Below are 248982 nucleotides of genomic sequence, written 5' to 3' on the forward strand. Positions count from 1 at the left end.
TCATCTGCAGGGGGCTGCTGCTGGTCAGATCCCAGCTGGCCTCTGGCAGGAGCTGACAGTGAGCACCCTTGGTCCTACAGAGCTGCTGAGATGTCCCCATGTGCAGGCTGGTGTGGTCCCCTGAGCAACTTCTGCTGTTGAAAACAAACAAGAACCTTCATGTCTGATTCTCGTCTCGCTGGTGCAGCCTGAGCATCGCCTTCCTGGTGTCACCTGCCAGCTTGCAGACAAGGACACCTGGAAAAGGGACAAGTCCTCTGTCCTTCTGATCAGATGTGTGTGAAGCCATGGCCAAAACGAAAGCTGCTCTCCATGGGTGGTGTTGGTGGTGCTTTGTCTTCCTGGGGGTGACTGTCTGACTTAAATATTCCCTGGAAAATCATAAACCTCTGCCTGAACCAAAGTCACGGGGCCTGCATTTTGAGAATGAGGTTCAGGACCTCCAAGTTGGCTCCAAGAGCCAGATGATGGAAAAGAAGGCTTAGAAGCTGTTTTAGATGCCTTCAGAAAGGTGAAAGAAAGCTCTGAATCGTGGTCTGCAAGATGTTGCACAGGAATATTCCCATGTGGAGTCTGAGACTCTTGTTCAGAGGGTTCAATGGCACTGTTCATCTTGGCTGAGCTCACTCTGGAGAGGACCTGCCCTGCTTCATCCCAGCTTTGCACTCCAGCCCACCATGGCCTAGCTCATCATGAGACAACTGGGAATGGAAGAGTTGGGTTAACTCCCCTCCCAGTGCAGGGATCTCTTCATCCCTCCGCTGGGACAGTGCCCACAGGGCAGGGCAGATGCTCCAGACAGGGATAAGACACGAGCTGGTTTGCAAATCTGCTGGAGAGTGGATGTGAACAGCAGGAGCCCTGGTGCTCTGTCCTGCAAGCTCAAACACAGCAGCCTCTGGCTCATTATACCATTTACTGAGGTTATAACATAATGGCTATGCAAAATAATGTCTCCTTTTCTCTTCTGTTTTTTTTTTTTTCTTTAGTAAGTGAAAGTAAGTCTTCTAAGCCAAGGTTAACAATATATATTTATGAGTTGTAGCCAGCTGCTTCTATGTTTGCACATGTGTTTGTTAATGAAGAGTAACCTAAGGGTCAGGTTATTATGTAAATAACCATTGTCAAGGGTAAAGGTGAAGAACCCAGTAATGAGTTGTGTCTCTCTGTCTCTCTCACAAGCCACTAATGAATATTGGATATTGCCATTTGCAGGGCTTTTTACCCTCATTTTATCAGGGGGTGAGGGGCAGGGATGGCAAGAGAGGAAAGAGAAAGAAGTAAATTTGTAATTAAGCTGAGACAAGTTCTTTTTTTTTCCCCTCTCTCCAAACCAGCTAAAGCGAATTATTTCTTCTGTAGGAATTATACATAACTGCCTTGGCCTGTGTTTGGGCAAGAAACCACCTTCCTCCTGCATCATCCCTTTGGAGCCTCTGCAGCGCTCTCTTTAGAGGAAGCCCACAAATCAGGAGTCTGCATCTTTGCAGATAATACTGAGCTGAGGCGAAGGCAGCGAGCCATGGAGCAGAGTTTCCATGAGGAAGGTTAAGAGCAGACCTGCCTGCCCGGGATTACTGCAGGGGTGTGAACAGAAGGCGCAGTCTCATGGCATATGCTTTTCACAGCGTGCCACCCAGAGGGGAGCCTTTGGCTCACAGACACCAGAGCTGCTGCTGGGGTGGGAGGGCAAACAGGTCTGGATGGATTCTGTGTGCCAGCACGGGGGGCACAACCCGCCTTTCATTATCCCCCGTGGCCCAACGCCCTCAACCCCAGAAGGCAGCACAAGCCTTGCCCAGCAGCTGGGTGTCCCCACCACCCTCCAGGTCCCTGCTTTGAAATCAGAGGAAATTAGGAAACCTTGGAGTGAAAGGATTTGGTGTGATGGGACATCCCCCCTGCTCTGCCCCCCGGGGTCACTGCTGCTCCCACCCATGCAGGGACACCACTGGCCTTGCCAGAACCATCACACCCACAGCCAGAGTCATCACACAGATTTCCACAGATTTCCACAGATTTCCACATTCGATGCCCAGCTCCCAACAGCTCTGCTCAACTGGGAGAATCCCAATGGGTTCCTCTCATTCCTCTGTGCATCCTTTGGCTCCTTGTGAAACCTGGGATCAGAAATCCCTGGGCCAGGGAAGAATGAGTGTCAGATTCAGGCATGGATAAATCCTCCAGCACCCTTTGTGATGGTCAGCGAGGCAGAACCCCAGGGGGCATCTATAAAAAAAAAATAACAAAAAATAACAAAAAAGAATAATAACATGTGATGGTCAATAATCACCTGCTAGGCAATGAGAGCATTTGTTTTCAAACCATGTTTTGTTCATCTTCCCCAAGTGTCACAGCCAGGAGTTGGCAGTAAAGGGGAGGCTGGGGATGTGGGGGGAGCAGAGGAGCCCCAGGGTGCAGGGGGAGATTCATAAAGGTGCTGGAGGAGGAGGAGGAGGAGGAGGAGGCTGCAATGTGTGCTCAAGCCCCATTTGGTGGTTTGAGTAATGTCGTGTTGCCGCTAGGGTGTCTCTGCAAACAAGATATTGCATCTCCGAAGAGTTCATCACACAAATAAAAAGCTAAATAGGAATGATGGGCTGACTAGCTGAGCCTGTGCTTTTTACTTTTATGATTGAGAAATAGTTGTTGAAATTGTCAATAAAAATAAATAAAATTAAGTTTCCCTAGTTAGGTGTGGAAAGGCGAGCCTACCTGTCTTTGCTGACAGGCCTTTTTGTTCTGTGTTGGCTTTTATATATGTGAAAAAAACACCATTGAGAGCTTCCAGGGAGCTGCACTGGGGCGGTTATTGCCATTTTTACATCCTTTATATGGGCTTAAATCCATTTACAGATGTGCTGGAGACAGAGAGACATTTTTTACAAGTAATTGTCATGTATACAAGGGTCCTTATGTGTCACAAAAAGATCTCACTTAAGAGAAATAAATGTGCTTTTCATCTTTTGTTGGCAGGAGCGGTGGTGGTTGGGAAGAGGGTAATTGGTGATCTTTTCCAGTCTGATAACCAGGACAAATAGGGGGGAGCAGAGAGTGGCGGTGCTGTCCCCGTTCTCTCTCGGTGTCAGCAGCAGGGGTGACAAATGCCACCAGCCGGGCAGGGACAGCAGAGCCTCTCTGCCCCGGGGTGACCTGGCTCTTCAGCCAAGCTCCAGCCCTCAGCAGCTCATCTCTGCACAGCTCTGCCTCTTTATTGCCCTTCTCTCTAGCTTAGAATTTCCCTTTTGCAATAAGTCCCGCGTGAGTTGGGTTTTGATTTATTTTTTATTTTGTTTTTTATTTTTGTTTGTTTTGGTTTTTTGGGGAGTTTTGGGTTTGTTTTTGTTTGTTTGGGGTTTTTGTTTGTTTGGTTTTTGCTTTGTTGTTGTTGGATTTTGTTTGTTTGTTTTGGTTTGGTTTTTTGGGGAGTTTTGGGGTTTTTTTGTTTGTTTGGGGTTTTTGTTTGTTTGGTTTTTGCTTTGTTGTTGTTGGATTTTGTTTGTTTGTTTGTTTTGGTTTGGTTTTTTGGGGAGTTTTGGGGTTTTTTTGTTTGTTTGGGGTTTTTGTTTGTTTGGTTTTTGCTTTGTTGTTGTTGGGTTTTTTTTGTTTGTTTGTTTTGTAGGTTATTGCTCTTGTCAGGGGCTGACATTTAAGAGTCCCCGGAGGCAGGTGGAGCTTTGACACCATCCTGCATCACCTGCATCATCCTGCATCATCCTGCATCATCCTGCATCCTGGAGAGGCTGTGAGGCTCAGATCCCTCCTGCAGGGCGCTCCTTGGGAAGCTCCAGGGCAGAGCATCCCCGGTTTTGGCCAGGGCCCCTCGGGGATGCCATTCCAAGGTGTTTCTCCAGAGGAAGATGTCAGTGAGGCAGTGCAGGAAGCCTGGGGAGCACTCTGCAGCCACTGGGGCTGGGGCAGGAGCAGATGCAGGCAGCCCTCGCTGATGGAGGGTTAAAGCAGGTCACAACTCAGGCCAAATAGCAAAAGGCAGGTCCTTTATTGCATAGATTTACTTATAAATCGTTTTCCAGTCAATAAAAGGCAAAGCAGGAGTGGGGTTGGAGGCCTGAGGTTGGGAAAGGCTTCAAATTACACCGAACCCTTTCTGCAGCACAGCAAGCTCCACTTTCAACAATTCCCAATTTCTGTTTAATAGCTGCTTTATCCCAGGAGGAGCCTCATGGGCCAGGCCTGGGCTGGGAGGGGCATGGATGGAGCATGGCCTTGAAATCAGGGACAGGTGAGCAGTAAACCTGGCTTGATAAATAATGGATGAATTGTGCTTGGTTTTGCTGATGATGTAGTGACCTTTTGGGAGGCAAGAAACAAAGAAACAGCAAATGACCAGCAATACTGATGAACAGGCTAAGTGAACTGGACACATCATTAACACCAGCATACCAAAATAATTACATGCAAGCGGGAGTCACACGGTCAGCAGAAAGTGAAACGAGGAAGTGGTTCTGGGTGAATTTGAGTTTTCCATCTCTCAGCAGCGAGGAGAGCTCCAGGGCTGTGGGTTTGGGGTGCTTGGTGCAGTTGGATTTTGGCCTGACTCGCTGCCAGGGGTTTGAGGCTTGCACCGGAGCAGAGATGGGGTGTGCAGGAGCCCAAACAGATTTGTTGAGATGATGTGTTGTAGAGGAGCCCTCACAGAGCAGGAGTTATCCTGTGCTGGAGGCAGAAATTGTGGGAGAAAAGCCCAGAGTGCCACAAGACTGGTTAACACACATCTTAAAGACAGGCACATTAAACTTTATCATCTTCTCTTAGTACAGACAACACGTCAGCCCCAGAGCAGCCACCCCTGCATTTCAGGAGTCGTGTAGTGATGCTGGTAAAACAGTCAAACCACACTTTGTGAATGACCAGATATTTGGCTGTATCAAGAGTCTGCTTGCTCTTCCCTGTTGGGAAACATTATTATCAATGGGGATCTGTTGGCAGGAAAGTGGGGAGAGACGCTGCTTTTCACACGCTCATCTGTTTTCACACAAAAACAAGAGTACTCATTATTGGTTATTCATTATTCCCCCATCTAATAAACTTTCTGCCATTCAGGCAGCGGGCAGAAACAGCAACACGCTGCTTTGTGTGGCCCGTCACGCATCCAGAGTAACAGATAATGAATGGGCAAATCAAACAAGCCTCCCAAAAACTCCATCTGAAAATTATTCAGCCCAGTGAATGCTCCTGAATAACAAATACATCTGCAGGAAGGAAGCTGGGTTGCAGTGGACTGGCAAACGGCATCAGGACCTGGGTTTGCAGGGAGTGATGGAAGCAGCATCGCTTGGAGCTTTCACTTCAGCAGAAATTATGATAATTTTCACTTTGTTTAGCACCTTCTATCTGAAAGTCTCCAAACACTTTACAAACTCAATTAATTAGTTGTGGTGAGACCCCTCCCCTGTTAATTTTGGCTGTGCATGCACCCATTTAATGCTGAATATCAGAGCGAATCTCACACATTTGCACCCAGCAAAGCTCTGCTGGGGCTGTGGCAAAAGCTCAGCTCTCCCCTCTCCTCAGTCCTCCTAGACCACACTTCTTCTCTGACACAAAACTTCATGGGAATCTTCAAATTATATCCAGTACACACCTGGCAGTGTTAAGCCTACTCAAAAAGAGTGCAAAATACTCTATTTTAATATTAGCTATAATATTATTAAAATTTTTATTTATTTATTTATTTATTTATTTATTTAGTTAGTTAGTTAGTTAGTTAGTTATCTAGCTATCCACTATTTATGCTAATTGTTGATTGGACTTGAGGATCTAAGAGATCTTTCCCAAACCAAATGATTCTATGATTCTAAATGGACGAAACCAGATGGGGAAAGTACAGCAGCTCTTATAAAATAATCTCTTTTGCATTGAAGCAGCAAAAAATTCATGGTGGTTTGTTTCATTTTGGTTTTGTTGTTGTTTCTTTTTACTTTTTGATGTTTCCAAACTAAAAATAAGCCAAGGAATGAATACCATCAGTCGAAAAGGAGCAGAAATATTCTGTGGAAAACCTGCTTGGATTTCTTTGGATTTTTCTGCATGTTTAGAGCACAACAGCAGAATTGGTGTACATTGCTCAGCTCGGCTCTCTGGTCAGAGCAAACCCTCTTTTTCTCACTGTCCCCATTGTAGCTAACCCTGCACAAAAACAAGGAGCATTTTCCTGCTGCTGGCCAGGGCTGGGGCTGCTGTTGGGTTGGGACGAGCACGGCTGAACGCCCAGCGCTGGCTGCATTGCAAGAAGAGTTAATCCACTGCCATCTGTCTTTATTATGCTCCTATTGTTGGACACCACAGCCTGGAAATCCAGCAATGAAACCCAGTTGTTCCTTGCCATTCATCATGGTTATTGCTGGAGTTGTGTAATGAAGAGGGGAAGTGCTGTTTATTGCTCTCCCCTCTTTAGAAACTATCCTTAGGGGTAGTTATGGATGGTTATTGGAATCAAGCACAGGACTCTGGGAGGTCCCCCCTTCACTCTGTTTCTGTGTTGAACCACGAGGTTTGATGGGGTTTTATGTCTACTTTTGCTTTGGGGCTGGTCTGCTGCCTCCTTTTGTTCTCAGCGCCCTGAAGTTTGGCTACCTCATTCCTGGCATGAAGTAGAACTGGAGGGAAGGAGGACAATTAATATGGTAAAAACACAGGAGGTGAGTGCCCTCCGGGGCAGGGACAGCTCTGCCAGGCATAAAAGCAGCAAGTGTGCACTGCAGCCAGGGTTTAGGTATTGTCCTGCTCAGGCATGGAGCCCTTTGAAAATCACTGATCATAAGGGCAAGTGCTTTAGGTTACAGCTCCTCTCTCCAGCGGTTTCTGGAGGCTGAAAATCAGACAAGACTCCAGCTGTGCAGGTGAGGGATGGAGGGGACACAGGAACGGTGCAGGAGGTGAAAGAGCCAAATATAATTCTCACAGGGCAGTGCAATGCTCCTCACTGGGGATTACAAGGATAAAAATGAGAATGCATTCAAATAGATCTATAATGAGGATCCTTCAGTAAGTCATTATGCCTGCACTGCAGCAAACAGATTTTGGAGATTTTGGGGTGAGGCACATTCCCTCTGGGTGTTTTGAGGCAGTTTCTGGACTGCAGGATGGTTGATCCCACAGAGATAATGTATTAAAGGACCTGAAAGTTCTTCCATGCAGAACTCAAATTGCTTGATGATTAGCTCTTCTGTTTTGATAATTTATACTGGTTCTTGCAATTACTCTGGGAAACAAAGAGATGTGGGCACACTGAACCTCAAAAAGGCACCAGTTCCCCAGCTGCTCCACTTCTGCTGCCACACACCTTGGGTGGGTTCAGGCAGTTCACAACCTGCACAGGCCACTCCCTGCTCTAGACACCAGCTTCAGGGAAATTCACAGAGCCCCAAAGCTTATGGACCAAACTGGAATGAAAATGAGGTTCTGTGCCAGAAATAAGGCCTTTGGAAGGTGCCTGGTGTGCAGATGGATATCCAGCACGGCTTCATTATCAGCAATTTAGTTGTGCTGGCAACAGGGGAAGGGTGTAAGGAGCCTGTGGGATAAGAAGCCATGGAGAAGAAGAGCTGCCTATCCAGGTATCAGAGCCTGCACTCTGGCAGTGCTTCTGGGCATGATATGTAATAGGTATGAGATGAGCTTCAAGGGCTAAAGACATGGAAGGAGTTAGAGATCTCTGTTGTGTTTCCAGATAACGTATAGCCTGCACCTGTCAAAGCTGCTGCTGATAAGGGGATTCTGCAGAAAGTAATTAAAACTCGAGCCCCTGGTATTTATTTAAAGGGGAAACTCTTGGGACTTGATAGGATTTTGTTGAAATGGACCAGGAAGCTGATTCTTAACGTGCCACGGAAAAGCACAGAGAATTAAATCTAAAAAGAGAGGCCAAGCAAGACTCACAGTGCCCTGACACAATCTGTAAGGCTGCAGAAGCTGTGAAGGTCTCTCTTACATGCTGAAAATGCAGGATAAGTCAAGCAAAAAAAAAAAAAACCCTCCTGGTGACACAGGAAATATTTGTTCCTGGAGAAAGGTGTAGACCTGCGTATGTTGACTTGGAGAGAAACGTGTGCTGTTATTTTGGACTTCAGCTCTCTTTTCCCTGAGGTGGCTTTCCTGGAAAACAGATAGATCTGAACAGACAGCTTTGCATATTAAGTACATTTTTTTGCTAGACTCTGGTTGTCTGAGAAACTAATTTGTGACAATAGACTATGGTTTAGTAGACATTATCTTAACCAGTTTGCAGCAAAGTGTAGGTTCAGCAATATCACCCTACTGCCTGTGGAGTCTCACCCAGGGCTTGGTGGAAAATTATGCCCAAGTAATAAAGTACTTATTGATGGGGTTTGCAGGCTCCCAGCCTGATGTATGGCTGGCTCTTTCAATTATGGAATGGCAGCAGTGAAGCATGGATTGTTATCTGCTGACATCTTGTACAGCAGAAAAATGAAAAGCAGGAATTCCTGTGTCAGAGTCACTCGGGACATGGAGAAGTATAAAGAAACAGATGAGGCAAAACAGAAAAAAATCAGTGTGGCTTAGGTCCCAAGAGCTGCCATCACTTCATAGTTTTCCATGGAGTCCCAGCACTGGGAAACAAGAGTTTGAAAGGAAAGTGGTGTCACCTGGATTTTCCCACAGTGGTGTGGATTTTTCTCCCCTCTGGCAGATTTAGGAGGAGTGTCAGGTGATGCTGTCACCAGTGCCTGGCTGGGAGGAGAAGTCGGTGATGTGAAGTGGCAGAGCCAGCAGCCAGCCAGCCCCAGTGCCTGTGTCAGGAGGCCAAGCCCAGAGCCAAGCCCAGAACCAAGCCCAGAGCCAAGCCCAGAGCCCAGCCCAGAGCCAAGCCCAGAGCCAAGCCCAGAACCAAGCCCAGAGCCAAGCCCAGAGCCCAGCCCAGAGCCAAGCCCAGAGCCCAGCCCAGAGCCAAGCCCAGAACCAAGCCCAGAGCCAAGCCCAGAACCAAGCCCAGAGCCCAGCCCAGAGCCCAGCCCAGAACCAAGCCCAGAGCCAAGCCCAGAGCCCAGCCCAGAGCCAAGCCCAGAGCCCAGCCCAGAGCCCAGCCCAGAACCAAGCCCAGAGCCAAGCCCAGAGCCCAGCCCAGAGCCAAGCTCAGAGCCCAGCCCAGAGCCAAGCCCAGAGCCCAGCCCAGAACCAAACCCAGAGCCAAACCCAGAGCCCTGCAGTGCTCAAAGCTCTTTGGCAGCTGTGACAGGAGTGATTTCCTCTCCAGTGCTTCTGCACATTTTGGAACAGGAGGTGATGTTGGAACTGCTGCCTCTCAGGACCAAGCTCCCTGTGTAATGAGTGGTCAGGATGCCCAGGACACTGCAGAATAATCTCATTTGGATAGAGGCACAGAGGACAAAAACCCTTTGCCAGAGATCTTTAGTCCCTGGGAATATGCTGAACTTCCTTGGAAAGCCTGTTTTGAAGGACAGTCCCTGCAGGAAAGTGATACAACAGAGATCCAAGTCTAAGCTAGGAAATTTTCCATCTTATTCCTTTTTGTACCCTCATACTTTATTCTAATGAGCCACACCCCAATATGTCATTCTAGACTTCAGCTTACAGGAAAAATTCCCCAAGTCAATGGTCCAGCTTAGGAAGGCTCCAGTCATGGAGGGATTTAAGTGCACCTTCATCTTCAAGTCCATATTAACCCTTGTAAATTTACAACACAAGTCATGCTTCAGGTTGTAGCAAGATTCAGGTTTTTCCTTTTAATCATTCTTCCAGAAAGAAAGGAATTAAATCATTGAAATTAAAGAAGGAAATCTCATCAGATATTGTTTTTAGGACATGCCCAGACAATCTGAGAATTATTTGAATACATCCTATACAGTTATTTTAATGTCAGAGCATTTATTTGATAGAAGCCACTGGACTACAGCTTCCTGTCACCTTAATTAATAATCAAATATATCATTTTATGTACATGTAGAATTACCACAGAATCATAGAATGGTTTGGGTTGGAAGAGAACTTAGAGCTGAGCTCATTCCCAGCAGTGGGACAGCTTTCACCAGACCAGGGTGCCCAGGGCCCTGTCCAGCCTGACCTTGAACACTTCCAGGGATATAATATATGAGCTTGGATCCCAGCTTAATATTTATAATTGGGGACTCTTTTTATAATAACTTATTTTATAATAATTGGGGACTTGGTACCTGCAAGAAACACCCCTGTGTGACACAGAGTCAGCAGCTGTACCATGATTCCTTCTTCTCAAAAGAAATTGCTTTTCTTGTTAAGATAATGGTCCAAACTACCATTTCCAGGAGCAAATCATGGCATAATCAGCTACAGCTATGGGAAGGGAAAGGCAGTGATTTTTGTGGGATGTCAGGGACGAGGTCTCTGTGCCCTGTGACCAATTTCACCATCGGATAACAGTTCCTCCATCATTCTGCTGTTTGATCTCACCTCTCCTCAGCTTACTCATCTGCGAGATTCACTTAATTACGTTAGTCAACTTCACTGAGGTGTCTTGAAGCTTAATTAAGCTCTGGAAAGCCCGTCAAGAGCCGCTGGCAGGATGCTCTGAGGAAGAGTCGCGATGAGAAGCGGACAGGAGGAGGGAAATGCGTTGCTCTGAGTTTGGGTGAGCAGGACGGGATGGAGCTGTCAATTCATTGCCACTGCTGCACTCTCAGGGCATTGCCTGAGCTCTGGGGAGAGCCCTGCTGATGATCTACCGACACCAACACTCATTTGTCACTAGAGGACACAGAATAGGAAATGAGGGCTTATATCGCAGCACTCGAGGTTTTATTTTTCAGGAGGTGAAACCCTTTATTTTGGGGTTTTCAACCCTTTTATAAGGTGTTCTGGTACAGGTTAAGCTGTGTGGTACAAGGAACAACACCTCTCTCATTCCATTGGTGGGACAAGAGAAAAACACTTTCAGAACATCTGTGCCATTGCTTTGAGAGCTAAAATCTTGTTTACACAACAGTTTTTGAGAGAGAAAAGTTTCTCAAAAGACTTTCCCTTGGGGAACAGATCAGCCACCGAGAGCCTGAAGCTCTCTCAGGTTCAGAAGATCATATCCACACTCATTTCCCAGTTTTTGGGATGTGAGAGTACCCCCATTCTCATTCCCAAAGGGTTGATTTGGGGAGGGGGACGCGCTCAGCTCCGTTCTCTCCCCGAGCCGAGGCAGAGCCCTGCTGGGTGAAGCTGGAAGTTGGGGCACCTGTGGCTGGTTGCTGTCAGCTCTCGTTTCACCCTCGGGAGGCTTTCCGCCTGACGCACCCCAAGGGGTGAATTGACATTCATCGCTCCTCCAGGGGAAGAAACATATGGAGGCTCCACCGGGACAAACTCCGTGCTCGGAATTGCCAATCAGTGCGTGGCTGAGCCTCAGCTGGGAAAACCTTGCCACTAACAAGGCTTCACGCTCCTGCAGCTCTCCTTGCTGTCTGTCAGCTGCTAAGGATGGTTTGAGCAGCGCTGGAGCCGCTCAACAACCTACAGCACCAGCTTATTACAGAGAGCTGGTAACCTCTGCATATTTTAGGTGCAAGCAGCTCCTATTAGAAACACCCACAAGGTATTCCCTACAACTTAGCAAAATTGGATGGCCTTAAAAATGAAATACTTAGCTGGGAAGTGAGGAAAAAAATTAGAAGGTTTATGTTTGTTTTTTTTTTCTGGAGGAAAATGCCTCAGATTGTTGTGTTTGGTGTATTTAAACACACAGCTCTCCTTTGAGTGGCTGCGTTTTGCCTGTTTGTTTACGCTCCTTTTGCTGGGAAATGCCTTGTGATTGTTTCCTTGTGCTTTCCACAGGGCTTGAAATTACTGGCTGTGCAGGAGGAAATTAGTTGGTAATTAAAGGCAAGTTAATAACGATTCCCATGGAGTCTGCTTGGTCCTATTGCTGGGAGGGAGACACTTTGCCTCCGTGGTCAGGCACTGCTGCCCAAGCAGCAGGTGTGACATCGAGGGGTGGCTGTCACACCTGGCTCCTGCTTGGAACACACACAGGCAGGACTTGAAGCCTTTCAAACCCCAGCAATTAGAGATAATGGCGTGATATCCAAACAAGTGATGAAGAAACCTGCAGCCAGCAGGTTATTTTTTGTGGTTCAGAAAAGGTAACTCGAAGAAAGAAAGCTTTGGGCTCAAATTTGTGGCACAGCAGTTTGTGCTTTTACTATATTTATAATTGTTTAAGGCAGCATTAAAACTGGAAAATGCTTGGAAATTCTTGGAAATCAAATTCAAGACTCTTGGCTCCTTCCAAAGTGTCCAAGGCACAGGGCTGTCTGCAAAATGTCCCTTGGCTATGGACTGGTCTTTGAAGGAATATGAGTGGGATGTGTTTGGGTTTTTTACAGCTGGAGAAAACTTGCTAGAGGAACATTTGCTAGAGGGAGTCCCTTGAATTTTCAGTGCGACTTGAACATATTTTTGAGGTAGACTTTAAGATTTTGGTGCTTTCAGGTGTTGAGGATGAAGTCATGAGGGCAGCTGAACGTTTTGACTGAGCATTTTGTTTTTCAAGGAAACAAACCTCAGACCCTCAGGTTTCTCCTCATGCCTGCCTGTTTCGCTTATGAGGCTTCAAAATCTGTTTGGCCATTTCCCAGACACTGAGGTGGTGGATGTCAAATCCATGGATTCTCTGTGAGAAGCTGCAGAAATCTCCCTTTCCCTTGTGCAAAGACCATGGGCATGGTTTTGTGCCTGGGTGTAATAGCAGGGAGGAAGGAAGGAGGTCGAATGTCTGCTCTGAGCTCTAGACTGCCATAAAAACAGAATAAAAAGTCTCAGCAGAACACCAATTTCACCAGTGACCTCGGCACCTGGCCAGAATCCAGCTGTGATGTAAGGATTTCATCTCCTCCTGGAGCTGGTGGACATGGGGCACGTGAAGTAGCACCACAAACTTGCAGGCTTGTGCACAGCTGGGGCTCAGAGCCCCTGGCAGGGTGTGTTCATTTTCCTGAGTGTCCAAGTCACTGCTTGAGAACAGAACGTGGGCTGGATTCAAGTGAACCCAGAAACCAGAATATAAATGATGATACTGAAGACTTTTGCTGTACCCTGAAGACCCATAAAAGCTCCATAGATAATTTTTTTATATCTTGAAACTTCCTGAAGGTGCCTGCCCAGCAGTGCTGAGGGGCTGGATGTTTCCAGGGGCAAAGCTTGTCCCCAGCAGCACCCTGAGCATGGAGAACTCCATACCTGGTGGGAAGATATTGCCCTGGAGGGCTTTTCCTTTTTCACAGAGCCACACAGCAGCCAGGGCTGTTTCACAGGGTTGGAAGGGACCTCTGCAGGTCATCTTGTCATCTCTGGTCCTGTCCTTCCACCCTGCCTCAGCTTTTGTCCTTCACACCACAGAAGAGCTGGCATCCAGCCTGTGGAGAACCATTTCTGAGCCCTGAACAAAAGTTGTTCTGGGCTGGGTTGTGAAATAAAACCATGAGCCCTGCTGTGTTCTGTGGAACACCCAGGGCTCTCTCACCAGCACCTTTAACAGCCACAGCTTGAGGACTGCCTGGCCAAAGCAGGAGAAAGGCCAAAAGACACCAAGGACAGAAATGAAAACTTGGAAAATCCCTCCAATGGTTAAAATAAACTCCTTAGGGGAAGAGAGAAAAAAAAAAATATAAAAAAAGGGAAGTGTCTCTCCTTTTGAAAGGCTGCAATTACTGTGGATAGGATCCATCTCACCTGATGGCACCCAGGTCTCGGCATCTGCACTGAGCACTCAGATCTCATTTACCATCAATGCAGAGAAATGGGCACCTCCAGCAGGCAATTGCTCTCATCTGGAGGTGGTTGCCTAAAATAGGTCAGACAAATCACTGCAATTTCTTTCCACTTACACATTTAAGAGACTCACTCCAGTACAGACACTTGTCTTGTGGACCTCTGACACCAGGTGAGATGAATCCCCCCGGAATCCACCAGTCCCATCTTCTGAAAGCAAGGAGGGAACGCCTGGGGATGTCCCAAGCCCTGCACTGATGATGGCATAATGAGTCAGTGTGTACAAAACAGTGAACAGCTCCCCAGAACACGTCAGCCTCAGCTCTGACCATTTGGGGGATTTGGGAACATTTGAAGGGGTGATTAGGATTAATCCATTTACCTGAGTAAGTCACTTGGAGAGCCTTAGCTGTAAAACAGTATTGGCTATCAGCATCCTCCTGAGATGATGTTCTGTGAGTTCTGGAAAGGAGATTTTCCTCTGAAACAGCCTCTTCACATTTTCCCCGAGTGAAGTATTTTGCTACTCAGATTTGTGATTTAATAATCATAAATAATAGAGCCCTTAGTGCTATATTTTTAAATGACTGAATGGTGAGAATCTACTTTAAAAAATTGTATGAATGCCTATCACTTGTGTGCATATAAATGTATTCAATTAGCACTCAAATCTTGAGTTATCTCCTGATGGAAGGCAAAACCTTTTGAATTCAGTCCCATGCAAGAAATACTGTGTCATTTAACTCACAAAAGGATGCCATGCACTTAACAGATAATGACTGAAGAGGATTTTGCTGTATTGCCTGTTCAGCTGCTTGTGAGGACAAAGAAAATAATTCCCCTTTTAGGATCCTATGGGGTAATGAGTGAACCCTCTCCACACTGATCACACTGAGTAGGGGAAAGAGCCCAATGGGCTAAAGGGGCTGCGATTTCATTGTCATGGTCCCCCATGTGCTTTCCATGTTTTGTCTGGGATGCTAAGCCAGTGGCTAACCTGTCTCTGAACCTGCCACCAGCACACAGAGATTACTCACCCTGGATACTGCACTTCAGCAAATGCAGAATTAGCCCTGGCTAAGTAATCTTGTTAGCGTGATTCAGTGTTAAATGGATCTCGATTAAATGGGCCTTTATATTGTCCCAGCTGGAGATGATAAGCCCCCACAAGGAAATGGCAGGAGACCGAAGGAAATTGCTTTACTTCAGACTGGGATGTTTAACCCCATAAAACACTTTCTGGTCCCCCTCTGCTGCTGCTCTCTTGCTTGGCACCATTTTCCCTGGCCTGAGGCTGTGGGGGACAGGAGAGGCTCAGGGCAGGGGATGGAGCATCCCCCCCTGGCACCTGTTGGCCAGGCCAAGAGCAGGGTGCTGGAGATGCCTGTGAGAGGGGAGGATGGCTCTGGTGGGTGTCTTGGTCCTCCTCTGTGGCTCTTTGCTGGAATTAACAATCCCTTAATTGTTAATTAAGGTTGGTGCTTTGCCCAACCCCTCACTCAAGATGTTGGTGCTGGGGCGCCCGAGCATCCAAAGGCCAGAGCCACTGCTGCCACCAACAATTCATTAAAAAATAAATGGTTTTTATTAAAAATAATGTTGGTGCTTCAAACAGCACCCAGGGAGAATCTTTAGTCTCATCTTTAAAGAAATGGATTGCTTAAACTTGGGACTTGCTGGGAATGGCTTGGGGTTTATCAGTGAGAGAAAGGAACCAGCCCGGGCTGTATCAGAGCCTGACACTTCAGTTCCCCTCCATTTGTGTGTGCACAGCCTGGGGGAGAGGGAAACAGCAGGGAAATCCCCCAGGGACTGCAAACTGGGGGGCACTGGTGTGACAGGGACAGAGAGCTGGGACTCAGTTTCCCCCTCTGCAGCGGGAATCAGCTCCCGGGGCTCTGGAGCAAGGGGAGGTGGAACAGGTGAAAGCAAGATTAGAAAGAGAAAAAGAGACAGGTAAAACACCTCACCTAAGATGCCTGCTAATGGTCATTGTTAGGAAAAGGGGACAGATGACAATCTGGGCTTCAAAGTGCCCATTGTACCCACACATCGCTGTGGGCTCTCCCCCTGCCCTCTTTTAGCTGCTCAATTTTCTCTCTCCATGTCTGATGTGACTTCAAAATATGGATTTATCCTCCCAGAGACCCTAACAGGACACATGGAAAATCTCTGCTCTATAGCAAGTCAGATGATCTGATATCTTTTTTCCCAGACCTTTGACAGAAATATGGTAAACATGCAATTATTTGAATTTTTCCATGAATTTTGCATTGGAGGGGGATTTACATGCTTGTGATATTTTCCAGACGTGAATCCCAGCCCTGTGAAGCAGCGAATGGCTGCAGACGGGCAAGAAATGATATAATCTATTGGAGATTTCCTTCATTATCCCTCTAATCAAGGCTTCTATCAGTCTCCTTTGATGCGCTGCTGGAAAAAAAAGATCTTCAAGTAAACTGATGCTGGAGATAATTAATTAACTTGCCATCCTCTTGCCTTACAGACAGAGACAGTGCAAGGAAGAAGAAGTGTCCTTTGCAATTACTGCTCTGTGGTTTTCCATCCTAGTGCTGACAGCTTGCAGGACGTGAAGTGGAAAAGCATTTTACCAAACTTTGAGGCTTTTGCCATCAATTTCTTCACTTGAGAATATTTTCTCCTGCTTGTATTTCTCATGTTGTTGGATAACACTCCTGATGGTGAAAAATGGATTTAATACTTGAGCAGTTCGAGCTGGATGTAGACCAGCCTGGTAATAATATCTTCTTTATTCTTTCCTTAGAGCAAATACCCCCATCTCTCCTATCCTCAGATTATTGTACAGGAAAACATTTGTTAGGATAGAATAGAACAGTGAAATTAAGGGCTGAGTCAGTGGGTACTGCCACAGGTATTCCCAATATTTTTTTCTAGAGGCTTGGCAGGAACAGGGAATGATTTCTGCCTTAGGAACCCATCTTTTCCATGTGAACTTCTCTTTCCAAATATTGGTGCAATCTCAAATCCTGTAAAGACATGGTTTTCCTTTCTAGTATTTTAAAGGATAAGATTTAAATTTCTCTGCCATCTCAGACCCAACCTGGAGCCGGAGGAGCTCTGCAATCCGCCAGTCTCAGATGATTTTTTTTTTTCTTTTACAAATTATGTCCTTTTTCACTTTTCCTGTGTTTCCAGTTCCTTGAGCCCTCAGAACAGCATTTCAAATTCTAACTAGGTTAGCTCTCCTTAAATTTCTCCTTTTTGGTGCTGCATGAGCAGCTAGACAGGGGAGAGCATGGCTGAGTGGGCAGACTGACAGAGCTTTAAACACGGCGCCGCTGCGAGCTGATCCCAAACACCAGCAGCAAAACACTGACAACAGCCTCCTTCCAAAGGAAATCTCCCCAGAAATTTCAAGCAGTAAAGCAGAGTGGAAAAAGCACATGAACACTGAGTTTGGAGTGTTTCCTAGCAAAATCAGGGGTTTTGCTGATTGCCGTGTACGTGCAGGGTGGGTTTATGACAGGGAAAATCTTGTTTAGCTTGGCTTTGGTCACCAGGGGCTTGTAAATTAATTAATTCTTGTAGGAGTTACTAAAGGCTAAAGAGGTGAGGGATAGTGCTGCTAATACAGCACAAACTGGTTCTTTTTTTCCTGGGAAGATGCTGCAGAACCAGGTTTCCTTCTCGTGGAAACGCTGAAGACCAAGGAGTGGCACCATGCATTGCTCATCCGTGTTTTTAATGCATTTCCTCCTCTTTCAGGTGCTGGCAGGCACTGGGCTGAGACAATAAATAACTTAATAATAAAAACAGTCATTAATTAATTAATAATAATTAATAAAATAATTAATAAAATAATAAAATAAATAAAATAAAAAATAATTAATAAAAACAGTATTGTGGTGCTTCATTTCCAGCAGTGATGGGACTTCTCTTGCCCTGGGGAGTGGATGAGCAACTTTAATTGGTGGATGAACAACTTTTAACTGGTGGATGAACAACATTTAACTGGTGGATGAAGAATTTTTAATTGGTGGATGTGTCTTGTCTCTGTATCTGCTTTTTTCCAAGATTATTAGCAAATTAATGTGAACGGTGAAACGCCAATTATGAAATTGGTGTGAATTGAGGCTGTGGGGTGCTGGTGGTTCTGGCTGGCCCCTGGTGAGGCTGGGGTGAGGGGGAATGTTCTGGAAGGTGGGCTGTGCTGGCAGGGCTCTCACCACCTGCGTGCAGCTCGTGTGGGGTTATTTTTTGGGGGGGAAAAGTGCAGTTCCTGGAAACCACAGGTTCAGAACCCCACTCCAAGCAAAGCCTCACCAACACTTTGCCATTTGAGAATCATTCTGTCAAGGCTGAGAAATTAATTAATATGGGAGCAAGTGTTTGAAGGGCATTTTTTTTGAGTGATTTGTGTAACTAGGCAGATTTGTCACCATCTCCCCGTGTTTTTTGGGGCAGCTGTGGTTCCAGAACAGTCCCAGGAGTGGTCCAGGGTCAGCAGCAGTTGAGTCAGCTCTCAGCAGCTGGAGGTTGTGATGATTTGATGAAGACCAAAGGGGACAGATGATTTTTGGTAAAAATGGTCACCTTTAGAAAATCAGAAAACCTCCCCCTTCCCGACTGTCTTTTGGGAAAGTTGGGAATGTTTTCATCTGCAAGCTTTTAACATTGAAATTGCCAGTTTTGAAAGTAACTGCCTTGCAAACCACAAATCCTCATCTTGGCCTGTAAGCACTGAAAAGCTCCTGATGAATGTCCTTTCTCACACGCTCCTTGTATGCAGAACTCTTCAAAAAAAGAAATCTGCTAATTAATTTTAAGCCTCTTTGTGGCAAAGCCTAAGAACAGGATTTACCAAGAGACCAGGGGGTCCATCTGGTGCAAAAAGCTCTCTCCTTTGCCAAGGCATTTGTTTCCTGGTGGGGTTTAGGTCTGGATATCTCCTTGGGGCAGCAGGTGTGTTGTACTGACCAGGGGCACACTCCTCAGCATGGGGAGGGGATGGTGACAGAGGTCCTCAGCCACAAGTCCAAGGGGTTTTCCTGCACCTGTGCCCAGTGGATTTTCCCTGAATAATGGGATCACACCTGATGGCAGTGATGCTCAGTTTTAGAAGTGGGGCAAATAAAGCATGGTGTGAGCTCAGTGAAGCTTTTGCAGGTTTCATCCTCCAGGTTCCCTTGAAACTCCTTTAAATAAAAATAATTAGCTGCAGCATCATTCTCCATCACCATAAGCGGTGCTAAGCCTGTCTGCTCTGTGTGGATGTTCTCTGGACGTGCCAGTAGCTGAGAGGACACACAATCCAACTTCCCACACCTACTCTTCACCAGCCAAGCCAGATTTGGCCAGGAAATTGAGTTTGGATAACACACATGTGTTTTGCATCTCCCATTTTCTGTATCTCTCATTGTCTCAATCCCCTTTTCTCAGAGTTTCTAATTCTGATTTTTTTTTTTTTTTTTTTTCAGGAGCACATTAGATCCATGTTAATGAAAATTTGCTTGAATTCCCCAAAAGATTTGCATTGATTTTTGGGTTGGAGAGAGGCAGGGAAAGCAACAACATTAACAAGGAAACCTACTCATTTGAACTTAATCTGTTCCTCTGTCGTAATTAGCAATACATTTGCTTATGGAGAGAGAAGATTTTTGATGACTGACAAAATAAAATAAACTGGGTGGAGAGAATTTTGCAAGTTTTTAAGTGTGTGTGCAATGAGTGAAAGGAGAAAATGAAAGAGTCATGAAATTAAACACAAAATGCATCTTTTCTCCCCACATAGGAGCATTTCATCCTTCCTAACTCAGCCGCAGTTTGGCAAGCCCTTGTTCTTTGTTTTTCATGTCTTCCAGCAAAGGACAAACCAGCAGCTAAACCCTGACTGGGGAACAGCCCTTGAAGGAGTCTAGAGCAGGTAGGGATTTTCCTTTGGCTGATATCCACCAGAAACATTTGCTTGTGTGTTTGATGCTGAGCTGTGCAGGACCTGCCTGGGAGGGGATGGGCTGGCCTGGCTTGGCTGTGCTTCAGCCAAAACCCTCAGCCAGCTCCACTGCTACCATGGCATGAGGGCTGGCAGAGTAGTTTGCAGCCTCAGGTTTATTTTCTTTGCCTTTTTGGATGCTGCTGAAGGATTTGCTGGGCAGGGAAAGGTGCTCCATCCCATGTTTGTGTGTGTAAAAAATCACAATGGGAATGATGTATTATCATTTGTTTGCATGTGGTCACCTTGTACAGCTGAACTTGGAGAAATCAGATGTTGTGCTGTGTGTCCTTTGAGTGATTATTTCAGATATTTGCAGTCTTGACAAGGTTTTCCTGCAAAGTCGATGATAAGAAATAATTTTCATTACATGCCCAAAACAGTCTGCAAAGCACTGAAATCATTATGAACCCAGTCATGCTGCTAAAATCCAACTGATTATGCTCTATTTTGTTTGAACTTTTAATTCCTCTCCTGCTATCTTCCCTTGGTTAGTGGTCAAGTGTAACTTTACCTTGGAGCTCAGCCCTGTGAGACACAGCTTGTGGCTGATTGCATCTGATGGGGGGAAAGAGGGGGTTTTGCTGGAATCTTCCTGTTAATTTTTGTGCATAAATTAGGAGAAATTAAGGCTGTGTGTGGCCCATGTAGCTGGTCATGGCTTGGCCATGATGTGATGCTGAGTGAGCACCACACCAAGTGCTGAGTGGCCAGAAGGGGTCTGGTGGCTCTGCTGGCAAACCATTCACTGAGAGCTCACAGTGGACATGGAAACGGGATAGAAAGTTCAGAGTTATTGGTTTTCTGGATTTCATTGCCAGTTAAAACTTTATTGCCTGAGCTTTTCTCTCTGAAACAAAGTTAGGAGAATAAAAACAGTCAAATGTTGGGCTTGCTTCATGCAGGTTCTGATGTGTTCTCCCTGTATTCCAAGACACCCAGAAATGATTCAAACATGCTTTGGGCAACGCTGAGCTAATCAGCTGCTTGAAAGGCAGAGTATTTTAACTTCAGATAGGTGTCAAGTCATCACGTCCTCGTTTCTTCGGGATGTGTGGAGAGCAGGCACGTTCCTGCCTGCCAGGAGCTGGGCCAGCAGCCCTGGAACCAGGGGGTGGGGAGGGCATTCTGTGGCTGTGCCAAGGAAATGAGGCTGCAGATCCACCTTGGATCTGGAGAGCCACAGCTCGGCCCTTTGGCTCAGCATCCCTTCTCCCTCTGGGGCTGGAATCAGAAGCCTTGCTGTGCTGGATTAGATTGCTCTGCTGGATTTTCGTGTCTGTGCATTACCCTGTGCCTCATTAGCTGGTTCAGCACGGGCTGGAGCCGTGCTCAGGTCAGCAGGATGTGCCCAGGGGTGCCAGGCCCTGCCAGGGTTTGCATTTCCACGGGTTTCCATTGCTCAGCGCATCCAGGGATAGGTGCAGCTGATAAACGTGTCTGATAAACATGTGTAATAAACAGCCAGGGCCCAGCACACTGTAATAAGCTGCTCATCTCTGGAGCTGCCACAGCATTCTCCTGGCAAATACTCACATTTGATCACAGTCCTGCTGGGAACTCCCAAACCATGGGAGCAGAGAATTTCTCCAAAATCTGGCTCATTTTCTGCCGCATTCCACGCTGCTCATAACCCCGGGAGTTCTGCACTTCTGGGCACCCCCAAAATCTGGTCTGTCTGAGCTGAGGCTGGGGGAGCAGTGCAGACCCCCTGAAGAGCTGGGTGGCACAAGGGACACTTGCAGGGTGTCACTCTGGGACATGATGAAGTGTTGCTGTCGGGGCAGACTCGGCCGCAGGTCGTGTGAGGGCAGCCTCAGTGGGTCAGCCAGATTGCCCTGGCTGCCTTTAAAGGGTTTATCCCAAGGGACAGCTGTCCTGTTTGGAACCCTGCAGCCAGGTAGGATCCAGCCTTCCCCTGCCGTGCCTGAGCTCTCCCAAGTCTCAGCCTGCAGGAATTTTCACAGAGGCTGTTGGGAATGTGGCTGGGTTTGATGGATATCTCCTTTGGGCAGCAGGTTTGTTGTGCTGGGGCTGGGCTCTGTCCCCCCCACCTCCTCCCCACCCAGGCAGGGTGGGAACCTCCAGGAGGGCACTGCTGAGCTCTCCAGACCTGGAGCAGATTAGAATATGCTGAACTGTGAAGACTTGTCTTAATTAATGCTTTATAAGGTTACAGCTAGAGCTGGGGAAATAATCAATAGTGAATCATCTGCACGGCAAACTCAGCTCTTTTCTGCGGGCGAGTTATCTGTAAACAGCTTGCAGTTTTCTCCATTCGTTCATTCATTATTTACAATTATTTCCCAAATAGTTCCTTCAAATTGCTTTTGGTCTGCAGCTTGTTTGCCAGCAGCACGTGGCAGGCTCCTGCCCCTTTGCTAGTCAAGCTGTGATCATTAGTTTTTGGTGGGACGAGCAGGTTATGTGGCCTCATGCTGTGTCCCCAAACACAGCAGCCCTGCTCCTGCCATCCTCCTTAATGAATTCAGAATAGCTTTGGGCAGATATTCCTTGCTTCTCGTGCAGCATCCCCTCTCTCTGCCAACAGCCTCGTTAGTTAAACCCTTCGTTAGGAGGCTTGTCAGGGTGCAGCAGCTGCAGCACGGATTCAGAGCCCGTCTCATCTGGATTCTCCCTGAGCTGGTCCTCACTGGCCCTACTGGCCTTATGAGTAGCAGGATCTTCAAAACCGGCAAGTCTTAGTGACCACGGGTGTTTTCAAACTCAGGAACCTGCTTGGGCCACTGGTGAGAACCCCAGAGGCCCAGGCTGGCCCTTCCTGCCCCAAACAAACCCTGCTGCTGTCCAGGCTCACACCAAACTGGTCTCTGCAGCCAAAGACCCTCATTTAAACCTGTCACTGTGCCCAAAGTGACTGCAACCCTGGCAGAGAAAATCACCTCCAATTCCAGGGCTCTGTCCATGGTCTGGCTGTGCCTTCCCCTGTTAAAATCACCACACCATCGCAGCTCCAAGGCGGCCGTGGCACTTTTGATGATTAAAAGGATTTCTTCATGATAAGAACTGGAGTGAAACTCATTTCAGGTAGCAGCCAAACAGCTGCTGGATGGTACACAGTTTCATTTACTGCTGACATGAACTGGATTGTTTTAAGCAGAGGAGGTAAATAGGCTCTGACATAAATCAAAGAAAACACCAGCTGCGGGTCAGCCGCGCTCTGGGGATTCACTGAATCTGTGAGGAAAGCAGACAGAGGAGCCTGCTGCTCGCCCACATCGCTCAGGAAGGGTCTGCCTTGGCTGCAGGAAGAAAGATTGCCCCATGCTGGGGAATTTTGACGGGTTCCTTCCCATTCCAACATTGTTACAGCCCCTGGAAGGCAGATCTTGGGATGCAGCTGCAAAAGAAAAGTGCTGGAAGTTGGTCCAAGGTCTCTCCTGGCAGGGTTGTGCTGGGATGTGTCTGGTGCTGGCATGGGACTCTGGCCCTCTTCTCTGAGAGCCTTGGTATCATCTGATAACTGAGCTGAGCTGGAATTGTCCCATGGGACACAGCTGTCACCATCCTGGGGCTGCCCCTGGGAAGGGTCCTTCTCCCCTCCGTGGTGAATCCAGCACTTGCCCCTTCCCACCCCCATCCCCCTTGCTGGCCCTGGCATCACCTCTGCTGCAGGTGGGGATGCAGAGCATTTGGGGAGGTCACAGAGGAGGGCTCAGTGTATAGAGTGACACAGTCCAGAGATAGACATCACTCCAGCTGTCTTTTCTGTGGAAGAAAGACAGAAGGAAAAAGGAGTTCTGCTTAAAAAATTAACAAATCCTGACCTCAGAGGAATCACGAGCCCAGAGCAAAAATCCACTCAGCGCCTGAACAGTGCTGCCTGCAAGCTGGGAAGCGTCCCCAGAGCCAGCAGCGGTGTCCTGAGGCTGCAGACTCACTCTGCTGGGTGCAGCAAACACTCCCAGTGTGCTGCCTCAGTCCCTCCACAACTCAGACCTGGGAAAAAACAGCAGCAGCCCCCTTGGCTCCCTCTTCCCTGCTGCAGGTCCCCGCAGCAGCTGTGCTTCACCACCCTGCTCGAGCAGGGGGAGAGAGGGCTGGGTGGTGGGGTTTTTTTTTTCTCTCCTTAAGTCAAAATCAATGATGATGACAGAGTTAGAAGGTGAGCGATGGGAAAGGAGAAGAAAGCACCCGGTGTCAAATTTGATGCAGGAGGCAGTTAGAGGAACCTATTACGAGTTCTGTTGCCTTAGGGTATGTTGGTGGGTACATAGGAGAGTGTAATGTCAGCGAAACAGGAGAGCAGTCTCTTTCCCCTTGAACCCTTATCATTAATGTGGAAGGCATACATTGTCAGCTATTAGTCTGGAGGGGAGGGAGAATAGCACATGAGATGTCTTAGTTTGGAAATGGAGTCTGACTCCTCGTCTGGCGTGTGAAGGATGGAGGGTTATTGCAACTGTTGTTGTTGCTGTGATTACGGTGGGTATTACAGGATTTGGGAGAAGATGGGGCTCTGAGGGTTCTGCTGCCTCTCAGTGTGGCTTTTGAGGAGGGAAGAGGGACAAGCACGGTGTGGTGAGTGCTCTGGGTGGTTGGAGCCCCTCTGCAGAGCGTGGTGGTGCCGTCGGTGACAGGGATGCTCTGTGTGACCCAGGAGGGAGCAGGTCTGTGTCCCCAGCCAGCACTCACACTGCCAAGGGGGACTTGGGTGGTTGTGAGAGAGACTTTGCAAGAAAAATTATATAAAAGAGTTTAAAAAATGGTTTTAATTATTCCTATTGCTGCTGTAGTCATTGGTGGAGGACGAGGAGTGTAGGAAAAATCTGCAGGCAGGGATTTGGGTCTGGGGTTTGATGCCTCCCTCTCTGTCCATGAGCCCAAGTCAGTCTGTCTGCTTTGCACTCAGCAGCAGCTTTTGTCCAAACACACCAAATATTTATTGCAACCCTGGGTGAACCAGTTCTCGAGTCAGCAAAGGATGCTGGCTCCTGCAGACACAGGGACAGAGTCGCTCTCCCACACCTCAGCTCCCATCCCTGCCTCACCCACTTGATACAGTTTCCCTCATTTAGGAAATGTAAATAGTTCCTTGGGCTCAGCTAATCCCAAGATTACACGAGTAATTCCTGTTTGCATTAATGGGAGGATCTCTCTCTCAAATTCTCTGCATGTGAATGAGCATCACAGGACTGGCACTCTGAGCTGGGGTGAGTCTCTGGCTCAGACTTCCCCTCCTCCCCTCCCCTGTGCTCAGGCAGGATCTGAGAGGAAACACAAAACTAGCTCCTTTGCCTTCATTTTTTTGGAGGCACATTGCAAATGATGGCTGTTATTAACTCTGGCCATTAGTCCCTTCCTTCTCCATCCAGCTCTGCCATTGTGGCTTTCAGAGTTACCTCACAGGAGATGGAGAACATGGTCATGCTTCATGAGGTGTGAGAAAAAGGGTTTATGAGCAAGTAAAGCAAATCCATTCCCCCTCTGCCTTCTCCTGGCATCTGGCACATGCTGACTCCCAGAATCCCAGCCTTGGGGTGCCTTGGATGCGCATCCAGGGATGCTGCACTACCCTGAGGTTTTTATTTCCACCCTCTGTCTGGGTGGGAGGAGATGAGGATATCTGCAGCTCCCCAGCTCCATCTGCAGCTGCTCTCAAGCCCAAACCCAAAGCCAGGGAAGTGCCAAAAGCTGCCCCAGCACCGGGGTCACCGGGCACAGCAGAAGCCTCAGCTCGCTGCTCCTGACTGCGCCTCCCACTGCTGCTCACCGGGGAAAATTATTCATTAAGCCAATTAATGAAGATGAGATGGAGTAGCAGCTCTGGAAGAATACAGATCAACAGCAGGTCGTTCCCTGGGCTGAGCCCTGCCCCTTCTCCTGCTGGTAGCTGCCTGGCACCACTCACATCCCCCCTGGGAGATGCCACAGGCTGGGACAGCCAGGCCAGAGCTGACAGCCAGCTGTGGCCAGGGGCTCTGGGTGAGGCTGCTGTGCTGTCAGGAGCTGGGAGCATCCAAGGTGGTGACAAAATTATAGCAGGGAGGGCAGGGAGTTAAAAATACTGAAGTAATCACTAAGATACACCCCCAGACTGTCACACCTCTGTCTGCACCTCCAGCACAGTCCCTGGAGCTCAGCACTGGGTCAGGCCAGCACGTGAGCGTGGCAGGGATGCTGCTGAGGTACCTCAAACCTCCTGCCTCGGGGGCTGTCACTCAGCTCCTTCATTAGGAGGGGAAAAAAGTGCTGGAGAGCCCTTGCTTCCTACAGTGGTTTTATTTCAAAGCTCTTTCAAATCAGGGTAAAGAGGTACGAGGCTCACTTTTGCACATGGGCTGCTGAATGGAAAAAAGAAGCGCGTTCTTAATTTGGGGAATGATTTGGTAGTTGTGAAAAATAGGAAGCCAGGTGAGCTTGGGGGGTTTGGGGGAAGTTCTTGGGTTTGGGGTGAGAGGAAGGTGGAAGAGCCAGAAAAACCTTTATGCTGCTGTGAAATCTGTGTGCCATCAGTATCTGCTGTGGGGAAAAAAAAGCAGCAGTTAGCTGAGCAGCAAGATTGGTGTTCTTGTATTATTCCAAAAACATAGGGCTGATATTTATTTCATTAGAGGAAGCCTTCCTGTAGCCAGCAAATGAATTCCACAAAGTGAGAGGAACCCCAGGATCAGGGACTTTACTTCATTTGGGATTGTGTGCAGCTAATATTCTGGTTAAATAAATACATTTTACTAATTGGATTACTCAGACAGTGTAATATACTGCTGGATTTCCAACACGATGCTAATAAATTGTGTGAAGAACTTAATCATGTTAGCTTCCAAAAAGCTTGTAAGAGATGAAATTAAAAAATAAGTAGAAGTTGACATCTATTGCATTTCACAGTGTCTTCATTTTCCTCATCCTTCTTAGAGTTCTCCTTTCCTCAGCATGGCAGACGTGGATTTTTTTAATCTTCCTGTGATTAGGGAGGATGCAGTGTTAGAGTGGGACTGGGGCTGCTGGCTCCTGCCTGGTGTTTGGCTCTTCTCCTAACACTGATTCTGGTAGAGACAGAGGGAATGAGGCCTTGCCATCCCCTTCTGGAAGGCAGGGAGCTGTGGGATATTTCCCTGGGTGCAGCAGGGAACGAGGCTGGAGAGAGGCTCCTGCTGCTCCCCGGAGCTGGGAAGGATGCACAGTGAGCGTGTGATGGGGTCTGTGCTGGGGAGAGGACGTGGCCCTGGGCTGGGAACCCCACCAGGAGCATCCCACAGCTCAGGGCCAGCCCAGGGAGGAGTTGGGTGGCCTGTGCTGTGCATCCACGTCCCTCCACATCAGCAAAATGATGGAGCACGGGCCCTGCTGCCTCAATTCATCATCAGCAAGGCACAGCACTGCTCAATTCACCTCAGCTTCCCACCAGCAAGCGACAAAGCAACACAGACTTTTCTTTCCTTATTTTTTTTTTTATTTCTTTGACAGAAATATACAGTGAGTGAATGGCTTTCCCTCTCCAGCCATCTGACAAATGGACACTAAAAACAGATAACTCGTCCCCCCCGTCAACAGAGCAGCTCTTGGGTCACAGAGACAGCTCAGATGTGTTCCTTCAGCTGCACCCAGCTCTAATAGGGCCTGCTCCTTACTGAGGAATAAATGCCAGGCAAAGGGAGTGGTGTGGCTGGAGCTGAGGGGCTGGGGAACCTCAAACAGATGGAGCCCACAGCGAGGGCTGGAGGGAAGGACAGACAGTGCCTCTCACCCAGACCCAACAGCTGTGGCATTTCCTGGGATGAGGATGCTCCCAGCCTGAATTACACCCCAGCTCCTTCCCCCATCCTCTGCTGAGGACAAAGCTGTCACAGCCTCCCAGTGCAGGACAAGGTTTGCTGCAACATCACTTTAGCTCAGGATGAGCACCTCCACATGATGGAAATCATCAGGGTGAGCGTGCCTTTGTGAACAGCTCACCAAAATAAAACCCCAGCACTCGGGCCTCAGCAGTAAAAACACCCTTCCCTTGCTCACAAGCCGCCTGTTTGGACCCTCCTAATTTTTTCAGATGTATTTGATGCATCAAATGGTGATAATTGTTGTACTAAAGGGACACATGAGGGAATGATTTGCCTTTCTGAAGCGCTGTGAGATCTTCAGATGAAACGCTCGGCTGCTGTGATTGGCACTAGAAAGAAGGAATTGCCAATTCCTGTTACAGAGCTGCTTCCCCAGCAGGTCAGACCTGTGGCTGGCTGTGTGCATTTTGGTGCCCAGAAATGCTGTCCCCCATCCTGCCAGCATCAGAGGGATGCACAAGGTGCAGGTGAAGGCAAGCTCAGGTGGTTTTCATGGAGGCAGGCAGGAGCCAGCTCCTCTTCCCAGCTGCCTTCCAGAGGGTCAAACCCAAACCATCCACACCGAGCAAAGTGCCTGCGAGCAGCAGCAACTCAGGAACCCAAAAAGCAGCTCCCAGCCTGGCATCCACAGTCGCTGCAGCCCCTGGCTGAGCAGCCCCAAAATCTCTGCACTGCTCTGCCTTCCCTCTCTCCCCCTCACTTCTAGATCTCCTCCTGATCAAAGTTGCCTTATTTTTTTAATTCCCCGTATAAAAGGAGCATTGTCTGCGTGAGGCCTCACCCTGCATTTATTTATATTTTCTCTCACAGCAGGATTTAAAAACAACAAACCAGCCCCTGAAATGGCAGCAGCTTCCCTGTAACCTGAACCTCATTGAAATACTAATAACTAGGTTTTGATGCAGCTTTGTGGGTATTAATGCAAATGTTTTTCTGACTCTCCAGGTTTAATAGCAACAGCTTATACAACTCTAATTAGCATAACAAAATTCAGTGATGAGGAGTAAAATGCTTGTCTTGTTTGATGTTTCCTGGTAATTAGCAAGAATAATGATTTATGCAGCGTTCCTGGTTCCCGGCTCACAAAAGATGGCAGGGAGCACTCTCAGCAGTTAACTCTGGGTTTGTGGAGAGGATGGAGCTGCTGGGAAATGCTCGTGGAGGGGCGGGCAGGCTGTCCCAGTGCGTGTGTGCCACCGGCCAGCCGAGCCCAGCGCACCCCGAGCGCTGCGGGCTTCTCCGTGCGCATCCTCCCGTGCGGGGCTGTGCGGGCACACGGGCTCTCCCCCAGCTCCAAACAACCGCCCTGCCCTGTGCACAGGGCTGGCCAGCACTCCTGCAGAGCCAGGACGCTGATTTTGCTTTCGAGATCGGATTTTCGTGCCTTTAACAGCGAGTTTTCCCGGCTGCCTGCAGCTGGGGAGGTTTCCTTCCCTCCTCCGAGCGCTGCACACACGGAGCCCTGGAGATGTGCAGAAGGGAGGCTTCCCAGCCCCAGCATTTCCAGGATGAGACGAGGCAAAGCTGCTGCTGCACAGCCCCACGTCTGCTCATCCCTGTTATAAATGCAACGGCAAAATATGATTAATAGAGACAGCGATTTATTATAAAACAATTCAATCACAAACGGGAGAAAAATAAAAACCACAATAAATAGATCAGCGCAGCGCTGGGTGGACAGGGGTCTATACCCAGAGGTACAGATTTACCCAAATCCACACGGAGGGTAGAATGTCCAGGGTTTTTATAGGGGTTTTGTGTCCTGAGGCCGAAATTCCAAGCAGGCACCATTCACCAAAGGTCCTTGATTGTTGGGTGAATGGATTTCCTGGCATTGGAGAATAGAGTTAACAGGTGTCCGGGCAGAGCCTCCTCATATGTAAAGAGATTCTTGATTTCATTTTGGTTCGGGCCATCAGGATGGAGTGGTGGGATCCGGGTTGGAGCCGATGAATATCTTGGCTGGGCTTTTCCCTTTGTCCGGTCTGATTGCTTTCTCAGCAGTGGTTTGGGGTGTTCAGGTCTGGAGATGGGCATCTCCTCCGAGCTCGTTCCTTTGTCAACCTGATTGCTTCCCCAACAGTGGTGGCCAGGTGGGATGTCCAGGTCCGGAGATGGGTATCTCCTCTGTTTCTTTGTTAGCTTGATGGCCCGTGTCCTGCCCATTCTCTTCGGTTAATGGGCGCCGGCTAGGATCTTTATCGGGGTTTCTTGTATTGTTATCTCCTGAATGGGAATTCGCGACCAGATCTGGGAAAATACTTTCTGGCCACACTGTATTTTATATTTTCTCATGTTATTATAAGTTCAGATATATTTATTTAGGTCTTTCCGAATTTTTATTCATAACTATATTTATTACATCCCCAAAGAACCCTCTTCTGCACGCCTTGGGCTGCGTCTTTGATGGGGGCTGTGTAGAACAGCGCCTGCTGCTCTGCTGCGGGCCAGGAGGAGTTAAAGGTCAGCGGCAAGAGGCTGCTGCTGGCATTCCCCATCTTGCTCAGCCCACAGACACAACCCTCTGCATCACCTTTAATATTTCCCCCTGGCTGTGAACCCTTCTCCCTGGCTGGGCGGGGAGCTGCAGGCTCTGCCCGGGCAGGAGCCCCCTCCATCCCTCCTTTGAGTAAGAGGGGAAGGATTAAAAGGCGCTGCCGCCTTCCCCGCCGGGTGCAGCCCCAGAGAAACCTCCCCGCTCCATCAGCCGCTGGGAATGTCTGTGTGTGACCCTCTGGGGACAGCTCAGGGCTCCCTCCCCTCGCCTGTGCCATTGAATGTGTTGTGAGTTATGAGTTAGGGTCCTCCCGCCGGGCCGGGCGAGCGGAGCCCTGCATTGGGCACATCTTCCTCCTCTGCCAGCTCCTGCCCCGCTCCCCAGCACCAGCCTCTCCTTACAAAAGCTTTCATTGTATTAACAGCTGTAAAGCAAACCGTGCAGGCCAGTAAATTCTGAAGGAGTAAAAAGAAACCCTCCTTTTATGTGGTGCGCAGTCGGCTTTATGGAGGGCAGTGCCGAAGGCACTTACTGAGATAAACGTTCTGGCTGGGTTTTTAAAAGGACTAAATAATGTTGGCCATTTGTGGGTCTGTAAGAGGACAAAATCAGGAGAGAAGTTAAACTACCTGCTAGTGAGCATCAGATGAATTTTTGCGGCAATCTGGAAGCAATCCCTGGCTGTGTACACGGCTCCCCAGGCAGGGACCTGGCCGGCACAGGCAGAGGAGGGAGAGCTGCCGTGTCTCAATGCCAGAGCTTGGATGCAGCAGCAGCAATGTCGGTAGCCTGATCCAATACAGCAAATCCTTTGTTTCCTCGCTAAGAAAGCTAATTTTGCAAAGCAAAAGACTGAATGATGTATAATCTGTGAGTGCCTCTAGTGTGTGGTGCTCTTGGGAGAGGGAAATTGTCATCTGAGGAATAGGACAAATGCAACCAGGGCTGTTGGATTGTATTCTCTCCTTCCCTCCACCCTCCCAGTGTTTCTGAAATGGCTTCTACCATGAGACACCCCGAGACAAGATGCATTCATTCATATTAATAACATTTGAGTATCTGCATGGGTAAGGTGGCTCAGAGAGAGGCATTCATGATGAGAAGAATAATTTGGTCCAGCCAGTCTTTGCAAACTACTCTGGGGAAAAGCTTTCCCACCCTGGGCGCAGTGGGAAGCCTTGGCTGTGCTGTTCACATAAGAAAGCACAAGCTGATCTGACAAGCTGCAAACGCCAGCGTGGAAATGTCTCCTCTGTCCCCTCTGTCCCCTCTGTCCCCTCTGTCCCCTCCATCCCTCCCTGCTACCCTGGGCCGTGTGAGGGGCTGAGCCCTGCCAGCTGCTGGCCACAGATCTGGGCTCACACTTCTCCAAGCAAAGCACAAATCCCTGGGCTGGCAGTGACTGCCACTGGTGTGGTCACCCCCCAGTGCCTTGGGGTGCTCCAGCCCCATCTGGCAGCCGGCTGGGGGAAGGCTCTGCTCCAGGAGGTGGTCACAAGGCACCAGAGCGTTTTCCAGTGTCTCCCACAGAGGAAATTCCTCTGGAGTGAGATCATGCTCTCCTCTGCAAAGGAGGGCAGATGTGCTGGGGAGCAGGGAGCTGGGGATGGGGGCAGATCCTGCCTGCAGCCTCTGAACTCGCACTCACCCTGCTCCAGCAAGGTTTAACAGCATCCCTGCACTTTTTATAGCAGTGATTATTTGTTAGCAGAGATCCAACATGCAGAGGCTCTGAGCTGCATTGCTGCTTAGCCTGTCCCAGGGGTTGCTGTGGCACATTTCTGTGTTTGTGCCCTGCTGAAGGGAAGCAGCAGCAGTGAGCACAGCCCCTGTCCTGGCACCCACCCCTGCCCCAGGTGAGGCATGGCTTGCAACTAGAGCCTAACCTGGTGCAACAAGCTTTACACTGCACCTCACTACACAAATATTTGTTCCAGGCAGGGGTTTATTTACTGTAGAAATAATGAAATTTTCATACAATGCCTTTAAGATCTTGTTAGTGCAGAGCACAACTGTGAATTGCAGCTGGAGCTGAGGTTAATCAGGAGAGCTCAGGGAAAGGACCCTGGCAGGGAATGGACAGGGAAAGGTGTGAGCCAGCAGTGAATGCTCACACAAACATGGGTAGGTGGGATTGCTCAGGCTGGGCTGGATGGGGCAATGAGCAGCCTGGGCTAGTGTGAGATGTCTGTCCATGGGAGTGGGGATTGGGACGAGATGAGCTTTAAAATCCCTTCCAAACCAAACCTTTGTATGAATATGAGTCTATGAGATTGTGATTCTGTAATTCTGTGATCCTATGACTCCATGATTCTGTGACTCTAGGACTGTGATTCTATGGTTCTGTGGTTCTGTTATTCTCTGATTCTGTGGTTCTGTCATTCTCTGATTCTATGATTCTGTCATTCTATGGTTCTGTTATTCTCTGATTCTATGGTTCTGTGATTCTATGGTTCTGTGATTTTGATTCTGTGATTCTATGACTCTGTGATTCTGTGATTCTATGACTCTGTGATTCTGTGATTCTGTGGTTCTGTAACTCTGTGATTCTAGAACTCTATAATTCTGTGACTGTGATTCTGTGATTTTATGACTCCACAATTCCAGCTACATGCTGAAAAAGCTCCCCTTGGTGCTGTGTGCCAGCCAGCAGACAATGGCCCTTGCTCAGCTTAGTGCCACTTTCTGGGCACTTTCCAGAGGGTCATAAAAACTGCTGCAAAATGTATTGTGAAGCTTGTTGCTCCTCCAAATTTCAGCCAAGACACCCAAGCTCCCAGAGCTGCAAGGCAGGCTTGCAGTCAGGCTCACAGGCATTGGTGCCCAGGGGTTTTGTTGAGTCTGGGGGAGCTGTAACAATTCTGACAAGCCCTGTGGGCTCCATACATCGTGTGAGGGCTGAGTCAGGCTGGCTTCTACCCAAAATGATTCACCTGGTGAATCCCACTCTCTTCCATGGGCTGAGCCAACCCTTTGGCAGAATCTGTGTGTTTGAATGCAGCTCTCAAAGAGGTAAATGTGTGGTCTGTGGACTCATGTCAGATTTCCTCCCAGGTGGTCATCCTTGAATGGGATGAGATTCCCCTGCAGACACAGCTGGCCAGCAGCTGCTCCTTTCCTCTTGAGCACTGCCAGGTAGCAGGAACAAGCAGGAACAAGCAGGAACAAGCAGGAACAAGCAGGAACAAGCAGGAACAACCCCTCTGGGAGTGTGGACCCACTGCTGGCACCTCCCTGGGGCCAGAGGGTGCCAAAGGGGCTCCTCAAATAGACTTTGGAGAAGGGATTTGCAGGAAAATGTTTCCAGCATGGCTTCAGCAAGGGCCCAGCATCAGCTCTGGTGTGAGGTGAGAGCAGGAGACAAGGTGGAGGGAGGAGAGCCCCGAGCAGGTGCTGCTGTGAAACATTTCCATCCCTCTCTGCTTGGAAAGGCTCGTGCAGGCTTCACAGCGCCCGTGTGTGTGTGGATGGGAATGATATAAATGTAAAATTGGCCTTCTCAGGTTCTGAAGAGCGCAGTTTGCAGCTGGAGATGGATCACCAATCTTCCAGGGAATTGTGCTCTACAAGGTTAAGCATGTTTGCAGAAGAAATATGGATAATGCTCTTATCATGTATGACCTTTACTATATGTGTAACATTGTCAGTGACAAAAATGCCATTTTTTAAATGGTTTTCACACTATGGTATCCAGCCATTAATCATGATGTATGTGAGCGACTCTATATTGTTTCTCTGAAATTGCAGCATTAGATTACTTTCCATCCCGGCTGCTAACATGAATTGTACCCCCTGTTACCATGAGCAAGGTTCCTATTTTCCATGCCTAATGTCATTGTGGCCCTACATTTACCCAGAGGACTGGAGAGAACTTTCCAAGGCACAAAGAGAGCAGCTCTGCTCTCCCTCCCGGCAGACAATTTGTGCATATGTGCGTATAAATGGTGCACTTACTTTAAGGTGTCTCTCTAATCCAGGAGTTGATAAATGACTCTTTCAGACACCTCTGCTGATGTTGCATTTTTAATGTAGACAAACTGTAGCTCTGGCTCCAGCCTGTGCATCCCTGCCACTGCCATCCCCACTCTTGGCGGGTTAATGCTTCATCTCGCCTGCTGTAATTTGGGAGGTTTTACTTCCAGAGTGTATTTTGATTTACAGAAGGTAAAAAGCAGTTGGCAGTTTGATGTTTACTCTTTTGTGGGCTTATTTTTTTTTTTTCTCTCTTTTTTTTTTAATGCAGCAAGCTTTCAGGTGTGAGTGCTGCTTCCTGCTGTACATAACTGATATTTATCATTCCTGAGGGAAGGTGCTACCCCAAAGGGATGCCAAACAAAGCCCCTCACACCCAGTCTGAGCTGTGGGGTTTGGGACTGAGCTGCTCTAGCTGCTTTCTATGGTGCAGGGTGGCACATAACATCTGCCAGTGCAGGACTTGTGCAGGGATCAGAGGGAAAACAGAGCTCTCAGAGAGCAGCTGGATACACAGTCAGTGTTTGCAGCCCGAACAGACCATCCCTGCCATCCCCCAGTTAGCATTATCCACAGAATGGACTTGTTGGGAACCCATCTCCCTTTGCTGCTGGAGCAAGAGTGATCAAAGGAGTCAAAGAGAAGCAAAGACTTTCAGATGGAAATAGTGTGGGCACACAGCATCCACGCAGAGCTGTGGGTACCCATGGGGATTCCCAGTGTTCCGTGGCTTCAGGGGGAACTCAGCAAGGTCTAATCTTGCTCGTTCTCATCAGCACCAAACCAGAGTGAGGTCACTGAGATCACTGAGCTCAGGGCACAAGTGGGGAACAGAGAATCAGTCTCTTGGGATGACAATATTTTCAAGTAACAAAAAGGTCTGTGCTGTTGTAGCCCATTGGTGGATTTGAGGAAGACCTCAGCACGCCTCTGACATCCTGAGTGACCTTGGGAGAACAACAACCTTTGTCTCTGCTCCTGCTTCGAAAGCTTTCCATCTCTTACTGCATGCGTGTCTTGTGGCCAGTACAGTGGGGACTGGTTTCCTTTACAGCACTTCCACAGGGCTCTGTAATCCCTTTATTCTGCTTTCCTACGTGACTCTTCAGGACTGCAGAGGCAGCAGGTCCCCAGGCACTGAATCTTCCCAAATGCAGCCTGTCCCCCCCATCTGATCATTCCTTTGACCCCAAAGAGCCTAAAAACCTTTTCTGCTGTGCCCAGAAAAGTGCTTCTGCCACTTGTTGCTGAGTGTCTGGTGACAAAGTGAGTGCCTGTGGCTGTAGGAGCCCTCCCTGAGCAGGGCTGTGAGCTCTCACCTCTCTCAGGACAGCCCAGTACTGCACCCCCAGGACAAACAGGGCAAGGTGACACCCAGGCTTGGTCTGCAGCACCCTGTGACTGCCCCAAGTGCTGCCCACCCTGTCCTGAGCCCGCAGCTCCTGCCTCCCCTGCAGCTGCCTGCGAGCATCCTGAGATGAGTCAATTGTGTGGGAGCAAGTGCAAAACAAATTGCATGTGCTCACGAGAGCAGGAGCCTTGTCTTTGTCTCCAGTTCCCTGTGCCTTTGTTCCCAACTCTTGCTTTGCTGAGGAGTTTCTCCTGACGAAGGCAGGCACTGAGCTTGAGGCTGATTATGCTTCAAGAGCTTCCTGTTTGTTGGTGTTGTCTAAAGAATAACGTGGCTGTGTTCACCTGCCTCAAACCCATCCAAAACTAATCCTGATTTTCTCAATTTACTCTGTCTTGCTGTTTCTCTTCCCTCATTGTCCAACCTGAATGACAAGCCCTGGAGAATGGTTTGGGATGTGGCAGGCTTGCCTCCTCTGGCTGCAGGGGGTGTAAAGGCATTTTGGGGAGATGGGGCTCCCCCCTGCCTCCCTCTGTGGAAGGGTTGATGTCACAGGCATTGCCTCATGTTCCACGCCACGCAGCGAGTCAAACTCTGCTAAGTAACTAAATAAAGATGTAATTTTAATGATGATTAAATTGAAGCACCTCATTAATTTCATGTGAGAGGTGGGGAAGTACACGGCAGCTCTTTCCCTAAATTCATTGTTTGTCTGGCCGCAAGACGTCCCCTCTCAACGTCTGGTTGAGTCTAATTTAAGTATGTAAATTTAATGGTTCAGTAAGTAAAATTGCCTTTATTGTTTGGAATGGTTTGCACAGTAATTTACGAGCTAGCAAGGCTCATTTGATAGGAGTGTATGATGGAGTAGGTGACTACAGTGAAGGACATGTTTATCTTAAGGATACAGGAGAAGAACACAGATATGGAACCTCTGTGATCGAGGACCTTGGGATTGCTGTGCTGCTGGAGACTGGGACAGAGCAGCCCTGGGGCTCATCCTGGGGCTCATCCTGGGCATCCTGGGGCTCATCCTGGGGCTCATCCTGGGGCTCATCCTGGGCATCCTGGGGCTCATCCTGGGGCTCATCCTGGGCATCCTGGGGCTCATCCTGGGGCTCATCCCGGGGCTCATCCTGGGCATCCTGGGGCTCATCCTGGGGCTCATCCTGGGCATCCTGGGGCTCATCCTGGGGCTCATCCTGGGGCACACTGAGGCTGGGCATGGGGTGCCATCCCTGCCCCTCCAGGCCTGCAGCCCCTGGAGATGACACCAGGGCACGGGCCAGGCTCCCTGTGCAGGAGGATTGCAGCCCCACGCCCCAGGAGGAAATTTTTGTCATCAAAACAAAGGACAAGAGACCTCACAGACCGAAGGAGCAACCAGGAAATGTTTCCAGCTGCCTCCAGGTCTTTCTTATTCCCACAGTGCTGCTTGGAAAACAGGGGAAGGGAAGGGAAGGGAAGGGAAGGGAAGGGAAGGGAAGGGAAGGGAAGGGAAGGGAAGGGAAGGGAAGGGAAGGGAAGGGAAGGGAAGGGAAGGGAAGGGAAGGGAAGGGAAGGGAAGGGAAGGGAAGGGAAGGGAAGGGAAGGGAAGGGAAGGGAAGGGAAGGGAAGGGAAGGGAAGGTTTTTGCAGCAACATGAGGAGCTCAGGTGTCACCAGGGGATGGATCCATGGTGAAGCCAGGCTGGGATGTGGGTGGTCCCCAGGAGCTCTCTAAGCCATCCTGTCACTGCTATGTGTCACTGTCCCTCCTCCAGAATCCTTCATGCTGTAACCAGCTTGTTATTATCAAGATTTTTATTTAAAACTGCTTGTGCTGAGGAGCTTGAAGTACTTTCCCACTTTAATTCAGTCTCACACTCACAGAGTTTATCATTCTCACCTTGTAGGCTGATGTGGGAGGTAGCAGGGCTCTGCCCAGGGTCACCCAGCTGGGCAGAGCCACAGCTGGGAAGAAGACACCCCTTATCCAGCCCCCTGACAACATCCTTGCTGTCAGACACTGCTTCCCAAAACTGTTACTCCAACAGACAAATTAGGGTAGTCTGGCTTCCAGAAAATCTATCTGAGGCATGTTGCAGTCATAGGAAAATAAAAATAAAAACAAAGTGGAAGTGTTACAGCGAGCAGCTGTGGTCTATAAGGAAATGTGGAAAGACAGGGACAGGTAGGAAAGCCAAATCCCTGGAATGGACAGGGAGGGAGTGCTCAGAGGAGGGCACACTGTCATCATTACAGATATAACCCAGAAACACTCTCCACAGATCTTCTTTTAATTTTGCCCAGCTGTCACGGCCTCCCTCGTTCAGGCTGGACAGATGTGTGCACCCAGAGGCTGCTGAGGGTTCTTTCTGCCACAGTCTGGCTGCAGAGCAGGGACAGGCACTGGGGCAGAGCACCAGAGCCCCAGGGCAGAGCAGGAGATTTTCCCTGCACCCCACTGTGTCCCACTCACATCTGCTGCATCTGGGGAAACTCCCTGCTTTCCCCTGCTTTCCCCTGCTTTCCCTGCTTTTCCCTGCTTTCCCCTGCTTTTCCCTGCTTTTCCCTGCTCTTCCCTGCTTTCCCCTGCTTTCCCTGCTTTTCCCTGCTTTCCCCTGCTTTTCCCTGCTCTTCCCTGCTTTTCCCTGCTTTTCCAGCCAGAGGTGTCTCCTCCCCATCCCAGGAAGGCAGGGATGTACTGCAGCTCTGGTTTCAGGAGCTGTTCACCCCAGGGTTTCACTCAGTGGTAAGAAGTGTCAGACATACAAGGAGTATTTGTGGTCCTGCTTTTATTCCAAGGGTGAGAATTCGGAGAGCAAACACCAGGACATGCTTTGGCCCTTCAAGTACCTTGTGGGTGGCCCAGGGCACCAAAGTCACTGCCAAGAAAGCTGTCCAGGCTGGAGACATCCTCACTGCTCTGTCTGTACCCAACCTTTGTTGGGCTCAGCTCCTGGAGCTGCCAGGATCTGTTTAACCCCTTGGCTGCTGTGTGGGGAGGAGAGCCCATTAGCAAAGTGAGCAGCAGTTCCATCCCTGGCTGCTGGCAGCACAGCCATTTATTCTGATAAGTAGACAGAGTGTAGTGAAGAGTGTGATGAGAAAGGAGGGAGGGCTGGGCACTGTGGAGAAAGGGATAATTAAAAAAATGAAGGGAAATCTACCCAATTGTACTGCCTGCTTTCAGGGGTGCATTCCTCAGGCTGTGTTCTCTTCTGTTCACTTCTCTGCTGATGGGTTGAGTGAGGGAAGGGCCAGCTTCAGCCACACGTGGAAATCTTCTTTTCTTCCTCTCCCCCTTCCCACATTTGGCTGGTGAGCAGGACCCACTGACTGGTGCATAAAAGGAAATATTGGATCTTTTTTTGCAGACTTCTTCCACTGAAGTCAGGTGCTACTTTGGTCTCAGGGACATTAAAAACCAAATTTTGGAGGTGGATGCTTCCCGTCTTCCTTCACCTAATGCCCATCCAGAAAACCCCTGGTGTCAGTCAGTCTGAGCTGTGTTTCTGCAAGGATTTTCTTCTGCTGAAACTAATATCAGGCTAAATCACAGCACTGGTTTGTTGTTGTGGTTTCCCTTTGCTTTATTTGCTCCTGAGCTTCAAGCATGAGAAAGGCCATACCTGGCTTGTGAATCTCTGTTTGTTCTTCACAGTTTGGGCTCGGGTCACCATCTGAGAGCTTGCAGAGCCCAGCTGGGAGGTGCTGCTCTGGGCAGGGTCCCTGCCTGCTCCTGCCAGAGATGGACCTTAACACAGCAGAAATACTGGGGAATTACTGGGGTGGGGAACACAACATGTCCACTTTGCAGCATTGGAATCATAGAATGTTTTGGGATGGAAGGGATTTTAAAGCCCATCCACTCCCAACCCCCACCTGCCATGGGCAGGGACATCTTTCACTGGACCAGGTTTCTCCAAGTCCTGTTTGACCCAGCCTTGAACACTTACAGGGACAAAAACGTGCAATTAACATTGAAATCAGCCAAATTTATTCCTAACAGACTTTTAAAAACTGTTCCTGCACTCAGTGAAAAACAAAGAGAGGCTGTACCTCCTGCTGGCAGGGGCAGGCACTGGGGAACCCCAGCTGGGCCCACCAGCTCTTCCCAAGGGTGGTGGTGGGATTTGATCAGGACACTCCAGATCAAATTGGGTTGGGGTTGGGTTTTTTTGCATCAGCATTGTGTTTTGGCTGAGAGCAAAGGCTCCTCACTAGGGACCCGTGCACATTTCTGGCCTTTTGTCACCAGCACCAACTGCAGTGACAGAGCCTGTTTGTCCCTGCCTGTTCTCTGCCTGTCCCTTTCTGTCCCTGCCTGTTCCTTCTGTTCTCTGCCTGTTCCTGCCTGTCTCTGCCTGTCCCTCCTGTCCCTGCCTGTTCTCTGCCTGTCCCTGCCTGTTCCTCCTGTCCCTTTCTGTCCCTGCCTGTCCCTGCCTGTCCCTCCTGTCCCTGCTGTCCTTGCTGTCCCCACTGTCCCTACTGTCCACATGTCCACATGTCCCTCCTGTCCCTGCCTGTTCCTCCTGTCCCTACCTGTCCCTGCCTGTTCTCTGCCCATCCCTTTCTGTCCCTTGCTGTCCCTGCCTGTCCCTCCTGTCCCTGCCTCTTCCTCCTGTCCCTCCTGTCCCTACTGTCCCTGCCTGTTCCTCCTGTCCTTCCTGTCCCCACTGTCTCTCCTGTCCCTTTCTGTCCCTCCTGTCCCCACTGTCCCTCCTGTCCCCACTGTCTCTCCTGTCCCCACTGTCCCTTCCTCTTCTCTCCCTGGAGCAGAGGAGCTGAGCGGGATCCCCGGCAGGACAAAGGAAAAGTGCCAGCACTGTGGACTGCCCACACAGCCACTGTCCAGGGCCTTGAGACCAATTAGTCTCTATTAATTACCTCTTGAGCCCGCCTGCAGCTTTTTGAAGTTCCAGCATTGTTCCCTCCATGAACACCTTTCAGATCCTTCAGAGGGCCGGGGCTGCCTGAACCCAGGGCAGGCTGGAACCTCCCGAGCTGCCCAGGCTCAATTATGGCTTTCAACACTCACCTCTAATCCTGTGGCCCAAGCACGAGGCCACTGACCTTTCCAAGTCTGGGGAAGGTTGTTCCAATGAAGATGACAACACAAAAGAGAAAGAAAGGGCGGGGAAAAGGAAATTCCGCGTGACATGGAAATAATTTCTCATGTCTGTGCAGAGGGTTTTGCTCTGCCTTCGTGTTGGTAATTTATCAATTTTGAGATTAGCAGCATTGGACAGCCTGCAAGGAGAGGCAAACTGGGGCATTACAAAGCTTTACAAAAGGTCTGTCCTTACCATGGCAGGAGAGGACAAACTGCCCCTCCTGGACAAAGTAGTTCAGATCTAAAAAATGACATCAGCTTTGGCTTTGCCTAAAATTCATGTTTTAGACAATGGAATGAGGGAGATTTCTACCCAAGTCTTGAAGTGGTGGTAAATATTTTCAGATTATTCATTTTAAATTTATAGTAAGGGGGAGTTATGGACATAGTGAAGGGTTAATCTTTTGTGGGAGGAGGTTGCAGTTATTTGTATTATGGTATTAGGGTGCTGAGAGGGCTGATAGTTCAGTTGGTTTTGATGGAGAAGATATAAAAATTTAATGCTGGAAAGCAGATATGCAAAGCAACAACAAATTATCTGCCTGAGTTGCGCTGCTTTTTCCTGGGCAAAACACAAATAAAGAAAATGCATAAATGATAATGAACTCAAATGTCAATAATGGAAGATCTGAGTCACATGGGCAGGGAAACTTTTGTACTAATTATCCAAGTTTCAATCTCTCAGCATGTCAGGAGCAGAGCAGCTTTAGCTGTTTGAGTCGTTTCTTGATCACGCCAACATCCATTGAAATAAATTCATTTTTCTTCTGTGCTTTTCAGCTCTTTTTCCATAGCCCTGGGATGTGACTGTCTTTGTATTAATAGGAACTGCTGCCTGACAACCATTAAATGTGCATTTAAGCCTTTTGCATACCCTGAACATGCTATAGCTGTTCCATGTCATGACTGCTGACGAGCGGGGTCAGGCCCTTTCCTCAGGAGATATTGCTGAGCCTATTAGGCTCTAAGGGGGTCAGAACAATTGATATTTACAGCCCTGCAGCACCAGGGGTCCCACACCAGCCCAGGGAGCTGTGTGAAATGGGGAGGAGAAGGTGGATGGATGGATGGATGGATGGATGGATGGATGGATGGATGATGGATGGATGGATGGATGGATGGATGGATGATGGATGATGGATGGATGGATGATGGATGGATGATGGATGATGGATGGATGGATGGATGGATGGATGATGGATGATGGATGGATGGATGGATGGATGGATGGATGGATGATGGATGGATGGATGATGGATGATGGATGGATGGATGGATGGATGGATGGATGGATGGATGGATGGATGGATGATGGATGGATGGATGGATGGATGGATGGATGATGGATGATGGATGGATGGATGGATGATGGATGATGGATGGATGGATGGATGGATGGATGATGGATGGATGGATGGATGGATGATGGATGGATGATGGATGGATGGATGGATGATGGATGGATGGATGGATGGATGGATGGATGGATGGATGATGGATGGATGATGGATGGATGGATGGATGATGGATGGATGGATGGATGGATGGATGGATGGATGGATGGATGATGGATGGATGATGGATGGATGATGGATGGATGGATGGATGGATGGATGGATGGATGATGGATGGATGGATGATGGATGGATGGATGGATGAATGGATGGATGGATGGATGATGGATGGATGGATGATGGATGGATGGATGATGGATGGATGGATGGATGATGGATGGATGGATGGATGATGGATGGATGATGGATGGATGGATGGATGATGGATGGATGGATGATGGATGGATGGATGATGGATCGATGATGGATGGATGATGGATGGATGATGGATGGATGGATGGATGGATGGATGATGGATGGATGGATGGATGGATGGATGGATGATGGATGATGGATGGATGGATGGATGCATGGATGGATGCATGGATGGGATGAGTGTTGATGGTTTAAGATTTATCGATTGCACCAAGTTTTTCAAAGAAAATCTTTTGGAAATGCCATTGTGGGAAGCTGCAGCATGATTTGCCAGGCTGGGAAATCTCCTTGGGGTGCAGACATGCCTTTGGCCTGGGCTGTGAGCCCTGCTCCCGTATGGAATTCTTGGGATGGCTTTTCCAGGCTCATCCTGTGCTGGGATGGGCAGAAGAGGCGCTGGGCACACTCCCAGCAGTGCCCAACCTGACCGAGGGGCTTGGGAGAGCTGTGATTGTAACACAGCCAGGGAGATTTGGTTCGTGCATGGTTTTGGGGAAGGCACAGGAGGGTCAGAAACTCAGTATTCACAGGAATGGTGTAACTAGAGACTGGTTAAAGCTGTTTTGGACTCACTTTGGAGTTATTTTGCTGCCCTGCTCACAGTGTGCTGGTTATTCCCCAGGGCTCCCCAGAGGCTGGAGCCGTTCCCACCCAGGTGCCATGGCAAAGACCCGGGGTGACACTTTGAGAAGCAATCACTTGGAAGTCCATTACTTGAACCCATAGTGGGTTTTTTCCCTTTGGCTTCAGACAAAGTGGAAACCAGAGCAAACCCTGACCTGGTTACATAAGAGAAAATGTAAAAATAACCCATGAGCGTGAGAAGGGAAAGTGCAGGAGAAGTGAACCTGAGTGACAGCTCCTGGAGCTGCCCTGGCTCCAGCAAAGGTTCTCCCTCTCCTCAGTTGGACAGCTCTTGTGGGGTGATTATTTCAGCCTACAGGAGCCTGTTGTTGCAATTAAACACTTAGAAAGTGCAGGAAACAGGCAGGAACAGAGGGAATAGAGGTGAAACCACCTTGTCATGCTGAGCTTTAAAAAATCGTCTGCTCTGGAATGGTTTTGGGCTCAGAGACAGAAGGGAGGTGATGGATCTTGGTGCTGGGTCTTAGGAGGGTAAGAGGGCCGGTTCTGCAAAGCAGGGTCCAGATGGGTTCTTGGGTTTCAGAGTTAGGATGAGACTCAGGAGAGCACCAGCTCAGGGTGGTTTGTGCCTCACATCTGCTGCTTTTCCTATTCACAGATCACCCAGGGCAAGGGATGAGGGAAACCAAACAGGGTCTGGCTTTTCCTTTCACCTCAGGACATTGTAGGGCTTTGCAGAGATGGGCGAGTGCTCTCTGTTACAGGGAGATCTCGGAAATGGAGCGGGTTAAGTGACCAGCAAGGTGAGGCACTTGTTTATTAAGGCAAGAAAAAGCATTGCTCCTGAGCCTCAGGCTTCCTGACCTCTCCAAGTAAACAACAAAAAAAATACAGAATAAAGCAGAATAAAACTCATTCTTTCAGCCAGCTGCAGGTGACCACTTTCCCAAGGTAACTCTTCTCCTCTTTTATTCCACTTGCTTTAGCATTCATGGTGCAGGAGCCGCCGGCTGGCTCCCTCCCGGCAGGATATCAATGTCAGTCAAGACAAGGAAAGTCCGAATCCCCCCTGTCACAGCATGACAAGGAGGCCTGGGTGGTGGTTAAGAGACGAGAGTAAAGGCTGATTTAGCACTCTCCCCGCTCAGAAGGCTTTGAACGGGCAGGGAGGTGTCAGCACAAGGTGACCGAACAGCAGCCCCGCTGTCCTTGGGGTGCGCTTAGTGCTGCAGCAGGAGCTGCTGCTGTGCAGGGGCTGCCTGGAAGCGCCAGCATCCCGCAGAGATGCTGGGCTCGCTGCTGCTTTGGCTTTTTCCCTCTCAGTTTTAAAACCAGGTGCGTTTTGGAGTAGCTGTCAAGGCGGAGAGGGGAAGCTGCAGAAAGAGGAAGCACCCGAATGGTGCTGGGAGGTGCAGAGGTGCTGAGATGTGCTGAGGATGCGCTGCGAGGATGGCGCTGGGCTCACTTTGTGCCACCCCGGCTTTCACTGCAGAGGGGAGCCCGCATTTCATCCTCATCCTCCTCCCAGCCTCCCGTCGCAGTTTCTGCCGGCAGCACAGCACCGTGCCACGTCCCGGTGCTCGATGCCAGCAGCAGCAGGGTGGGTGTGCAGCCCTGGGCAGCCTCATCCCTCTGGCAGCCCCTTCCCAGGCCGGGCATCCCCTCCCGGGCAGCGCTGCCCAGCCCGGGCTGCCGGCACCGCCTGCTTTTGTCTCGCTGGCAGCGCAGGGGACGGCTCGCTTTGATTAATATTAACACTGCGTCAGCGGCTCCTTCCCCGTCGTTTTAGCAGATGACTTCTCCTTCAGCACCGATCCGCCCCGCATGCACCGAGGGGATGAGGATCCACCGGCGGAATGCCCGCGCCTTTATTTATTCCTCCCTCTTATTTATTTATTAGTTCATCTGATTTATATCCTTCCCTCTGCTTTCGGCTCTACCTCAGGGCGCCCTGCTGCAGCTGGGGGGGTCACTCAGCCACTGGGCCACGGGGGTGGGTTGTGTCTGATAAAACTGCAGGTGAAGCAGCACAGCCCTGCATCCCCAGCACTGCATCCCCAGCCCTGCATCCCCAGCACTGCATCCCCAGCCCTGCATCCCCTGCCCTGCATCCCCAGCACTGCATCCCCGGCTCTTCATCCTCAGCCTTCTATCCCCAGCCCTGCATCTCCATCCCTGCATCCCATCCCTGTATCCTCAGCCCTGCATCCCCAGCCCTGCATCCCCAGCCCTGAATCCCCAGCACTGCATCCCCAGCACTGCATCCCCGGCTCTTCATCCCCAGCCCTGCATCCCCATCCCTGCATCCCCAGCCCTGCATCCCCATCCCTGCATCCCCAGCACTGCATCCCCGGCTCTTCATCCTTTGTCCCGCATCCCCAGCTCTTCGTCCTCAGCCTTCCATCCTCAGCCCTGCATCCCCAGCTCTTCATCCCCATCCCTGCATCCCCAGCCCTTCATCCCATCCCTGTATCCCCAGCCTTTCATCCCCAGCCCTGCATCTCCATCCCTGCATCCCATCCCTGCATCCTCAGCCCTCCATCCCCAGTCCTGCATCCCCAGCCTTTCATCCCCAGTTCTTCATCCCCATCCCTGCATCCCATCCCTGCATCCCATCCCTCCATCCCATCCCTGCATCCCATCCCTGCAACCCCATCCCTCCATCCCATCCCTGCATCCCATCCCTCCATCCCATCCCTGCATCCCATCCCTGTCTGCAGCCGAGCATTGTCACTCTGCTGCTGCCGGCCGGGCGCTCCGGGCACCCCCTCCCCGCCGCAGCCCCGCTCCCCCCGCCGCCGCACGCCTCCTCTGCTCGCAGCATCTCTCCCCTCCGCATCCGCTATAATTGACATTTTCCATCTGACAGGTTCTGTTTTCCCTTCCCGCAGTTGCTAAGGAAACCGGAGAGAGGGCCCGGGAGCCATTAGCTGCCGTCATCGCCTGCCCGTCCGCAGAAATGTCACTTCTGCTAACGAACACCGGAGGGGGAAAAAAAAAAGGGAAAAAAAAGAAAAAGAAAGAAAAAAAGAAAAAGTTAAACCCCCGAACAAAACGCAGCAGCGAGCTGCTAAAGAAAGGGATGGTGGAACGGCCGTGCCGAAGTGCTGTGTCCCCAGCCCGGTGGGGATCCTCGCTGGGATCAGCATCCTTTGCCTGCTCCACCTTTGCCCCTGAGGAACATGGGGATGAGGCGTCCTCCCTGTGCCCACCGGCCATCCCAGCCACGGGGAAGGGCAGAGAGGAGCCCCTGGAGGTTTCTGGCCCCCCAAATGGAGGCAGCAAAGGCTCAGGTGCCCTCCTGCAGTGGGTATCCCACCCAGGGCAGGGACTGAGCCTCCTCAGCTGCTTGTTCCTCCCTCCTCCCACTGCTATGCTGTGATTTTCACCTTGCTTGAAGAGGTTTTTATTAAAAAGCACACAGCTGCCCATCACCCCTTCCCAATGTGATGATGAGGACAGGGGCTGTGGCAGACTTTACAATTCCCTGTGGAATTAAGTGAACAAAAGGCAAACACCCATTGACCAAACCACTGTGGCTCTGCATCATGCCACACACAGGTTCCTGAGTGGTGTGGGAGGTGGAGTTTGCTGACTTCATAAAGTCCTGGGGTGTTCCTGCTTCTTCTGTTTGGAAACTTTTATTCCCCATCATGTTCTATTCATCCCCTTCCCCTCCAATTCTGAGAAATGCCAATATTCTAGTAGCTGAAAAATCAGATCCAACGTGATCCAGCAGCTTGTTGGAAACCCCACATGAAATCCCTGGTGGAGGTGGCAAGAAAGCTGAAATTTCCATTCTGGAACATCTTCTATGACACTGTAATTCTTTGCTCAGTCATCAAGATACAAACCAGAGGAAACCCAGCTCCTTGGAGACACTTCCAGGTCCACACACCCCCCAGACTGTCCTCCACCAGCTGCTCCAAATGAAGACAGAAATCCTTCTCCATTCTACCAAGCCTGCGTGACCAATGTGATTTCTGTAGACTCCATGAAAATGTGGGGTTTTTTTTGCTGTGGAAGTGCTCACATCCAGCAAAGCCTTCAGGGAATTTTGCTTTATTATACGACCTAACTCAGTGCACAATCACTAAAACATGATTTCAAATATTAGTTAAAATCAGGTCTGCTTTGGGTGAGACTGTGCTTTGTCATGACTGGGACCAAGAATTGTGTCTTTGCCAAATTTTAAGTTTTGAGCAAAACTTGAATTAATTGGAGGTTCATATGACCTCTGGAAAATTTGAATTTCTGGTCTCTGGGGAGTTACTCTTTGTCATGTTGGGTTTTGTCCTTCTCTGCTTGAGGAGGGCACAGAAATGCAGCCTCACAGACAAGCACCAGTCCTGCCCCTCTTTATTCCTGAAAACCTGTCAGAAATGGCAAGGGAAGGGTTTCAGTCCCGAATTCCCTTTTGCAAACGTGCAGCGATAGAAAACTGCCAACCAGAGCTTTTTGTAGGGGTCTTTGCCCGTTCCAGCAGTGAGCTGAGGATTCATTTGAGAGGCTCTGGCTGAAGGCAGCACCTCAGAGCTAAGCCAGGGTTTGTGGTGAGTGCTGAGAGGAAGGCAGAGATGCCACCAGCATGGTGAAATTTCTTGTCACCGTCACCCAACGTGCGTTCCCAGCCTCTCCCGCGTACCTGGGTGCTACCTGTTGCAGATGTACAAGAAATAAAAGCCTCTCTAAGCTTCTTTAGGATGGGCACAGCATCCCAGAGAGGCTCTGTGGCTCTGGAGGGAGCAGGAAGATTCATTGTGAGGTTTTCTCTGTGCCTTCACCACCTCGAGACAGCCCCGTTTGGGGTGAGCCCCGTGCTGGCCTTGGGGCTGCAGAGCCGCTCGGACATTGTCCCTGGTCACCTCTGGCTTGTGTTTCCCTGACTTTAGGGCAAGAAGTGGCCTCATAAAATGGACTCAAACACATCCCTGAGTGAGTTGGGCAGGTCCTGGCAGCTGCAGAGCTGCTGGGGCGATGTGCAGGAGGAAGAGGAGGGATGGGGAGTGCCAAGCTCCAGCAGCTGCCTGCAGAAAAGGGACCCCAGCCACCGATTGCTCGGTGTTTTGGTGCTTTGCTTCTGATTTTATTTATTTTCCCTTTGCGGGGAGTGAGCCAGCCCGAGGAGAGAGCTGCTGTGGAGAGCTTTATTTCTGCCCCCTGCCTGCCTTCTGGTCTCCTTGCTCACCTCTGCGGGTAAACGCCGGCTCTTTAGTGGCAATGACTGCATCTATTATGCAAGGCTGAGGAAGTGGTGAAATAACAGCATGAGAAATGTGCTCCAATGAGTATTCAAATGCGAACATAACGAGTGCAGTCGGTGTAGCACCGAGTCCTGAGGGACGTGGGAGCTTTGGTTCGACTTTTATTTCTTTAAAAAGAAAGCCTTAACCCTCCCACCCCCTGGGTATTATTTTCAAATTAATTACTCTCATTACATTAATTGTGTGAGTGCCTGTTCCATTTTCCCCCCTTTTCACTGGGTTAGGTTAGAACAGGGCTGCTAAAAATATAAAACCTAGGAATTACACGGCAACAATTAATCCAGAAAAAGGAATTCTATTGCTGCACACACTGTCCTTGTTTAACAGATAATAAATAACAATTAATAAATGATCCTGTGTTGCAGCACTCCCTCCCCCCAGATGTAATGCTGATAAATTTCTCCCTCGCTTGGGGGTTAGGGAACGCCGGCTGTTTAAAGGCAAACTACAAATCTAAAATGAAAATTGAGTTCTGCCTTGTCATATGGCTCAAATGCCCTCCTGTCTCGGCTGGGCTGGGCATTCATCGCCATCGTGATGTATGTTTTAATTTACCTAGTATATGTTATTAGATTATAAGCCCCTCAGGGCAGGGATCTCATGTTTTATACCTCTAAAGCACTGCACACACCTATTGAACTATATAAATACCTTTTACAAAATGAATTTGTCCTCCTGCTGTGAAATCCTGCCGTGCCTCCTGGTTTGCATAAATATCCCAGGTCACAGCAGTCCCTGGTGGTTCTGACATGGGGGGTGGGTCCTGTGGAAATTCTGGTGGTGCTGATACCCCAAACACTGATAAACCTGGCTGTGCCAGAGAGGGGAGAAAAGTCTGACAGATTTTAAATTGATGTGATAGGATTTTCTAATCTATTTGGAAGGGGGGATGCTGGAAGCCTGATAAACTGGGAATTCAGTGAGTATTTCATGTCTTGGGTCTGTTTCCACTTCAGTGCTGTGTTTTGTGGGGCTTCCCAAGAGGCTGAGTTCTTCTTCCATGGGTGCTTTCCCCTGGTTTTACCCTCACTCTGAAATGTCACCAGCAATGGCTGACACAAGAACACTGGATTTTCACTTCTCCTGTATTTTTATTTTTTAAAAAAAAAAAATTATCCTGCTTCTTAAATTTGATTTCCTGCTAAAACATCCCTCTTCTGCCCTTGGTGCAGTAGAGCAGAGCCCTCTCCTTGAGCAGCTTTGTGCCAGAGCTCAGTGGAATGCACTGGGAGATGAGCTCAGTTATTGCTCATCTTCAGGTATTTCTGCCCAATTCTGGGTGCAGTAAATGAATAAATAATTGGCTTATAATCCATAGAGGTTGGTGCATGGTCTGGACTCACCTAGCCTGACTCAGTCCTTACCCCAAGGATGCCATCCTTTAACTGCTCTGCCAAGCTCACAGCTTCTGCTCCAGCTACAAAACACCTCAGTGGAAAATATCCAGCCTGCAAACACTTGAGAATCTCCTGTATCTCACAAGTGGATTTTCCTGGAATTGTGGAATATCCTGAGTTTGATGGGACCCACAAGGATCATCAAGTCCAACCCCTGGCCCAGTGCAACCTTAAATTTAATAGGACTCTAGGGTCTTTACATTAATATGCATCTCTGTTGTGGTCTAAACTATTGGAGGTTCTTTTTTTTCATCCATTTAAATTGAATTAATGAGAGGAACAGGCAGACAGATTCATGTCTCTAAACTTTATCCTCTGGCCACTGCCAGATGCAGGCATTGTGTCCCTAATATAGAAGTGCTAACTCAAAAAAGGGCATTAGTTTGTTCTCATTAAGTCAAAATATTTATCATTAAAGCAGAGGAGTCTGGAGTTAATCCCTGACTCGGAGGAGGTGTTTGCTATTTACATTGGTTTAAATGTCATAAAACTTACCAGGTGCTCATATCTCCCTGCTCCCAGCATCACAAGGAATGACTGATTGCCTAAACTACTCACAGGATACACAGGATTTCCTACTGTGTGAGAAGGGCAGAACAAAAGGTGAGCCAAGAGCTAAATGGGATTAGGTGGTAAAATGTTATTGCTTTCTGTGAGTCTGAGAATATGACTCAAACTCGTGTGGGTTTGATATCCTGGGAGGGATGAGCTCCCCAGGGCAGGACTGGAGCTGCTTTCCATGGGTGCCTGAAGGCTGAACCCCGATGGCACAGGGCTGGACACAGCCCTGCTCATCTCCAGCCCCACAGAGAGCTCCTCCAGCTGCATCCTCACACTGAGGGGAGACCTCCAGGCAGCGAGATCCCACACTGAATCACACAATTAAACAATCCTTGGGACATTTGGGGGGATTTTCACAGTGGTGTTTCCTCTCTACACTCCAGCTGCTCTCACCATGCTGGCTGAAGGGGAAGGGAGCAGGAGAGGAAGCAGCACCGTGTTCTTTGTGTCAGCCCAGGCACAACAACCCCACAGGAGCTCAGTCCCTCCTGTGGACTATATATGTGGACTTTTTTGCTAAAACTATAGAGAGGGACAATAGTGTTCTGAAAAAACTCCTTTAATTCATGGTAGAGTATTCTGGGGGGAATGGAGTATTTCAAAGCGTGAATCTAAGCAAATGGTGAAGTAGTTGTGATCCTGTGAGATGCTGGGACAGAAAAAGAGAAGTGAGAGTTGTTGAAGATTTGTGGCCCTGAAGAGGCAAAGAGAAAACTTCTGTTTCCAGAGATGCTCACAGAGACAAATGAAGAGAACTTTTGCCTTCAAATAACTCATCCTTAAAATGACACCCCTTGATTTATGAGCCATAACACACCTCAGAGTGGTGTGGAATGAGGGGAGAGAGCTGATGACAGATTTTTCCCACCCTCTGCCCACTTCTGCACTGGGAGGATGTGAACTGGGGTGCCTCGAGGTGTGCAAGGTCAGGAGAGCGAACCAGAGTGTTCTGCTTCCCCCAGGGCTTTGGGAGGGTTTATGTGGCCAACCCACGGTGTCACTGGAGTGGGATCAGCATCCCTGCTGCTGATACTGAAGGAAAAGTGTTCCCCTTGGTGCTGAGCAGAGCCCTGCAGGACACCCCACTGCTGCTTTTGCTTTGGTCCCTCAAAAAATGTCCCAGCTAGAGCTGGCCCTGATGCCTCCAGACACGTGGGATGTCACTGGAGCTGCTCCTGGCTGAGGGACAGCAGAGTGGGGCCTGGCCACGTCACTGCTTGGCCCTTCCCACTGCACAGACCAGGCACAAAATGAGTCATTAATTCTCCTTTGGCTGAAACTCACCCAATCTCTGTGTGCCTTGGAAAACTGGACAGGCCTGGCCTGGAACCAGGGAGCCTGGAGACAAACTGGGAAGATGGAGAAATGCAAAACAAAATACGGCCCAGTAAAACAAAGGAACCTTTCCCAACTTCAGATTGTTGGAAAGGCTCACTTGGGATTGTGTCTGGCTGGGAGTGATGGTGAAGCATTTCCTCTCCAGCTCCAGGCCATGGACAGATGTCCTCTCCTGGGTCCCCACTGGGGCTGTAGAGCTGCAGCTGTTGGGGGTCCCCATGCACGTGGCTCTAATGGTGGGAAAGGTTTCATTTCTGCCCCAAAAGCTGCCCCTGGAGGTTCCACCCTCCCCAGCTTGTTTCTGTCTCAGGCAGGTTGTGGCAGGGCCAGCACTGCTGACACAGGTGTGACCATTTCCAAGTGCTTTGCACTCCAGGTGCCTGGAGAGAGATTGTCCTCCTGTCATCTGTGATTCCATTTGGATTCCTTTACAAGCCTCTCCATTGCTTCCCCCAGAGAGGAAAGATCAGGAGGGTTTAATGCCTCAAATCACTCAGGGCAAGAGCCAGGGCTGGGGCAGAGACTCCTTTGGTGCTGGGGTCATGCCCCAGGTCCCTGCCCACCACAGGGCAGAGCCTTTGCACCAGTGCCTGGGCATCTCTGAGGGTCTGCTGGGACCTGTACAGTGCCCAGGGGGAGGCAGGGGAGGCTCCCAGGGTCACTGAGCTGCAGCCAGAGGTGGCTGTGCTTTTGTGCCTTTGTGGTGTTCCTGCCTGCAGAGCAGGGTGCAGTGCTGCTCCTGCCTGCAGAGCAGGGTGCAGTGATGCTCATGCCTGCAGAGCAGGGTGCAGTGAAGCTCCTGCCTGCAGAGCAGGGTGCAGTGCTGCTCCTGCCTGCAGAGCAGGGTGCAGTGATGCTCATGCCTGCAGAGCAGGGTGCAGTGCTGCTCCTGCCTGCAGAGCAGGGTGCAGTGATGCTCCTGCCTGCAGAGCAGGGTGCAGCACTGCAGGGAAGGGCCAGGCAGTGCCCAGAGCCACCTTCGTTCTCCACGGACCACACTGAGACTGGCTTTGCTCTGTCCCCTCAAAGGGCACCCCAAGCTGCCTCCCACCTCCTCTGAAGGAGCACTGGAGCTCAGATTTTCAGATTTTATGGAATGGGAAAACACTGAAATTCAGGTATTTCACAGAGTGAGGAAGACACAGCAAGGGAAGGTCACGTTCCCGTCCTCCAAGCACCATCCATCCCCTCTGGGTCTGAGAAGGACTCATGGCAGAGGTTCCTGCTGCCTGCAGGGCGTGGAAGATGGGGATGGAGACACCTGGGTGCCTACACAACACAGATTTGGGGTCAGGCTGGCAGCCAGGGTCTGCTGGCAATTCCAGCCCCAGGTGCTGGATCTCTGCCCACACGGACACACAGCAGAGCTGCTCCAGGGATCCCCGAGCCCTCCTTCTGGGGAGGCAGCAGAGCAGCAGGGTTTGTCTCTGGAGGTGTCTGGGGTGTCTGTGCCCAGCTCCCTGCACTCCTCTGGCACCAGGCAGGTCCTGAGGGAGCTGCCAGCCCACAGGGAGCTGGGATGGAGGCAGCAGGACCTGTGAGCTGCTTTGTGGAGGAGAAGCTGAGGATGGGCGAGCACCTAAACCTCCGTGAGCTCTCCCACCCTTTGTGCTGCCCTACAGAGGTTTGGGGAGGTTTCCCACAGGCAGGAAGGTGTTTTACCCAGCTGCTGTTTCCCTCGGTGCTGCTGAGTGTGGGGCTGTACCATCCCTGTCCATGTGGCGTTGCTCCTGCAGCTGCTGCTCTCGGGAACCTGCTGCAGCCTGCACTAAAAATAGGATGTGAGCATCATCCCTCCAGCAGCACCACCCCACAGTGGCACAGCACACGGGGATGCTGCCTCTTCCCTCGGCTGCCAGGCTGCCCAGAGCTCCAGACACACTGCCGAGAGGGGGAAGATCCTTCCAGGAGGAAAGAGCTCCTCCCTGGGCTTTCTGCTGGTGCTGGCTCACACCAAGCTCTTCGCTGCCCCAAAGCTCTGTCCCTGCTGCTTGTGTTGGAAAAGTAACAGGGAAAGGCCACGAGTGAAGGTGGAGAGTGAGATAATTTCCAAGGGTGTTGCCAGAGGTCTTATCTGTGGTGTCAGCGTGCAGATTTGGTTGTGAACAAGTAGGGTGAGGTTTGCTGCTCTCATCTGCAGGACAGCCCATTCTCCCAAAATCTGCCACAGCTGGAGTCTCCCAGACCTTGTTCTCCTTCCCAGGAGCATAACTGGGAGGCCAGGTTTTGGAAAACCCAGCCAGGAGGGTTTAAATTTGACAGTGCTCTTCTCATCTGTGCTGCTAAGCGTTACTGAGTTGCAGATCATTTGCAGCAGCAAAGGGCAAAATCCATTTTTTTCTTCCAAGAGGAGTTGATTCAAAACTGTTATTCCTCTCCCATAATTGTTCTGTCGATAGCGCTTTACAGAATATTTACAAGATCCAGTAAATGCCATAAAGCACCTATAATCTTAGACAAATACAATACACAAGCCATTGCTCCAGATGCAAGAACCTTTGCTAGAAATGTAAATCAAACCTTTGCTGAGCCTCAGAATATGGGAGATAATATTTAGGCTTTATTAGGTTTCATTTCTATACCTTCTGCACTTTCCCTGGCTGGGTTAGGAGTAGCTGTGCCAAAATCCTAAGGGGGAACCCGTAATTACGAGATTCACAGCCTGTTTATTCAGGCTGATGAAACCTGACTGGGTCTGACAGCTCCTGCCTTTGCTTCCAAACTTACAGCTGTATCTCCCATCCTTGGAGAGCTGTGAGTTTGCTCTGCTGCTCGTGGCAGGGTGATGCTGTGGTGCTTTACTCTGCAGGATTGGCCCTGTACAGGTTTTTTCCTGCTGGTGAGGGTTGGAAAGGGCCACCTTTCCTCGCTGTCCCAGTACTGGGGTGCTTCACTTGCTCTCCCTTGTCTGGAAAGCTGTTCACAGGGACTAAAAGTGGGAGAGCATCATTTGTTTATTGGTCCACACCCAAAAATTGTAGAAAGGAATTTGAGAACCGGGTTTTAAAAACCAAGGTGAAGAAAGTAGAAGATCTTAGAGTTAAAACTGTCGATATTAAAATCCTTACTCTCAGCAAACGAGTATTTAAGCAAGAGAAAAATTTGGATTTTAAACAGAATTTTGATCTAAAAATCTCAAATTTCCTTTGAAGACTGGACTGTGAGGGTGTCCTGCCAGGCTCAGTGGATGCAGAGCTCTGATCATGTGTGCCATTCTCAGAATCCCCAGTGAAATTTGGGAATCAGCACCCCAGGAACACTCCGCAACACCAACCAGAGCCAAAAGAGGTCAAAAGTTCCAGGAAGACTCGATGGACATTCCCAGAAAGTGTCTTTCCATGGGCCTCTTGGGTTTGTTTCAGGTGTTTTTAAGCCTTGAACCTAGGCTAAGGTTTTATTGTGCCAGGAGACAAAGCAGGAAGGACAAACCCAAAGGAACGCTCGCTGACCCCCTCCAGGCAGGAATTGCAGTCCACGATAAAAGGGACAAAAAAAGCTGCTCTTTTCTGCTAACCCCATCCTCCATGGCCCACACCACCGCAGCTGCCAGGGCTCTCTGCCGAGATTTTGACTAGATTTGGTGTTTGAAGACTTCCAGATGTCAGGACACAGCTGAGAGCTGGAGCTCCATCCCTGCAGCCTCCAGCATCAGGACCATGCTCTTGGCTCAGCTGTGAGGCAGCCACGATATTGCAGCCCAAACAGATCTGTTTGGGGAGAGAGGGACAGAATCCATCCCGGGCTGATGCTGCCAAACCTGGATATTTTGCAATTCCCACGAGGGCAGAGCAGGGATGTTTATGCTTGTGGTCAGTGCCTTGAGTGGCAAGGCAGCTCCTCCACCCTTCTTCCCAGGAAATCTGCTCCTGCAAAGCCACATCCACCTTCAGCCGAGCTCTGACCCATCCAGGTACCCCCTCCTCTCTGGCTTTCCCAGCAGTTTTTCCCGGAGCAAGAGGAATCCTATCCAGCTCCACCTTGGGTTCTTTTGAAAAATCCATGCAGGAATCCCAGCCACCACCCAATCCTTACTGTTCACCAGGAAAAACCTTTCACTAAACCCCTTCCCTGGGGAGCCTCTCTGCTCTCTAACACAGGAAATGAATATTTTTCCCCCCCATTCCCCATTTCTCCTGCCACTCTCCAATCTTGCCCTGGGGGCTCCCATTCCTGCATTGCCCCCACCAGAGGCAGGGCAAACCCAGCTCCATCCTATGGCCCTGCTGCTGTCTCGGTGTCCCGGGATGGCTCCCTGCGAGCAACAGGCTCCGTCCACATCCCTTATTTCCCTCCCAGTTACGCTAGAAATAAAATAACATTATCTCATTGCCTCACATCAGCGCCAGGGGCTCTTCTGTAATGTCAGAGCAAGAGCCAGGGATGGGGCTCGGTGCTGAGAGGGAAAAAATGAGAGTCTAAAAAATAAAAAATCCCCATTTCTTTTGAGTTAGCCGCATTCTTCAGCAGGGTCCTTCTCACCCTTCTAGAACACTTGGATCCTTGCGGAGCAATTAGAGCCCCCCAAATGACAAAAGCTGCAAGTTGGATCTGTGGAAATGGATGCTGCTGGAAAGACTTATTATACTAAAAGGTTGGTTTGGTGGCTGTTTTTTAAAGGGAGGATGTTTTCTATTAATTATCTTTTATATACTCAAACAGTGTCTCCCATTACTCTTCCGAGTCAGAGACAGTGAGAGATGTGTCAGGGCCGGGGAACAACACACGGGCTGTAAGATTAATTGACACTTAGGAATCAGATTGTGATGAATAGATCTCAGCTTCCCGAGGAGATCCATCTTCTTTAGGGTGCATTTAGGGCTCGGGCTGCCTTTAATATATGCAATGAAGCATCTTTACCTTGCCTATGCTACTGCTGCTAACCCCATGGCATGACATCCTCGCTGCCTATGGCTGGCTGGTGATAGGATATTTTACAGTCCACCGGCTAGCAATATCTTGCTTTTTTAGGCACTTTTGAAAGCACTAAAGCACAGCTTACATGAATCCAGTGGCCAACAGCCTAAGGGCTTCTGAACCTCCGCAGGGGCCAAAGTTTTTTCTCTTTTCTTTCCCACTCTTCAACACGGATATATTTCATTTCAAGTGTAAGAGACGTTGTCACCCTCAGGCAAAGTGACCCCTCCCCGAAGTGGTTTTTAATCAGGCTGTTTCCTGATGGTCTGCTCTCAGTTCCACCCTCAAAGGCCTGCAGATGCTGCGGTGGGAGCGATTACAGTTTCATTAGTCGGACAAGCCGGGCAGGAGGGAAGGACACGGCTGTCGAGGAGAGAGCAGTAAAACATCTGCAAATCCACACGGATTGAGAGGAGCCCGTGTTGGAGGCTGAGACACGGAGTGAGTGCCCCTGGCTCTGATGCCTGGCTCTGAGATCCAGGAGAACACTGAATTTCATAGAACATGAGATTTATGGACGTGTTTTCATGGTGTTACATGAAAACAACTGTTAAAGTTAGAAAAGCTAAAAGTGTGAGTGTGTAGATTAGAGTTTTCTTAGGTCACTGGGTGAAAAAGTTAGAGTTTAAACTAATTTAAAACGTAGAAGACGAGATGGAGGATTTAAAGTGTCTTCTCTTTTCCTTCTTCTTTCTTCATTTTCTTCTTCTAGAGGTTTTTGGTGACTGGATAGAAAATGCATGCAGCACACAGGTGTTGGGTTATTGAGTCATTAAGAAAAACAATTTGCGTGTCTATTGTTAATTGGGTAAAAATGAGTATAAAGGTAAAAGAACTGCATAGTTCAGGACCATTTTGTGCCATCAGAACCAAAGTGTGCCAAGCTGTAGTGAATTAAACTTGTGCAGAAAGTCTGGAGAGGCCTGCCAAGTTTTGTGATCACATCCTAATAAACACAAGAAGCAAGATCCTAAGGAGCTTTGGAGTTTTCTTCCTGACCCGGAGAACTGAGCTAAGCGGAGCTCCCTGTGAGGGAGTGTTCTGAAGGAGCTCGGCTCAAAAAAGACTGAAAAATCCATGTGCAAGAAGTGCAGCAGAATCAAAAGAGATAAAAAGCTTCAGCCGGCAGGGATCAGTCCCGGGGGAGAGGCTGGCATGGGGCACACCTTGGTGCCCTGGCATCCTCAGCTGATGCCCAGGGTGTGTGTCACACACCTTTTGTGTCTTTGGATCCTCCCCAGCCCTCCCTGGCAGTGAGGATGGAAAGCAAGGAGGAGGGAAACCACACTGGTGCCATCTGCCTCTCTCCACAGGGACACGGCACTTCTCCCATCCTCTCCCAGCTCTGCACCAATTACTTATTCCGCTGTGTACTTTCCTGTAACTACCCCTTCGAAAAACAAATAAGCTCTTGAAAACAAACACATTTAGCCAACCGTTTACATGGCACTTGACAAACACAGATTACAGCCTGCTCCTGCCCCCAAAGGCTTCACAGCCTGGGGAAGGCAACACAAACATAAAACAGCCTGGGAGGAAGAGCTGAGGAAGCTGATGATGGTGAAGAGGATGGAAAGGGAGAGGAGAGGTTTCTCCAGGCATTTGGGCGATGCTGAGATGGAGCCCATGCCAGCCCGGTCTGTGTGGGGTCAGCACCAGCACCTCATCCCAGCTGTGCCTCAGCAGCTTCAGAGCACTTTGGTTTGAGACATTTTTAATTATTTGGATATTTTCAGGTGTGTGAAGGTCACCTGGCTTTCTGTGGCGTTGCCCCCTCTGGGGAGGGAAGAGAAGAAACCTTGGAGAAAGAGAGGGCAGGAAATGCCCAGGAACAGCACCAGAGGAGGCTGGAAAAAGCCTCCCCTCAGCCCTCGCTCTGCAAACCCAAGGGGGTCTCTCCACACACAGGGATTGCTGCTGGAAGGGGATGGAGCATCCCCAGCATATATTCTCTTTTTTAATAATGTTGTGCTTTAAAATCCAGCGGTGACAAGGAGGGAGGAGAAGGGGATAGAGCATTTCAGCATTAACACTGCTCTTCTGTTCATAATAACATGCTGGTACTTTTAGGAGTGGCTCGGAGCTTAAGGGGTCAGAGGTGAAGTTATCTTTCAAGAACAGCACTAACACTACAGAGCTACTTAATGCAAGCGGGGAATAATACAGGGCTGCGAGTTTAACCGGACAATGTTGTTCTGGGCTGCTTCCATCCTGCCTGCCTTGGACTGGGGAGTTTTCCCATTGACTCGGGGCTTCAGCATTTCCCCCCTGCTCTTCCTTTCTTCACTTCTCCCTCCTCCCTTCTCTCAACAGGGCACTTGCTTGGGGTGTGTGTGCCTGCATCATTCCCACCCCTGCTGCTTCTTTTCCTCTCCCAGCTGCCTGGGCTGTGGCAGGAGAGCAGAGCAATCGCTGCTGGGAGGGTTTGGTACAGCAGGGAAACTCTGCAAGTGTTTCTCTATTTATCATTTCCCCCTTGTTTATCCTATCATGGTGCACAGGACGCCTCCAGCAGCTCTCCTTCCCTCTCCTGCAGCCCAGCTGAGGCTGCTGGCTGTCAGCAGACCCCCAGAGCTGTCCCAGAGTGCTGCTCTGGGCAGGGAGCTGGGATTTTGCTCTTCTCTCTTGCAGTGGGGGATTCATCCAGATCAGCCATCGCTGCCTGGGCAGACTGAACCGCTGCTTTTGTCACCAGCCTCATGTTTCTAAGGGTTGGAGCAGGTCAAAATCTCGGGAATATTTCTATCTCCCTGCCTAGGACATGAAAGAAGCAAAGGAAAAGCCCAAGGATGTTGCCTTCCTCTTAAAATGCTCCTTTTCTCATTTTTATTTTGCACCTGGGCAAGTTGTAGGGAGCAGCACGCTGTGACACAGCCTGGATGCAGAGGAATTTGTTAAGATGGACGAGGCTTTCCATGAAAAACAGGCTCTGTTTTCAAACTTGGGGCCATATTTAAAGCTGCAGGCTCTGGGCAGTGGAAAACAAGCTGCTCCTTGAGCTGCAGTTTGCCACAGACATTGGAATTTCCTTGGCTGGTGCCAGCAGCTGGCAGAGCAGAGTGGTCGTGGCTGGGAGAGGTGAGGGCTGGTGGGGAATTTCAGCACGGCAGGAGAGCGAGAGCAAGGATTCACATCAGGACTTTACACTTGTTTCACCCTAAAAAACACTGGAGCTCCAATTTCTACAGCTTTTCTGGGTTATTTTTAGACTGGCTCCTAAAGAAGCGTGGCTTAGGTGATTGCACTCCTTGTGCTCAGCTGAGAGCGGTTGTCAAGCCTTCCCTATTCCCTGCTCAGCTCAGGGCTTTGCTCCACTGGGATGTGATTGAAAGAGTCAGATCTCAGTGATTTTAACTACACATTTCATAAAGGCTGCAGAGCAGGTAAAGGAAAGAGACCAGAACAGTGAAAAACCCCACTGAGCAGGGCTGCAAAGTGGATTCTGGCAGTGTGAAACATCAGAGCACACACCTAAGGAAAGATCTCAAAGCCAAGCAGAAAACACAGCCACATTATGAAATATTGGGCACCAGAGCATCTACTCCTGACCGAGATTTCTCTAAGTGCAGTGACTGATGGATGGAACACAAGTCTCACAAGTTTCCCCATGGCCAGGACATCCACATCTCTCTCCCTTCTGGGCTCTTTAGTGCCTGCTAAGGGGCTGAAGCCACAAACTGCCTTGGATAAAATGCTGAGCAATGGGACATAAAAATGGGACATAACGCAGAGATGAGGTTCCATCTGTCCTCCTGCTGGAGGAATTACTTTCCTGAGCCAGGGGACAATGTGTGACCACACCTGGGGCCCATCCTGGCTGGTCTGCAAGTGTAGCCCTCTGCCCTGTGCTCCAGATGAGACCCAAGACACAGGGTGAGAACTCCAGGACTCTGGGACTCCTGGAGCACGTGTAAAACCAACAGTGCTGAGAGAAAAAGCATTTGGCACAACTCTCAGTGTCCTGGAGCAGCAAGGGAGGAGCTGGCTGATTTATTACTCAGCAGTTTGGTTTTGTGTGCTCTGAAACCACCTCCTTCCCCTTGTTCTGTTGGCTTCTTCAGTAGAAAACGAGCCCAAACACTGGGAATGTACCAAACTGCCACCATTTCAGAGAGAATGAGAGAGAATCAGCACCAGTGGCTGAGTTTTACTGGAAAGCTGGGCTTTTGTGTCTTCAGACTCTCTGTGCTAGAAAGCAGGGTAGCCAGGCAAATATTTGTTCACTGACTCCCTTCCTCTTCACTGCGCAGCAGGGATGTGTGGTTTGGATTTCAGTGTATTTTGGGAACGTGCCTTTCCCTCTGGAACCCTGCAGCAGCATCCCAACACCGAGGGGCTGTGAGGAGCCAAACTGCTCTGAACGGGCTGAACTCACAGGGCTGGAGGAGAAACAGCTCCACTGGGCTGGAAAGGTCCCCCTGAGCAGGCAGGCTGCAGTGGCAGTGTCACCAAAACCACGGGACCACAAAAACTCTCTAACATTTTTAAAGTTAGAGAGTCAAGGCATTACTTTATTATCCAGCCAGGATGTTGTTGTGGCCAGGATGTACCACAGAAATCATCTCGTTCACACATAGCCCGGGTGTGCAGAGAGAAATATTCCATGACACAGGGCTTTAACTAGATTTTTCAGATCTTTTATACAGTCAAAACTCAGAAACTAATTGGGTCAGTGTTCACTGATCCCAAGTTGCATAGTTCTTAGTATTTGATCTGCTATTGGATCTGGATGTTTTCACTTCAGATGTGAATTAGATCTTCAATCCTTGATTTTCTTACCAGTGTTTCCCGTTGGAGATGTCTCCACCCGTGCCGGAGGCAGAGGCTGGGGAAGGCGTTCATAGCTGGCTGCTGATGGTCCCTGGTCTCTCGGGCTACTCCCAGCCTGTTGTTATGCTGAGCTCATCAGGCCTTACCTACAGAAACAGTGGCCTGGAAAGAAACTTAAAATTCTTTTTTCAACGCCAAAGGCAAACAAGACTCCTTGACTAAAGTTATGTAAAAGTTTTTAAACCGGTATGTTTTCCAACAGCAGGAGATTGCTCCCAGGTGGAGGAAATAATGAAAGAGAAGATCACGGAGTTTTACAGCTCTGAGCCTCCAAATTGGCCACTGGCTGTGAGAGGAGCACTCAGCAGGACTGCCCCTTGCCATCCCTCTGGCCCAGGTTATAGATGCTCCTTTCCTGCCAAATTTCTGCAGTGGCAGCTGAGGGATTGGGCACCTGGAGTGTGCTGGAATCTGGCTGGGATGGAAGTGCCCTGGAGGAGGCACAAAAGCCTCACAATGTCAGCATCCATCGTGCAGGGATGTCCAGTGTGGCCTCCTGTGGCACCAGGGATTCCCCTCAAGGCTTCCCTGTTTCCCTGGGGTCTGGGTGGAAAACCATCCCCATTCCTCACCAGAACACCTTTGGCAGCCTCAGGGTGCTCAGCCAGAGGCTCCAGGTCAGACTCACTTTTCCCTTGTGTGCCTTGGGATTTCCAAAAGCCCAGGGCTCAGGTATCTCCTGGGTACCATAAATGAGAAGAGAAGAGAAGAGAAGAGAAGAGAAGAGAAGAGAAGAGAAGAGAAGAGAAGAGAAGAGAAGAGAAGAGAAGAGAAGAGAAGAGAAGAGAAGAGAAGAGAAGAGAAGAGAAGAGAAGAGAAGAGAAGAGAAGAGAAGAGAAGAGAAGAGAAGAGAAGAGAAGAGAAGAGAAGAGAAGAGAAGAGAAGAGAAGAGAAGAGAAGAGAAGAGAAGAGAAGAGAAGAGAAGAGAAGAGAAGAGAAGAGAAGAGAAGAGAAGAGAAGAGAAGAGAAGAGAAGAGAAGAGAAGAGAAGAGAAGAGAAGAGAAGAGAAGAGAAGAGAAGAGAAGAGAAGAGAAGAGAAGCCCATTTGGGCTGTGGCTGCTCCTGCTCCCAGGTGATGCTGCACGGGCAGCAGGATCACCGTGTCCTCCCTGGGTGGCTTTTCCAAGGAGCAGAAAGAGGCTTTGGCTCTTGTTCCTGCTGCTGCTGAGAGAGCAGATCTCCCCACACAGCTGTGCTCTGGATAATCCCTCTGATGCTTCCTGCTACCTGCAGCTGGCTTCTAATGAGCCCAGGCAACAGCAAACTACATAATGAAGGGCAAAGTCTAATTGAAGCTTGAGCTTTGCCTTGCCAGCCTTTGTTTTGTGGCTGTGAACCCCTTGCCAGGCTCCTCCTTGCTCTGCCTCATCTGCTGGTCCTTGCCGATGGGATGAGAGGAGCTGCTGCCTCAGGAGGGTCTGTGGCAGTGCTGAGCAGCTTAAGGCAGATTAGGATCTTAATTCTTCAGAGTGATCTTCTGATCTCCTTCCCTCCCTGCCTGTGTGGCTCTGCAGCCCCACATCTCCCTGCCTGGAGAGGAGATGGCAGCTGGGATGTGTTGGCAGGGGGGTTGAGGAGCCCATTGTTTGTGTGGTTTGTGTGGCAGGTCAGGAGTGAGTCCTTCCCAAAGCCAGGGGTGCTCCTGTGCCATGTGGTGGCCACAGCCATGAGCTGGAGGTGTTGGATGCTGGATTTTGCCATCCCAGCCTGGCTGAGTCACCCCCTCCAGCAGCCTGCTGATCACCCCTCCTGCTCCTCCTCCTTTTGGGGGTGCCTGCACACCAGGGAGAAGCAGAAAGATCAGACCTTGGGCCAAGGAAGGAGCTGCTGGCTCTGGGATGAGGGCTGGGAGCTCCTGCTGCATGCTCTGCCTCTCTCTGCTGGCACCTGAGCTCTGTGCAGCAAAATGGAGAAAATGGTAGAAGGTTATGGAGACAGGGGGCTGCAAATCCGTGAAAAGGGGTTTGATGGGAAAAGGGGTCTGGGAGAGGTTTTAGGGAGTAAATGCAGCATGAAGTGCTCTGTAGGAAGATCATAGCTGGGATGTCGCTGTTCACATCCCTGGCTGGGTCTGGCTGGCTTTGGCCTCTGAGGGAGCTGAAGGGGCTCAGCCTGGAGAAAAAGAGGTTCAGGGGGATCTTCTCACTTCAACAGCTCCCTGACACGAGGCTGTAGACGAGTGAAGGTTGATCCCTTCTCTGAGGGAAAGCAGAAATTACCAGGGGAGGTTTAGATTGGTTAGTACAAAACATTTCTAAGCAGAAAGGGTGGTCTGGCCCTGGCACAGCCTGCCCTGGCAGGAGTCCCCATCCCTGGAGGGGTTTAAAAGATGTGCTGATGTGGTGCTTAGAGACATGGTGGCAGAGCTGGGTTAAAGGTGAGGAGTGATGATTTTAGGGATCTGTTCCAACCTTAATGATTCCATGAGGTTTTCCCCCCTTTTTTCTGAGCCACGGACCAGCACAGCAGTATCTGCATGATCCCACTGTGGACCCAGAGAGCTCTGGGGTTCAGAGGGCAGAGGGCTGTGATGACATTTAAAGCTGTCCCCAGCTGCCTGGGGGATGGGACCATCATTCTTGTGTCCTGGCAGCTGCTGGGTCCTTGCTGTGAACCCAAAGCAAAATAAATAGTCTGCTCCCCCCATCCCTCTGCTGCTTGGATCACAACTTTTGATTTTGTCATAAAGCTGCTTGACTTGATTGAGAGCACCATAATAATGATACTTACTGAGGAGGTTCCATCCAGCATTCTGAAATTGAGGTCCAACGATCCCCATTAATGAGCCTTTTATTGCACCCATCTGGCAGCTGTGGGGACGTCCCTGTCACTGCTGCTGGAGCTGCTCCTGCTGCCACATCACTGCACCCCTTTTACCCCAGCACAGCCCTGCAGGGCCCCCACATCCTCTGGAGCTTGGGCTCTGTGTGAGCTGGGCACGGGGCTCTGTCTGATTTTGTGGATCTCCTCACTGGAGATGAGTTATGAGGTGGGAAATACCGCCAGGACTTCCCCAGGGAAGGATGCCGTGGGTGTTACAGTCACTGCATCAGCTGGATTAACGTGTATTTAAAAAAAGAAAAGGAAAAACAGCCCCTTGTCACTCCTGTAAGTCGCAGACATCCTCGCTCTCCATCCAAGCTGGCAGCAGCAGGGCTGGGGTTTCGTTTTGAGGCCGCTGTGCTGGATATTTCAGACACTAATGAATCTCTTTTGTTTTATAAACTATCCAGGACTTTTTTTGTATTCCTGCTGCTAGTCCTCCCAGCTCCCTAGGGACTGCACACAAAGGAAAGTATCTCCTGTTCAGCAAATTCATTTTTTTATTCCTTTAATCCTTGCCCCCCACGGTGGGGTGGCATCTCGGTGTGCATCACCTTGCTGGGGACATGGTGACACCACGGCAGGGTTCCAGGTGCCACCGAGGGACCCAAAACACACAAGTGTGAGGGGTGGGTGGTGAGCAGGGGAGGGACAGCTGTCAACAGGAGAGTGAAACCTGTGAGTGCTGCTGAGGGGAAGGAGCAAACAAGGAGGAAAAAGAGAAGGGAGGCAGGAATGGCTCTTCTTGTGTTGCTTGTCTGGGGGCTGAGAGGGGTGGTTCCTGTTCCCCCCAGCAGCTCAGGGGCAGCAGAAGGGGCTGGGGGTCCCTGCTCAGCCACAGCAGCTCTGGTGGGTGCTGGACAGAATTTTGCAGTGCCCCTGGCTGGGGTGTGACATGTCCACATGTCACACACAGGGCTGTGACATTCCAGCCCTCCAGGCTGGTTTCTGAGCTCTTGGGAGCTCCCTGGGGGAGGAATCAGCTTTCACCCTTCCACAGGCCTTGGGGCTGTGTTGATCATGAGTCCTGTGCAAAAAAAGCCCCAAACTGTGCTTGTGCTCTGAGTGCTTCTCTGAGTCCCCAGCTCTCCTCTCCTCTTCTCCCGTGGCTGCCAGGCCCAGGCCAAAGTTGGATTAAGTCATGGAGAGGCTCCTTGTCCACAGAATTTGACTCAGCCCCTTGGAAAGAGAGCTCTGGACCAAACTGAGACATCAGGGTTGTTGCTGTGGTCTTGTCCACGGTCACAGACCCTGAGCTTTGGTAAATGCTCATTTTCACTCCTCTGCTTCCATTCTTTCCCCACCCTGTCCTTGAGGGGTTGCAGGGTAAACCCAAATTCAGCCCTTTTAGGCTCAGGGCGCTCCATTCCCCTGGCAGGGAGGACAGCACAGAGCTGAGGGTGACACAGAGGCTGTGGAGGTGCCACACACAAACCCTGCCAGTCCCCACTGCACACAGGGCTCACCTCTGAGCTGACCACGCTCCTGGCTGGCATCTCTGCCCAGACATGCACTGTACCAGCCACTGTGACAGCCAGATGGCCATGTGGCATTATAATAGGATTTGCTCCATGTCTATAAACTGTTATCCTAAATATCATCCCAAATCCTTTGATGCCCAGTGACAACCTGTCTCTTTAAATCTTTTCCCCCCTCCTGAATAAAGCAGCGTGCTCTGAAATCATTGGGAATTCCACGTATCCGCCACATAATTGGATTATATTTTATATGTCTGCTAAAATAATGATATAGCTACATCTTCCTCTGACAATGAAGGGACTCGGCCGGAGCAGGGGCTCGCCGTGCCTGTGTTATAAATAATGCTGCCAAGCTGCTCGGGATTATCAGCTGAAGAACTTGTTAGCTTCTTGCAGAGCAGATGCTTAATTAGAGCTGGGGGACACAGATGGGTGCCTAATAAGGGGGAAAGACCCATTTTGGGCTTTGAAAAGTACTGGGGCCAGTTGGGATGGCTTTTTACAAGCTTTTACTTTATGGTTTGTCCAGCCACTTCTGCTCTTCCCTCTAGTTTAGGAGCCCCAGGTCCAACTCCAGCATCATCTTTGGTGGTGGATATCAGATATCAGGTGCGATGAATCAAGCTGAGGTTGTTACTGAATTCCTCCAAAGTGGTTGGGATAAATAAAACCCCCTAAACTGACTTTTTAGTGTTAGAGACTAGGGCATGGCTTTATTCTTGGCCAAGAGGGGTGTGTGTGGCTGACAAAGTTCTGCTCCCCACACAGATGATGCTACAAAACTTTTTCACTCATTTATAAATTTTTAACAAAGAAATTTATGTTCACTGTTTCTAAATTACATAATTATCTTCAGTAATTAGTATTTTATCCTCTACAGGTTATCGATTTCTCACTCTTCATGCTACTTTGCTCCACATTCTTCTGTGTTTTTATCACCTTTTTCTCAGATGGAGAAAATCCAACTTTCCAGGCCTTCATCTTCTCTGTATCTTCTGGTTGCTCCAATGTCCTTGAAGGGCTATAAATCTGAGATCTCAGATGTCCAGTCCTCAGCTCACTTTGGCTCTGTTTACTGAAACTTGTCACTATTAGTTTACAAAACAAGATTTTGGTGATTTAATCATCAAAATAACAGTAAGAGCCTGTGAAGGAACTTCACTAGTGCTGGATTAAGGTGGGCACTGCCCACAATTAATTAAAACAACTAATTAAAAACTACTTAGAAAAGCTACACCATTTCCAACAGGGTTCAGATAGCATTTTGTGTTTCCAGAAGCCTATTAATGTTTTGGGAATAACTTTCCCAAAGGCCACACGCAATGGATTATGGCTGGGACTTGACAGAGCTGAAGACATCCTTGGGGGAATAGGCAAAAAACACATTTTAAGAGTACCCAAGGAAGACTTTTCTTTCACCTGGTTTGGTTATTCCTACAGAGGATGTCCACAGGAAGTGAAGTTAAAAACTTGCCAGAATTTGAGGTGCTTAGTGACAGCACAGTTCACATGATGGTGGGAGACAGGACTTGTGTTTTTTCCAGGTTTAAACCCCTTTTTTCCACCTCTTTGTGTCCATTTTGGGTCTCTAGTTTCGGGTTACCTGCAGAGGGTGGAAATTTCTGGTGTTTGGGGCTGCAGGACCCCAAGATGTCCCCATCAGTGGGGTGGACTCTGCACTTCCAAAAACCAAACTCCTTTTCTGAGTGGATGCAAACCCCAGGGTTTAGCTGTGGAAACTGATCCAGCAGCACCTTCCAGGCACAAGCCTGAAACCCTGATGTCTCAGCCACCCAGATCTCAAAGGCTTCCCGCTAACCCTGCTCTGCTGGAAGCTCAGGATGGCTTTGTGTGGCTGCTTGTACAGGGAAAATCCCAGATTAGGTGTTTTAAATAAATGGCAGGGACAAAACACAGCCAGGGAGCCTCTGTGAGTGCCATCCATCCCTCTGTGTCAGGAGGGGGCACATGAGGATGGGTAGGATGAGAGGTGTGAGGTGACAACGAGGTGACAAAATTTCACACCTTTTAGTCTGGTACCTTCTTAGAGCAACAAATCGCTCCTTTATTCCACTCTGCTTTGCTTAGAAATTGAGCAAAACTTTCCTCTTCTGCAGATAAATTCCTGTTGAAATCCTTCATATTTCAAACCAGGCTGCAGAATCTGGGGCGTGTAATGTCAGCATTTTGGAAGATGTTGGCCCAGGTCTTGCTGCCTTTTCGAGTAACCTGACAAGTCTGATTATCTCTGCAAGGGTCTAAAATTTGCTCGGGTCCTGATTGAGAGGCGAGGAGTGACTTTTGGCTCTCTAGTGAGCAATCTGGAGACACAGAAATAAAATCCTCAAAGCACTTTTATCTGCATGTGTTTCAAAACTAGGGCTTTAGGAACCACAAAAAGCAAAATAAAATCAAAACGTGTTTTCAGGGGTTTGTAGTACAAATTACCCCATTAAAAAGTACCCTGTTTATACAAAGGGGAAAAAAAAGACTTCACCGGTTTGAGGGAAGAAGTGAGGAAAGTATTCAGCAGTGAGTGATCTTCACTGAATATATTTTCTCTGGGCCACTGTAACTGCAGGAACTTATCAAAAGAAATGGTTATTTTGATCATAAATGTAGTGGGTGGCAGGTTTTTCTTGGCATTTATTTGGCTTTGAGATGAACAAAATTTTCCAGTGTGAAAAAAAAAAAAAATTAAAATAAAATAAAAGCCCAAATCCAGAAAGGGAGATAATTAACGTGCGGTAGTTAATGGAGAATTTCAAAGTAAATGAACAGAGCTCATCCCTTCATTCTGAACGGTGTTTGTTTTAGCTGAACGTGTTTTCTGTTTCTGAAAATGAATTTTGGTGGCTAATTGTCGCTTTGGGGATGTGAAGCCTCAGCTGTCCCCGGGGGTCACTCTGTGTCCCTGCACACCCGGGGCTTTTACAGAATCACCCCCAGGTTTGTCCCTTTTGTTTTTTGTCCCAAACCACTAACCCCGTTTGGTTCCCGTAGCGAAATGCCGATGTAAAACACTCAGTAAATCAGCATTTTGCCCAGCTAGCTGTGGCAGAGGAGGAAATTCCGTTTTCACATCCCCTAAAAGCCCCATTATCCTCCCGGCTCTGGGGATGCCGCATCTCCTTGCTGGCCCTGGGATGGGGCTCGCTTTGTGTAATAAAGAATTGGGTAAATAAAAATTCGGAAGAAAAGGTTTAAATAAAGTATGTGTAATTATAACTAATGAAAATATGGAAAAAGGAATTCTCCTCCAGGTCGAGGTAGAATTCCTCTTCCAAAGTCACGGATTGCAAAAGAACCCCCCCAGATAACAAGCTTCAGCAGGCTCATCAACTCGGAGGAAAAGACAGGACACAGGCCATCATAGAAACAAAAGAACCAGCCTAAAAGTCTACCTCCAGAGAAAGGCAACGCCCGGCCGATTTCGGCCGGAGACCATCAAGCAAGACAAAAGGGACGGTCGTTGCCAGAATCGAACACCACACCTGCCAAACCCATACTACAGAAACTCAATCAAGAAAGACAAAGAAGAGACTACTCCTCCGAGATATCCATCGGCACCAGCCCGGATCTCTCAATCCCGCTGTGATGAAATATGTTAAAATACATACAGACTCACTTTGCATTTGAGGAGACTCTGCCCGGATACTTACTGACTCAATGTTCTAGGCCAGGAAATCCATTCACCCGACAATCAGGGACACTTGGTGAATGGAAACTGGTTGGAATTCTAGCCTGGGGACATAAAATCCCTATAAAAACCCAGGCCAGAGAACCCTCAGACGTGGATTTGGGAACACCTATACCTTGCGTATAGACCCTGTCCACCCAGCGCTGCGCTGTCCATTTATTGTGGTTTTTTTCCTCGCTGTTTGTTGCTTTATTAATTTATAATAAATTAATCTTTGTTAATCTTTAATCTGCCGTTGCATTTATAACACTTTATTGATTTATAATAAATTTACCTTTTTAATCTTTAATCTGCCGTTGCATTTATAACACTTTATTGATTTATAATAAATTTACCTTTTTAATCTTTAATCTGCCGTTGCATTTATAACACTTTGCATCTCTATTCAGCCCCATCTGTTTGAGTGCAGGGAGGTTTTCTGGGAGCCCCGGGCTCGCACTCCCCCACCTCGGGCTGCCCCAGCCTTTGTCATGGAGCCGCTGCCCATCGGCAACACAATGGCCCCTCTGGGGCTCCTTTCCCTGCGGGCTGAGCTGCCCTTTGGGCTTTTGAAAAGTCTCTTTATCTGGGAGCAGCCCGATTTCCTCCCCCCGGCACCTCCAAGGACAGCAGCAGGGTCAGCGGCCCCGGGGCTGCTCGCCTTTCTGCTGTTGACTTTGCAGTGTATAAATAGCAGAACAATGGAGTCGCAGTTATTTTTATCTATCGCCCTTAACATCACAAGAGAGTCTGGGAGCACAATCGGGGCCGGTCTCGCTGGAGAAGTGGAAATTTCAGGGCTGGCCCTGCTCAGATGGGCTCATTGCGTCAGTGATGGGAAAAGGGGGGTTTTGGGGCAGAGCTGCGGAATGAGAGCTGTAATTGGCATTAAAATGCCTCCCAAGGTGGTACTGCTGGCCATTAAAAAGCATATTGTCTTTAAGCATGGGAACGATTAAATCTTCGCTATCAATGTTTTTCTTCCTGGGTATCTTGGGTGGAGAAAGAGTGAAACCTCTGCAGCAAATGCTGAAAGCTCTGGCAAACAAGCCCTACCTATTTCCTATCTTTGCTGGCAGTCCTGAGCGCTTCAAACCCTGGATTGTTTCATCAGCTCAAACTCAAGCCCTGTAAATATTATCATGAAGACAACAGGAGCCCTGCCCCGAGCTGCCTGCACCAGAACTGACTCAGGACCCCCAGAACACACCAAAATCTGGTTTCTCTGAGCCACATCTGGCCGGGCTGGAGGAAAAGCCCTGCAGCAGCTGCAGAAAGCTCTCCAGGGAAGGATGGATGAGCTGCCTTTGGAAGGAGCTGTGCTGGCAGGGGAAGGTGGGATTGAACTGAGTCCCCACTTTGGAGCTGAATCCTCCGTGTCAGGTGAATCCTTACTCCTCTTCCTCTCTCTTGCAAGCCAAAGGCTGCAAAGCTTTATTCTGATGGGCCCTTGCTCTTTGAGACCCTCCTTGCTGGCACTGCTGGGGATGAGTTGACTCTTCTGCTTTTCCCCTGGGAGTGCAGTCCCAGATGGGGCTGGGCAGGAGCTGAGGGGTTGTGTGGAGCAGGAAGAGGACACAGCACACCAGGAGATCCCTGCAGGGCTGCTGCAGACCAGGCTTGGTCTCTGTTCCCCCGGCATGGACCAAGCTCCTCTGCCCGTGATGCAACAGGAGATGGATCTGTCCCTTCTGCTGATCCTGTACATGAAAACCACGGCAGGAAGCCAGGAGGGGGAAAAAAACAACAACCAACCAAAAAAAACAACCAAAAAACCCCAAACCCAAGGTTGTCAAGGTGGAGAAAGATGTTCCTGTAAGGACTGGCCCAGGTGCTGTGAGCAGAGAGTGCTGCTCCCCTGCCCCTCTGCCTGTGGCCAGGCTCCAGAGCTGCAGCTGCTCCTCCAGGGAGCTCAGCTGCTGGAGCAGCTTCCAGGGGAAAAGGTTGTTCCAATTCACCTGGAGTTTTTCATGGAATTACACTGAGCTCAGCGAAATCTCATTTCAAAATGGTTGGCAAAACTTTTCTCTGAAGGGAGGAGGAACATCTGTTCTGACACTCTTAGCCTGCTCCAGATTTCTTTTCTTTACAGTAAGATTTTAAATATATTATATTTATGTTTCAAAAGCTTACAAAGGCTCTCATTAGCAATACTAATTGCTATTTGTTGTCCTCTGCAGTATTAAATTTTGTTTTACACACAAAACTGTAGCTTTGGCTTTTGTCTCCACTTGAGTATTTTTGGTGGCACAAACACTTCCTGACCAGACCAGCTGATGCTGCTGGGTTTGTCCTGCTTTTCTTGGAATAAATAGAGAAAAAAAATAAAAATCAGGCCTTCAGTATTCAAAATAAAATGTAAAACCGTAGAACCTTCCTGCACCATTAAAAATGTCAAGTATCTGTTGACTCCTGAAGCATTTCCTCGCTGTTAGAGAACACTGGGGCTACACAAATGGATCCTTTCCTGCTGATCCCCGTGGGCAGGGACCCTGCAGCTGGGTCACATCCACACTGTGCAGCGAGTTCCTGTATCCTCTGTGAGCTCAGGACCAGCCTTGCAGATTCCACAGCTCCCAGGCAGCTGCAGAGAGCTCCTGGGGCCAACAGGAGAGGCTCTTTGGTGTCCTTTCCACCTCCCCAGAGGCCTCTGCACCAGCAGCAAGCTGGGAGAAGCAAACACAATTTTGTATCAGGAGGCTGAAAACATGAACTGGGCTTTCTCATGCCATGAAACTGCACTTTCCCAGAAGATCCCCCTCTTTAGAGCTGTCTGGGTGTTGCAACAGCATCTGTGCCAGCCACAGCTCTGGTTATGCTTTCAAGGACATTTTAATTTCCATCATCTCTGGGATCCGCTGCCAGAACTCCTGCTAACGCTTTGGATTGCCAGATGAGCATGGCCCCGTGCTTTCCTCGCTCTCTGAAAATGACATCTGCAACCACATTTGCTGAAACTGCTCTTCAACAGCTCCAGTGCCACCGGGGCAGTCCTCTGTGAAGCAATGTGGTGATGACACAGAGGCTGCTGTGGTGCCAAAAGGGCTGTCCTGGCAGGGAGGATCCCAAAAGGGCTGCTGAGAGGGGGAAGATGTGCCCTGATAGAGGAGCCCTCCCTGATGAGAAGTGTTTGGTCCATGAGGAGCTCAGCTCAGGTGTGAGCAGCTGGGGTTACCAAGCCCTGTGTCCACAGGAGTTGGGGCATTGCTGTGCATCATCCCGTGGGTTGTTTTGATAAACCTGGCTCTTGCTGGCCCCCAGGCTGAACTCTGACCTAGCTGCTGGTTTCAGACTGGCCAGTGGAGGAAGGGAGGTGACACAGCTTTCCAGGCCAGCACCCTCACGTCAGGTTTTGCCACCGCAGCGGGTGGGTCCCCAGGGAGCAGAGGAAATGCTGGGAGCTGCACTTTTCTGTGCTTTCCTCCACAGCAGGGATGCTCCTGGCTCTGTGGCTGCCCCAGAACACTTTCCCCTGGGTGCCCAGGAGGACAATCCACACATCCCAGCTCCCACCCAACCCCGTTTGCAGCCCCCTTCCAGCAGATTCCCTCGCTGAGGAACAGCATTGCAAGTGTTTGTGCAGACCTTGAGTTAACTGCAAGGGGACTGGCAGAGCAGAGGGCTGGAGAGATGCAAAGTTAATGTACAATCAAACAGACAAATCAAGAGAGCTGCAGATGCTTTCCTTGCATCCTTCTCTGCAGCAGTTCCGAGATTTAATTACCAGCTCTAAAGCACTTAAAGATTTTCAGGTGGAAACTACTACACAGAGGAAGGAGAGAGCACAAAAGCAGCCTACATAATTAAGTGCTGCTTTTTTAATTTAATTTTCTCCTTCATTTGATCCTCTCCTAGAATCTTGAAAGCAACAGTCTCAATAGCAGCTGTGTTCTTTTGCATTCGTGTTGCATTCAGATGATCACAAGAGGAGCAAACAATAGTTCAGGAGTTCTGTGTGATGGTGCCAGGGGGAGATGGGGTCTGTGCTGTGCTGCTGGTGGCCCTGTCCTGTCACAGGGTAAAGGTGCCCACCCAAATCTTGGAGGGATGCTCACCTTACAGAGTAACACCAAGAGGGGAGCAGCCCCTTAGCTGGAAAACTGGAATTTTGGAAGGAATTTCACACACCAGTGCACTGAAAGGGTTTGCCAATAAAATATCATAAATAATTTGCATTTGGTAATCCAGATGAGAGCTGTAAAGAGAAAATACAAATGGGTTAAGCTGTAAATTACTGCTGTTCCTTTCTTCCCTCTCTCCCTATTCCCCTGGAAATTAGCCAGTTGCTCTCTGGAATCACTAATTCTTACAGGCTGCCCATGCCAGTCTAGCAGCAGAAAAACAAGGAGGTTTATTTAGTATTTGTTTCTTTGTTTAACCGTCCCTTCTTTCCAAATATTTTTAAAATAAAAAAAAAAAAAGGTACAGACATTCCAAGAGACAGAGGGATTCCTTTCATGGCACCTCTTTTACAATCCCAGCCCCATTTGGATAGAAAAATGAGAGTGTCACAGGCTGGGCTATTGTGATTATTTGTCAGAAACCACCCTGGGATGAGGCAAGGGATGCTTGGAGCTGCTCTGAGAGTGCTCTTGGTGCATTAGGACACCAAATGTCCTGCCTGGTCCTCTCCACAGGGGCACTGCGGACTCTGGCAGGAGCTGGAAGCTCTGTTTTGGTCCAGATCACGTTATATGAGGTGGATTTTGTGTTTTTAATCACTTTGAGATGGATGTGGTGCCGCAGAGTTGAGCAGACAGGGCTGTGGGATGGTTTTTGCAGTGCCAGCCCAAGGTCAGCAGGTTGGCCAGGAACAGGGGAGGGCATCAGGGGCACTGGGAGGTTGGAAATGTTCTTTTGCACCTCTCTGGGTTTGGATGGCAAGGGAACTGGAAGTAACCAAGTGCCTGAAAACTTCCTCTTCCCTTTTCACGGAATCCCAGAATGGTTTGGGTTGGAAGGAAGGCCCAGACAGTCCCAACCCTCACTGCCAGCCCAGAGGAGACCATCAGGATGATTAAAAATTCCCCACTGGAATGAAAAGGACCTGAACTCGGATGAGAAAGGCAGTTCTGGAGGGATATCCCTGGGTGTAAATCTTTTCAGGCTTCCTGTCTCACCCCTCCTGGGGGTACAGAGATCTCAGTAGTTGAACATAGTGGTTTCTCAGGGGGATGAGACCACTGGAGCTGTATGCAGAGAATTAGTGTTAATTAAGAGTAATAAGAGAGAAGAATGGGCTGAACAAAAGCAGGGAATACATCGGATTTTCAGCTGATTCCATCTGTAATTTGGAGCACAATCCCTACAGCACCAGCACAGGCCTTGAACCTGAACCACATCTCCAGCTGTGGCTCCTCTGACCCTCACAGGGGTCAGCACATCTTCCTGGGGTCAGACCTGTGCAAAGTGAAGCCATCCAGGTTCCCTCCATCCATTTTGTGCATTCCCATTAAATATTGTTTCCCAGCTGTGATACATCAGTGTTCAGTCAGATGAACAGTGAGGTTATCACTTTGAACTCAAGGACATTGGAAGCTTTGGCTTCCAAGGTTTGGGTTTCTTTGGAGGAGACCATGCAGATGTGGCTGGGCTCCAATCCTCATCATCTCATGGTCTCCAGGACAGCTTTCAGGCTGGTGCTCCCACCCAAAATGCTGCAGGGATGGGCACACACAGGCTCAGCGCTTCCCCAAAACTGCTGCCAGGGCTGGAGAAATGCTGCCCAGAGGAAAGAGGAAAGCCGACCCTTTCTGCTGGATATTCTGAATATTAATGTCACATTTTGCTGATCAGAAAAAGCCTCAGACAAGAAATGTGTGGCTGCAGCCGCTCCCCATGGGATGGCTCAGCACTGCCAGGGCAGACTGGGAGGGACAGGAGTGTTCCTCTGAGCACTCCTGACATGTAAAGCAGTTCTGACAGTGGGGTTTTCTTCTTCTCATCATCCTCTCTTTTCCCTCCTTTCCCCTTCCCTTTTGCAGTGAAATGCAGAGCTCTGGGGCCGTGTCCATATGGAATTGAACCGTGCTGGGAGCTGGAGGGGAGGGGAACAGGTCCTGCTGGAAGCCCAGACTCGGGGCTGGCACAGAGCAGATCCCCCCTTGGCCGTGCCCATCCTCCTCAGAGCAGAGCAGGAGCACGCTTTTCCCCCATTTCCCTGTATTTATTTACGTTTTTGTTTTGTTTTGGTTTTTTTTTTAAAAAAATAAATATAAAAGCAGAGATCCACAGGATGAGAAAATGGCTCTTCTCTCCTTTTTTCCTCCTTCTCCTTTCTCGACTCGCTGAGCCAGCTGGGGCAATGCCACAATTCAAGGCGTCTGGAGACAGAATCCAGCTCGCTGCCTTGTGATCTGCATGTCAAGGTGAAACTGCAATAAGATAATAATGTCAGTATCCCCAGAAGGCAGGCGGTAAAAGATACTAATTGCATTTCACTGAAGGCTTCAGAAACACTCAGCAGCTGGAAAGCTGAGGAGAATTTTGATGCTATTCTTATAAGGGAAGATTTTTTTTTTCCCCCCCTTACACTGTTTGTAAATCTATTACAGAACATGGGGAGTGGAAGAGGGGGAAGGGAATGTATAAAACCAGTTAAAGGCTTAATGTTTCCCATTATATTTTGTGAGCTGTAGGTGGTCTAGAGCTTATAAAAATGTAGCACATTCCCTTGTAATCAACCATAATAATTTATTATTATTATTTATTATGATTTGCTGTTATTTTGCACACATAAAGGCCCCTGCCAAGGCAATGAGAGCTCTGCACAAATAGTTAACATTTATTATAGCAGTAGTAATGTTTAAAAATATTAACTAAATAAAATAAAAATACCAGCTCTAAAAAGCTGAGGACAGCTTTGTTATTGGGAAATAAATGCAGGAAGGCAAATATCTCGCAGAATGGCTGATACTGATTTGAATAGAAACATGTCTAGTGAGGGGGGAAACACATTTCACACAATTCTTGGGAAAACACGGAGAGCTTGGAGTGGAGCAGCCAGTTGGAACGGGGACCCCCTTGCTGGGCAGGATTGTGGGTGGAAGTGTGGACATGCACCTGATGCCCAGGTTTGGATGCAGACAAGGGATGGGTGGGTGCATGGAAGGACTTTCCTTGGAGAGCGGCTTTATTCAGCCCCAGGTGCTTGTGATCCTTTCCCCTGTGCTTTAGTGCTGTCCTGGTGCTCTCCAGGGAAGCTGGAGCCCAAATCCAGGGTCTCAGATCAGCGTTCCCCACCCTCTTCCCCATCTTTTGTCTTGGTACTGTCTCAAATCTTTAATCCCTGGGAGGATGGAGAAGCTTTCAGCCTCCCCTTTGTGGCCTCACCAGGGGAATCCTTAGAGCCCTTTGTGCCACTTGGGCTGAAAATGGGAAAATGGGAGAAGGGAAGGCCACTGATGGGGGAAGAAACCATCTGAAAGCCAAGGAGAAAAAGAATTTTGCCTCAGGTTTACCACAGGGATGTGCTCCAGACATGGCTCTATGCAATGCCGCTGGAGAAAAGCAGGAATAGGTGAAGAGCAAAACTTGCAAGTGCCTTTGGTTTATCAGAGGTGGGAAACCTCCCAAGGGTTTTGCCTGATAAAGCTGGTGAGCAGAGAGGCGAATGCAAAGCATGCTGCAGGGAGGGAAGGAGAGCATGATGAGGTCTCAATTAGCTGTAAATGTTTGGGAAGAGGGGCAAAGCACCAACAGAGACACCCATGTGCAAATCCCCACTCTGCATCACCAAACAAACACAGGGAATCTGAGGAAGAACGGGGTTAAAAAGATCGCTGAGAGTATTCTAATGCCAGCACATAAATCAGTGCTGTGGTCCTGCCTGGGATGGCACGCTCGCTTCCAGTCAATCCATCTCAAAATGATACAGCACGAACAGAAGGGGTCAAGAGATAGGCAACAAAAATTATTGGAGACACGGCAAGACTCGCAGATGAGCAGAGACTGAAGGATGAGGGGGAACATTTATTCTGAAGATGAGATAAATATGCGGGGATATGATCCATGCAGCTGAAGGAGGCAGTGAGTGGCACAGAGAAGGTGAATCAGGGGCTGGAGGTCGCCCTTCCCTGAGACAGAAAGCGAGGGAACTGCACAGGGGGGGTTTGAGCGTGTCCTGTGGCAGTGCTGGGGGGTAACACACCCAGGGAGGCCTGGAAGGGCACCTGGGACCCCAGAACACAAGTGGAGAGGAGATACAAGCAAGGAGGGCACAAACACCTTGACCCTCATCCTCAGGGAGCGTTTTGGCATTTCCCTGGCACCCCAGAGCTGCATTAAACAAAGGGTGGGGGGCACAGAGACATCCTCCCCTCTCCCCAGGGCACCTGCACCTCTCTGGGGCCAGGGAAATGTGCCCGGTGGCGCTGGTGTTGTTTTGGGTGGTCCTGGTGCTGTTCTGGGTGGTCCTGGTGCTGTTTTGGGTGATGCTGGTGCTGTTTTGGGTGGTTCTGGTGTTGTTTTGGGTGATGCAGTGATGCTGCAGGGCTGGAGCAGGCGCTCAGTGCGGATGGATGCAGGGGATGCAGGGGATGCAGGGGATGCAGGGGATGCAGGGGATGCAGGGGATGCAGGGGATGGGGGTACAGGTACCCTGAGGGGCTGCATCTCCAACAGCCCTGAAACCACGGGCAGCAGGCTGTGCCCACCACCCCTGGGCACACCCCCAGGTGTCTGCTTGGGGATGAGGAGGGGTGGAGGCTCGGTGGCAGGCGGTGAGGGATGAAAGGCAGGCGGATGATGGGGCTGCTGGAGCTCTTGCTGAGGTTATCTGATCTCCTCTCTGCCCTGCCAGCTCTCCCCCTGCTCCGGGGCTGCCCTGGGGCCGCTGGTGTGACACAGCCCACGCTGCCATCCCCACCCAGATGTGGGGACCTTCAAAGGCCGGGTGTCCTGCCCTGAGCCCAAAGGTGTGGTGTGAGCTCCTCTGCTGTGCTGGACAGGATGAGGCTTGCTCAGGGAAGGGGCAGCTCAGGGAAGGGTTTGCTCAGGGAAGGGTTTGCTCAGGGAAGGGTTTGCTCAGGGAAGGGGCAGCTCAGGGAAGGGGCAGCTCAGGGAAGGGGCAGCTCAGGGAAGGGGCAGCTCAGGGAAGGAGCAGCTCAGGGAAGGAGCTGCTCCTGCCCCAAGAAGTCAGCAGGATGCTGAGTGGGTGCATCCCTGCCCTGGTACCCTCTGTGAGGGGGCTCCAGCTCCTGCAGTCCTGGGTGATGTGCTCTAAACAGGCCGTGTGTGCCTCCACAGATGCACAAATCCTGCTGTGCTGGTTCAGTGTGGGAGCTGTGGGATGGCTCAGCACAGGCCATGGCAGCCCCTTCCTGCAGCAGAGTGACCAGCAGCACTCACACAGGTTTATTTTGGTTTTTCACCATCTCCCAGGGGGTGAAGTGAGTGCAATGGAGTGTCTTGTTTGGGTACAAATCAGGGTTTTGGTGTTGTTTTTGTTTTTAATGCTTTAACTACCCTGCTTGTTGTGTGTTTTTGTCAGAGAAAGCCAGGACAGGGTGTGCTGAGCCCCTGAAGCAGAACTGGCGGGTTTGGCAGTCTCACTTTCTGGTTTGCTCTAGGTTTGGACTCCCCCAAATTGTTTCCCCTTCAGAGAATCTCTGCTTTCAGCGTGAGAATTTCTGTTTCATGAAATGCTGAGCAGTCTGAGTTTCCTTGCCTTGGGCCCATGGCTGGGGTTGTGTCACAGCTTTCCCCAGGGACAGTGAGGGGAGCAGGGCTGCAGGGAGGGGTGGATGTGGGACCAGGCAGGTGGGAGTGCACACCAGTGCTGTGGGGTAGAGACATGGCAAAGCCACAAACCCCAATCACGGCAGGGAACGAAGCCAAGGGAGAACAGAGGGCAATGCTCCCTGAAAACAGCGTCAGCAAAGTGCCCAGGTCACTCCAGCACCCTGAGCTGGGCAGGACCTTCTGTCTTTGGAAATCCCCAGTGCTCAGAGCTGAGAACAGCTCCCCTGGTCCTGCTGGAGGTCACTTCACCCATCTCCATGCCCAGCTCATGCAGACACACCTGGGCAGCAGCACTGGGGTCCCGTGGGAGCTCTGCCTGTCTCTGCAGTTTTGTTTGAGTGATCCCAGGGCCAGGTGAAGGTCAGAGGTACCAAACAGGGATCTGCCCACCCAGCAAGGTGTCTGGCCAGAGGTGCTGCAAATCCAGGCATCTGACAAATGACATCTCATAAAGCACCATGGGAAGGTGGTGAAAACCTGTCAGACCTCTGGGACTCGGGTTTTTGAGGTAGAATAGCACAGTAGAGCATCTTTGATACGCTCAAAGAACAAAAAAAAATACAGACTCCTAAGTGGAGGCCCAGACAGGCTCCTGGTCTGGGGACTGTCTGCACTAAAAGCACTTCACAGATTCAATCCAGGCTGGGGTAATGCCCCTTTTTGCCTCCTTAGTCTGAATCCACCTGCCTTGACTCAGCAGCACGACCATTAAGGTGAGCTGGTTCTGTAGACTGCCTTCAGTCTTTGGGAAGAACAGGGCAATTCATCCCAGCCTGTGATAAATCAAGTGATTACTCAGGAGGGATTCTTTTTTTCTCTTGATTTTAGGTGAGGCTTTTAAGTCCAGATTTAAATTAAGCATCTAACTTTTGAAACTCATAACACCCTGTGAAGGTGGACACCATTTAGGTGTTTATCCACTGCACAATCCCTGTAGGAAAATGGCCCTCAGAGGATCAGGATGCATTTCATTTGAGGGAAATTCTGGAGGTCACAAGCTGCTAGCAAAGCTAACAGGGATGTTCCTCACTGCAACGCTCTGGGTCTCACTGGCTGTGTCTTATTTGGCCAAGTGTGACCTGAAAATGCTGAGCACCCCCAGTGACCATGGCCAGCCTCAGGCCAGGCTCTCCACGTGTCCACCTGCACTGAGAGTCAGCCCTGGAGGTGTGTCCAGGAAAACCCCACACCTGGGATTCCAGTTCTGTGCACAGGCAGATTTTAAAGGTATTTATTTGCCTAAAGTTGCAAAAAAAACATTCATTGTACAAGCCTTGGAGGAATTCACAGAAATACCTCAGCTGTTTGATTTTGGAGCCTGACTTCCTCAGGGATGTTGTAACCTTGTGTAGGAACCCTCTTACAGCTCTAGGCACCTTTGGGGATTTTCTGTTGAACGTAAGGTTATTGTCCTGGTGAAAACGTTAGCATTTGGTTTAACAGTGGAAAGTCTTTTGTGGTCTGAATTACATCAAATTTACTTACAGTTTTCATTATTGGAAAGTTCAGGAGAAGGAATTATCCCACCAGGGAGTGCTGTTTAATTTCTGAGGAATCATTTTCTTGTCCTGATATAAATTTGATTGTAATGACAGGTAATTGTAGCAATAGTATAACAATGATAAACCGTTGTGGAAATGGCAGTATTTTCAGTGCAACTTCATGAAAATCCTTCAGAATGTAAACTAAATTAAACCAGAAATCCAGCTAATAATGGACTTGGTGTTTTATGCCATGTTTTGTTCACTTTTTACTCAATAAAGGCTGAGATAAAAGAGGAGGGACGCTGATTCTGGGTCGTGGCTGATGCAGTATTTGAACTTGGACAAAAACTGAGTATTTGGTCTTAACCTTCTGTTTAATTAGAGTGATTATAATCCACTTAGAGATTATAGAGAGATCTTAAAATGTCAGGAATTCCCTTTTCCTATGAACAGAAGAGCCAGAACGGGGCAAGGAAGGGTTGATGAGGGCTGCGTGCGTTGTGGCTTCCCAGACACGAGCACTACCTCTGGTCTGCTCTCTAAAAAAGTGGCAGTACTGCCATTTTAGACTCAAAAAAACATTTATTTTTTTAAATCCAGAGTCCTTGGTGCTTTGAGCCGCTGGTTTTCTGCTCTTTTTTCTCCAGAAGAGTCCCGGTTCTTTCTATCTGATTTGGATCTCTTTTGGGCCACAGATATCATCATGTTTTATTTGGACCGAGCGAATACCATGCTAATCCCTTTCTTTTAGCTTGGGCTTTGCAGCATCATTTCCACCAACTGTTCCCCTTGCTGTGCCCTGAGAACACTGCCATTGCCTGCATTTAAATTTCACACTGGTCTAAATGTCGGAGGCTGAGTTCTGGCGTGCAGAATGGAGCGGAGATTCACATTTTTAAATTAGCAGACAGCGCAAATGAATGACTGGCTCTTCCCTGGGGAAATATTCTGGATCTGCTCAGTACAAGAGCCCTGAAAAGGGGGCTGCTGCTGGTAATGACACAGCCCTGGCTGGGGCCTCTGCAGCACAGGGAGCTGGAGGTGTTTGCCAGGGCAGCGGGAACAAGCTCTGAGCGCTCCCTCAGGAGAGACGCGCGGATGTTTGCAGTCGCTCCAGATCTCGTCTCCCAAGGAAACAATGCAAAAACCAAACCTCTCTCCAGCTCCCACCCCTTGGTTTCTGCCTCACAGTGGGCTCTTCCCATTTTCTGGGTCGGAAAGCAGAGCATTTGAGGAGCAGGATGAGCAGCAGCTCCTCGCCGGCTGCTCTCCTGCTCAGGCACACGTGAAACAAGCACAGCACCAGGATGTGCCTCCCTCTTCTTGAGGGAAGATTTCTTCTTTCTCCCATTTTACTGAGTATGGCTGTCTTGGTGGCAGCTGGCCAAGCTGGGAAAGCAGCTCTGTAAGTTCATATTTATGTATATAAATACATATATATGAACTTTGTCAGCCTGTGTAGGCATTGAGCAGGTCCCTTCTGCCACCCTTGTGTTAAAGTCCCTGTCATGGCTCTTGCTAGGACACAGCCCCATGGTCTCCTCCACTCTGCATCCTCCAGGGCAGCCCAGTACAAATGAGGAGGTCAAGAAGAGACTTTGCAGATTGCTGAAGCTGGAAATCTCTCTTAGAGGTTTTTGGTCTCCAGATTAGAGAGGAAAACTGAGAAAACCGGAGTTCTTGGAGAGGGGATGGCATACCCAAAGCATGAGAAATTGGCAGAGAATTAACTGATCAACCTCTTTGATGGGATTAAATAAAAACTGAAAAATAAATGCTTTTCTCTATGTTTCTTTGTCACTATTGCTAAAATATTGAAGTTTAAACAAGGAGGTTTTTAATGGAGGGTTGTCTCACAGGGTGTATTGTATTCACTGGAGTTTGCTCTCTCCTTGGCTAATTATATATATTTATCCATCTTATTGAAAGCTTCTCCAGGGCAAGGAGATGCTGGTTTATTTCTTTATTTAATAAAGGAAATGCATAGTGGAGAGAGATCTGTTAAATATCAAGGCAGTTCAGTCTCTGATGCTCCTGCTCTGGCAGGGGCTGGGAGGGGACATTGCAGAGGGGGCAGGAGCAAGGAATTCCCACCTCCAGAGGTATGGCTGAGGGCAGGAGGGAGGGGAAGCTGGACTAGAACATCTCATCTGTGGTTTGGGCTGAGACTTCCTTGAGGATTTTGGGGGTATCCCTCATTTCCTTAGGGCCCATTGATGAGTCAGGTCCAGCCCCTTTCCTGCTCATTGCCTGCTCTTCCCTCCTCCTTCATCCACCCAAACCCCTCTTCGTGTGCCCAGGTTTCAGTGAGCATCCTGTCTCTCCTAAAATCGTGATGAAGGTGTGATTTCCTGTGCTTGCAGCATCTTTGTGCAGAAATCTCCAAACCAGAACCACCTGGTGCAGGTGGGACCAGCCCCTTCTGATGCTTCTCTGTGTTTGCAGGGTTCATTTGAAACCTGTCAGACCTCAAACATCCCCTCCCCAGGTGAATCTGTGCTTGCTTGCAGGCTCTGCACCTGTCCAGACTGGCCAGTGTCACCCCTGTCCTTAAATGTTGCTGTCACACCCCACTGGGGACAGAGAGTGGGCTCTGGGCTTGTTGGGAAGATCCCAACATCCAGCAAACGTTGGTCTGGGGGTCAGCAGCTGCCTGTCCTGAAGGGCTGTGTTCGGTCAGGATGCTCTGGACAGGAGCAGAAGTGCTTTTTGCAGTGCTGGAGGGGCACACCAGGGCTGTGCTCCCAATCTCAGGAGCCTCAGCGCACCCAAAGCACCCACAGAGCTCACCCAGCAGCAGCCTCAGCTCCTTCCAGCTCGATGAAAGCATTTCAGACACAAACCTGCTGTACCCAATGTGTGGCTGTTCCATTAGTGCCTATTTTAATCACAGAAATGTAACATTGTGAGAAAAATGCCAGCGCTGCCCAGACAGGGACCGGCCCGGGCAGGACCATGTCCGTGTGACACGGTCACAGCAAAGTGTCCTGATGGCCTGCCAGGGAGCAGCACTCATTTTCCTGCCAGGAAGGGTTGTTTCTCTGCTTGCAGCTGTCAGACTCATGAATCCATGGAAATGGCACAAATACAGGGGGTTATTTTCTATCTTATCAATTTTGTTTTGAAGCTTGGTGAAAAATGTGAGATCTTCATTTGAAGCTGCTGCCAGACAGGGATGTGCTGGCTCCTTGGATTTTTTTACATCCTAATGATGCTGCTTTATTTATTTTTGCTTAGCTACCCAGCCGAGCATCGTATGTTTTCTTCTGCAGGAGGACGAGCTCTCGGGTGTGTTTTCTGCTTTATGGTTTCATGCAGATTCTGCAGCTCTGGGCTGTCACTTACTGTCACTTATGCATTTGCTTTTTGAATCAGAGGGGGCTGCAGCCCTCATGCCTGGAGCATTTATTTGGGAATAACTGCTCTAGGTCAGGATAACTGCTAAAGGGCTGCACTGCTCTTTGGATTCACATCCTGGGCTGGCAGCACCAGCACAGGGATGACTTCATGTGAGGTGATGTGGCTCCAGGCTTGGACTCCATCATCCATCCCCCTCCCAGCTCTCTCTTTCATCCTGCCCAGCTGCCCTCCAGCTGTGCTTTGTCTTTAAGCATCTCATCTCACGTGAGAAGCAGGTGAGGAAGCGGTGCAAGGTGAAACAGTTGGATTTTAGTGGAAGAGCACAAATGCAGTAAACAGAATGTTGGCAGTCACTTCTGTGTGGAAGCTGAGATGGATCCCTGGGTCACAGCACCCCGGCCTTCAGCTGAGCTGTCCCTCCAGATTCCCTGTGCAGCTGCTAGGCAGTGCTAGAGCACAACTCAGCTCCTCCTAAGGTGCATGTCAGAAAATAGGTCAGATGGATTGTGCTTTAAATGTGCTCATTTTCCTACAGGCGGTTGTGCTGACGAGCACAGATGCAGATACTTCTGCATGTCTGGAGAGGGGGGAGCACCCACCCTGGGAAACCAGGGGCATTGTTATGTGGGAAAGGATGCTGATACCATTCCTCTTTCCCAGGTACCATCAGTTTCACACTGCCACAGCTGTCTCGGGGTTGGGTGCCTGTGACAAGCCCCAAACCAGTGTCAGGTACCCTGAGCACACTGAGCTGGCAGGTGCTGACCTGTGTCCCCAGGACTTGGGGTGTGCCTGGGGATTGATTCCTGCCCAGGGCAGGGGTGGGAGAGGCCCGAGCCTGGTGCCTGAGCATGAGTCCCCTGCTGCTCCTGTCCCCTTCTGGAGCAGCACTCTTTTATCAGCATTTTTCAGAGATAACAGCACCTTGTGCCCTGCTCACCCCTGCCAACAACTGGGCTGGTTGCAGGGGCACTGCTAAGGAGCTCCTGTGAGAGAGGAGGGGTGGGGAAGTCTCTTTTAGGGGAGATGTCAGCAGCCAGACCCAGCCTGAGTGGCCCTTTCCCAGCAGCTGGAGGCGTGAGGTGTGAGGGCAGTGTGTGCAGTGCACTCTGCTCAGGGAATGTACCTGGCTTTAATATTTGGAAATGAGACTGCAATCTGCTTGGGGCAGGAAGCACAGAGAGCTGTGCAGCAGTTGGCTGTTGCTGCTCAGGAGGGGCAATAACCAGCACAGGGAGATGAGTGTAAGGTTGAAGAGGAGGTAAGCGGTGTTTTCAGTTTAGAGCCACTCCTTGTGTCCTGTCCCTCCATCCCTTGTCCCCAGTCCCTCTCCAGCTCTCCTGGAGCCCCTTCAGGCCCTGGAAGGGGCTCTGAGCTCTCCCTGGAGCCTTTTCCTCTGGTGAGCACCCCCAGCTCTCCCAGCCTGGCTCCAGAGCAGAGGGGCTCCAGCCCTTGGAGCAGCTCCGTGGGCTCCTCTGGGCTCTCCCCAGCAGCTCCAGCTCCCTGTGCTGTTGGGAGCCCCAGAGCTGGAAGCAGCTCCAGGTGAGAGGTCAGAAGCAGAAGTCCTCACCTCTGGGCACAGGAGAGCAGAGCCTGCAGAGGCTGCTTCCCACCTGCAGCAAAGCTCTGGATGTGCTCCCTTCCTTCTCCGGGCTCCTGCCCTGGGTGGGGAAGGGAGAAGTTTGGAATAAAGGGGGGTGTGCAGATGGGGTGTGCGAGTGCTGCACCCCACATCACCCCCAGAACGCCAGCACGGCCTCAGGCTGGGGAAATGTCTGCCAAGAGCTGAGATAGACGGGAATTTGGGGAGACAGGGAAAAGAGGGAGGGCACCACAGCCTGATGGAAAGCCCAGCAGCACCTTGACCCCGTCAGCAGCGCCTGGCATCGCCCGCTGAGCTGATGGGAAGTGGCAAGAGAAGGAGACGCTAAATTGGCGCTGGGCTGTGGAAGGGGCAGGCAGCTGAAGGCAACGAGCTATTGTCTGCGAGAGGAAATTTATTACAGGGCACCACACAAAGCCTAAATTAGGCTACCCAGAAAATAAAAGACAAAACACAGAAAAACCAAAGGAAACCCCACAAAACCAAAACCCAAACCAAAAAACCCTTGGTGTGTGTGTGATATGTATGCAGAGCTTGTCATATCAAGTAATGCAGTGCAATAAGGCTGAACCAGGCAGTAATGGGCTGTGCTCTGCCTCTCTCTCTGTGTTTTTGTTGTTCTGGTTGTTGCAGCAGGACCTTAATGGTGTTCCTTAAACAGATGCTTGAGGAGTCAAACTCCAGCGAGCAGTGATTAAAAAAACAAAAAAAAAAATTAAAAAAAAAAAAAAGAGAGGAAAAAAAGAGGAGGAAGAAAAAAAAAGGAGGAAGAAAAAAAAAGGAAAAAAAAAAAAAAGGGAAAAAATGTTAAAAGCACAAGATTGGCAGAAATCATTTTTCAAAAGAAAAGAGCTTGGGGGTGGGGACGAGCTGGGAGAAGACTGTCAGGCTGTGGAAAAGTTTAATAAATTCCATGTCACTCTAAAGACCGTCATGTGCAGAGTTGCCCAAGGCCAATAAAACCCGATAAACCTCTGATAGGCTGGCTCTGCTGCACGGGCACGCATTATTGCTTTGATACCTTACACAAAAATAGGGTGCTTTTTTTGTTGTTTTTGATATGGTAAGAGGCCTTGCAGTGTGCTGTTCTTTATAAGAGATATATATAAAATCCATGATAAAAACACCAAAGGATTTAAGTGTGTAGCTGTCATCAGTTACTATTTAACTGAGCGAAACATGTTAAAAGCAGCAACAATACAATATAGCAGTGAACGCATGAGAGCTCAGGCAATCTTCCTCCCACATTTAAGAGAAAGTGCTTTTTAAAACTGTAATCTTGGTCGGATTCTCGGGAAGGGGGAGAAGGCAAGATGGGGAAAGCGGGGAGAAACATCTCTTATTTTTGTTTAACTTCAGCAAGTCATTTATTTGCCTGATGTGGCAAGCCTTGGAGTATTTGCTTAATTTCTCTCCCAGGCATGGCTGAAGGAATGTGGTAAGGCTGAGGCCAGCCTGGTTCAGCACAGGGTGGGGGTCTCAGGTGCCAGCCTGGGGAGCAGCAGCATCACCTGTGCTCCCACCTTTGGCTGGTTCAGCCGAGCTCTCCCAGCCTGTCTTTCCTCCCGTGGGAGCACAGGGATGATGTCCAGAGCACGGTGGCACCTCTGGGACAGGGTTGCTGGAGCAGCAAATCCCTTGCTGGGAATCAAGGTGGAGTTTTCACCAGTGCTGAGGCAGGTTCAGGTCCCTGCTGTGATCCCTGGGCTTTGAAATGACCTGGAATCACCATTAAAAATAGGGTGAAGCTGCCTTGCTCCTGGCCAGTGGTGCAGCACCCAGCTCCTGCCCAGGGCTGTCCTTGGAGTCCCTCTGAGCCCCAGTAAAACTAAAGGATGTGGAGAGGGCAGGGAAAACCACCCAGAGGGGCAGGCTGGCCCCAGGCTTCCTGTGCCAGCTCTGAGCCCTTTTCCTTGCCCTGGAGAATCTCTGGGTGGCAGAGCTGGATCCCCACAGTGCACCACCACCACCATTTCTCTATTTATTACCCATTTCTTCCCCTTTGCCCCTATTTGTTGTGCTGATGGGTCAGGATTTAAACACTCCCAGTGCCAAACTGGTTGACATTTGGGGTTTAAGGTTGCCTCTCTAAGGGGCTGGAAGTCACAAACATGAGTTTGGAGCAAGTGCAGGAGCCTGCAGAGAGCTGGGGGGCAGCTCCCCCCAAGCCCTGCTCTGAATTTCCACATAACTTTTCCACTCATTTATCTCCTGGCCAAGCTGAAGTTTTGCAGGTTTGTGTGTCTCTGCAAAGATGAATAGTTGGAATATTTGGGCAAGGGCAGTTTGGTTGGCTGCAGCAGTCAAGGCAGTGTAAGAAACCCTTTTTTTTCTATTGTTATATGAGAAGTACTTGCAGGGTGTCATTTCCAAAGATGAAATTTGGCCTGGGAAGAGCTGCTGTTGAGAAGTGCTTCTCATTGCTCTGCAAGAAAATGGATTTGATTCGTCTGAGTTATGAACCTTTGATAATCATAAGCTTACCATAGCCAATACATTTTTCTCCTAAACTCCCAGCTGTTTTCTATCATTTTCTCCTTCATCCAGACACACATTTCACTGGGAAAAACACGACTCCAGAAAAATCCTCTTTTTCCCTCAGTGCCACAGCAGGCAGGAAGGTGCTTACTTCCAGGCTTTACAAAACACAAATCCAGGCTCACTAAATGAGGAGGGGTTTGCCTATTTCCCCCCTCTGGAATGTACTGTTCTTCTTTCTGAGGGATCCTTGGAGCAAAATGTTACAGAGTTTGAAATTTAATTCCAGCCATTTGGAAGATCCAAGTAGAATCTGCTGGGGAGCTTTGGGGGAGTCACCCAACCTCTTGGCCTTTCCCTGGCCAAACAGAGCCAGGACTTTGCCTTTCTTTCCACAACTCCCCGCTTTTGCCTGTTAAAATAGAAAATCTTCTGGGTCTGCAAGATGCAGTCCTGGATGGCCCCTCTCTCTTATAATTTATTTGCAGCATCTGTCAGTGGAAGGATGAGCCATGGGCACCCCAGCAGCATTTTACAGAGAGAGAAAATGTGCCTTTATCCAACATGTTGCTTCTGGTGAGATAAACTGATTTCCTGTCAGAATTCCTGTTTGCATAAAGCTTTGCCTCATCTCTCCTCTGGCTTCCTTCAGGAGGCCACAGCTCAGCTCAGTGCAAGGAGGATGTGCTTATACAGATACCTGCAGAAGGGAGAGGTAAAGAAACGGATCTGGAAATGTTTAATGTTGTCCACATATCAGCAGAGTTCACTCTGTTCATCATAATCCCATTTTCTGCCTCAGACGTGTCATTACTGCCCACTGGATTTGGGGAGATAGCAGCAGGAAATGGGCTGGAAAAACATCAGACAGTTTGGCTCTTTTTTAAAAAAGTCATTAACACCTTTAATATATTTAATGAACTGCAAGCTGCCCTCGGAGTGGAGAAGGATAAATTGTCTGCGGGTGAGACAGTGAAGGGAGGCTCTGCTGAGAGGCAGGAGGAGAGTGCTGGGTTTATTTGGGCTGGAGGGCAAGGAGAGCAGAGGGCAAGCCCTGTCCAAGGGGCAAAGAGAAGAATTGAGGTGAAAAAGGCAGGAGAATGTGCTTCCTTCTCCTCAGGACCCTCCTTGGGCAAACAGAGATGTGCAAGTGGCTCCCACCTGCATCAGCAATATTGTGGTGCTGTCACCATGAGGGTGCACCCTCACCTGCCTGCACCTCGGACAGAGGAGAGGAAGGAGGGATTTGTCTTTCCAAACAAGCTGTGGGTCTGCTGGTAAATAAAACTAGCACTGAGAGATAAAAGAAACAATGGGATGGACTCCACTGATTGATGAATGAAAAAAAGATATTTGGCTTTACAAACAAACTGTAGGTTTGATGATAAATGAAACTGGATATTGAAAGATGAAAGAAACAATTGGGAAACACCATAAATTCCATAAGAATTAAAAATTAAGGGGGAGGGTGATACATTAGAGGGGAATCTCAGGTATCAGGCACTCTGGGAAGTCTGTGCCTCTCAAGTGCCTCAGCCAGTGGGGAAAGAGAGAGGGACATGGCCAGGAAATTGGGATAAAAAGGAGGCTGCATCCTCCAAAAACTGGAGAGACCCCAGGGGAATGGCCCATGGCCTCTCTGTTTATTTGAATAAAGTTCCAGGACTCCTCTGTCTCTTTTCTGGGCATGAACCTCTGGTGTTTGTGGATTCATTTTCCTGACACCATCACCTGTTTGCACCTTGCACCCTCACCTGGCCCTGGCTCCCAGCAGGCTCAGCTGAGCCCACCCCGTGTGCTGTTCTGTTTCCTGGAGCAGAGCAGGAAAGGGAGGTGAAGCCAAGGTGTTATCCCAGGCTGAGCCCAATTCCCCACAGTGCTCCAGACTCACCCAGCCACAAGCTGTGCCCCAGCCCAGCGCCTGGCAGCTGCACATGGGCTCTGCCACTGCCCCCTCCTGCTGCTCCAGCCCCTCTGATGCTGATAAAGCACTGCAGACATCGTTCTGCCCTGTGCACACCTGAGCACATCTCATTTGCAGCACATCTCCCAGGTGGGGAGTTGATTTATCCTTCTGACAGGCAGCGGGGCCAGGTGCCCTGTCCAAAGCGTGGGGCGAGTCTGGGAGTCAAGAGGGACTCAACCCAGACCTGAGCTGGTGCCCCAGCTCCTGGCACACACCCCCTGGCAGCTGCTGACCCGTGAGGGGAGAGCAGAGCAATTTGTTTTGCAGGTTGCTTATTCACAAGGACAGGCTCTTTTTGGGTTTTGCAGCACTTTATCATTTAGAATTGTCTGGGCTGTCCTGTTCCCATCCTCGGGGGGCAGAGGTGGGGGCTGGGATGCAGAGCTGTGAGGGGCAGGGCTGGGGCTGCCCGGGGCTCTGCTGCACAGCCCTGCTGGCACTGAGTGCTCCCCCAGGCAGGAGCCCTGGGCTCCCTGCCAGGCCCAGCAGAGCTCACAGGATTTAGCAGAAATGAGCTACAGAGCCACTTCCCTGCTCTCCTGACCCTGCCCATACTGACCCTGCCAGCCTGCTACAAATCCCTCACCTCCCCAGTTTGTCCCAGTACTGCATCTCCTGTGCCATCCCAGCTGCTGCCTCTTGGCCATCTCAGCCTGGATCCTCCCTTCCCTGACCTCTTTCCCCTTCTCCCTTTCCCCACCCACCTCCCTTCCCTGGCTCTTTCCCAGCCCCATCTGCACCAGGGCAGTCTCCAGCAGCCAGGGGACAGCCCTGCCTCCTGCCTCACCTTTGTGCAGCTCCTTTAGCAGTGCAAAGAAGGTGGCAAAGGTGAAGTCTCAGCCACCACACTCTGAATTTCACGTTCCTCCTCCAAAGCATGCAAAATTGTCCAAAAATTTCCTGCCACCACAATTGTCCCCATCCTGCCCACAGAAGCAGCTGGGCTGCAGGGGCTGGAGATGGTGCTGGGACAGCACACACTCGCTGCAGAAAGTTTCAACCCAAACAATTAAATCCCTGAAAGAATTTCCAAAAGCACCTAAGCAGGTTACATGCCTAATTCTCAGAGCCCAATGGGACTTGGACATCTAATCTTCTTAGCTGCTTTTGAAAATCTTTGCCAGGTGCCTGTTTGCATGTTTAGGTGCTCTAAAACCCTTGTGAGTCTGAGCTGTGGAGTGTGGTCAGTTTGGGTCAGGGCAGAATTGCAGCAAATCCCATCTGGAGATGGTTATTTGGGCTTAAATCTGAGCAGGGCAACCAGCAGGGTCCCCAGCCCTGCTGAGGGACACCATATGTCCTTTGTCATTCTGCTTTATTCTGCTTCTGGCAGAATTACCCTGGGTAAGGCAGAGAGGCAGAGCCTTCCCTGAGGGCGCTGCCCAGAGAGCCTCAGCTCTGGCAGGTGCCACAGAAAGAGACAGAAAGTGTCAGAACACGGCCTGAGCTGGGGGTTTTGGGCAGATCTGGCCCAGAGTGACTACTGCTGTGTGAGACCAAAGCTGCAGGAGCGAAGGCAGAGCCTCCAAGCATTGAAACTGGAGCAGAGCAGCTCTTTGTGGGACAGCAACACTGCTGAAAATCAGAAACTGTGCTGAACTCCTGGCCAACACCTCTGGGGGAAGGAGGAACATGGACCTTTTGGAGCTTTGGAAAAGCAGGTTTGGAGTGTGAAACACAGACCTACCTGAAAGTGTTGGCTGTAGGACAGCAAGGACAGCCCTGATCTGTGGGAACAGAGGGAGATGCTCCAGCTGACAGCATGAGAAGGGCTCAGAAGCCCTCAGAAGGCTCCCTGTAAGCTCAGGAGATCAGCAGCAGTGCCCAGCACCCCGGGGGATGCCCACACTGCCACCAACCCCAAGCCCTGACAACCTCTCCACTCTGGAGCTCTGACCCCCCCCTTTATCCAACCCCACCCCACCCCCAAAAAGTGACCCCATTTTCTGGGAAATTATTTCCAGTGCAGTAATTGCAGGCTGGAAATTAGACCCCAGCCTTCAAAGAGCAGGCTCTGAAGTGCACATTAGCTCTCTGCTGGGATGAGCCATCGTACCAGTCCCTGCTCGTCTCCTGCCTGAAATTATGTTTGACTACAGGGCATGAAATGTTATTCATCCTTCCCCATCTCCCTCCCATCCATTTCTATTCAGATTCAGCACCAAGTGGTAGCAGCAGCAGGTATATGAAAAGGATTTTCAGGTGTTCATGTGTCTTTTCTTTCTATTTTTTTTTCCCCGGCTCCCCTTTTATACATGAGAAAGCAGCATGAAAGGCAAAGCAAATGAGAACGGGGAAGAAAGTGCTGGATTTCAAGCAATCTGTGAGCAGGGGGGTGTTTATTATCCCCAGAGATGGGGCTGTGCTGGGCAGGGCGAGTGGCAGTGTGGCCCCAGGAGCCACCTCTGCCATGGCCCTGGTCAAGGCTGGTGTGGAAAGGGTGGTGCCGAAGCAGCTGATGGGCACGAGGTTAATTCTCATTTCACTCCCTGGCAGTAGCAATTTCACGGATCTCGTCATCTGTGGACAGTTGCAGAAAGGGGAGATCAGAAATGACAAATATCTACATTACATTCAGAGATTAAAATGCCACCAAATGGTCTTTTAATATGAAACCACTGGTGGTTCTGGGATTTGGTTGGTATAAGGGACCACTGTCAGTTTGAGTTTTATTTTATTTTATTTTATTTTATTTTATTTTATTTTATTTTATTTTATTTTATATAATTTTATTTTATTTTTTAATTTTTTTAAAGACCAAAACACACTGAGAAAAGCATAAAAAAATTGCAGAGGTAGCTGGAATTTGGAGGCTACCATAAAAAGCAGACTGGATATCTAAGCTGGACATCTCCCATCTCCATTTATAATTGATAATTGTGTGTTTTTCCCACCAGTCAAAAACAGAGTTAGTTTTAAACAGATAGAACTGGCTCTTGCCGTTTGCTTGTCAGTGTTATCTCATTAGGATCAATACTTTTCTTTGCTTTTCTATAAGCCTGGGAAAATCAGGGGGATGGATTTCCTTTAACAGGATAAAATCCTTGCAAAGGACTTTGGAGAGGTGAGATAAGAAATTAACATTAAAAAGGTGATCGCTATCTGTGCAGAGGTTTTGCTGCTGGAGCCCACCTGAAGCTTGTTTTCCAGCACATTTACATTCCCAACAAGCTGCAGGGTGTAAAACCCCCGGGGCTCTGCCAGGCTGGGAATTGCTGTTCCTGCAGAAGGAATTCCAGGGTGATGCTGACCTTGGGGCTCCAAGGGCAGAGGGGCAGGAAGGTGTAGGGGATGTGTTGTGTGCTTGTGGTCCTGCTCAGGGTGAACAGGAGCAGAGCTGTGTGAGGTTTTATTTGATTTTTCCAGCTGGGGAGCAGCAGTGGAGGTTGCTGGTGGCAGAGCCATCCCTGCTCCTGTGGGACCAGAGCGGGTTTTGGGAGGTTTTCCTTTGTGTTGCTCCTCCCCTGCTCCTCTGTAGCTGCCATCGGGTCTCTTCTTGCGCTGAAGAGAGAAAAGAGAAGGAACAGAGGGTGAAGGAAGCAGTGTGGGCTCAGGGGAGGAAGGTGAGGAAGAGGGGCTGGCACAGCAGCATCCCCTCCTGCCCTGCCCAGCTCCAGGCAGGAGCTGCTCTTCTGTTCACACCATAAACCAAAAGCTGCTCTTGCCCTTTGATTAAGGGGAGGTGTGGGATGGCATTGCTGCTGTGCTCAGCCTGGGAGGGGGCGGCAGAGCTGGCTCTGGAGCGCTGCTGCAATCAGCATTTGGGGCAGTGTGGCCTGGACAGGGCAGCCCTGGGCTGGGGCAGGACAAGGAGGGCTGTTCTCTCCCCTCTGCAGCTTGGAACAGCCTGGATCACACCCTTGGAAATGTCCTGGGTGAGGGAATTTAAGGATTTGAAGAGAAGAGACAGGGTGACTCTCCAGGTGTTTAAGGTGAATCCCTCTGGTTTGGCTCAGAGAGAAGCCAGAGGATGGAACATGAAACGGGAGGGTGATGGGAGCTGGGGGTGGGAACTGGCAGCTCAGGAGCAAATGAGACATGACAGAAAGGGGGGAGATAATTTAACAGGCTTGGCCTGATATTGTCCTTCATAGTCATGTCTTGATTTTCTCCTGCTTTAGCTTTGTCAGATCTGATTTTGCACAGAGGACGCAGGGGGGACTGCTGTGCCCCACGTGTGCTGCACAGAGGAGCCTGCACAGCCGCCTGTTGCTCCTCCAAGCCACAAGCATGCAAGAAACATTTGCTTTTAAATGCCTGGAAGTATTTTCACGTTGTTAAAGTGACCTCTTCTTCACCATGTGCCTTCTTGAGAGCTGTTGTGCTATTTTTGCTCCAAATTTCGAAACAAATCCCACCCCCTAAGGCAGAAACCAAGAGCAGGAGCCATCAGAAACTGTCAGCTTTGCTGAGCTAACCAAAAACTGAGATTTCCAGCGAAAGCCTTTGACTTCTGGTGTTCACCTCGAAGCAACAGGCTGCAAGCCCCACACCTTCACCCTGCTCCTGAGGCTTGGCAGCTCCCCCAGCGCAGGAGGTGCTCGTGGTGGAGCAGGGAGAAGGTTTGGGAGGGATTTATGTTCTGCTGGAGCCCAGCCTGGCTTTACCCCACAGCCCCCAGGCTCCTGCAGTGGCTGGAAGTATTTGGGTCCTTCCTTGGGTAAATCCCACCTCACCTTTCCCATCCCTCCAGCCCAGGTCTGAGCTGTCCTGTCGGGGGGCACAGCCTGGGGGACTGGCAGGAGGTGAGGAAAACCCTGCACAGCTGGAGCCTGACATAAACTCCATGGAAATGAACTGTGGCTCTCTGCAGGGGTCACACAGTGCCCAGAGTGTGTTTAACACTCAGAGCTGGGACAAGGGCAGCAGGACCCCCAAAGCCATGCCCAGGCAGGGTCAAACCCTGTTTGCTCACCCTGGGTCTGCAGGGATGAGGTGCTGAGGCTCAGACCTTGTTCCTCAGGTGTTTCCTCCTGGGGCAAAGCAGGGAGAAAGGAGCTCCAAGGTGCCCAGGGCAGGGATGGACATAACCAGCCAGCCCTGCCACGCTGCCTTCCCTTGTGGCAGCCCCAGTGCCACTCAGTTTGTCAGGTAAATTTTAATTGTCCACATCCCTCTGATGGCCACTTCAATAGGCTGGGTAGGCTGCCCCAGGACCCAGCACGTGGGGAAGGTGAGATGATCCTTTCTTAAAAGGACATTGCCCAGTGATTTTTCACAAGGCTTTGAACAGTTTTGCTGATTCTTTTATTTTTAATTGGTTCCCCTTGGAAAACTCGTGCTGGAATTTGTGTCCTTTCATGGTTTTGTGCTGCCACTGATGCCAGCAGTGCACTTGGAGCTGCGAGGGGCTGGGGTCACCTCAGACATCCTGTCCATAAACTAGGTCAGCACCTGACAAAGGGATTTCAGCTGGTGCTGCCATCCCAGTGCGAAGCCAGTGGGGGTGGTTATGGGGAGGTTTGGTTTGAAGATCTCCATGGGAAGGTTTCCCTTGCCCTGAGCAGCATTCTTCACCTCTGGGGTGGGTGGTGTGGGGTCCTGGGGGTCTGCAGCCATTCCCTGGCACCAAACCCCAGCCTGGAATGACTGTGTGGATCCACTGTGTGGTGGGGAAGGGGAAAGGCAGAACTGCCAGCCTGGTGCTGGGGTTAGATGGGGCCAGAGCTGGGACAGCAGTACCTGGCACCCACCAGCCCCTGGCAGGACCCTGCAGCCCAGGAAAAGCCCTGGGGCAGCATTTTGGGGTTGTGTCATTGGGTGTCCTTCCCCCTGGGCTCCACACAGGCTTCTTTGGGGAGTGCCCTACCTGCAGCATCCTCACCAACCTCAGTCCTGGCCTCAGGGCCACAGTCTGTGGGTTCCTGTCCCCTGCCAGGCAGGAGGGTCACCCACGAGAGCAGCTGGAGCCTGGCACAGGAGGAGGGAGAAAAAATACAAGGAGATCATTTAAGAAAAAAAAAAATAATTAATTGTTTTTAGAAGACAATGGTACTGAAATGCCTGATTTCCTTCACTTGTGGTTGGGTTAGTGCCATGTGGGTTTGTGTGGCTCAGCAATGATATCTCCATTACCTGAGTGGGTGCAATGAGGCACCACCCACACACCAGCACTGCCACTTTGCCTTTCCTTGAGCTGAGAATTCCACCTGGGCAGTGCTTCCCTCATCCCCTTCCCCTCACTGCTTCACTTGTTCCTTGTTTCACTTGCTTCACTTGTTCCTTGCTCCTATGAGTCCTCCTCTTATTTAACCTCCCACCCTCTGAGCTTCACCTTTCTCAGGCTGAAGGGCTCAGTGCAGCCTTGTCCTGGGGAGTGTGGCTGTAAGGGACAGATGGGAAGGGGGTGTTGGGGTTTTGGAATAGAATCACAGAAATCCCAGAGTTGTTTGGGTTGGAAAGGAACATCCTGTTCCATGCCCCTGCCGTGGGCAGGGACTCCTTCCACCAGACCAGGTTGTTCAGGGCCACATCCAACCCGGCCTTAAACACTTTCAGGGAGGGGAAAGGCACAGCTCCTCTGGGTGGTTTGTGCCTTAATAAATGTGATAAAATATTGCTGGCAGTCAGGAGTGGGCCAGTGGAGAGAGCTGGGCAGTGCTGCCCATGCACACGAGCAGAGCTGGTGTCCCACACCCTGCTCAGCTTCAGGGAGGAGGCTGATGTGAGGCTGTGCCAGGGCAGGGCTGGTTCCTGTCCCTCTGTCAGCTCAGCAGTGCCTGTGTGATGGGCTGGGGGCTCAGACCTTCACCCTGACCCTGGTTTAGTCACCACCTCCGAAAACAGCTTTATACTCCTCACTCATTCCTCAAAATAATACAGTTTGTGGCTTTTTGGAGTCCATTAGGGGAGCTGTAGATGTTTCCCAGCACAGCACAGGGGGTTTTGGTGGGTCACAGCAGTGCCAGACCCATCGGTGTGTCCAGGGATGCTGCTCAGAGCTCGGGGATTAAACTGGGGTCAAACCCAAGGGGCTCAGCACCAGCTGCTGTGACCAGAGAGCTCTGGAGGGGCAGCAGCAGGGAGCAGAGCACCCCCAGCAGGGCTGGGCAGCAGGAACCCACCGAGGGAAGGCATCACCCCACAGACACAGAGCAAGGGTGACTGTGCTGCTCAGGATGGCAGCCTGGAGTGGAGGGAAGAGCATTCTAAAACCCAGCAGGAAAACAGAAATCCTCTGTACAGTGAACCACCTCCACATCCACCCTCGCTCCCTCAAGACAAAGGGGACAGTGACACTTGCCACTTGTTTCAGCTCACCAATGCTCCTCTTTGCCCGGGGCAGGAGGAGGTGAAGGAGGTGAAGGGTGTCCCAGCAGTGGCTCTGGAGCTGGCTGGGGATGGAGCCTGGAGCCAGGAACATCTCCATGCCCCTCCACCTCCCCCAGGCAGGCTGCCTGCCTCCATTCTTCCTGCTGCCACAGACCTGCCTTTTACCAGTCTTTAAAGATAATGAAAGGACTTCCAAAGCGTAATATGAGTCAAAGTGTTTTCAAGAAATGTCAGCTGCCACATGTCTCTATTTAAATAGGGAAAGGGGTTTTTTGTTGGTTTTTTTTTTCCCATCTGTAAAGCACAAAACCACACCGCTGTGTTAATTCATGAAAATGCCATGGAATGTGGCAGTGAGGAGTAAAAAGGGAAAAATGACCAGGTCAGCTCCACTGCCAAGGATGAGTGAAGTGCTGAAAGGCTGAACAGAAAACGTGGTGTTTGAAGAGATTTGGTGCCTGATTTAACGCCGTCCTTCCCTCTGTAGTTCCTGTGCTATTGTATCGCACAGGATGGGCCCTGGAGCAGAGGCTGTGCTCCAGCCAGCACTTTTGTACCTTCAACAGGAAAGAAATATGCAAAAAAGGATTTTTTCTTTTTCTTTTTTGGGGGGGTGAGTGACATTTTCCTTTAATAGCCTTTATCTCTTGTCCTTGTGCTACAAATCTTCTCGTGCCCAGCTCAGACCTGGCCGAACTCTGCAGCCTCCGGGTGTTTCCCAGCGCAGAGCTCAGACCACAGGGCTCCCTCCGGTTTTGTTTGCACGTGGAAAAGGGCTTGCATCTCCCCCAGGGAGACTGGATGTTCCTCTGAGCAGGAAAAGCCCCTCTCTGTGGCAGGAAGGACCCTCAGTCCCCACCAGCTGTGTGCTCTAGCTGGGATCCAGGAGCTGGGATCCAGGAGCTGGGATCCAGGAGCTGGGATCCAGGAGCTGTGAGCAGGAACTGGGATCCAGAGCTGGGATCCAGAGCTGGGATCCAGAGCTGGGAGCAGGATCTGGGATCCAGAGCTGGGATCCAGAGCTGGGATCCAGAGCTGGGAGCAGGATCTGGGATCCAGAGCTGGGATCCAGAGCTGGAATGAAGAGCTGGGATCCAGGGGCTGGGAGCAGGAGCTGGGATCCAGGAGCTGGGATCCAGAGCTGGGAGCAGGATCTGGGATCCAGAGCTGGGATCCAGAGCTGGAATGAAGAGCTGGGATCCAGGGGCTGGGAGCAGGAACCCACAGCCCAGTGGCTGTTTGCACAGTGAGATTCTATTAGCTGAGTTACTGCTGTAATTTCCTAATGGGACGGGGAGCGTGCAGGAAATGATAGAAGTGTGTAATTAAACCAAGCCTATCTGAGGATCTTCCATTAGGCCATGGTAATTTCTGGGTCTCAGCATCCTTCTCTTCCTTTTTTAGAAGTGGGAGAGAAGGGAGGTGTGAGCGTGGCGCTTTTCCCTTGAAGCCGTAGGTAGCGCACCTTTATGGTCATAAATCCCTGCTTATTTATGATCCAGGGAAGTTAACCTTCCAAATCAGATTACACAGATAATTCTGTTCCTTGCCTTTGCCTGGCTGGCAGGAAGAAGAGCTGCCAGGGAACAGGCACTTATTCCAGCAGTGGAATCTGTTGTGTATGGGAATTTAGCAACATCTTTCTGAATAAATGGAGAGCTCTCCTTTGGGACTCACTGTTTTTTATTGCAGGAGCTATTAAAACACCATGAGAGCAGCAGGGATCAGGGCAGCAGGTTTGGTCTATTTGTAGAGGGTAGTTAACCTGGTTATTTAGAGTCCAGCTGTAGATGTTCCTCCATATTCCTGCAAAGAGTAAAAGCCAGAGCAGTTTGCAAATTCACCTTCCACGCTCCACTTCAGGACTTGCTGTTCTCTGCCCGCTGCTCAGGGACCTGCTCCTGACACTCAGGGCAGGTCTGACAGTACTTGGTGTGATCAAACACTGCCAGATCCAGCAAAACATCACAGCACACAGGCACAGCTCCCACTGAAGCAGGCAGGAGCCAACATTTTACAGACAAAGCCAGGCAGCCCAGGTTTTGCCCCAGAAAAGGCGCACTGGAAGGTTCCAGGGGGATGACAAAAGGCGCTGTGCACAGAACAGAGGTGGCTCCTTTAGGGTTCTTCTGGGTATTCTTCTGAGGTGATTGATGTCTGACACCTTCAATGCAAAGTTCCTCTTCACTGGATCTGGTTTTTGGCAATGCAGCCCCTTGGTTCACAGAGAGGTGAGCACAGACTTTGCCCATCCAGGCAGCTTAGAATAAAGCACCGAGGAAAATGAATCTGCACTGGGGAAAAAACACCTTTGCCCCATCTTTTTAGTGAGCCTGATCTTCAAACACATTAACACAGCCCCATCCTCACTGGGAATATCAGCTCTTCTTATATCCTTGTCCAATTTATAGTGTTATTGTTGGGACAGGGTAAACAGTTACTTAATGCAAACAGATATTTTATGGCAAGGAGGGATCTGAGATGCAAAATTTAGACTCACAGGAAAGCAGAACATCCCCAGAGTTGTAAAGAATTGGATTCAGGGCTCCTGGGGTTATAGTGGGACAAGAAGAATGGTAGATTAGCACAGTCCTTCTTCTCCTTCAGTCAAGTATTTCATCACTTTGATGCAAATAAGTGATCTGTGACCAACTTGCTGAGATCTGTGCATCTCACTGGCAGAGTTCTTTGTTATCCCATAACTCTTGCACCAACATCCCACACCCTCTTCTTCTCTTCCTTTGAAAACTTTGGCTCTCCTGCTAATGACATGGCTCTGCTCTAGCATCAGCATGCCCTGATGGGACCAGACTCAGCAGTCATGTGAAAGGTCAAAGCTGGAGTGTCTTTTTTGAGGAGATACTGGGCACAGTGGCAATTTGGGGTGAATTTCCTCCTCTCTGCCCTGTGTTAGTTTCAGACAGGTTGGAACACAAGGAGAAACGCAGAATCTCTCCCTTCAGAGACAGAGTAACCACCCAGCAGATCAGACATGCAAATCTGCATCTGTGGTGCTCATCACAGCCTGATAATATTGTTTAAGGGTGGCAGAGAGGATATTCCTCATAGTCAGTGCTGGAAAGGAGCAGATCCTGATGCCTGGATTTCCTGGGCAGATTTTACCACAGAGACAGGAATTGGTTTGAGTCCAGCAAACAAGATCCTAAAGTGATCTAAGAGCCATTGGGGTGTGGCCCTCCAGAGATGATAATGGAATAATTTAGGTCAGAAAAAAAACCTTTAAGACCATCAACTCTGACAATTAACTGAGGTCAAGGCCACCACTACCACATGTACCCATGTGCCATGTCTATTTGTTCTTTTAATACCTCTAGGGATGGCAACTCCACCACTTCCCTGGTGAGGGAAATGACAGGAAAGATGGGAGTCTGACAAAAACACCTCCCTGCTACATGAAATGAGTGTCACTGCACAAAATGGGTGTCACTAGCACTAAGAAGGATGGGAGAAGTAAAATGAAAGCAGCCCAAACACACAGAAGTCTGTGAGGTCTCTGGAATCCCACAGCTACTTCAGGCCTGCCTGAGATGCCGAGTACTTGGCAAAGACAAGATCCAGGCAAGCAGGATGTTATTCTGCATTCCTATCAGAACATTCAGAGGTTTGTATCCTTAGGTTATTGGCATCCTGGGACTGTGGATTATGGAGCTATAAATTACCACTGTGAACTGTCACAGACGTGACTGAAGTGCCCAGCTGGAGACAGCACAGCCCATGCAGCACCCAGGGCCTGTTCACCCAATATAACCCATCACCAGCTGGACCCATCTCATCACCTGCATTAATGTAACAATGCTGGAAGGAGAGGTTTTCAAACAAAGACTTCTGGCCTTTCAGCAAAGGGTCCCAGCTGGAGGTTTGTTGGTGGCAGGAACTGTGCAAAGATCTTCCCCACTGCCCAGGTGCCTATGGATTCACCTGCTATTGCTTTCTTAGAGATGTGCTGTGAAGTCTGTGAGCAAAACAAGCCTGGATTTCGATGCTTGTCCATGGTTACCCTGCAAAGAAACTGCAGGTCCCCAAGGTGCAGCAAACCCTGCCCTCCCCACACACCCTCAGATTGTGCTGGTGCTAAGGAGCACGATCCGTGCTGCAGCCTGGCCCCTGCACAGGGAGTACCCATTGTGTGCTGAGGCTGTGGGGCAGCACTGGGGTCAGGGAGGCTCAGGAGGTGAAGCTGCCCCATTTCTGGATGCCCAAGGAAGGGTGTCCTGTGCTCTGCTCCGTGATTGCTGCAGGGACAGCAGCGAGGTCGCGATGAACAAACCGGCTCTGAAAACGATGGCCTTGCCTTTCCACTCAGGAGAGCACTACCCCTGCACCCTGCCAGGGGTCTGGCTGATGAGAAATGGGTGCTGATGGCAAGGAGGGAGTAGATCTGCCAGTCATGGTTCCTGTCACCCATCCCTTCCACAGCTGTGGGGGAACCTTCATCCTCTTCATCACCTGGGGAAGGAAAATGAGAGACACACCTGGGCACACCTGGGCACACCTGGGCACACCTGGGCACACAAAGCCCCCTCTCATTCCCAGGGAGCTCCTGACTCCCTGGAATCTTGGACTGACATGGATCTTGCCACCTGCCTTTTGGATGCAGCTCACCTAAGCGCAATTAAACTTTTTAATTAGTGAAAGCTCATAAGCAGCAGTGAAGGAACACGTCTTTGGCATTTGCTCACAGCGTGGTTGGTGTGTCTGTGCTTTGCAGCTCAGCCTCGTTGGAGTTTTGGTTCCCTTTCTCTGCATGACTACAGCAGTATCATTCTGCAAATTAAATCTATTTTAGTGGGTTTGGTTTGTTTTGTTTTTTTCTGGAGAAAATCTCAGCATCAAAACAAACCTGGTGTGTGGGTAAGGGAGTGATGAGTGAGTCCTCTCAGCTGATCCTCACCATGAGCAGAAAATGCCGAATTTTGGTACAGTTTTGATCCAAATCTGCATCTCATTTTGGATGGGGCAAGCCAAACCAGTCCCTCCAATCTCCAGGGCAGGTTGTAACTCATAGGGAAAAAAGAGAAAAAGGAGCAGTTACTTTTTTCCTTTCTCCTTCACCAAACATGCAAACCCCATTCTTTTGGCAATTAGTCTCAAACATGTTTTTCTCTTCCCATCTATTATTCCTTACCTGAGTAATCCCCATCCATTGTATGATGCTTCTTAGATCAGACATTAATGTGTTTCTCAAAGGTAATCTTTAAATACCCAGGCAGATTTTGTTGTTGGTCTTTCCTAAATCATTTGTTTTGAGGGAGGAAAGGTTATATGTATTTATTATGAAAATGCAGTAACGTTTTAATGAGAAAATACAGCGTTAAATATATTTCACGTGTATTTACTTCTCAGAAAACTGATATTGTTCAGTCTTTGGGTGGGAGCCAAGCATTTGTAGCAGTTACCTGGCATGATGTGGCCCCGTGACAGAAAGTCTAATGAAGACTTTCTTGATAGGAATGTAATTGTAAAGGAAAAAAATGATTAAAAAATTGGTTCCAGTGCTCTGTGATCCAAGAGTTCATTTGTTTCCTCATTCATGCACTAAACAAGTCCCTAATTAATCTTGAACCTTGGAGAAAGGAGACTAGATTGGCATCTTCTGAATACGAACGTACTTCTCATTTTGGAAAGTTTGAAGAGGCTCTTAAGCATTCTCTTTTAATGGTATTTTTGCGAGGGTTTAAAGTGGCTTCATTAGCCTGCCAAAGCCACTAATTGCATTACCATATTTTTAAACTTAGGAGATTCCTTTTTTTTAAAAAAAAAAAAAAAAAAAATTAGATTAATTTGCTGGCTGAAAGTGCCTGAAGTGTTCAGTGGCTGTCACGGTCCTCAGCTGGAAGCAGCGTGGCACTGAGCAGTGTGTGGCTGCTGGGGCTGTCCCCAGAGGTGCCACCCCTGCTGTCCCTCCTGGGCAATCCTGGCAGCAGGATCTCTCACCTGGGCACTGCTCTGCCCATGGAAACCTGTCTGAACTCCTGCCAGCCTCCCCCTGAGCTGGGCAGGGGCACACCCCTGTGCAGGGGCAGAGCTGTGCTGCATCTGTTTGGGGTAGAGATCCAGAACCACCTGATCTCTCCCACATCAGCTTTAGGGGAGTAACGAGCTGGTTGGGTTTTAAGCACCTCTTTTCCATCAGTGGGGGGGTTCTCAGAGAAAGCCCTCCCAGCTCTGGGGGTGCAGCCCATGCTGAGCACTCCCCCTCCAGTGTCCAGCAGCCAAAACCCTCCTGCAATCCCTTCTGGAGGAAAAGTGGCGGTGCTGATTAACTCTGGCTCCTCCGTTCCTCTGTGCTCTGAAGTGTGAAAGGGATGGAGTCAAAGCCTCAGATGGAAAGTGCCAGCCAAGTTCAAAGTGTGGCTGTGTTAGTCCAGCTGTTCTTATTACAGTAAATAGGTACCTGAACTGTAATGAGGTCACTTCCCTGGATCTTGCTTGTGTGCAGCCCCAGGTGGCTTATCTAAGGTAATATGAATAATACGAACAAGATAAGATAAGGCTGTTAGCCCCAAACAATATTATCAGCCTGTGATTTTAGCTGCCTACCTACTCCATCCTGACAGCGAGGGATAAAAGAAAACCTAAAACTGCAGCCTTGGAGACTTACAAAAGCCTTGTTAAAGCCCGTACGAGAGCTCCGAGAAGAAATATTACCCTGTCTGGGGGAAGGGGGTGGAGGAGAATCAAGGGCACCAAGAAGAAAATACAGCTCACGGTTGAGGGAGTTGGGTTTTTTTTCTTCCTTTGCAAATGTGTTCTTGCTCATTTCATTGTGAGCACCACAATATATTATCAGCTTTCACGGAAGTGAAGAGTCGCCGAGGTTTCATTAGTTATGTTTATGCCAATAGAAATAAATCTCTGCAGTCATCAGAACAGGTTTGTTCATACTCCCGGTCCTGGCTGGGGAATTTCACTGGCCACATCCCTGTTGTGCTGGTGGAGCAGATATAGTTTGAGATATACTTTGGCCTTATTGATTTGAAGGCTTCTTCATTACTTCTCCAGCGCTGCAGATCAATAGCCATGCCTAGAGCAGCATAATAGATTTTCTTAAAAAATCAATTAAACAGAATATTTTTAACAGAGCCCAGTGCAAAATTCTGTTGCATTTCGATATATGTGTGTTTTAAGCCTTGCTGCATTCACCTGCAGACCCTGATGCCTTGCTAAGGACTGGGAGTCTTTGTTTCAGCATCTCTGTGCTGAGGTGTTCAGCCTCCAAAGGAGGGGGAATGACTCAAGATTAGAAACAAGAACCCACCCAGCTTTTCTCCTTTGAAACCCATATTCATCACTGCAGCCTCACCAGAGAGTGAAATAATGTTTGTGGTCTTGGCTCAATCCCCAGTGGACAATAATTCAGTTAAAATATACCAAAATCTGTCATGCTTTTTCCTTGCTCCGTGTCTCTGAACACCAGGAGATGAGCTCCTCTTAAATTAGCTTTCATGCTCGAGGGGTTTCCTTGTGCATGCAGAGCCTGATCCTGTCCCCGCTGGGGCTGGTGACAAATTCCCTATTGATTTTGGTGGCCTGGGAGTGGGGTCAGGCAGCAGCGCGGCCGAGGGCAGCCCTGGCTCTTGCTGCCATCCCAGAGCTGGCAGGAGCAGCTGCTCCTGTCCTGGGGGGCTCTGGAGGTGGTGCCTGGCCCTGAAAAATCCTCTGTGGCAGGTTTTTGCAGCAGTGCAAGTGGTTTTATAACACAGTCAGGTAAATCCTTAGGGGAAGGAAAACACTCATATTTTCCCCAGCAGAAGGATGGAATGAAGGACTCTGGTGATGTTCTGAATGGTGATGCTCAATAAGAGCTTTTCCCAGTCACAGGTCCCTCAGATGGGGACACTTAAGGTCACCCCACAGGCAGCCAAAGCCAAATTTCCCCATCATTATTCCTCCTTCTCCCTCCTTCCCACCTTTTCCAGCTCCACCCCAGCTGCTCTGGGCTGCCTCAGCCACTGGCCACTCTCCCACCATTTCTCCTAAGCCCCAGGCTGAATTATTTCTTCAAATTATTTATTTGCATGGCAAATGACACAGTTGTGTATTTTCAGAGCTTGCCTTGTCACATCCCAGCACAGCAGCTGCAGCCACGTTGGGTTGGTTTGGTTGGGGACTTTTTCCTTTGCAAAATGCAAATATTTGTGGCCACAACCCCTGAAGCCCTTGGAGCTGCAAACTGGGAGGGTTTCTCAGAGATCCAAGCCAGGCCTGCTCACGGTGGCCCCGACACAGCAAAGCTGAGGGCAAGGTGCAGATCCCCTCCCACTGTCTGAGCCCAGAACCAAGCTGGCTGCTCCAGCCCCATTCCCAGGGAGATGCTGTCCCAGGGGATGATTTGGAAGAGACAGACATTGCTGCTGTAGGAGCAGCTTGGCAGGCAGGCAGGGAGCTGAGAGAGGCTCATCGGACACAGCCTCAGATGTCTGCAGCTGGGAGGTCTGGAAGCCTCCTGGTTTTCTTCTTCCTGTCATCCACGTGTGTGGGGGATGTGAGAGCCTCTTCCAGAAAGCCATGTCTCCCCTCTGCTCCCCTGTTTTTAAGTTTAAACATCTCATGCAGTCCAACCAGATTAAAAGCGTTGTTTAAACCTGGGAAGGGAAGCGGAGCGAGGCAGAGCCTGAGCACACGGGTTGGATCCCACCCAGCCCATCACAGCTCAAGTTTAAAGGCCAGAGAGGTGTTTTCTGTGTGGATGTGAGCTGGGGAAGAGGCAATGGCAGGGAGCTGCCAGGTGTGCCTGGGGCTGGGGGCTGCCAGCCGGGGTGGGCTGTGCCAGCGGGGCAGGTCGGGCGGCAGCGCTCGCACACGCACTCTGTTCATTCATTTTTCATGCCTCATTTTCAGACCTGCCTGATTTATGAACCTCATTCTTCCTTCCCCTTGGTTTAAATTTATCTTCAGAAAACAAAGCCAGGGTTTAGAGCAGACCTTCCCCTCCCCTGAGACGGAGAAGCCTGAGTTGGTTTAAGGCCACCAGCTTTAACCAGGGCACGAGTGATGTCCCGGGGACCTGGAGCCTCTTGGGTGAGCCCCCAAAAGTGATGATCGCCCTGCTCCAGGTCCTGCCCTCCCCGTGAGGCCCATCCAGTCCTTGGCAGGAGCTGAGCCAGCAGAAAGCCACCCTGCTTGCCAGCAGCCAGGTTTCCCTGGGAAGCGCCAGAGCTGGAATCTGGGGCGGGCTGGGAAACTGGACAAGGAGAGGCAGTGAGACAGGGAACACGGAGACAAGGGGAGTGGCTGGATGCTGTGGGGATGGGAGGTCTCCTGTCCCACCTCTGACGCTGCTCTCGCTGTCCCACCAGCCTCTGGTTGTCCCCACTGACCCTCAACAACCCAGCAGGGACCATGGCAGGGGCTGCCCCAGCCAGCAGGGCAGCTCCAGTTCCTCTCTGGTGCCAGCAGTTCACTGATACCCTGCACTGGCACAGCTCCTCTGGGACTGCCCCATCTGCCCCTGGACTGGGAACAGGCACAAATTACCCACCTTCAGCTCTCATGAATTTCACACAGATATCCAGGCAGCAGAGTGAGGAGCCACGGGGCTCTGGATTAGAGGGGAAACAGCCCATGGAGCTGGGATGGGACTTGCAGCCAGCCTGCGATGGTGGCATTGCTGGAGCTGAGCTGTCCCCCAGGCAGCCACATACGAAGCCTTTCCCTGATGGCTCAGGGCCACCTGGGGTTTGCCTTTTCCGTGCTGCAGGGCTGAGTGAAGTCTCTGGCCCTTCCAAGGGTTGCCACGAACCCCCAGCATCCTTCTCTGCCGCTGCTGCGAAGGTGTCAAAGCTGGGGCCAGCAATTCCCACGGTGGCACTGCCCTGGCACAGGTCCTGGCGTGCCCATGCATCTCCTGCCGGGCATCACTGACCTTCCCATGGCTCCAGCAGGGCCAGCACTGTGGGTAATTACTCAGAGAGCTAAGAAAAGACCTTGTTATTAGGAAGCTTTTTTTTCCCCCCCACCCAGTTATCTTTCAGCTAATTTTTCCCCAGTTCTTAATTTGCGGCTGGCTCCTCAGAGCCGTTTCAGATCTGTCAAGTGCTCTCGGTGAAACGCTTGTTTTTGTTTGACTAACACGTTCTGGGGGAGGGGGCCGGCGCTGCTTTGGAAGAGCCGGTCTGTTTGCTTTGGTGATAGCAGTGATATTTGGGAGAGACAGATGGAAGGCACTTTTTATTTTCTGCAGACACTTTATGATCCAAGCTGCTCATATTGTATAAGAGAGGCCAGATGCCTTGTTAATTCATAGACATGTTTACAGCATGGAGCTTCTAATAGGTGAATATGAATACTAAATAGTGATTAGTGCTTGTCTGACAGACGTCTCCCTCCTGACTGAAATTGGATCTAAGTTTGACCTTTGGTGAGGGAGGAAGGTATTCTAATATATTACAAGCTTTTTTTTTAATATAAATATCTCTTCTCTGCGAGTAGAAAGACAAATCCTTCACAGACAAATCCTTTTTCTTCCCACTGAAGGATGTATTTGCCCTAAAGACACGCCAACCTGCCAAGCTGGGCTGTGCCCCCTGTCCCCGTGTCACTGTGGGAATGGAGGGGGAACCCCCTGTTTGAGTGTTAAGAACCTGCATTAAGTGGGGAGCGTGAGCCCAGTGGTGCTTTAGAGCCCTTGGGTGGCCTTTTGGCTTTGTGAGAGGGACTGAGGAGCACCATGGCCTTCCCCCTGCACCACCAGGCTTTTTGGGGATGCTCCTGGCTGGACAAAAGCTGGTGCAACCCGTTGATGTACGTGCAGGAGGGGAGGCTGGAGCAGCAAACCAAACACACAGGATGGAAGGGTTATAGACAGGAGAAGGGAAGGGCAACAAGGAGAGAAAATAATTAGCCAAGAGACTTATTTTAAGAACAGCCGCAGCAGTGCTGGTGGAAGGGGCCACCAGCTCTTTCAGAGGATGGAGCAGGGTGCCAGGGTCCATGGAGCTGCACAGCACCTCCCTGCAGGACCCAGAGCTTCATGCACATGGAAAACCCTTTGAGGAGCAGCACCCAATGTTAAATTGTCCTCGATGTGATGTGACACCCCAAAGCAAGAGCTGGGTCAGCACCCCAGGATGGGAGCACTGCTCTGGCACGTGGCTGGGCTGCTCCAGAGGCAGCAGAGGTGGGGGGTGGTTTGTGGAAGAGAAAGCAAGGAAAGAATAAACAGGTCTCAAAAGCAGGTATTGGTGAACTGCTCCTTAAAGGCAAGCAAGCACAGACATCTCTTTCCTTAAGGAATCGCTCCCATTTGGGGAATTGCAGGCTGTCTTTGAGAGGACTGCAAAGCTGAAGGAGAGCTGCAAGGGGCTGCTGGCTGCCAGCAAGGTCCCCACACTCTGGGGCTGTGCCATTTCTCCCTGGGGTCTGCTGCAGTGGCACGGAGCCCAGACGACCTGGGGAACACAGCAGGGCACCTGCACAGCCCCAGGAGACCTGTCTGGGGCTCCCCAGGAGCACCCCCTTGACCACACCATCTCGTTATGGGCACCAGGGATTTCCCAGCCTGCTTTGGCTGGGAGAGCTCTGTGATGCTCAGAAAGCTGGTGGGGCTTTGGGAAGCAGTGAGGATGCTGAGGGAGAGCTGTGCAATAGCACAGCTTCCAGGCTTCATGGCTGTGCTAAGCAGCCGCGGTGAGGGGCACTGCTGTGTCACCAGCTGGGCACATCCACGTGGAGAGATGGTCCTGAGCCAGCAGGAGAGCAGAGAGCAGCCAGAGTGTGGGGTGAGGGAAGAGGGGTCAGGCCCTCTGTCCCCAGCCAGGCTTCCCACCCCCAGCCTGGCTCCCTACAGCGGCAAGGCAGCAGCACTTACGATGTCCCTGCATCCTTTAATTGATGTAAAATCATCTCATGCCTGTCCAAAGCACTTTTCAGGCTGCTTTGTGACCGAGGGACCTTGTATGGATTATCACCCAGGAGCTACCCAGCTAATCTGAGCTGGGCTGCACCCAGGATCAGGGAGACTGAGCTCAGTCCCTCACACCAGCACCCAGCGTGCCCCAGCTGCTCCCAGCACACAGCAGATCCCAGCTGAGGCTGCCCACTGTTTCCCACACTTTCCCAGGTTCTGGTGGCGGCAGGCACAGGCTCCCTGAGGCTGTGTGGGGCAGAGAAGGGCCTGACTCCTGCCACAGCCCCACTGGCTCGGAGCAGATCAAGGCAGAGCTGCTGCTGCTTCCTCTGGAGATGCAGCCCCAGCCTGCTGCCTGTGATCACGGCTGGGTGCAGCGCCTGCCTCAACTCGCTTTCATCCCTTTCCTTTTCACTTCACCCTGAAAATTAGATATTAAGTTTATTCCCCAATTAGACCAGGAAAGGATAAAATGTTTGGTTTGGGGGATTTTTAGGTCTATTTTTTCTTTTAAAGGCTCGCTCTTGCTGTGAATTTATTGGGTATTGCTGACAGCAGAGGAAATCCTGTGGTTTTTGCTTTCCCAGCTTGTTGTTCAGATGTGAAGGTACAGAGGATGCCTCAACCCTTGAGTGAGCTCAGCTCCCACACGAGGCAGAGAGAGCACAAGGACTGAGCAAAATCAGTCCCCGACTCTTGTTTCTGATCTCAGCCTCCCTTCTGCTTGGACTGGGAGCTGAAGCAGGAATGTGGCTTTGGCAAACAACCTTAAAAAAGTAAATTGCTTGCTCTGTGGACTGAAAATCACACTCTTTCTGCTCTAACCAGCTCCTCTCTGCAGGGAAACAAGCTGATAAATGAACAAGGAATGAGCCCTGGCCTGGAGAGCTTAGCAAAGCAAGAAGGTGGCAGGTCATGGAGGCTGCTCCTGCAGGATGGTGGGGCTGATGCTCCTGCCCTGCTCTCACCCCAGAACCAGCCTTTGTCTCTGGAGAGGAGGAGAAAAGGGATTTACCACTTAAAACAGCATTAAGGACTATGCTTTAGGTACCAGCTGAGTGCACTTTGGTGGCCACGAGCCAAATTATGTATATCTATTATGTGTGTATGGATGGAACATAGAGAAGCTTGTTGCAGGTTCTCTTGAGGCAGGCTCTGCCCCCTCCCCGTTGGAAGGGAGGGAAGGAATCCAGATTCTCTTGCACTGACCTTAGAGGCTTCCCCAGACCAGCCTCTCTGGGCTGTTTGCCTGTGCTGCTGTGGGCTGGTGCTGCCAGCTCAGGCAGGTGGTGCTGCCTGCTCCCACCCCGGAGCTGCTCTGGGTCCAGCCCACATCCCTTCCCAAAGCGATGATCCAGCAAATTCCAACACCCTGGTGTGCCCTGGGCTGGGTGGGATGAGGGCAGAGGTGGCAGAGGGGCTGCAGGTCTCCCAGCGATGCTCTGCATGTATTTAAACCCCTCCAGGCAGCAGGAGAAATATCCTTTGCCTTACCCAAGCTCCAAGTGATTCCTCCGTTCTCTGCCTGTGACATTTCCAGGGGGGCCCTGGCTGCCACGCAGGGCTCTGGCTCTCAGCTCTGCCAGAAAAAATGATGGTGTTTGGAGCTGGGGTTTTGGCTCAGACCCATCTTGAGCAATATTGTTTCTCTTGTTTTCGAAACCATAATGCACTGCACTTGGTGGTGATGTCAGGTACTTGTGGATTGTAATTACTGTGTAACCCAGCAGCCTGGAGAGGGATGTCTCAGGAGGGGCAGCCTGAGGGGAAGGAAACTTAGTCCTTTATGAAATGCAGATGTTTTTAAAGGGCTATAATTAACTGGACTGGATGCAGAGTATTGCAGATATAAAAGTTTAACAGGCTTTTGATTTTAAATATTTGCTGTGTACTTCCAGGGGCCACTCAGCTCTGCAGTGCACGAGTTTAGTCCTGTCCGTGCTGCCCTCAGGGTCACCCTTGTGCTTCAGCTTCAGACCTTGCTGTGCTGCTTTTTCTTCTCCACCCAAAAACTGAGGAGCAACTAAACTCTCTGTGCAGGGCTGTGTCCCTCAGCTCTGTCCCTCGGCATGGCACAGGCTGGAAAGTGGTTTCAGGGTGATGTGGAGAATGAGGCAGAGCGGGCAGCATGGAAAAGAAAAACAAAACCCCCCAGTGCTCGTAGCTGAATAGGAGTGAGCTCTCCAACCCCAAGTTATGAATTTTGTCAATGAAATTAGCCAACAATGTTTGGGAAAGAATAAAAATAAAGCAGTGAGGGCTCAAAGGAAAACTAGCCGAGTCCTGGGACGTGAATGGGGGCTTTGTTCGGGCTCTGGGCCCTTCAATAGGCGGCCTGAAAGCCGGTGAGTCACGGCGCTGCTGCCCGGGCGCGGGGCCTCCCGGAACGGCCGGGGGAAAATCCGCCTAGCCCCCATCCCGCAGGCTGACCAGCAACAGGATAAAGTTAATTTACTGTTGAAGTTGATGTGTTGGGTGGGAGAAGGGAGAGGAGAAGCATGTTATAATAAAGGCAGCAGCAGAGAGGCTGCGGGAAGTGTCTGAGCCAGGGCTGTCCCCCGTGTAACGGGTCCATTGTGGTTTTGGGTCTCACGGTGCTCTGGGGCACAGCCCGGGGACCCCAGGAACTCTCTCTGCTGGGAGAAACCTCCCTGGCCCAGGAACGCCCTGCTGCAGCAGCGCTGGGATGTGTGTGAGCCTGGCCACATCCACGGCTGCGCTTCCTGGGGACAGCCCCGAGCCTGGCCCCGGAGCCCCACAGCCGTGTCAGGCCCACATCTGTGTCAGCCCCAGAGCCATGTCAGCCCCACAGCCGTGTCAGGCCCACATCTGTGTCAGCCCCAGAGCCATGTCAGCCCCAGAGCCGTGTCAGGCCCACATCTGTGTCAGCCCCAGAGCCATGTCAGCCCCAGAGCCGTGTCAGGCCCACATCTGTGTCAGCCCCAGAGCCGTGTCAGCCCCAGAGCCGTGTCAGGCCCAGAGCCGTGTCAGCCCCAGAGCCGTGTCAGGCCCAGAGCCGTGTCAGGCCCACATGTCAGCCCCACATCTGACAGACCCACAGCCGTATCAGCCCCACAGCCGTGTCAGCCCCACAGCCATGTCAGGCCCAGAGCTGTGTCAGCCCCAGAGCCTTGTCAGCCCCACCTCTGTGTCAGCCCCACATCCGTGTCAGCCCCACAGCCGTGTCAGCCCCACATCTATCAGCCCCACACTCATGTCACCCCACAGCCATGTCAGCCCCTGTTTTGGGGCTGCAGGGCAGGAGGGGCAGGCAGCACCCTCGGCCACACCGGCTGTGCTTTGCCCACGGGATGGGCTCTGTGGGGCTGCACAGAGCAGCGCCTTCCCAGGCTGTGATTTCATCCCCATCCCTGGCCACACACTCCAGCCTTTGGAGAGCCAGGATATGCTCCCTGCACAGGGTGAGGATGGCACAGGGAGGGGGAACAGGGACCATTTTTTGTGCCACATTGCTCCCGTGTGTGACATGGGGGTGTGCGGCGCGGAGCCCTGCGCGTGGTTTGGTGGGAGTAGCTGCTGTTTCCAAACAAAGGGCTCTTTTCTTCCCAGCGAGCAGAGGTAGCTGGTGTGAGCTGAATACAACCTGCCTCCAGCCTTTGTTCCGTGCTACATCGCCCATCCCAGCACTTGGTGCTTGGACAAATATACAGCAGGAAAGAGATGGTCCATCCCCCACGGGGCTCGGAGGAGCTGCCTGGCTTTGTCCCATCGCTTCATCCGTGGCCTTTCCCAGAGCCAGGCATGTCCCAGCCGAGGCTGCTGCCTGTGTAGGGTGAAGGACTCACCTCGGTGTGCCGGCAGCCCCGCAAGCACCTGTCCCCCAGCTCCTGCCCCCCGTGCTGGCCCTGGGCACGCTGGCACACTGCTGTGCTCTCAGACAGGCACAGACTGTGTGGGGAGCAGGCTGCTGAGCGGGGGAACTGCGGCACTGCTGGGGTGTCCAGCTGGAAACCGGGGCTGCTGCGGGGGGAGAGCGGCAGCGGCACCACTCAGCCCTCGGAGACGGAAAGATGGTGCCAAGAGCCAGTGCCATGGACTGGTGTGGATGTCCAGGCATAGCCCATGGACCAGTGTGGATGTCCAGGCTGTGACCCTGTGCCATGGACTGGTGTGGATGTCCAGGCTGTGATCCTGTGCCATGGACTGGTGTGGATGTCCAGGTTGTGCCCATGGACCAGTGTGGATGTCCAGGCTGTGACCCTGTGCCATGGACCGCTGTGGATGTGCAGGCTGTGCCCAAGGACTGATGTCAATGTCCAGGCTGTGCCCAAGGACTGATGTCAATGTCCAGGCTGTGTCATGGACCAGTGTGGATGTCCAGGCTGTGCCCAAGGACTGGTGTGGATGTCCTGGCTGCGAGCCAGTGCACGACCCAGTACAGCTTTGACAGGGCTCTCCTGTTGTCCAAAGCACAGATGTCCATATCACCATGCCAGTCAGTATCTGATGAAGCAGAGAGGCACTAAGATTGTTTCTGGCTGACACATCACTTGGGAGGAAATTTTAATGCTTTGTTACAGTATTGTAAAATCTGGGTTAAGCCCAGAAATGACACAGAAGAGGTAAATGTCAAACAGCAACAAAACGGTGCCATCTCCCCTTCCCAGCTGCACAAGGCCATGTTGTGACCAAAGCAATCCTCCTTTCTGCTCAAATCACCTTTCCGGATTTATCATTTTAATGTTCTCTGGGCCACCAAGCCCCACAGCTGTAAATTAATTTTTAAAGTAATACAGGTTTTAAAACTTCCATCTGCTTTAATGAGCTTGGGGGAATCCTGTTGTATTAAAAAACATGCATGCAATTATTTTTCCATCTTGGGTTTCACCAGTTCCCAGCACCACTCGGTGATGACATCTTCTTCCCCTCTCCAAAGTGTTTTCTTGTGATAATGTGGCATTGTATCCTGATGGTGTGTGTGTTTTGCTGCACGTGGGCAAGGCTAGAGAGGACTTCTCTAAGGACGAAGCAGTATCATTAGCAGGTCCCTCGGTGGCTTCCCAGTCACCTTTCCATTAATCCAGTTCTGCATCACAGAATTACTCAGCGGCTAATGAACAGCTCCAGCGCCGGGAGCCTGGAGGTACCGCATTAACCGGACGTCTCTTTGAACTGTCTGATTTCTGGTGGGAAAACTTCATGGAAAAACGAGATTGTGTTTGTTTTCACAGCCTTCTGCATCTGTTTTTAAATATTTGCACACAGTAGTTCTGGGCTTTTTTTTCTCTCTCTCTTTTTTTTTTTTATTAGCAATTAGCCTAATAAGGCACCTTTTCATTGCTTTGCATGTAGATTAACCACTTCAGAGAGTACAAAATAAACATTTTGCAATGCATGCATGTATCTTCCAGAAAAGATGAGTAACTTGCTTCCACTGAGACAAAGTCCTCTTAACATCAGGGTTTTGCTCTAATCATTAGTGTCTGAGATTTTTTTTTTGTTTGCTCCCCTTTATTTCCCTTAAGACAACTCCTTACAACGTTTGTTAACCTGAATTTTTAACACAATTAATTATTATTTAGCCAGTGCATTCAAAATTATGTTCTTTATAAGTAACAAATAAAAAGCCTGAGACTGTGCAACTTCCTTCTGATATTTGAGCATTTAGAAGATGCATCTCCATCAGCCTGGCTGGCTCTCAGTCAAACCAGGAGCACAGCCAGCCAGTTGCTGTGCACTTCATGGAGACCCTCCTCTAGCTTTTTTCCCCCATATTTGTAGGATCTAAACCTTTTCCTGGCTTCTCTATAGATGTCCCCCCAAGGAGATGTCCCCCAGGATGTCCCCCCAAGGGTGTACCCCCAGGATGTGTCCCCAAGGGTGTGTCCCCATGATGTGCCCCTGATGATGTGTCCCCCAGGAGGTGTTCCCCAGGATGTACCACCAGGATGTGCCCCAAGGATGTGTCCTCAGGATGTGTCCCCAGCATGTCCCCCAGGACGTGTCCAGGTTGTGTCCCCAGAATGTCCCTCAACGTGTTCCCCCAGGCTGTCCCCCAGGATGTTCCCCAGGCTGTCCCCCCAGGCTATCCCCCCAGGATGTCCCCCAGGATATTCCCCCAGGATGTACTATCAGGATGTGTCCCCATGATGTCTCCCAGGATGTCCCCCCCCTAGGCTATCCCCCCAGGATGTCCCCCAGGCTATCCCCCCAGGCTGTCCCCCCAGGATGTCCCCAGGATGTCCCTCAACATGTTCCCCCAGGCTGTCCCCCCATGCTATCTCCCCAGGATGTCCCCAGGATGTGCTGGTGGCCACTGGCTCCTGCAGTCTGGCCCGGGCACGGCCCCAGCTCTAATAAGATCAGTGCTGCGGCGCGTTCCCTGAGCAGCAGGAACAATGAGCCTCTGTCCCACACACCGCCACAGTGTGAACAAGAACCAGGCCAAAAAACAGAGAGAAGAAACAGGAGCAGGGGAGGAGAAAGATCTTCATTTCTGAGTGAGGCTGAGCCGCTCAGTGCTGCAGCCACACCATCACTTATCACCACTGCTGAGGGACGATGTGGGGTTTTCCATTAGCCACCCCCCTCCAGGAACCCTTTGCTCCTCTGGTGCCCACATGGCCCCTTTCCAGAGAGGGTGACAAATTCCACATCATTGCAAAGGAATTTCCTTTCACTTCCAGAGATACTGGACCGGGCTGGGTGCAGTGGGGCAACTTCCCTGTTGTCATCTACCGAGGGGGGTTTGCTGTGATGCCCCAGGGGCAGGGAATGCCTCCTCCTCCTCCTCTTCCTCCTCCTCCTCCTCCTCCTCCTCCCATGAGCAAATGGGGTCAGTGGTCCAAACACAGAGGATAACCAAGCAGTGAAATGGAGATAGATACATGGACACCACACCATCCTAAATCATGGAGTCACAGAGTGGTTTGGGTTGGAAGGGACTTTAAAGATCATCTCGTTCAACCCCCCAGCACAGGAGGGTTGGAACTACTCCTGCTGTTGTTCCAGGCTTTTGCCTAAATGACAGCTGCAGGTTCTCGGGGAATTCGATCTTCCTCCCACTCTCAGGGCTTGGACAAGTCCGAGGTTTCCTGCTGAGCTCCTGGCCCTGCTCCAGGCTGGCTCTCCTGAACACTCCTCACCCTCCAGGAGTGTGGCCACAGCAGAGCCCAGGGCTATCAATGGGACAGTGACAACGCTGGACCAGCCAGGCTGTGCCAGCCCCCCAGGATTAACAGAAAATCCACTATGGATGTTCCGTGGAAAGGTTTTTAGGAGAGAAGCTCTCAGGAGAAGGTCCTTCAATGAGGCAGGAATCGTGCTCTTCCCTGCTGCTTTTTTGCCTAAATCTTTCCCCCGGGCCAAGCAATTAGTTGGTGTGACTCAGTGCCTTTGATGGAGCACTGCTGATTTACACCAGTTGATGAGCTGCTCTGATTTCCTTATAGAAAATCACAGTTAGGCTGTTACACTTAACCTGTACTAAACTGTGCATGAATGATTTATTGTGAACTTCTCATGCAAATGGCATTAATAGACTCTGTCATACATAGGAGAAGATGCTAGAAGATTACTAAAAGCTGCTGCACTTAAAAATGTTTCAGAAGAAAATAATGTCTTATATTGTATTACCTGAGAAATCCATCTGAATCTCCCCTTGAAACGTGAACATGAGAGCAGTGTGAAGGCTGTGCTGCATCATGTGCTGTACCTTGAGGCTGTAGCAGAAAAGCTACCAGAAGTATTTTAAAGGAATATGTATCGATACCCAGAGCTGCATTACGAGCAGGGAGAGAGCTGTTTCCCTCACACACATCCTTCAGCCTGCCTCATGATCCAGGAGTGTTTGATGACTTCAGGATCATACTGCAGAGAAGGAACAAACCAAAAGCGGTCCTGTCTAATTAACTGAACATATTTACATGTGTAAAACTCTCCTGTAGTCCTCGTAATGACTAATGCATAATTATGCGCAGACAAATCCCCACAGTAAACACAAATATTTTTGTTTGTGATTATTTATCTCAGGAGAGCTCGGCAATTTGTCAGGGCTTTGCTGAGTTTCTCAGCTGAGCCCAGTGAGGTATGGGCAGCAGGTGACTGCTGTGGTCACCCTGGGAGCCCTTTCAGCCATGCAGCAATAGAGGAGAGCAGCTTCGGGCTCACAAAATGCCTTTGCCTTGAGAAATGTAGATTTATGGAGTCATGGAATTGTTTAGGTTGGAATCAGGTCCAAGCACTAACCCAGCACTGCCAAAACCACCACTAGACCGTGGCCCTCGGCACCACTGCTACACATCTTCTAAATACCTCCAGGGACTGTTTGGATCAAACAAAGTATTTTGCAAGTTTACTCCAACTCCATGGAAATACTGTGATTTCTCCCAGTTTTAAACAACATTCACAACCTTTCCATTCAACAACCCTCTCTCTTTTGTGCTGTCTCCCTCAGACTGCTGGGATGAAGCAGGCTAATGTGTGCTCACCTTGTCTAGATGTTACCAGGTGATGTTTGGCCACAGAGAAAAGCCATGTCCCAGTGGCTCCTTCCTCTGTCCATGTTCAGTTATCTGAGCTGCCAGGAACCAAGTAGGTTTTGTACTTTGACTTCAGCTTTTGCTGTCTGGCTCACCCCAGGGCATATCACAGCTCAGCTGCAGGGACAGGGAAATCTCCCCTACCCAGCCCCTACCACGGCCAGTTTGACACCAGCCCTGATGCCCCTGGTTTCATTGGAGCATCTGCACCAGAAAATCCATCAGGTTTTGATTCTGCACAGCACATTGTGGAGGGCTGGAAGGCAGTGGGGAAGGAGAGAATGGGGCACCATCCCCAAGGCAGCACTGCAGCAGGCACAGGCAGCTGTGGGAGCGTCTGCCCAGTGCCCTGAGCTAGTGTGGGAGCTCTGACCCACCCCACTGGTGTCACATCTCCTCCCTGACCTGCCATCACCCTGCCTGGGAGCCGTGTCTCACCTCACCCCATACCAGCATCTCAGTCTGCTCTCCAAGCCCTCTGCGCCCTGTCATCTGAATCCATGGAGCCAAGCAACCCCCAGTGATAAATTCACCACTTAGTCACCGGCTTTCCTCCTAAAATCCTCTTCAGGGAACAATTCTCCCATGTCTGATACAGTGACTAATTGATAACTTTCTTTAAGGGGACTGCACAATAACTTTCTTTAAAGCAGTATATTATCATCAGTAGGTTTTCCAAGGAGTGTGCTGCTCTCTTAATTCTCACCTCCATTATTTTAATACCTCTGTAAAATGGATTTCTAATGGATCTATATTGCCATAAAACTTTAGGGATGGTGGGTGGGTGTCAATAAATTCTTTGCAATCTGAGCAGCTCCGCCAGCCAGGTAGGGAGCAGAGTGACAGGCTCTGGGGAGAAGCCAGGTCTTGACTCAGGATTGCAGCTTCCAGCAGCGTGACCTTCCCTGATTTGACCCCATCCTGCTGTTTCTGAACACCTTGCAAAACTTCATTAAGCAACATGACTAGTATCTGTCACAAGCAATTCCTTCTCTCCCACCTCCTCACCCCAGGGATAAGTCATATCAGCTCTGTCAGGAATACAGACGCTGCCCTAGGTACAATCCAACACCAAGTGTTGATACCTGGTGAGTCTGTACAGAGCAACAGTCATCACATCACAGTGTTTTCACCCAAAGTTCCCAAGGCAGGCAATTAATGTGCATTATATTGGCATCAATCCCCTTCAAAATGTCCTCTGCCACTGACAGAGAGGGAAGGCAGCAGCCAGGATGCCCAGCTTAATCAAAGAAAGAAAAAAGTGGATGTTATGGCTCTCTGAAGGTTTTACAGAGGCCAAATTATTCCCATGTGTATTAACCAGGACATTGGGAAAAAGTCTTTTACCACTGGGTCCATCACTTGGTCTCATAAAAACTGCTCAAGAATCTCAATTTTGTCTCATCCATATGGGCTCTCATAACTCATTTTTACCTTGAACACTGAAGCTGCTGGCCCAGCAGCTGCTCAGAAAGGAGATGCAGCTGTAAGCATTTGCCATTCTGCTATCCTTTACCCTGAAGAGCTCCCAGGATTAGGAGGTGATGGAGTGAGGGTGATGCCCACACTCAGCACATGTGATATAAAGAAATCCTCTAAAGGAAATGTTGGAGGCTGAAATCTGTTCTGTTGTTCCACTGCCAGCACTGGATCACTGGTATATATTAAAAAGTCCTGCTGCAAAACACCAGCAAAGGCTGGTTTGTCCTAAGGAAGTGGTGCTGGGCTGCCACAGGCACTGCACAGATCAGTGTGGGAGCAGTGCCTGGCCTGAAGACTGGGGTTTATTTTTTAAGTATTTGCAAGTTCTTTCACCATTGCTTTGATAGCTGGTGGGGTGCTAGAAGGTATTCTCCCTAGCCCTGGTTTCAGGAGAATTTTCATCCCTTAGGTTTCTTGGGTGCAGCTGATTGAGCTGCCAAAAAAGGTCAGGCTGGAATATACAGCAAATTAACCTTTTTGTGGCCTGCCCCCAGCTGGTTTTTTTCCATCGGGGTGAGACCCTTACAAACAGGTAGGGACACCAAAACCACCTTGACTTTTGAACACATGATGAAAACAGCTCCAGTGCTTCCCATATGTGCAGGAGGCTCTGTGTGGGGTGAAGATAAAAATTCTACAAGCTGAAGGAGACTTGGACAAGGCTTTTTGGAAAGGCTTGTTTTCAGCAAAGAAGCACTGGCAGCTTCCTCCCAGTTCATTGAAATGTTGGGTAATCAGGAGTTTTTCCCTTTCTGCTGCAAGATTTTTATTACAAACACTTGGCTTGGTGCCCCTGCCAGTGCCAGAGGTGACAACTCCAGTATTTCACTGGGGGTTTGCATGCTCAGCAAGGGTTTTCTGTACAAAACCAGGGTTTTCTGTAACATTTGCAGCCGTGCCTGGGTGATGAGCACTGTCTGTGCCACTGGAACAGTCTGTGTCTTCCCTCTGCTTACTCCAGCCCCCTTGTACCAATAAGTGATGACCTAAAAACCAGAGGAAGAGAGGTTGATTAATGGCAATACTTTTATTCTCAAAAGCACAACGGGAAATTTGCATCTCGGCACATTCCTCCAGCCTATAGACTTAACTGGAGGTGCCACATTCACAGATTCCAACCTCTAAACCATTGCTTCCTCTCCCCCAAAATAAGCTATGGGGTGAGCTATGGGGTGAGCTATGGGGCAAGCAAATCCTGGGCTCTGAGCCCTCTGTTCAGGGCAGATTATGTATTTATTGTAAAACAGCTATTGATAATAAGCAGAACGTGTTATCACTGCTGCTGTGGCAGTGTAGGGAGTCATGTGCTTCTTGCTCGCTTTTTGGCCTCAGGACACTTGTGTTCCTGTTTGTACAATAGCTCTGCTTGGAGAGCAAGAATAAAAAATACCATGTTTTCCCCCCTGCCAGATTGCTGTTTAGCATCGTGCTACATCTCTCTCGTGGGAAATACAGGTTAGAGACTCTGGGGCTGGGGAGGGAATTGAATCCAGATGTTGGGTTTTCTGAGAAAATGTTTCAAGTATTTGGTTGTTGCACAAAAGAAAAGGGGAACCAGCTCATCCAGTGCAGGGTAAGAGGTGAACTGTCACACTCCTGACCACAGAGGGTTTGCTGACGAGAAATATCTGTGGCAGGCATCAGGAGGAACATGGGGAACCAGGTTTTCAGGAGCCCTTTCTGCTCCAGGCCAGTGCCATGGAGAGGACATTTCATAGCCCTGATGTGGAGGTGTCACAGCAGGGCATGGTCCCAGCAAGTGGGAGGAAAATGTGGGGAAAGAAACAGTTATGAAAGTGAGTTTTTCCAATAAAAAATGTTATACAAGTTCAGTACAGTTCATTAATGGTTGAATCAAAGATCTTTGAGGTCTTTTCCAGTTTAACAATTCTATGATTCTATTTAAGTGTTCACCATAAAGACACAACTTGTGGTAGGGTGGCCAGGAGGGATGTCCTTGCATCCTTCAGAGGGACTCTGTACAAATGGCTTGCACATTCATATTTTCCTTGGAAAACTTAGGAAGAGCCTGTGGTATCCTGGATCCTGGCTTCCCAGAGTGATCCTGCATCACCTCAGACAAGGGAGAGCCTTGGAGCTGTAGCTTCACTTTGTGTGGGCTCTGGGAAATCCTGTCCAGCATCAGAGACATTTTGTTTTCTCATTATTGCCAGGTAAGAAGTGCAAGAAGCGCTTGGTGACGATTCTGCACTCAGTTGGATGACACAGAACCAAGCAAGAGCTGTAAAGTCTACTCTGGAGGAATATTTTGCCTGAGTGTGGTTGAGCCACGCCAACACAGCCCTGAATGTGTGAAGACCTTTGCTTAGCCTGGCTTTGTCACTCTCAGCAGAGAAAACACTGTATCTGTGTGAGTGCCTGGCTCTTCGTGCTCACAGCCACCCACCCAACACTCCCAGCAGCCTGGGGACACTTTGGTCACAGCCCTTTCCCTGAGACACTGAGGCAGACTGGGCAAGTGCAGGTTCACAAGGCAGCAGGAGAATTCCTGCTCTGCTCCGAACCGCTGGCATCATCTGTCCCTTTTCCTGCCCTTCACAGCAGCTCACATCTGTTCTTACTCACCTGTGACAAAAAGCCACTACCTGAGCGCTGGGGGGAAGGAGAGGCTTCAAAGGCAGCAGCGCTGGAAAAACACAGCTCAAGGAGAAGCCTGTGCCCTGCCAGGCTCCTGCCAGCTCAGGCCAGGGGCACTTAGGGGACAGATATACCCTGCGTGGTGACAGCAGCCACCAGCTGATGGTGCTGGGGGGGAAACCCACCCAGATCTGTGTGAGCCCCCAAGAAGAACAACCAGGGGAGTGGGAGGGCAAAACCCCAGTGAGAGACCAAAGTAAGGGGGGAAAAAATCAAAATTATGTTGGATAAAGCCATGTATTCAATGGTAAAAGAGCTCAGGTAAGGCAGGAAAAGTTTACTAGAATGTGTTTTTATCCACAGAATAGGGATGTCAAACACAACTCTGTGTCTGTGGGGCTGTGGTTATATCATGCTTTGATTTCTCCAGGGCCAAGAAAACAGATTAATACGCAAATCACTTTCAGTTTCAGTCCATTATGACATTTCAGGGTATCCAGCGACTTGGCATCACTCTGTAAAGCCAGAAATATTTGTGTGTTAAAAGTGTGTTTTGAATTACAAATATTTCAACATTCACAACACGTAATTTTGGGAACCAGGAACGTTCCTCGGCACAATTGCCAAGCAGAGCTTTTGGGGCAGGGCAGCCTCCTGTGGGTGCAGGACGAGGATGGCATGTGGTTTCTTCTGTTCTGTCTCTCTGGAGTGGCTTATTAGGAGAGTAAAATCTCCTTGGAAAGCAGCAGTGGTGAGCTGCTGCAGCTCCAGGGCGGGTTGGGAAGGAGTCTATAGGTGCTGACCTACATTTAAGTAAAGGAGAGTGAGGGGAAGCTGAGCTGGCCCTTGGGATGACACAAGGGCATTTTCCCTCCAAGCCAGGTCTGCCACCATCCTGGCCTATGAATTCACTCCTGGTGAAAGGTGCCAGACTGACATTCAAAATACGGGAAAAAAGAAAGAGCCTTGTTCTTAATAATTCCTTCTCTCCTTTGTGCTGATGAAGTACAATGGGACATTTAAATCTGATTTTTATAACATTTTGCATTGCTATAGATCACGGTGTGACCTGGAGAAGACACTTTGTTCTGACTACAATGATCCGGTATTTCATATTTTAGCATTTATTTTTTGTCTTCCCCGTAGTGTTTCCGTCGCATTCTGGCACAATATGGGCTCCCTCCAGTGGTCAAGGGGCTCCGGGCTCCTGGTGTCGTTTGCCCAGGGGCTGGCACAGGGTGGCTTTGGGGCTGGCATCACATTCCGAGGGGAATCAGAGCGGGGCTGTGCTTCTTGCACCCCAAATCCCCTCTGCGGGTTCCATCCCAGAGCAGCACTAACAGCCCTGCTCTGCGCACCGTGCTCCATCCACATTAACGTGGAACAGCCTGAGCAAAGAAAGATTCAGGTTCTGCCTTTCCTTGCAGCTCCCAAAACGTTCACTGCAGAATGGGGAGAGGAGAGGGAACCGGAGAAGATCTGTTGAAAGACCCAGACACAACAATTTTTAGCAGAATATGACTCATTTTTTTGCATTCCGCTCTTGCCGTGGTATTTTGAGACCAGATCCTGACTTTCTCCTGACAGAAACAGTTAATGTGGTTATTGTGGGGGACAAGTCAACCGCTGCCACTGTGAAATGTGACATTTCCATCTCCCCTCCCGACTGCACAATTCCCGGCGGCTCCCGGCGCTTCCTCAGCCACGGGTGCATTTGAAATACCCGAATTATTTTTGGAGGCACCTGGGTGGGACGGGGATCCCCTGCGGTGGCCGAGAGCCCAGCAGGGCTGCGCGGGAAGGTGTCCTGGAGGGCTGGGCCGTGTGCCTGGCTGTCCCGGCTGGGTGTGTGTGTGCTCGGACACGCACAGCCTGCACACTGCTCGTGCCAGGGTGTTTCCAGAGGGATGGATGTTTAAGGCAAGGGATGCTGGGGGGGGCCCTTGCCAACTCGGGGTGCAGCAGGAATGTGTTTAACACCCCTTCCCACCCCTGAACCAACCCCCAACCCCCGCAGAGCCTCAACCCGCGGGGGTGTGTGAGGAGGGGTGAAGGCACCGACCCCCATTTGCACGGGGGGGGGGGGGTGTGTGAAGCCCCTCTGTACCGCTTGGGAGATGGGGGGCACAGCTCTCCCGCCCCCCCCCACCTCCCCGCGGGGGCGTTGGGCTGAGGAGTGAATGCTCCGACGCCCATACGCACCGGTGTGTGTGTGCACAGTTCTGCACCCCTCCCGGGGGGAACACAGCCCCTCCACAGGCTTTTTGGGGGGACACATCTCTCGCCCTCTCTCCCCCCACCCTCGGGAGGGTTGAACTGCCGTTCGCCCCAGCCGTTGGCACGGGGCCGGGGTGTGTGTGTATGTGTGTGTGTGCGTGTGAAAGCACCGATACCCATTTGCCCGGGGTTGGGGTGACCCCGCTGCACCCCTTTGGTTTTGGGTTTGGGGGGGGGGGGCACGGCCCTCTCCCCCTCCCCCCGCGGGGCGCGGGCTGCGCGCGCGGCGGTGGCGGGAAGGCGCGCGCCTGGGCGGGGGAGGGAGTAGGGGGGCGTGGCCCGCGGCGCGCGCGCGCGGCCTCGCCGCTGTTTGGCTGCGGCAGCCGCGCTCATTTGCATATCGGCGGGGGCTCCCCCGCCCCGCCCGCGTCACGTGGCCGGAGGGCCGGGTCGTGGGGGGGGAGGGGGCAGAGCGGCACTTCCTGTTCGCGGCCAGCGCGGGAGGGGGCGCGCGCGGATCCGCCCCGCGGTCTCGCGCTGCCTGGCGGGGCTCTGTCAGTCAGCGACAAAATGGCCGCGGCGGCGGCAGCGGCGGCAGCGGCTCCTCTGCTCCCCAGGGCGGCACCGGCGGCAGCGGCGGCGGCGCGGAGGAGCGGGGGACCGGCCCGGCAGCACTGAGCTCGGCACCGCCTGCCCTGCGAGCGGACGAGGCGAGAACGAGCGGGAGAGACGGCGAGCGGCGCTGCGTCCCCCCCCTCCCCCTCAGCACCCCGGCGGACCGACCGACCCTGCCCGAGGCGCTGCTGCGGCTCCCCGGGGACACGCCACCGCCTCGGCTGCCCCGCTCCCCGCCGACCCCCGGGTCCCAGCTCCTCCCGCCGCCCACCCGGGTCCCTGCCGGATCCCTGCGGAGGACACGGAGCGAGCCGCGGGATCTTCCCCCCACCCCCGCCTGCCCGCGGATCCCGCTGCGAGCCAGGCACACAGACTGTCGGGTTTCCCCGCTCCCTCCTCCCTCCGTGAAAGACTTTGCTGGATCCTCCTCCCCGGATCCCCTCCCCGCGCTCGCTCCTTCCTGCGGGAGCGGCTGCTGGATCCTCCTCCCGCCCCGGATCGCCCGCGGGGTCCCTGCGGAGCCGCGGACCCTCCTCCCCTCGCCGAGACACCGCTGGATCCTCCGCCCCCCCGGACCTCCCGGCGGGATCCTCCTCCTGCCCGCAGCCCCATGTGAGACTCCGCATCCCCCCGTGCCTCCGCGGTGGTGGTTTATTTTTTTTTTCCCCCCCTCCTCCTTTTATTTTGAAGGGGGGATCCATCTTAAAACTCTTTTCTGGATCCCAGTTTCTCTTTTTTTGATTTGCACTTTTTTGAAAAACCCTCAGATGCTCCTCCATGTGGACTGAGAACCCATCAAGACACACACACGAGAACTCATCCCGATCAACTCCAAATCCTGGCTTTTCGTGGGTTTTGCTGCAACACATAAAAGCAAACTTGTATTTAAGACACACTCGTGCAAAAATTTAGCTGGGGACTTGAACGTGTATTTCGTCTTGGTGTCTTGGTCTTGGTTATTTTTTTTGTTGGTTTTTTTTCTTTTTTTTTTTTTTTTTTTGCTTCACTGGAAATCAAAAGCTTGTTTTGGAATTGGACCTGCTTTTGCTGCACTTCTCCTCTGGGCTGGATAACACTGAAGCTCTTTGCTTTTCTACTTGGATAGTGTTTTCCTGTTGATCTGTTGGGTTTTTTTTTTCATCTCCTGTGTGGCAGACTTTTTTTTTTTTTTCCCTGAGGGGGGTAAACAGACGACGACAACAACAAAAAAAACTTAATTTTTTTGGCCGTGTGAGATTTTTTTCGTATTCATATTCGTGAAATTACGGGTACACTTACAAAAAATTAAAAAAAAAAAAAAGAAAAAAAATTAAAAATAAGAAAGGAACACGTCAGAAAGACCCCTACACGGTAGACAAAATACTCACTCGTTTCCTTACAGCAAGACTGAATCGAAAGCTGCCAAAGAGCCCCATAAAGAAAAGACTAAAAGGTAAGAAGGGGTAAGATCCTCTTAATGCAGGCACGGTAGAAGTTAAGAGGGGAAGAGACCTGCAAAGCCGGTGCATACCTCCTTTTTCACAAGTTTAAACGAGATTGTTATTATTTTTAAACTGCTTATTAGTTAGCGAGTCAAGAAACACCCCAAAACATTTCAAAATCCATTTTATTTTTATACGATTTTTAAAAAACGTGAACAACCTCCGGATTTTTTTTTTTTTTTCCTTAATGATAGAATTAATTCCGTATTTTTTCTCTGTCCGGAATCGCTGTTTTTCGCCCCGAAGAGCGAGCAGAAAGTGCCATTTGTGAGCATGTTGTGTTACTCAGACATGACATGAAGGCAGCTTCTGCTGCAAGGCATGACCGTGTGCTCTTGCTTTAGAACTTCCACGTGTGAAAATTATCGCAGAGCGGCTTGGAAATAATCCAAGGGCTGGAAAATTGTGGGCAAGGCCAGCAGTGCTGCCCTGTGGGCGAGCACATGAGCTCCAGCTTTGTCCTTCATGGCTGCTTTCTCTTAAAAGTTAAAATATCTAGATTTGGGTTATTTTTCCCTCTTTTCCCTCGCCTAATGAGATTGTGGGGATCCGCGGTAATTTTCTCCTGGGTATTCACAGGGAGATCTTGTCTAAACCTGGAATGTCCAGGGGGAGAGAGAACATTAAACAGAGTTTATTCCTTTAACTGCGCCGCAGAAGGGGAGGAAAATGGGGAGGGCTCAGTTGTTAACCTGAGAAATCTTGAAACACTGGAAGTTTATTAAGTGTTCGAGGCTTCTTTGTTTGTATCACAAGTTTGTGTCAAAGGTTAATCTTCTTAATATGTAATTAGTTGAAGGTTCAATTATGGGATTTATTGAACTCAATTGGGTTTTCCCCCCTTTTTGCCCATTAAAAATAATACTGCAGGTCTTTGTGGCTAGTTTATTTTCTGCTATAACTCGAGTGTATCCGCGAGAAGAGATTTATTCAATTATTCTAACAGGCAGTTTAAATTTAGAAATAATCTTTGGGACGTCATACCCGTGTCTGTTGCATATTTTTCCCTCTCGTTTGCATATGTATGTATCAGGCGAATTATGCTAATTTATGTACAGAAATTTGCTGTGGACATTAGGCCGGTTAAGGTAATTAAAATTCCAATAAATCCCGCTGTTATTGGGCTGGCCGGTGGTGCAAAGATTTAAATCAGGTGGGTGTCGGTGGTGCTGTGGACCTGAGGACAATGCCAGAGCGGAGGAGCAGGAGAACATCTGCACTGCTGCTGGATGCACTGGGAGAGCGAGGCTTGGCTTCCAAATCCTGCCCTCCTTCCCTGCGGTGGGTGGGTTTTTTTTTTTCTTTTGGATTCCCCGACGACTGGGATTTTAAATGGAGTTTCCTCTCGTGTATTACATTTTTTTTTTTTTTTTAATAATAATTTCGAGAAGGTAAACACAGGTTCTCACTGATTCCCCTGGTGTTTTCCAAGGAAATAGGAGGTGATTCGCAGTGGGTGCAACCTGTGCTTAGCACATCACAGTTTCCCACAGCCGCGGTTCCTCGGGTTCAGGAATCCCTGGGATGTCTGGCTGGCTGCTCCTGTGTGTTATTTGTGAGCTCAAAATGGTGTGCTGAGGAACAGCCCTCGGACGCGCTGCCGTCCCTACTCCGGCTCCTGGAATTCTTTCCAGAACGTGAAAGCATCAGTGATACCCGAGTGAGGAAACTGCTGCAGCCTCTGGAAGCTGGCTCTGCCCTGGGTAGCACTCTGGTGCTTTTTGGGTGAGCCTGGCTGGTGGATAACCTAACCTGGCTGCTTCCGAGCCCGGGACTCAGTCTGTGAAAAAAGCTCCAGTAAATCAGATTAATTTGAACTTTTTTTAGGGAAAACGAGTGCTTAAGGGCACCAGCAATAGTGTAATAATGCCCTGTGTGTCTTTGTCCTTATCTTCAAAGGGGAACGGATCATTTCTGACTGGAAGTGATGAGGAATGTTCATTACAGCCCAGCCCCCGGAGAACAGGTGCTGCCGTAGGGAAAGCTCTGCAGCCAGGGCTTGCTCCAGGGCGAGAGGGATGGGTGTTAGTAGGGGCTGTATTTTAGGCAATATTTTGTACTTTTGTCTAAAGGTTTTGTTTGTTGCAACGAAAGAAACAAGACAGACAAACCTTTTTACTGAGAGCTTCTCTGGATTGCAGCAGGATATATTTAGGATCTATTAATGTTCCTGTTCTATGTGTAGGTTCCCATATTGACAGGTTTAAGTCTGGGTATCCATCAGATTAAAAGCTGTTGTTACACACGGGTGGTTTGTGTGTGCTGTACATCAGTTTTCCAGCACATGGATTATTTGGGAGCTGTCAGTGGTGCAGGGCATCAGTCCCAGTGCCTGGGAATGTCCTTGTGGGCAGCCTTGGGCTGTGCCATTTCCCCCTGGCCACAGCAGAGTGGAGTTTGCTCTGGGGCTCTGCCCGTGGGCTAAAAGCCATTCAGGGACTTGGAGGTTCATCCTCAGCCATGACATCTTTGCTTCCTCCAAGATCTGTCTCTGATCACCTGTGAGTGGATGGGTTTGCCCATTACAAAGCCTGCTGGATCTCCCCAGGGTCAATGAAAACCCCACCTCCGCCTTAATTTCTGGTTTCTTTTCCAGGATTTGTCTTTTCTAATAAGATAACACACTCTGCTTTTGATAAGTTAAGATCTTTCACTGATGTTTGAGGGAAGTAAGGTAATTCTGTACTCTTTTTGCTTGCAAGAGGTTTTTAAGACTTGGAAAATAAAGAGATGAAATTTCCTTAAAATGAGGAAAACATAATTGGGCATAAGACTACTTTTAATCTGAAGATTCTTTGTTGAAGTTCTCAAAGCTGCCATGTTCCGTACCTTGCCAAGTATGGACTAACAATAAAACAAGATAAAGTGAAAGGTTTTGTGAAGCAAGAGTTTATAATCTCCTTGTGTAGTGAAGCAAACTGTTGCTGAGTGGCAGTCTTATAGAAAGTGTAGCTTTAAATTAGTCTAGAAATAAAACCGCTTATTTTTCAGTTTTTCATTCACTTCATTCAGAAAGGCCAGGAATTTTATTGACAGAATTACTGCCTGCTGTTCACTGAAAATGACCTACACTTCTGCAGCCCGTTCAGATGCTCCGTGCCGTGGAGATTCCTTTTCTCTTTTGCGTTACATTTATTAAAAGCCCAATGGCAGCGTTTACTTTCAGTTTTAGCTATGAAGACTTAACCAAGAGCGGGGGATGTGGGAACGGGTAATATGTTAACTTAGCAGCTGGCCTCGCCGAGATAAACATGCGCTTTTCCAAATGCTGTCATCTGGCTCCTTTCCAAAACAAGCTGAAGGAGGAGGTCAGGGGTGGAGCCATCCCCTGCTTCAGTAAAAAGAGGCTTTCATTTGGAAAGAATTGCCAGATCGTATTGACTGAAAGAACTGCAGATTTAAAATAAAATGACCAAACCTTTCATGAGTAAACCGAATGGTCTCTTTTGATGGCTTAAATTTAAGTGCCTTGTTACAATGCTGCTTCTCTTTGAAGGTTCAGCAGCTTCAATGCAGAGTGCATATTTCTGCCTTTTAAAAAAATTCTCTGCTTTATGTAAGACTTTGAACATGACAACTGATGAAAAATGTATCATCTTTGGTTACAGTAGAGACCTGCAACACAAAAGTGCTATTGTTTTAATTGTTTAAAATTCAGATTACAAGATAATGGTAATACCATTAGAAGGTTTCCCCTTGGCCTAGAAGCTGCAGGTAGGAGTGTGTCGATCCCTCAGTATTAAAGATGAATGATAAGGAAACCTCTTAAATGCCTGTGACGCTGCAGTCTAGCCAATTTAGGATCAGCTGATGCCTTCTAGTGATAATGGCTTGAGGTTTTCAGCTGTATTATGAAGATATCAGCCAGGGCAAATAGTGTTTAGAAGAGAAATATACTTTATTGAATGGGGAGATGATCTAGAAATGACAGTAAATTGCATTACTAAATGATCTATGTGCTCTGCGCCGTCTCTTCACTGGCAAATGCTGTTGGTAAAATGAAAGATGGTTATTCTTAATGTATGAAAGCAGAGGAATCAAAGTATTATTTGATCTCCCTTTAGGAATCTGTGCTAGTTAGGAAAATTGTCAATGGAAAGCTTGGCTAAGATGGACATCTTAAATGCCAGAAGTAGATGTACTTAGGCTTATTTTATCATTACTTAATCATTGTTAACTTCACTGTGGATTCCCAAATACAGTTACAACTGTGTTTTCTGAAACTTTGTGTACCTTCCTACCTGGTCACTCATATGTTTTAAAATCTCCTGCCCAGGATAAAAATGTCTGGATTTGATCATAAACAAACCTGTTCTTGCACAGAACAGTCACTGTGCTCCTTGAGGTCATGTCAAAGATGGTGGAAAATGCAGCACTACTCTAAAATATGCATCTGATTCTTTTGTTGGTTTTTTTTTTTTTTTGAAGAGTAGCATGTCTCTCTTCCTCCCAATAAAAAGGCTTCTGTCATTGAAGGCAGCTGTAAAATAACTGGCTGTTCTTGCATCTCAAGGTTCAGGGTACCAGGCAAATCAGAATGAGTTTTGGTCTCAACCCTGGGTGTGAATCAGTGCTGTAATTTTTCAGCACCGAGGTCTTGAACGTAGTTGTAATTCAAGTTCATAAAATATTAGAAGCCCTTACGGTCCTGAGGTCTGGTTTCTGGAGCTCTTCCCCGTGGGTTTGCAGCCAAGGATGGCTGAGAGCGAGAACAGTTATCTGTGCTGCAGCAGTGATGGTTTATGGCTGGGTGCCCAGATTGTCTGGCTTTGCACACAGCTTTATAGTTTGCCTTTGAGGGCTGTGGAGGAGGTGGAAGTCATTTGTAATAAACAGCTATCTGCAGCCTGCTTTTTCTGGGGTTTGGAATGTACAGCCATTTAAAAAATTGCAAACTAGATGTACATTTCCCTAGGTTTCAGTCCAGAACATCTAGGTTTTAGGAGCTTGATTATAAGAAATGGTAACAACTGCTTATTGCTTTGTATTGAGAATACCTAATATTTATCCCTCAGATGTTTGGGCTGGTTTTTGAGCTCTGCATTGTGGACAATGAGGCTTTTCAGGTTTCTTTTTTTTTTTTATTTGAGAGAAAAATTGACTTGTCAAACCGGTTGGCATCCTTTGTGGTAATTAAGCCCCAGAGAAAAATATGTTTATATATCTCAAAATAGTTATCATGCAGCTACCATATAGGCTCATTTAGGGAAAGATAAAGCCACCCCCCTTCCACTGCAAGGAAAACAACCACCCTGGGCTATGTTTAGTGGCTGCCCATGGGTGTTTTCAGAGGGAGATCCATTCTTTCCTCTACTTGTCTCCCTTCAGCTTCTTGTTCATGGGGTCTGCCTGTTTTCCCATGCTGATTTTCTGAAGGGATGGTGGTGCTGCCTTTGTTACCCAAGAGGAGTCTCTTAAAATGGCATTACCTGATTTTTCCTAGATGTGCTGTTTTCCTTCCTATTCCTTTCTTCCTCTGTTCTGTACCCACAAAGTTTACAGTTTTCTTTCTCATCCTGCATTTCCAAGGCTTCCTGATGGGATGTGGAAGAGCTTTTTGTTTTGCTGGAAGCTTAGGGATCTCTTTCCTTGGCTTGGATACATTCTGGGTGGTCAGTACATCCACGGATCGATTGTTAGTCCAGGCTGGCTTCTGCCAAGTCTATTTTAAGCTCAGCCAGATATCTGTGTTGTGTCAGTCTGATTTCAGTCCTGCTCAAGCCTTCGGCTCTCAGGTCTTTTAATTCTTCAGAATTCCAAAGTGTTTTCATGGCTGCTGCTCATGTCATTCATCGGTGCTGACAATGGAGATCCTTGTTTTTAAACAGTAGCTGGTTACTGGTAAACAAAAGAGCATCAGCCCAGAGCTTTAACACAAACCATTCTAGAAAAAAGGAGCAGTTGAGGGAGAATGCCAAGGAAAAAAAAATCAGCTGTACAGATGCATAATGTGCTGACTTTTCCTGTGCTCCTGCAAGGTCATTAATAAACCATAGAAGATGGTCTTGGTGGTGTTTGTAATGTATTTGCATGAACTCAGTGTATGTTCACAGTAGCCTTGAGGATGATGCTGCACATGAAATATGAAGCTAAAAACTTTTGTAGCACTGCTGGCATAACCTAATGGGGGGTGTGTGTAAATCAAGTAAGTCTCTTTACACAAATGCATAACCAAAGGCAGGAGCAGGATTCCTCATTATCCCTCTGCTAACATCATTCTGTAGATCTGCAGGTCTCAACTTTCCTCTTCCCTCAGTGTTTTTAATTGCACTTACCAAGTGCTCAAACTTAACAAGGGAGAATTGCTTCCAGCATTTGTGTTTGAATTTTTACCACATTGTCAGCTTTGAAATGGGTGCTGTGCTTGAAATTCTTTCTCTTACAAAAGATGCTCCATCTCTGCAAATCTAATCATCCTTATCTCCTTATGCTATGTGGCTGGAATGCTGTAAGTGCCCAGTACTGTACCTCATTCCTGTTTTGTGATGCAGAAGAAATTGCTTTTAGTTAAAAATTACCTGTTGGCTTATGTGTGCTGTTCACATCTTCTTGCCTATGAAATTATTTGGTTTCTCTTTGCTGATGTAAACTATAATGAAGTATATGTTTATCTTGAATCTTTCAAAAAAATAAATTAATATGGAAGATGCAGCACTCTCTGATAAGGAAGGAGGAGAGCCTAGTGGTAGCAAACTAAATGCTGTTTAATATTTTCTAGTATGATTATATGTCTGATCCAGGTGTGGAGCTAAATTTGGTCTCTCACAGTAATAGAACTGCTGCTTTTAAGGAGCAGAGTCTGTATAAATAGCACTGTTTCAGGTGAAAGATTTATTATCTGGGACTTAGTGAAGCTTGGTGAATATGTAATTTTTTGCTATTTCTATTCTTCTCATCAATCTCATAGAACTCAACTCCTTCACTTGAGAAAAGAATGGTCCAAGTAAATCTCATTACATCAACAGTGCGTTAGAGATGTCAGTTTTTATATTTCTGCTTCCACATTTACATGTAACAATTGAATAAAGCAATGGTTGGCTTAGTGGATGGATGTTTACATAATAATTTGCTTAAAAAAAGACCCTCAACTTTAATTTTTTCTTACATTTGTGAGAATGAAACATGCTTCACAAATTTCTAGGTGAAATACTGTAGTGTGATTACAAAACTCACTGCTGTTGAAGCCAACAACCCAGACTGATAGATATAATCTATTTTATCTGGGTGGTATTGCAACACTGATAGTCCAACTGCACTGCAATTGTGCTTCCATCCTCCCCCCTCCCCAATCCCTCAGTCAGCATCCAGACAAGCAAGAGCTGCTCTTTATGGAATTCTGTCTGCTTCTCCTCATCAGATAGCATACTTGGAGACATATTGGATATATTTCTGAGAATATTTGCTCCCCTGAGCATTTCATGCACTAAATGAAGGCATAAAATAGTTATTACTAAGATCATAATTGACCATAAATTGATTTCCAAAGTGGTATTTACTGCAACTAGTTTTCCTGTCCTGGAAGATCATTTATGGCTATTTCCTTTCCTCATCTCTTCCCCCACCCTGTCTCTCCTCCCCCATGGAGCTGCTATTCATTTGCTAAGTTGAAAAAATGGATGATGGCCCATTCTGATGCTAGGTCTGATATTCTAATTTATGCTTTTACTATGGAAAGTGAAGAGGAACAGAGAAGTTTCTTTCCATTAGGTTCATCAAGTTTTAAGGATTACCCTTTTAGCAATGCAGAGCTAATCTTTTAAACTCTGGTAGGTTTGTGGAAGGAAAGGTGCTAGCATGGATTATGCTGTCTCCTTAATTTTGGATGATAGGATAAATCTTTAACTGAATCCAGTTTCCAGCCTAAAGATAGGTACAGAGTAATTGTTTCTTATCTTACTCAAAATATGTTGCCATCTTAATATTCAAAGCAGCCTTGCAGCTGAAGATGCAGTGGAACAAAAAAGCTCCAAAATGTATTAAAAGCTTCAAAAAGTATTTTATTTAAATGACATAATTATGGTGAACAGCATGTTTCGATTTTTGTAGTGAAATACTAAGAGTGTATAAAGTGCACAAACCGAGTAGTTTTTCTTCATTTGTGTTTAAACTTTCACAAATTTGCAGTGCACAACTTTTAGTACAGTTTATTAGTCTATAGTGTGTTTTGTCTTCCTTGACTGGGATCAAATTTGGTGTTAACCTCCTGCCGAGAATTCCAGGACCCCTGACATTTTATTGTGACTCTTGATTAGCTCACCAGGGTTCCTGCTAAGAATTCTTCTTTCATTCATTTGATAAATTGAATTCCCTATTCACAGTGCCTTTAAATAGAATGGTATTTGGAAAACTTGAAGACAGCAGCTTGAATGTTCAATGAGCTCACTCAGCAAATTTAAAAATGCAGAAGAAGGAGATTATGGGTTTGTGTATTCTGAAGTCTTCTAAAAGAATAAACATCTAACAAAAAATTACATCTCCATCATCATATTTACTTCAAATGTTACTTCCCTTTTGGTTTCTAAGACATGGAATTCTTCTGACATCTCTTTTCCCGTTTTGATCTTGTTTTGCCTTGTCAGGAGCTGTGTATTCACCTTACCCCTGTCCATGTAGGAGCAGGTATGATGAGGTGACACAGCGCACAGAGACTTCAGCTTCCCAAGTGTGGGGAGACCACCTCATCCTTCCCACCCTGGTCTCTACAGCATGAGGAACTTTTTTCTGATTGTAGATCTCGAGGCACCCCTTCCCTGTGAGGCTGCTGTCCTTTGATTTCCCCATCCAGGTCTCTCCATGAGCTTGCTGGAGTCGGGGCTGCAGCCATGTCCCACCTCTTGGGCCTCCCGAGGTGACACCTAGAGATCTCAGTGCTGTGGTAGCAGAGGCTCACCCCTTGTCTTCCTAGAGATTGGCTTCTGCAGCTTCTGCCACACATCTAGGAAGTGATTTTAATATCACAGGAAAGCCTGGGCTGGAGGGGACCTTAGGTCATCGCAGATGAGTGTTTAGGTTTAGTGACACGTGTGTGTCTGGTCACTGCTGCTCCTCACTGGCCTGCTGGTGTGTGTTGCTGTTATTCTTGGACGTGCCTGGTACAGTTTCCCTGCCTGTGGCTAGGAATGAGAGCAGTGTGTGTGCATTTTTCCACTGTGCCTGTGGCAGGAAGTCTGCCTAAGGAGAGGTGTTGCTCACCTTCCTGGGCCTGTTTAATTGCACTGGAACCATTCATGAGCAGGGACACCAAGGGACCTGTGTGCCTGCTGTAAGCTGGGGGTCTTTTGCTGAAGGTGTCAGCACTGCCTTATTCCAAGAATAAGCACAAGAGCAGCACCAGAAACATACCTGTCTTCAGGGTAAATTCTGTTTCCTGCTTTTTGATGCTGTAGGTTGTGTTGTCCAGCCCCACCTGTGTGAGAGCACCAATTTGATCCTCAGCTCTTGCAATAAATAAGTTGACTGTGCTTTCACCTGCTGCTGACAAAGTGTTTGGGCTCAGAAATAATGGAGTACTAACTGGGATGGAAGGGGGAAAGGAGGATTAGGTGTATTGGAAATCCCTACAGGCATCATTGTGGTCACACAAACTTTTTAGTTTTTTTAACAGAGGAGCATAAAGGCTTAGCTGTGCTTCCTGGAGGGCTCTGCAGGTTTGCTTGCACAGTGCTCCCAGACTGTCCCTCCTGACCCTGTTGTCCCTCTAGGGTGACTGACTGGCTTCACCAGCCTCTGTCCCTGGGAGTGGTCAGCTCTGAGCCTGCGTGGCAGAACATCCTGTGGAGCTGTTGCTCCTGTTCCAGTTTCCTGGCCTCCTACATTGCAGTATCCCCGTGCAGCTGCCCCAGGAAGCAGTGCTCCTCTAAAGTGTTCTTGGAGTTCAGCTAAATAGAGCCAGCAGAGCTTGTCTGTGGGTTCTGCTCCTGATAAAGGGTGACACTTGGTCAGTGAGGGGGACTGGCACAGGGCTCTCATCTTCTGGAGTATTTACAGACACCAAAATAGCCAACAGTATCTGGAGAAACAAATATGCTGCGCTCTTGCTGAGCTGCTGGATTCCAAAGCTGTTTGCATTATGTCCCAAGAAGATTGGGGACGAGCTGTGCAGCAGATGCCAGATCAACTGCTGGTAACTATCATCAGGCCTGGGTGGGAGGCAGTGCTGGGAAAGTAAATCTGGTTATCTGCACTCTTCACAGTGTGTAGCTTCATTTTTCCATCGGTCTGTGTTTGCTGGGGGAGGAGAGTTGTTTTTCATAGCATGTTTCTTGCTGTTTGTAGCCCGCTTTGAGTGACTAATTTAATGCAAACTCTTTTTTTGGGTGTGGGTTTTTTCTGTTGGTCCTTGCATAGCCTGAGTGGTGCCCATGGTGGGGTACTGCTGGGGTGTTGTCAGCAGATTGAGGGAGCAAATTCTGGTATGGTTCATGCTTGAAATACATAAATGAGTGAGGTTTGGTGTACAGTGTTTGAGCCCATGCTCAGACTGACCTACTGACTCCTTAAGCTGCCCCATGTTGGAGCTTGTACATGCACTAATAGGCCTGCACTGTGGAGAGCAGCACCTTCACAGGAGAGGGGATGTACCTGTGTGGTGGCATCCCTGTGGGGTTATCTACATGAATCTCTTCATTTGGATTGGAACTTCCATGATTGATAAGTGATTGTCCTCACTTGCTGTGCTTTGATTGGCATCATGTGTCTTGGAGTGCAGTTATCAGATTCCTTTTAAGTAAATGCTGCTGGATGATGAGTTCCAAGGGTGCAGTTAATGCTTTCCTGCTGCATGGGAGCAGGCTGGAGCCAGGCTCCACCTGAAACAAGGATGGTGTAAATAGGAAATGCTCTGCAGGGATAGTTTTATTCTGCAGATCCACTCTGGTGTGCACTACTTAGTAATGAAGGGGTAACACTCATCTGAAACATTCCCAATTGTACTCCAGTGCACTCATCAGCACCCATCCCTCTCAGCCAACAGACCAGGAGGAGCTGGAGTGTGAAACAAAACCAAAAGGAAGTCTCTAGATGAAAAACAGAAACTCCAAGCCCTGCAAACATTTACTGGGGCTTGGCAGTGCTCAAATATGGGCCCTTCAAACTTCTGGCTTACCAGTCATAGTTCATCTGCGTCCTTAGTTTATAAAACTTTTTCTCTGGAATTTCCTTCCACTTCTAGTCATTGATAATAACCAGTAGAAGCTAAAACAAGGCCAGGTCGGTGTGCTTTTGAAAAATATCTTGAATTGAATGATAATGACTACCTGTTCTGCTTTATTTTTGTTCTAATCTAATCTGCTTGAGTGGTTATTTACCTTACGTGTACATAAAGGAGGGTCACAATAAGTTAACACTGAATGAAGTGGAAACTTCCAGTGGGAGCCCAAGTCCTGCAGCACACACCAGCTGGAATTCTCCTTTTCTCTCCTTGGGGTCCTGCCAGGATTTTATTGCTCTTCAACCAATACTCCAAAGTGGCATCTTAGAAACTCTGTGTGCTATTGCTGGAAATGCAGCCTTGAGACTGAGCATGGAACACAGAAGCTCTTTCTGATCCTGGAATTTCTATTTTACAGGTTGTAGGAGCAGGATTATTAATTTAATAATAAATTTAATCTGTTGGACAACCTAAAATCTGCCTCTAGTTTCACCAATTTTAATTGAATGTGTTTCTTTTCACTCCATTTTCTCAGCTGTGATGTTCTTGGTTACTTTTGAATGGCAGCTACACTCTGCTCCTACAGAGACTCCAAATTTGGTGGAATTTCCTGGACTGCAGGAATGCAGCTGCTGCCCCTCTTCAGGAGATCAATTTTCTGTTACACATTTCAAGATAACTTCACCAGAAACTGGAGATATCAAAGTCCCAGCCCACATCTGTTAGCAATGGGTGATATCTTGATGTTTCAGAGGAAGGAATTCCTTGTCAAGGCAAATAATTTATTAAGGACGGTTAATTGCAGGACAGGGACATAACTGGACAGTGAGAAACCCCAAAGCATGGCATCACAAATTAAAGAATAAATAAAAAGAAATCATACATTGAGGTAAAACAAAAACTCTGATTGAACATCATTTATGACTCCCCACAGGAACAAATTTTGCACCCAGACTTTCAAATGCCAGGGTGTAGTTTCAAGCTGTGTGCTCACAACTGTACATGGAACTGTTCCATGGATTTATCTTGTCCACACAGTGGCTGGGGGCTTCTTCCCCACTAATTCCCTGGAAAGGAGATTGTAGGATTTCACTTTGTGAATGGGTAGAGGCCTCCAGTTCCCTGTCTAATTGTTTTTGTGTCTAGGAGTCGATGTGGCCTTGTATCAGTGTTGCTTCAAAAAAATAAATCTTCTTTTCTTTTTGTGTTTTTCCTCTTTTCTTCTCCAAATGTATATTTATAAAGACTTGGTATACATTTTCATGTTGGGTTTTTTTTAAATGCTTCAGTGTGGAGGATTTTTCTTTACTCCTAATCCAAATCTTCTTTGTTGCAATTTAAATTCATGCTACTTACCACAGTGAAAGGAGAAAGATTTTACTCCATGCTTCTCTACCTCTGTCTTTAACACCTTTTTGAATAATAGCGTTGCCATCTCTTCAGATTAAGTGAATCCAAGTCTGGAGTTTTTTCCCAAGGGCCTGTGCTTTTTTGATTTCCTTGCTGTTTTTGGGCTCTCTCCAGCTGACCTGTCTCTCTTGCTGTAGATAGTCCCACACTGGACACAGCGCAGCAGCTGATGAATTTCTGACCATCTGTGACGTTGTTGCTTTGCCTTTGCAGTGAAATCCGCTGTAGCAGCTGCTTTTTTTCCTTCCCAAAACTGGTGTTGTGCCACTTGTTCCCTGTGCTGTATTTGTACAGGATTTTCCCTGCCAAGCATGGTCCCCTGCACTTTTTCTCACTAATTCTCTGCCTTTTTTCTGCGTTTTGAGTTCATCAGGGTGTTCTGAATACTGTCCCTCCTTAATTGTTTTGCAGCTCTATGACTTGATATATTCTGGAAACTGAGTAAGTGGACACATTTTTCCAGCAGCAAAGTGGTTAATAAACATTTTGCTGCTAGACATGAGGCACACTGCAGCAAAAATTCATCAGGTCCCTGCCTTGTGGGAAGGGTTTTGTGGGTTTTTATTGTAATTTTGTTATGTACCTTAAAATTATTAAATAATAGTTCTTAAAACTTTTAAATTATAAAGCCATCATATCCTTAGTAACAAAAATCTTCATGTGGATTGAAAAGTCAGTTACATAGTTTGGTTGCTTTTCTTTCATATTTTTCAAAAATACTTGGGACTATGCAGTAGGAAAAAAATCAGGCTTGCTTTGTCCTCCACAAATCCTTGTTAGCTGTTGCTGATGTTTTTCTCTCTTCCCTTGTAAGTTATATGCAGTGTTTGCCATGTGCTGCTCTTCCAGAGTGCCATCCATCCACGTCCTCGTGCTTTAAGGTAACCTGCCATGATTAGATGTGGTTGTTCCTCTGGTAAATGACAGCAGGCCCAGCCAGTGGGGAAAGAACCCATTTCTCTCAGGAATTTTTAAGATGTTCTTGCCTTTGTTGGCCCCATTTCTTCTTTGGAGTGGTAGCAAAATGTTTAGCTTCATCTTTCCTTCCCTGCCATTTCATGTGAGTTTTTCTGAGAAGCTACATCATCTCAGACTTTGGGAAAAGGGACTTTTAAACACATCTTGAGCATCTTGCCCAGAGCTATAACCCAGCAGCCCTTTGAGGAGGAAGCCAGAATGGAGCATTGCAGTGGTGGAGGTGGACATGCTGGGGCAGGAGCAGCCTGGCTGTGGGTGCTTTGCTGCCCTTGGCACCATTTTGGCCAGAGCCCCATGAAATCCCTGGGAGAAATCCCTGGGAGAAATCCCTGGGAGAGGTGTCGTCATCTGCGGGCTCCGCACCAGCGCCAGCGGTTGTTGGCCATCTGTTCCCCGCTGACCTCTTTAGGAAGGGCTGAAGCAGAAAGAAAAGTACTGTCACTTCAGCCCTCCCAGGGTCATCTGTCACTGCTCGCCCTTTCCCACCCAGAATCAAAACTAATATTTCCTCTTGCATGTTAATGAAGCACTTAAAGGTTGATTTGTTGTTGCTTTTTACACACACAGTGCTCATATTTTTCTGGCCTTTCTCAATTTGTCTCTGTGTGTTTGTGCTGGTTTTTTTTTTCTTTTTCATATTTCCTTCTTATTTATTTGACCTAGTTTTGTGTGCTGTTTTCCTTTTTGAGGTGATTGGAGAGCTTGTAATTAGGGACCAGCTTGACTCTTCTTGATTAATGACTGAGCCTGGATATCAAGGGAACAAAGCTGGCACTTTAACAGTCACACCAGCTCCTTCCCTTCACCCATGTTTATTCTGGAAAGGTCACAGAGCTGAGCCATGTAAAGATGAAGCAGGAAACAAAATTAGCAATAGGCAAATACAGAATTTTAGTTTATCTGTTCCAGTACTTGTGAAAACAAGGATTGCTGGTGCTCTTGCTTTGTGTAGGATTCCTGCCATGCATGTGGGTATCTGCTTTGTTGTTTAGATTCCTGGTGATTCCCAAGGAACAGCACCTGTCTCTTCATATGGGACAGTATTTCAGGTGTCCTGAAGGAATCAAAGCCTGCCTTTCCAGAGTATGATGCACTTTTTTTGATGTTAATTTTTGATCCCATTTCATCACCACCCTTCAAGCTGTTTTCTGCCTTCAAGATTTCAGCCACTTTCTTACAATCAGATCTTTAAGAATGTCCTAAATAGTAATTTTCTTCCTTTCTGTTTGAAATCGTATGATTTTGGTGAACTTGTCTTTGAGAGCTCATGTCTACACTGTCCAAACCCTCTGTTATCTGTTCTCACCTGTAACACTGCATGGATCTATTAATTCCTTCCATAAAGCCTCCACAGCCTGCATCTGGATGATTATTTGCCACTTCCTTAAAATTCTAGTTTAAAGATTTTGGTTTTTTTCCTTTTTTTTTCCCCCTCCCATCACCAGTGTCAGGAAAAATGTCTGTGTAGGAATGCACGATGGCCTCTTGCATGGTGAGGGAAGTCAAAACCAGAGCTGTGTGGAAGTTGTAGGATTTCTGTCAGTAAGAGCAACTTGCACAACTGTCAAGGCAGTTTATTCCAGCATAAAGTAGAATTTAAGGTACAAGAGGTATCTTGGAATTAAAGTGTGGTGGCTAAGCCAGACAAAGGCATCTGTAGGTGAACATTAGGAATGCTGTGCTGAGAAGGCAGTTTTCCTATGTTATTAAATTAACCTTCAGTATCTTGCATATACAACAAAATTAATGAGATTGTTGAGGTTTGGAGCAGTGTGACATAGAATGAAAAGAGAAGACAGGTCTCTGTTTAACCCTCAGTTCCTGCAGGAACTCTAAAACACTGTATGGGCAATATTACAAATGGACTCTACCATTGGGTTGTTGAGCACTATTCCCAAAAAGGAATGTTGCAAAACCCTGTCAGGATGTCCTCTCAGTGCTGATCCACGATACCAGCTGTGTCTTAAGCTGTGGAAGCAATCCATCTAGAAAACTCAAGTTCTTACTTAGCTTAAAAAATAAATCAGCCAAGATTTGCTAATTTTTAAAAGGGATTAATAAACTGTTCAGCAGCAGGCACTGACTGAGAGGCCAGAGCCACAGTGCTCGAGCTGTGGCCGTGACCTGCAGCTCCTCTTGCTTTCCTGTTCCAGAGAGCTCTCAAGCACTTGCACTTTAGAGATAACCTTGGGTTAGGCTTGGATTTCATAAGCGATTTGCAATCTGTGAAAACACCACTTCATTCTGTAGTAAAACTCCTTGCTCATAAAAATCCCTCCCGATTCAGATCCATATGTAAGAACAAGGCAAACTCCTACAGGGATATTCTGAGACACTCCTGCTTTAGAACATGAGCTTTGTATTCATAAATGTTTTAGCGTATTTCCTGCAATAAAGATTAAATTGTTGCTCAGGAAGTAAAGCTGCAGCATGTGCCTTTGACAACGTAATCAAACTTTATATAGCCATGTTTTTATTGTTTTCCTTTTGTTTTGCTCTTAGATGACTAATTTCTGCCTAAAAGTGACAGCGAGAGTTGCCATCTGAAAGGCCGCTTGGAGCTTTATTTCTATTTTAAGCATATTTAAAGCACATGTATTCAGAAGTGTCATTATGTAAATCAGTTTTGAAAACTGAGCTCCATTAAAAATTACAGTATCATTTTCTGAGCTAATCCGAGGCTATTTTAATCTCAGAAATGAAAAAATAAGCCCACAACCAAACCTCAGGTTCTTGTGAGGGGTGGCACTTCTACCTCTGGTGTTGTAATTGCTGTGCTAATATGGTAATAAAATACTGTTTTCTTAGTGGAGCAAAATGTTTGCCCTTCTTGGATTTGGAAAATCCACTGACATGGAAACAAAAATTGATAGTGGAATCCAGTGTAAGGAATGATTTGGGCAGTGGTGAAAGTTGATGCCCAGGGTTGGACATTTTAAAGGCTTGGCTGGACCAAGAAAGGTTGGACCAGATGATCCTGGAGGTCCCTTTCAATCTGGTATTTTAGGAAAAGAGCTTGATATTTAAAAAAAGAGGCCTAACAAGGAAGCTGAGTAATATGTACTTTTATAGCTTAAAGAAAACTCTGCATGTTAAGTAAAGTGGTGGTGGTGGTTTGTTTTAGTGTGTGGTTTTTTGTTTTTGTTTTTAAATACTGCCCTGAGTATTGAAGGGGATTTAAATGTAACTGTGGTCTTGTGGAATTGCTGTAATGGCGTGGGGTTTCTTAAGTACTAGCAAGAGGAAACCAAAAGTTTCTCATTTTACATGGACTTGTTTCATTCACCTGCTTTCAAAAACCAGAAAAGGCTGAACTTCCTCTGGCAATAGTCTGACAGCTTGGGGGAGTTCACTGGAACAGGGCCTTTGTAGAGTCTGCTGTGACTTGGGTAGGGAGCACTGCAAATGAAGGGACTGGATGTTGTTTCTTTGTAGTTCCTGGGATCCTGGGGACTTCTGTTCTCCTGCGAGCTAACAGGAATAAAGGCAAATCTATTACTGCTTCAACTCAGTTTCTTTTTGCAACCTAAGTCATCACTTTTTGCAAAGTCCTAAAAGAAGCCATTTAAAAGTACACTTCAAGAAGCCATTTCAAAGTACATTTCAAGCACCTTTGTCTTAAGTGCAATTTGGCACGTAATGCAAATCCCCAGCTGCAGTTCCTAAGGGCAGGTGTTTCCCAAACCTCAGCTTACAGGGCAGGGTTTAAAAGGTGGCCCTGGAACTGGCTGAGCAGTCCTGCAGGTGATGAATTTTTGGTCAGAAGGTGGATCAGTATTAAAAAAACCAGATACCTAATGCCATTTCAGCTGTCTGGACCTCCAGTGGTGTACCAAGAGCTCCCAGATGTTCTCAACCTCTGGCTGCTGTGCCAGACCGTGGGTCTTGCTGTATCTCTCACTTCTGTAAATAGTCTGAGTGCTGTAAAGTGGCTTTAAAAGGCACTAACACCTAAGTTTAGAGCTGTGAATTGCTTGCTGTAGTGTTTATAGTTTGGAGTGACACAAGGGAAGGGAATCTGCTTTTAATTTAGTCTGGAGCTCCATACAGGATCTGTGTAAGCATTAAAGCATCTGCAGTGGCCAGCATCAGTATTTTCAAGCAAGTGAAAAAGCCACATCCCAAAATGCCCTTCAGCACCGAAATATCAAAAGGCTACAATGTTCCTTTTTTATAACAAAGGGAAACTATGTAGGAAAAGGCAAAGTTGTTAAGAGGCAAAATGTTTCGGGGAGAATGTTTGAAGACACAATGTGCAAAATGAAGAGTGGTTGTTTACTCCTTTAGGTAAAGAGCAGTCTCACACACTGTGACAAAAAAAAATAAAAAAATAGAGTTTTGTAACTAACTAACTCCTTTTTAACAACAACAAAGATCCAAACAAAGAAAAGGGAGGGGGGCTGCAGGCTTTGGCAAGTTCAATGTAAAGCAATAGTAAATTAGGCTAAAAGTGGTCTTGAGGAGTAATTGGAAGACATTGAATCTAATAATAGTGATGGTAATGGCTTCAGCCCATCAGAAACGGCCTTCTCAGATCTGTAAGGCTGATAAATGATCAGGACCTGAAGAGCTGTCAAGGAAGATAAAGTAGTTATAGAGAAATAAATGAATTATTTGCATTGGTATTTATTGAAAAGGATGTCGAGGAGGGTCATTGCTATAACCATTTATTTTCGTGATGGACATAGGAAGCAGAGAAAAGAAGGTTTCAAATAGGTTTTCTTGATTTGGAACCATGCAGGTTAATTTTTAATCAAGATGATACTGGAACAGTCTTGTTTTGCATTAATGCAAATTCTTCAGCTAGAATTTATAGGATGAACACAAAATATGATTATTGGAATTCATCTGGGCCTTAGTTTACAACTCTTGAGAAGCAAATTGATGCGCATGGAAAATTAATGCAGCATGTGTTTGATCAAAAAGAGAAAAATAGTTGCAGAGTAATGTACTTGCTCATGATCTTCAAGGTATACTGTGAATCAGAGCTGCTGAAAGCCAGCAGAACTTGCATTAATTACTTGGGTTTGTTCCTTTTTTTTCCAGTTTCAAACTTACTTTCCCTAGAACATGCTAATATTAATCAGTACTTATGAGTGATTGTAGAAAGAGGTTCCAAATAAAATCTATCCTCCCTGAATTCTCACTGCCTGCTATTTTATTTGTTATGAGTTTCGATTTTGGAACAGCTCTTTTTTAGTGCTTTTATTGCAGCATTAGAAGCAGCCTTTTTTAGACATGAAATGTAGAAAGTTAGCAATGCAAATATGGATTATTCACCTTCCTAGAGAAACTTCATCTTACTGAAAAGCTCTTGCTAACCTTTGTTTTTATCAGGGAGAAAGAACAAGAAACACAAGAAGAGGAACATTTGATGGAAGAAAAGAAAAAGAAAAAGCAGGAAGAAAAGAAAAAGAAGGAAGGTGCTCAGAAAAAGGTTTGTTCATGTTCCTGTTATAATTGATCACTTTTTAATGTGAGTGTGGGTACTGATGCTGCAGCTTCGCTTCTGGGAGAGTCTGGCCCAAGTGATCATTGCCAGCAGCCTGGGGAGAGGCTGTGCTCACAGAACCCCTGGCCAAGCAGCTGTGCCAGGGCTCTGGCACTGCCCTGCTCCCCATGTCCTGTGCCAAGGGGCTGCTCCCACGGCAATTCCTCAGCCACAAGTACCTGGGTCAGTCCCAGAGGGTGCTGCAGGCACTCTGGGATCCCAGGCTCATTTTCATTGCTGTGCATTCTCCTCCCTCATTTTCTGGATCGCACAGTTAAGTTTTAATTTGAAATTAGAATTGATCGCTGTCTTTTCTGGCATAAAAATCAAGCATCATTAAAAAAAATGGGTACATTCCAAACAGATTAAAAAATAAACAGGTCTTCTGAGAAAGGTGATAGTGTGGGTGGATTCAAAGGGATGCTGGACAGTCACAGAAATGAATTCTGCTGGGTGCTCAAGGGTTCACAGATACAGTGGGGGTCCAGGAAGCCTCTGACCCTCAGGAGAGGGAAGGCTGGGTGGGTGGATGGGGCTGCTGCCCTCTCTTGTCATTCTTTACACTGCCTCTTTGGCATCTGCTGCTGCCTTCAGTCAGAGGTTGCCATTCCCACACTCCTATCACATGGAGTTTTAAACCAACACTCTCTAGTCCTTGGATGAAACAAATGCTTGATTTATATAAGCAGTTTCTACAAAAAGTTAGGCCTGCAGCCCTGTAATTATTAGATATAATTTGCAGTATTGACAAGTAGTTGATTTGTTTTGTTCTTCTCTTCTTTCAGGCTGCTGAACAAAAAACCAAAGGTAAATTCATGTTTATTCGTTGTGAAATGTTTGATAGTTTTATAAGCTTGTTTAAAAATGTGCTTGTAGTTTTTATTCGTGTCTGTTTAATGAGGGGAGTATATCTTACTAGGATTGTTATGTTCCTAAAGTTTTCTTGGGATTCTCAGCATAAGCTTTGGCTTATCTTGCTGGGTATTCTACAGCAGCCTTTTGACAAGAATATATGGATTAATTTTCTGTGAACCATAACACAGCATGTGTCATCTCTTTTGTCAAGACAGATGCAGTTTTCGATTTAGTTGTTAGTAGTTATTTATCTGTTTCAAAGACAAGTAATTGCCCCTTTCCCCTTGCACAATTCAAGTCAATTTAATGTGTAAACTCAATTCATGGAGCTTAGTAGAAACTGTTTTCCCTGCTGCCAGCACTGCCTGTTTTTCTTTCTGTGTGGGTTTTCTGCTGGGAAGTGAGTGGAGCTGGTTTGCAGCAGGGGCAGGAAGCAGCAGAGGTAAGGAATTCCTTCCCCTTTGGGGGCTGCCAGGTTCCTTAGGAGAAAAGTTAATGAAGCTGTGGCTTTCAGAAAGGTGAGGAAGAGAGGCAAGGTAATGTCTCTCTTCTGCAACTGATGGATTGCAGATCTTTTTGTGTCATCTGTCCTTTGATTTGAACAGTTGTGAACCAGCTCACATGCATTGCCATTTTTTTGCTGGGTAATTAGGTGACAGACAGGCAAGTGGAGCTTCCCAGAGTCCTAAAGACTGAGAGTTAGAGAAGAGCCAAGCCTAACATAAGGGGTGGACTAAAGAACTTACATTTCAAACACTTCTTATGATTTATGCAGCAGAAATGAAGTACTACTTCAGTAACATGAATTCAGAAAAATAAAATAACTGAATGTTGAAGGTACTGTAACTTAATTTATTGAAACTGTCCTTTTCTTTCTAAGTTTTCCCTGTGAAGAAAGTGAGAGGTCAGAAAGTTTTAAGTTCAAATTCTTTAGCATCTGCACTGTGAGATCTCATATAGTTTATAACCCTGGATTTTACTTTCAGGAGAAGGGAGCAGAGGTATGTGAGTACCCCCAAAACTTAAGTACATAAAAAACATTGGCATTAAGATCCATGAGAGCAATTTCAATCTAAACTGAATATTTCTGTTTTCACAGCATTGCTTGTTTTGTTCTCTATATCAGCTCGTTTCTGTATGAAAAGGTTTCACTGTTTTATAATGGATTATAATGACTTTTTAATACCACAATTCAGCAGCAGATGTTTTTTGCTGTCAGGGTAACTACATTCATTTTCACGTGTTAATGCAGTGGCTCTTCATTTCTGTTACTAGTGAAACACAGAGCCTTCTGCTTTCCCTCTGTGGGATGTTACTATTTCTGTCTCTGTTGTGACAGCTTTGCTTTTAATTGCTTGAAACTGCCACGTTTAAGTTTCTAGTTAATAACTTCAGATTTTCAGGTATGTTTGTGAGTTTGTTTCTTTCAAGTTTAGGGAGTGCATTTCTCCATCTGTTGGGTTTTTTTGGTTAGCTATCCATGTATTTAAGCATCTTCTATTGCTATAAAACATGAATCAAGAAGAAGACAGCAGTGAATAAGGATAGTTATGTTAGAGATTAAGCAACTTTAGCATTTATTATTTCACTTGTCAGAAGCAGTGATGCAGCTTTTTGTGGTTCAGCACATGCTGGAAGGGGAGACCTGTCCTCCAGAGAACCCAAACCTCCTGTTCATGCTCAGGGCAAGGGCCAGGGGTTATTTACAGTCCTGGAAGTGACCCGTCTTTGAATTTCCTTTGTCTGGCAACTACTCATTGCTTTTCAGGTTCCTCTGTGGAAATGATGTATTTCCACTTTATAGTGCAGTTCTGTACATTTATCTTTAGGAAGAATGTCCATCAGCTTATAAGAGGTAGCAGGAATTTCTTTAAGTACAGAAAATATCAATACAAAATTAATGAGAGGAAAAATCTGACTGAACTTTTTTTCCTACAATATTCAGAGTTGACTGTAAACTTTATTGCAGTGCTGCACCAAGTGTGTTATTTCAATGCATTTTCAAGGTTGAGTGACAAATGCTACTAGAACTAAAAGGCAACTCAGGGATTATCATTGAATTTAGTTAATTATTTCCTATCTGGGACACAGCAATTAAATTAGTTGTGATGACAGGATGGTATGGTAAAACTGAGTGAATGGATTGCAGCAGGTAATGCATGCCAGTGGGCAGGATGTATTAAATCAGAGATTAAAGCTGGACTGGAACTGAACATTTTGAAAAATGTAGATTTTGGTAGATGAGATCTTTATAAATATGACTTAATGGAGCTGCTTGTGGTAACTTTAAAAAAAATTGCTTAATTTTATGTGTGTGTCACCAAGTTCTGCAACTGGGTTGCCATGGCAGTGAGAGGTGCTTGCACCACTTGGGTCTTAGTGGAGAAAAAAAAAATCATACAAGTGCAGATGGGATGTGGAAGGGTTTTTCAGTTTGTTTTTCAGCCTGGGCAGGGTGTTTGTACAGTCCCTTGTTTGCTCTCAGCAGTGTTTGTGGAGGAGAAGGCTCTGTGCTCAAGTGGGTAACAAGGGCCAGGTGGTGCAGCTTGAGAGGGAGGGACGGTTTGCCCTTTGGCTTGGCTTCATCTGTGCTAGAAACCTGTGATCAAGGTCTAATTCTTTTTAATTAATAGTAAGTTTTTAATGGATTTGTCTGTCACAGAGGTGTGGAGTTGCTGTCCTGGCCAGTAATGAACTCATGTGTTTTGTACATGTAGCTCTGAGCTGATCTGGGCTGCTGCAGGTTCAGTCGCTGCTGGTGAGGCCTCAGGAAAGAGAAGGGAAGAGGAAGGAGGTTTCCTGTGGGGGTGTGTTTGTGGTGTGCTGTCAGTTCAGTCTTGCTCTGAGGCCTCAGCCCCAGCTGAATGTTTCCATTTGTGATGTGGAGCACAAACCCCTTCCAAAATAAACACACATTTCCACCCTTAGGGGAAAGGTATGTGGCTGCTGCTGGAGTCCAGGGCTAGGAAATGCTCCCTCACACAGCTCTTGCATCCACTGAAACAAATTATTTTTTCTGTTTAAACAATGATCCAACCCTTTAAGTCTTCTCTACATAACAGCTCCTTCAGTTTCTGTTTTTTTTTTTCCCTGCAGCATTGTTTGCCTGAGTATTTTTGTGAGGCTGGATCTTTTATAAATACCCTGTTGGCAACAATTCTAGGGAATGTGTGAAAGGAAGAAAGATTGGAGGGCTGATAAAGACCTGAAATGTTTCTCAATTACTTGAAAACAAATGAAAGTAGTCTTCCTGTTCAGCTTGAGAGAAGCACTGCAGAATTAGATGAGGTGGGAAATGAGCAGGTTTTTATTGCACATTCAAGTTGTTGTTCTTTTATGGTAATTTTTTTGAGAGCAGGACTGTTGAGCACAGGCTATTAGTGTTTATTTTACATATGTAAACTCTTGCCAGTTTATGTGCACTTGATCAAGAAACTTTGTGTAAAAAGGCTTTTCTAATGAAAACATTCAGCTGTAATTGTGAGTTCTGTTCTCTATGCTAAAGGGTCACTAGGATGGGAATGGCTGTTATTTAATAACTACGGGGGCTTTAAGGGAGCTGTGCTTGTCATTAATATTATCAGGGTGTGTTTTGCTGCCTGCTTCTCTTCTAGCCATCCTCCTGCAGGTTTAGTCAGCACAGGTGATCAGTTCCTTGCCTGCTTCACTCCCACCTCAGCTGAATGCATTTGTCTAAAGCTGATATAAAATAGCTCAAGTGGTTTGTAACTCAAACATCCACCCTGGTAATTGAAAGGCAAAGTACCCATCCAACCCTCCAGCATTATCTGCAATAAAGGTAAGTGCTAAATATGTAAACAGGGAAGTGAAAACAGTCAAGTCTATATACCACAGTTAGTCTAACATAGAAAGTATTTTGGTGAATATTTTGATTAGAAATGTTAGCTGGAAAATATTTTTATCCTTTTACTGTACAGCAGAGATGGCCAGTCTGCCTCCATGATCCTTGTAGGTCTGTGGCATGCTCATGGCATGGGAGCAGGAAGGGAGAGGTGGGTTTTCCAAGGGGAAAATGGGAATTTCAGCTCACTGCTGGGGGATGATGAAGCAGGATTGCAGAAGCTGGCGTGGCTGCAGTGATCCTGGGATCCAGCAGGCTGTCCAGCAGTGCCCATCCTCTGTTCCAGTGGTGCAGTGGCTCCTGAGCTGAGCATCATTCCCTTCCATCTGTGGTCTGTTGTGGAGCTGTCCCCTCCCCCAGGCTGTCTGGGCTGTGTGCCCTGGGACTCCTCAGAGTGTGATGATTTTAATATGCAGCTCGCAGAGTCAGGGAGGTTGTCTGCAGACTGGGAGATTATTCTGCCAAGGTTTATGCATTCATACGTTTTATTTTGGGGGACTGAACAGGAAACATTTAACAGTTTAGCATTTAACATTTAACCCAGTGGTTGCTGGGTAAACCATTGTGGTGTCACAAATGTTGGCATACATCCTTCAGGTTATCTGTTATCCCACAAGCAGTGCTGTATATTTTACCTGGAGGAGCATGGCCCACTCTATTAGAAAGGGGAGTTAAAAGGAAAGAAAGAATGGATGAAAATATCCAAGATCCCATCCCCTGCTCTGGCATTTCTGTTGGGATGACAGGAGTAGCAGCATACCTGTTTCCAAAGCTGGGTTATTTTCATTTCCAAACCAGCCATATAGATTATTGCATATTTTAAAAATGATTCTCTACTTACCCTGCCCAAATGGGCTGTTAGAATGTTCTCTGCCTGTGCTTGTGTGTGTGTGAATCACCTTCCTGTAACCTCCATTCTTCTCATACAGAGTTGAAGTTTGTGTATATTGATAATGTGCTCCTTCTGGCTGTGGTAGATGTTACTGGTGTTAAGTGGTAGTTCCATAGGAAAAAAAGAGATAATGAAACTTTTTAGAGAATCTCATCAGGACTTTAAGTAGAATTATGACAGTGTGTAACACACAGTCAGTCTTTTTTTAAAAGAAAAGTCTTTGAGTTTTTCTGGTTCGTGTCATATTACTGTATGAACCAGCAGAGGCTTTTTCCATAAGATTAGAAAATGTGTTCCAGCCTACAAATCAGGTATGATTTACAACAGATTTACAACCTCTGACTCATTTGAGTATTTATAGCTTGTGCTTGAATATCTGCCTCTGTCATCTTGTTAGTTAAGTGCTGTGTTTGTACTGAACTGCTGCACATTGTAGTGACAAAATGTGCCATAAATCATCATTGCAGGAGGAGGGGGAGCACTGCAATAAGTTCTTCAATTAGATCTTAATATGCAGTCACTTGATAACTTAATGATAACCTGTGGCCATACGTTAAGGCTTTGTAACACAAAAATGTTTTCTTTTTGATAAACGTTATCAGGGGGGTGTTTTGCTATTATAAATATCTTTAAACAAACATGAATTTGTTCATAAAACCCACTGAGATATCACTTCTCTGATAGAGCAGTAATTACCATTTTACAGCCTGCACAGAATAGAGGATGGAGGTAATTTGTGAGTCCAGTACTGGGTGAAGAGGAGTAGAAAATACAAAAAGATTGGAGCAGACAAGAGGAGGAATTTTGCATAGTCAAGGAGACAAAGCAAGAAGGATGAGCTGTGAGAGTTGGAGTTAAATACTAGAGAAAAAACTTTGGTTTCATACCTGCTTTTCTTTCAAGTGGAGTGACTGTGACAGGCAGTAGTTCAGTGATATTTAATAGGCTTTTTGCTCTCACAAGTACAAGAAATGTTCTGAATATCTTGTAGATTTCCCAGCTTTCAAAGAAATGCTCTTTTCAGACAACAACACACCAAAACAATTAGTACAGGATTTTGGGAAAAACATTTCTCTTAAAGAAAAACAAACTTATAACTCTGGGGTTATTTGAAAATAAGAGTAACCATGAAATATATTATTTCTAATGTGCTCCAAGCCTGAGCTGGATTTACAGGGCCTTCAGTTTAATGTCCTTGTCTGGAGTTGCTGCTGCCTTGCTCCAGTAAAGCACCTCCAGTCCTGGTCAGTGCTTGCCTTGTCAGCTTTGCAGATTCCTCATCTGGGAATGGAAAAGTAGGTAAGGGCTCAAGTAGATACACCTGGTGCTCCTCAGGTACTTTTTATTCTCCTTAGGGATGCTCTGTTGTAGTTCACTGTTACACAGATTCAGGCATGTGCTCACAATATAAATACAGGCAGATATTTCTTTTTCTGTTTCCTCAGTTAGGAATGATATGGGTTTATCAGGCTGAAGATGGCTAGAGCCTGACCTGTAAATAGTTAGCTGTAGAATTAGATAGAAATAAGAGCTTTCCAACACAAGACACTTTTCAGATGCTCTAGCTTGTAAGGGTTGATGCCCTGCTTGAAGGCAGCAGGACAACATGTGCATGATCAGATTTCTCTTTACACTGGCCATTGTCAAATGCATTTGTAGCCTAGGACATTATGTCTCCAAGAGAGAGTAGGCACAGACAGGACAACACTAGCTAGGCTTTTCTGCTCTAGACTAATTGTCAGGATGCCCCTCAGTGGGAAGTGCTCTCAGATAAATCCCACTTTGCTTGCTCAGCAACAAAACCGCCCATACAGCTGTTGACAACTGGATATTTTAGAAGATAAATTCTAACCCAGCTGCACAGTGGTAATGGTGTTGCTTATGATCAAACTGCACGCTGGGTTATGGGTGTTTATCTGCCCACAGAGGGTGCTCTGCTCCTTGCTGCTGTTCCCCAGCACAGTGTGTGGAGTATGTGGGCTGTGAAATGGTCAAACTGCTCCTCTTTCGGCATTGCAGCACCTCAGACATTGGCAGATGCTCTATTCTTCTGTCAATCTGCTTGTAAAATAAGTGTTTTCCAATTATAAATAAAATGTTGTGTGATATTTGCCCTCCATCAGACCATATATGCCCCAGTATTCCCTTTGTAAGGTGCCACTTTTGTATGTACCGATAGCACCAAACACCCATCCCACATCTCCTCCCCACCTAGCAGAGTCTGAGATTTGTTTCCTTGGAAGTGACTTTATAGCACAGCTCATCTGTTCATCAGCATGCTTCTTTCTCCCTTTACTTTCTGAACTAAAGTCTGTTTCTCACTTTTATTCATCTTTTAAAGAAACATGTCCACAAAGACAGTTTCTTCTCTGTCTTGAGGCCTGGCTCACGCAGGTTTTCATGGAGAGGGCAGCTAACAGTTTCCCATGAAAAAATGACCTATCATCTTTGATTTATCTGCCGTGTGCTGACCACTTTCCATTATTAGATTATCATCTTGCTACCTGGAGGAGGCTTGTAAGGCATATAAATATAATGTTGATAAGATCTGCACACTGTGAGCTGAAGGAGAGGTTCATCAGGAAATGTATTGGCTCACTTTGGTAAAGATTGTTTTGAGATACACGCTGGGTTTCTAAGGTTACCTGATCCCTTCCTAGGGAAGGATGAAATCCACTTTGAACTGTAACACTAGTGCATGTTCCTGGAATAGTTACTGTGCAAATGCTGAAGAGGATTATCCTGGGAAAAGGAAGGGAATGAAAACGTGGTTTTGATTCTTTTACACTGTGTGTGAAGCGTTTGGCCTGAGGGACCTTGTGTTCTCTTGTTGACTGTCTGGTGTTGACATTCCTCTGCTCTGAGAACCCTTGGCTTCCCTGTGTTTTGTTAGATTATTTTAATGTTTTTCCTGAGTTGTTAAAGGTGGTAGCCCATACTTTACAAATCCTACAGGACTACTTAAAATGTCTATTTAACCAGCTCACATTCTGGGTAATGCTTCGAAGCTTCTGCTCAGGTGTGCATGGTGCACCTGATCCTTCAGGTTATTCCTGAACTGGTTCAGGCAGTGCAGAGTGCATTAGCATCCGGGGAGGAGGTGATTCTCCCTGCAGGCATCCTGTCCCTGTGGGGTGGCAGCAGTGGCTCATGCTCAGCTCTCTTGTGGGACCTGTGTTTAACAGCGAATGCCTCGGGTGCTCCTCAGCTGCCCCGGGCATGGCACCCTCTGTTATTATTGCCCTGAACTTCGTGTGACTCAGGCTCCTGGTGGCCTCTTCCCATGCTAACAGAAGTTGTCCTCTGTTTTATCATAGTCTCCTGAGGGCCTGCCTCCTGTTACCAGGATGCTCTTAATATTTCAGGCATAATTTCTGATTTGGGTGCTGTTGCTGTCTTTTTTTAATCAGTTTTTATGAAGCCAGCCAGACTTTTCAACTTAAGGAGGCCAGACAGGCTCTCATGAACTGTTTGGAAGCACATGAGTTACTCATCTAGAGAACTGATGATTCTTCAACTCCATTAAAAATTCAAATGCCACCTTGAGGTCTTACTATCACAGGACTAGATATATCCCTTTAGATGAACAAAAAGGGATGGTCTTAACTCCTCTCCCCTCTTTGACAGGCCCAACAGATGTTCCTGAAAGATGTTTTGATTATTGTTGAAAAGACATCTTCATATTCAGCCTAAAAGTCCTTCCTATTACTTAAGCCCTTTCTTTGTTGGCTGCTTGGCCCAGGAGGGCTGATCTTCCCTTCCACTGCAGTGGCCTTTTTGTGTCTCCTGTTTTTTACTTAACAGCTCAAACAGTTTTCCTTTGTGCTAGTGTTTCTAAACCATAATAATTCATGTTTTTCTTCTTTGGAAGTCCTTCCAGTTAGTGCAGAATTATTTTTTAAATTCAGTATCTGTATGTGGTTTAGCCCCAGGCAGGAGCTCAGTCCCTCACTCACTCACTCCCCCCTGGCAGGATGCCGAGAGAATTGAAGGAGTAAAAGTGAGAAAACTCGTGGGTTGAGATAAAAATAGTTTAATAAGTAAAGCAGAAGTCACACACACAGGCAAAGTAAAACAGGGAGTTGATTCCCCACTTTCCATGGCAGACAGGTGTTCAGCCATCCCTGACAGCAGGGCTTCATCACAGGGAACACAAACACCATCACTCCAAACATCCCCATCTTTCTCCTTCTCCCCCTGCTTTATATGGTGACCATGGCACCATCTGGAGTGGAATATTCCCTGGGGTCAGCTGTCCTGGATGTGTCCCCTCCCAGCTCCTCGTGTCCCCCCAGCCTCCTGGCAGGCAGCGTGGGGTGAGGAGCAGAGCAGGCCTTGGCTCTCTGGGAGTAATGAAAACACCAAATCCAAACCACAGCAGCTACTGAAAGAAAATGAACTCTGTCCCAGCCAAAACCAGCACACTGTCACTGGAGAGTTAAGTAGCCTTTGAGTTAATCTGTGGACAGTAACCTGCTGCTGTTCACAAATAAAACCTAAGGCTGATTTGTTTTCTGTGCCATTTGGGCTCACCCCTTTGCACAGCTCTGTAATCCAGGCTGTTTAGAGCAGTGCTAATTCTTCTCTTTCACTTTTCTCTCCCTAAACTCAGCTTGCTGTGAGAAGATTTATCCCAAGTTTCAGATACCTTATTCCTTAAAGACTTCGATTTGAAAATGTGCAATTTCTTCTTTGCTCACCATTTCTCCTGTTCAATTGCTTCCCATTTTCCCTCTGCAGGTAGTCCCCTCAAGTATACATTTAAATATATTCCTTGCTTTAATTTCCTCAAAGTTTGCAGTTGTTTAGGCTTGATTGACAAACCATGAGAATCTTCCTGCAGGTGCTGGTGATGTCAGGCTGTCCTGTCCTGCACTGGCAGCTTTTTCCTGCTGTGCATTTCAGCACCTAGCATTTCCTTTCTCAACAGGAGAAAGTCTTCAGAGTGAAACAGGAAGAAAATAAAGTGCTCAGTGCCACCTTTCTGGCATAGGCTCCATCATAATTCATATCTTGCTACAGCTTCCATATCTTGCTGCCAGTTTCCAAGAGTAATAATTTAATTTTTTCCTTTGTTGTATAGTTATCTCTAATCTTGTCCAGTGATCACTGTGAGAAATCAAATGAGAGGTCGCCTTCAGCCTCCTCAATTGTTCAGCTCTTCCTTCTCAGGAAAGATCTGTGGAAGACTGTGATTTGGTGCCTTATTATGGCTACTATGACTTTAAAAAAAATCTAATTCTAAATTAAAATCTGTGGATAACAACTTAGATACGTAATAACATTGAACACCTAAATCCATAATCCCATTTTACTGATACCTGGCATATAGGTTGGATGTTGAAGCTCATCTTGTTCCACCCCAAGGCTGTCACAGCCTTAGCTCACATCTGCTGGAGATTCAGGGAGTGTTTTAATCCTCATTGACCATTTCTTTTAAAGGCAGTGCTGCCTTTCCTCTGGGTGTTGAGCTGAGCTGGTGCTGGGGGCTGACATCATTGTCACCCTGTGGCCAGTGGCAGATGTGACAGCTCCTTGTGCTCCCTCTGCTGTCACCAGCTGCCTCCTCAGCACAAACACAGCTTCTTCCTGAAAACTAAATAATGGATAAAACAGAATCATGTGGTTTGTAATTCTGAGAAGTGATTATTGTTAAATAGCCCCCGTTTTGCCCAAAGTGTCTTGGTGTGTTAGGAGTTAAAGTCAGGGTCATGGGGACAACACAAACACCATCAGCTGGCAAATTTAACTTTTTATTTACATGGAGCAGCTGGGAGCATCTTAGATTTGCCTCCCAATTGTCTGTCCTCCAAAGTGCAAGAATCTACTTTAAAAAACAAACTTAATAATGCATTGTTGGATAGATCTGCAAAGCCATTGAAGGGCTGTTATTTCTGTACCCTGCCTAGGCAGACAGGGTGTTTTCCTCTTGGGTGGCAATTGTCTTTACTGCAAGACATTTTCATTTTTTTCTGCAAAAAGCAGAAATGAAACTCTCTGGAAACTGGACACACTCATTGAAAGTGTGGAATTCACCCATTGTGTGAGGGGAGGAAGAACCTTTGGTTGTCACTTCTTAAACCAAGCTGTATTTCTTCTTAAAATGCTGGTGTTACTTCTTTTAGCTAAGTCTAAGCCCATTTCTGTGAAATAACTGTGTGTAATGCATGTGGACTAATTAGGTATTCCTTCCTAGTGAGGGAAAGACATGTGTCTAAAATAAACTGAGCAGAATTTTTGAATTAAAATGAAGTAATAATATTAAGTTATTATTAGTAATCTTTATTAAAACATCTTTAATTTCTTTTAACATTCATGTAATAGAATCTGATTTACTGGGAGTGGCATTTAATTAATTTAATTCAATTTAGAGAGTTAACTCTATTACATATTAGTACAGAAAATTACCTCTGAACAGTCATTTCTCACTGGTGACATGCAATAAGTTAATTTAGCTCGGAGTTCGTTTGGGTGCATTGTGAGTTCTTGGTGAAAGTTGCTATGGTGACAGCCCGATCACCCAGGGCTGTCACTGGGACAAGAACCCCGCTGCAAACACGGGATGGATCCTCTGGGTCTCTCCTTCCTGCTCAGGGTGGGTGCTGGAATCCCAGGAACAGCTTCCCTGGGTCCTGCAGAATGTGCTCAGCAAATCAACTCACTTTGGGTTTCCTTTGGTTCCACCTTATCTGCAGGGAAACGATTGCTGAATCCCCATCAGGTTTTAGGCTGCTTTTCTTAAAGAAATTCTCCTGAAGAACTTGAATAGGAGAAGGTCTGGAACTGCTTTCTTCACGTTTTTGAATAATTTAAATCCTGATTTTCATATTATGCACAATGGCACTGGAGACATAAAAAATCTGTTCAGTTTAAACTGAATTAATGAAGAGTTTGCTTCAGATTTGGTATTGAATCAAAAATGTAGAGTTTGCTTCAGACTATCCAGGTCTGACTGTCAGGTGGGGAGTTCCAAACAAAAACCTTCCTGGAAAGAGGCCAGCATTGAGGATTTTATTCAGAAAAACACTATTGCATATGAAATGTCATGTTTAGGTTTAAAAGGAAGTATTAAAAAATCTGAAATAGAATTTTTAAGTTCAGTGTATTTTCTTCCTCCCTCCCCACTGCAGGACTTAAACATTCATTTGTTTTATCTCTAGAACACAACTTTAATTTGGTTTAGCTGAATAAAGGGATCACCCTTCATTTTGGTCTTCAGGTTTTTCATGGCTGCTCCTTTCTGAAGGCAAGAATGACATTTTTATGTCTTTCAAATGCTAAGAACTGCATCCAAAGAAGGATGTAGAACCCCAAACAGGTTCTTATGATAGAAAATCTGTGAAATTTTGTAAGTACAATCCCCTGAAGTGATAATGATGTCCCTGTGGGTTCTGTATGTTAAAGACCAACTTGCTCAAACCTACAATTTTCAAAATGATTTGGTGAAATATAAATGAACACATCTTCAGTTATCCTAATAAGGACACAAGTTTTTAACATCTAAGGCCAAAATATTTCAGGTTCACCTTTGATTGAGTTGGCTCCATGCACAATTTCTCAGGGTGATGCTGGCTGGAATTTGGAATAAATCCACACTGCCCAGAAATGGGGGAAGCTGGTCCGTGCTGGACACTCTCTTGGCTCTGCTTCAGTTTTTCCTGCTGATTGATTTAAAATGATAACTCAGATAACTCTACACTATCTTTAGAGCTGTAGTATAAACATATTAAGTCTTCTTTTGAGATAGAATGTGAACTGGAAGGGTTATGCCAGAATTGCAGAGGCCTGGTTGCTCACAAATTCGTTGCTATTTTAGTGTCGCACATAAAATATTCATTTGGTACCATAAATGTCCATGACAGGAGGGCCGAGGCTTTGTGTTTGCACAAGCCTTTAGTCAGTGTGACATGTGTGCCCAGTCCCATGATTCCAGCAGCACAGCAGTGTCAGGCAGCATTACCCTTCCTAGCTGAGCAGCAGCCCTGTCACCTGCAGGCAGCCACAGCGTGCTTCCCTGGGCATGTCTGAAAGGAGGTAAATAGCAGTGCAGCCTTCTCCTCCAAAGCAGAAATGGAATACCTGGAGGAGCTCTGTTTCTGGTTTTCAGGTGAAAAATGTGTCTGTGTGTAGTGATGTGATGTGTCTGTGCTGTTTGGCCCAGAGTGTGCACACTCTCCAGCCCTGGGGCTCCCTGGACGCTGATTTTGGGCACTCAAAATCCCACAGGCTGCCTGCACAGCTGGCAGCTCAGAGCTGTCCTGCACACATTGATCTCTGTATCCACGTTAGGATATTGATCCATAAATACACACTGGCAATTTCCAGGCATTCCAGAAAACAACCTGAGAGCCCTTACCTTCTTTCCAGCTCAAATATCAAAACACAGTGGAAAAAGAGGTTGTACCTGCTCTAGCATGAGTGCTTAGTATTTGCAGTTGTTCTGAGTGGGATGACAACACTGACTATGCCCTGGGACACCCTGAAAGTCCAGGAACATCCACCCTGCATGGACAGACTGTGGGTACAGCACAAATCCCAAGTGTGATACAATCTGTGCACTGTGTGATTTCTGTAGAGGCAAACCCAGATAGAAATGATGGGAATATGGAATATCTTTACAGTACCCAACCACACCTGGATGAAACTGGAAGCGTTTACACTGGGATTCACTCTTCAAGCCCCAGCTGAAGGGTGGGCTGTACCTGTAGATCCATCACTGTTCAAGGTGAAGGAAATTACAGGCTCTTGTATCCAGTAAATCAGTGGATACTGAGGCTATCCTCATTTTCAATTTCTTAGGAATGTACTGTTTACTGGGATTTTGCATATTTATCCATTTGTGTGTGTGGTTTAACTATTGGGTTTCTGCTGTAAAGAATATTTACTCCTCAGTCTGTGCCTGGAAGTGATCTGTGGAAAGGAGGAAGAGCACGTCTGGTGTGATGGCTGTGCCATTTGCAAATTTGTTTTTAAAAAATTCTTTTGCATATGAAAACTGTGTCAAACATTGCCTAATGAGATTAAATGCACACAGTTTAAAATTGAAGGATTCACTTCCTGGGTCTGCCCAGACTTCTGTGGCTCTGTATGAAGTTATTTAATCTGTTATTGTATGCTTGAATTTTCCCACTGGCACTTATGGTGATGATAGTGTTGGTTTTGTGTAATTTAACTTTAAGCTGTTTCCTGTCTTCTCTGACTCTTTTATTGTGTAGTTCCTGCTGTGGGTACCTTGCCTGGAGCAACAGTGAGGAGGGTTTGGAGGGTGAGATGGAGATGGAAGGGGGGAGCACATGCCCGTGGCTGCCTCCTGCCATCCTTTGCTGTATTCCTGAATTGTTGGCATTGTGTTTGTGATGCTCTCATGTCCTCTTGGTGGGGTAGAACTTGCTATGTGTCCCCAGTGGGTCTTTATACAATTAGTTGGTGGAGTTCAGATGTTCCTAAATACTCTGGGAAGGAATACAAGATGTGAATTCTCTGTGAAGGGTTCTGAACACTCTGTAGGAAAGTCTTATAAAAACCTGAATATATTCTGCCAACATTTCTAACCACTTGCTGTGAGAATCCCTCTCTTAATTCCGAGCTGCCCTCTCACTTAAATTTTACAGTAGTAATTTCCTGCACCAGTTAATTTGTCTCAGCAATGACAGTTATCTCCCTCCTGTCCTTTTCAGACAGTTGTTAATGCTGTTGTTTTTTAAAGTTATTAATATGAGTGATTAAAAAACTTCTAATAGCTTCATTATTTTCCTTTAGAAGAGCCAAGTCCTCTTTCTAAGGCCAGTGTATTGCCCTGCTCTGGAGGTGGGAATTTGGTTTGCAGGAGTCTGAATTCCAAGTTAAATGTGTGATAAGAAATACACCTGATGCCAGAGACTTCGGGACAGAGAGCAGCTTCTAGTTAGGTGAATTTATTTATTTATCTGTTGCTTTCCAAGGGGCAGCATTTGGGCAGGTCTGTGTGCAGGGAGATGTACATGATTAATGCTGGTATTGGAGTTGCCAGCGCCTGCCCGTTGGAGAACTCTCGCTTGAGAGGAAACAGATGAATTGTTAAGTCTTGAAAGTTACCATCTGTTATCAGTTCACGTCCTGCAGGAATGCAGCTCTGTGAATTTAACTGTTCCATTGCCCACAGTCCTGCTTCCTCGCTCGGGCTGCTGAGTTTGAGGCCTGATGTGTACGGTCCAATTTGTGCTCATCAATTAACTGATGGCAAACCCCATGTGTGTGCACTCAGAGCTTTCAATAAACATGAGGGAGTTTGGCTTGCAGAGGGAGAGCATCATATTTGCTTTGGATTATCAATCTATTGTTGATGACAACCTATCAACCTAATTAGCTGTACCATTTTTAATGGCACAACTAATTAATTGTGAATTTAAAATTAAAATTATGATCAGTGCTAACATGGAGGAAAGCAGTGAGGAAAATATCAAAACTGTTAAAAATACAAGTATTCTTCACAAGATTGCTGCATGTGACAGCAACCTGAATAATGTAGAATAGGATTTAAAAAAAACCTTAAAAATACATGTTGAGTCACCCAAAACAGGTTTTGTATCTTTCTGTCAAAAGAAGTATTTGTCACCCTCTCTGCTGACAGATCTGAAAGAAAAAAATGTAGATGCTGTTCCAGAAAGGGAAACAAAATCTTGTGTCTGAGCTCTGAAGTATTCAAGAATCTATGTTTTTGTTAGGAGTATCTCCAGCTCTTAAGAAAAAAGTTCAGTTTGTGAATAGAGTTGGGCTCTGACCTTTTCCTGCACAGAAGTTCTGCCTCAGGGTGGGCTCTGCTGCGCTTACACAGAGGATTTGCCACAGTGGCAAAGGGATAAAATGTCACTCAGGATTGATACAATTTCAAATTTACATTGGTCAAGAGCAAAATGGAGAGGATCTGCAAGGGCTGGTGAAGAAAGGCCGCATCTGAAACTGATTTAAAAATCAGCAGAAGTTGGGGGGAGTGCTGTGACTATCAACCTGAGATAAAAAGGATTTCTTTGTCATGGCAGAGGGAAGTGAGAGAACTGAGTAAGATGGATTTGGAGCTCTGTTTTACATGTAGAGTGGTAGAAAATGTGCTCTAAAGGTTCTTGAGAGGTCATTTATTCCATCCTCTTGCCCTGAGACAAGATCACCAAATCTATATCATGTCTGCAGATAATCCTTAATCATCCTTATTGTTGGAAATGTAAGTCTAAATCTCCCTGACTGCCATTTAAACCCAGCAAGTCTTGTCTTATTCACTGTGGGTGGAGCAAATTATTTTGTCCTCTTTCTTTGTATTTTTTCATAATTTGTGTTCCCAGTTTCTTGTAGACTGACTGCTCCCTTACCTCTGCCTGCTGTGGTAGTTCCCATTTCCAGATTCCCATTTCCTTTGTGCCCTTTTCAGGTGCTCCAGCTCCATCTGGGAGAGATGCTCAGCTGTGGGTACAGGCTGGGAAGGCTTTGTGATGCCAGGTTCCAATAGATGGGTTGCTGGGTGTTTATCCCATTCCACCACTTGGCTTTTTCTTCTTGATTATCTTTTCCTCCTCTTTGGTTTGTGATCTGCTAAAACATTGCTTCTTTTTCTGCAGAGCTGCTGTGGGGTGAGTTGTTTGCTATTCTGCATTTAATTCCTCGTGCCTAATGACATGACTTTCCTTATTGAATTGTAGCAGCTCTGTCACATCACTTCTCCAGTTCCTCTCTGCTGAGCTCTGATCCTGTCACACAGTGATCTGACCACCCCCATCTTCCTTCTCCCATCTTGGTGTCATTTGCAGATTTAATAAGGATATTCTCTAGTCCATCATCCAGCTGTTAACGAAATATTGAACAGCGTAGGCTCGGATCAAGTCCCCGTGGAATCTCTTCTGAAACATATTCTGTTTTGACAGCAAGCCATTGATTCTCCCAGAGAACATTTCAACCAATTTTACATTTTGCTCACATTTCCCCACTTTGCTTATGACAATATCAAGTAAGAATGTCATTTCAGCAGCTATTACATAGTTAAGATATATAGAGGGAGCTTTGGCTGGTGGGACATGGGTGGGAAATGTGAGCAAACAGACAGAACTTGTTTGAACTGAGGTGAATGACTGGGTCTGAGGGGAGGAAGGAACAAAGGAGTGGCTGAGTAGGAGCCAGGGGTCAGCTGGATTTGTGGATACATTCCTTTAGAGTCAAAATGGAGGTGGGGAATGAAGTCTTCAATGCTTCTCTATTTCATACCTTTGCATAAAGCCAGCAGTTAAGAAGGTGAGACCTTCTTTGTTGAGAAATCCTAATAACTGATTTAGAAGTTTTCCATGAACTTTGCAGCTTCCTATTAATTCCTACTCTGACTTCCAGCTGGCTGTCAAAAAAAGAAATCAAGTTCTGTGTAGAAGGTCCAAGTTGGTAGAAGTGAGAAGTCTGTTGTGAGAACTGGGTTAGAGATGAGATTTTAGAACTGGGGTGGTGAAAGACTAAGGAAAGAAATGTTGTAAAAGAGAAGAAAGTGGAGAGGAAGCAGAAGAAGCTGCACCATAGTCAGCTGTGAGAGGGGAAATGAAGTTAAACCAGGAAAAGATTTTATTTGTTCTGAGATTAGATAAATGATATCATCAGGAATTGGCCCAGAGTCAAGGCATTTCTTTAAATAAATGGTGACAAGCTCTAAAGCCACAAGAACACGTATATTTTTACTTTTATCACTCAGTGTGGGCTTTGATGTCAAACAGCAGTTTCTGGTTACATTATTAAAGCCATTATAAGTTTTAGGATTATCTTGGTGTTACAATGCAGGGATTTTCCCCCCAGAAGTTCATGATTTTGGGGGAAGGGATTATCCAGGCAGAAAATTTGGCATTTTTTGTGTAAAAACATTAGAAGTGGGTTTTATGCAATAGTTCTGAGCACCTTTGCTGTTGCCAGCAGATGTCACTGTGGATAGCAAATCCCAGCACTTAGGAGACAAAGGAGGTAATTTGCTAAATGAAAATTCAGCCTTTGAAAGTAGATTTGGGGGCATAGGGGTGGGGGCAAGATTTTTTTCCCGCAACAGACTTGTGTGAGCAAATAAAAATGGGTTTCTCACTAATGAGGACTTGTGGTTTTGCCCACTCTAATGCTGTGTTTTGTGGCTGTCTCCACCCGACTTGGGTAAGTTCCTGGCGCTCTGTTTGACCTCGGAGGGGCTGTCTGTGGGATTGTGCTCCTCAGCTTCATTTGGAAAGCCTTTGGTGTTTGGAGGGAGCTTTAACCAGCAGTGGATGTGCTGCAGTGTGTGTGTGTGTGCAGGGAACTGGCCGTGGAGGAAGTGGCTTCATTAAGTTTGATTTGGAGGGGGGGGAACAAGATGGGGAAAAAAATTGCCCATATGATTGGCTGGGAGAATAGCTCTGAATTATGGGATCCATCTGTTTCCTGTAATGAATTCATAAACCCATCAAACAATGACCTGAACGAATTGCTGAAGGAAAAAAATAATACACTGGCATGATATGTTTAACGCAGTGAGGCATTGGCATTGTATAATCAAAAATTCTCCTCACATCCAGCACTTTGTAATGGAGCTGCTGTGTTTAATAGAAGCTGTAAATAAATCCTGTCACAGTAGCAGCCAAGAATGCATTTCTGGGTTTAACTGTTTCTCTTCTGGAATGTCTGGTCCTCAAAGGCTTTAGAAATGCAAGTTTTATAGAGCTGGAGTGGGGGATTCTGAAATACAGGGAAATGTTAATGAGGTGAATGAAAGGAAAAAGCTGCCATAAATCAGTATTATGTGGCTTAACCAGTTTCTTTCATTTATGCATGTTCTTTCCTTATGTCATAGAAATGTACTTAAAAGCTATTGTTGTAATTGAAATCTGTTAGACTGATCCTATTCATTATATTAATAAAATCCACCTACAATTGCTCGTAACACTTTTTTATGCAGTTGGGATTCCCGAGATTGTAATCATCAAAAAGCATATGGAGTAATTATTGGATTTGTTTGGGTAAAATTGGATTAAGAAGTTTAGATACCATTAAGTACTGATAATTATTACAAGCAAGCTCATTGTTTAGTGTATGTACAGCTCGGAATGGAGAGTAAGCAGATACCCATCACAAACATCTTAAGAGCGAGCAATCTCAAGGCTTTCATTTTACGCCTTTAATTGTATTTTTGCAAGAGGCTTTCCACTTAAATGTTTTTGCTTTAGCTCTTTAATCACGTGCTGGTTATGAAAATCACTGGGTGTTAAATCCTTTCCCCCACACGATTTAAACACCATTTTTTTGCATTCAGGCAAGTTTAGCCATAAAGCTGTGTTTGAATTCTGGTCTCCAGCAGCTGCCCACGTGCCATTAGCCGCGCCAGCAGATTCCTTGCCAGGTGAAAGGGTGCTCAGGCTGCTCCTGGGGGCTGATGAAAGGCAGAGCTCCCAGTGCCCAGGAGCTGCCTGAGAGAGGCTCCTGCTGCTCTGCCTTTGTGCCCTGCCTGGGGAAAGCCCTTTGCACCCTGTGTGTTCTGCAAGGGACACCCATCCTGGCAGGGGCAGCCCTGCAGGGAGTGGAACAGCTAAAGGCTTTATAAAGATGCTGTTACTGCCAATACCACACAGCAATTTGTAATTAGGACATCCAGGGCAGACACTTGGAACATTTGGTATTTCTCACAGTGCGTATCAAGTGAAAATTGCTGGTTAAACATTGCTGAGGATGACTTTTAGAACACAGTCGTATTGTCTTTGTAATATATATTCTCTAAGTATTGTTGCTGTATTTGAAGTGTAAATTCCAGCCTGGTATGAAGCTGGAATTTAGGGCTCAAGCCCATTCATGTGATGTTGTTCTCTCTTCTTGCTTTATTCCCTGTCATTGGTGTAATTAAACAGTTCTTTTCCAGCTATCATGATTTGTAGACATAGTATTCTTGCAAGAACTTCCATTTAAGTACTCTTCAAAGAGATTTTGATGTACAAAATAAAAATTACTTTGCTTTGTGTTGATTAGAGAAAAAACAGTAGCATGAATATGCAGAAATATTTTAATTCTAAAGTACAGTGATATTTTGATTTTCTTTGTTCTTTTCTCTCATCTGTGATTCTGATATGTAGGGAGAATATTGCCCCTAACACTGGGAAAATGGGTTTTTCTGGCCCCACCTTTGTGATGAAACACCTTTGTTAGTTTATACTGAAGTGAAAAGTGTTGTCTATTCTATGACTTGCATTAGTGATTTTTAAAAAATAAATATATCTGTATACACACCTCTTTGGAAGTATCAGATGTGATTTATAGATACACAATATTGAGAATATAACGGTTTGTAAAAAGCTGCCTGTCTTGCTCTCTAAAATATGTATCCAATTAATTAATATTCCTCATGAAAATCTTGGGGCCAGACAAATCCCAGCTCTGCTGGCATCATGCCAGTGAGTGGTTTCCATTCTCTTGTCCTTTTCCTCCTGTTCCCTGGCATTCCCTCTCATCTGCTGGCACCAGGGGCTGTGTGCCTGCTCTGTCAGCTGAGCTGGAGAACCTCCCTGGCTGCCATGGTGGGTTATTTTTGGTTGATCAGCCTGTGTCTGCAGTGCTCTGGGTGAACCTTGTGGTAAATGACTTTGCAGAAATCCCGAGTCCTTCAGATCTCCCTGTTTGTAAATGTTGGAGTCTCTGTGATGGTAGTGGTAGTAGAGGTAAATGCTTACATTGCTGTTACAGTAGTAGCAGAAGTAATAGGAGCTAAAATTAACCCATTACAATGAAGTCAGACTTATTTTCTATCATGGGAACGACAGATCTATTTGTATTGTGGAAACAGAATAGTTTTCACATACACATTGAATATGCAGATTTGGTATTTGAAAATAATTATTCTGCATTCCACGACATTTTCTATCTATGTTTTAAATTTCAAAGTAAGGATAAACAGTGTGTTTCCAAAGGTGATTGTGTATTTTGAAAAGCTAAGGAAGGTTTATTCTCTGCTCTTCAGGTATTAGTGGTACTTCAAAATTTTTAATATACTTAAGAGTTCTTTTTTTTTTTGTTCAGACAGAATCACAGGTGAAATTATTTAGGCTTCCAAAACAAACTTCTTGGAGAAGTGCTGATGGTTCTGTCAGACTTTCTGGCATATTTTCACTTGGTCAAGCCCCTGCTTGCTTTTGAACCCACCCTCAGCATTCCCTTGGTGCTTTCAGTGCTGCAGCTGTAGAAGTTGTTCAGTTTCCTCAGTGTGTCAGAGCCTGGAGAGAGGCTGAGTGTGGGTTTATAGTGTCTGTGACAGAGCTCAGGCAACATCTGAACAGCGTTCTTGGGCACGAGCTGTGACTCCTGGGGAAGGTCCTGTGCAGGGCCAGCACCTGGGTGCTGATCCTTGTGTGTCTCTTCCCACTCAGCATATTCTGTGACTGTGAATGAGCTGGAGCAGTGCTTGGATCTGTTCATCCCAGAAGCTCAAAGAGTTTCTCTGGGTGACCTAAGAGCTCTGGCAGCTGCTGCCAGGTGAGCTGAGGGTTGGGACCAGGGCTGCCATCCCCCAGCACTCCCTCCTGCCTGTCCCAAAGGGACCTGATGCTGCTGGTCACTCGTGCCAGCTGTGGCCTGGCTGCCTCATTGCAGGCTTACTGTGGGGGGTATCAGATGAATGCCTGGAGGACTGGGATGTCCTGAGTGTTTGATGCAAAGGTTTGGATAAAAACCACAAGAAACCCAAAGTGTGAGTGCTGAATAAGCTGGTGGATCAGGTCTTTTAGCTTGTTTTTTTTGGGAGGTTATTAGAAGACTGAAAATGTTTGTTATCATGGCTGTAGGCCCTGGGATTTGATGTTAATATTGGCAAGGTTGCCCCCTAAACTGCTGAACTGAAAAGGCAGTGGGGGCTCAAGGTGGGTGCAGCAGGGTGCCACACACTTTAAATGAGCATTCTGTTCAATACTGAATTGTCAAAGCTTTCTTTTGTCCTCCCTCCTGTTTTAAACCATACAGATGATTTGTTTCAGTAGGGCATAAAAGCTTCCAGTACCATCACAGAAAGTAAACCCACGCAAAAAGTAACACACTCTGCCAACTTCCCGGTGGCTGCAAAACATCAGTTAACCGGTTACAGTAAAAAAAAAACCCAACTTGATAGCTTTTCAGATCCTAAACCAATATTATTTTCTTTTGCCCTAGTGCCAGAACCTATTAAGACCAGTTTAAGCCAGCCCCAACCTGCCGGTACCGGTACCAGTACTTCCACCAGCACTCTCACCAACAGCAGCAATGGCAAGCGCGCGTCTGCTAACGGGCAGCAGCCTGCGGCGTCCCGCTACCTGCCCCGAGAGGTGCCTCCCCGCTTCCGCCAGCAGGAACAGAAGCAGCTCCTAAAGCGGGGGCAGCCACTGCCCACCGGGGCTCTGAGTGCCCCCGGCCCGGCGCCGGGCACGGCAGCAGCGGGAGCCAGCCCTCCTCCTCCTCCTCCTCCTCAGCAGGGAGCGGCGGGACAGCAGCATCCCGGCAAGGGCCAGCCAGGTAAGAGCGGGACCCCGGGGGAGCAGCTGTGGAGCTGCTTCCTCCGCTGTCAAGATTGTTTTAAAATTCCATTTTAAAATTCCATTCCAGCTGTTACTCGTATTCTGGCACAATGTGCCATTTCTGGCATCTGCTTGTAAAAGATTTTGTTGTTTGTTCACGTGCTCAGAGCTGTGGGGTCTTGCTCAGTTTGGTTTTTTTTCCCCTCGTGTTCCTTTGGTAGCTATAATAGATCTACAGGAAGTGTAAATATTTAGTGATGATTCTTACAGAAGCATTGGTAATTTGGTTATTTACAAGTTGTATCTATCATTGTGATAGTTTTAATGCCCCTTGAACAGTGTTTTGCATGTTTGTAGACAAGGAATAGGCACTTTGCTTATGTTCTGTCGTGACATTTTTATACCTTTGCTTGCTTATACTCTCAATTATTTTCACCTTAGGAAAAGAATACTTTGGGAAAAGTAGTTGAGTGTCTTAGGCCTTTCTGCCATTTCATTCTGTCCTTTGCAGGTCACAGAATGGTTTGAGTTGGAAGGGACATTAGGGAACATCTATTTCCAACCCCCTGCCATGGCAGGGACACTTTCCACTGTCCCAGGTTGCTCCAAGCCCTGTCCTGGCCTTGGACACTTCCAGGGGCAGCCACAGCTTCTCTGGGCACCTGTGCCAAGGCCTCAACTCCCTCACAGGGAAGAATTGAATCCTGATATCCTATTTAATGCTGCCCTGTGCCAGTGAGAAGTCATTCCCTGTGTCCTTTTCCTCCATCCCAAGTCCCTTTCCAGCTCTTCTGCAGCCCCTTTAGGCCCTGCAAGGGGCTCTGAGCTCTCCTTGGAGCCTTCTCTGCAGGTAACCACCCCCACCTGGCTCCAGAGCAGAGGGACTCCAGCCCTTGGAGCATCTCCATGGCCTCCTCTGGACTCTCCTGCTGTATTCCCTGCTGCTCTCCATCCTGATGTTGGGAGCCCTAGAGCTGGACACAGCACTGGAGGTGGGGTCTCACACAGACACACAGGCCTTTCTTTGGCTGCTGGAAATGGGGTGTTGTAGAATAAGTCTCTTAGCTAACTTCATTTTCCTGAAGCTGCTGATGGGAAATAGCAGCTCTCTTGTTATTTGCCCTTCTGTGCTAGAGGTGGTGTGAACTTTGCAGTGGAGATGAGCTTGGTGTGGTGCAGATCCCCTTTTCCATCGCTGCTTTTTGTGGATGTCAGGCAAAGCAGGGACTGTTCTGGCATACAGTTATCCATGGCTTAAAAAAGTCATCCAGACTAAATCATAAAGGAGGGGTTTGATATCTTGAATATTAGTCATTTCTGTGTGATCTCAAGTGTTGCTCATTATCACTCATTAGCACTGTCAAACATCACAAAATTTGGATCTGAACTGTCTGCAGTTTTTCCCTTTGGGCATTAGCAAATCTTTCACTATTTTTGCTGCTGAGCAGAACTACAACAGAGAACATTTTTTGGTGTTGTCCTTAGAAGTTTTAGTTAGATAAGAGAATAATCTCTCTCTGAAATTACAGCTTCTATGATTATCAAAATACATTTGAAAATATCACTCAGCTACTCCCTAGAAACCCAAAACTGAACAGACAAAATGAAACGATTATTTATTAAAATGGTTCTTTTTTAGGGAGGGAAGAGGTTCTACTTCTGTATTCTCAAGTATTTGGCTTTAGTGAGATGTAAACTAATAATTTCCCAGCAGTTCTCTAACTTTCTGACAGCAATCTTCATTGCAAATCCCAGTTCATCAGGGATGGTTCTGACATTCTTGGCTTCCTTTGGATTGGGAAATGTTTGTTAACTGTCAGACTAATGTTCTGTGTCTGACATAATCTCTCATAAGAGATATGTTTATTATTTTATTTTCAGAACTCTGGAACCATAGAAATCATAGCTGGAAGGGACCCACAAGAATCACCAGCTCCCGTCCCTGCCCAGACACCCCAAAATCCCTGGCAGGGGTGCCCAAAGGCTCCTGGAGCTCTGGCAGCCTCAGGCTGTGCCCATTCCCTGGGGAGCCTGGGCAGTGCCAGCACCTCTGGGGGAAGAACCTTTCCCTGAGATCCAACCCAAACCTCCCCTGGCCCAGCTCCAGCCGTTCCCTCAGGTCCTGGGGAGCAGAGATTGGAGCTGCCTCTCTCATCATTATTTATGTGGGACACAGAGCAGCCAGCTCAAGTGGCTCAGGCTGCCTGAGGGTCAGGAGGTTTCTTCCAGGCATCGGTGTAGATGTATCTGAAGCATATGTGTTTGAGTTTAATGAAACAAAGACCACTGTAAATCATAACATAACTCATAAAAGAACTTTGCTTGTAAGAGTATAGTACGAGCTGTGTGACTTTGATCTTGCCAGATGCATTTCTACCTTGAGGCTTTTACTTTTTTCCTATTTTAACTTGCTGTATGTGTATTATGTCAGCCAGTTTGGCGACCCTCAGCAGATGTTTTACGCTGTTGAATTAGTTCAGGGGTTTTTATTATTTTGCTTCTTTTATGTTACCATTGGAAAAATTCAGAGAAAAGTAAAAGTTAGTAGAAGTGAGAAGAAAAGAAACAGTGCTGCTGCTTTTCAGCTTCGTTTTATATTATTGCTCCGAATAAGTTAGCCTATATCAAACTTAGAGCAAAAGTGTTACTTAGCATCATAACCATGGAATGGTTTGGGCTGAAGTAACCTTAAAGCTCCTCTCATTCCACCCCCCTGCCATGGACTGGGACACCTTCCACCAGATCAGGCTGCTCCAAGCCCCATCCATCCTGGCACCAGTGTCTCACCACCTTTAGAGTGGAGAATTGCTTCCTAACATTTCATCTAAGCCTACCCTTCTTCAGCTTACAGCCACTCCATGTGTCCTGTCCCTCCATCCCTTGTCCCCAGTCCCTCTCCAGCTCTCCTGGAGCCCCTTCAGGCCCTGCAAGGGGCTCTGAGCTCTCCCTGGAGCCTTCTCCTCTCAAGGCTGGGCGTTCCCAGCTCTCCCAGCCTGGCTCCAGAGCAGAGGGGCTCCAGCCCTTGGAGCAATTCCATGGCCTCCTCTGGACTAACCACCCTGTGAGTAAATAATTTCTTCCTCACTTCAAATCTAAACCTGCAATTTTAATTACTCAGTAGCAGTTTGTCCATAGAATCACAGTTGTTCTGTTTCTCTTTTCTCTGTAAAGTCAAAACAAAAGGTTTCAAAGGCACCACAAGATCTGCACAGTGAACAGACCACTTGGAAAAGGAACAAGCTGAATCTTGGCCACCTTTCTGTCTGCTGACACGAGGTGGTGGTTTGAGATGTCACTGATGGCCTTTTCCACACAGAAAGAACTTGCTGAATTCTGGAGCTCACGTAGTTCTTTCCAGCAGGTGGAGCATCAGCTCATTTACTAACTGCAGGCACGGGAGGGAAAAAATAAATGTCCAGCTCGGCTTCTAATGACAGCAGCTCTGTGCCTGGCTGTCCTGGGAGGCCAAGGGAGGAAATCTCTCTCCTGAGAGACCTTTGTAGCCATGAACTGCACATATTCACAGTCTTACTCAGTCTCTCATACGGGCTTTTGTTTTCATCTTGTGGAGCATAAAGAGCAAAGAAGTAGGAAAAGTACCCAGGGAGAGCCAAAGCCTTTTCATCTCAGCTGTTGGGATTTGAGTGACTGTTAGATTTAGAAGAAAATAGGGAGTTCTATATCTTGTAAACATAAGAATTTCCCCAGAAATCTTACTGAAACTGTTAGGTTTTTGTGAATATGAAAATGAAGAATTTTAAACAGGAGGATTCTTACTAAGAAATACTTTATTGAAAGGAAACTTTTTGCCATCCTCCTCTTAGCATCAGTAGGAACTGTTTTCCTTTAAATGTCTGTCTCTGCCTCCCTAGGTATTTCATTTACTAAAGAGTCTCAGCAGGTAAAAGTTCTCTGGGGAAATGATGGGAAGGAAGAAAAAAATCCAACTTGTCCAGAAGAGTCAGTGTAGGTACCTCAGCTACATGTGAAGAGGAATTTTGTCTGCCTGAGCAACACCTGTGCTGTGGGACAGGGATCCCTGCAGGGGCTGTATTGGACATCCTCAAGGTGCAGAGGCAGTGATGCAGCTGTGCTCAGGGCTCCCTCCCTGCCCTGCCAGAGCCCCTCAGCCTGGGCTGGCTTCTGCCCAAGCAAGACTGGCTTCTTCAGGCTCATCATGAACCACAGCAACACCTTTTTATGCTTTATCTGGTGCAATCAGAGTCAGGATTGCCCTACCATGAGCATCTTGTATCCAGAATCTGCTTGATGTGAGTTTATGTTTGTAGCATTTCTTCTTACAGCACCATGTGCCTTTAGAGTTGTAATTATGCATCCACGCTCCTTTCAGGCCTTATTTATAACTACCCAGGTACAAGGAATACTGTCAGAGAGTCATTGCTGGTCTCTCCACTCTAAAAATCACACTATTTTATCTCTTTATTCTCTTATCAGCAGCCCCTGTTATCTACTGCCTCGGCCTATCCAAAACACTTATCAGAACTTAACTGCAATGTCATGAATTAAAAAGAATGTTCTGCCAACGTAAGGCAAGTGGGAATTAATGGCCACTAATATATTCTTTGTCAGATTTATCACCTAGAAATATCAGTGAAGTGGATGAGAGTAGGGATTTTTTGTTTCTCTCTTAAGGTAATCGCTAAAACATTAACCAGACAAACTGTTATGAAATTAAAACATTTCAGATTGCATAGAATATTTCAGAAATCTTACCCCTTGAGAACAGTCTTTTAGACACTGTTAATTGTCTGTGTCATCTAACTGTTAACATGGAACTGTTTTCTCAAGTACTTTCAGAGTAGAATAGTTATTTGCCTGAAACATCTGACTTGAGCTACAGAGCTTGTTCTTGACCTGCCCCCTCTTTAATCCTTTCCAGGATTACACTGAAGGAAAGCTGTATCTCCAATTTATGAGCAGTATTCCATTATCTAGTCTAGTTTGTTGTTTTTACTTAAAGATGGGACCCTTTATCTCTTGTCATCTAACTCCACTAAACAGGTGATAGTTAACTTCTCTCATTAAGGTATGAAACATTTTCCCATTAACTGAATTATTGGAACAATCCTTTGCTACGTGATCCAAAAGAATTAGGATAACTTCTGGAATCTACCATGGGAGATTAAAAATAACAAGTAATAGAGATTTCTTAGTTTCTTTACAAATGATGAATTTTATATGGGAGTCTCCAGGCAACCAGTGTGTTTGATGATTATTAGAACAGAGATCAGAAGTAGTCAGTTCTCCTCCAAGATATCTTTGACTTTCCTATATATCAGTAACGTGAAACCACCATCTGTCAACTCAAAAGCAACCTACCACGTCCTGCAGGAGTCAGGGTGGAACTTGTGCCCTTCTTTCTATTGGCAAATAGAGGATTTTGCAGAACAGATCCATATTGTCTGTTCCCAAAGTCCAGAAAGAAATGAGAGCAAGTAACTCTTGCAGAAATCAGAATGAGTAAACACACCAGCATTGTGGGAAGTCGAGTTACACTCTTAATTTGTTCTGTCTGTTGTTTGTTGTGAAGTGAGAATTTGACAGCAGTTACAAACAGAGATGTATTTTCCACGTGTGGGCTGATGCCAGATTTCATGCTGAACTTTATTCTTTTTTTCTCTGGAGCTGGAAGGTTTATTTTGTGTTTGAAGATTTCTTTAGCTGCAGTTGAGAGATTGATGCCCATGGTATGGTGTGCACCTTGAAGTGGGCAGCTGGAAGTTGCTGAGTGCTCTTCTGTGACAGGGTAACTCTTTCTATGCACTTTGGTTTTGATAATTTTTTAGGAAGCAAGATTAAAATATGCTGGTTACTGTTAAAATCTGACAATACTCATTCCAAACAGCAAATCCTTTAGCTGCAGCTACTTCAGAATTCCCTCAGATTGGGCAATTTTATATTGTTGTAAAGTCAAATTTGGAGAAAAGTTTTAGAGAGATTATCATGCCTTCTAAAGCCAGTCAATACAGTTGGAAAACACTGAGAAGCTTTGACATATAGTTGTTTCATCAGATCCAGCAAGGTAATCGAGACCCTTCTGCTAAAGTCATGCTTGAAGAATTCAGCTTGAGCAGTGTGATTTGTGATGGCTGTAGGTAAGGCATGCATGTGCCAAAGCACTTCTGAAATATATTAATAAAGCTTAATTTCAAAAGTTTGAAATAAGATTTAGCTTGATCTCCTGGAGGCATTGCAAACAGGCTGAGCTTTGACAAACAAAGCACATGTGAAAAGTGCTTTTATGGAAATGATTTGCTGAACTTCACCTCTTTGGGCCCATATTCTGAAATTCCATTAGCAGCATATCTTTGCTGGCAAAACATTACTGTGTTTTTTCTTTTGTTTGGAAAGTTACACAATTAAAACCAGAAACTTTTAAAATGCATTTATTCTGGATCTCCCAGAGCACGGTTTTTAATATGTAATAGTTAAAAACACTAAAAGTTTTAAAGTAGAAAATAGGTAATATTTATTTATTATGTTTTGCACACTTCCTATGTATATAATATCACACTTTATATAGAAAATACAGTTTTAAAAAAATGTTCTCCATAATACCTGATGATGTGCTTCGTGATGGCTGTTGACCTCGAGTGAAGAAAGCAGCATGGTGATGTTCCTTTGGAAACACAAGAATTGGATCTTCATGCTGCTTCAGTGGAAGGTGACTCTATATGACAAACACACAATTCCATCAAGCCAAGAAACTCCTGACAGCTTCAATCCTTACACACTTCCACGATTTGCAGAGCCATCCACTGTACAGCTCATCACTGCACTCACATTTCTCTAACGTGGCTGTGGGAACGTTTTCCTGCTACTGGGATCAAAACTTGGGAAAAATTGCCAGAATTTGGCTTGATGACATTTTTTGCCACTGGTCTCACTCAATTAGTGCTGTAAAGGGACGTTCAGGTGGAAAAGCTTGTGTTTCTGTCTTCTTGTGTTGTTTCTCGGGGCTTTGTTTAGCATTTGGTAGCACTTGGTGTGTGATCTGTGGCCCTGGAAATCAGGCAGTGTTCCCAGAGGTCTCAGGTGCCAGGTGTGTATTTAGGGAAAAGGAAGTGAAAACATCACACAAAGCCATAAATGCAGCAGGTAATACAGAGAAGGGATCTAACCCATGGTTCTGTCTCCTGGATGATGAACATTTTCTGAACTGCAGTGACAGGAAAGTTGTGGGAAGTGAGTCTCAGCTAGTTTAGTTTTGTCTCACATCAAAATTTTCAAAAACTCCTTACAATGCTTTGAATACAAGGAAGTGGCAATCTCTGAGTGGCCCAAATACGAGCATTAGGAATGAAAAATTATGGTAAAGACTCATCAGTAAACTAATCTTTGGAACGAATTTTTCTGTATTGTGGATGTTATCTGACATCAGGCAGCAGAGCATGGAAAAAAAAATCTGCTACTTCAAATCTCTTTGACAGTGATTAGAATTCTGCACAGGGGAAAGAAAAATAGAAATATGTGGAAGGATAAATAACAGGTGCTTTTGTAGTTTTGCTGTCCACTTTGAAAGAGTGGGGCTGTACAAAAGCTTGATGGCTCAAAGGTGGCTGCTTTTGCTTCAGGAGCTGCAGGGCTGCATCTCCAGCTTCAGTGTGGATGGCTGTGCTGCAGGGACAGCCAGGGATAGGAACTGCCCAGGTGTCTGTGGGGAAAGAAAGGCCAGGAAATAGCCTGGCAAGGTGGTCAGACGTGCAGGTGACAGTTTTGTGACAAAGTGTGTGAAGAGACCAAGCAGCAGGACCTGTCTTGATGGTGGAAAAGTAAAAGGTAGAAAGCGATGAAGGTCAAAGTGATCAGGGAATAGATAGGAGTTTAGTCCTTGGGAAGAGGAGGAAGTCCCAGATGTACACTAAGGTCATGTGAAAATCACAGGAAAGCTGAATTTGTACACATCAGGAATTATATATAATGCCACTAGAAAGAAATAAAAGACATTTTTGGCAGTTTGGAGGAAAAAAGCCCCAAAGAACAAAAAGCTAACTCTTTCATAAAGACTCAGTAGTAAGAGCCAGGTCAGTGCAACATCAGGAACCACTGATGGATGGCATCAGGAATACTTTAAATACTTTTCCCCTTCACCTGTAAAGTTAGAACTGAAGCTAAAGCAAGTTAGAGCACTTCAGGAAGTGGAGTTTCCAGCTGCCTGGAAATGATGACATTCTTAGTAGAGTAAGCAGAGGATGGATTGAAGCAATGTGGTCACTTTAAGAGTATGAAAACTACAAAAGAGAAAAAAACCAACCAAAGTTAAGAGGTGAGAAAGTTAGAACTGGAAGTTTAAATTAGTCTGAGTAACTGTTAGAATGATCCTAGGGGATAAAAACCCCCAAAACAGCCATTTCTGTGTATGTTGAACTTTTCAGGAGAGAAATGCAGTGTCACTGGGGTTTGTGGAGAGCAGGTTATGCCAAAGGGGATAGTTAAACAACAGCCTTCAATGAATTTTTGGTTGAGACCAGCTCCGGAAGAGTGCTAGGCAACAAAAAGGCAAAGTGACAGTATGGAATAGCAGTGACACAACTGTGTAATTGGCTAAGAAATAAAAAAATAGGAAAGTTTCTTTATTTTGGCCAGAGCAGCTCTGTACCCAGATACAGGTATGTGGGTCTCATGCTGCAAAAGGGGATCTGGTCACAGGGTAAACTTGATTAATGTGTTAAAAAAGGAACACTCACTGTTCAGGAAGGGGATAGAGGCAGCACTGCGTCCTGTGGGACATGTGGGATAAGGCCTTTGAACATTCCAGCTGGAGGTACTGTGGTGCAGAAGAAACAGCTTGGAAGATGCAGAGGAATGCAACAGGAATAGAAAGATCCTGGAGAAAAGCTTTGCCAAGAAGGAAGGAATCAGAGCTCCTCAGTGAAAGGAAGATTGGAATTATAAATGCTGAGATACCTAAATGGCTGCTGCAGGGGAGGAAATGATACCTTCTGTGTGCCTGTGTATGGGCTTAAATTTCAAAAAGGAAGATTGAGGGTGGACATTAGGAAAATCGTGCCAGTGTGAAAGCTGTCCTGAGAAGTGAGATAGAGCACTTGGGAGTGTGCAGGCTCCATTGCTGGAGGCCCTCCTTGCTGGATTGGGATAATGTCACCTCATGTGTGTCAGAAATAGTTCCTTAGACCAGGGGAGTGGGCTGCATCACCTCTCAAATCCCCATTTTTAGTCTTCTGGTATTAATAATTACCAATTTCAAATTTATGAGACACATTCCCTATCAAAGTTGGTCCAAGGTAGGAAGGGAATGGATGCGCTCTGGCAACACAATTGGTTGGAAGCTGCACTTCATTTTGCTCCCAAGCTTTTTAATGGGCTGTGACTCATTTCTTGGGGCTCTTCTTGGCCTTACTGTGTACCCTGATTGGTAAAAACAGTCCCCTTCTATAAGTAGTCCCCTATATAAGTACTTGCCTTCATAAATTGAAGTTGATTATAGGAAGTTATAAAATATAAGGAGCCCGGTTTTGACGTAGTTTTAAAGGAATGAAATATACCACAACAGTAGTTCCACTTAAAACTGACTGTTCTTGCAAAATTGACTCTCAAGCCTAGTTACTGAGTGCATTTGAAATAATTTTCTGAATAGAAACAAAACAAAACAGGTTTGATTTCCATTTATCTGTTGTTTCTGAAATGAGGTTGAACCTTGCCGGTATTCACAGACCATTGCAGAGAAACAGAGAATAAATGTCTTGAGGAGGAAACAAACTATTTTCAGGAGTCCTTCAGTGGAGCAGTTCTCGAGCCAAGAATAGCAGCAGCGATCGTGCCTCGGTGGTGGAGTGGCAGCGACCCTGAGAGCGTGGCCGAAGCTTTAAAGAGCCATCGGCATGAGATCCAGCACAGAGGGGCGACACCGCTGCCATGAGCCCCTGGCAGGAACTCAGCAAAATTGAAACGTGCCCCATTTACCACATTATTAATATGTATTTGGGGCAGGTAGGAGGGGAAATAATCGTAAAGGAGTGTATTGGCTGTGCTGGAAGTTTGTGTGAATTAGCCTTCGAGCTTTGCGTGTGGGCACTGATAAAAGCCCTCTACGTGCAATCTCAGAATTTGTGATGATCTTTAGGCCCTAAAGATGTAAAGCTGACCCCATTCTGCTAGCTCTGAGTGTTCCTGAGCCTTGGAGGCAGCCGAGGCTCTTGGCGCAGGCTGTTCCAAGATGGTCGGTCCCGCTGTGCAGGCGCAGCCAGCGCCCGCTCCTGCCGCATTGTTCGGGCAGCTCTTCCCTGCCTCTATAAACAACTGCGCCGCTGATTAATGCGCTCGTGTTTGCCACTTAGAGCTGGTTTAGATAGAGGCAGGGAAGTCATTAAGGGCTTGGCAGCAGTCCAGGGTACATCTGGGACTTGGGAGCTGCCGCTGGGGCAGGGAGGAGGGCGGCGGGCGGGAGCTGGGGCAGGGAAGAGGACGCTTGGCACAGGAAGGAGCCGGGGCAGGGAGGAGAACGATGAGGCAGGAGCTGGCACTGGAGCAGGGAGGAGGGCGATGGGCAGGAGATGGGGCTGGGAGAGGGAGGAGGACACCGGGCAGGAGGCAGGAGATGGGGCTGGGAGAGGGAGGAGGATGTGAGGCAGGAGGCAGGAGGTGGGGCAGGAGGAAGGAGATGGGGCAGGAGGAGGGAGGAGGATGTGGGGCAGGAGATGGAGCAGGAGGAGGATGTGGGGCAGGAGATGGAGCAGGAGGAGGGAGGAGGATGTGGGGCAGGAGATGGGGCAGGAGGAGGATGTGGGGCAGGAGATGGAGCGGGAGGAGGATGTGGGGCAGGAGGCAGGAGGAGGACTCCAGGCAGGAGCCAGCGCAGACATTCGGCAGTGCCCGCATCTTCTCTTGGCTGACTTTCAAAAGCGGCAGAAAAGCAGCTACGGCCGCTAATTGTAGCTGGGTCCCGAAGTGAAAATGTTTTGTGACAGTTGAAAGAATTTAAAGAGGAAGGAAGATCGGTTTAGTGTCAGCTGCAATTAGATAATCAAAGCTTAAAAATCCTGCTCTGTTGATACCTTCACCTAGAGCCGGGGAGCGGAGCTGGGGAAGGGGGAGGAGGGCTGTGCGTGGAAAGGGCATTTCCATAGCCAGTGCAGCCGAGGCCCGGCCGAGCTCGCAGGTTGTCTGGGCGCGCGCTCGCACACAGAGATTTTCTTGGCAGCTCTACAGGATGAGGCTTACACTGTACACAGCCGACATATTGAAGCCGGGAGCCCTGGAGAACGTAGAGGCAGGAGTAGAAACAGCTCTGCACACAATGTAGCGTCTCCTAGGATGGTTGGGCGGCTCCTTTCTTCAGGTACTTTATTACCCATCAGCCCTTTTTAGAGCCAAAAAAAGAGAGAAAGTAACCCTAACCCTGAGAAAATAGCATCTGCTTCTGTTAAATCAATTTATTACATAACATTTCAGCGAGAGAGCAGCAGCACAGCGTCCTGAGCTTTTGGCTGCGTTTCAGGTTTGATAAAATGGCGTCTTCGCAGCGAGCTGCTTGTAAAGATATGTTGCACTGAGCAGAAAAATGCAATGATTTTGTGTTTTCTACTGCTGCTTTTGTGTCAGAGATGTAGCATGTAGTGGAATCTCTACTAATAATGAGAAATCTTGTTTATTTTGCTTGTTTTCTTAATGCATTTGAAAGCTTTCAGCATCAGAGGGAAGGAACTACATTTGAATGTCGTAGTGCAGAAAATGAAAAAGGGATAACAGGCTTTCCCCCGTGTGGGCTTAGCTATGGTTTAGTTTTAAAATAAATAAAGCTGCTTTATTCAATGCTTCCATCTCTTTTCTGCCTTTCCACGTTGTGTGTGCTGTGCAGGATTTCAGCTTCCTCAGTCCATGAGACTTGTTGTGAGTGAGCTTTGTAGGGGATTCAGATAGATGCCAGTTTTCAAACCTGTCTCTATGCCTAGAGCTGGATGCAGCAGGTAGCCTGAAATGTTAGCACTACAATGCCCAAATTTTCTGCTTTATTATATTTTGTGCTTCGGAATAGATATTTATGTCATGTTTTCTTTTTAAAATTAAGCTATGTTTGATTTAGCACTTAAAATGTTCCTCACAATTCCTATTTAATTTAGATTTGGAAAAACTCATTTATAGTATTTTAAAAATCTGCTCAGGTTGAATTGAAAACTATATTTTGAGGAGGAGAAAGAATTTTTTTCTAATATTCTGACTCAGGATCACTAACCTTTGTGTGCCAAGGAAAATCCCCAGTGGGACTGTCAGTGGCCCTTGGGATTTTTCTGTATTCTGCATGTCAGAGCAGGGAGCACCGTCTGTCATCTGTCCTTTGGGCAGCACAGGGCGAGCCAGGGGGTCTGCTTGTTGTTACGTGACAAACGTGGACTGAAAAATAAAACTAGTAATAAGAGAGGAGTCACTGTTAGATCTGATTTAAAATGGGGTGGGCACAAATTATTAGTAATGTTCCATTAAAAGTTTATCCCAGGCTTTGCCATTTCTCAGCCTGTGTGTACTGTGGTTCCAAAGTCAGCTGAATGTTGTGTTATAGTTGGGGAGACAGGGTTTTACTGCACAGCATTTGATCTAATTACTGCAATGGAAGCTGTGGAGATACAGTTTCTTTTAACTTAGCTGAATAAAAAAAAAAATAAATATGATTGAAAATGAGATTTTCAGAGGAGGAGGGAAGTTTGGTGTCAGTTGTTTGTGCAGGCAAAGTATTTTGCTTTTCTAAGAAATGCATGCAACAGCTTCTCCCATTTCACTCTACTCATATTTTGCATTTGTAATCTATGTAAACACTAAACTGATTTTGCAACTAATTATTCATTACCCAGCACAGCCAGAAATGTTTTCTGGTTTTAATAAGTACTGAATTGAAGCTGGTCAAGTGTGTTGGCTACAGTACGTAATAACACCAGCAATCTCCTCCCACCCCATTAAGGATATTATAAAAAAAAAATAAATCAGCAACCCAAAACAAAACAACCCCCTCATGCTATTGGTTATACTGATCAGAGCTGTGCATTTTTCAGGTCATGTGTATGGTTGCTGTTGGACAGAAGTTTTGTGCTTGTTAAAAACAAATCTGTGCCATTATTCTCAAATTAATATTTCCTTCCTGATTGCTGAAGAAATGTTGATCAGGGGAATGATATTTTATAAAAGATGCATAATTAAGATTTTGAAAAATAAAATATTAATTTGAAAATTGTTTTCACTTTGTGGTGTCCCAGCACTAGGATTTGCTAACACGGAATACCTGTGGTTCCTGTTCCTTGTGCCTTGTTTACAGTCATTGCTCAGCTCACAGAGGAGGAATAGAAATGCTTCTGGTGGACTCAATGCTTTTATTTCACATCTTTGCATAAATAAAGAGGAACTGATTGTTAAGAATTTTTAAAATGTGTTTCCTATTTCAATCTTAACAACTCTGAAAAGAAAATATTGGGAATTTCTGTAAAGAGTTAGTTTCCTAGAAAGTTGGAGGAAATCTGCGTTAAAATAACAAACAAACAAACAGAAAAGTTCTCTAGATTTAATCATATAAAACATTTTGCATTCATTATTTTTCCCAAATGTGTAAGTTCTTTACCAATTAAGTAAGACTGTGCTACTCATTATTTATTTCATAACAGCAAGCCCATTTTATTTAAAAGAAAATGGAAAAATACCTTTTTGTTATTCACTTCTAGAGACAAGAATATAAAACTTATTCTCTTCAAGATCTGTATTCAAACTGTTGGTTTGTCTGAGAGCAGAGTCACTTTTTGCAGGTTTCTGTTCATTTTGTGAATTTTTTTTCCCCCATTCTCTTCATCTGTCCTTTTTCTTACGAGCTTTATGGCAGCAGCATTTGGTGTTAGAACCGATTGTTCAGTGGGTGTTGGAGACTCTGAGGTTATTGCAGTTTGTTCTCTGGTTTTTGAAGCTGTGACTTGCAGAAGGCGCCAGCGGGATCCCACTGCCTCCGGAGCAGGGAAGGCACAGCACAGGGACCCGCTGCTCCAGAGCGGGATCGCTGGGTTCACATCTCCTACACGGAATTATTGTAATCCCTACCAAAGTCACCACTTTCAGATTAGCCCGGGGTTATTGTTGATTGAGGCAATCATCTGAACCTCGGGTAGAGTGACTGTGCTGATGGGACAGGAAAGGGAGCACCTGGATTTGGGAAACCCAGGGGTTGGAGCTGTGTGTTCCTGGCAGGATCAAGCCCAGGCACTTGGCCATTTTCTTGACATCTCTTGGGTTTTATAGTTCTTCTCCATCATAATTTTCTTCTCTTCTTGGTTTCTCTTACTGCTCCTCAAGATCTGGTCTTTTAATTTTGCTCCCCCTACTCTCAGCAATCATTCTAAGCTCTTTTGTCATCTTCAATCCCACCCCTTCCCTTTATTTTGTCTCCTAAGTGCTCTCAAATTTGAGCACTGCTTTAACCACTGTCTTTGGGGAAGAGGAGAAAGGAACTGATTAAACAAGCAGCTCTCTTTCATCTCATCTTGTCAGCCGTGGTGCTGTTCCTGTGAGTATGGAGACGTCCTGGGCTCTCTCCTGATCCTCCTTCCCCACCTGCCCTGCACAGCTCTGCTCTCCCAGCACCCTCACACAGAGCAGAGCTTTCGGCTTTGACAAGACCTTTCATTGGAACAATGTATTTCCAGCCACTTTCAAATCCTTCTGTCAAGGCTCAAACACGGCCCCGAGTCGCACCACCCACAGGGTTGAAAAAAATCTCGTATAACTCCTCTTATCTGATTCCTTGGTCGCCTCAACTTCTTATCTTCTGGCCTGGCCTGCTGCTGCTTTTTTCCCTTTGTTCATTCCTACTCTGCTAAGAATGTTCCTCGGCTCATTTCTCTAACTCTGCTGACCCTTTTTAAGTCCTTTCACAGCCTGCCTTCCCCTTCCATGTCTTATCTGGGATTCTGGTCTCTGTTTAACACCTGTGTAACAAATCTAGATCATCAGGTAAATGTTCAACCTCTGTGCTGTAGCAGTGGCTGTATCCAGGAATAACAGGATGCTTTCTTCCTTTCCAGCCGTTGTATGTAGAGGAAGGAATCCAGGTAAATCCAAGTGGTTCCATTCACATTCTTTCAGATTTGTCATGCACTTGTCATTTATGTGGAGAAAGTTCTTCCCTGTGAGGGTGGTGAGGTACAGGGTGCCCAGAGAAGCTGTGGCTGGCCCATCTCTGGAAGGTTGGACAGGGCTTGGAGCAGCCTGGGATAGTGGGAGGTGTCCCTGCCCATGGCAGGGAGTAGAATGAGATGATTTTAAGATCCCTTCAAACACAAGCAATTCTATTTTCTCTGATTATTTAGATCTTTCTGTGATTTAGGTATTTTCCTGTTATCATAAGAAGATACGTGATCAACTAAGAATGTTTTCCCTTCCTTTCTCTAAAATTCTTTCTTCTGCTTCAATTAATTTAAATTTTAAAACAAAAAGCAATCTGGATTGGTTTAGCATGTTATTTCTTCATCTTGCAAAACCTTCATAAGGCAGCCGAGTAATCACCTTAAAAAGCTACAGGTGAAATGTGTGAACAAGACTGTCAGAGAGTGAGCTTTTTCTAATCTTGGGAGTAAATTTTGCACTACCAGAACACCTCTAATTGGAGGAGCTAATACACCAACTTATTTGTGATTTAAATTAATTCATATTAGGCATTCGTTGTTAACAACTTGTTTGGGAGATTTGTTGCATCCATCTTCCCCACAAAAATATTCATTTTATTCACAAATCACAAAGAGTAGAAGCCATGTTTCAACAGATTTAAAGGAAGTAAAAATAATCGACATCCAAAATTTGTTACTTTGATATGTTCAAGCAGTTAAGAGAGGCTTTTCTGCAGATTGTTTCCCATACAGATCTCTTGGATCAGAGTGAAATACTTGTTATCAAATTTCTACCAAAAGAAACTAAGAGAAATAATCTTGTACAGAGCAGCTGGGATGGAAATAAATGCAAAACCTTAACCAAAGCTTGAGTTCTTAACATGAGACATGTTGTGCCTTCCAGTTTATCGTCATGTCCTGGCGAGCAAGCAGGTGCTCAAGAGCTTTTGGTTAATTTTTTGGGTTAGTGTCTGTGTTTGAGGATGTGACAGTGCTGAAAAGGCACAGCATCACTTTTCATTGGCTTGGGGACCCAGGGGATTGTGTGTACAAATGCAAAATTATGTTTGAACCACAAGTAAAACCTGTGAGAGGTAAGTTTCTTGACAAAACTGTCAGTTATTTAGAGATGCCCAAGTTCTCTGCAAAAATACACATTAATAGGGTTTAAAATTGACACCTAACAAAAAGTTGCTGTCTGTATTTGTTTCTTTATTTCCAGGAAGGGGTTGCAGTCCTAAATGCAGTATGAATTTAGAGTGTTATGATGTGGGTGTGTATGTAATATCTCAGGGCAGGCAGACATTTTACATTTTTTTTATTGGATGCTCTTTCTTTGTGTTTCTCTGAAGAATGAGAATTGAGTCAAAATAAATGGTAAGAGTCTGCTAGATTCTATTCAGTGTTTTTTCCAAATTTGCTTTTTAGACATTTAATGTAGATTAGTATATTTGCTCTTCTTATTTATTGCCTGCTTATTATTTTTACTGGTACACTGGGGGCTACAAAACACTTGCTCTGTTCTAAAATGAAATTTTTTGGTTATTTTAATTGAGAGTCTTGCCAGATTAAAAAAAAAAACCAAAAACCAATAAATTAGTATGAGCATCCTGCTCCATTGTAGTGAAGAAAATTGCTTTATTATGTTAGAGAATGTATTCTAAATTTTAGCAGAATGTAGTGTTGTAACTAGTGATGTAAAACAGTGCTTAGTAGAAGGCTTTTGCAGAGTTTGAACAGTGGACTCATTTTTAACCTTGGATCCTTTCAGATCTCAGCCACAGTGGATTGGGAGACCATTATGAGAATTCCCACTGGGGACAGCAGCCCGCTTTCAGGAGTGAAGGCAACTGCAGCTGGGATAAAGTGATAATAGACAGGACTGACAAGGAAGCGTGGCCTTCCATTACCGGAGCTGAGACTGAGTCTGCCTCAGAATGTACTACAGACACTGACTCTGCCTCCAACTGTGGCTCAGAGAACAGTAGCATGGCTACAGGGAGTGCCCAAGGCAACTTCACTGGACATACAAAGAAAACTAATGGCAATAATGGCGCCAACGGAGCACTCGTCCAAAGCACTTCTAACCAGAGTGCCCTTGGAGCTGGTGGAGCAAACGGCAACGGCAGCTCGGCCAGGGTGTGGGGGGTGGCTGCGGGCTCCAGCTCTGGCCTAGCTCACTGCTCTGCCAGTGGTGGGGATGGAAAGATGGACAACATGATGGGAGACGGTAGAAGTCAGAACTGCTGGGGTGCTTCCAACTCGAATGCTGGCATGAATCTTAACCTTAACCCTAATGCCAATCCAGCTGCCTGGCCTGTACTTGGACATGAAGGAACTGTGGGAGCAGGCAACCCTTCCAGTATTTGCAGTCCAGTCAGTGCCATAGGTCAGAACATGGGCAACCAGAATGGGAACCCAACAGGCACCTTAGGTGCTTGGGGAAACTTGCTGCCGCAAGAGAGCACAGAACCACAAACGTCCACTTCTCAGAATGTGTCTTTCAGCGTACAACCTCAGAACCTTAACACTGATGGACCAAATAACACTAACCCCATGAACTCTTCACCAAACCCTATCAATGCAATGCAGACAAACGGACTGCCGAACTGGGGGATGGCCGTGGGCATGGGGGCCATCATCCCGCCCCACCTGCAAGGCCTTCCTGGTGCTAACGGAACAGCGGTTTCTCAAGTCAGCGGGGGCAGTGGTGAAGGAATGGGCAGTTCAGTATGGGGGATGTCCCCAGGTAATCCTGCCACAGGAAACAGCAATTCTGGGTTCAGTCAGGGGAATGGAGACACTGTGAACTCAGCATTAAGTGCTAAACAAAACGGATCCAGCAGTGCTGTGCAAAAGGAAGGAAACGGAGCGAACGCGTGGGACTCGGGGCCTCCCTCTGGCCCCGGGGTCCTGGCCTGGGGCAGGGGCGGTGGCGGGGTTGGCAGTGTGCATTCTGGAGCCTGGGGCCACCCCAACCGCAGCGCCAGCAACGGTGTCAACGGGGAGTGGGGCAAGCCCCCAAACCAGCATTCCAATAGCGACATCAACGGGAAAGGATCAACAGGGTGGGATAGCTCGAGTGTTACCAGTCCGAATCCTGCCATGCAGCAGGGCAATGAACAAATGAACTCTTGGGCCAAAGCTGCGGCATCTGGCACCACGGCTAGTGAAGGAAGCAATGACAGCGGTGGGAGTCAAAATGAAGGCAGTACTGGGAGGGAGGGGGCTGGAGAGGGCAGGAGGAGAGACAAAGGGATGATAGACCAAGGGCAAGTTCAGTTGCCAAGAAATGACCTTGACCCCAGGGTCCTGTCCAATACGGGGTGGGGACAGACCCCTGTGAAGCAAAACACTGCCTGGGAATTTGAAGAGTCCCCAAGGTCTGAACGGAAGAATGACAATGGAACTGAGGCCTGGGGTTGTGCAGCTACTCAATCTTCAAACTCAGGGGGGAAGAACGATGGGTCCATCATGAACAGTACAAATACCTCTTCAGTATCTGGGTGGGTCAACTCTCCACCGGCAGCTGTTCCAACAAATACAGGTTGGGGAGACAATAACAACAAAGCACCAAATGGCCCAGGGGGGTGGGGAGAGTCAGCAAGCTCTACTACTGTTAATAATGCTGCTGCTGCCAAAAGCGGCCACGCTTGGAGTGGGACCGCAAATCAGGAGGACAAATCACCTACCTGGGGTGAACCTCAGAAACCTAAATCTCAAAACTGGGGAGATGGACAGAAATCAAATCCAAGCTGGACTTCAGGAGGTGGAGACTGGACAGATTCATCATCTGTTCCCGGACACTTGGGTGATGGGAAGAAGAATGGATCTGGATGGGATTCTGATAATAGGTCAGGGTCTGGCTGGAATGATTCCACAAAGTCTGGGACCAGTGGGTGGGGGAATGGCACAAACAGCAAGGCTAATACAGGTACAAGTTGGGGGGAATCTTTAAAGCCAGGCCCCCAACAAAATTGGGCTAATAAACCCCAGGACAACAATGTGAGTAACTGGGGAGGAGCTGCTTCTGTAAAACAGACGGGGTCAGGGTGGGTTGGTGGGCCAGTGCCAGCCAAACAAAAAGAGAACTGTGAGGCAACTGGCTGGGAAGAGCCATCTCCACCGTCCATTCGCCGCAAGATGGAAATCGATGATGGTACCTCAGCTTGGGGCGACCCAAATTACAACAACAACAAGACTGTAAACATGTGGGATAGAAATAATCCTATAATTCAGAGCAGTACCACAACCAACACCACCACCACTAGCACCATTATCAACACCAACATGGTTGAACCTCAGCCATCGCACCAGTCAAGTGCCCAGCCGAACCGGTCCCCGCTGCTTGGCCCAGGTATGACAACAGTTTTGTGAAATACTTCATAAAACGGCTTTATGAGATACTTTTTACCACTACCAATTGCTGAATGCTGTTTGTCCTATTGGTGTGTGGGGTAGAAATCCTGTATTTATGTCCAGAACAGGCTTGTTCTTTTCCTCTGAAGCAGTCTCGTCTTGAGGACAGAATCCATGGAACCTGACACAAATTTCTGTAATCCAAATGAATGTAAGAAAGGCTTGAAACAGTATTTGGTCAGTAGCATGGTAGGTTCTTAGATTGTGGATTCATATTTATTTTAACATATCTTCCACAGTTACTTAACACCTTTTAATTCAGCCATTTGAGAGGCTGGGGAGTTTTGGCAAACCTTTCTTCTGTTATTTGTCTGCTGTCCCCACTGCACAGGCTCGGTGTATTTAGACAGTCTGCATCTGTTTCTTTTCTGGAAAACAAATCTTGGCAACAGATGTTTGTTAACAATTGCATGAATTTAGGCTGCTGCTGTTTCTCTGTCCAGTGTGTTGTTTTTTATGAAGAAATGGTTCTCAGGGGTCAGGCACAGGCAGCATCCTGGATTTTGTGTGGTTTTCAAAAAGCAGGACTGGTTCAAGATGTTAATGTTCAGGGTGGCTGAAGTTAGCTTATCCTAACTTCAGCTGTGTTTCAGCATTTAGATTTTAGGCATTTAGGAATTTTCTAATCAAAGGCAAGGTGCTGTTGTTGACAAGCAGCAAGGAATAAAAACGTGTAAAAAGTGGGAAAAATGCTTAAAAGAGAGATATTTAAATAAGTTACACTAGTGGCCCCTATCTATATAATGACCAGAGACCTCTCCAAAATAAATTTAATCATGCAGTGCTCCTTCAAATTCTCCATCTGAGTTTTGTTTCCAGGTTTTTGTTTTATTGTGGTCATGGCTAAGTACTGACTTTTTAACCATGTTTTTCTCCAAGTGGGATTTGCTCTCATTCCCATCCTTTTTCTCTTTGATGTTTTGGAATGATTCAAATTTGCTTTAATGTCTGTGTAAAAATAGTATTACATTCCCCATTCTGATCAAATATTTTAACAGTAGAGGGTACCTATTTTAATAAAATAACTCACTCCAGGAGAAATTTTTAAATGGCTTTGTACTTGGTCAGCCCAACATATGTGACTAGCTTATTGAAGCTATATTTAAAACTTTACCCATGGAACAAGAATTCAGATTCCTGAATTGTAATGGAAGTATCATGGAAGTGGATCTTTGGTTGGGTTTGGGTGAGGTTTTGCTTTTCATGGAGGTGATTTTTGGAGGATTACATTGGTGCTTATAAACCTGTTCATACACAGCAATGCATTGTTAATGTTATTCAAATAATTAACACCTTATAGAGGAAAACTTAACAATCCTGAGCCCTTCAGATTTTGAAAATGGAATTTAAAAGCTGGTGTTAATCAGCAGTGATTCCTTTGAGGAAAGGACAATAGCACAGGAAGGGTTTATTTGAAGCAGTATGTTTCCATATTCAGAAAGCTGCCTATGAAAGGTGCCCAGCCTGCTCAAGCTGCCCCCTGACCAGGTTAAAGTGAGTGTTGGGCTTCTTGAAAAATGTGAGCTAGAAAGATTTTAAGATCTTTTAAGATAAGCAAGTCTTTCATCTTCTCTTTTTCTTTTAAATTTTCCAAGATAAGCAAAGCCAGCTCTCAGAATATACTTAAGTCAGCATGCAAGAAAGTATGAAATCAGTAATAGTGAAGATTAATTAAAATACGGTTCTGATACTAAAGTTTAGATCAAGTTGTAGCAGGCATAAATTTATCCTTATGTATTTTTGCTCCATACACTTAATACAGTACAAGTATAAAGGCCAAACATGGAAATATTTGGAAGGATTTTTGTCTAAATGGAAGCGAGGAGCAGTCAGTCCCCTGTGTCCTGAGCTCTGTCCATGTTTACTGGTGACTGTGCCAGAGAGGGACCATTCCTGTGCTTATCCCACCCTGAGAGCAGCAGTGCAGTTCCAAGTGGTCCCAGTGGACTGGACTGGACATCCAGTGATGCTGGACTCCCTTTGGGGAGTGCAGGAGGCCCTGTTTTCCCAGAGCAGGCAGCACATGGCAGCTGCACAGCAGCATCCTCACGGTCTGGGTGGGAATGTACACAGACCTGAAACATCTACAAATCATCTCCCAGCTGGGACAGCCAAAACATGGCAAGCAAGTAGTGAGTGTCTTCCCTCCCACGCAGACAGGGCCCTGCACTTTGGAGCTGTGCTGTTTAACTCTTTTTCCTACTCCAATTCCCTCTCCACTTGGCTGTGTGTTCCCAGCCTCTGCAGTGAGGGAGACAAGAATCCTGTGACCAGGAGACTTTTGCAATCCACAACCAAAGTTCATCCAGCAGCAGCTCTTTTCCATGCAAGGCATGATTGTGTTATTAGAGCCTGTGCTGTAGGGCACAGTTAAATGCTCATCTAAAATCTTAAAACTCTTGAACTCCATAGTTACCACGGGCATTTTGTCACCTGTGTGGGTCATGACGTGTTCTGCCAGTCATATTCAGGGAATATAATGAATAAGGAATCATGAATTCCACTCCTGTATAGGTAGGGAGGAGTGGTGCAGATGGAAGTTGTCACTGTCACACATGCTGCAAGCAAAGAAATGGATTTTAATTTTGCCACACAGCACTAGTTAGGGCTTCACAAAGGATTAACAGTCCCTTTTGGGATTGAAGTTTATGCTTTATTAGTTTGGAAATAGAGGCCAAGTTACAGTCTTGTTATTAGATTTGTCACCCATCCCCAGAAGTTCTCCAGATCCTTTGAAGGCAGGCTTAAAAGCCATTGATGGGAAGCAGATGTTGGTAAACACTTGATGAAAATGAAGAATGCTCTAAGGAGTTCCATTTTCCATTGGAAAAGAAGGGGAAAAAAAGAGGGGGGAAAGGGATAGATAATGTGATAGATACAGTCCTTGCTGGTTATAGGAGTTTGTTCTCAAGGCAGTGGTGAATTACTTAGAAAGATGAACAGAAAGCTGGTGGGTTTGAGTTAGATTGGGGTTTAATCTAAATTACTTGTGCATAATTCTGCTAGCACTTCTAACTCATGCAGCTTTGATATGAGGGGAATAAGAAGTGAGAAAAGGTTTTGCAGACAGAAGCAATTAAAAGAGATTTTTGGATCCCAAACAGCATCAGATCCTTCATCCAAGTGCTGAGGAGTGGGCTTGATGCTTTCCTGCTCTCATTACATCAGGAGAGCCTGGCAGGGTTCCAGCATCCTCCAGCTGAGGAAAGAAACAACAGAAGATAACACAGGCTTCCCTGTGGGGATTCTAGGTCACAAATTAAGGTCTTTGTGGTTACTAGAGAGTGAGGAGCTTAAGTTTTAAAAACCTGAACTGGGTCTAAGTTCTGAAAGCTCCAAACATCTCTGTTCCTTTTACAATCCTGTGCCACCAAGTGGCAGCTCACATGACAGTGTTTGTCTTTGAACTTCCATCAGAATGGATTTGAAAGCAGCTCAGCTTTGGGCTCCTTTAGGGTGCTCATGTGAAAACCTAAAACCCTCTGGTGGGTGCTCAGCCAGGTTCTGGGGGGCAGCCAAGTGATGCTGAAGAGAGCTGCCCTCAATTTTCACACAAGGGTGATGTCACTGCTGAAACCCAAATTAGAGCTTTCTGAATGTTCAGTGATGAGCTGGAATCCCTTTCAAAAAATGAGAATTTGAAAGATTAAGAGTTGTAGGTGGCTCTTAAATTATATATAAAACCCACAGTAACTAGTGTGTAATTAGTAAACAACCTCTTTTCTGCCTAATGTCTTCCTTTTTTATCTAGATAAGGTTCTAATATTTTGGTTTGCCTGGATTGTGCTCATGTGCTCTGGTATTTATCACGGACCAACAACTTGAAGGAAAACAGTTTATGCCATCCAAATAGCTATAGGGTTATTTTCAGGGAAAACAACTGCATCCTGCCACAGCTTAGTTAACATTTCACTTTCCCTTGAGGATTTCCTGTTGGCTGTGACCCAATGTTAATTATGTTTTTATTTCTATAAAACAAAGCTCTGCCAATGTGTCCATGTTTATTACTCACTGTGATCTTTTCATTTCTTGCAATTCTAAGAGTGTTTAAAAACTTCAGTACTAAAACCTCATTTTCTTGCCAAAGAAGCCTTTAAACAGAGCACGTTCTGTTGTGAAATAACATTCATGCAGATCTGGGTGGGTTTTAAGGAGATTTTTACCAGGAGAGCCTGAATCTATATTATTTTCATCAGAAAATAGGAAGTTTTTTTGAAGCAGAACTTTTGAAAATGCGTGGGAGGTTCAGGTTTTGAGACCACTCAAAAGTCTTGGTTTGCCTTTCCAACAGCCATGGAGAGTTTTGCATCATTTCTTCAAAAATGTAACTTTAAATATCCTAAAACAGAATAATTTGGAGACATAGAAAGATAGCACAGAGACAGTAGCCTTGGGTCAGCAGTATTTGCACAGATGGGAAGCAGGTTTGCAATTGAGAAGTGCTCTGGAATTTACAGACAAGGTAGTTTTTGCAGTGCACAGGTTTTTTCTCCAACAGCCTTCAGGTTTTATTTATTAATTTCCTGCACTTAATTTGATCTGTTAAGATAAAATAGTTTTGGAAAACTTTTTGTTGATTTATTTTGTTTGCTTTTATGTACTTGTATTATTTTCAATTAGTAAAGTCTGGTTCCCCCGTTATTTGTAATCCCATATTATTTCCTGTTCAGTGCATTTAAAAGCACTTAAAATAATTTGGACATTACACATCTGTGGCTTTTAGTTGAAGTTGTTGAATTTATAAGAGCAACAGAGGAACAAGGTTTTTTTTGAGGTTTTTATTCTATAACATAGCGCACTTTGGCTTTTTAATATATAAATTGTGTTTTAAGAATGATATCATAAATTGAATTAGGTAGAGTTTGCAGCAGAGGTTGCATGAAGTCAGGGAGATGTTAGTACTCTGCTTTGCAGTCTGGTTTGTGCTGTGGAGATGTTTTGTTTTCTGTTTCATTTGCCTGCAGTTAATCTTTTTCAGCTGCCAATATGATTAAATACACGCAGTTGTCTGCCAGTTGCCTCCTGAGTAGTGAGGCAGAAATTCAAATAAAGCCTTCCTAAATAAAGTTGGCTTGAAGATACAAGCAGGAACCTTGAAATAAGCATTTCAGGTGCAGCATCAAGGAAGCTGTCATGTTAAGTACAGGTTCATTTAGGTACATCTGTGGATCTGCCAGTTTATCTTCTTTACACACCTTAAAATAACCAGAAATGTAAGGTAGGTTGATCGAGCCTAAAGCACGGTATTTTTGTTTCAAATGGAAATCACTTGAATGAAACAGTGACATTCTGGGTTGTTTCAGGAGCTTTCTTTAAATTCAGTGCCTGTTGCTGGCAGAGGAGGAGTTTTGTGAAGCTGCAACACACCACTGGAGAGTTTGGCCCTGGGTTGTGCCACCTGCACTTGCATCAGTGTCTGAGGGAGGTGAAGTGGCTGTGAGGAATAGAGCCTAAAATAAATATGTAATGCAGGAGCAGGGAGCAGTGCACAGCTCTGGGCCCATCTCTTTGATTGTTTTCTCTACCAGGCACTGTTTGAGTTGATATTGGCAATGGATGTTGCTGCAGTTTCTGGTAATGGGAATTCTGTGGAACGCAGTGAGGTCTGCAAGGACCTGGTGCTTGGTGAAACACTATAGTTTGGTTATTCCAATGTATTTCAAGGTACACTCCCTTGCCATTGCCTACCAATTCTGGTCAATTTCTGGAGAAAAATGTTGCTCTTGCTTTTTGAAACCTTTCCAGAGTATTTTTACAGATACCATTGTGGAGCAAAAAAAGGAAATAGTGCTGTGGCAAAGCAGCATCTGGTCATTCACTTCCAAAATACTCATCTTAATAACATTCATCTCCAATGAAAAGGGAACAAGTTCCTGATTTAGCAGCCTAATTACCAGCTGAAATTTTAAGCAGACTGAATTCTACAATATTTGTTGAGATCTCAGCTGTCACATAATGGGATGTAATTTTTTTTTACAATTATGGAAAAATAGGTTAGTGTCAGGTGTCTATGAGAATTTTGTTCTCTTGCTTGTCGTGCCTCTCTTTGTGCATGTTTACAAAGTACCTTGAACTCCATCTGTGATCCAAGTCCTCTCTCCAGAAAATCTCTGGTACTGATGGTTGTAAATTGAGTTTACCCTTTTGCAGAGTTGGGCAGTGTTGTTCTGTAGGCTCAGGAGCCCTGTGGCTGTTCTGCCACGTTCAGCTGCAGGGCTAAAATCCTGTCAGGTGGATTTAAGCGCATTACATTCAAGCCAAGCCAGACTAAGGCTGTTTCTTTGGAGTAGCTTACGTCTTCAGTGAGTTCATGTAATACTCTGTAGGAAAACAATGGCTTCTACCTGCCATTCCTTGTGGTTTGATTACGGTTCCTAATTGCAGTTTTGATTAGTTGCCCTTAAAATAATATTTGTTATAATGTAGAGGGTCAGTGATGAGGGATAGGGAGGTGACCATGAGCTGTAATTAAATCTTTAAGGAATACATTCAGCACAGATAATCTTCACTCAAAGTGGGAACAATTAAAGAGCATCTTACTGCCAGGGCACGAAAAAGAAATTTTATAGTCTGAAAACAGTGAGCAGGAATCAAAATAGGTTAAAATCTTTCAGGGAAGCAAAGCCCAGCTCAGACTGGGGTCCTAGTCTCTGCAATGCTGTCCCTGGGCCCAGTGTGGTGCTCACTTGGCAGCCTGGCTGCTTCTGGCTGTGGAGAAAAACCCTCTTTCTGTGTTGACAACTTGGCACTAAGAATTAAGAAAAAACTCTTGAGACCAAATTTAAGGGATTTTTTAAAAACACATTTAACTCCAATCACTGTATGCACTTACTGATTCATGCTCTTTCCTGAGTAAAAAACTCGAGTAAAATTTAAAATTTTTTGGAATTAATTGATGAAGAAACCTTTCCTCTCATCACTCTTCTCCTTGCCTTGCTCCAGCAGGCTGGGGAGAGATGCCTGCTGTCCACAGCAAGAGCGAAGCTTCCTGGGGAGAGCCCTCCTCCCCTTCTGCTGCAGTTGATAATGGCACTTCGGCGTGGGGGAAGCCCCCCAGCAGTGGCACCGGGTGGGGAGAGAATCCTGCCGAGCCAGCAGGGACCTATGGAAGAACAAACGCTCCAGCTGCTGCCCCAGCACTGTGCAAACCAGGTACACACGGGCTGCCACTGTCCTGCCAGGGGAAGGGGTTTGCTTCTGCCACTTCTGCTTTTCTGTGCATTTCAGTCACAGCCTGTCCCTGTGGTTTCATTCTCAAAGCTGTGTTAGTTGTCACAAGGCCACGTTAATACAAATACCCAATTAATTCAAAAATATTAATTTTGCACATCCATCTGTAAGTATAAAGGAGAGTATTTTTGTGTGTTTGGGAAGCAGCATAGCAGAGGTACAGGAAACTGAAACTGAAGAAGAACATGACTAGGACTTAAACCCTTGGTGTCTAAAAGAAAACCTGTATTGGGATGAGAAGCAGTGGAAAACAGCCAAGATAGAATTGATTCTGGTAGGAAAAGCAACACTTGAGAACCACTCAATCATAACAACCTCATGTTGGGTTAAACTCAGTGTGTGTTTTCTTCAGCCATTAAAATGGTTGCCAGGTTCAGGAACATCCTGAACTCTGCTTCCTGCTTCGTGATTCCTAACTCATGGTATTTGATAATATCCTCCATCTCTGAATGTCCTGAGAGCCATGGTGATTGCTTTAGAGACTTCTTTTGGCTATTGAGGTTGCCTAGAGTTTCATTCCTACAAAATACCATAGTGAGATGCAGTTAGAAGTCCCAGAAAACATAAAAGGAGGAGCGAGAGCTCTTAAGATGAGTAATCCCAGCTTTAAACAGAGTAAACAGAATAAAATGGACTGAGGTGACACAACCTCGTCACTGAATATGAAGCATTCCCTGCAGCCCACGAGCTTCTTTCAGGATCCATTCTTTGAGATGGGAATGAGTTTCTGAGCATGAATGACTTTGAAATTTGGGTTGTTCATGGAAGAATGTGGTAGGTAAAATGGTGAGATTCATTGAAAGCAAAATAGCACTTAACAAGTGTGTGATCATACTTTGGTTCCTTGTTCCTAGGAGAGTGGAGTGGCCATGACCACAGATCTTACTGGTTCTGGGAAAAGCAGGACTTGCTGGATGTATTCTTCTCTGAGTATTTAGAGAATTTTCTTTTTTTTTTTGCTAGCTTCAAAGAGGACCTTCTTATCATTTTAATGCCAATTAAGCTATTTGATGAGCTGCTTTATCTCTTGAAAATACTCATGCTAACACATTGGATATGGTACAAAAGGCTATTTCTGAAAAATTTGCAGGAAACTGAATAAGATTTTTCTTCTTCTTTCCTTCCAGCTTCAAAATCTATGCAAGAAGGCTGGGGCAGTGGTGGGGATGAAGTGAATCTCAGTACTAGTCAGTGGGAAGATGAAGAAGGAGATATGTGGAATAATACTGCTTCACAAGAGAGCAGCTCCTCCTGTAATTCCTGGGGGAATGCCCCGAAGAAAGGACTTCAAAAGGTAAGACAAAAATAATGACACTCTTCAGCAAGAGTGGAATTAGCATAACATTTGTAGAATAAGTTGTCACAAATTTGCTGGTGCATTACACCTGAAATTAAACCTCTGACATCTGAACACAAGCACAGCTTGCCACTACAGTGGTTCAAGTACAGCCTACCTTGTTTCCAGGGGAAAATGGGAGATCTTTGAATTTAAGCATGTCAGATGCTTCGGGAGTTTTGTTGTTGCCTTTGTTTTCTCTAAGCTTCCATGTATTCTAAAGAAATGATAATGTATTAACAGAAAGAGGAGAAGGTGTTAAGGGGGCTTTCAGACACTTCCCCATGGTGGTGGAAAAGCAAACAGTAGTTTGTGATGGAGTTGTTTAACAAAAAAAGCTGTTTTCTATTTGTGAGGACGGTGTGTGTGTGTGTGAGAACAAAGCGAACTTTGTGTTAATGCTGCATTCAACCAAGAACGTAGACAATTGTGTGAGGAAATTTTCCATTGCACAGTCTTTATTTCAGGACAAGGCCAGGCTGTAACTTAAAGGAATTGGGAATGCATTTAGCCACTTTGTTTGTTATTCCATTAGCCAACAGTTAGGCCGGTGATTTGATCAAGTATGGTTGTTTCTTGTACTGTCCGCAGCCCAAAACAAATCCGCGCTTGTCCCTTGGTACTTTCTGGAGAACTGAAAGGAAGAGACTTCTTAAGGATTTTGTGATAGAAAAGCTGCACAGAGATCTTTTAAAGGTGTTTATCTAGACGCTCTTGTTTGTTTTTAAGAAAATACACTGAGTAACATTCTTAACTTCAAGGTTGCAAACTTGTTTTTGGGAATGTTTTTCAGGAAGTGTTGTACTATTTCAGCTTTATTTCGTTATATTTTTCTGCCAAGGATTAAAATGAAATCTGTAAATTCAAAGGTGGCTTTAATTCAGTGGCCAGCAAATCAAATACTAAATAGTACACTGAACACCTATTCAGCTGAGATAAAATTTTACACTTTTGGGGGAAGAGAATCGTAGTCGCGTTGCTCGGAGGGTTCTTCAATACTTTCTGAATTAATGTACTAATACATCTTTCAGTAGCATGTGTTATTAATAAAAACCACTTACCATTTCTTTTATGTACATCTCACTACAATGAACGTGGCAACCAGCCCATTAATGGAATCTCCCATTTATTTACTAAGGGCATGAAGACATCTAGCAAGCAGGATGAGGCCTGGATCATGAACCGTCTGATAAAACAGCTCACAGACATGGGCTTCCCTGTGAGTAGTGCTCAGCCAGCACACTGTGCCTTAGCATTTAGCTTGTACTTCTGACTGTGGCTGTTTCAGACTGTAGCTACACCAACATCTTCAGTGTCCAGGCCAGGAAGTAGCTTTGACCTGCATTTAAACACATTCTGTGATTTCAGAAATCTGCTGTAAACCTGTAGAGTGCTCTGAGATCAACTGGGCATAAACTTTCCATGAGGACATTTATAATATTTGGAAGTTTGTAGTTTTATAACAACAGGTATTACTTTGAACTGCAGTAATAATGCCCTTCCATTCCTCTTTTTTTATGAAACAGGCAAAATGAGAGTATAGCTGGGTTGTTTCTCAGAGAAAATCATATCATTGTGATATTTGAGTTGCTCATGGAAAACAGGAAGATGTTTAAACACAACAGTGTGTTTCACCTTGTAGAGCCAGTGCTTCCTTGTCAAACTGAAATACCTGAATTGTGGGAACTGCTGAAAGCAGAAAAAAAAACACACAGACATTATTTAGGCCGCAGAGTAAACATTAAACCCAGTATTTAAGAGATGTGTCTGTTTTCTCAGTTTACTTTGAAATCATATGAATGTGATTACTTTTCCTCTTGACACAATTCCTGTTTTTGACAGAGAGAGCCAGCGGAAGAGGCCTTGAAGAGCAACAGTATGAATCTCGATCAGGCCATGAGTAAGTATCTGTGTAAGTAACTTTTTTGTCTTTAAAGCTACACAGGAACCCTGCATGATTCTGAGCATTTGATTATTTATATTCAGACCAGTTGGATAATATTTCTTTTCTTGCCTTCCTGTTGTAAGCAAGATGTATTTCTCTTAACTGCTGTTGGCAACTTTACTCTCTCTGCTTCACCTTTTCCAATGTATTTCCCCTTTCTGTGCAGGTGCTCTGCTGGAAAAGAAGGTGGAAATGGACAAGCGTGGAATGGGAGTGACCGACTATAATGGAATGGTCACCAAACCCCTTGGCTGCCGCCCACCACCAATCTCCAAAGAGTCTTCCATGGACCGCCCCACCTTCCTTGACAAGGTAAGTTCAGCAACAGAAACATTCTGCACGACTCAGAGTGTGCACAGTGTAGAAATACTTAGGATTTTCGCTATCTGCTTAGAAAGCGTGGAAAAAAATGTGATAGATATGGCTTTATTCCTTTTCTTGTCTTTTTTCAATCTGTTGGGGAATTCAGTCCTTGTGGAAAGAGGATCAATGATTTGATTCTCACATAGAAATAAAGAATGATCATGCCCAGTTTTACACTTGAAAACTTGCTAAGGAATCAGTAACACAGTGGAACTAGAAATGGAAAAAAGAGCAAAAAAATTAAGCCACTCTGTGAGAGTCCAGTCAGTGATACTTGCCCAAATCCACAATCAGGCAGGACCAAGGCTAAAATCTTCCAAACATTAGGCTCTTAATTTTTCTTATTTTAGATTTGAGCTTCATAGACATTTCAGTAAAAGTTCAGCAAGGAGGAGCTCAGATATTTTTGTTAAGTCTCAGAGCAGACATGTGCAGTCATTAATAGCTTCTCCAATGAGCTTCCCTTTCTGTGATCACACATGACAAATTTTCCAGCACTATTTAATGACTGAGGAAAAGGCTTCAGAAGCTTGTGGTGTGTCCAGGATTCAAAGTGTCTAAAGAAAAGAATATACAGAAAAGTGCAGCCAGCTCTTCAGTAGGAAATGAGATTTAAAGCCTTGACAGAAAGTCCTGCAGAAACTTACCAAGTCACCTAAGAATCCCCCTGAAAATACTGATAAGAAGAATCTCAGATGTCATTCTGTATTTCACAGGTTGTTTAAAGGTTCATACAGATGGGTGGTGGAGGATTCTGAGCACAGAAATCAGAATGCTTTTGACAAACTGTGCTGAAACCAATTCATTTCACATGAGCTGTGTACAGGCAGGCTGTGAGGCAGTAATATAAAGTTCATTCTTAGCCATGGCAGACTTTAATGAATGTGTTAATTGAAGGCCACAAAAGATGTATGCATGCCAGTTAGCCTCTCCTTTTCTTGGATAATAATATCTTCAGCAGTAAAGTTCTTGCCAGAGAGAGAGGTGCATTATGTGCAGCATGATGCATAATTCTGGAAACATATGTTAAACACAACTATTGAGAAGGGAGTACTAAAATCATTAATATTCATACAGCAAGTAAAATCTATCAGTCTAGGCATAATCTGTCACAGTGACTTGGCTCTAACAAAGGAAATAATCCCACACTGTATTTGTTAGCTATCACAGTGTTGAGCAACTTGCTAAGTGAATTAAATAAATATAGTTTCTACTCTAAGAACACGGGGGTTTTTTTTCCCCAAAGAAATTCTTTCCAGCTCATGCCAGCAGAGCAACTCCTCCAAAACCTTTTTGCCCTTTGAGGTATTGTTTTCAGAACATGAGTCTGGAGCTGTCTTGTTTCTGCTTAGGTCATCCTTGGTGAGGAACAAGCTCTCCACACAGCTGGACAGAGCACTCCAGCCAACGTTCCCTGTTTGACTTATTGCTCTGTCAAGTCATCATTCTTTTGTTGGCTTTGCTGAGTCTTCAATAAGTTCTGCAAGGTTCCTCTTGATGAAGTTGTAGTTTGGGTTGGTGTGCTCATTGTTACCACTCTCTCAGCTCACCTGCATTGACACTCTGTCATTTTTCTCTGAACAGCTAAAGCCAGCCCTTACTATTTTTTTTAACTTTATACATTTGAGGAGGAAAAATTTCCAACCCTGACATTTGCTTCTGTACCCACTGAACTCCCTGTTCTCTCAGGATCAGGAGTGGTCTGTGCAATTCAGCATCACCTTTGAGTGTTTGCTTTCTCTGCTTGCTGCAGGTGCTCTTTATTCCGTGTCACACCGAGTCAATCTTTGGCACTTAGTGCTTTGTTAATTTATTATTTCTCAGGATGTTATCTTGACCTGTAGCACCTTAAGAGGACAAGGGAGAAAATCCAGTGACCTTGAGTGAATAAAGATGAAGCCCTGATACCTGATCTCAACCACATCTCACTCTCAGTGGGATGTGTGCTGTGCTTAGGTGTCAGGTTTGCCTGAAAATGTTACTTGGTATCTTCTGGAGCCATCAGATTTGTAAGAAAAACATGTCAGATTTTCCTGGAGGCATCCTTCAAATACCAGAAATAAGACTAGAGAAGAGATCTTTTTCTTCAAGTATAGAGTTTGGCTCTATACCAGTAGGATTTTCTGGGTGTGTCAAGTCCCTTCAAAAAAGTTGAAAGCAGTGCTGAACTGAGCATTAATGTGATGATTCAATTTTTAATTGAGTAGCCTGAGGAAGAAGTGTAGCATAAATTTGTAAGAAAATCACTGAAGAGGAAAGGTTAGGTAGAAAAGATTGTTCTTCAGGAAACAATTATTATATAAAGGATCCTGAGAAATAATGGGTTGGAAACCACTGTGAGCAGTAAAATTATCCTCTAGTCTGGCTTGAAAATGGCTAAAGGGTGCTTTAATTTGACCAACTAAAATACTTCATGTTAAATGAATTGATTTTAGTTCAGTTATAGAGCACAGATTTGTGCAGCACAATGCAACAAGTTCAAATTAAATAAAATAGAACCAGGTGAATATGAACAAAGTGTTATAAACTTACACAAAGCCATCTGCTGCAATTCAGCCAAGGAACACACTTGTAAAGGAGTCTGGAAATGAAATGCCTGAGTCTCCAGTGCAGCTTATCCTCCACCATCCCTGGCACTGCCAATTTCCAAATGGAGAAAAAATAATGTCAGTAAGGCAAGACTTGAATAAATCTGGGGCCAAGGAGGGTCTTTCATGGTCAGTAGGTCTGTTCACATGGGGAACAATAGCATCTGAAGGGGAGAGCGAGCACCAAGCTTGAAATTATTTTCACTTTGAAGGGGGAAGGGTAGAATTGTAAACATATGTCTGTGATCTAAAGAGAAATCCTTGAACCTGTTACTGTCATGCAAGCTGCAGTTGTTTGTGGAGTGTGACTGATGTCCAGTAGAATGTAAAATATCTCCAGCTGAAAGGCCTTGGGGATATCATTAGAAAATGTCAGTGTCCCCCTCAGGATAGTCAGATAGGATGTCAAGTGTCACTTTGCCTGATAGTGAAGAAACTTTTCCTTTGCATCAAAGGAGAGCTGTAGAAAATGCATTTTTCAGGATTACCTTAAAACATATAATTCACTGAGCATGCTTGCTGCATTAGGTCATCTGTTTGGGTATGTGGTAAGCAGACTGGGCTGCTTTTTGAACAAAGAAGGTTCACCAGCATCTCACAGTCTTCTGGATTTATTGGATAAAATAACCTAGCTTCTCATGTTTTTAAAAAGCCTTTCCTTGCAATGAACATAGTGCCTGAAAAACACCAGCCCAGCACATTGCAAATTAAAGCTTTTTCTCTCTGCCTGTTTTTTTGGAGCCCTACTTTGTACACAGTGTTATTTGATCATGCTTACCGCAGGCTTCCCAGACATCAAAGCACAGTTTGAGATAGAACTCAGTGCCCCACTGAAACACGAGCAGAGATCTACCTGTTTGATTGGGGCTCTCTAATTTATTTTATTTTCTGCCTCGCTGTTTGCCCCCCGCGGGGGCTGCCTCCTGTGCCTCGGATCCACGCTCAGCCGTGGTTCCTCACAGCACAGTTAGCACCAGAGGCTCCTCCTGCCTTGCTAAAATCTGCCTCCTCCTGGGGATGTTCAGGAAGGCTGCCCAGCCGATATTGTCATGACTGGTTTGATGGTTTGTGTTCGTTGGCTGCCTTGCAGTGTAATGTTTCAGAGTGGGGTATTAATAACTCAGCGCCATGTGAATATTAAAAGAGGTTCGTGTGTCTCAGTTAGGAAAGGGGATTAATGCAAAAATGCTTTTCTAAGAGCAGAGCTATGATGTGGAACCAAATCCAGACTGGTGTCAAATAAGCTGATGTGGCCTTTCCCAAATTTTGGGGTTGTTCAAGTGCTGGTTTATGTCTGTGCTCTGCTGCTGGAGTTTTCCAGACAGACAGAGGACTCTGCTAAAATGTGCTGGGCCTCTCCCCCTTCCACCTTTCAGTCTGGTGGAGAAGAAAGGAGAAAACCTAAGTGGGGAGGAGGCCATGGCCACATGATAGCTCTGCAATCAGCTGCTAAAATTCTTCCTTTCCTCTGGAAAGGTGGGTGAGGGTGATTGAGCATTTGGGGATTAAATGCAAAAAAGTTATAAAAAGCAGTACCTTAATCCTGTTTCTCTCTTTCTTCTCCCTTCACTCCATACTTTCCATTCCTGTTATTCATCCCTTTTTTTTATATATCTCTTTTTATTCATCCACACCTTTCTCTGTCTCCATGGGACACTGTTTTGTGCGCTGTGGGCTCCTGGCACCGCACACAGCTCACCCTTTCTTTCTCCAATCAGGATGGCGGCCTAGTGGAAGAGCCCACTACTTCACCATTTTTGCCTTCACCAAGCCTGAAGCTCCCCCTTTCAAACAGTGCACTCCCTAATCAGACCCTGGGCGGGATTGCCTCAGGGCTGGGCATGCAAAACTTGAATTCTTCTAGACAGGTAAGGCTGTTGGGAGAGATCCCCAGGGGAATTTCGGCTCTCTTGCTGTAGCTGCTAGTGCCTGTCAGCCTCTTCCCCTGGAAAAATGGATTTTAACTGGAAGTGCAGCAGCTTCGTTCATGTGAAATATCAGAAGAGTTTACCTGCTGTGTAAACATTTCACCTTACAGGACATAACAGAACTGTGTGGTTGTAATTACCTGTTGATGACACTTATCCATCCAGAAGAGACTGTAGTGTTGTGGATTTATACCCTGAACCCCAGTGTGGCTCTGCCTTCACTTATCTTCACAAATGAGATGGGAAATCTAATTTTTTGAGGCATTGCTAATTGTCACAGACTTTAAGGCAGTGAGATTGCTCTCATTCATTTTTCCTGGCTGGTATAATTATTCTGTGATGAGATGGGGGAGAAGTGATGGAGGCTTTTTTATTCCTGCTCCAAGTGTCAAGGCATCTCGTAGTTTTAATGGGTGGCAAGAGAGAAACTTCGCTTCCAGCACCTGGGTCAGGTGGAGCATTGAGTTAAAGGGGGTGTTTTGGCCCCTAGGTAGAACAGGCTGAGAGGGAAAGAAAAGGAGAGGAGCTGAAGGGGGAAACTCATAAACCTTCATGAAAGTGAGAAGCCATAAAGTACTGTTGATTATGACAAAGTTATTTTTGCCATCAAGCTGAAGTCCCAAGATACAAAGTGACAGCACAGAAAAATTTTGTCATTCTGTTGTGGCTCTGTATTACATATATTCTTTTAAAGTCAGTTTTCTTTAAGCAATACTTGTCCAACACTTAGAGCCCATTAAACACATCTTTCCAAAGCAGTCTCCACTAATAGCATGTCCATTATCAGTAGCTTTGTAAAATGACTAAGTAAGAAAACAGCTTGGCCAGCTGGAGGATGGGGTTACTGTGGGTTTGATGCCTCCATTCTTCTGTCCCTTGCTATACAAGTACCAACATTTTGAGCAAGTACTTTTGATTGTTCATCTTGTGATGAACATCCAGGGTTCTGCATCCTTATAAAAGGCATCTTCAGCTGCCTTTTGTTCTGTACCAAATTTTGGGGCTTTGGGGTGTTGGGTACACAGCAATCTTTGCCCTGCCCCATTCTAAACCTGGTTTTCAATACAGTTTGTATGTGCTGGTCTCTTGATTTGTGCCTGTTGTAATCACTAAGAATAAAGCCTGCACAGCCAAGTGACAGCCAGGTTATGTGCTGAGTGGTGTTATTAAGTGCCTGTGTCACTGTTGTCCTGCTGCAGATACCGAGTGGCAATCTGGGTATGTTTGGCAATAGCGGAGCAGCACAAGCCAGGACCATGCAACAGCCGCAGCAACCGCCAGTGCAACCTCTTAATTCATCCCAGCCTAGTCTTCGTGCTCAAGTGCCTCAGTTTCTATCCCCTCAGGTCAGACAACACCTCACTCATACGTTTTCCCTTTCCCTGGAACTCTTCCCATGTGCTCTGTCATGCTCCTGAGGCTTCGCAGCCACTGCTGCCTGGCCGTGTCTGTGGTGTTTGTTCCCTAGGCAGGAAGATGTGGCATGGCTGAGGTGTTCTCACATGTACACCATATAATTACCTCATTCTCGTGCTTCTTTTTGCACAGTGGTGTTTCTGAGGAGCTTTTCTGATCTCTTTTGTTTTTATAAATGAACACTTGATAATAGTTATTACAATTGTATTAGAGCCTCTTGCTATTTTTTTTGATAGTTCAAGGTATTACTTCTAGTAATAGTAACACTTGCTGGCTGATGTGACTGTATTAATAACTCACACAGTTGCCACTGCTAAAAATAAATGTAAAATGTTTAACACTCTTCTCTTCTTTAGGTTCAAGCACAGCTTTTGCAGTTTGCAGCAAAAAACATTGGTCTCAGCCCTGCACAGTTAACCTCGCCAATTAATAATCCTCAGCATATGACGATGTTGAACCAGCTCTATCAGCTGCAGCTGGTAAGTTTAAAGACATGACAGATAAGCTCTAAATCAGAATTGAAGGCATGAAGATAAAATAGGAGAATGACTAAATTTTTAAATTACATGACAGATCTTCAAAACAATCAGCTGCTGATTTCTTTGGTGGAGTTTCTTTTTAAAGAAACACAGTCTTTTTTTTGCCTCAGGCTTTATAAATAGTCATTTGTGGAATAATTATCCTTTACAGCTGATCAGTGGAACTAAAAGTCAGTTGTCTTCCTACTGGTATGAATAACACAGTGTGTTCTCAAACAGCACTGGCTGTGTTACATGTCAGTAGGAAGATTAAACTGAACACATGTGTCACAACATAACGAGAGAAATCTTGGCAGTGCTGGTCACCTGAGTTACCTACAGGACTTCTTCACTTGCCTCATTGTAAAAATAAAGTATAGGGTTAATTTGTTTTAATTAATGGAGTGTATATTAAACACGTCATGTGATAAGAGCTACTTCTGTGTGCTTCTGCTGTGTTTGCAAATTTTACATGGATATTTTTAATGCATATGAAAATGCTTAATTGGATTTTAAGAATATTTTAAAAAGAGATACTGTGAACTCAGTAATGGCCAGGGGTAAACATAAAATTACAGAGGAGGGACTAGTTCAGTTGCTGGTCTCAGTGTGCTAGTCAAACTCTTTTATTAGTAGCAGTTTTTGATACTATTACTCATTTCTCATTTCATTATTTTCTCTAGTCTTGAGGAACAGAACATTAGTCTCATAATAATTGATCAGTACCCAGCTACTTGAAAAATACCTGTATAACATTCTTTTGGACTTTGAATTCTTGTGTTTCAGAGAAACTTACCTTAAAGAAATTTGCTGCCTAGACAGCTACTTGAAAACTAGATTTTCTTCACGAGTAAAGCAGCACAAGTGATTTAGCTACAAAGTGCTGGCAGAACTCAAAATGACCAAACCAAAAATAGCAATTGTTATTTATACTATTTGTATAATATTATAAACTTGTATTTTAATTCTTGCTTTGTGTTACAGTTATTTCAGAAAAAAAAGTGAGTTCCTATCTTTAATGACCATTTTGGGTCATTAAAGGAATTTTGGTCATTAGGAACCAAAGGCTCCTACCTTCAATGACTTTTTGCCATGTGGAACATTCAATGACTTTTTGCCATGTGAACTTAGTATTTTTTTTTTTATTTTTTAAATGAACACTCAAATACATATATTATAAAATACATTTGTGACAGGATTATTACTGTTGCTTCATGGAGTGTTTTCAGAAGATAGCAGAACATTTTCTGTGCTGTGGTGCAGCAGAGCAATTGAAGGGGGTTGCTGTGTGTGCTGTGTGTGACCTGTCCCTGTCCCCACAGGCGTACCAACGTTTACAAATCCAGCAGCAGATGTTACAGGCTCAGCGTAACGTTTCCGGACCCATGAGACAACAGGAGCAGCAAGTAGGTGTCCCTGCCAGCTCAATCTCTGCTTTAGGGTTTGGTTTCAGTAGCTCAGAGAGGCTCAGTGACTTTACATCAAAGCAGCTAAAATCCTTAAATCAGGAGTGCAGTGCGTGCCTTGGGTGCTGGACAGGGAAGGTGCTGAGTGATAAAGCTGATCCACAGCCTTGCTGGAGGAAAGCTCTTCAGCCCTTTATGCCCAGTAGGGAGATGCAGTGTGTTATTTCACTGTAGGGAAAGGCAGAGAAATGCAGTGTTTTTGTGGATTGAGCACTGACAGTTGTTTGTTGGCTCTCTCCCTGCAGGTTGCACGTACAATCAATAACATGCAGCAGCAGATCCAGCAGCACCAGCGCCAGCTGGCCCAGGCCCTGCTTATGAAGCAGCAGCCTCCCCCTCCACATCTATCTTTGCACCCCTCTGCAGGCAAATCAGCCATGGATAGCTTTTCACCCCATCCCCAGGCTCCCGGCCTTCCTGACCTGCAGACCAAAGAGCAACAGTCTTCACCGAACACCTTTGCTCCTTACCCTCTTGGTGAGTGTCCTCCTACAGCAGCTCCACCAGGGAGTCCATCTCCTTAATTCACATCTCAATACTGTGCTCCACAGTGTAACAAATACAGATATAAATCTATATATAGATACATAGATAAAATAGCACTGAAATGACAAATAAAGCCGTGCCTGTGTGGTAGTTGTTATCTGCTCACCTGTGTTCTGCCTACAAATATCCAAACAGAAGATTCATTAATTAACTACTTACATATGTTGCTATACACAAATGTCATGTTGATAAACAGGAATATCATCTGGGAAAAAGTTGTGCAAGGTCATCTTTCTGCTGTAGCCAGCACTGATGAGGCATCAGTTTTGGTCAATGTATTTCAAGAAATTTATGGGTCAGTTGAAGTGTAGTGGAGGTGATTACACATTTCAAAAACACAACTGTTCAGGAAAAAATGAAATCCTCTGCTCAGTAGTCTAAAGAGAAGATTTAAGAGACATTCAAGAATTTTCAAAAGTGTAAAGGAGAGCTAGGAAGACATTTCTTTCATTTCTTAATGCAAGAGTTAATAAACTTCAGTTGCATAAAAGGAGATCTAGTTAGACATTAAGGATCACTTGGTTTAAGCAGGGTAGAGTACTGGAATAAATTGTCTAGGAAGTTCCTGAAATCATCTTCACTAGCATTTTGTGGTAGGTTAGACATAGATCTGTCAAACATGATTGAAGTCAAAATAATTGATTGGGCCTGGATACAGAGTGAACAGAGCAACCTTTCAGACCTGTTTGCTGTGTGATTGTTTGATGTATGCTGCAGACTTCTTTTATGACATAAAGGAATTAATTTAATCTCTTTGTGACTCTCTTTATGCTGGGTACAATAGAATTGCCAAGCTTTATCTGCCATGCAGCAGTTAAGAAGGTAATTCTGACTGCTGTGGTGAGCTGTTGTGGCTGGGAGCATCAGAAGGCAAAAAAAAAATTGTGAATTAAAGGCCTAAGTCTGAGAGGTTCTTAAGATATCTCAGCTTTCTGTGATCTGCTAACATTCAGGATTATATATCAAAAAAGACCCAGATTCATGTCACAGAAGCATGTCAAAATTATTCCCTAAGTAACAGTCTGAGTGATTTTGTTCTGTGTACACAAAATGGAAGCCCAGTTAGTGCAGAACCTGCTCTGATGAACAGCAGCTGTTTGTCTCACCTTTAATTGGGTCCTTTTGGGGGGGATTTTAGCAAAATGAAGTGGCAGAGATTGTGGAGGCTGCTAGGGAGACATTAGGAATATTTTAGTTTAGCCATAAAATGGTGCAAACTTGTTTAAACATAACATTCCAGTGCATTCTAACGAGACAAGTGAAGAGACTGCAAGCAGAGGCACTGACAGCATTAAAATATTATCCCTATATCTTGTTTCTCCCACTTTTTAGCAAGGTTTTAACTTTTTCTGAATTCATGGGAGTTCTATTGGTGTTTCATAAAAGCAAAAGTATTTGAAAATGTGCATTGAAAATGCGGCACGTGCATACAGAAACCTGAAAATCAGTGTTGAGTAATTTCCACAGCTGGATTTCAAACACAGCTTTTCAATCCCTCAGTTTATGATGGATATCTAAGGATCTCTTTCCCTCTCCCAGCTGGACTGAACCCGAACATGAATGTAAATAACATGGACATTACTGGTGGTTTGTCAGTGAAGGACACTTCTCAGTCCCAGTCTCGCCTTCCTCAGTGGACACACCCCAACTCAATGGATAATCTGTCTAGTGCTGCTTCTTCGCTTGACCAGAACTCCAGCAAGCACGGTAATGTCCCCTGGCACCCCCTGCCAGCCTGGCTTTTGGTGATTCCAGCCACAGTGCAACTGGAATTATTTCCCTCATGTTCCTTTTTTGTGTGAGTGCTCACAAGTGGTTGGTACCGAGCTCCTCTGAGCCCGTGAGATTTTATTTATAGATGATTTCTGCAGTGAAGGGCTTGCAGCTGTCACTCCCTGCATGCAGCAGAGGAATGTTTCTTTTCATGTGCTGAATTTCGTTGCTGGGATCATGGAGTTCAAGTAACACCAGCCTTAAGTGTTGGCAAAACAATTCCCACGATCTTCCCCTTATTCCAGACCTGCTTACCTTCAATCCAAAAAAATTTTACATTGGCTTTCTCCCACAGTTTTTCCAGTATCATCAACCTTTCCCTGAACAAAGTATGATAGATTACATAGTTACTCAGCCTAGAGTTAGGGACACAGACTTCTTACTTTTCCAGAAGTAATTGCTCATTTGTTTGAACACCTTTTTCCTTAACATCCCCAATATCCTGAGCCAGTTATTCCTTTATTTCCTGTACCAAATTTATTCTCTTAGAACATGGGGCTCTGTTAACTTCATTATATCCTGGATTTTATTATGAGCAGCATGAATTATTTCTTCTACAGCAGTTTTTTATTCTGCAAGTAGCTGCACTGCTGATGCCAAGTTGTTGTTTGATAGTTTGTAGGAACATGAGAACAGCCATTTCAAATCATCCATCCTGTCACCACTGAATGCCTAGGGAAGGATGAGATCAGGGATGTTCCTTGGTATGCTGTCTCAGCAAGTTCCTATTTACCATCAGTGTGATGATTTGAATTACTTAGTCTCCTTCTGGCAGGAATTTAATGCAGAATTCTTTAACTTGAGTGTCTAGATTGTACCAGCAGAGTGTGTCTCAGCTGTAATCCCTGCTGAGGCTTCAGATGCAGTTAAGCTTGGTTTACTGTGTTTGCATTTTAGTTTTCTTTTCATCTTTGTAATACAGAAAGAAAAAAAAATATAAGAACAAAATATATCCTGATAAAATTCCATACCCAAACCCCCATTTCACTCCTTGCAGGTGCTATCCCTGGAGGTTTGAGTATTGGTCCTCCGGGAAAGTCCTCCCTCGATGACTCCTACGGCCGCTATGATCTGATCCAGAACAGTGAGTCTCCTGCCAGCCCACCTGTAGCTGTTCCTCACAGCTGGTCACGTGCCAAATCCGATAGTGATAAGATTTCCAATGGCTCCAGCATAAACTGGCCACCAGGTAACACAATCCAACCCTTGGTGTTGGACTGATGTCCCTAAAGCGCGCTGTTGGGTGGCTTTGAGGAGTCCTTCTGATGCGCAGGAGATTTGGAGAATTACGACTTCACACGCTTCCCTTTTTATTGTGTTTGGAACAGAGTTTCACCCAGGAGTGCCATGGAAAGGACTGCAGAATATTGATCCTGAAAATGACCCCGATGTTACTCCTGGCAGTGTTCCAACTGGGCCTACCATAAACACCACGATACAGGATGTGAATCGCTATCTGCTCAAGAGTGGAGGTAAACACACTAACTGCTTCCACATCTGTGCAAGCTTTCTTTTCCCTTCCCAAAAAGGGTTGGCCTCATTTGTTACAGATACAACATATTTTTTGCATGTGCTCCTAATTTAATAATGCTTCTGCTCAGAACTGTCACTAAATATTCAGAAGTAATTGTTTTAAAGGAAGGGATCAAGAAGTTTCTCTGTTTTCCATGGGAATGTAAATATTTTTATATTGGAAAAGGCTGTGAGATGTAATTTAAACTTCTGTGGTCACTGGAAGTTATTTCTAACTTGTATCAAATGGTTTTGAACAAGATTTTGCTCTCCACACTGCCCACCCTTCTCCATACACTTTGTGAAATTCTCAGAAGACTCAATGCAAAAGTTCCACAGTTGCTGCTGAGACAGCAGGATTCAGGTACACTAATTAATTGTAGCTTTGTTAGAAGATCAATGAGCAAAATAAATTAGAACTGCTTTATCTCCCAAACCATGAAAGAAAAAAATTGGGAATTGACTAGTAAACTAGTATTTCCATTCCTTTTGTCTTGGCAGTGCTTACTTCAGAATAAAAAGGGAATTCTCTAAAACAAGAAAGCATTGTGACTGTGCTACTTGTTAGCTACATGTGCTGGAAGTTGATCAAGGGAAAGGTGGCTTGGTTAATTGTGATCTGAGTGCCCAAACAGCCAAGTTATCTGCACTCTGTCAGAGCTCTGCAGCTGGCACAGGAATAGCATAATCAGGCTGTCCAGGAGGAGCTGTCAGGAGGAAAAATGTGGGGTTTGTTTTAACAGTTACATCTGTGATGCCAACACAGATTGTAAATCAGGGCTATCCTTTGAAGTGGGGGTCCAGCTCTGGGCTTGTTACCTCAGGCAAGGGGTGTGAAACATGAGGGAAAGGAATCCAGAGTGTTGATTGCCAGCAGTGATTTTGGTTGTCTTTTAACAGGAAGCAGCCTTTCTTTCAGCTGAAACATGAAGTATTTGGGTAACAAGTAATTGTTGAATTAAGAATAAAGAAGTTGAATTAACTTCTGATGACTCCAGAGTGCTTCCAAGAGATTGGGCAGGTTTGGAGTTAGCAAAAGAAAAGCTGTAGGATGTAATTCAGTGACACTTCAGATACAGTGCATCCAAGAAATACTCCTCAGGCCAGAAGCCTAAACCTCCAGAGCTGTACCTGTAAAATCAGATGATAACCACTACAGGTATTGCTGCTTTAGAGAAGGAACATTAGCTCTCTTGGTGCATAACCTGCCTGTGGAATGAAGAAATAACTCCTCTCCTTAGAGAGGATCAGTAGAGTCTTTGCAGAGGTAAACAGGCCCTCAAGAGGTCAGACCTTCTGAAGACCAGTGCCTGTGGGGGCCAGTGTGTGCTTCTTTTCCTCATTAGTTTTTTAGCTTGGTATTAATAGAATTTTAATAAAATCTACAGTTGCAGAATCTGTTTATTTATGCTTGTATAACTGCAGCCTGAAGCACAGAGCCTGTGCTGACAGAGCTGCTCCCCAGTTAGAGGGGCAGGCTGTGGGGTGTGCTGTCCATGCCCTGTGCACTTAAAAACAGGCAAAACTTCACCTTTTGAGTCAATTTTTGCTTTGCCCTGTTTGCTAATGAATCTTTGGAGGGTCAGCTTCTATAAGCTGAGAATTACAGCCATGAGCAATCAGGACCATTTTCAGCTCTGTGGGCCTTTGAATCTGCTATAATTGCATAGTTCCTGCCTGGGGAATAGATTATTTCCAGACAGGGCCTGATCCAGAGTTCTGTTGCTTGCACCTGATGTCTGTGTTGGTGTCCCTTGGAGCACAGGGAGTCTGGTTAAGGTGAAGTTTGGTTGGTTCCTGTTCCAGCTGAAAACAAAGCCTGCATGTTTTATTGAGCTGTGAGGGATGAGATTGTCCTTTTATATCCTCCTTTCTACCTCAACACAGTCCTCTTTGCTACAGAGCTCACTTATTTTTATTAGTCAGCTAAAGATGTTTCAGAATCACAGCCCATCTCTGTGTGTCAGGAATGATAAGTCACCCAGGATACACACTTGATTTTGTTGGTGTCCAGAGAGAATAATTCCAGCTCTCTTAGTCTTTGCAAGGAGGATTTTTGATTTTATGTTCAGTTTCTTTCATTTGCTGCCAGTAAGGAAATTGTACATATGCTTAGATAGCTGCTCAGATTGTAAATGATTTACTGAGGTGGTTTTGTGCTATTTCATTTATGTTATCAGTTTGAGAGAAGATTGCTGAAATACATCTTTGCTTTTACTGAAAGTCTGTGAAAATATAAAGATACTTGTGGGCACTAGGGTATAGGGGAAGTGTTTACATTGAATAATTTAGGACAGATCACCCGTGGTAAGAGGTTAGTTTATCATACACATCTCTGCTCATCAGTTGCCATTGCCTAAGTCAGCTGGCAGAGGACCTTTATAAATGAAGCCTGTTCCTCTGAGACTAAACACTTTAACACTGACTTTTTGAGTCATGTATCTTAAAGGGAATGCAGAATTTACCTTCTGCACTACAGTTGTTCCTGTGCCAGCTTTCTTCTCTTTCCTTCTAAAGACTTCTGCCTCACTCTACCACGCTTCCAGTAACATTTCATTCCTAGACTCCAGAGACCAGGCTAATTCAGGAGAATGCCTTGCATGGTTTGTATCTGCACATAAGAGATTTGCTTATGTCACACCAAACATCATTATGCCCATCTTTCTTAGTTGCTTCTCTGCTGGTTCTGCAGGGTCATCCCCAACATCATCTCAGAATGCCACGCTGCCTTCATCGAGTGCCTGGCCGCTTAGTGCCTCCGGCTACAGTAGCTCTTTCAGCAGCATTGCATCTGCACCTAGCATTGCAGGTACGGCCTTTCTGCTTCCACAGCTTCTGCATTCCCAGGAAAAGGCCCTAGGGAGTGCTCTCCCAGTGCTGCCAGGAGTGCTGCCCCAGGCAGAAGTGTGTTTGTAGCCCTGTGCTGGGTGGCAGCTCTCCTGCCAGCTGTGTGGTGGATGGTGTGCCCGGGACTGTGCTGAGGAAAAGTGGATTTGATCCCTTTGGTATCACTCAATGATGGCATTGAGATCTCTGGGGGAGGAACACTGTCCAGGACCTCAGCAGGAACAGACCCTTCCAGGAAGAGCTGATGTGAAATTTGTGTTAAAGAATTCACTGTTAAAAGTGAAACATCTTCAGCTCAGAAACAGCTTCAGTAGTACCTCCAAGGGGTTATTTTTGCATGGCTCAGGGGGGTTGGGTTTGGGGCACCTCAGTGTCCTTTAATAGTCAAGCCAAAGCCTGATGCTCCCCTGTGTAGGTGAACTAAATTATTACCCTGTTTCCTTCACTGAACTCTAAATTCTGGAGCTTCTTTTTGCAAAACACGGAAACTTTGCTTGCAGACTAGCTACCTAAATATGCAGTTTGTCCCATTATAAAATTGTGTTGTGCTGTATAGATGGATAAGAAAATGTTGATCCACTGAAAACCCTGCACTTGTCTGAAGGTGCAGCCTCCAGGTTAGGCTGCAGAATGCAAAACAAAAAGGGCTTGTTTGGGATGTTTTCCTCCAGTGAAAGGAAAATAAAGGAGTGGCTTGCTTTTCTTTATCTTCCATGCATTTCTGCTTTATTTGCTGCCTTTTTTTTTGTTTGTTTTTCTTTTTGCAGTGTCATTTAATGTTTGTGTTACTCCTGTGAGGAGCAGTGGCACAGCAACACCTGGCCTGTTGGGTGCCCCATCACAGGCTGGGCTGCTCTGAGCCCTCAGACTCAGACCTGCTCCTCTCCTCTCACCATTTTACACTCATTAATGTCCTCATTGTCATTGTCAAATTGTTTTTGTTGCTGCAATTTGCCAGAAGATGGGAGAGTGGTTGCCCTTTCACTTAAATTGTTATGATTCCATGTGAAATAATTGAGTTAAACAATTTAGATAAATGGAGAGTGTGTGTGTATGTAACTGAGTCTGTGATTTTGCAACTGGTAAATTTGGCTCTGGGACTCAGAAAATTCCTCAGTGCCTGCCTGATGTCTTAAAGCACTGATCCAGTATAAACTTAAATCTGCCAAGTCTAGTTCTATAGAAATTCACAAGACCTTTGCATCTTGGGCTTTATCAGACCAATTATTGTTCTCTGCAATCAGCATTAAAACATTAGGGCAACACAGTCACAGCATCCTTTACTGGAGCAGAGGCTGCAGGACTGTGTCCCTCTCAGTCCACTCCAGCCCTCCCTGTGCTGTGATGGGGAAATTGGGCTCTAATTGCACAGCACGTGTTGGTGTCAGGAGGAAAGGTAGGGATTTGTATGTCTAAAGGTGAATAAAGATTTGTTTTGTTATCCATTATTTAAATCAAGTCAGTCTGCCCCTCTGGATGCTACATTGTGTCTGCTGTTCCTGGGTTTGTGTTATTTTATAGAACTGTGAGCTGACAGGAGCCAGCAGTAAGAGTTTGAAAACTGGTCAGGGAAAGAACAAGCAACAGCAGAAAGTTATAAAGACTGACAGGTTGTGGTGTGGTCTGATCTTCTGAAGACTTTTTCTCAAAAATATTTGGAAAAAAGAGTATAGGTTACTTCAAATATTCAGAAATCAAGCTTTTGTTGGTCCTTAATCTTTAGAATTTTAATAATGCATCAGAAGAACATATGGATATACTGAATTCTTTATATTAGGTAAAATGAGTTGTGTTAGAAAAAGAGTTTAAGTCCTATTAAACCTTTAAGAGAGACAATCTTGATAACGTTTCCATATAATTTTGGTGAAATCAGAATTCAAATACCTATGTCCATTTTCTGGACATTTTCCACATATCATCTTTTACAAGAAAATGAAACAATAGATTTTCAAAAGGGAATTTGTAGCAGGTAGTGTGAGGTTCACTAGACACAAAAATACTGGAAATTGTAAACAGTGGTTTCAGTAGGTTCAGAGAATATAGGATTTGCAGCAAGTTGTTCTTTTCCTCCTGAGAAGCTGGGAGGATGTAGCCCACGATAGCCATTAGTGAGGAGTACCCAAATGTGCTGTTTCTCTGTTGCAGGTAAACTGTCAGACATCAAGTCCACGTGGTCCTCTGGCCCAATCTCTCACACCCAAGCCTCTCTGTCCCACGAACTCTGGAAGGTACCCAGAAACACTACAGCTCCGACGAGACCTCCTCCAGGCTTAACCAACACCAAGCCATCCTCCACGTGGGGTGCCAGTCCCCTGGGCTGGACCAGCTCTTACTCCTCTGGTACTCACAGCTCTCTCTTCTGCCTTCTTTCCAGCATTCTCTGCTTCTTCTCTGCGTGTGAGGCTCCAGAAACCAGAGCTGTAACACAGCTGGAGTGGTTCTGCTCTGGGGATGCCTCTCCTGTCTCTTCATTTCACTTTGAATAAGTTGTAAATGAAGCATCTTTCAGCTGGTCATGTTAGTGATTTTACATAGGAATTGCCTTATTTGTTTAACTCCCAGCTAGGATTTTTTTCCCCAGTTCCTTAATTTCTAAAAATGTCTTTCAAACACGTGTCCTGTTCTGTGGTGTGATCTAAAACTTCTAGAGGAGCCTGTGGAAATCAATATGGAACACATGGATGTGAAGCATTTAGGACCTGATGGTAGTCCAGGGCCCTCAGGGAATGCCTGAATTTTTACATGCAGGCCCCTTTTTTTTTATATACCTTTGTTTGTTTTAATACAAATATGAAAAGCTGTGGATCTGGCTATATATATATATTTAGATATATTTTTCTATATAAATAGAGATATATATGCAAGTATTACTCCTATTTTATAAGGTTGCTTTAATAATCTGCTTACACTAAGTTGAGAATTAAATGTTCTTCCCTCTTCCTGCCATTTATTTTGGATGTTTCTTCACCAAACCCCCACCTGGAAATGCAGATAAAGCTGCTCCCAGGATTCTCTCTGGAGGACCCACAGGATCCACTGTGATTCTCAAATGCCACTCATAAATATGAAACTTGTACAGCCTCTCACTGTAAACCACCAAGCTGCAAAGCACCAGACTGAGGTTGTTAGAGCAGGTTTTGTTGGTTATGTCTTTGTATCTTTAATCAGGGCATTGTCAGTGCAGAAATACCTGTTTTGAATAAGTCATACACATTAATCTGTCATTGGCAAGAGAGCAGAGTGCTGCAGTGCTATAAAAATCTTTATTAGCAAGCAGCAATCTGAGCTTGGACGTCAGAACTGCCTTTAAAATGTGTATTCCAGATTAATTCTAATGCATCCTGAGGATCCAGTTGGTTGCAGTGCCATACCTGCATCTGTTAGTTCCCTTATAGTTACTGTGGGAGTATGAAAAATGCCACAGATCTTTGAAATGTAACAAGAGCAGCTTTTCATTCAGCAACCTTTCCTTCCAAGGGAGGCAGTAAATCAAGATGTGAGGAAAGTGCTGTAGGATTTGTTTTCAGCAGCACTGAGGCTTGTTAGTGTGTTGTGATTCCAGATAAATCTGCCTGTAAGGCACTCTCCAGAGACCCTGATCAAATGTTGTGTTGTGGAATTTGTGTTGCAGGTTCTGCATGGAGTACTGACAGCTCAGGGAGAACAAGCAGCTGGCTGGTTCTTCGGAACCTCACCCCCCAGGTAACTGGAATTGCACAGAACTGGGCAGGAAATGACACTTGCATTTAAGAGATGATGATGAGAACCACATTTAGCAGCCTTGGCCATTTGATTCATTTGAAAGAAGAATAATTATTCTGCATTTATTACAAGTATCTGTCTTCTGCAGGGAATTTGTTAAGTTTTCAAAGTGCTGTCAAATGAAGTATGAACTATCAAGCCTGTAATTAGTCATTCAGTGGGCACCATTTCTATGTGTGTAAGTTTGGAGGTGAATGATGTTGTAAAGCACATACAGAGATGTAAAATCCAATTTTCCTATGGGATTTTTGGGTTCTTCTTACATATCTGTCACATCCTCTACTACCAGGTGTCATTCCAAAAGGAAGAACATAAGCCACAAAGCCTTGGATGCAAACATGTAAATTAATTTGGGGGGAAAATTTAATTACATTTATGAAGTGTGTTTTCCCTTTGATTTATTTCTGGATTTCTGTGGACATCTAATGATAAATATAATTTGTATAACCTAAATTAGGAAAACCTGTGCTCTGGACTGTAGAGAATTCTTAAAAAGACAGGATGTCTCCCTCAATGCAGAGAGCAATAAGTGTGTAATTAAGTATTTCTTTCTTCCTTTCACTTGTACTCACTCTTTAGCTTTTAAACACTTGTTAATTAAGCATTTGAGGCAGGGTCACAATACCACAGGTAACCTTTGGTGCCCTTGCCTCCTCCCAGATCGATGGTTCTACACTGCGGACACTGTGTTTGCAACATGGCCCTCTCATCACATTCCACTTGAACCTGACCCAAGGGAATGCTGTGGTCCGATACAGTTCCAAGGAGGAAGCAGCCAAGGCCCAGAAGTCTCTGCACATGTACGTCTCTGCTCCCTCTTTCTTTTGGTACAAAGCCAGCTCTAACTCAGAAAATATTTTCTTAGGCATAACTGGTCACTGGTTACTTCAATCTTGATTTTCAAGATTACCTTATGAGACAGAAAAAGAGTTAACTGGTGGTTAGATACTGAATAAAAGGGTATTACAAAACTTTATTCAGCAAAAATAATACCCTCAGTTAGGACTTGTCACCTGTAAGGCCACAAAGAATTTGTAGGACATGATAAGGATTCCAAAGGAAGCTCAGGGAGAGCACAGGATAAGGTTTTAGCTTTAGAGAGAAACATAGAGGGTAAAACAACGCTAAACAAAGAATGTGGTCACCTTTTTTTAAAGAAGTTATGAGAGAAGTGTATGACAATAAAATCTGCTTTTTAGGAGTTTTAAAATCCATGGAACTAATTGGCATAAGGGCTGGAGATTTGAAGTGGTAAAATCAGTGCCTTTGGCAGGATGAAGAATACAGAGAGGGATGTTTCAGGAGAATCACTTGGGTATTTAGAGCTGGAAAGCAATTCCCTCTGTCAATGGGTTATGGCATGAGCATAATGAAAGTACTGAGGCAAAGAGAGCATCATGTGGCTGGAGAGCTTCTGTCCTTACCCCTGAAGAGAACTGAGGCCCCAGGGTGTGTCAGTTAGAGAAGGTGGTCTCCACGTGTGTGGATTTGGGTGTTTGTGGATGTAGAAAGGTGGATAGAAAACAGGACAGAGCAGGTTTGGTTGAAGAGACAGGGATTGCTTAGAGTGGATGTGGTGGAAATTTTCACCTCGATTTCAGCTTGGGGTGTGGATCTCTGTCACAGAATTGCTTGGGTTGGGAGGGACCTTAAAGCTCATCCAGTCCCACCTCTGTCATGGGCAGGGACACCTCCCACTGCCCCAGGTTGCTCCAAGCCCCATCCAGCCTGGCCTTGGACACTTTCCAGGGGCAGCCACAGCTTCTCTGGACCCCTGCCAGGGCCTCACCACCTTCACAGGGAAGATTTTCCTCATATCCCATCTAACCCTGCTCCCTGTCGGGCTGAGGCCATTCCCTTTGTCCATAGTCTCTGCCCATGCTCCCTGGAGGCTCCTTCAGGCGCTGGAAGGCTGCACTTAGGTCAGACCAAACAATCCCAATTCCTGACAGAACACTCCCCAAAGCCCCCTTTGCACCCCACACCTCACATCCTGCTTGTGCCCTCAGGTGTGTCCTGGGCAACACCACCATCCTGGCGGAGTTTGCCGGCGAGGAAGAAGTGAATCGTTTCCTGGCGCAGGGGCAGGCGCTGCCGCCCACCTCCAGCTGGCAGTCCAACACTGGATCCACCCCGAGCCGCCTGGGCTCCTCGGGCAGCTCCCACGGGCTGGTGCGCCCCGACGCCGGCCACTGGAACCCCCCGTGCCTGGGGGGCAAGGGCAGCAGTGACCTGCTGTGGGGAGGGGTACCCCAGTACTCCAGCAGCCTTTGGGGCCCCCCCAGCGCCGACGACGGCAGAGTCATCGGGAGCCCCACGCCCCTCAACACCCTCCTGCCGGGGGATCTGCTCAGCGGGGAATCCATCTAGGAGACAGAGAAAACAGAATGGAAATAACAATCATCAGCACTAAAGGAAAACAAAACAAAACAAAATTTAAAAAAAAAATTAAAAAAAAAATAAAAATTATTAAAAAAAAAAAAAAAATGGTAACCCTTTCCAGTCCCGGGCTTGATGAAGAATCCAGCTTTAACCCATGAGACTGGCAGCCCTCCTTAGTACCTCTGTCCAATATCGAATCTGAAACTGCAGAAGTCCTTGTGAACTGTTCCTGAAACAGTATGGGCTCCTTTGGTCAGTGTCACATGCTAATGACAGGTTTTACTTTTTTCATGGCTTTTTTTTTTTGTTTGTTTTATGTCGTCTTTTTATGTTTGTATGGTGATTTTTTTCAAAACCAAGTATAAAAGCTGCTTAGAATAGGTCTATCATGAAGGGCACTTTTCAGAATTTGGGCTGGAAAGGGTTATTTTATCAACTGGGGGGGGTGGGAAGGGGAAATGAAAGCCTATTTAAATGAGCCTGTGACTATTATGCACATTACAGAGGCGGACCCAATAATCAGAAAGGGTGAAGTGTGATATTTTACCATTGGTACAGAAAAGTGACGAATCCGAGTGGCAACTCTGGACTGTACAGGTTGAGGGGGGGGAGGGAGGGCAGGGTTGGGGTATCTCTGTGTCCACTACTCCCATGGATCTGCCTATGCACATTACCCTTGTTTCATTACTTTTTCATGTCATTTTTTTAATCCCAAAATATATTAAAAAAAAAAAAAAAATCAACAAAGAAACAACAAAAAAACTTTAAAAAAAAAAAAAAAAGCAACAAACCATATCAACATGCAAATACTTGAATCCAGCAGGCCAATAACAAAATGTGAACACTTTCTAAGTTGAATTATTACACTTCCAGGTCAGCATCAGTACACAAAAAACAGGCTCTAAGAATTTTTTTTTTTAAAGAAGTTCAGACTCTATGTTTTTGTTGGGACAGATGTGAGTGTGAGTGTGTGTGTGTGTGTGTGTGTGTGTGTGTGTGCCCACGTGTGATTTAACTCAACGTGTGAAGTTGTGTTTTTTTTTTTTCCTTTGGTTCAGTATATGCTTTTTATTTGCTCATTGGTCAAATGTTTAATTGTTATTAGCTTCTAACTTTGCACTGAGTGTCCGCAGCCCTTCTTGTAGCTAATCCTGTAATGGTAAAAACACACAAAAAACAAAAAAAAGAAAAAAAAAAAAGGAAAAAAAAGAAAAAAAAGGAAAGAAACTGATAGAAGGGGCCGGCGACAATTCACGTGTAAATGTTTACTCAAGGACTCTTATTGCATTTTAAAAATTACAGTGTGTATCTCTGGAGAATAATATGTATATCTACCTTTAGCGGCTTTTTATTGTGGACTAATGCAAGAAAATTATTACCGGAGTATTGCACCATTTTTCCATTCGGAATATAAAGTTTAAAAAAAAAAAACAAAAAAAAACTCTTGTTGAACTGTGGCCATAGATAATTGTAAAGAGTTGATAGTTCCCTTGCAAGCAGGAACAGAAACAAGCACTTGGACATAAGTTTTGACTGCTTTTGGAGGAGCCAGGAGTTTTGGCTCCCACCTGTTTACAGACCTTTTTTTCTCCTTCAAACTTTAAAATAAAAAAAGGAATTTAAAAAAAAAAAAAAAAAAAAAAAGAGAAAAAACAAAACACAAAAAAAAAAAAAAAGACTTCCATCGTAAAGAAAACTATTTTCAGAATGAAGATATGCTACTTCAGAGCTCTGGGATTGAACAGTGTTGTTGTATTATCCTTTTCTTTGGCCATTGCTGTGTACTATTTTTGTTGTTGTTTTCCTCCTCTTCGTCAAAGTGGCGAAAACTTTGTGATCACTATCTTGCACATGGTGGAAGATGTCTCAGGAAAGCCGGGTTTCCCGAGGAGCAACTCCACACCATTTCATGTATTTTTAAAACCCAACTCCTAGCACTGAAGATATTATTAAAAAACAAAATAAAATAAAAAAAAAGACAGTAAGAAAGAAGAAAATACCTAATCTAATGTGTAGCAGTTACATATTTACCAAATAATGGACTCAAAAGAAATAGATGTTTGAAGAGTGCTTTATATATTAAAAAAAATCGCTTTATGTTTAAAAAAAAAGATCAATGTTTTTGATTGTTTTGAAAGGAAGAAAGACAATGGAATAACATACACTTCAAGTATGTTTTAAAAATTATATGAACATTGTGCTCCCTGCCTGCTTGGATCAGGAAACTTGTGCATTACATTTTTTTCTTTTTTTTTTTGGAAGATTAGCTTTTTAATGGTTTTATCAGATTTAAAGGGTCCTGCAAGATTGCAAATTAACAAAAGCTGGTTTTATAGAGGATCATGAACTATGCACAAACTGGGTTCAAGACTTGTTTGTTTTGTTTTTTTCTCAAGTTTTAGTAGTGTATTTAGCTGAATAACCTTTCCTCAGAGTAATTGCATCTCATTGCCATTACACGCCTCCTACATATATATTTTATATATATATATACACACACACACTTATATAAAATATGTATGTGTGTATGTGCGTGTTTACATACAATTTTCCATGCTGAAGTTTAGCATTGAGTTGTAGAAAAACTCCTGATATTTTCAAATTGGGAATGAAAATTTCTGTTGGAGGGGTTGGGAGGGGGACGGGTGGGTTTTGTTTTTAGGGGCTTTTGGTTTTGGTTTTTTTTTTTTTTTTTTGCCTTTCCTTTTGAATTAAAGATGTCTGTAACTCTGAGATTAAAAAGAAAACCAACAATTGTGGCTTTTAATGTTTATTCTCCTCATAGAATGTGATTGTTAAAAGAACATGCACCGAAAGTTGCTTTCAAGAGTACGAAGATTCTTTGAAACTTAATAAATTGCAGTTTTTTCTTGGCTGTTGAAATAATGTGTATTTTTCTTTTACGCAGGGGATACTAAATATATATATATATATTGTTAAATCTGTGAAGGTATTTCATGGCAGGAGTTTAATTTTGATTGAGAATGCTGTGTACAGCCAGACAAACCCCCCCTGTTGTGGTCACCCCTCTGCTCTCTGCTGGTGATATTCATGAGCTTTTCCATCAACGCTTCCACATCTCATCCAGGAGCAGCAGAACCCATTTTTTGTGTTCAGATTCTGTTTTTTGTCATTTATCCATGTCTTTAGGTGAGTTTGTTACCCCCTCCAGCCAGGCTGGGGCTCCCCCAGCTGCACCCCAAAGTTCCACTGATGTTTGTGAGGTGAGCAATCGCCCCTCCGAAGGGGAGACACAGCAAAACGTGTTCATGTTTGGCCTTGCAGGGTTTGAGTTTAGGAAGATGTTCACCACTTGAAGGTTCTTTCACCCCAAAGATGCCAAGCTGAGGCACAGGGGGTGCAGGGCTGGGGGTTCATGGGGAGATCCCAGCCTTGCTCCATCCCTGGGTGTTCTCAAAGCTGCTGCTGGGGGTGATGCTCAGCAGGGCTGGCCCCAGGTCTCAGGGGGGTCAGTTTGTCCAGAGGAGCTCATTCCCCCAATCCTTTTGGGAAGGAAAATCTGGCATGAGCAGCTGGATTATTGAGAGTTGTTCCCAGCCCTGAGCCACCACCCACAGTTCCTGGGATTGTCCATGAGCCACAATTCCATAGGAAACACCCAGTGGGGCAGTCGGGTCTGAGTTGTGCTGGCAGATATGATACAATTTAAAATACTCAAATCCAGCTTTGGGGTAACTTCTGCTATGGAAACAGCAAAAATTCCCAGTCTGGAGCCTGTTCTGCCAATTTGATCTGGCCCCAAAATCACACAGCTGTTTTTTACTGGAAGCTGCTTCCTCTCCCACCCTTTTTGTTCTTTTTTCTCTTCCAGGTGTTTGCAATGAAACTTAAAAGAAAGTTTTCCTTTTCCTTCTCTGATTCTTTTGTTTTGTTGGGCATTTTGTCCTTGGCAAGGAGGGCTTTCAGTTTTGTTGCCAAGACATTGAGGTCCCTTATGGAGTCAAATATTTTTTATTCTTCCATGAGGTTGGCAGCGACAACTCTTTGCAAATCAGATGCACTCTTAAAATTCAGAACCCTCCCCTGACACATTAAAGGAAATTTCAGCTTTTGGCCAAAATCAATCTTTTAGTGTCTGTGTAGCTCTTTTATTTTTTTCAGTGTCATTCTTCAATGCTATCCTGTATTTCTTAAATTGTAAAGAAAGCTCCCAATGGTCAGGATTCACCCTCTGGCTGCAGAATCTTTACAAGAAACCATTTTTAACACTTTGTGTTTTCCTGTATATTGTGTTTGCTGTACCCTCCATGGCACCTTCACTGCATGGCTCCCTTTCTTTAGACCAAGAGAATTTCTCTTTCCTAAGTGGTCTGAAACTGTCAGATTTCTTAGTTCTTTGTCTAGTTTGTGGGTGGCACTGGCAGAGCAGATGTTTTGCTATTCTCCAAGAAATATATTATTGTTCTTGCTAATTCAATATATGATTGTGTATGTGAAGGAGCTTTTTAATTAAAAACAACAAAAAAATGTATATGGCTATCTGTATATGTTAAGAGTTACTGGAGTCAGAGGAGTCTGGAAATGGAATTGGAAGACATTTTAGGATTTGGGTTGTGGGCAGCTACAGCGTGGAGCTCACCTGTGCCAGAGGAGCTGAGGTGAGCTGAGCATCTCCTGCTATTGTACCTGAGCATCTCCTGCCATCATCACACCTGAGCATCTCCTCACATCATCACACCTGAGCATCCCCTGCCATCATCACACCTGAGCATCTCCTGCCATCATCACACCTGAGCATCCTCTGCCATCATCACACCTGAGCATCCTCTGCCATCATCACACCTGAGCATCCTCTGCCATCATCACACCTGAGCATCCTCTGCCATCATCACACCTGAGCATCTCCTGACATTGCACCTGAGCATCTCCTGCCATCATCACACCTGAGCATCTCCTGATATCATCACACCTGAGCATCCCCTGCCATCATCACACCTGAGCATCCTCTGCCATCATCACACCTGAGCATCTCCTGCCATCATCACACCTGAGCATCTCCTGCCATCATCACACCTGAGCATCCCCTCACATCATCACACCTGAGCATCCTCTGCCATCATCACACCTGAGCATCCTCTGCCATCATCACACCTGAGCATCTCCTGCCATCATCACACCTGAGCATCTCCTGACATCATCACACCTGAGCATCTCCTGCCATCATCACACCTGAGCATCTCCTGCCATCATCACACCTGAGCATCTCCTGATATCATCACACCTGAGCATCTCCTGACACTGCACCTGAGCATCCCCTGCTATTGTACCTGAGCATCCCCTCACATCATCACACCTGAGCATCTCCTGACACTGCACCTGAGCATCTCCTGAAATCATCACACCTGAGCATCTCCTGATATCATCACACCTGAGCATCTCCTGCCATCATCACACCTGAGCATCTCCTGCCATCATCACACCTGAGCATCTCCTGCCATCATCACACCTGAGCATCTCCTGCCATCATCACACCTGAGCATCTCCTGCCATCATCACACCTGAGCATCCCCTCACATCATCACACCTGAGCATCCCCTGCTACTGTACCTGAGCATCCCCTGCCATCATTTCACCTGAGCATCTCCTGCCATCATTTCACCTGAGCTGCTGCCGAGCGGGTGCGGCCGCGCTCTCTCTCTGTCCGAGCGGGTCCCGGAGCTGTGCAGGCAGAGCCGGAGCTCCAGGCGCTCGGAGCCCCAGCACTGCCCGCTGGAGCCGGGCTCTGGCAGCGCTGGGAGCGGCCCCGGGAGCTCCCCTCGGTTCACGGCTCCTCCACCCTCGTGTGAAACCCCAAGAGCGGCAGCAGCGGCTGTGCCCGGCCCTCGGCTCCCCCTTCCCCAGCCCCTCTGGCAGGAGCTCCTGGTGTGTCCTGGAACCGGGGAGAGATCCCGGCTCCGGTGAGCTCCAGCTCTCTGCCCGAGGATGCCACCCCTGGCTTGGGCTGCTCAGGTGCCCCCGCTGTCCCGGGAGGATGTTCCATTGACATCTTGGATGTTCCATTCACATTTTGGATGTTCCATTGACATCTTGGATGTTCCATTCACATTTTGGATGTTCCATTGACATTTTGGATTGTTCCATTGACATCTTGGATGTTCCATTCACATTTTGGATGTTCCATTGACATTTTGTCCCGTGTGTGCCCCCTCATGCTCGTTTTTTACTGTCCCTTGTAAATTTTACTCTGCTGAAAACGTGGTCCCGGTGCAGTGATGATTTCAGGGTTATTAAAATGCTATAAAACAAGATAAACTGGGAGATTGCTTTGCTTTCAATAAATGTGGTTGTTAGTAAAGAGGGTTTGCCTTAACCTACCTGTGGAGCTGCTGACACCTGGGAGAGGTGTTTGTATTCCATCTGTCTGTCCTGAGTTAATACTTTATTATTTTAAATCTTCAATTTGTTCAGGAGATGGTCTTGCTAATATTCACAACTGTGGCAGATTCCTCTGTAATTTTTCTGTTGTTCAACCTCCTGGATCCTTTGCCCACTTCTTAATTTATCTGAATTTATTCTTCATTTATACTGAAAACTTATTCAGGCAGGCTGCAGACTTGTGTGACTGATGGGGCTGGAGAAGAGCAGATTCCCTTTCCATTTTTGCAGAAGGCCTCCTTGTTTCAGTTGTAATATTCAGGCTTTACAATTCTGTGTTACTCACAGGAGTACCTGACAAGAGCAGGAAAAGCTCACTCCATTATTTTATCCAATTTCTGCCTCTCCTGTCACTCATCTCTGTCCCTCCCATCTCTTCCCTCCCTACAGATGACAGGGAACTTCTGATAAAGGCAGAGGAGGTGATTATTCCACAGGTAAAGAATAGCAGCTTCTCCCTGTGTGAAGTCTGTAAATTGCCTAATTAGAGCTGTAATCCCAGTGGGAGATTGAGCAGAAACAGAAAATACCTGAAAGACAGAGGAGGGGACAGACATCAGCCCCACAGCTAAGCAGCCCTCGCCTGTTTGCTGGGATAATCACAAATCCTGAGGGAAAGGATTGCAGATAGCTCTGATCACCCTGTGATGCCTTTATTGATGAGTATTTTCAAAAAAACTGCCGGGATTTGTTTCCCAGCACATTTCCCCTGAGCCTGCAGCACGCAAGGTGGGATGGAGGTGGTGTGGGGAGGGTGGAGAGCCCAGGGACGGGGCTGGAGGGAATTGCACAGGGATCTGCCTGATTTATAGGGGAGTCTCATTTCTGAAAGAGCTAAAAATTACTCAAATTAAAAAATAAATAAATAAAAAAATACAAAAAAATAAAACCCAAAACCACACACACACAACAAAACAAAACAAAACAACAAAAAAAAAAGAACAACCAAACCAAAGAATTGGTTTCCTTGTTGGCTCAGTGCTGCATTTCTCCACAGCATCACTGTAAACATGAGCATGCAGTGAGGTGGATCTGGAGCTGTGTCCAGCTCACTGTGTTGGACTCACATCCTTCATTTCTTGCTCCTCATCTTTCTCTGCCCCTTGGGTTTGTGAATTATGGGTTCTACAGAACCCTGGCTGGGAGCACAGCTGGGAGCAGTTTCAACATCATTTCCCCAGGCTGCTGCAGCGCCTTTCTTGGAAAAATCCCTTTCCTGGGGTTTCTTCTGAAACACGAGACATCAAGTTGGGACCAGCAAAGGAACCCAGTGACTGCAGCCCAGGACAAGTCTTTGGACAGCCCTTGGTGCTGCTTTTGAGCACAGACATTCAGAGACTCAAAGTGGGTTTAATGGAAATAAAGCTTTACAACCCTGTCTGCAGCACAAAACCATTTTTTGTTATTTAGTAGGAGTTAAGCACAAAACAATAAACTCTCATAATATGACATTTAAGACACAGTGTAGGTAATTTTTGCTTCTGTCCTTAATTGGGGTGGGACAGAAGGAAAAGCAAAGTATTAAAAGAAACCAGGACCCAGTACAAAGGTGAGAGGTTGTGTCATCTAGTACAGACATCTCACAGCAGAGATAGTGATCCTTATGCCCTTACAGCTCAAACACTGATTTTTGATCTGTTTTAGAGAATTCAGGTATTCTAGGACATGTGGGCACTGTCTTTAGATGAGAAAGGAAAACTTCCTGGAGTGAGTCTAAAGGGAATTGGTTGAAGTTTCCTTTTCTACTTCACATAAAGTTAGGAGGCCAAAATCACACTTTCCTAATGGGGTTATTCTCAGAGTTCTTGTCAATATGAGACATCTGAAGTGCAGCATTCCCCTGGCACAGCAAGAATTGATGCATTTTTAAAAGTGGTCAGCTGGTTTCATTGTCAGTGGGACCACAGAGGGATCAGCTCTGTGTCCAGCTGCTGTCCTGTGTGGCACCTGAGAGCAGAAATACCAAATCAGAGGATTTATCCAGACTTCTTTTCTTTATCTTTTACATATTTATCACTAATATCTCTGAAAGTTCCCAGCCTGCAAAACAAGAAATGGTTACCAGCACCTTGGCATCTCCCTGTGGGTTTCAGGACTGCAGCACAAGGGACAGGGGTGTTTCTGCAGCACAGACAGAGCTGGGTTCCGCTGCCCTGGGATTAAGGCCAGAGCCAGGACGGAGATGATCGACTGGGCAGTGAAAAGCTGGGAAGCCACTGCTTAGAGTGGGGATTCCTGCATTTTTGAAGGTGTTGCCCTGCTCCTCTGGCCCCAGGAGCTGCTCTGCCCTCCCAGGCTCAGGGGGCACTGCCCTGCCACGGCTCAAGGCACAGGGGAGCAAACCCCACTTTTCTTCTCTTGTTCTGCAGCAGCCCTGCTCATGTAGCCCATGAGCCTGCAGGGTCAGAGCCCTCCCGAGGGCTGCCTGCATTCCCTGAAGGGTGCAGGGCATGAACAGAGGTGTTTGCAGAGCAGCTGGGGCTCCTCGCTGGAGCCTCTTGATTTTCAAAAGCCTTTGTATCAAGCAAAGCTCAGCACTCTGAGCTTTGAGCTGTCAATTGAAAGGCAAAGGACTGTAAATCCTCTTTGCAAACACTTGGAGCCCTGCCGTGGGTGGCTCCCTGAGCTCCTGCAGTCTGTTCTGTCAGGGGCAGAAATCTGCAGGAGCCCGTGCCTGAGGCACGGTGGGCTGGTGGTCACAGGGGTCAGTGGTCACAGGGGTCAGTGGTCAGAGAGGCTGGTGGTCACAGGGGTCAGTGGTCACAGGGGTCAGTGGTCACAGGGGTCAGTGGTCACAGGGGTCAGTGGTCAGAGAGGCTGGTGGCCACAGGGGTCAGCGGTCATAGGGGTCAGTGGCCACAGGGGTCAGTGGTCAGAGGGTCTGGCAGTCACAAGGGTCCAGTCAGAGGGGCTGGTGTTTGCAGGGATCAGCGGTCACCAGGATCAGTGGCCACAGGGGCTGGTGGTCACAGGGATTGGTGATCAGAGGTTGCAGGGGTCAGTGGCCAGAGGATCCAATTGCCACAGGGGTCAGTGGGGCCTGTGGCCACAAGGATCAGTGGCCACAAGGATTAGTGTTTTCAGGGGTTGGGGGTCATAGGGGATTGATGGTCTCATGGTCAGTGGTGGCAGGAGTCGGTGGTCAGAGGGGTCACTGAGCAGAGGGTGGGTGGTCAGAGGGATCACTGAGCAGAGGGTGGGTGGTCAGAGGGGTCACTGAGCAGAGGGTGGGTGGTCAGAGGGGTCACTGAGCAGAGGGTGGGTGGTCAGAGGGGTCACTGAGCAGAGGGTGGGTGGTCAGAGGGCCGCTGGTCCCAGGGGATTGATGGCAGAGGGGCTGGTGGCCGCAGAGGTCGCCCAGAGGAGCCCGCTGTCGCCAGGCTCGGTGCTGGCAGCGGTCCCCGGCTGCAATTCCCGGTGTCCCCACAGGGTGGAGCCAGGGAGCCGCTCCCAGCCCCTGCCCGGCTCTTGGCGGCGCTTTCTTTATAAAATTCTTTTTCTGGACACAATTCCGGGTGGATTCTGTGTCCAGGTGGATTCTGTGTCCAGGGGGATTCTGTGTCCAGGTGGATGCTGTGTCCAGGGGGATGCTGTGTCCAGGTGGATTCTGTGTCCAGGTGGATTCTGTGTCCAGGGGGATTCTGTGTCCAGGGGGATTCTGTGTCCGGGTGGATTTTGTGTCCAGGTGGATTCTGTGTCCAGGTGGATGCTGTGTCCAGGTGGATTTTGTGTCCAGGGGGATTCTGTGTCCAGGTGGATGCTGTGTCCAGGTGGATTCTGTGTCCAGGTGGATGCTGTGTCCAGGTGGATGCTGTGTCCAGGGCTGGTGTCGGAGGAGCTCCGTGTGCCGCAGAGCAGGGGCTGAGCGGGGCTGGTTCTGCGAGCACAGGGCGAGCTGAGGAGAGAGGGACAAGCCGGGAGCCTGTGCATGGATCAGTCATGGAATCACCAGGGCTGGAAAACACCTCCAAGGTCATGAAGTCACGGCTCAACCCAGCACTGCCAAGGCCACCACTAAGCCGTGTCCCCAGCTGCCACATCCACCCTTCTTTTAAATCCCCCCAGCCATGGTGACTCCACCTGAGCAGCTGTGCCAGGGCTGGACAAACCTTTTGGAGAAGAAATTTTCCCCAATACGGCACCTAAACCTCCCCTGGAGAAACTCGAGGCTGTTCCCTCTCAGTCTGTCGGTGTTAGCAGGGAGAAGAGAGGCAATTCTCCCCGCAGGGGTTTCCAGCCCGAGCCGGCCGGTGCCGCCTGTCCCGGGGCAGCCCCGAGGATGCTCCCGCTGCCCTCTCCAGCCCAGGGAACTCGGCCACCTTCCAGGTCTTTTCCAACCTAAACAACTCCACGATTCTCCGAATCCCAGCCTGCCGGGAGAGCCCTAATGGGGCTCATGTGATGAGGTTTGCTCTCTGCAGAGCACTCAGCGCTTCCCCGGCGCTCGCTGGGCCGAAGCTCCTAAAGACAAACATCCTTAATCACCCCCTCAACGAGTGAGTGCCGCTTTTGGCTTTAAAATGTTTTGCTCTCCATCGGGTGTCCTTGGCGGGGGTGTCGGAGCCGCATCAATCAGAGCCTGAGCAAAGCCAGCAGAGCCAGGGGAGCACAGCCCGGGCAGCTGCAGCCCCGGCTCCCCCGCTTGTTTGTGCTCGCTAATTAAGTGTGGGCATCTCGGGGCCGCTTGATGGGATGATGTGGAACAGAACAGAACAGAACAGGAGCATCACAGGGAGCTCCTCTCGAGGGGTGAGCGTGGGGACAGGGCTGGCTGAGCTGGTCCAGCTGGGGAAGGGTTACAGCGGGAAGATGTTCCAGATCTTTCTGCTATTTTGAGAAGGGGAAGAGCAGCCCTGGGTTCACTGTGATGTTTTTGGTAGAGAAAACAGCACCAGAGACCTCAGCACCAGCCGGGGCAGCCCTGGGGTGTGTCCTGGCACATCCCTCACCTCTCCCCAGGGGCTGGGATTCCAGAGCACCCAGTGCAGGAGAGGAGCAGCCACAGGGGCAGAGCCTTTGTCCCTCTGTCCCCTGCAGAACATCTCCCGTCCCAGGCCCCTCTACACATGGACATAACAACAGCCCACCTACAGAAAAGCAGCTCCAGCTCAAACCTCAGCTGATCCCAGGCAATGAAACCCCTCCAGCCCCAGAGACAGGATCAGGAGAGCAGCCACTGCTGCCTGGGCTGTTGTGCCAGCCCAGCTGGTCACAGGGCTCACTGGAGACAGATTTTCCCTGGATTCTGTGCCCCTGGACATTGCAGCAGCCCTGACTGCCCTGGGCCATCACCATGGAGTCCCCTCCTCTACCCACTGCATCTCCTGTGCACTCCTGGAGCAGCTGCTGAAGGCCAGAGCTCCTCCACCTGCTGCTCCCCTGACCCACAGGAGCTGTGAGTACCCAGGGTTACAGAAAACTCCTCTGGACAACCGGGTGCTTCAGGGCAGAGCTGAGCCAGGGCGAGTCTGGATGGATGTCTGAATGGATCCTGCTCTCCCCAGGCTTTCCCCCCAAACCCCAGCTGCCCTCTCCTCCTGCCAGAGCAAGCAGAAGGGCAAATATTGCTCCTGGTGGCACCTGCCTGGCCCCTCTGCTGCCTGTCTCAGCTTTGTCCCACACCAGGCTCTGGGAGGAGGATTTTGCCTGTCTGGAGGTCGCTGTGGTGGCTCTGGTGCCCATGGGAGGGGTGGCAGCAGGGTGTCCCACGAGGCTGGGCTCTCCCTGCTCCTCTGGGAAGGGGCTGGAGTCCCCAGGTGCCCCCCTCAGCTGAACACTGTAGGGCTGGGTTTGTGGGACTGCAGACCCCAAACTGCCCATCTCCCTTGGGCCTGGATCTGGGGGGTGACTCTTTAGTCCCTCAGGCTTTGTTATCTCTATTTCTGGTGTGTGTGTGTGGCTGCTGAGCAGGTTAAGTGCTCATTACAGCCAGGCTGGGCTGTGTGAGGGGAGAGTAAATCAGTTCAGGGCACGCTCAGCACAGCAAACACAGCTCTTCTGTGCCTCCCCCCGTGCCATTTATTATCTCCTTTTAACATGCTTGTGTTTTTATTTCAGTGGGTCAGCTGTCTTTTAATGGCTGGCTGTTATTTTCTGCGCTCAGAGGTGAGAAGGTGTTTTATTGTTGGTTTCTGCTGCTTGCTAAAAACTTCAGTGTGGGTAAATTATTAGAAAAACCACGACTCTGAATGTCCTGACACTGCCAGGGGAGGCTGGAGAGGCTCCTCCAGTGTCGGGACACTCCACATGAGGCTGGAGCACAGAGGAGGGAAGGCAAAACACAGTGGTAAAGAGCATAAAACACTGACAGCAGACACTGCAGCACCTGAAATACAGGAGAAAGAAACCGAGACATTTTCCAGCTCCACTTTGCTACAATTTATTTATTGGGAACACTTTAAAAAAACAAACAAACAGAGACAAGAGAAAACCAAAGTGATGCACAGACCACCCCATCACACTCTGTACAGCAGGGACAGGCTCAGGACTGCTCGGACACTGGAGGTGCTGTGGGTGCCAGAGCCGTGCCAGGAGCTTCCAGCTGCTTGGGACAAGGGGACACCGGACCTGAGCGTCCTGGGACGGCTGCAGGTGCCCACATCTGCAGAGCCCTGGCGTTTGTCCCCCCTGCCCGCTGCCTGCCAGCTCCCCCACAGGTTTTTTGGGAATTGCCCCTCTCCCCACACCCATCCAGCGACCGGCATCCCTTCCAGCCCCCTCCTCCTTGTCACCTGCGAGCCCCTCGGCTCCTGCGGGCTGGCTGGGGAGGAGGAGGGAAGGGGTGGGAGCAGCAGGGGAGGTTTCGGCCGAGGCTGTCCCGGCTCAGCACACGGAGCAGCTGTTGGTCTTGTTCATGGGCGGCCTGAGCGCCTGCTCCTTGGGCAGCGTCTCCCTCCTCTTGCAGAGCGCGGGGCTGAGCCTGCTGGGCAGCTTGGCCTGCTGCAGCAGCTCCCTGAACACCTCCAGCACGTTCTCGTTGTCCTTGGCCGAGGTCTCCAGGAAGCGGCTGTTCCAGTCCAGCTCCACCAGCGACAGCGCATCCTCCGCCGGCACCCGCCGCTCGCCGCCGCTCTCCGCCTTGTTGCCCACCACCACCATGGCAGGGAACTTGTCCTCCTTCACCTCCAGGATCTCCTCCCGCAGGCTCTTGACGCTCTCGAAGGACTCGGCGTCATCCACGGCGTAGACCAGGGCGAAGGCGTCGCTGTTCTGGATGGAGAGCTTCCTCATGGCCGGGAAGGAGTAGCTGCCGCTGGTGTCCAGGATCTCCACCCTCACCGTGGCCCCACACACCTCGTACTCCCTGCTGTGCAGCTCCTCCACCGTGCGCCGGTGCTTGGGCTCGAAGGTGTCCATGAGGAAGCGGCGGATGAGCGATGTCTTGCCCACGCCGGCAGCTCCCAGGAAAACCAGGCGGACGTGGTTCTTCTCCTTGGCCACCAGGGACATGGCTGGCACGGAGGGGACGGGATGCTCTGCGGCCGGTGCTCAGCCCACGGCTGTCCCCGGGTGGCTGCAGCCCCGCGCGGTGTGTCCGTCTGTCCGTCCTCCCCGCCCTGACCCTGCTGGTGCCGCCGCCCCGCAAAACTTCTCCCGCTTTGCCGGGGACTCTACAACAGCGGCGGCTCGGGCGGGTTTTCTTATCTCGGCTCCCCCGTGCATGCGGCAGCGGGCGGGCCAATCTCCGGCTCTGGGTACCGGGGGAGGGAGGGAGGGGAGCCGGGCGGAGCTCGGTCCCGGCCGGCCGCACAGCCCCGGGGCCGCTCCGTGCCCATCCCCAGCCGTGGCGAGCTCTGCCCGGGGGCTGGACACGACCCCCGAGGTGTCCCCAGGCCCGGGGACTCGTCTGCAGTCTCCAGCGAAGCGCTGAAATATTCGGCCGGAGGGTGAAAATCAGCTCTCCCGCCTGTCAGAAGCTCCTCGTCCCGCTGTCAGCCCGTGGCTTTTGTGAAATGTTTAAGCAGGGGGAGAAGTGAAATCCCCGGGAGCAGATGCTGGGAGCCGTGGGGAAGAGCAGCCCTGAGCCGGGAGTGGGGCCAGAGGAGCTGCCCCATCCAGGCACTCAGCACTCACCTTCCATCCCGTGCTGGATCTCAAAAGCTGATTTATGCAAAGTGCAAACACAAAGGGAACTTGCACAGAAGTTCAAATAAGTTTCTACCTTAAATTTGTGGGTGTGGGGGTTTTTTTTGTGCTTTAATGCAGGTTTTCTCTCCACAGCCAAGTACCAGCTCCAGCATTTAGTTGTGGATGATTTTTTTCTGTTGATTCCAAACCCCTTTTCACTGGAATTATCCCTGCCTTTTAATTCTCCAGTTATTGTTACATTTTAGGCACGTTAGGAGCTTTCCCAGCTAATTTTATCATCAGGAGAGTCAAGAGATGATACCAGGATGAGCAGAGTCCTGCCCTGGGAGAAGGGAAAGGCTGGATCCCCAGCAGGGCTGACGGTGGGATTGGTGTCCCCATGGCATCACCTGGTGCTGCACCTGCCCTCACCAGCATGGAGCTCTTCCTGGGGACACTTCCTGAGCCACAGGGAGATCCCAAACATCAAGGACTGAGCTGTGGGAGCTGGAAGGAGCTGGGGATGCAGAAGATTTGATGGCAGGCTAAAAACCAGGAGAAGGGGTGGGTGAGCAGAGGGAGCATGAAGGAAGCAGCAATGGGGGTTTGGTGTGATCAGCAGCAGTGGAAATGAGGAACTGAGGAGAGCGAGGCAGCAGGGCAGGAGAAGTAATCTCAAGCCAGCCTTTGGAAGCTGTTTAAAGCCAAACAGCTTTTTTTTTTAGTAGGAAAGAATGATTAATACCTCTTTGTGTTTGGTTTTCAAGAGAGATGAAAAGGGTTTCCCACAGTCCCTCCCAGCTGCTACAGCAAAACTCTGCAGGCTCTCAGGGTGTGCTGGGGGGCTGTGGTGCCCTTGCTGCTGCTCATTATCCCAGAATTTCGTTCCAAAGGGTCTCAAAAGGTGGATCTGTTCAATCTCACAACACCCAGAGTCTCTCTCACAGGTGCAGAAATGATGCCCAGGGTGAAGGAGGAACCCATGGCAGGAGGGAATGGGAACCCCAGGCTCCAAGCACCCCACCCTGGCTCTAAACCATCCCCTTTATTGCTGGCACCCAGGGAGGGAGCAATGCCATCCCTGGAGGGCTCCCAAAGCTGGGCTTGGGAAGGGGACCCAGTGCTGTGGGAGCCAGGGTCACGACTGCTGTCCTTGGTCGGGGTCATTTCTGCAGAGGTGGAAGTGTCCTGCCAGGTGTGGGCAGGGGGAAGGGCCAGCCTGGGCTCTGAGACAAAGGGCTGTGGCACTGTGGGCACACAGAGTCACACAGAGTCACACCCAGTCACACAGAGCCGGGCTCTGCATCCCCAATGATTTCTCACATCACTTGTCTCCCCTCGGTTCTCACATCTGTGCTGCTATGGTTACCGAGAGCCTGAGAGGTTTTAAATCTCCCTCAGAGCAATGGAGGATTTCAGGGTAATCTTGTTAGGAGATGAGCAATGAATATTTCCAAAGGCCTTTTGCATGGATAGCTCGTTCCCTATGAGCTTATGGCCCCTGACAGCAGGGAAAGCAAAGCACGGGGGACTGAGCAGGGAAGGGAAGGGACAGGGAAGGGTGAACACAGTCACTTGTTTTCCTCTGCAGCCCTTTGTGCTCAAACTAACGGCCCTAAATTCCCTAAATTTTCAAGGCTGGTGAGCTTGGGTCAGATATTATCCAAAAAAAAAATAAATTTTTCAGTCTGTGTTTCCCCCAGGGAAAGACTCCCAGGGACTTTATGGGCACTCGAGATGGGGACAGTGATGGATGAGCCCTACAGAAAAGCTCTGTTCCCTGCCCAAGTGGGGCTGAGAAGGCTCGTGGGAGTGACCAGGATCCATCCCCCGTGGGATTTTGTAATCCAGGTGGAGTTTGGATCCTGCAGGCAGGGCACATGCTGCTCCCTCGGGAACTGGAGCGTGACAGGGGCAAAGCCTCTGCCAGTGCTGAGCCAGAGCGTGCCCTGGGCTGTCCCCAGAGGAGAGGGGACCGTGACGCCCCAGGGACAGAGGGAGCAGGGAGGGAAAGGAGCCCGGAGCAGGGCAGGGAGGATGAAAGGATGACAGCAGCGTTGGGCAGGAGCTGGGATGGAGCAGGAGTGGGATGTGGGGTGGGTTTGGGGCAGGTGGAATCACACCCCCGGGTCTGGATGATGGTGCTTGGAAATGTTTGTGGTCATCCTCACCCCAAATCCGGCCCTCTGCAGGCCCCACAGTCATGGGGCACCCCATGGGATGTGAGGGGTGGTCCCCAGGGTCCCAGTCAGTGTCAGGGCTCAGGCAGAGCCTGGGATGCTGGATGGTGCCAGCCTGAGCACAGCCCCCATGGGCTGGGCAGCCTTTGGGTCAGGACAGGGCAGATTGGGTCAGAACACTGGAAAATGGTGTGTGAGCTGCTGCTTCCCACCGTGTGCTGCTGGGGACAGCTGCTGCAGGGACCAGGACCCCTGATCCCAGGAAAAGCCAACAGCACCCGGTACAGGAGAAACCCTGGGATCTGCTCCCCTCACAGGGTGTTTGCCACCGGGAATGGGGAACAGTGTGGTGCCTCTCCTGTCCCTGAGCCAGCCCACAGAGCTCCACTGCTGCAGGGGCGTGAGTGAAGCTCTCCCAAAAACCATCCTGCTGTCCCGACAAGCTTTGTGACATCTTTTACAAACACTGATTTTTGTTTTGCTTTTAAACTCATGTCTGGTGCCTGAAAGTGACCGAGTGAGGGGAAAGGCAGAAGAGCACAGCCCCCCTTCCCATGGCCAAGCGCTCCCCAGCCCTGCTGCCACTCCCAGATGGGGGAAAGATGATTTTCACCTTGGGGACCAGCCCGTGCTGTGCCTGGATGTGCTCTGGGGAGCTGCTGGCTCCGGGCTCGGCTGTCAGGGCTCGGAGGGAATGGTGGCCCCGGTGCTCTCAGCGCTGGAGCTGCTGGGGCTGGGCACGGCTCCAGCCCTGGACACGGTGCCCCAGATCAGCACACGGGGTGACACAAAGGGTGACAGCAGCCCTGGGCACATCACTCCAGGCACTGAAGCATCCCTGTGGAGGTGGTGATGAGCAGGCTGCAGCATTCCCAGGAGCCTGAGCCAGCTTCTGGAAGCTTCTGCAGCGCTGCCATGGGCACCCCCAGCAGGACATCAGCACGGCCTGGCTGGGCGCTCCCACCCCACCCCACCCCGATAAATTCGCGGTGGGTGTGAGGACAGCCGCGTTTCCAGCTGGGTTTCCCGGTGTCCCGGCTGAGGAGATGGGCAGGAATGAGGAGCCCCCTGTGCACTGCTGCCTGCCGGGGCTGGCTCATCGCTCCTGGGACGAGCCCTGGGTGGGGGGACAGGCGACACCAGGGGAGGGAGGAGAAGCTGTGGGCAGAGCCAGCCTGGGCTGTGTGAGACACAGGGAGAGACGGGGTCAGCGAGGCAGGCCCTCCCCTGCACCCGAGAGGGTTAAACCTGCCTCTCCGGAGATTAAATCCCAATGGCCTTTGATTCAGCGACAGGTGAGAGGCGAAACCCGAACCCTATAGCTCCCTCCTCCCCTCCGGGATGCATAGATGGATCAGCCATACGTGCTGCTCCCGTCTGGAACAGCCTGGCCCCGCACGGATCCTTTCCCGGCCCGCTGGGGCCACCCCGGGGCACCTGCGGCTCCGAGGGGGACAGCCCTGCCTGGGGGTCCCGGGGGTGCCGGCCCTGGAGGGGTGACCCCAGCCGGGGACAGAGCTGGGCGAGGTTTGCCCGCAGCCCCAGAGCGCTGTCAGCGGGGAGAGAGGAGACTGGGGCTGGCTTTGGGGTTTGGGGTTTGGGGTTTGGGGTTTGGGGTTTGGGGTCCTCCAGTGCCACTGAAGGCGGTGGGAGGGGGTCCCTGCTGCCATCACTCATCCCTTCAGGGGGGCTGAACCCTCCGGGCACATCCTGCTGATGCTGCTCACAGCCAGGCTCACGGAAACCTGCCCCCGGCTCAGCCCTGGCATGGTGCTCTCCCCCTGATCCCTCCTCCAGATAACCCCTTCCATGGCAAAGGGATCATCTGGGCTTTGAAACCCTCCTGTGAGCCCAGGCCCGTTTCCTGTCCAGCCCCTGTTCCCACGGACAGCCTGTACTGAAGCACCTCGGGAACAAAATCCAGTCTCCCCGTAAACAAATACCTCTCCGGGGACTAAAGGGATTTAGTGTAGCTGTTCTCAGGCTCAGAGGAGTTCCTATAACATCTCTTATCTTGCTCTGGCTGGATTATTGGCTGCAGCAAAGAGCTCGCCTCTCTTGGGGCCACCAGCACGGCTTTTCCTCGGGTGACAGGAGGTGACACAGCAGAGCTCTCAGGTCACCAGGAGATGAAATGTGTGATGCCGAGGTCTCCCACAGCCCTGAGGTGCTGAGGGGGAGCAGAGCCCCAGAGCACCCATTCTGCAGCAGGCTGCACTGCTGCCAGAGCCTGGCTTTGCCCACTGCAGTGGCATCGAGGAGAGAAGCCCAGACCTGACAGGTGCCTTAACCTCTCTAGACAAAGCTGAATATTGGTGCTGATCTGCTCAGAGGGCCAGGAAAGCCGGTAAAGACTGGTGGGGTGTTATCAGCTACACGGACAGCCAGTTTTAGCTGATTTTCTGCACGCTGCTCTGAGCCAGACTGAGCCTCCTCCACATGGGATTGAGCCCTGAGACTCCTCCAGGAGGGACTGACCCCTGAACCTCCCCCTCATGGGGCTGAGCCTCCTCCTCCTCGCTGCAGCCCCAAGGCAGTGGTGCCCCCAGTCACCCTTGGCCACTGGGATGAAATCCGTGCAGGCAGGGACAGGAGGCTCTGGGCTGTCTGGCTGATGTTACTGTGGGCATGAAAACCCCAAATCAAGACTTTGCTGTCCTGGCTCCAGGGTATGAGTGGGGAGAGGGGAGGGAGGGGAGCCAGGAGCAGCCAGGGGAACAGGGATGCTGATGGATCAGTGAGGCTGAGTGTGAAAGAGGCATGGGAAGAAATAAAGTGTAATAGCATTCACCAGGGCAGGGCTGCAGGATGCACTTGGCCATGCATCTCTGGACGAGTCACACAAATCCTTAAAGTGGGGGATTTCCAGGAGAGAAAATGGCAAATTAGGTAAGAACATCCCTGACATACACAATGGGGTCCAAGGAACTTAAATGTAAAGAGAGGAGAGGAGCTACTCCAAAGCTCAGAGAAATCCTGGCACCCTCAAGGGATGGCTGGGGGACTGGGGGTGCCAGGAGTGGGTTTGGTGAGGGGGTCTGGTGTTGGCAGGAGTTGCCCAACAGCCCAAATTTGTGAGACAGGAGCACAGAATAGGTTCTTCACCCATCCAAGGTGCTCCTGCAGCCCGGACTGAGCCAGGATCCCTCTCTGCCAGGCTGTCCCCGAGGCTGTCAGGGACACTGCAGCCATCAGCTCAGCTCCCAGCAGCCGGGCTGTGCTCCTGCCTGGGGCAGTGCTGCCAGCCAAGCCTCCTCCTGCTGGGAGCACTGCTCCACGCCATGCACAGCCAGGCAGACACGATGCTCTCACCCTGAAAACAAACTGCTGCATTTTTTCCCCCTTTCCAGAGTGTATGAAAATGTCATTCTGTAAACATCCCGCAGTGCTCTGCCTGCCCAGGGCTGCCTGTCACTGCCCACGGGGGCCCTTCCTCACTCACTGCATGGCCTTGACTCCCTGGGCTTTCATGCCACAGTTCCCAAGTCTTTCCCCAGTGACTTATTGTCCTTAAATAACCAAATAAACTTCACATGATGGGGCAGAAGTGACCTCGGTGCTGTCCTGGATCTGAGCTGATTATTGCCATAGACACATTTATGGTCAAACTGCTCCTCCCTTTTCAGCACAGGAGCAAAGGACAGATCTAGCCAAAAGCAAGGTTAAAATAAAATGAGGTTTGCATTCATTTTACAGGGGAGTTTGATGCTCCCTGTCAATGTTCCAGGCCCCACAGTGTGGGCTGCATGACCTGCGAGCCGGGGAACGAGGTGGCAGCTCCTTGACTGAGCCTTCAGCTGTGGAGTCTCAGCATTTTGGTCTGGCTGCCCCCAAAACCTCTCATCTTTTGGGTCCAGAGGAGGAAACCTCTGTCCACCCCCAGTCCCTGCCAGCCCCTCGCCGGAGCCACTGTCACCCTAAGAGCTCCTGACAGCCGCGCTCGGGCAGCGCCGTGGCGGCTCCGCAGCCGCTGCCGGGGGCTCCGGCGCAGCCGCCGCCTGTCAGGACATCTCATGTTTGTGACATATTTCCTGTCGGGGAGGATCAGCAGCAGCCAGGCCTGGCCATGCCCAGGGGCACCACCCTGCTGAGCCCCTGCACTGGCTCCAAGCTGCCTCCTGACTCCTGGCGTCCACACAGCTCTCGAGCCTTTGGCTTCCCCAGGTTCTTTCTTGGGAGGAATCAAAGTGGTGTTGGAGACCCATACATAGCACCTTGCCCTGGCTGCCTGTGGTTGGGGTCTGCTGTGGTGGGGCTCTCCCTGCCCTGAAGGATGAGCTGTGCCATGTCCCAGGTTGGCAGGACACTGAAGTCACCTGTAAACCTGTTCCAGTTCCCTCCTGTGGCTGGTAGCTGAGCCTCTGTGAGCAGAGACATTGGGGACTGTCCCCAGCAGGACAGGCTGCCAGCTGAGCCAGGAGGGACCACAGAACCATGGGGTCATGGTTGGGTGGGTTGGAACCTTACAGATCATCTCATTCCAACTTCTCACCATGGCCTCCCACAAGATCAGGTTGTGCAGGTGATGTTCTGGGACAAAAAGATGAAGAACACAAAGTCACACCTGCAGGAGGGAGTTGGAGGGCAGGGGACATTGCCAGCATGGGGACACTGCAGGAAATGGGGGCTCAGTGTCCCCTGCCTGCTGGGCTGCGAGCTGTGGTGGCTTCAGAGCTGTTCCCAAGTGCCTGGGCACAGCTCTGTGGCTCTTCCCTGGCTCTGAAGTTGGGAATGATGTGCATTTCCACCAGCCTTCATCAACACCCATCAGCCTTACCCTGCTTTGTGCTCAAATTTGGGTCTCATTTCTGTCCAGGCCAGCTTGGCCCCAAGTGACACCACAAGGGCAGGGGATGCTGCTCTAACCCCGGGACCTGGATACCTCTTCCCATCTCCCAGGCAGGGCTGTGGGTCAGCCAGGCCCTCCCAGTCCCCCTGCCTGCATTTTCCTGGTGCAGTGACTCGTGTGGGTGCTCCTGTCCCTCCCTGCAGTGCTGGGAACAATGGGCTGTATTTACCCAGTGCTGATGGATGTGGCTCCTTGTGCTGGCACTGGCCAAGTTCCTTCTGCTCTCACAGCAGGGATGTGGGAAGGGAAAAGTCCCAGCCTTCAGTCCACAGCCCCATCCCTCTGGCTGAGTGCTGCAGGCTGGGCAGGGAGCTGCTAAAATCCTCTGCAGGAGCAAGGGCAAACCTCTGCACGGGCAGAGAGCTGAGGTTGTTTTCACAAGGTAAACTGAGGCAAGGAGCAGTGCTGTGTCCCCCCTTCCTGGAGCAGCTTCTCTGAAGGTAAAAGTGCAAAGCTGCAAAATGCCAACTGTTCTCTGGGCTGCAGTGGAGAGATGTCCCCAGGAGCTGGACCCCACTGCCCCTCAATGCTCCCCACTGCCCCCCAACATCCCCCAGTGCCTTGGCCTGCTGGGGAGAGCAGGGGGGACCTCTGGACCAGCTCTGTACTCATCCCCTGGTCCACACTCAGCACTGGCACCTCTGGGAAATCTGCTGCAGCCTGGGGAGGACCAGAGAGAAATTCCAGGAGTAACCTCTGAGTAACCTGGTCCGTGCCCTTGGCAGAGGGCTGGATCTAGGTGAACTTTGAATTCCTTCCCACCCAAACCAGTCTGTGGTTCAGAAACAGGGGCTGTGCTGGGGGCTCCGGGGGCAGGCTCACACTGGTGAAGCACTGTCTTGCTATGGACAGGGAGAGAGAACCCCATGAGTGTGATAAATACAGACACAACAGGCAGAAACCCCCAGGATTTCATTTCCCAGAGCCGACTCTGTCATTCCAGCCTGCCCATCGCACGGAGAGGAGCAAGCCAGTTCCTCCCAGGATCATCCTGCTCCCCAGAGGGATGTGCTGCGAGCCACTGGAGCCCGGGAGGAGGGCAGGGAGCATCCCGGGATGTGGAGAGGAGCAGGAGCAGGGAACATCCCGGGGTGAGGAGGGCAGGGAGCATCTCGGGATGAGGAGGGCAGGGCAGGATCCCGGGATGAGGAGGGCAGGGCAGGATCCCGGGATGAGGAGGAAGGCAGGGAACACGGCAGGATCCCGGGATGAGGAGGGCAGGGCAGGGCAGGATCCCGGGATGAGGAGAGGAGCAGGGAACACGGCAGGATCCCGGGATGAGGAGGAAGGCAGGGAACACGGCAGGATCCCGGGATGAGGAGGGCAGGGCAGGATCCCGGGGTGAGGAGGGCAGGGCAGGGCAGGATCCCGGGATGAGGAGGAAGGCAGGGAACACGGCAGGATCCCGGGATGAGGAGGGCAGGGCAGGATCCCGGGGTGAGGAGGACAGGGCAGGATCCCGGGATGAGGAGGAAGGCAGGGAACACGGCAGGATCCCGGGATGAGGAGGGCAGGGCAGCATCCCGCAGCACTCGCCGGCTCTGATGCCGAGCTGTGACAGCCCCAGGCTCGCGTTTGGACTCGGGAGCGTGTCCCAGTGACCGAGGCTGTGTCAGGAGAGCTCACAGCCGGTCCCCTCCACGGGCAGCATCCTGCAGAGTCAGGGTGAGCGGCTCAGCCCAGCCCGGCTCACGCTGCTGTTAGAGGAGAAGCATCCAGGCTGAGCCGCTCCTTAAGGATGCTGCTGTTTGTCACTCTGTCACATCCGTGCGGCGCCGAGGCAGCGCCGTGAAGCATGAATGACACGTTCTGGCAGCTGACATCTCCAGGAAGGGTTTAGCATGGAGACAAGCCGAGCCTACGGTGAGCTCATGCTCCGGAGCTGCCACCCCCGTGCCCAGGACGCTGCCGGTGCCCGAGCAGCAGCAAACACAGGCGAGGCTTTGTCCCTGCCCCGTGTGACAGCGCCAGCGGTGCGGGGTGAGCTGGCACGGCCAGATGTGTTCTGCAATCCTCTGGCTCATAAACTGACACAGAGTGTGCCCCTGTGCCGGGCAGGGGGGCACGGCTGAGCCTCAGCCCCCCAGGGCTGGGATGGAGGGGTTTTGTTTGGGGATGTTTGGGGCGGTGCTGCCCTGTGAGGGAGGGGTCTGCACACACGTGGGGGTGTTTGTGCACAGGGTTTGCAGAACAAAACCGTGATGGCAAAGCCAGAGCTGAGCAAAGGCGAGGCAAAGGCACCGTGCAGAGGTCGGGCTGCAGTGAGCTCAGCCACTTCTCACTCTGCCTGCTCCCTTGTCAAAGCCACTCCCTCAGTTCTCCCCCTAAAAATGTATTTTTACACACGGGGCAGACACAGGAACTCTGCAAAGCTCATGTCTGAGGGCAGGCGTGTGTCTGCTGGGCAGCCGGGGCAGGGATGGGGAGGGATGCTGTGGGGTTTGGGACATCTGCTGGCACAGATTGCTGTCCCTGCTCCGTGTCCCCAGGGGCAGGGCCTGCAGATGTGGCTGCCAGTCCTGCAGGACAGTCACCACGGTGCCAGGAGGGGTGGCTGGGCCCATCTGGGGCGTCTGCCCTCACACCCTGCTGGTCCCAGGGTGGATGGGTCTGGTGGTGCCTGTCACAGCCACAGGGCCACCACTGGGCTCGGGGTGCTCCAGCTCCAGCCTCCTGCTGAGTCCGGGGCAGCAGCTCCAGCCTCACCAAGATCCTGCCTCACTCCAGTGGGCAAAGCTTGGATCTGGAGAGGTCTCCTTGCCCCAGTGAAGGGATTTTGACATTCCTCCCCCTTCTCAGCCCTTTGCAGCTCCCCTCAGCAGCACCCAGGGCCCAGCAGAGTGGGACAGGCAGGTGGAGAGCAGGCCCCCTCCTCCTGAGGCACAGCACAGCATCGAACATCTCCAGAGAGAATTGCTCAGGCAGCTGCACCCTGGGGATGCTGCTGGTTCTGCGGGGCCCCAGGAGCTGCAGCTCTGCTGGGCTGAGCAGGGGAGGGTTCTGGGTGGACTGGAGGGGCCCTGTGACCTTGCCCTGGGTGATGTCCCTGGCAGTGCTGGGCAGAGCCAGCCCTCCTCGAGGGGAGCTCACATGATCCCTCCCTGCTTCCCCTGTTCTTGAGTTCCAGTGAAGGATGAATAAACAGCCGGGAGCGTGGCTGTATAAACAGCAGGGCAGCAGTGTCATCGTGCCAGCGTGTCCTGGCTGCTCTGGGGGGATGCAGGCAGGGCTGCAGAGGGGCTGCTGGGATGGGGATGGAGAAATGGGCTCTCCCTTGCTCAGCATATCAGGGTTTTTAGGGGAAACTGTGTGGTGGGCAACCTCCATCTGCATCTGGCTCCTCTGTGGGGTCAGAGCTGCCCTGGGAGCCCAGAGTGACTCATGTCCAGCAAGAAAAATCTTCAGGCTGCTTTGCTTGGGTCAGCTCTGGGTGTCGATGGGTGCTGGGGTCCTCCACCCCCAGATGTGGCAGCTCTGTGGGGGCTGAGCCCAGGGTGGGCACATTGGGCTGATGCCAGTGGCCAAGTGACATCCCTGGCCTGGGAGCCTTGTCCTGGCGGGTTCCTGGGCAGCCTCAGCCTTGGGGACAGCAAGATTTGGAGCCAGGCAGGGGCTGCACACCCAGCTGGGGTGTGGTGAGCCTGGCAATGCCCCACTGGCACAAGCTCTGGTGGGAGAAGGTCTCTGTGAGCTGTTATGGAACATCTGTAAGTGCCTGGTGAGGGATTTGGGAAATCCCTGGAGCAGGCACAGCCCTGAATTCACAGCAGCCCTGTCCTGCACTCGGGGCCAGAGGGGCTCTGCAGGATGTGGCTGGAGCAGCTGGAGCTGTGTGGCCTCTCCAGGCTGGAGGGAACAGGGGAAAGGAGGGATGCACTGCCCTGCCCATCGCTCCCAGGGCTGGGAAAGCCGCTGGGGCCTGGCAGTGACAGTGCCAGCCACAGGGACAAGAGCAGGTCCTGCCCTCCCTGCTCTGCCACACACACTTTGGACCTGAGGGTCCTCCCTTTGCTGCTGTGTCAGCACCTCCAAGAAGAGGCAGCATGTTACAGCAATAAATATTATAATAAATTACTATGCAAAGGCAAAAATGCTTGAGATAAATTTTGTTTTGCTAAACAAAGGCTTCAAAAAAGAGCTTCAAGGCTCTTTTTTTGGGAGAGCTTCCATTTTCAGTTTCCATCTTTTTCACTGGCCTATTCATCTTCTCATCTCCCTGTCCCTGGTGAAATCCTGCTCACAATTAAAATTCAATGTTTGGATACAGCCCACTGCAGCTCGTGGGCCAATCCATTCTGGAGCCAAGAAATAAGCAGGATATTTTTTCACTTCTACAGCATTTCTCGCAGCAGATCCTCAAGGGTTTTCTCCAGTGCTGATTAAGTTTCTCAGGACTCTTGGGAGATGGTTGCTGTTCAGGAAGGCTCTCAGCAGAGGGAGGGCAGACCCAGAGCCAGGGTGGTGCCTGGAGCACCCTCGCAGGTGTGCAGGGCTGGGGTGTCCCAGCACAGCCACCCCCTGGGGCTGGAGGGGGGGCTGCTCCAGGAGCTCTGTCCTGCTGGGGGGACAGGGGGACACACGGGGTCCCTGACCTGTTTGTGGCTCCCAGTATTGACCAGTGCTCCAGCCCCAGCTGCACACCCAGCCCCTGGCACAAGGGACAGTGTGACAGGGACAGTGTGACAGGGACAGTGTGAGTGGGGACAGTGTGACAGGGACAGTGTGACAGGGACAGTGTGAGTGGGGACAGTGTGAGTGGGGACATTGTGACAGGGACAGTGTGACAGGGACAGTGTGACAGGGACACTGTGACAGGGACAGTGTGAGTGGGGACAGTGTGAGTGGGGACAGTGTGAGTGGGAACAGTGTGAGTGGGGACATTGTGACAGGGACAGTGTGACAGGGACAGTGTGACAGGGACACTGTGACAGGGACAGTGTGAGTGGGGACAGTGTGAGTGGGGACAGTGTGACAGGGACAGTGTGACAGGGACAGTGTGAGTGGGGACAGTGTGACAGGGACAGTGTGAGTGGGGACAGTGTGAGTGGGGACAGTGTGAGTGGGGACATTGTGACAGGGACAGTGTGACAGGGACAGTGTGACAGGGACACTGTGACAGGGACAGTGTGAGTGGGGACAGTGTGAGTGGGGACAGTGTGAGTGGGAACAGTGTGAGTGGGGACAGTGTGACAGGGACAGTGTGACAGGGACAGTGTGACAGGGACACTGTGACAGGGACAGTGTGAGTGGGGACAGTGTGAGTGGGGACAGTGTGACAGGGACAGTGTGACAGGGACAGTGTGAGTGGGGACAGTGTGACAGGGACAGTGTGAGTGGGGACAGTGTGAGTGGGGACAGTGTGAGTGGGGACAGTGTGACAGGGACAGTGTGAGTGGGGACAGTGTGAGTGGGGACAGTGGTGTGAGTGGGGACAGTGTGACAGGGACACTGTGACAGGGACAGTGTCCCCGGTGGCAGCAGGGACAGTGGGGACAGTGGGTGGGGACAGTGTCCCCGGTGGCAGCAGGGACAATGTGCGGGCTGCTGGCACCATCTAGTGGGGTTTGTGCTGGGACCGGCCGTGCCGCTGCCCCCGTGTCCCTGCCCTGTCCCTGGGCCACCAGCACGGCCCCGGATCCCCCCGGGGGTCTCCCCCACCCTTTATCCTCAATCCTACACGCCGGGCTTGGGGGGGTGGGTTTGTGCCCCGCGGTGCCCGAGGTGACAGAAGGTGGCTTTGGGGACACGGGGGCTGCCTGCAGAGCTGGGACTGCCCTGGACTGGCTCAGCATCACCCTGGCCTGTTGACACCCCCATGGGGGTCTGAGGGGACACTGGGCTGTGGGCCTCGGCCAGGGGACCACAGGGGACCAAGGCTGATGGCACAAAGTGGAGGAGTTCAGCAGTGGTTGCAGAGAAAGGAATAAACCAAGTTGCAAAATCCCAACCTTTTCTTTCTCGTCATCCAAACTCTTACACCAGCATGAGTTAGCAAAATAAAACAAGTGCCTTCCTACCCTTCCAAGAAAACCCAGGAGACAGAAATTTTTTATTTTTTATTTTTTTTAGAGCCTGAATAATAGAGCTGGCTGCTGATGGCCTTGGAAAGCCAGCCAAACCTAGCGCTTCCACCGGAGGATTTGTCTCTCCCGGCAGCATTCAGCAGCTCCTGCCCTGGGAAGCGGCTGATGCTGTGCTGGCCTCACATCTTCCCCCGGAGCTGGGGATGTGGGATGGGGACACCTTCCCCTGGAGCTGGGGATGTGGGATGGGGACACCTTCCCCTGGAGCTGGGGATGTGGGATGGGCACCTTCCCCTGGAGCTGGGGATGTGGGATGGACACCTTCCCCTGGAGCTGGGGATGTGGGATGGGGACACCTTCCCCTGGAGCTGGGGATGTGGGATGGACACCTTCCCCTGGAGCTGGGGATGTGGGATGGGGACACCTTCCCCTGGAGCTGGGATTGTGGGATGGACACCTTCCCCTGGAGCTGGGGATGTGGGATGGGGACACCTTCCCCTGGAGCTGGGGATGTGGGATGGACACCTTCCCCTGGAGCTGGGGATGTGGGATGGGGACACCTTCCCCTGGAGCTGGGGATGTGGGATGGACACCTTCCCCTGGAGCTGGGGATGTGGGATGGGGACACCTTCCCCTGGAGCTGGGGATGTGGGATGGGGACACCTTCCCCTGGAGCTGGGGATGTGGGATGGGGACACCTTCCCCTGGAGCTGGGGATGTGGGATGGGGACACCTTTCCCTGGAGCTGGGGATGTGGGATGGGGACACATTCCCCTGGAGCTGGGGATGTGGGATGGGGGAGCTGGGGGAGGCCGGGAATGCGGGATGGGCCCGGCACGGAGGGCAGAGCCCTGTGAGACCCTGTGTCCTGCACTGCCCGGGCACTCCCAGTCACACAGCTCTGATTTCCATCACCATTTGAACTCAGTGCTGACACCGAGCACGGAATGAGCTCACCCTGTGAAGGGATGGAAGAGCAAACAGCCCTGGATGTTCCTGCAGGGACTGGGGGCTGCTGTTTGGGCAGGGCCAGCGAGCCAGGGCCAGCTCCTGCTCCAGTGGGAGAGACTCGGGAATGGCAGCTCAGGATCCTCCACTGGGAATTTAAAGGCTCACTGGCAAGCCAAGGTTGCAGATGGAGACACCTGAAGAACAGGGAGCCCACAACCTTATGGGGAGGGAGGGGAGATGCTGGTGGGGAAAAAAAAAAAACAGGTGAAATTTCTTCCAGGAATTTTGCTTTGTCTCATAAAAATCCACATAAAAAAAAAGCCAAAACCAAACCCAAGCCACACACTTCAACCAGACTGACACCTCTCCCAGAGGAGCTGTTTGATGCAGCCCTGGCTGCACCATTACCACCTCACTCAAGGCTGAGGCTCAGGTTTGTTTATTTAATTGCCATTTCAGAGAGGGGCACTGGCCACAAAGGCAGCTCCCTCACATCTCCAGGCACCACAGGACCAGCTGACCAAAGCCACCTCCTTGCACAACACCTTCTCAAGGACTGCTGCAAGGTCCTGAACAGCAGAGAGCTGGACCATTATTATGTGCTGGCACAGAAATACTGACCACATGTTAAAGCTTGAAGTAGGTCAGGCAGCCATCTGCTCTTGCTGACAGACCTCCAGGACCACGGTTAAAGATTCTCATTTAGAGAAACTTCACAGCTTGCATCAGATTTGAAAGAGCAACCATAAACCTGATGTAGCCTCTTGCTCCAGCTCCAGGAACTAGCAAACCCACAGTTTGATGTTTATTGGCTCCTGTTTTAAAAATAGCTGAAGCTTAGTCTACTTCTACTAATTAAAAACCATCATTTTCTGAGTGTGACTGTCTGGGCCTCCTGCAGGAGGTGTCAGGGGTGGGGGCAGCCAAGGAGCCCCTCCCTCACCCAGCACTGGCAGACCTGAATCCAGCACATAAAATAACCTGGAAGCTTTGCACAAAATGAATGAAATAAAGAGACTGACCCCCTTTTTTTTTTTTTTTTTTTTTTCCAAACAGTTCACATTTATTGATAACAATAAAAAAATCTTTTAAAGACTATCTGTATTTTATTACCAAGAATGAGGTATTATGTATACAAAACATTTACAGAATTTGATATGCAGTTCATGAGGAGGGACAGGGAAGTGAAGGACACTGATAATAGGAAAGGTGCCAACACAAGAGTCGCTGGCTGAGAGAAGGAAGAGCAGTATCACACAAAGAAAGACCAAGGTATGGGAAATTAATTAGTTAGACTGCAGTGATCAAGTCATATTGCCACAGCACTTTGCTTACAGGAAGATTAACTATTGTTTGCCTGGAATTTTATCTCCCTGGTTTGTGCTGTCCTGTGCTTTGAGCTCTAAAAGATGTGTTGAGATCAACAGCAGGAAAAACCCAAAGTGCCACTTTTGAGCCAGCTCAAATGAAAAACAGAAATACAGATCTTCAGACTTGAAAAGGGCCTGCAACTCAAAAAG

General features: G+C 47.7%; 1 protein-coding gene, 1 long non-coding RNA gene and 1 pseudogene across 38 annotated transcripts; 2 read left to right on the plus strand and 1 right to left on the minus strand.

Annotated features, from left to right (window-relative positions):
- The first annotated feature begins 92867 nt into the window (after positions 1 to 92867).
- LOC111937517 (uncharacterized) lies at positions 92868 to 114435 on the plus strand. 2 transcript variants are annotated; one of them, XR_015277956.1, is made up of 2 exons: positions 92868 to 93257; positions 93816 to 114435. It is a non-coding gene; the product is annotated as an uncharacterized LOC111937517 (long non-coding RNA). The 2 variants fall into 2 exon arrangements; XR_002868658.2 differs by having other exon boundaries at positions 92894 to 93257; positions 93531 to 114435.
- Positions 114436 to 124190: 9755 nt separating this feature from the next.
- TNRC6C (trinucleotide repeat containing adaptor 6C) lies at positions 124191 to 219101 on the plus strand. Of its 35 annotated transcripts, none has more exons than XM_086857249.1 (24): positions 124191 to 125680; positions 144604 to 144703; positions 145543 to 145564; positions 167512 to 167850; positions 184737 to 187322; positions 194327 to 194536; positions 195742 to 195908; positions 196542 to 196646; positions 197089 to 197169; positions 197793 to 197862; positions 198062 to 198207; positions 202541 to 202714; positions 203974 to 204120; positions 204547 to 204669; positions 206031 to 206114; positions 206420 to 206651; positions 208260 to 208427; positions 209491 to 209682; positions 209822 to 209965; positions 212698 to 212814; positions 214998 to 215192; positions 216484 to 216554; positions 217275 to 217414; positions 218624 to 219101. In XM_086857249.1, exons 2-24 carry the CDS (start codon positions 144641 to 144643, stop codon positions 218982 to 218984), a joined length of 5937 nt encoding a protein of 1978 aa, XP_086713375.1. In that variant the 5' UTR covers positions 124191 to 125680; positions 144604 to 144640; the 3' UTR covers positions 218985 to 219101. The 35 variants fall into 35 exon arrangements, with proteins under 35 accessions (XP_086713375.1, XP_086713378.1, XP_086713377.1 ...); XM_086857252.1 differs by having other exon boundaries at positions 202565 to 202714; XM_086857251.1 differs by having other exon boundaries at positions 197793 to 197850.
- Positions 219102 to 231746: 12645 nt separating this feature from the next.
- On the minus strand, positions 231747 to 233041 carry LOC111937518 (GTP-binding protein Rhes pseudogene; annotated as a pseudogene). The gene has a single exon (XR_015277935.1). The product of XR_015277935.1 is annotated as a GTP-binding protein Rhes pseudogene (transcript).
- Positions 233042 to 248982: the final 15941 nt, after the last annotated feature.

The sequence above is a fragment of the Cyanistes caeruleus genome, chromosome 19 (genome assembly GCF_971803275.1).
Source record: "Cyanistes caeruleus chromosome 19, bCyaCae1.hap1.1, whole genome shotgun sequence".
Classification (NCBI taxonomy): Eukaryota; Metazoa; Chordata; class Aves; order Passeriformes; family Paridae; genus Cyanistes; species Cyanistes caeruleus.

Coding starts and splice junctions, on each gene's coding strand:
- TNRC6C (XM_086857249.1), top strand. CDS start 144,641: ATGGAAGAAAAGAAAAAGAAAAAGCAGGAAGAAAAGAAAAAGAAGGAA. Junction 187,323..194,326: donor GTCCCCGCTGCTTGGCCCAG/GTATGACAACAG, acceptor GCCTTGCTCCAG/CAGGCTGGGGAGAGATGCCT. Junction 197,170..197,792: donor TCACAGACATGGGCTTCCCT/GTGAGTAGTGCT, acceptor TGTTTTTGACAG/AGAGAGCCAGCGGAAGAGGC.